Source organism: Phyllobates terribilis, unplaced genomic scaffold (assembly GCF_046119375.1).
Source record: "Phyllobates terribilis strain yellow unplaced genomic scaffold, ASM4611937v1 Scaffold_5__5_contigs__length_657084704, whole genome shotgun sequence".
Lineage (NCBI taxonomy): Eukaryota > Metazoa > Chordata > Amphibia > Anura > Dendrobatidae > Phyllobates > Phyllobates terribilis.
In genome coordinates, this window is record NW_027362765.1 from 380,049,248 (window position 1) to 380,337,605 (window position 288,358).

Here is a 288,358-nt window from a genome sequence, read left to right on the forward strand (position 1 = left end):
CACACGGATGTATCCACCCTTAAGACTATACCGCGCCATTTCAAAATCTACCACAATTGTGATGCCTCGGTTTTTAGGATTAGGGGGATTGATTCAATTATACCCAATATACGAGGGGGAAAAATCGGACAGAAGTTGGCCCAACTTGAGTCCCGTTGGATCTGGACCTTGAATACCCTCCACCCAGTAGGACTGAATGAAAATATTAGCTATGCACCTTTTCTCTGATCATCTGCCTTGGATATTCTTTGTTTATTATTATTCTTTTATATGGTTTTAATCTATGTTTTTTGTGTTGTCTAGGATCTTGCTTTGTTTTTGTATGCTTTTTCACACTATGAATTGGGACAGTCTTAGTGGATCGAATTAACTACACAATACAGAGCGTGAAAACCTACGGCTATGAGATGCTAACCGCTCACTTGGGATAATGCCGTCTATTTTGTTGTCTTAATATATCAATTAGTCATGTATTTTATTTTATGACATAAAATATGGATCCTGCATGATCTTTATATAGATGTATATCTGTGGTATGTGATACTTTGTAATCTGTGGATGATATATGGCCATCACTAAGGAAAATATATATATAAATTGATGTAGATCTATTAGGTTGATGTTCTCCCTCTATGCTATAATTGGTAATACTATTTTGTGTTCCAACTCCTTGGGGCCACTACAGTGACTTTATGCTACCATACCATACCATGTATATCCTTTTATGGTCATGCTGTGGATGTGCGGTCTAATGTAATTTATATGTTCTGATAGATACTTGTTTTCATATTGTCCCAAATCATAGCATATATATGTGTTGTTTTATTCCTGTATATATTCTGTGAACTGACCTTGCACGCATGCGCACTATGGACTCTAGACGCTGACCGGCTCTCCGCGTCTCTGGTGCCTTCCGGCGTCGGGTCACGTGTGGCCTGCCGCCGTTTGTCATGTGACGCGGACGCCGTTTGGCGTCGCGATCTCCATGGTGACGCATGCGTCACTTCCGGTCACTTCCGGTTTTCGGCACTGCGGTATGCCGATATAAAGTGGATCCTCCACACATGTCTTCAAGCCCCCTGACGAAGGGACATCCGAAACGCGCGTCGGGGCTCCTGCTCCACGTGTGTAGCCTGTCCTCTGCCCCTGTGCCCTGACTGTCTGCTCACAGATCTCCCCTTGCTTTCCATTGGTATGTATAGTGGGGCTTCTATGGCTGTATATGAGATTACTACATGAATAATACTATTGTTATGTCTAAGGGCACATGATTACTTTCTAATAGACACCTACTGATTGTACTTTTGAATATGGGGCTGTGATAGTGACTATCTATTTTGCAATTTTGTAACTATACAATGATATATTTAACACGTGGATTGTGGTTTTTGTCCATGGTATTTGTATTTTACCCCTTTTTGCTACTATGTGTTTAATAAATTTTTGATACATTTATATATCTATGGCTTTTTGATCGTTTATTTTTCTCCTTGTTTCTAACAAATATAATGTATGCCTACATTTCAGCATGTAGATAACGGAGTCATATAATGTTTTTGTCCCACTGATTCAAAATTAAACTGGCCATTCATATAAGAAAACTGCTGGCCGAACATTCATTAACCAGTCATCTCCCGTCTTCCCGATACTAAGAGGATACACACTCAATGGAAAGAGAGGAGAAAGCCACGGTCAGACACTTCTGGTAGCATCCTATCTCCCCAGAAAACAAAGATTGGGTATTAAAATTTCAATTTGCCAATCCTTCTCGCCCCAACTTCATCTTTTCGGGTACATTTGAGAAGCCCCCATACATATCAGATGGTCATCTAGTCCTGCTGAAATTGGTGAGTTCAGTCAACTTTTTTCTAACGTGTCTGGGTGTCAGGGATTCCCACAGCGACAACACCGGGGAGATCACGCAATATCTCACCGTGCCGTCACGCTGTCAGTATTTCGTCCAGAATCGTGAGCACACTATCCAGACTACTCACTCCTTGGGCATCGGCAAGCATGCAGAAAGCGTATGACATCACACCTCCGAATTCCAGCTACAGGAATATGTGTGTACGCCCCGTACGGTTGCTGCCGGCTGCACGATAGCCCAATTATTAATATTCTCTGCCACCACCGTCCAGATTTGAAATATAATGCAGGCCTCGGCAGACGCCTGCGTTTTGGTAGCGTATATGGCTTCGGGGGAGGGAACGATTACAGGACAAAAGAAACAGAACTATTCAATTTTATATTTAATCCAAAAAGGAGGCAGTGTTTAGGAAAAATATATACAAGGATGTTTCAAAGGAGACATTAAAATAGATAAGCAGTTACATAAAATAAACAGGATAAAAAGGAGAAACTTACACTACACAATCGCTGAGATGATTCAATATAGGTGGAGGGGAGACGCTCCGTTTAAACTGTTATCAAACAGGGTCCTCCGCTATGATAGACATATACTCCAGGACAAAGAACACGGCTTCAGCCTCCACAAACTATTTTATGCTGAAGGAAGAGACCCCCCTGTGATGACATCACAGGGGCTGGGCTTCACCCTTCAGATTTGTATTAAAAACCTGTTTTTTGAGATAACTCATCGCGCGTTGATCCCAGAAGCCCAAAAGTGATATATTTTCTATTATGATTTTACCTTCATGTAGAGACCACACATCACATAGTTGCAGTCTGCTATTCTGGTGTTTTTGCACTGCAGCTCTACGTCGTGTTTCTTCAGCGACAGAAAAATATACCTATCATTCTCTATCTGGTCCTATCCCTAAAAATATGGGTCCCGTTATCATCAGAAATATGGAAAATCAGTTATTCCATATTTCATATCGGAGTCGAAGTGTCTGGAGATTTTCTTTGTGAAGCTTGAGAAGCAAGCTCCAACAGTTACATGCAAATTATTGCAATCCTGCCACTGATTACCCCCTGCGTCTGCCAGGGACAAGATGCTCCCATCTTAACGAAGTTATGACTAGTGTTGAGCGAGCATGCTCGACACTGCTCGGTACTCGCCCGAGCATCTCGCTTCTCGGGATGTTCGGCAAGCACCGAGCATTTCCGGATTACTCGGGCGGGAGCTCGGGTCTCCGCCCTGCATGTTTGGTGCTCTTTACAGAGCCAATGAACATGCAGGGATTGCCAGTCACTGTAATGCCGCAGCCATGTTGTTTGTGGGCATTACAGTGATTGGCTGGCCGCACAGCGTCACCTCGAGTATTTAAAAGCGGGCGCCGCCATCTTGGACACAGTCGCCCGGGATCAGACAGTGTAGGGAGAGTGCTGCTGAGTTAGGGAGAGATATATAGTGCGAAATAGTTAGTGTAGGGTCTCTAAAGCCTGCCAAATCAAACAAACAGTCCTTCTCAGGACTAATATCCATCCCAGATATCAGGCAGGCAGGCTGTATAGGAGACGCAGTGGTTATACCAACAAACAGTGCATTACAGTCCTGTGTGCTCCTGCTGGTCAAATTGCTAGAAAATCCTTTTTTTTAATCTAAATCCTGTATTTTTTTTTCCTCAGTCAGACTGTACAAATACGCGTCTTATTAACCTTTTGGTATTCCCCCCCCCCAAAAAAAAAAAAAATTGAGTGTGTCTGTGACTGTTCAGACACCAATATATCTGTTTAAAATATTCTGGTGTAGGCCACATAACTATAACTGTGTTTTTTCAGTTCCACGATTCAAATCTCAGTATTATCCAGCTTTTGGCCTTTTTTCCATTAAAAAAAACAGTAATAGTGTCTCCCTGACTGTTCAGACACAAATATATCTGTTTAAAATATCCGGGTGTAGGCCAGATAACTAGAAGTTTGGTTTTGCAGTTCCACGGTTAAAATCTCTGTATTATCCAGCTTTTGGCCTTTTTTACATAAAAAAAACAGCAATAGTGTCTCCCTCACTGTTCAGACACAAATATATCTGTTTAAAATGTTCTGGTGTAGGCCAGATAACTAGAAGTTTGGTTTTGCAGTTCCTCGGTTCAAAACTCAGTATTATCCAGCTTTTGGCCTTTTTTCCGTAAAAAAAAAACAGAAATAGTGTCTCCCTGACCGACCGTTCAGACACAAATATATCTGTTTAAAATATTCTGGTATAGGCCAGATAACTAGAAGTTTGGTTTTGCAGTTCCACGGTTAAAATCTCTGTATTATCCAGCTTTTGGCCTTTTTTACATAAAAAAACAGCAATAGTGTCTCCCTCACTGTTCAGACACAAATATATCTGTTTAAAATATTCTGGTGTAGGCCAGATAACTAGAAGTTTGGTTTTGCATTTCCACGGTTCAAATCTCAGTATTATCCAGCTTTTGGCCTTTTTTCCGTAAAAAAAAGCAGTAATAGTGTCTCCCTGACCGTTCAGACACAAATATATCTGTTTAAAATATTCTGGTATAGGCCAGATAACTAGAAGTTTGGTTTTGCAGTTCCACGGTTAAAATCTCTATATTATCCAGCTTTTGGCCTTTTTTACATAAAAAAAACAGCAATAGTGTCTCCCTCACTGTTCAGACACAAATATATCTGTTTAAAATATTCTGGTGTAGGCCAGATAACTAGAAGTTTGGTTTTGCATTTCCACGGTTCAAATCTCAGTATTATCCAGCTTTTGGCCTTTTTTCCGTAAAAAAAAGCAGTAATAGTGTCTCCCTGACCGTTCAGACACAAATATATCTGTTTAAAAGATTCTGGTGTAGGCCAGATAAATAGAACTGTGGTTTTCCTCTTCCACTGTTCTAATCTCCTTTTTATTACCCTTTTTCCATTGATAGTGCGAGTGTAAGCTATTTTACTTCCTTTACAATGGGCAAGGCGCGTGGCAAGGGACGTGGAACCGGATGTTCTGGTGATGGTGCGTGTAGAGGACGGGGCCGTGGCCAAGGTGAAAATGTGCCACAACCAACAGCCACATCTTCTCGCTCCCACTTCTTGACCGAATTACTAGGGAAGCACACTACAACACCAGTATTGCGAACTGATCAGTGTGAACAGGTTATTAATTGGATAGCAGATAATACTTCCAGTTACCTGGGCACCACCACCTCTGGTCTGTCTTCCACATGGTCAAGTTTAATAGCCGTGAGTCTCGACCGCATACTCCTCCTCACCATGATGCTCCTTCCTCCCACCATGCCGAGTGTCGTCAGATAGCAACTGATCCCACAGTTGGACACTCTGAAGAGCTGTTCACTGGTCCATTTCCATATTTGTGCCCCTCGCCTGCTCCGCTTGAAGTGGTGGAAGAGGAGATCCCGTGTAGCGATGCCCAAATATTTGAACACCCACGGCCAGAGGAAGTCGACGCTGGCAATTTGTCACAAGAGGTGGACGCGATGACGATGACACAATTGCCACAAAGCGAGGAGGAGGATCGTTGTGCACAAGTGGAAGAGGAAGAGGTGGTGGATGATCTAGTAACTGACCTAACGTGGCAGGAGAACACTCAGAGCGAGGCCAGCAGCACACAGGGGGAGGGAGGCAGAGTACCCCAACAGGCAGGAAGAAGCAGTGTGGTGGCCGCACACAGAAGGCAGGCAACAGTTCCCCGTAACACCAACACGAGGGACGTTGCCAGTACAACCGGTAGGTCTTCCAGAGTCTGGAAATTTTTTAAAGACTGCTGATAACCCCAAAAAGGCCATTTGTACCACCTGCCATGCCTGCATCAGCAGGGGTGACAAAACTACCAGCCTGACCACCACCAGCATGATCAGGCACATGTCAGCAAAGCACCCGACTTTGTGGGGCGAACCCCAGGGTCCACGACCAGTGTCAGCGGGTGTCACCACTGCTTCTTCCGCTGTTGTGCATGTAAGAGAACCCCCTGTTGTGCGTGCAAGGCAATCCCATGTCCATAGTGCATGCAAAGATGCCCCCTCCTTTCAGTCTTCACTTGTTATGGCAGTTTCTCAAGAAACAGCATCAACATCCACGTCCACGTCCCACCGCAATGTTCAATTGTCCATATCCCAGACCTTTGAACGAAAGTGCAAATTCGCAGCCAACGCCCCACAGACCACAGTCCTAAATTCGCACATTTCACGACTGCTTGCGTTGGAAATGCTGCCTTTTAGGCTGGTGTAGACGGAATCGTTCCGCAACCTTATGGCGGTGGCCGTCCCTCGGTACTCGGTCCCCAGCCAACACTATTTTGCCCGGTGTGCCATCCCCGCACTACACAAGCACGTGTCCCAAAACATCTGCCGTGCCCTCAACAACGCAGTTACTGGGAGAGTCACCTGACAACGGACATGTGGACAAGTGCTTGTGGCCAGGGACGGTACATCTCCCTGACGGCACACTGGGTAAACATAGTGGAAGCCGGGACCCAGTCGGACCTTGGGACGGAACACATCCTCCCCACACCGAGGATTGTGGGCCCTATGTCAGTCAGAGTTGCACCCACAGTGTACAGCTCCTGTGCATCATCCTCCTCCTCATGTTCAGCCTCCATCTCAGATATCACCACATCAGTTACAAGCTGGAAGCACTGCAGTACTGCCTCAGCCAAGCGGCAACAGGCTGTGCTGAAACTCATAAGCTTAGGTGATAAACCTCACACTGCTTGTGAGTTGTGGACAGCTGTGAAAGAGCAGGCAGATCTGTGGCTGAGACCGCTGAACCTATATCCAGGCATGGTCGTGTGTGACAATGGCCGTAACCTGGTGGCGGCTCTGAGGCGAGGCGAGATCACACACGTACCATGCCTGGCTCATGTGCTTAACCTCGTGGTTCAGCGGTTTCTTAAATCGTACCCCGAGTTGCCAGATCTGCTCGTCAAAGTACGCCGCCTGTCAGCTCATTTTCGAAAGTCGGCTACAGCTTCCGCCGCCCTTGCTGTGTTGCAGCAGCGTTTGCAGCTTCCGTCACACCGACTGGTGTGTGATGTCCCCACACGTTGGAACTCTACCCTCCACATGTTGCAAAGGATTTGTGAGCAGAAGAGAGCAGTTGTGGAGTACCAGCTGCAACAAGGCCGTCGATATTCAGGTCAGACTCCACACATAAGACCTCAGGAGTGGACCTGGATGTCTGACATATGTACCACCCTGACAAACTTTGAGGAGTCCACCAAGATGGTGAGTGGCGATGATGCCATCATTAGCATCAGCATCTCACTTGTCTGTCTTTTGCAACGCTCTCTGCAGAGAATTAAAGAGGAGGCATTGCAGCCAGAGTATGATGAGATGGATCAAGAAGCGGTAATGGGCGATTACACACAGCCCAGCCTCATCTCATCCCAACGTGCATTGGGGCACAATGAGGGAGAGAAGGAGGAGGAGGAAGAACAGGAGCTGGTATCATGCACCGTAGACGGTAGTACCTGTAGAACTGTCATACCGTCGGTTCAGCGTGGGTGGCCTGAGGACAGGGGGGAGGAGGAGGAGGAGAGCATGGTCAGTCATCATCTTGGTGAGGACACGGAAGTCTTGCCCGTTACCAGTCTGGCACGCATGGCTGACTTTATGTTACGCTGCCTTAACCGTGACCCTCGCGTTGTCAAAATGTTGGGTGACAGTCATTACTGGTTGGTGACACTTTTAGACCCCTGCTACAAGGAGAACTTTCACTCTCTTATTCCTGAGGTGGAGAGGTCTACAAAAATGTGGCAGTACCAGAAGGCCCTTGCTGCAGAACTGTTAAAAAAATTCCCATCTGAACACGCTAGCGGCAGAGGTCACAGTTCGTTGACCAACCAAGGCGTACAGGCGAGAGAGACGCAACTCCAATCCAGCAGAGGCTGGGGAACACTGTCGACATTCTGGGACAGTTTTCTGAGACCCGCCCAGCTTACAGGCCCTGAGGTGCGGGGTACTCTCACAAGGAGTGGAAAGTTTCAAAAGATGGTGAGGGAGTACCTTGCCGACCATACCAGCGTCCTCCGTGATCCCTCTGTGCCTTTTAATTATTGGGTATCCAAGCTGGACACTTGGAATGAACTCGCTCTGTACGCCTTGGAGGTCCTGGCCTGCCCTGCCGCTAGCGTGTTATCGGAGCGTGTTTTTAGTGCTGCTGGGGGAATTATAACTGATAAGCGCACTCGCCTGTCAACTGACAATGCTGACAAGCTGACCCTTATCAAAATGAACAAGGGCTGGATTGGGCAAGACTTCTCATCACCACTAAATAACAGCAGAGTAACATAAAGTCAAATCCACTGTGTTATTTCGGGAGGTATATTCCCATGCACCGCTTCACACCCACAAATGGGTATACGCTTCCTCATTTCGGCTGTATTTTGCGCTTCTCCTTATCCTCAGCCTCCACCACCACTATACCACCAGGGTGACCGTCGTCCGTGTTGCCAGCATTGCAAGCTCCTCCGTCCTAATTTTTGGCAGCTTTTGCTTGGAAGGCATAGGCAAAGACTATGGGAGACCCACTCCCCAATAATGGGAATAATGCTTTTAATATACTGTACTGCATGGCTCTTGTAAGGGGCATTAAAATCTTCTTGTTAAGCTACTGCGACCTCCACCGCTCTTCCAAGGCGCATTAAAACAGTCTTGTTAAGCTTCTGCGACCTCCACCACTCTTCCAAGGGGCATGGATATTGTCTTTTCATTCCACTGCGACCTCCACCACTCTTCCAAGGGGCATTAAAACCGTCTTGTTAAGCTACTGCGACCTCCACCACTCTTCCAAGGGGCATTGATATTGTCTTTTTATTCCACTGCGACCTCCACCACTCTTCAAAGGGGCATTAAAACCGTCTTGTTAAGCTACTGCGACCTCCACCACTTTTCCAAGGGGCATTAAAACCGTCTTGTTAAGCTGCTGCGACCTCCACCGCTCTTCCAAGGGGCATTAAAACCGTCTTGTTAAGCTACTGCGACCTCCACCACTCTTCCAAGGGGCATTAAAACTGTCTTGTTAAGCTACTGCAACCTCCACCACTCTTCCAAGGGGCATTGATATTGTCTTTTTATTCCACTGCGACCTCCACCACTTTTCCAAGGGGCATTAAAACCATCTTGTTAAGCTACTGCGACCTCCACCACTCTTTTAAGGGGCATTAAAACCATCTTGTTAAGCTACTGCGACCTCCACCACTTTTCCAAGGGGCATTAAAACTGTCTTGTTAAGCTACTGCGACCTCCACCACTCTTCCAAGGGGCATTAAAACCGTCTTGTTAAGCTACTGCGACCTCCACCACTTTTCCAAGGGGCATTGAGTATGGATAACAGGCCGCCGACGCAGCCATGACGTGGTGGCCAGATTCTGCCTCCACATGCCTAAAAGGCCCAATTTCAAGTGCAAGCAAGCAAGCAGTATGGTATTGCAGCCTGGGGATGGGTGGGTGGCAGGCTGCATACGTGCGCTTGCATTGCAAGGAATGGGGGAATGGGGGAGGTAAAATTGAACACTGCCCTGGGACAAGGACTTGCACGGGGATAGTTGCAAGTCTGCATCCTCTGATGCGGAAAGGATCACTTCTGATGGGCACACTTTTAGGCAGTGACCTGGGTGTCAGAGATGCTTCCAGGGGTCTTCCCCATGCTGTTCCCATGTCTTTTCAGCACTGTATGCATGTGTCACACAGCACATGGCCAGATAAGATTGTAAAATGTTAAGATGACATTTCCCGGTGAATGCATTTGTCACGGTTGAAAGCAATACAAAGGTGCAAAAACGCATAAGAAATGCTATTTGTGAACATAGCCCAAGGTGTGGAGGAGTATTTTTGCTTTTGGTTATTTATTTTACCTTATACACAAGTCTTTACCCTGGAAAGGAAGTTCCTTAACATATTTCACAGGAAAACCGTTTCAGTTTCGTTTTTGAACGTTTTATTGTGAGCCCGTTAAAGTGGCTTAATACCTCTGACCACGTTGTTGTCAGCAGTGACCTGGGGGTCAGAAATGGTTCCTGGGGCGATCCCCATGCTGCCCCCATGTCTTTTGAGCACTGTCACTATCGTTTTGGGCACTTTTTAGGCTTTCTACAGACTGCCGGGGGTGCCGCCGCAAAAATGCTCAGGTCTCCCATAGACTAACATTGGGCTCGTTGCTCGGGTCGAGCACCCGAGTATCGCGGTGAGCTCGGCCCGAGCTTCGAGCACCAGAGCATTTTAGTGCTCGCTCAACACTAGTTATGACACTTCTTGGCTGCCATTTGTTTGTGTAAGCTATCTTGGCTGTGGGTGACAACTTGCAGGGAGACACTGTAGATTGTCAGCTCTCAAAAGATGGATAAGGGAGGAGGTGAAGAGGAATGGTCAATTTCTATGACAGACTTTCAGTATTCCTCAATATTTCCCTTACACTGGGGCACTTAGGGAATGTTCTTCCGATGTTACATTACAGAGGTTTCTCCTCCAGAGGAAATGTCCCCAAGAATTGTATCGGCTGATTTCATTTTCCTGGATTCTATCTCTACCCACTTGACTTTTTGGATGATTCATTTTTATAAATTTTTATTAATTTATTTCCATTGTGTCAATGAAATGAAAAAAAAAAGAATTAAGGAAAAATTCCTGACAAATCTCCTACTGTTTTGTGTATTGACCTTTGTTTTTCTATGATCCATCGTTAATGTCTTACTCCCTACTATGAACTCTGTCTAACGTCGGCTGCAGGATCTGACTAGAACAGGGATTGCTTATAATGGTGTAAACAGTTATTCTAAAACAGTGGATAGCAGGGGTGGAACCGGAAGCTCCTGGTTCGCAGAACAAATTCTGGAAATGGACCTTCAAGTACCATGCGTCATTACTAGTCGTAAAAGGAATCTGCCTAGGAGAATGGTCAACCAAGTTTCTTCCTGGATGTTGTTTTGCGTCAGCATCAGAGAAGAAAAAGCAGATGCCCACAGAGAAGTTTTGTGGTATACCCCTAGTTGGTTGAAAGTAAAATTTGCATCTTTATTACTGGAAGCATACCTTTGAAATTGAGGGACACAGAATAAAAAAAAGTTAAACTGTTCCAGAATCAGAGGAGAGGCGGCAATTGGTGAAGGGACTCAGTTTAAATTAAAAAAAAATCTGTGGAAGGTCCACTTTAAGAAAAAGTTCCAGGAACCCAATGTAAAATCAATAACAGAGCTCCCACCTACCATGTATCAATAATGTGTATACTACTCTTGTCTTCTTATGTGTTACAGAGTTCTTTGGCCCCCTAGGTTACCAGGGCCCTGGGATCACTGCTACCTCTTCACCCCTTATACTATAGCTACAACTCTGTGAAACTTTTCAATCTTGGATTTGTCTGAGCTCTTCCAGGATTCAGGTGTGGGGGGGGGACTCACTAAAAAGCTTCTGCCCAAAAATTTTGAAAAGGAGTATGAGGTCGGAAGACTATTTTAGGCAGATGTTCCCTTTCTTTATAAGACAAGATTACAGCACCACAAATCTACAAGTGGAGTCACTGGTCAGATTTCCACAGATAACGAGTCTTTTTATAGCACAACTTTTTGACATTTGTTACAGACTGATCATGTGCTCAAGTTTCCAAACAATTTATTTCGACAAGTGAAAGCAGAGGTGGAGTCACGAGAGAGCTCCACAGACAGCTCCTATGGAAGAATCCAGCAATCAGTGAAGATGGTTAAACGTGATACTGTAGTTTGACTCCCCCACAAGAGTGTTTTTTTATGGAAGTTCATTATTCTTCTTAGAGAATATTTAGTTTAGCACAACTATTTCATGCTTCCAAATGTACCACCACCAGAGGTTTTTGGTATCACCGAGCCACGAGGAACAGCAGAATCGCAAGTTCAACTAAGTTTGAGGATCCATAGGCTTCTGCAGTCCTAGAAGATGTACTACAGTACCAAGATTGTACCTTGTAGTTTTTGAACATTTTTTTGTGTGATTTTTATTATATATATACGGTATATATATATATATATATATATATATATATATATATACTATATATAGTATGTATATGCAATTTTGACTAGAACCGGAATTGGTCTTCACTAATAGGTCACTTTGGGACATATCGAGTCTGTCGAACACTATCTCATGATAGGATACAATTCAATATGGTTTTCTGAAGAGGAGGTCAAAAAAAGCAAAAAGTGCACACAAGCTCTTGAAACGAAACATTCTTCATCTTCTGATCTTTATATTTTTTTCTGGAGCTTTGAGGGGGAGAAACTTAGCTAAAGGGAGACATTGGATTAAGCTGGCCACACACCTAGGACTTATTTCGGCCGAACCCTCCAATACCAATGGATTTGTCCTATGGTATAATGTGTATTGGAGCATCTGAGTCATTGGTGTGTCAGGTGTAAGAGACAGTCGCTCGGGATCTGGCTGTAGAAGGTCACTGCGCTTGGCATTACAGACGCCTTCTTAATCCTTCTTCCTTTAGGACCCAGTGGCGACCTCCCTCCGACTGCTGATTGACACACTGTTGCCTGGGAGTTAAAAACACTCAGTTTGCTCCAGGGAATCGCCGTGATACTTCTATGTACCTTTGTGCAGGCTTGGAGCACTTAAGTAAGCTAGCTTCTTCTCTGGTGCCCTTGGAGGACAGTTGGCATTACTCCTCTGGTGTCTGCTCAAGCTACGTTTATCTCCTTTGTTTGTCTACCTTGTTGTCTTTAGTGTGTAGTGGGGCCTGGCCAGTGCTCACCCCTCCCCATCTAGGGCCAAGCTGTAGGGACATCCAGACTTTAAGGTCCTGCTCGGCGATAGGTGTGGAACCTATATAGGGATGGTAGGGTAGGCAGGTTGATATTAGATCTGTCTAGAGGTCTCCACTCCCCCTTTCCCTATTGATTAGGCTTCCTTCCCCTCTTCCCTTCGTTTTGCACTTAGTTTTTCCCACACCTTGCGTGACAGTCTGCCAAATGATGGTTGGGAGTGATGTTGATCAGGTATGCTCGATTTTGGACTGCCGATTGCATTATTCTACCTGAGATAAGCTGTCGGCTAACATGTCAGTTGGCGGCTTTCTCATAGAGAACACAGGAGCTCTTGACCGAACGAGTCCTACTGTGTATGGGAGAGTCAACTGAGGTGGCTATCAGCTGAACGATGTTTTGGCCAACTGTCATCTAATGTATATGGCCGCCCTTAGTCTTATGACATTAAAAACCTGTTGACTGAAAGCTACCTCTCCAGACTTCTCCATAAACAGGAACATTTAGCTCAGCCGAGAACTTTGTGTTCTTTATAAGAGTGCCGCTTCCAGATCCTCCAACTGTGGCTAATCTGCCCACCCAAGAAAAGGAAATTCCAATGGCCGGACCCTTCTCTTCCCCTGAGATAATCTGTAGAGTAAAAGTTGTGAGGGATCCATACACATTAGACGGCACTTTAGATGAAAAGGGGCTGAACAGAGCAAAAGGATCAGAGTTGAAATCCTTCTTTCCCACGACAGATGTTCAGAGACCCTCATACGCTCATATACACTGTGTTCCAAATTATTATGCAAATAATATTTTCTCAGATTTTCCCAAATTACCTATATGAATTGCAGTCATTGTAATTTTCCAGTCAAATAACTATTAGAATACAATTGAAAGGTTTCTGTACAAACTGCCTATGATAACAGTATATTTTTAAAAAAATTAAAAACTCAAACTGCACTCAAAATGCATGTTCCAAATTATTATGCACAGCAGAGTTTTCAACCTTTTCATTTTAATAAAGAACAAAAAAAATGGTCATTTTTGAAATTGTAAGCATTAGCAGGTTATTACAAACTGAAATCAAACAGTTTTCAACTCAAAACTTTATTCTAGGTGATGTTATATTTGCACATAGGACCCCTTGTTCGAAAGGAGCTTCTGAACTTTCTCGTCCATTGAATTTGTCAGGTTTTGGATGGTTTCTGCTTCAATTGTTTTGCATGAGGACAGAATACCCTCCCAGAGCTGTTGCTTAGATGTGAACTGCCTCCCGCCATCATAGACACTCCTTTTGATGATGCTCCAGAGGTTCTCAATGGGGTTGAGGTCAGGGGAGCATGGGGGCCACACCATTAGTTTGTCCCCTTTTATGCCCATAGCAGCCAGAGATGCAGATGTGTTATGTGCAGCATGAGACGGGGCATTATCATGCATGAAATGATCTCGATGGTCCAGATGGATGGAGTGGAGGATGGCTGGTTGATGGACACCCCATGCAAACACGGCTACGGCGCTAACAAAGAGGAGGTGGAGTAATGTTTTGGGCTGGAATCATGGGGAGAGAGATTGTCAGCCCTTTTAGGATCCCTGAAGGGGTAAAGATGAACTCCATAATGTATGTTCAGTTTCTCAAACAGCATTTCCTTCCATGGTTCAAGAAGAAGAACCGTGCATTCCGCAGCAAGATCATTTTCATGCATGATAATGTCCCGTCTCATGCTGCACATAACACATCTGCATCTCTGGCTGCTATGGGCATAAAAGGGGACAAACTTATGGTGTGGCCCCCATGCTCCCCTGACCTCAACCCCATTGAGAACCTCTGGAGCATCATCAAAAGGAGTGTCTATGATGGCGGGAGGCAGTTCACATCTAAGCAACAGCTCTGGGAGGGTATTCTGTCCTCATGCAAAACAATTGTAGCAGAAACCATCCAAAACCTGACAAATTCAATGGACGAGAGAGTTCAGAAGCTCCTTTCGAACAAGGGGTCCTATGTGCAAATGTAACATCACATAGAATAAAGTTTTGAGTTGAAAACTGTTTGATTTCAGTTTGTAATAACCTGCTAATGCTTAGAATTTCAAAAATGACCATTTTTTTGTTCTTTATTAAAATGAAAAGGTTGAAAACTCTGCTGTGCATAATAATTTGGAACATGCATTTTGAGTGCAGTTTGAGTGTTTTATTTTTAAAAAAATATCCTGTTATCATAGGCAGTTTGTCCAAAAACCTTTCAATTGTACTCTAATAGCTATTTGACTGGAAAATTACAATGACTGCAATTCATATAGGTAATTAGGGAAATTATGAGAAAATATTATTTGCATAATAATTTGGAACACAGTGTAGTTGGATGGTCCCGCCAAAATTGGCATTTTCGTTAACTGCAATATTAGGCCAAGGAATGACTGTGACATCTCCTTCATTTCGGATCATACATCTCATTGCAGATATGAATTTGGAATCTGTGTTTATTGTTTTATTCGAGTGATTACATAGTTGTACAGACAATGGTTAAATTACTGTTGATTTGAAAATCGGATGAAAGTGGAGGAAATGAGACTTGATTTAAAAGGAAACCTCCACCCCCTTCCCGTCCCCTGTTCTTCAGCACATACGAGGTCAAGAACCTCGGTGTTATTACAATCAGCCCCACATGTATTGTTTTGGAAAAAGTTTACTAATCAGAATACATCAACATTAGAGCCTCGTAGGAGCGGATACAACATTAAGTTCTCGCTTATTTCAGAATTACTAAAAATAAAAATTACACTCATCAAAGGGAAAAGTATCATCAATGCAAAAGCATATCAATTATAGATTTAAAGGTCTGGCTCTGCTTGTATTGGCACATGTGTACAGTGCTCAATAAGTGCTGAAATTTTTTTTTTTTACAAATGACCCCTTAAGCATCTGGAAAGGGGCTGAAGTCACATTCCTGTGATCATACACATCAGGGTTTAAAGAAGTGGACCTGAAGACGAGCGTGTCATGTGGCCACTCCCAGCTCTGCTGATTGGCTGAAGGGGCTTACAGAGGTGAGGAACATTTCCAGCAAGTGTAAAGTTTGTTATAACTTTTCTTATGTTCTTTATCTGCACATTATAAAAGCTTTAAACTTCTCGACAAACAAGTAGGTTGACACTAACACCCTCTCAACCCCAGACCACCACCTTATGGCCACCCTAGATTTTTATCAGCCCTATTGATCTAGAGCTGTGTATTTTGGTAGTATTTATGCACTGAATGGCAGTATTATTTAGGCATTATATGGCATTATTAAGTGGGGGCTTTCTGGATGAAGGATTTAAAGCATACTTCCACTTATAAGGTGATAGAGCAAGATGTGCTGACTCCTACTGTCCATTGTCGATTCGTGCAAAATACGGTAATATAATGATCTGGAAAAACAATTACACTGCGCTATAGTTATTTTTCTTTTATACTTGGATGCCCACGTTAAGCATTGTATGGTAGTATTATTTGGACACTGAATGGCAGTGGCACATATGCTGGTGTTATGCGGATACAGTATATGAGTTATCTTTGAAAAACTATATGGTAGTGGTATTATTTGGGCACTAAGTGGCAGTATTATATTAACGTTGAATGTATGTAATATGTAATTGACATTTTTATTCAATGATGGAACAATCCCCGTGATACATTCCCTTATATCTTGATTAATATTAATTTAGCAATATAAATTATCGAAATATATACAGTATAACTAAGGAATCGATTTTTATCATTGATTTTTTTTTATTATTATTTGGATATTATGGGTTTTTCAAAATTGTCTTTTATCATGTATTAATCAGACATGTGAATGGTGCAGGGTACATAAAGCAGCTGTCTATGTTTTTCCTGCTTTTTCTTTTATGGATTAAGTTCAGGAAACTTCTTCTTGACCACATTGTTCTTTCTTCCTGTCTCTGCAATCAAATTCCCTTTCCTCTTTCCCAGCCTTTGCTACTTCAAAATGCTTATTTAAAAAAAATAATGCTATTTTGTTGATGAGATCTTCTTGGCGCAATGCCAGTGCTGTGCTCAGTACTTTGAGCCAATCAGGTGTCTCTCCACTTCGGCTCCTCCTCCCCTCTTGCAGACTGCGATGTGATCCAATCAGATATCTCCCCACTTCTGCTACTCTTCCTCTTTCACAGCATGAGATGCTCTGATCCAATCAGATGTCTCTCCACTTTGGCTCCTCCTCCCCTCTCACAGCATGTGATGCTCTGATCCAATCACATGTCTCTCCACTTTGGCTCCTCCTCCCCTCTCACAGCATGAGATGCTCTGATCCAATCAGATGTCTCTCCACTTTGGCTCCTCCTCTCCTCTCACAGCATGAGATGCTCTGATCCAATCAGATGTCTGTCCACTTTGGCTCCTCCTCCCCTCTCACAGCATGTGATGCTCTGATCCAATCAGATGTTTCCCCACTCCTGCTCCTCCTCCCCTCTCACAGCATGCTGTCTCATTAACAGAGAGAAAGGAAAACTGCAGCTGCATCCCCCTCCTCCTTCTTCTTACTTTTTTACTCTACTTCACTGATTTGTTTAAAGACTCAGTAGTTTTCAACAGAGAATTTACAGGGAGGCAGCAGAAAATAAATTGATTTCTAGAAGTTGAGAAAGATGACACTTTTACATGATTTTACAAAGTTATTTGTATTCTCAAGTAGTATTGATTTTTTAAAAAAAAATAAAATTAAAACTTTCCCAAATTAAAACAAGCTTCTGAGTTATTTCATCATTATAGGGTTTTTCTCAATACATTTTATAATGGGCTCATGGGAGAATTAAAAAAAAGGAGAGATGCTCATTGCTCACCTACTGGACCCTGCCGTTCCACAGCACTGCTGACTGTGTTCCCCGCCAGTCTTCTGGCTTCCGCTTCTGGTTGGTGATGTCATATGACTGCTGCAGCCAATAAGTGACCACTGATAGGTTGCAGCCTTGACATTCTCTTTGAGCCAGAAAATAAATTGTTTGTGATTGTTCATCCTGGCTTGGACAGAATGTTAACGCTGCAGCCAATTAGTGGCTACCGTTTAACTGCAGTGTTCACAAGAGATCCCCCAGCTGGGAAGAAAAAATCAGGATACTGGCAGGGGAATCAGTCAATGGAGCGGCAGAATATCAAGGGTCAGGTACGGGATTTTTCATTCTGTTTTGTTTTCATTACAAAAAAAAGTAGTAGACAACCCCTTTAAGTAACATTTCTTAGCTTGATTTATCTTTTTTTGGGGGGATATTGCAGTAAATTTACTTGCAGTTCTATGTATAAATGTAAGGTATCATTTTTTTGTTACGTTCTAAATCAAAACATTTTAGTATCAGGAAATCAGCATTTTAACTTGTTTTGGTGATGACCAGAAAGGAGAATTTAGGTCAAGTTGTAGAAGTTTTGTCACCGTCACTATAAATTCCAATGTCTTATTTCACCTATTACCCGATTACCCTGCTCTTTTATATACTGATTCGATTCTATTTGGACTCCCTCTTTCTGCTCTTCTTATTCATCCCGCCATGGAGCTTCTGCATGATACGAAACATGACTACGAAGACTGGAATTACGAGAGGATCCTCCACCCACGGATCTCAAGTCAAGACTTTCATAAGCCGGAGGAGGAGTGATATCGGCTACAACTCTCATTTGACTGTGTGAGGGTGCGTTGTTTGGATCCTGGGGTATTTGGTGTTCCCTCTGTCTGTAGGAGGGGTCGGGTGTTGGTTCTCTTCCTGTCTCTTCCATGGATTTGTTAGTTTTGGTGAAGTAGCGAGCAGCAAGGATCATTACGCTAATGGCGATGACATCAAAGACGAACTCTACCATCTCCACCACTGAAAGGACTGAGGAACCAAACCAAAGACTCCATTGGCTTCCCAGCAAGGATAAAAGCATCACCATCTGAGAAGAAAGAAAGATGGAAGTCATTATTGTTTCAGTATTAGTAAATGGCAACCAATCTAAAGTGGATTTACAGTATTTGAGCTATCACGAGTGTAAGGGTATAGAATGCCACCAACTCATAACGTATCATGAAGACCAGCAGCCCATAGACACATGCTTGGAAAATTTGGGAATTCATTGACATCTCCACGCATAGTGAATATCAGGTAAAATCAACCCTATGGATGCGCTGATATTCTTGTGTCAACAATGAAGGACCACTATGGCCTCTCATGCCGATCAAGTCCTGGAAGCCCACGGTACATTGACACACCATCAATGATTATGTAAGTCCTGGAGAACCTCTTTCATGATCCTATTCGTCATATTCAAGAACAATCAAACTCATTGTCGATTACCTAATATAATATCCGAAGACTTGACACAAAAGGGCAATTCTCATTCCTCCTTCAAAAGGAACAGACTCATCAGTGATCAGGTCTTTCAAGGTGAACACACCCAATTTGATCGGCCTCGGGCAAAAAGCTGAGATTTATAGGTCAAGTAGCAATAAAACTCTCATGTGACATATAAATCTATATTAAGAGACGTCTATGTCATGTTGACTCGACAGGTTTCAGATCTGTTAAAGGACTTGCTTCCTCTAACCTTCCTCCGTAATGTGACAATTTCTCTATGAACTCACTGATAATGATTAACAGAATTTTAAACAAGTCTTTATGTAAACTAGAAACGGAAACTTTTTTCCTTGAATCGTGACTTTCTGTAAATTTTACCCTATAAAATGATTCTGCAGCTCCATGAGCAGGTCTTTATATTTTATACAGGCAAACTAGGCAAGTGCCAAGCATTCTACAGATATGGAAAGTCAACCACTGGGGCCAGGTTTGCCCTAATGTTGCAGATAACCTAGAACATCAGACTAGACATATAAATTAATTTCAGAATTAATTTCGCGGCACTGAACCCTTATCGGGTACTTCCATGTTCCTTAGGGTTCCATGAAACTCCAGGTTGGTAAATGCTGCCATACAGTACAGCAGACAAATAACACTTCCATACAGTTGTCTATATAAAATTCCTATAAAGTGCAGTCTGTAAGTAGCAGCGCCACACAATGCCCAACTACACAGTACCATACCACCTGAAAAAGAAAAATGGAACACAATAGCTAAGAAAAATATCTATTATATTAATATGATGGTCACAAGACAGGAAATTGGTGGTGTCCCCTTCAGGAGGAACAAATGATGAATTTTGGGCAAACGCCGAGGTTGCCCATCTGTAACGCTGTACAATACTCCTAGGCAGTGTGCCTCGTATTCTTGTTCCTGGTTGACTTTCTCTCTTATGAAAATTGAGAACTAATAGGCAACTGGTTGACCCTCATGTGAAGGGATGGGGAAATGGGAGCATGAACGAGCACCAAGAGAGGATGCCTATCATACACATACTTGTACATATGTGATATATATTTATGGAAGCGCCTGAAGGTCTTCATGAACCACCAGGAAACTTGGATCTATCTGGTGTCCGACTCTCGACTCAATTCCCATCTGGCATGGGGCTCTTTTCCAGTGTCAGACTAGAGGATTTTTTTACTACTATGCTTAGACTTGCTTTCTGACAGTTTTATTTGATTCTTTATCGTTGAGTCTATCACAGCCGGAAATCCTTGTCACATGCAGATAGCGAGGTCATCGCCAGATACGATGCACACATGAAAGCTCTCTACATCTTGTGGTTGCAGAGATGTTCAGAAAAGAGGAGAACCTGACTGCAGACCACAAACCGGTTGCACAAGATCAATGAGATAAAGCTGAGAACTCACAATCTTAACGTCAGGGAAATGGTGTTGGTTCCCGGACAATAAAAGGGTTTACAGTAAATGTAGACCATCAGAGGATGCAGAGGGTAATAATGTACCCAGCTGCCCATACCCGCAGGACCCCAAGGGCTTTGGGTCTTTTCATATCACAGGCCCAAGAGATTGAAGCCATGCACCTGTTCAGGATCCAGGCACCATTCATAATGCATTTTGGCCCTTCCGTAGACTATGCTCTTATGCCCATCTGAAATGACGGACACCATAGGAAAATAGTGCAAACGGAGGACATTTGAACTCCGCTTGTCTCATTGCACTTTATGGCTCCTTTGGGGGTTCAGTATGAATACCTGAAAAATGAGAATGGAACCCAACATAAGTTGCAAAAACCTTTGTGAATGGTTTATTATTAAGACCGTTGAACTGCTGAAGACTCATGAAGAAGGGGTCCTCCTGTCCTCCTTCCAAAAAGGAAATAATAACATGAGGATCGTTTGAAAACTGGCGTTCCCCCAATGATTTCTTTGCCTGAGCCCTGGTCTCTAGGTGCACATTCAGGGAGTGTGGATCGGTATTCAGATGACAGGCAATGGTTATACAAAAAAAAAATTAACAAATCCCATATTCTGGAAAATAATTTTGAAAAGTTGGCAACTATGTCTATGAGAAAAAAAGTTTCTTTATGTTTTTGAATTGGAAACCTCTTCTGGGCAGCATGGTATATGGTAAGGTATGCAGAAATGGGAGCCATCAGGTAGGGTGGTAAGAGCTATCAGGTAGGGTGTTAAGAGCCATCAGGTAGGGTGGTAAGAGTCATCAGGTGGGGTGGTAAGAGCCATCAGGTAGGATGGTAAGAGTCATCAGGTAGGGTGGTAAGTGCCATCAGGTAGGGTGGTAAGGGTCATCAGTTAGGGGGTTAAGAGCCATCAGGTAGGGTGGTAAGGGTCATCAGTTAGGGGGTTAAGAGTCATCAGGTAGGGTGGTAAGAGTCATTAGGTAGGGTGGTAAGAGCCATCAGGTAGGATGGTAAGGGCGGCCTAGTTCTCCTGTTAGAACTCTCCTGTTAGGTTTTTTCTATTTTGCTGGTCACATGACCTTTTTTGCCTATTTAATCCTGCTCCGCCCTTCAGGCCTTGCTGGACTTCATTGTAATTTCTACTCTTAAGCTAGCCAGGTGCTTTGTAACCTTTCTCAGTCAGTTTAGCTAGGTCTTTTGACCTCTATGTTCTATGTTGTTTGTTTGTCTTTTTACTGCTACAATTTCTGCTAGGAGGAGGTGTCCAGTCCATCTTTCTCCCAGTCCCTAGTTCTTGTAGGGATCCCTCCCTCACATCTATAGGTCTTCGTTCAGACTAGCTGAGGACTTTAGCGGGTCTGATCGCAGGATCAGGTTCCCCGTTACATCGTAGGGATCCAGCTTAGTTCTATTGTAGGGACAGATCTCCTGTCTTTCCTTAGTGCTTGTAGCCTATCATAACATCTCCAGGGTAAAGGAGGCCCCCGGGCTTGTGCCCTCTATACTCTCCCTATAATCCAGGCCTGTTGTCTTAGATTTCTAATTCAGATGACCTTTTTGGATTATCATTTTTTTTGAGGCCCTAGTAAAGATTTATTCCTTCGTCTTCTATCATAGTTTAGTGTGCTGCTGTGCCTTGTGGGACGATGTTTTGGATCAACTGGATGACAGAAAATATGGCCATAATTATACATTCCACAAGGCAAGTGATTATACTGATCCAGGTACCTAACGACAAAGGTTTAGTAACGCCGGCCATGTAATTAGGAAGATCTGTGTAGAAGGAGAGATGGGTGTGGGACGCAGCAGCACATCCATGCCTAGATAATAAGTTACGGACAGTCGCTTCTCAGATTCAGGGAGAACAGGTTATACCACATCCGTATGCAAATCCTAATGATGTTATTCATCCAGGCCCAGCTCCACCTCGCCTCCTCCCAATGTTCTTTATGACCCATCCATGCACTTCCCTAATTATGTTCCTTAGTCTTGTTTTACAAAATGCAAATTTTCTGATGTCTTTACATCGTCATGTTTCCAAAGTATTCACCCCCAGAAACTACAAGGACGATACATAACCCATAACATACATTACTAAGTGTTCATGGCTATTACACAACTTTTTCCTTTTGTGTTATTGTCATTTATTTTTAATATCACTGTATTAGGATATAAATATATTGTATTATATAACCTTTATTCATTTTATTTTTCGGGGGGAGGGTGGCTGGAGTGCAAAAAAAAAGCCCACATCAATTCCAACATTGCTCTATGGAATTTGTGTTTATGGTGTCCAATATAAGTTATAAATAATAACATAATTTTTTTTTTCTCAGGGTCAGAACTATTATAAAATATTAAATGCATATAATTCTTTTGTTTTCTATTTTTTTCACAATAAAAACAGTATTTGTAATAATTTATTTTTGTTTTGCCATAAAAAAAAAAAAATCTTGAATGCAGCTTTGTTAGGACTTGTTTTCTTGCCAGACGACTTGTAGTTTTTATTGTAACCTTTTTGGAGCAATTTTTAATTACGTTTTATTCTGTTTTTCAGTAGCAGGATATACAAAAACTCAAATTCTTGTGTTGTAATAGTTTGCCATATGAGGGGAAGATTAATGTAAATATCCATGGCATAGCCTTAGTCAATGAAAAATACAAAACTGCTCGCGGACAAGCCCCCAATAATAACAGCATGTCTGCTGCACGGTGGCTCAGTGGTTAGCACTTTTGCTTTGGAGTTTTGGGTTCAAACTTCACCAAGAACAACGCCTGCATGGTGTTCCATACCTGTCCCGGTCCGGGATCTGCTCCCTTAACCCCGGTCCACTAAATTATCTGGTGCTCCACGTCAGACTTTGTGGGTGGCCTGGCGTGCTCCCATTTGGTATTCTACATAAGTCTATATAAGGCCTATGAAAACACACACCTGTGTCATGGTAATAAGACTTCTATTGTTTCTGAGTCCTGTGTGCATGCAGCCTGCTCCCTGTCTTCCAGGACCTCACCTACTTGTTCCTGGTCTTCCAGGACCTCTGCTATCTGTTCCCAGTCTTCCATGGTCTCTGCTACCTTTTCCCCGTCTTCAAGGACCTCTGCTATCTGTCCCCTGTCTTCCAAGACCTCCGATACCTGTTCCCGGTCTTCCAGGACCTCTGATATCTGTTCCCGGGCTTTCATGACCTCTGCTATCTTTTCCACGTCTTCCAGGACCTCTACTACCTGTTTCCCATGTGTCTCAATTGCCTGCTGCCCAGACACCCATAACCCATGTGCCCAAACGGACCCTGGGCTTTGAGGATTCACCTCACCTGCTGAGCCTAACACATTGAGTTTGTATATTCTCCCCATGTTTGCGTGGGTTTCCTCCCGGATCTCCGGATTCCTCCTACACTCCAAAAACATTCTGATAGGGAATCTAGATTGTGAGTCCCAATGGGGACAGTGATGGTGAGTTCTGTAGAGCGCAGCGGAATATGATGGCGCTATATAAGCGACTAAAATAAATGAAAAATAATAACAAAATTGTATTTTTTACTGACTATAATGAAACGTTCACATGGGGGACATAGGAGCTTTACTAACATAAATGATGGGAGGCTAATTAGCCACCATGTAAAGCAAATATGGATATGGCATTTATGGATATCTCATAAAGGTATTTCATTTAATACCCCTTTAAAGATCATTGCACTGATATCTTGTGATATAAAACTTGTAGACACAATTGCACTAAATAAATGGTCCTGAAGTTGGTTGTGGGTCCTGAAAATCATATAATGTATATGAAAATTATCATACATAGCAGAACGGAAGGTTCCAGTATCAATATTTCTTTATTCTTGAGTTATTAAAGGAGCCATCGGTGACTCTACTTTCCATCACCCACCTGCTTCACTTCATGACTTCTGACGACCTTCCGCCTACTATATTTCCACCACGCACCTCTCTCAGTAAATGACTTATAAAAACCTTTTATCTAGTAGCTGGACGCTTGCATGGCTATCCGTGAGCCAATTAAAGCCTGAATGGCCGTAGATGGCAGTGAGTGACAACACCGTTGTCACAACTCTGTTGTCGAATTACTTGGAAGCCAGGGGCTCCTTCCCTGTCCCTGACGCTAGGGGCGCCCTAGCTATCCCTACTCCCTGGATTACTTCTGATGGTGAAGACACCGGGGCCATATACCTTGCTAAACTCTTGATTCGATGCTAAATTTGTCCTCCTCCCCCACCCAGGGAAGTGGGGAGTAATAGTGTATATACAGGTGCTTCTCACAAAATTAGAATATCATCAAAAAGTTTATTTATTTCAGTTCTTCAATAGAAAAAGTGAAACACATATATTATATAGAGTCATTACAGACAGAGTGATCTATTTCAAGTGTTTATTTCTGTTAATGTTGATGATTATGGCTTACAGCCAATGAAAACACAAAAGTCATTATCTCAGTAAATTAGAATACTTTATAGCAACAACTTGAAAAATTATTTTAAAATCCGAAATGTCCTACTGAAATGTCTGTTCAGTAAATGCCCTCAATACTTGATCGGGGCTCCTTTTGCATCAATTACTGCATCAATGCGGCAATGTGGCATGGAGGCGATCAGCCTGTGGCTGCTGAGGTGTTATGGAAGCCCAGGTGGCTTTGATAGCAGCCTTCAGCTCGTCTGCATTGTTGGGTCTGGTGTGTCTCATCTTCCTCTTGACAATACCCCATAGATTCTCTATAATAGATTCTCTATGGGGTTAAGGTCAGGCGAGTTTGCTGCCAATCAAGCACAGTGATACTGTTGTGTGTAAACCAGGTATTGGTACTTTTGGCCGTGTGGACAGGGGCCAAGTCCTGCTGGAGAATGACATTTCCATCTCCATAAAGCTTGTCGGCAGAGGGAAGCATGAAATTCTGTAAAATGTCCTGGTAGACGGCTGCACTGACTTTGGTCTTGATAAAACACAGTGGACCTACACCAGCAGATGACATGGCTCCCCAAACCATCACTGATTGTGGAAACTTCACACTAGACCTCCAGCAGCTTGGATTGTGGCCTCTCCACTCTTCCTCCAGACTCTGGGACCTTGATTTCCAAATGAAATGCAAAATTTACTTTCATCTGAAAAGAACACCTTGGACCACTGAGAACAGTCCAGGTCTTTTTCTCCTTGGCCCAGGTAAGACGCTTCTGGCGTTGTCTATTAGTCATGAGTGGCTTGACACGAGGAATGCGACACTTGTAGCCCATGTCCTGGATACGTCTGTGTGTGGTGGCTCTTGAAGCAATGACTCCAGCAGCAGTCCACTCCTGCGGTTATCCCGGTTGCTTATGCACATTTTTCTACCACACTTTTTCCTTCCACTCAACTTTCCATGAATATGCTTGGATACAGCACTCTGTGAGTAGCCAGCTTCTTTAGCATTGACATTTTGTGGCTTACCCTCCTTGTGGAGTGTGTCAATGACTGCCTTTTGGACATCTGTCAAGTCAGCAGTCTTCCCCATGATTGTGGAGCCTACTGAAACTGACTAAGGGACCTTTTTACATGCTTAGGAAGCCTTTGCAGGTGTTTTTTTGATAATTATTTTAATTTACTGAGATAATGACTTTTGTGTTTGCATTGGCTGTAAGCCATAATCATCAACATTAACAGAAATAAAAACTTGAAATAGATCACTCTGTTTGTAATGATTCTATATAATATATCAGTTTCACTTTTTGTATTGAAGAACTGAAATAAATTAACTTTTTGATGATATTCTAATTTTGTGAGAGGCACCTCAATTTTGTGAGAGGAAGGACATACAGGGATGACTGAATATACCAATCATACAAATATGCTCTCACAGACAACAGAGAGGAACACGGGGAGAAAAGGAAGGAAAACTAAATAGGAGAGGATGAGGATGAAACACCAAGCAACAGTCTCAGATCGACTTTCCAAACGCCTCTACCAACAACTGACACCTCCACTCCTCACCAGGCAGTGTAAGACTAACACTGGCAATCTAGATTGCCAGAGGCGAGTATATATAGGAGAGGGGAGTGGTCAATACTGAACAACTGAGATCATCCAAGCTGGGAAGCTTCAGAGACTTCAAGCTGAACAGATTAACCCCTGCACTGCTAACAGAAACCAGCACCATTTAATGGAAAAGTGCTTCTAATCAGTGCAGGAGTATGGGAAATCAGACACTGAGGTCTTCTGGCCCCTCTCTGTCACGGTAAACCTGTAACAACTGCCTGTGCATTTAGAATTACCTTGTCAATTAATGGCCGCATCCTATGCTACAAATTAGAACCTTGGGGATATTTAGACCACTGCCTAGTTCAAATATTATCAATGGTTACAATGGGAAACATCAATGGGGTCCTCAATGATCATAAATTCATGACCTTTGCTGCAAGACCTAATAAGATAAATGAAGGTATTAGGCCAATGTGAGTCTATAATGGAGCATTTCTAAGTAGAGAGGCTAGCTGAAATAATTCGATTTTCAGAAAAATCTGAAATTTTTGGCATTGTTATATGGAGCACAGGAGGTCCACTTAAGCACTGGTGCTTGAAAGTGCCCAAAAAACTGTATTTTACATTTGTAAATTGGGGGGCACCACTTAAAGTTTAGGATTGGGGCCACCATCATCTATTCTGCATTCATTCCATTGGTTTTATTTCCAGCTTTATTAAACATTGTTTGTAAAGTGATGGAGCAGGAGTGAGCAGACCCGCATTTGGAAAGTACCTTTCATTGTTTATTGTGTGTAAAAAAAAAAGTCAATGCTTCCACCAAAATGTCTTTAATCTAACTTTCCTGGAAGTCTGGGAGACTTCCACTTTTTTTTCGTTTTTTTCCCAAATTCCCGGAATAGTTGGCAAGTCTCCTGGATTCTGTACGAAGTTCTTGCAAATCAGTCTTCCACCAAAGATTTATTTGTGACCCATACACAGTCTCAGTGGGAGGGAACAAAGCACGCAAAAGGGTGTGGTCTAGGAACAGGGCGTGGTCAATGAAAAAGGGGCGTGTTTATAGAAAAAAAATGTCATGATTCTCATTGAAAACAGTTTTGAAAAGTTGGAATTGTTACACATGTAGCAGGCTCACGTAGTAAGATGGATCCTCTATGCTCAAGGTCTGGGTGGACAAACAGGCCACGGCAGGTGGCTGTATCACGTGGGAGCAAGGTTGCTGGAAACCACAGTAGGTGAGGTCCTCCACTGACAGGTAGCAGGGTTACTACTGTAAACCAAACACAAGTAACTCATGGGTGGGAAACCACAGTTAGCCAGGAGACGTCCTGTTGACTGTGGACTGGAACTGTGCACTGACAACTAAGAGAGTTACTAGCAAGTCTTAGAGCAATACCAAGACACAGGTGTGTCTCCTGGGAGCCCCAGGAAATACAAGACATGGGAACACGCCGGGCTACTTGCCTGACAAAAGACCACAAGAAAATCTAATGAAACGGAAAGCAGAAAGAATAAATTAGTGACTGAGACCCCGTTTCCAGCACTGTAGTACTTACTTTTTTTCATACCGCTATTTTTCTTAAATTATCTGCTATCCCTCTATGCCCAATATAAACTTCACACATTAGGGATATTTTAAAGTTTTTTGTTTATATTCTAAGAGCTTATACATATTTACAAAGCCTGTACAACAGTATTACATATGGAGCTGCACAGCCTCCATGTGCAGCCATAAAGGCTCCATTAGTATTTTCCTTAAAGTGATTTTCCCATGAACAAAAGATAATTTTAATCCATAGATCTTGGAATAATAATAAGGTCCACAATTGGATGTGTTTAAATAAAATGTCCCTGTGCTGAGATAATCTTATAAATGTGACCCTGCTGTGTACTGTGTAATGGCTGTGTCTGACCATACAGGAACATAGTCTGATCATACCACAGCTCCTGGGCAGGGGGGGGGGAGTCTACAGCCATTACAGCCCCGGATCACAGCTGATTCTTTTTTGTGAGATAAAACATTTCACTGCCTGTTTTTAAACAATGTTTTACTTCAAAGAGAGAATCAGCTGCAACCCCCTGCTGTAATGTCTGTATGTTTTTTTTCTCCCCCCCTGCCCAGGAGATATGGTATGATCAGACCATGTTCCTGTACGGTCAGACACAGCCATTACACAGTACACAGCAGGGGCACATTTATAAGATTATCTCCGCACAGGAACATTTTATTTAAACACATCCAATTGTGGAACTTATTATTATTCCAAGATGTATTGATTAAAATTAACTTTTATTTGTGTGAAAACCCCTTTAATTAGAGCCCTAAAAATGATGCTCCCTTATACCTCAGTACATATATGGTGTGCCTCGAATTTTTTTTTTATATTTTCTATCCACTTACATTAATTGTAGCAGATTCCTGGATGTTTTTGTAATTCATTTCTTCAAAGTAAATGTTGAGTTTTGCTACTCCGTCCCTGTCAAAACGAGAAACAAAAGATGAAACTTGTGCAAGTGAAAATTCTGAAACCAATAGGGAGAGCCCAGACGATAGTGATGTGGTTGAGAATTGATCGACTGCGATAAAACTCCCATTTAGAAACACTAGAAATATGAAAATGATCAAAAGCTATAGAGATTTCTACTTTAATCTCTGACTGTCAACTCATCCAAAACTGTGTGAAGAATACATACAGTACAGACCAAAAGTTTGGACACATCTTATCATTGAAAGATTTTTCTGTATTTTCATGACTATGACAATTGTACATTCACAATGAAGGCATCAAAACTAGGAATTAACACATGTGGAATTATATACTTAACAAAAATGTGTGAAACAACTGAAAATATGTCTTATATTCTAGGTTCTTCAACGTAGCCACCTTTTGCTTTGATGTCTGCTTTGCACACTATTGGCGTTCTCTTGATGAGCTTCAAGAGGTAGTCACCGGAAATGGTTTTCACTTCAAGGTGTACTCTGTCAGGTTTAATAGGTGGGATTTCTTGCCTTATAAATGGTGTTGGGACCATCAGTTGTGTTGTGCAGAAGTCTGGTGGATACACAGCTGATAGTCCTACTGAATAGACTGTTACAATTTGTATTATGGCAAGAAAAAAGCAGCTAAGTAAAGAAAAACAAGTTGCCATCATTACTTTAAGAAATGAAGGTCAGTCAGTCCGAAAAATTGGGAAAACTTTGAAAGTGTCCCCAAGTGCAGTTGCAAAAACCATCGAAACTGGCTCACATGAGGACCGCCTCAGGAAAGGAAGACCAAGAGTCACCTCTGCTTCTGAGGATAAGCTTATCCGAGTCACCAGCCTCAGAAATCGCAGGTTAACAGCAGCTCATATTAGAGACCAGGTCAATGCCACACAGAGTTCTAGCAGCAGAAACATCTCTTCAACAACTGTTAAGAGGAGACTTTGTGCAGCAGGCCTTCATGGTAAAATAGCTGCTCGGAAACCACTGCTAAGGGCAGGCAACAAGCATAAGAGACTTGTTTGGGCTAAAGAACACAAGGAATGGACATCAGACCAGTGGAAATCTGTGCTTTGGTCTGATGAGTCCAAATTTGAGATGTTTGGTTCCAACCACCGTGTCTTTGTGCGATGCAGAAAAGGTGAATGGATGGACTCTACATGCCTGGCTCCCACCGTGAAGCATGGAGGAGGAGGTGTGATGGTGTGGGGGTGCTTTGCTGGTGACACTGCTGGAGATTTATTCAAAACTGAAGGCATACTGCACCAGCATGGCTACCACAGCATCTTGCAGCGGCATGCTATTCCATCCGGTTTGCGTTTAGTTGGACCATCATTTATTTTTCAACAGGACAATGACCCCAAACACACCTCCAGGCTGTGTAAGGGCTATTTGACGAAGAGGGAGAGTGATGGGGTGCTATGCCAGATGACCTGGCCTCCACAGTCACCAGACCTGAACCCAATCGAGATGGTTTGGGGTGAGCTGGACCGCAGAGTGAAGGCAAAAGGGCCAACAAGTGCTAAGCATCTCTGGGAACTCCTTCAAGATTGTTGGAAGACCATTTCTGGCGACTACCTCTTGAAGCTCATCAAGAGAATGCCAAGAGTGTGCAAAGCAGTCATCAAAGCAAAAGGTGGCTACTTTGAAGAACCTAGAATAAAAGACATATTTTCAGTTGTTTCACACTTTTTTGTTAAGTATATAATTCCACATGTGTTAATTCATAGTTTTCATGCCTTCAGTGTGAATGTACAATTTTCATTGTCAAGAAAATACAGAAAAATCTTTAAATGATAAGGTGTGTCCAAACTTTTGGACTGTACTGTACATTATAAATTCTTTATGTGTCCCAGAAGATCTGCCATTCCCACCTTCTCGTTTCACTAAACTCAGATCAGACTTCTCTGTAAGGCTACTGGCTGCAGCAGGAGCCCTTCCCCAATTTTCAGCCTGAAATCAGGTGCAATATCTCTTATCCCCTTACTGTAACAAAACTCCATCTACATGAACATTTGGAATGGTGGTTGAGACCAAACTGAAATGTCATCAATAGCTGATGAGCTTTCTATAACGACATCCAGGCAGATCCTGACCAGTCTCCCCTAGGGTTGAACAGAGTACAACGCACACGGCATCCTATTATTATTATCATTATTATTATTAACGGCCTTCTCGATGCCGAGACATGGCGACTTGATGGATGAACGCTCTGTAGGAAGATCGATCTTGCGTAAGCCTAGATAGGTCTTCTCCACCGTTATCTTCATAGTATCAAGCCATTGAGTTGCTGGTCTTCCTCTTCGCCTTGTTCCTTCCATCATTCCGACCATGATGTCCATCTCCACTAGTTGCTCTCTTCGTTAGATGTGTCCAAAGTAGCCAAGTCGTAACTTAGTGATCCTTGCTTTGAGTGACATGTCTGACTTGATTTGTTCCAAAATTGATTTGTTTGTTCTTCTTGCCATCCATGGGATTGATAGCATCCTTCTTATTTCGAAGGCGTTGATTCTTCTTCTGTCTTGTTTCTTTATCGTCCAGGTTTCGCATCCATATGTTACTACAGAAAAGACCAGACTGTGTACGAGCCGTGAAATGTTCCTCGATTTGAAGACCTTGTCCAGTGACTTCATTGTTGATTTGCCCATCGCTATTCTCCTATTGACTTCTGGTGTCGTCGATGTATCTTGAGTGATCATTGATCCAAGTAGGTTGAAGTTCTTTACAACTTCCAGTTCCTCAACCGTCCATCTCAAATGTGTCCCGCTCGTACCTGGCAGTAGTCAATATCTTTGTCTTCCTACTTCCCTCTAATTACGCAGCAACCAACATTCTTGATGTAAATTTGCATGTCATGTGAAGTTTATACTTCAAACATTGAGTCAATATTCTTGCAAAATATATTTACATTCCTAAATATCACCACCCCCAAAAAAATATCTCACCTGGAAAAGGTTAAACATGCGTGATCCTGTAACTCCCCTCTAGCACATTAAACACCTGCCTCTCCAAAAATTTGTTCCCGTCACCCATAACGCGTTTCCACAGGAGAAAATTATTAATCTACTCATTTATAACAAGGGTGCGGTTAATGGCAAAGCAAACAGGAGAGAAATCCCCCCTCCAGGGAAAGCGATGCTGAGTCACAACTACTCAATAACAAATGGGTTAAAAATACATTTTTAACCCTAGAAACTTTCATTAGTGTTCAAAAGTTAGTGAAGACTTTACGAATTTCTGCAGAAATTTGGTTTCAAATGTGATTAAATCACAAAATGATCTAAAATGGTATTGTCGGAGAGCTCCATTGAAATGAACTGGCCACAGACGCAATGCCATATACAACCTGTGGACAGGTGCGGCGCTGTTTTTGAAGCAGGAAGCAGCCATTCTAATGTAGGACAATCCCTTAAATCTTCATACCCCCATTTCCACTTTTACTGTGGAAATCGTAAATGGTAGCTCAGTGGGTAGCATTGCAGCGCTGGGGTTCTGGGTTCAAATCCCACGAGCGACAACATCTAGAAGGAGTTTGTATGTTCTCTTCGTGTTTGCATGGCCTTCCTCTGGGAACGCCAGTTTCCTCCCATACGTCAAAGACATACTGATAGGGAATCTAGATTTTGATTTCCAATGGGGACAGTGGTGATGATGTCTGTACAGCGCTGCGGAATATGATGCCGCTATATAAGCGGGTAAAATAAATGTATTAATAATTAGAGATGAGCAAATCGATTTACAGGACTCTGGTTCATTGGCCATGTCAGTAGTCCGTTGCATGCCGGAAGGGAGCCATGTGAGCCTCGTCTTACCGGCAATGACGTTGTATTAGCTCCACAAATCAGTAGAGGCCCCCCGGGAATTCGGGTAGGAAGGAGGGCTCCATTCCGGCAGCCAGAGACTGCTGAGATTTTCTCATCTCTACTATTAAAGGGGATGGCCACTTTCTCTTTTTAGTGCAGCTTTCCTCTAAAACAGACCAGCAATTTTGTCCATAAAATGGCTACTGATGGAGGGAAAAGTGACCAGACCAGAATGACAGCTCCAATAGAAAAGCAGCTTTCCCATGTCAGGTGTTTCACAATTGGAAGCGGCTGATGGACAGGCCTTGTCACATTTTTTTCCTCCAGCAGCCACTGTATGGAGGAAAACTGCACTAACAAGAGAAATCCAATTAATACATCCTCATTTATCCTTCATTCCATTTCCATTGATAAGAAGCATTATAACTGTTATTTTAAGCTGTCCATACACTAGATTAAAGCTGACCCTGTAAACTGATTTTGATGGGTTACTCCCTTGAATTAATGTACATAGGGTTAACATATGTACACAGTCCCTAGATGTCTAATGTCACAATTCCAACACTCGCTTGTGTACTAGGGACGCTGTAAGTGACTGCTCAGCCACCCTATGGATAGCAGGGGCATGTTGGGCTGTCAGTGCTGTGAGTGACAGCTCAGCCACCCTATGCATAGCAGAGAGGTGTCGGGCTGTCGGTGTTGTGTTTGGGTTTAGTATTTTGATATTCTGATCTTTTGTTGCTAGACCTAGGATTTGCCTTTCGACTACCCGTTTGTATAACCCCTTTTGCCTTTGATGTATTCTGACTTTAGTCACCATACCCCGGACTTTGCCCCTGACTATCCGTTTGTCTTATCCCTCTGTCTTTGACATACCTTCCTGGCTTTTGATCTTGGACCTCTTGACCACTCTGACTCACTGTTAGTCCATGAGTAGTAACTAGCGTCACATCTAAAAGTCCCTAAATGTCTGATAGAAGGGGAAACCAGGGGGAAGCTTTATTGAATTCAGATATGCCTAAATTTATATGTGCCTGATCCTGTTCATTCTAGTTGACAACACTTTTCCAGAGGTGTCTTTTCTCTTTATTGCAATAAACATGCATAGCTAAGCAAATGTAGCATATTTATGAGGGACTTTGAAGCCAAAAATGTTAGATCCATGCTAATTTGCATATAGCCAGCCTTTTTGTCAGTACTATTCTGAAATTTCTTCTACATAGATAGTTGTTTGGATTTCTTCAAAGTAACCGACATGTGGGACCGTAGTGGGGTCTACATAGACACCAATAGCGAACCAGATTAATATACCCTAATTTATCTTTGATGCCCTTTTCCACTGATGATAAGCTCTATAACTATTCTCATTACATTTTATATTAAGGCGGACCCTGTCCACTGATTTTGATGGGATAAGCCCATAATTTAATTTACATAGGGTTAAACTAACAGTCCCTAGATGTCTGACATAAGGGAAAAGCAGGGGTTAGCATATCGAATTTAGATATGTCACATGTTCTTTCTCGCAGTTGACAACACATTCCTAGAGGTTTATAACATTGTCTGTTTCTCTTCTCGTCATTGCAAATAGACATGCATAGTTGAGCAAATTGTGCATGAGGGACTTTAAAGCCCAAACCGTCAGATCAATGCTCACTTGCATATGGTTAGCCTTTGTCAGTATGCTTCTATAATTTCTCCGGCATGGATATCTTTGGAAAGTACCTAGCATGTGGAACCATAGTGGGGGCTTAGTAGAGGCCTGTCAAATTATTTATACAGCCTGTATAATCATCAAGGTTTTATTGACTTCAGAATAATTAATAAGTAAGTCCTCATTATCAACCCAAGGTCAATATAACAATCATAAAGTAATACTTAAAGTGACTAAGATGATTTTAATTAGATTACCGTATGTCACCACACAGGAATATCTCAGGAATATGTTATTCTTTAAAATGAGACTGGATGTCTTCACAGGACAGGAAAAGTACCTTGAAATAGGCTTTTCCGATATATAAAATGGGTTTCAGTAAGGCTGAGACTCCATAATATCTGTGGATTCCATCACACTGACCATGGACCTCTCCAACAAACACTAAATAAGAGATTTAAAAACCTACATTTCCGAAACCCATTAATTTTATTTCCATGTTGACCAGATCGCTATCCTGACTGATATGACTTCCGACAGATGGCCTCTGCTGCTTGACATGTCGAAAAGGATAGGGGATATGGCAAAACATAAATGGGGGGATTCCATTGTTAAAGAAGCTTAATTTTAGAATTAAAATAGCGTCGAGTCTTAATAATGGCTTAGATAGACACCATGAGACTTCTATAAAAATCGTCTTACCTTCTGGTCGTATTGGAATCTGACAATGTTCGAAGCACCCAGTTCTGTGAACGGGAAACATTTTGGTTGTTATGACACAAATATCACACAAGGCAAATGGTTAATTTGTAGCTTCTAATCATGAAGACACACAGATTTGCATGGAAGCAACATACAAGAGCACTAAGGAATGATTCTAATAAATGGCATCAGTAAAAAAATCTAATCTAGATGCAATGAGAAGTAAATCTGATACAAGACTTGAGTCACAATTGGCGCATCAGAGGGGTTCTAGACTTTATTGAGCACCCACATCCTAGATCAGCATTACAAGGGGAGGTAAAATCACTGCCTTGAAGCAGCATAATCTTAGCCAGTGCTTTGATGACAGCTATCATTCCATTCACTAAATCACTACAGTGATATATTATTATGACACATGAAAAAAAAAAGTATTCTTGTAAATAGTTGACCTTCCAAAGTAACTGATTAACAGCAAATATAATGTCAAATAAACGTTATATTTTCCATCAAAATGAGAGGAATTGAAAGTGAACTTTAATTTAAATCACAGACAGAACAGAAAGTGATGAGTAAAGTATGTAGCCGGTTATTTAATAAGGAAGGAAATATTACTAAGGGTTTCTCATTTTACACAATTCCTACAGTCATAGTTAGGGTGCAGTCAGACGGCCGTATTAAACGCGCGAGGATCGCATTGCAATCCTCGGACTGGCTGTCGGCTATCCTGACCTGAGCATGACAGCATTTATTTCTATGCAGCTGTCACACTCAGGTCAGGAGAGCAGATGTCCAGTCTGAGGACTGCAATGCGATCATCGTCCATGTTATACGGCCGCCTGACTGCATCCTTATTCCGATTATTGTAACATAACAAGTTCATCTTCAACATAGAAAAGTGGAAATTATCATTGAACATTGCTATGTGATTGTCATACAAAATAAAGAAATAAAACCTAATTTACACTATTTAACAGCAATATTAAAATTACCAGTTAGTTCTCCTATCTGATGTAAAATATAGAGGATGTGTCCCGTGTGGTGTAGTATATAGAGGATGTGTCCCGTGTGGTATAATATATAGAGGATGTGACCCGTGTGGTGTAGTATAGAGAGGATGTGTCCCGTGTGGTGTAGTATATAGAGGATGTGTCCCGTGTGGTGTAATATATAGAGGATGTGTCCCGTGTGGTGTAGTATATAGAGGATGTGTCCCGTGTGGTGTAGTATATAGAGGATGTGTGGTGTAGTATATAGAGGATGTGTCCCGTGTGGTGCAGTATATAGAGGATGTGTCCCGTGTGGTGTAGTATATGGAGGATGTGTGGTGTAGTATATAGAGGATGTGTCCCGTGTGGTGTAGTATATAGAGGATGTGCCCCGTGTGGTGTAGTATATAGAGGATGTGTCCCGTGTGGTGTAGTATATAGAGGATGTGTCCCGTGTGGTGTACTATATAGAGGATGTGTCCCGTGTGGTGTAGTATATAGAGGATGTGTCCCATGTGGTGTAGTATATAGAGGATGTGTCCCGTGTGGTGTAGTATATAGAGGATGTGTCCCGTGTGGTGTAGTATATAGAGGATGTGTCCCGTGTGGTGTAGTATATAGAGGATGTGTCCCGTGTGGTGTAGTATATAGAGGATGTGTCCCGTGTGGTGTAGTATATAGAGGATGTGTGGTGTAGTATATAGAGGATGTGTCCCGTGTGGTGTAGTATATAGAGGATGTGTCCCGTGTGGTATAGTATATAGAGGATGTGTGGTGTAGTATATAGAGGATGTGTCCTGTGTGGTGTAGTATATAGAGGATGTGTCCCGTGTGGTGTAGTATATAGAGGATGTGTGGTGTAGTATATAGAGGATGTGTCCCGTGTGGTATAGTATATAGAGGATGTGTGGTGTAGTATATAGAGGATGTGTCCTGTGTGGTGTAGTATATAGAGGATGTGTCCCGTGTGGTGTAGTATATAGAGGATGTGTGGTGTAGTATATAGAGGATGTGTCCCGTGTGGTGTAGTATATAGAGGATGTGTCCCATGTGGTGTAGTATATAGAGGATGTGTCCCGTGTGGTGTAGTATATAGAGGATGTGTCCCGTGTGGTGCAGTATATAGAGGATGTGTCCCGTGTGGTGTAGTATATAGAGGATGTGTCCCGTGTGGTGTAGTATATAGAGGATGTGTCCCGTGTGGTGTAGTATATAGAGGATGTGTGGTGTAGTATATAGAGGATGTGTCCCGTGTGGTGTAGTATATAGAGGATGTGTCCCGTGTGGTGTAGTATATAGAGGATGTGTGGTGTAGTATATAGAGGATATGTCCCGTGTGGTGTAGTATATAGAGGATGTGTCCCGTGTGGTGTAGTGTATATAGATGTGCCCCGTGTGGTGTAGTATATAGAGGATGTGTCCCGTGTGGTATAATATATAGAGGATGTGACCCGTGTGGTGTAGTATAGAGAGGATGTGTCCCGTGTGGTGTAGTATATAGAGGATGTGTCCCGTGTGGTGTAATATATAGAGGATGTGTCCCGTGTGGTGTAGTATATAGAGGATGTGTCCCGTGTGGTGTAGTATATAGAGGATGTGTGGTGTAGTATATAGAGGATGTGTCCCGTGTGGTGCAGTATATAGAGGATGTGTCCCGTGTGGTGTAGTATATGGAGGATGTGTGGTGTAGTATATAGAGGATGTGTCCCGTGTGGTGTAGTATATAGAGGATGTGTCCCGTGTGGTGTAGTATATAGAGGATGTGTCCCGTGTGGTGTAGTATATAGAGGATGTGTCCCGTGTGGTGTACTATATAGAGGATGTGTCCCGTGTGGTGTAGTATATAGAGGATGTGTCCCATGTGGTGTAGTATATAGAGGATGTGTCCCGTGTGGTGTAGTATATAGAGGATGTGTCCCGTGTGGTGTAGTATATAGAGGATGTGTCCCGTGTGGTGTAGTATATAGAGGATGTGTCCCGTGTGGTGTAGTATATAGAGGATGTGTCCCGTGTGGTGTAGTATATAGAGGATGTGTGGTGTAGTATATAGAGGATGTGTCCCGTGTGGTGTAGTATATAGAGGATGTGTCCCGTGTGGTATAGTATATAGAGGATGTGTGGTGTAGTATATAGAGGATGTGTCCTGTGTGGTGTAGTATATAGAGGATGTGTCCCGTGTGGTGTAGTATATAGAGGATGTGTGGTGTAGTATATAGAGGATGTGTCCCGTGTGGTGTACTATATAGAGGATGTGTCCCATGTGGTGTAGTATATAGAGGATGTGTCCCGTGTGGTGTAGTATATAGAGGATGTGTGGTGTAGTATATAGAGGATGTGTCCCGTGTGGTGTAGTATATAGAGGATGTGTCCCGTGTGGTGTAGTATATAGAGGATGTGTGGTGTAGTATATAGAGGATGTGTCCCGTGTGGTGTACTATATAGAGGATGTGTCCCGTGTGGTGTAGTATATAGAGGATGTGTGGTGTAGTATATAGAGGATGTGTGGTGTAGTATATAGAGGATGTGTGGTGTAGTATATAGAGGATGTGTGGTGTAGTATATAGAGGATATGTCCCGTGTGGTGTAGTATATAGAGGATGTGTCCCGTGTGGTGTAGTGTATATAGATGTGCCCCGTGTGGTGTAGTATATAGAGGATGTGTCCCGTGTGGTGTAGTATATAGAGGATGTGTCCCGTGTGGTGTAGTATATAGAAGATGTGTCCCGTGTGGTGTACTATATAGAGGATGTGTCCCGTGTGGTGTAGTATATAGAGGATGTGTCCCGTGTGGTGTAGTATATAGAGGATGTGTGGTGTAGTATATAGAGGATATGTCCCGTGTGGTGTAGTATATAGAGGATGTGTCCCGTGTGGTGTAGTATATAGAGGATGTGTCCCGTGTGGTGTAGTATATAGAGGATGTGTCCCATGCGGTGTAGTATATAGAGGATGTGTCCCGTGTGGTGTAGTATATAGAGGATGTGTCCCGTGTGGTGTAGTATATAGAGGATGTGTCCCATGCGGTGCAGTATATAGAGGATGTGTCCCGTGCGGTGTAGTATATAGAGGATGTGTCCCGTGTGGTGTAGTATATAGAGGATGTGTCCCGTGTGGTGTAGTATATAGAGGATGTGTCCCGTGTGGTGCAGTATATATAGAGGATGTGTCCCGTGTGGTGTAGTATATATAGAGGATGTGTCCCGTGTGGTGTAGTATATAGAGGATGTGTCCCGTGTGGTGCAGTATATATAGAGGATGTGTCCCGTGTGGTGTAGTATATAGAGGATGTGTGGTGTAGTATATAGAGGATGTGTCCCGTGTGGTGTAGTATATAGAGGATGTGTCCCGTGTGGTGTAGTATATAGAGGATGTGTGGTGTAGTATATAGAGGATGTGTCCCGTGTGGTGTACTATATAGAGGATGTGTCCCATGTGGTGTAGTATATAGAGGATGTGTCCCGTGTGGTGTAGTGTATAGAGGATGTGTGGTGTAGTATATAGAGGATGTGTCCCGTGTGGTGTAGTATATAGAGGATGTGTCCCGTGTGGTGTAGTATATAGAGGATGTGTCCCATGTGGTGTAGTATATAGAGGATGTGTCCCGTGTGGTGTACTATATAGAGGATGTGTCCCGTGTGGTGTAGTATATAGAGGATGTGTCCCGTGTGGTGTAGTATATAGAGGATGTGTGGTGTAGTATATAGAGGATATGTCCCGTGTGGTGTAGTATATAGAGGATGTGTCCCGTGTGGTGTAGTATATAGAGGATGTGTCCCGTGTGGTGTAGTATATAGAGGATGTGTCCCGTGTGGTGTAGTATATAGAGGATGTGTCCCGTGTGGTGTAGTATATAGAGGATGTGTCCCGTGTGGTGTAGCATATAGAGGATGTGTCCCGTGTGGTGTAACATATAGAGGATGTGTCCCGTGTGGTGTAGTATATAGAGGATGTGTCCCGTGCGGTGTAGTATATAGAGGATGTGTCCCGTGTGGTGTAGTATATAGAGGATGTGTCCCGTGTGGTGTAGTATATAGAGGATGTGTCCCGTGTGGTGTAGTATATAGAGGATGTGTCCCGTGTGGTGTACTATATAGAGGATGTGTCCCGTGTGGTGTAGTATATAGAGGATGTGTCCCATGTGGTGTAGTATATAGAGGATGTGTCCCGTGTGGTGTAGTATATAGAGGATGTGTCCCGTGTGGTGTAGTATATAGAGGATGTGTCCCGTGTGGTGTAGTATATAGAGGATGTGTCCCGTGTGGTGTAGTATATAGAGGATGTGTCCCGTGTGGTGTAGTATATAGAGGATGTGTGGTGTAGTATATAGAGGATGTGTCCCGTGTGGTGTAGTATATAGAGGATGTGTCCCGTGTGGTATAGTATATAGAGGATGTGTGGTGTAGTATATAGAGGATGTGTCCTGTGTGGTGTAGTATATAGAGGATGTGTCCCGTGTGGTGTAGTATATAGAGGATGTGTGGTGTAGTATATAGAGGATGTGTCCCGTGTGGTGTACTATATAGAGGATGTGTCCCATGTGGTGTAGTATATAGAGGATGTGTCCCGTGTGGTGTAGTATATAGAGGATGTGTGGTGTAGTATATAGAGGATGTGTCCCGTGTGGTGTAGTATATAGAGGATGTGTCCCGTGTGGTGTAGTATATAGAGGATGTGTGGTGTAGTATATAGAGGATGTGTCCCGTGTGGTGTACTATATAGAGGATGTGTCCCGTGTGGTGTAGTATATAGAGGATGTGTGGTGTAGTATATAGAGGATGTGTGGTGTAGTATATAGAGGATGTGTGGTGTAGTATATAGAGGATGTGTGGTGTAGTATATAGAGGATATGTCCCGTGTGGTGTAGTATATAGAGGATGTGTCCCGTGTGGTGTAGTGTATATAGATGTGCCCCGTGTGGTGTAGTATATAGAGGATGTGTCCCGTGTGGTGTAGTATATAGAGGATGTGTCCCGTGTGGTGTAGTATATAGAAGATGTGTCCCGTGTGGTGTACTATATAGAGGATGTGTCCCGTGTGGTGTAGTATATAGAGGATGTGTCCCGTGTGGTGTAGTATATAGAGGATGTGTGGTGTAGTATATAGAGGATATGTCCCGTGTGGTGTAGTATATAGAGGATGTGTCCCGTGTGGTGTAGTATATAGAGGATGTGTCCCGTGTGGTGTAGTATATAGAGGATGTGTCCCATGCGGTGTAGTATATAGAGGATGTGTCCCGTGTGGTGTAGTATATAGAGGATGTGTCCCGTGTGGTGTAGTATATAGAGGATGTGTCCCATGCGGTGCAGTATATAGAGGATGTGTCCCGTGCGGTGTAGTATATAGAGGATGTGTCCCGTGTGGTGTAGTATATAGAGGATGTGTCCCGTGTGGTGTAGTATATAGAGGATGTGTCCCGTGTGGTGCAGTATATATAGAGGATGTGTCCCGTGTGGTGTAGTATATATAGAGGATGTGTCCCGTGTGGTGTAGTATATAGAGGATGTGTCCCGTGTGGTGCAGTATATATAGAGGATGTGTCCCGTGTGGTGTAGTATATAGAGGATGTGTGGTGTAGTATATAGAGGATGTGTCCCGTGTGGTGTAGTATATAGAGGATGTGTCCCGTGTGGTGTAGTATATAGAGGATGTGTGGTGTAGTATATAGAGGATGTGTCCCGTGTGGTGTACTATATAGAGGATGTGTCCCATGTGGTGTAGTATATAGAGGATGTGTCCCGTGTGGTGTAGTGTATAGAGGATGTGTGGTGTAGTATATAGAGGATGTGTCCCGTGTGGTGTAGTATATAGAGGATGTGTCCCGTGTGGTGTAGTATATAGAGGATGTGTCCCATGTGGTGTAGTATATAGAGGATGTGTCCCGTGTGGTGTACTATATAGAGGATGTGTCCCGTGTGGTGTAGTATATAGAGGATGTGTCCCGTGTGGTGTAGTATATAGAGGATGTGTGGTGTAGTATATAGAGGATATGTCCCGTGTGGTGTAGTATATAGAGGATGTGTCCCGTGTGGTGTAGTATATAGAGGATGTGTCCCGTGTGGTGTAGTATATAGAGGATGTGTCCCGTGTGGTGTAGTATATAGAGGATGTGTCCCGTGTGGTGTAGTATATAGAGGATGTGTCCCGTGTGGTGTAGCATATAGAGGATGTGTCCCGTGTGGTGTAACATATAGAGGATGTGTCCCGTGTGGTGTAGTATATAGAGGATGTGTCCCGTGCGGTGTAGTATATAGAGGATGTGTCCCGTGTGGTGTAGTATATAGAGGATGTGTCCCGTGTGGTGCAGTATATATAGAGGATGTGTCCCGTGTGGTGTATTATATAGAGGATGTGTCCCGTGTGGTATAGTATATAGAGGATGGGTCCCATGTGGTGTAGTATATAGAGGATGTGTCCCGTGTGGTGTAGTATATAGAGGATGTGTCCCGTGTGGTGTAGTATATAGAGGATGTGTCCCGTATGGTGTAGTATATAGAGGATGTGTCCCGTGTGGTATAGTATATAGAGGATGTGTCCCATGTGGTGTAGTATATAGAGGATGTGTCCCGTGTGGTATAGTATATAGAGGATGTGTCCCGTGTGGTTCAGTACATAGAGGATGTGCCCCGTGTGGTGTAGTATATAGAGGATGTGTCCTGTGTGGTGTAGTATATAGAGGATGTGTCCCGTGCGGTGTAGTATATAGAGGATGTGTCCCGTGTGGTGTAGTATATAGAGGATGTGTCCTGTGTGGTGTAGTATATAGAGGATGTGTCCCGTGTGGTGTAGTATATAGAGGATGTGTCCCGTGTGGTATAGTACATAGAGGATGTGCCCCGTGTGGTGTAGTATATAGAGGATGTGTCCCGTGTGGTATAGTATATAGAGGATGTGTCCCGTGTGGTGTAGTATATAGAGGATGTGTCCCATGTGGTGTAGTATATAGAGGATGTGTCCCGTGTGGTGTAGTATATAGAGGATGTGTCCCGTGCGGTGTAGTATATAGAGGATGTGTCCCGTGTGGTGTACTATATAGAGGATGTGTCCCGTGTGGTGTAGTATATAGAGGATGTGTCCCGTGTGGTGTAGTATATAGAGGATGTGTCCCGTGTGGTGTATTATATAGAGGATGTGTCCCGTGTGGTGTAGTATATAGAGGATGTGTCCCGTGTGGTGTAGTATATAGAGGATGTGTCCCGTGTGGTGTAGTATATAGAGGATGTGTGGTGTAGTATATAGAGGATGTGTCCCGTGTGGTGTAGTATATAGAGGATGTGTCCCGTGTGGTGTAGTATATAGAGGATGTGTGGTGTAGTATATAGAGGATGTGTCCCGTGTGGTGTAGTATATAGAGGATGTGTCCCGTGTGGTGTAGTATATAGAGGATGTGTGGTGTAGTATATAGAGGATGTGTCCCGTGTGGTGTACTATATAGAGGATGTGTCCCATGTGGTGTAGTATATAGAGGATGTGTCCCGTGTGGTGTAGTATATAGAGGATGTGTGGTGTAGTATATAGAGGATGTGTCCCGTGTGGTGTAGTATATAGAGGATGTGTCCCGTGTGGTGTAGTATATAGAGGATGTGTGGTGTAGTATATAGAGGATGTGTCCCGTGTGGTGTACTATATAGAGGATGTGTCCCGTGTGGTGTAGTATATAGAGGATGTGTCCCGTGTGGTGTAGTATATAGAGGATGTGTGGTGTAGTATATAGAGGATATGTCCCGTGTGGTGTAGTATATAGAGGATGTGTCCCGTGTGGTGTAGTGTATATAGATGTGCCCCGTGTGGTGTAGTATATAGAGGATGTGTCCCTTGTGGTGTAGTATATAGAGGATGTGTCCCGTGTGGTATAGTATATAGAGGATGTGTCCCATGTGGTGTAGTATATAGAGGATGTGTCCCGTGTGGTGTAGTATATAGAGGATGTGTCCCGTATGGTGTAGTATATAGAGGATGTGTCCCGTGTGGTATAGTATATAGAGGATGTGTCCCATGTGGTGTAGTATATAGAGGATGTGTCCCGTGTGGTTCAGTACATAGAGGATGTGCCCCGTGTGGTGTAGTATATAGAGGATGTGTCCTGTGTGGTGTGGTATATAGAGGATGTGTCCCGTGCGGTGTAGTATATAGAGGATGTGTCCCGTGTGGTGTAGTATATAGAGGATGTGTCCTGTGTGGTGTAGTATATAGAGGATGTGTCCCGTGTGGTGTAGTATATAGAGGATGTGTCCCGTGTGGTTCAGTACATAGAGGATGTGCCCCGTGTGGTGTAGTATATAGAGGATGTGTCCCGTGTGGTATAGTATATAGAGGATGTGTCCCATGTGGTGTAGTATATAGAGGATGTGTCCCGTGTGGTGTACTATATAGAGGATGTGTCCCGTGTGGTGTAGTATATAGAGGATGTGTCCCGTGTGGTGTAGTATATAGAGGATGTGTCCCGTGTGGTGTAGTATATAGAGGATGTGTCCCGTGTGGTGTAGTATATAGAGGATGTGCCCCGTGTGGTGTAGTATATAGAGGATGTGTCCCGTGTGGTGTAGTATATAGAGGATGTGTCCCGTGTGGTGTAGTATATAGAGGATGTGTCCCGTGTGGTGTAGTATATAGAGGATGTGTCCCGTGCGGTGTAGTATATAGAGGATGTGTCCCGTGTGGTGTAGTATATAGAGGATGTGTCCCGTGTGGTGTAGTATATAGAGGATGTGTCCCGTGCGGTGTAGTATATAGAGGATGTGTCCCGTGCGGTGTAGTATATAGAGGATGTGTCCCGTGTGGTGTAGTATATAGAGGATGTGTCCCGTGTGGTGTAGTATATAGAGGATGTGTCCCGTGTGGTGTAGTATATAGAGGATGTGTCCCGTGTGGTGTAGTATATAGAGGATGTGTCCCGTGTGGTGTAGTATATAGAGGATGTGTGGTGTAGTATATAGAGGATGTGTCCCGTGTGGTGTAGTATATAGAGGATGTGTCCCGTGTGGTGTAGTATATAGAGGATGTGTGGTGTAGTATATAGAGGATGTGTCCCGTGTGGTGTAGTATATAGAGGATGTGTCCCGTGTGGTGTAGTATATAGAGGATGTGTGGTGTAGTATATAGAGGATGTGTCCCGTGTGGTGTACTATATAGAGGATGTGTCCCATGTGGTGTAGTATATAGAGGATGTGTCCCGTGTGGTGTAGTGTATAGAGGATGTGTGGTGTAGTATATAGAGGATGTGTCCCGTGTGGTGTAGTATATAGAGGATGTGTCCCGTGTGGTGTAGTATATAGAGGATGTGTGGTGTAGTATATAGAGGATGTGTCCCGTGTGGTGTACTATATAGAGGATGTGTCCCGTGTGGTGTAGTATATAGAGGATGTGTCCCGTGTGGTGTAGTATATAGAGGATGTGTGGTGTAGTATATAGAGGATATGTCCCGTGTGGTGTAGTATATAGAGGATGTGTGGTGTAGTATATAGAGGATGTGTCCCGTGTGGTGCAGTATATAGAGGATGTGTCCCGTGTGGTGCAGTATATAGAGGATGTGTCCCGTGTGGTGTAGTATATAGAGGATGTGTCCCGTGTGGTGTAGTATATAGAGGATGTGTCCCATGCGGTGTAGTATATAGAGGATGTGTCCCGTGTGGTGTAGTATATAGAGGATGTGTCCCGTGTGGTGTAGTATATAGAGGATGTGTCCCGTGTGGTGTAGTATATAGAGGATGTGTCCCATGCGGTGCAGTATATAGAGGATGTGTCCCGTGCGGTGTAGTATATAGAGGATGTGTCCCGTGTGGTGTAGTATATAGAGGATGTGTCCCGTGTGGTGTAACATATAGAGGATGTGTCCCGTGTGGTGCAGTATATAGAGGATGTGTCCCGTGCGGTGTAGTATATAGAGGATGTGTGCCATGCGGTGCAGTATATAGAGGATGTGTCCCGTGCGGTGTAGTATATAGAGGATGTGTCCCATGCGGTGCAGTATATAGAGGATGTGTCCCGTGCGGTGTAGTATATAGAGGATGTGTCCCGTGTGGTGTAGTATATAGAGGATGTGTCCCGTGTGGTGCAGTATATATAGAGGATGTGTCCCGTGTGGTGTAGTATATAGAGGATGTGTCCCATGTGGTGTAGTATATAGAGGATGTGTCCCGTGTGGTGTAGTATATAGAGGATGTGTCCCGTGTGGTGTAGTATATAGAGGATGTGTCCCGTGTGGTGTAGTATATGAAGGATGTGTCCCATGTGGTGTATTATATAGAGGATGTGTCCCGTGTGGTATAGTATATAGAGGATGTGTCCCATGTGGTGTAGTGTATATAGATGTGCCCCGTGTGGTGTAGTATATAGAGGATGTGTCCTGTGTGGTGTAGTATATAGAGGATGTGTCCCGTATGGTATAGTATATAGAGGATGTGTCCCATGTGGTGTAGTATATAGAGGATGTGTCCCGTATGGTGTAGTATATAGAGGATGTGTCCCGTGTGGTATAGTATATAGAGGATGTGTCCCATGTGGTGTAGTATATAGAGGATGTGTCCCGTGTGTTATAGTATATAGAGGATGTGTCCCGTGTGGTTCAGTACATAGAGGATGTGCCCCGTGTGGTGTAGTATATAGAGGATGTGTCCTGTGTGGTGTAGTATATAGAGGATGTGTCCCGTGCGGTGTAGTATATAGAGGATGTGTCCCGTGTGGTGTAGTATATAGAGGATGTGTCCTGTGTGGTGTAGTATATAGAGGATGTGTCCCGTGTGGTGTAGTATATAGAGGATGTGTCCCGTGTGGTTCAGTACATAGAGGATGTGCCCCGTGTGGTGTAGTATATAGAGGATGTGCCCCGTGTGGTGTAGTATATAGAGGATGTGTCCCGTGTGGTTCAGTACATAGAGGATGTGCCCCGTGTGGTGTAGTATATAGAGGATGTGTCCCGTGTGGTATAGTATATAGAGGATGTGTCCCGTGTGGTGCAGTATATAGAGGATGTGCCCCGTGTGGTGTAGTATATAGAGGATGTGTCCCGTGTGGTATAGTATATAGAGGATGTGTCCCGTGTGGTTCAGTACATAGAGGATGTGCCCCGTGTGGTGTAGTATATAGAGGATGTGTCCCGTGTGGTATAGTATATAGAGGATGTGTCCCGTGTGGTGTAGTATATAGAGGATGTGTCCCGTGTGGTGTAGTATATAGAGGATGTGTCCCATGTGGTGTAGTATATAGAGGATGTGTCCCGTGTGGTGTAGTATATAGAGGATGTGTCCCGTGTGGTGTAGTATATAGAGGATGTGTCCCGTGTGGTGTAGTATATAGAGGATGTGTCCCGTGTGGTGTAGTATATAGAGGATGTGTCCCGTGTGGTGCAGTATATAGAGGATGTGTCCCGTGTGGTGTAGTATATAGAGGATGTGTCCCGTGTGGTGTAGTATATAGAGGATGTGTCCCGTGTGGTGTAGTATATAGAGGATGTGTGGTGTAGTATATAGAGGATGTGTCCCGTGTGGTGTAGTATATAGAGGATGTGTCCCGTGTGGTGTAGTATATAGAGGATGTGTGGTGTAGTATATAGAGGATATGTCCCGTGTGGTGTAGTATATAGAGGATGTGTCCCGTGTGGTGTAGTGTATATAGATGTGCCCCGTGTGGTGTAGTATATAGAGGATGTGTCCCGTGTGGTATAATATATAGAGGATGTGACCCGTGTGGTGTAGTATAGAGAGGATGTGTCCCGTGTGGTGTAGTATATAGAGGATGTGTCCCGTGTGGTGTAATATATAGAGGATGTGTCCCGTGTGGTGTAGTATATAGAGGATGTGTCCCGTGTGGTGTAGTATATAGAGGATGTGTGGTGTAGTATATAGAGGATGTGTCCCGTGTGGTGCAGTATATAGAGGATGTGTCCCGTGTGGTGTAGTATATGGAGGATGTGTGGTGTAGTATATAGAGGATGTGTCCCGTGTGGTGTAGTATATAGAGGATGTGTCCCGTGTGGTGTAGTATATAGAGGATGTGTCCCGTGTGGTGTAGTATATAGAGGATGTGTCCCGTGTGGTGTACTATATAGAGGATGTGTCCCGTGTGGTGTAGTATATAGAGGATGTGTCCCATGTGGTGTAGTATATAGAGGATGTGTCCCGTGTGGTGTAGTATATAGAGGATGTGTCCCGTGTGGTGTAGTATATAGAGGATGTGTCCCGTGTGGTGTAGTATATAGAGGATGTGTCCCGTGTGGTGTAGTATATAGAGGATGTGTCCCGTGTGGTGTAGTATATAGAGGATGTGTGGTGTAGTATATAGAGGATGTGTCCCGTGTGGTGTAGTATATAGAGGATGTGTCCCGTGTGGTATAGTATATAGAGGATGTGTGGTGTAGTATATAGAGGATGTGTCCTGTGTGGTGTAGTATATAGAGGATGTGTCCCGTGTGGTGTAGTATATAGAGGATGTGTGGTGTAGTATATAGAGGATGTGTCCCGTGTGGTGTACTATATAGAGGATGTGTCCCATGTGGTGTAGTATATAGAGGATGTGTCCCGTGTGGTGTAGTATATAGAGGATGTGTGGTGTAGTATATAGAGGATGTGTCCCGTGTGGTGTAGTATATAGAGGATGTGTCCCGTGTGGTGTAGTATATAGAGGATGTGTGGTGTAGTATATAGAGGATGTGTCCCGTGTGGTGTACTATATAGAGGATGTGTCCCGTGTGGTGTAGTATATAGAGGATGTGTGGTGTAGTATATAGAGGATATGTCCCGTGTGGTGTAGTATATAGAGGATGTGTCCCGTGTGGTGTAGTGTATATAGATGTGCCCCGTGTGGTGTAGTATATAGAGGATGTGTCCCGTGTGGTGTAGTATATAGAGGATGTGTCCCGTGTGGTGTAGTATATAGAAGATGTGTCCCGTGTGGTGTACTATATAGAGGATGTGTCCCGTGTGGTGTAGTATATAGAGGATGTGTCCCGTGTGGTGTAGTATATAGAGGATGTGTGGTGTAGTATATAGAGGATATGTCCCGTGTGGTGTAGTATATAGAGGATGTGTCCCGTGTGGTGTAGTATATAGAGGATGTGTCCCGTGTGGTGTAGTATATAGAGGATGTGTCCCATGCGGTGTAGTATATAGAGGATGTGTCCCGTGTGGTGTAGTATATAGAGGATGTGTCCCGTGTGGTGTAGTATATAGAGGATGTGTCCCATGCGGTGCAGTATATAGAGGATGTGTCCCGTGCGGTGTAGTATATAGAGGATGTGTCCCGTGTGGTGTAGTATATAGAGGATGTGTCCCGTGTGGTGTAGTATATAGAGGATGTGTCCCGTGTGGTGCAGTATATATAGAGGATGTGTCCCGTGTGGTGTAGTATATATAGAGGATGTGTCCCGTGTGGTGTAGTATATAGAGGATGTGTCCCGTGTGGTGCAGTATATATAGAGGATGTGTCCCGTGTGGTGTAGTATATAGAGGATGTGTGGTGTAGTATATAGAGGATGTGTCCCGTGTGGTGTAGTATATAGAGGATGTGTCCCGTGTGGTGTAGTATATAGAGGATGTGTGGTGTAGTATATAGAGGATGTGTCCCGTGTGGTGTACTATATAGAGGATGTGTCCCATGTGGTGTAGTATATAGAGGATGTGTCCCGTGTGGTGTAGTGTATAGAGGATGTGTGGTGTAGTATATAGAGGATGTGTCCCGTGTGGTGTAGTATATAGAGGATGTGTCCCGTGTGGTGTAGTATATAGAGGATGTGTCCCATGTGGTGTAGTATATAGAGGATGTGTCCCGTGTGGTGTACTATATAGAGGATGTGTCCCGTGTGGTGTAGTATATAGAGGATGTGTCCCGTGTGGTGTAGTATATAGAGGATGTGTGGTGTAGTATATAGAGGATATGTCCCGTGTGGTGTAGTATATAGAGGATGTGTCCCGTGTGGTGTAGTATATAGAGGATGTGTCCCGTGTGGTGTAGTATATAGAGGATGTGTCCCGTGTGGTGTAGTATATAGAGGATGTGTCCCGTGTGGTGTAGTATATAGAGGATGTGTCCCGTGTGGTGTAGCATATAGAGGATGTGTCCCGTGTGGTGTAACATATAGAGGATGTGTCCCGTGTGGTGTAGTATATAGAGGATGTGTCCCGTGCGGTGTAGTATATAGAGGATGTGTCCCGTGTGGTGTAGTATATAGAGGATGTGTCCCGTGTGGTGCAGTATATATAGAGGATGTGTCCCGTGTGGTGTATTATATAGAGGATGTGTCCCGTGTGGTATAGTATATAGAGGATGGGTCCCATGTGGTGTAGTATATAGAGGATGTGTCCCGTGTGGTGTAGTATATAGAGGATGTGTCCCGTATGGTGTAGTATATAGAGGATGTGTCCCGTGTGGTATAGTATATAGAGGATGTGTCCCATGTGGTGTAGTATATAGAGGATGTGTCCCGTGTGGTATAGTATATAGAGGATGTGTCCCGTGTGGTTCAGTACATAGAGGATGTGCCCCGTGTGGTGTAGTATATAGAGGATGTGTCCTGTGTGGTGTAGTATATAGAGGATGTGTCCCGTGCGGTGTAGTATATAGAGGATGTGTCCCGTGTGGTGTAGTATATAGAGGATGTGTCCTGTGTGGTGTAGTATATAGAGGATGTGTCCCGTGTGGTGTAGTATATAGAGGATGTGTCCCGTGTGGTATAGTACATAGAGGATGTGCCCCGTGTGGTGTAGTATATAGAGGATGTGTCCCGTGTGGTATAGTATATAGAGGATGTGTCCCGTGTGGTGTAGTATATAGAGGATGTGTCCCATGTGGTGTAGTATATAGAGGATGTGTCCCGTGTGGTGTAGTATATAGAGGATGTGTCCCGTGCGGTGTAGTATATAGAGGATGTGTCCCGTGTGGTGTACTATATAGAGGATGTGTCCCGTGTGGTGTAGTATATAGAGGATGTGTCCCGTGTGGTGTAGTATATAGAGGATGTGTCCCGTGTGGTGTATTATATAGAGGATGTGTCCCGTGTGGTGTAGTATATAGAGGATGTGTCCCGTGTGGTGTAGTATATAGAGGATGTGTCCCGTGTGGTGTAGTATATAGAGGATGTGTGGTGTAGTATATAGAGGATGTGTCCCGTGTGGTGTAGTATATAGAGGATGTGTCCCGTGTGGTGTAGTATATAGAGGATGTGTGGTGTAGTATATAGAGGATGTGTCCCGTGTGGTGTAGTATATAGAGGATGTGTCCCGTGTGGTGTAGTATATAGAGGATGTGTGGTGTAGTATATAGAGGATGTGTCCCGTGTGGTGTACTATATAGAGGATGTGTCCCATGTGGTGTAGTATATAGAGGATGTGTCCCGTGTGGTGTAGTATATAGAGGATGTGTGGTGTAGTATATAGAGGATGTGTCCCGTGTGGTGTAGTATATAGAGGATGTGTCCCGTGTGGTGTAGTATATAGAGGATGTGTGGTGTAGTATATAGAGGATGTGTCCCGTGTGGTGTACTATATAGAGGATGTGTCCCGTGTGGTGTAGTATATAGAGGATGTGTCCCGTGTGGTGTAGTATATAGAGGATGTGTGGTGTAGTATATAGAGGATATGTCCCGTGTGGTGTAGTATATAGAGGATGTGTCCCGTGTGGTGTAGTGTATATAGATGTGCCCCGTGTGGTGTAGTATATAGAGGATGTGTCCCTTGTGGTGTAGTATATAGAGGATGTGTCCCGTGTGGTATAGTATATAGAGGATGTGTCCCATGTGGTGTAGTATATAGAGGATGTGTCCCGTGTGGTGTAGTATATAGAGGATGTGTCCCGTATGGTGTAGTATATAGAGGATGTGTCCCGTGTGGTATAGTATATAGAGGATGTGTCCCATGTGGTGTAGTATATAGAGGATGTGTCCCGTGTGGTTCAGTACATAGAGGATGTGCCCCGTGTGGTGTAGTATATAGAGGATGTGTCCTGTGTGGTGTGGTATATAGAGGATGTGTCCCGTGCGGTGTAGTATATAGAGGATGTGTCCCGTGTGGTGTAGTATATAGAGGATGTGTCCTGTGTGGTGTAGTATATAGAGGATGTGTCCCGTGTGGTGTAGTATATAGAGGATGTGTCCCGTGTGGTTCAGTACATAGAGGATGTGCCCCGTGTGGTGTAGTATATAGAGGATGTGTCCCGTGTGGTATAGTATATAGAGGATGTGTCCCATGTGGTGTAGTATATAGAGGATGTGTCCCGTGTGGTGTACTATATAGAGGATGTGTCCCGTGTGGTGTAGTATATAGAGGATGTGTCCCGTGTGGTGTAGTATATAGAGGATGTGTCCCGTGTGGTGTAGTATATAGAGGATGTGTCCCGTGTGGTGTAGTATATAGAGGATGTGCCCCGTGTGGTGTAGTATATAGAGGATGTGTCCCGTGTGGTGTAGTATATAGAGGATGTGTCCCGTGTGGTGTAGTATATAGAGGATGTGTCCCGTGTGGTGTAGTATATAGAGGATGTGTCCCGTGCGGTGTAGTATATAGAGGATGTGTCCCGTGTGGTGTAGTATATAGAGGATGTGTCCCGTGTGGTGTAGTATATAGAGGATGTGTCCCGTGCGGTGTAGTATATAGAGGATGTGTCCCGTGCGGTGTAGTATATAGAGGATGTGTCCCGTGTGGTGTAGTATATAGAGGATGTGTCCCGTGTGGTGTAGTATATAGAGGATGTGTCCCGTGTGGTGTAGTATATAGAGGATGTGTCCCGTGTGGTGTAGTATATAGAGGATGTGTCCCGTGTGGTGTAGTATATAGAGGATGTGTGGTGTAGTATATAGAGGATGTGTCCCGTGTGGTGTAGTATATAGAGGATGTGTCCCGTGTGGTGTAGTATATAGAGGATGTGTGGTGTAGTATATAGAGGATGTGTCCCGTGTGGTGTAGTATATAGAGGATGTGTCCCGTGTGGTGTAGTATATAGAGGATGTGTGGTGTAGTATATAGAGGATGTGTCCCGTGTGGTGTACTATATAGAGGATGTGTCCCATGTGGTGTAGTATATAGAGGATGTGTCCCGTGTGGTGTAGTGTATAGAGGATGTGTGGTGTAGTATATAGAGGATGTGTCCCGTGTGGTGTAGTATATAGAGGATGTGTCCCGTGTGGTGTAGTATATAGAGGATGTGTGGTGTAGTATATAGAGGATGTGTCCCGTGTGGTGTACTATATAGAGGATGTGTCCCGTGTGGTGTAGTATATAGAGGATGTGTCCCGTGTGGTGTAGTATATAGAGGATGTGTGGTGTAGTATATAGAGGATATGTCCCGTGTGGTGTAGTATATAGAGGATGTGTGGTGTAGTATATAGAGGATGTGTCCCGTGTGGTGCAGTATATAGAGGATGTGTCCCGTGTGGTGCAGTATATAGAGGATGTGTCCCGTGTGGTGTAGTATATAGAGGATGTGTCCCGTGTGGTGTAGTATATAGAGGATGTGTCCCATGCGGTGTAGTATATAGAGGATGTGTCCCGTGTGGTGTAGTATATAGAGGATGTGTCCCGTGTGGTGTAGTATATAGAGGATGTGTCCCGTGTGGTGTAGTATATAGAGGATGTGTCCCGTGTGGTGTAGCATATAGAGGATGTGTCCCGTGTGGTGTAACATATAGAGGATGTGTCCCGTGTGGTGCAGTATATAGAGGATGTGTCCCGTGCGGTGTAGTATATAGAGGATGTGTCCCATGCGGTGCAGTATATAGAGGATGTGTCCCGTGCGGTGTAGTATATAGAGGATGTGTCCCATGCGGTGCAGTATATAGAGGATGTGTCCCGTGCGGTGTAGTATATAGAGGATGTGTCCCGTGTGGTGTAGTATATAGAGGATGTGTCCCGTGTGGTGCAGTATATATAGAGGATGTGTCCCGTGTGGTGTAGTATATAGAGGATGTGTCCCATGTGGTGTAGTATATAGAGGATGTGTCCCGTGTGGTGTAGTATATAGAGGATGTGTCCCGTGTGGTGTAGTATATAGAGGATGTGTCCCGTGTGGTGTAGTATATGAAGGATGTGTCCCATGTGGTGTATTATATAGAGGATGTGTCCCGTGTGGTATAGTATATAGAGGATGTGTCCCATGTGGTGTAGTGTATATAGATGTGCCCCGTGTGGTGTAGTATATAGAGGATGTGTCCTGTGTGGTGTAGTATATAGAGGATGTGTCCCGTATGGTATAGTATATAGAGGATGTGTCCCATGTGGTGTAGTATATAGAGGATGTGTCCCGTATGGTGTAGTATATAGAGGATGTGTCCCGTGTGGTATAGTATATAGAGGATGTGTCCCATGTGGTGTAGTATATAGAGGATGTGTCCCGTGTGTTATAGTATATAGAGGATGTGTCCCGTGTGGTTCAGTACATAGAGGATGTGCCCCGTGTGGTGTAGTATATAGAGGATGTGTCCTGTGTGGTGTAGTATATAGAGGATGTGTCCCGTGCGGTGTAGTATATAGAGGATGTGTCCCGTGTGGTGTAGTATATAGAGGATGTGTCCTGTGTGGTGTAGTATATAGAGGATGTGTCCCGTGTGGTGTAGTATATAGAGGATGTGTCCCGTGTGGTTCAGTACATAGAGGATGTGCCCCGTGTGGTGTAGTATATAGAGGATGTGCCCCGTGTGGTGTAGTATATAGAGGATGTGTCCCGTGTGGTTCAGTACATAGAGGATGTGCCCCGTGTGGTGTAGTATATAGAGGATGTGTCCCGTGTGGTATAGTATATAGAGGATGTGTCCCGTGTGGTGCAGTATATAGAGGATGTGCCCCGTGTGGTGTAGTATATAGAGGATGTGTCCCGTGTGGTATAGTATATAGAGGATGTGTCCCGTGTGGTTCAGTACATAGAGGATGTGCCCCGTGTGGTGTAGTATATAGAGGATGTGTCCCGTGTGGTATAGTATATAGAGGATGTGTCCCGTGTGGTGTAGTATATAGAGGATGTGTCCCGTGTGGTGTAGTATATAGAGGATGTGTCCCATGTGGTGTAGTATATAGAGGATGTGTCCCGTGTGGTGTAGTATATAGAGGATGTGTCCCGTGTGGTGTAGTATATAGAGGATGTGTCCCGTGTGGTGTAGTATATAGAGGATGTGTCCCGTGTGGTGTAGTATATAGAGGATGTGTCCCGTGTGGTGTAGTATATAGAGGATGTGTCCCGTGTGGTGTAGTATATAGAGGATGTGCCCCGTGTGGTGTAGTATATAGAGGATGTGTCCCGTGTGGTGTAGTATATAGAGGATGTGTCCCGTGTGGTGTAGTATATAGAGGATGTGTCCCGCGTGGTGTAGTATATAGAGGATGTGTCCCGTGTGGTGTAGTATATAGAGGATGTGTCCCGTGTGGTGTAGTATATAGAGGATGTGTCCCGTGTGGTGTAGTATATAGAGGATGTGCCCCGTGTGGTGTAGTATATAGAGGATGTGTCCCGTGTGGTGTAGTATATAGAGGATGTGTCCCGTGTGGTGTAGTATATAGAGGATGTGTCCCGCGTGGTGTAGTATATAGATGATGTGTCCCGTGTGGTGTAGTATATAGAGGATGTGTCCCGTGTGGTGTAGTATATAGAGGATGTGTCCCGTGTGGTGTAGTATATAGAGGATGTGTCCCGTGTGGTGTAGTATATAGAGGATGTGTCCCGTGTGGTGCAGTATATAGAGGATGTGTCCCGTGTGGTGTAGTATATAGAGGATGTGTCCCGTGTGGTGTAGTATATAGAGGATGTGTCCCGTGTGGTGTAGTATATAGAGGATGTGCCCCGTGTGGTGTAGTATATAGAGGATGTGTCCCGTGTGGAGTAGTATATAGAGGATGTGTCCAGTGTGGTGTAGTATATAGAGGATGTGTCCCGTGTGGTGTAGTATATAGAGGATGTGTCCCGTGTGGTGTAGTATATAGAGGATGTGTCCCGTGTGGTGTAGTATATAGAGGATGTGTCCCGTGTGGTGTAGTATATAGAGGATGTGTCCAGTGTGGTGTAGTATATAGAGGGTGTGTCCCGTGTGGTGTAGTATATAGAGGATGTGTCCAGTGTGGTGTAGTATATGGAGGATGTGTCCCGTGTGGTGTAGTATATAGAGGATGTGTCCCGTGTGGTGTAGTATATAGAGGATGTGTCCCGTGTGGTGTAGTATATAGAGGATGTGTCCCGTGTGGTGTAGTATATAGAGGATGTGTCCCGTGTGGAGTAGTATATAGAGGATGTGTCCAGTGTGGTGTAGTGTATAGAGGATGTGTCCCGTGTGGTGTAGTATATGGAGGATGTGTCCCGTGTGGTGTAGTATATAGAGGATGTGTCCCGTGTGGAGTAGTATATAGAGGATGTGTCCAGTGTGGTGTAGTATATAGAGGATGTGTCCCGTGTGGTGTAGTATATGGAGGATGTGTCCCGTGTGGTGTAGTATATAGAGGATGTGTCCCGTGTGGTGTAGTATATAGAGGATGTGTCCCGTGTGGTGTAGTATATAGAGGATGTGTCCCGTGTGGTGTAGTATATAGAGGATGTGTCCCGTATGGTGTAGTATATAGAGGATGTGTCCCGTGTGGTGTAGTATATAGAGGATGTGTCCCGTGTGGTGTAGTATATAGAGGATGTGTGGTGTAGTATATAGAGGATGTGTCCCGTTTGGTGTAGTATATAGAGGATGTGTCCCGTGTGGTGTAGTATATAGAGGATGTGTGGTGTAGTATATAGAGGATGTGTCCCGTGTGGTGTACTATATAGAGGATGTGTCCCGTGTGGTGTAGTATATAGAGGATGTGTCCCGTGTGGTGTAGTATATAGAGGATGTGTGGTGTAGTATATAGAGGATGTGTCCCGTGTGGTGTAGTATATAGAGGATGTGTCCCGTGTGGTGTAGTATATAGAGGATGTGTCCCGTGTGGTGTAGTAGATAGAGGATCTGTCCCGTGTGGTGTAGTATATAGAGGATGTGTCCCGTGTGGTGTAGTATATAGAGGATGTGTCCCGTGTGGTGTAGTAGATAGAGGATCTGTCCCGTGTGGTGTAGTATATAGAGGATGTGTCCCGTGTGGTGTAGTATATAGAGGATCTGTCCCGTGTGGTGTAGTATACAGAGGATGTGTCCCGTGTGGTGTAGTATATAGAGGATGTGTGGTGTATTATATAGAGGATGTGTCCCGTGTGGTGTAGTATATAGAGGATGTGTCCCGTGTGGTGTAGTGTATAGAGGATGTGTCCCATGTGGTGTAGTATATAGAGGATGTGTGGTGTAGTATATAGAGGATGTGTCCCGTGTGGTGTAGTATATAGAGGATGTGTCCCATGCGGTGTAGTATATAGAGGATGTGTCTCATGCGGTGCAGTATATAGAGGATGTGTCCCGTGTGGTGTAGTATATAGAGGATGTGTCCCGTGTGGTGTAGTATATAGAGGATGTGTCCCGTGTGGTGTAGTATATAGAGGATGTGTCCCGTGTGGTGTAGTATATAGAGGATGTGTCCCGTGTGGTGTAGTATATAGAGGATGTGTCCCGTGTGGTGTAGTATATAGAGGATGTGTCCCGTGTGGTGTAGCATATAGAGGATGTGTCCCGTGTGGTGTAACATATAGAGGATGTGTCCCGTGTGGTGTAGTATATAGAGGATGTGTCCCATGCGGTGCAGTATATAGAGGATGTGTCCCGTGCGGTGTAGTATATAGAGGATGTGTCCCGTGTGGTGCAGTATATAGAGGATGTGTCCCGTGTGGTGTAGTATATAGAGGATGTGTCCCGTGTGGTGCAGTATATATAGAGGATGTGTCCCGTGTGGTGTAGTATATAGAGGATGTGTCCCATGTGGTGTAGTATATAGAGGATGTGTCCCGTGTGGTGTAGTATATAGAGGATGTGTCCCGTGTGGTGTAGTATATAGAGGATGTGTCCCGTGTGGTGTAGTATATAGAGGATGTGTCCCATGTGGTGTAGTATATAGAGGATGTGTCCCGTGTGGTGTAGTATATAGAGGATGTGTCCCGTATGGTGTAGTATATAGAGGATGTGTCCCATGTGGTGTAGTATATAGAGGATGTGTCCCGTGTGGTGTAGTATATAGAGGATGTGTCCCATGTGGTGTAGTATATAGAGGATGTGTCCCGTGTGGTGTAGTATATAGAGGATGTGTCCCGTATGGTGTAGTATATAGAGGATGTGTCCCGTGTGGTATAGTATATAGAGGATGTGTCCCATGTGGTGTAGTATATAGAGGATGTGTCCCGTGTGGTATAGTATATAGAGGATGTGTCCCGTGTGGTTCAGTACATAGAGGATGTGCCCCGTGTGGTGTAGTATATAGAGGATGTGTCCCGTGCGGTGCAGTATATATAGGATGTGTCCTGTGTGGTGTAGTATATAGAGGATGTGTCCCGTGCGGTGTAGTATATAGAGGATGTGTCCCGTGTGGTGTAGTATATAGAGGATGTGTCCTGTGTGGTGTAGTATATAGAGGATGTGTCCCGTGTGGTGTAGTATATAGAGGATGTGTCCCGTGTGGTTCAGTACATAGAGGATGTGCCCCGTGTGGTGTAGTATATGGAGGATGTGTCCCGTGTGGTGCAGTATATAGAGGATGTGCCCCGTGTGGTGTAGTATATAGAGGATGTGTCCCGTGTGGTATAGTATATAGAGGATGTGTCCCGTGTGGTTCAGTACATAGAGGATGTGTCCCGTGTGGTATAGTATATAGAGGATGTGTCCCGTGTGGTGTAGTATATAGAGGATGTGTCCCGTGTGGTATAGTACATAGAGGATGTGTCCCGTGTGGTGTAGTATATAGAGGATGTGTCCCATGTGGTGTAGTATATAGAGGATGTGTCCCGTGTGGTGTAGTATATAGAGGATGTGTCCCGTGTGGTGTAGTATATAAAGGATGTGTCCCGTGTGGTGTAGTATATAGAGGATGTGTCCCGTGTGGTATAGTATATAGAGGATGTGTCCCGTGTGGTGTAGTATATAGAGGATGTGTCCCGTGTGGTGTAGTATATAGAGGATGTGTCCCGTGTGGTGTAGTATATAGAGGATGTGTCCCGCGTGGTGTAGTATATAGATGATGTGTCCCGTGTGGTGTAGTATATAGAGGATGTGTCCCGTGTGGTGTAGTATATAGAGGATGTGTCCCGTGTGGTGTAGTATATAGAGGATGTGTCCCGTGTGGTGTAGTATATAGAGGATGTGTACCGTGTGGTGTAGTATAAAGAGGATGTGTCCCGTGTGGTGTAGTATATAGAGGATGTGCCCCGTGTGGTGTAGTATATAGAGGATGTGTCCCGTGTGGTGTAGTATATAGAGGATGTGTCCCGTGTGGTGTAGTATATAGAGGATGTGTCCCGTGTGGTGTAGTATATAAAGGATGTGTCCCGTGTGGTGTAGTATATAGAGGATGTGTCCCGTGTGGTGTAGTATATAGAGGATGTGTCCCGTATGGTGTAGTATATAGAGGATGTGTCCCGTGTGGTGTAGTATATAGAGGATGTGTCCCGTGTGGTGTAGTATATAGAGGATGTGTCCCGTGTGGTGTAGTATATAGAGGATGTGTCCTGTGTGGTGTAGTATATAGAGGATGTGTCCCGTGCGGTGTAGTATATAGAGGATGTGTCCCGTGTGGTGTAGTATATAGAGGATGTGTCCTGTGTGGTGTAGTATATAGAGGATGTGCCCCGTGTGGTGTAGTATATAGAGGATGTGTCCTGTGTGGTGTAGTATATAGAGGATGTGCCCCGTGTGGTGTAGTATATAGAGGATGTGTCCTGTGTGGTGTAGTATATAGAGGATGTGTCCCGTGCGGTGTAGTATATAGAGGATGTGTCCCGTGTGGTGTAGTATATAGAGGATGTGTCCTGTGTGGTGTAGTATATAGAGGATGTGTCCCGTGTGGTGTAGTATAGAGAGGATGTGTCCCGTGTGGTTCAGTACATAGAGGATGTGCCCCGTGTGGTGTAGTATATAGAGGATGTGCCCCGTGTGGTGTAGTATATAGAGGATGTGTCCCGTGTGGTTCAGTACATAGAGGATGTGCCCCGTGTGGTGTAGTATATAGAGGATGTGTCCCGTGTGGTATAGTATATAGAGGATGTGTCCCGTGTGGTGCAGTATATAGAGGATGTGCCCCGTGTGGTGTAGTATATAGAGGATGTGTCCCGTGTGGTATAGTATATAGAGGATGTGTCCCGTGTGGTTCAGTACATAGAGGATGTGCCCCGTGTGGTGTAGTATATAGAGGATGTGTCCCGTGTGGTATAGTATATAGAGGATGTGTCCCGTGTGGTGTAGTATATAGAGGATGTGTCCCGTGTGGTGTAGTATATAGAGGATGTGTCCCATGTGGTGTAGTATATAGAGGATGTGTCCCGTGTGGTGTAGTATATAGAGGATGTGTCCCGTGTGGTGTAGTATATAGAGGATGTGTCCCGTGTGGTGTAGTATATAGAGGATGTGTCCCGTGTGGTGTAGTATATAGAGGATGTGTCCCGTGTGGTGTAGTATATAGAGGATGTGTCCCGTGTGGTGTAGTATATAGAGGATGTGCCCCGTGTGGTGTAGTATATAGAGGATGTGTCCCGTGTGGTGTAGTATATAGAGGATGTGTCCCGAGTGGTGTAGTATATAGAGGATGTGTCCCGCGTGGTGTAGTATATAGAGGATGTGTCCCGTGTGGTGTAGTATATAGAGGATGTGTCCCGTGTGGTGTAGCATATAGAGGATGTGTCCCGTGTGGTGTAGTATATAGGGGATGTGCCCCGTGTGGTGTAGTATATAGAGGATGTGTCCCGTGTGGTGTAGTATATAGAGGATGTGTCCCGTGTGGTGTAGTATATAGAGGATGTGTCCCGCGTGGTGTAGTATATAGATGATGTGTCCCGTGTGGTGTAGTATATAGAGGATGTGTCCCGTGTGGTGTAGTATATAGAGGATGTGTCCCGTGTGGTGTAGTATATAGAGGATGTGTCCCGTGTGGTGTAGTATATAGAGGATGTGTCCCGTGTGGTGCAGTATATAGAGGATGTGTCCCGTGTGGTGTAGTATATAGAGGATGTGTCCCGTGTGGTGTAGTATATAGAGGATGTGTCCCGTGTGGTGTAGTATATAGAGGATGTGCCCCGTGTGGTGTAGTATATAGAGGATGTGTCCCGTGTGGAGTAGTATATAGAGGATGTGTCCAGTGTGGTGTAGTATATAGAGGATGTGTCCCGTGTGGTGTAGTATATAGAGGATGTGTCCCGTGTGGTGTAGTATATAGAGGATGTGTCCAGTGTGGTGTAGTATATAGAGGATGTGTCCCGTGTGGTGTAGTATATAGAGGATGTGTCCCGTGTGGTGTAGTATATAGAGGATGTGTCCCGTGTGGTGTAGTATATAGAGGATGTGTCCAGTGTGGTGTAGTATATAGAGGGTGTGTCCCGTGTGGTGTAGTATATAGAGGATGTGTCCCGTGTGGTGTAGTATATGGAGGATGTGTCCCGTGTGGTGTAGTATATAGAGGATGTGTCCCGTGTGGTGTAGTATATAGAGGATGTGTCCCGTGTGGTGTAGTATATAGAGGATGTGTCCCGTGTGGTGTAGTATATAGAGGATGTGTCCCGTGTGGAGTAGTATATAGAGGATGTGTCCAGTGTGGTGTAGTGTATAGAGGATGTGTCCCGTGTGGTGTAGTATATGGAGGATGTGTCCCGTGTGGTGTAGTATATAGAGGATGTGTCCCGTGTGGAGTAGTATATAGAGGATGTGTCCAGTGTGGTGTAGTATATAGAGGATGTGTCCCGTGTGGTGTAGTATATGGAGGATGTGTCCCGTGTGGTGTAGTATATAGAGGATGTGTCCCGTGTGGTGTAGTATATAGAGGATGTGTCCCGTGTGGTGTAGTATATAGAGGATGTGTCCCGTGTGGTGTAGTATATAGAGGATGTGTCCCGTATGGTGTAGTATATAGAGGATGTGTCCCGTGTGGTGTAGTATATAGAGGATGTGTCCCGTGTGGTGTAGTATATAGAGGATGTGTGGTGTAGTATATAGAGGATGTGTCCCGTTTGGTGTAGTATATAGAGGATGTGTCCCGTGTGGTGTAGTATATAGAGGATGTGTGGTGTAGTATATAGAGGATGTGTCCCGTGTGGTGTACTATATAGAGGATGTGTCCCGTGTGGTGTAGTATATAGAGGATGTGTCCCGTGTGGTGTAGTATATAGAGGATGTGTGGTGTAGTATATAGAGGATGTGTCCCGTGTGGTGTAGTATATAGAGGATGTGTCCCGTGTGGTGTAGTATATAGAGGATGTGTCCCATGTGGTGTAGTAGATAGAGGATCTGTCCCGTGTGGTGTAGTATATAGAGGATGTGTCCCGTGTGGTGTAGTATATAGAGGATGTGTCCCGTGTGGTGTAGTAGATAGAGGATCTGTCCCGTGTGGTGTAGTATATAGAGGATGTGTCCCGTGTGGTGTAGTATATAGAGGATCTGTCCCGTGTGGTGTAGTATACAGAGGATGTGTCCCGTGTGGTGTAGTATATAGAGGATGTGTGGTGTATTATATAGAGGATGTGTCCCGTGTGGTGTAGTATATAGAGGATGTGTCCCGTGTGGTGTAGTGTATAGAGGATGTGTCCCATGTGGTGTAGTATATAGAGGATGTGTGGTGTAGTATATAGAGGATGTGTCCCGTGTGCTGTAGTATATAGAGGATGTGTCCCATGCGGTGTGGTATATAGAGGATGTGTCTCATGCGGTGCAGTATATAGAGGATGTGTCCCGTGTGGTGTAGTATATAGAGGATGTGTCCCGTGTGGTGTAGTATATAGAGGATGTGTCCCGTGTGGTGTAGTATATAGAGGATGTGTCCCGTGTGGTGTAGTATATAGAGGATGTGTCCCGTGTGGTGTAGTATATAGAGGATGTGTCCCGTGTGGTGTAGTATATAGAGGATGTGTCCCGTGTGGTGTAGCATATAGAGGATGTGTCCCGTGTGGTGTAACATATAGAGGATGTGTCCCGTGTGGTGTAGTATATAGAGGATGTGTCCCATGCGGTGCAGTATATAGAGGATGTGTCCCGTGCGGTGTAGTATATAGAGGATGTGTCCCGTGTGGTGCAGTATATAGAGGATGTGTCCCGTGTGGTGTAGTATATAGAGGATGTGTCCCGTGTGGTGCAGTATATATAGAGGATGTGTCCCGTGTGGTGTAGTATATAGAGGATGTGTCCCATGTGGTGTAGTATATAGAGGATGTGTCCCGTGTGGTGTAGTATATAGAGGATGTGTCCCGTGTGGTGTAGTATATAGAGGATGTGTCCCGTGTGGTGTAGTATATAGAGGATGTGTCCCATGTGGTGTAGTATATAGAGGATGTGTCCCGTGTGGTGTAGTATATAGAGGATGTGTCCCGTATGGTGTAGTATATAGAGGATGTGTCCCATGTGGTGTAGTATATAGAGGATGTGTCCCGTGTGGTGTAGTATATAGAGGATGTGTCCCATGTGGTGTAGTATATAGAGGATGTGTCCCGTGTGGTGTAGTATATAGAGGATGTGTCCCGTATGGTGTAGTATATAGAGGATGTGTCCCGTGTGGTATAGTATATAGAGGATGTGTCCCATGTGGTGTAGTATATAGAGGATGTGTCCCGTGTGGTATAGTATATAGAGGATGTGTCCCGTGTGGTTCAGTACATAGAGGATGTGCCCCGTGTGGTGTAGTATATAGAGGATGTGTCCCGTGCGGTGCAGTATATATAGGATGTGTCCTGTGTGGTGTAGTATATAGAGGATGTGTCCCGTGCGGTGTAGTATATAGAGGATGTGTCCCGTGTGGTGTAGTATATAGAGGATGTGTCCTGTGTGGTGTAGTATATAGAGGATGTGTCCCGTGTGGTGTAGTATATAGAGGATGTGTCCCGTGTGGTTCAGTACATAGAGGATGTGCCCCGTGTGGTGTAGTATATGGAGGATGTGTCCCGTGTGGTGCAGTATATAGAGGATGTGCCCCGTGTGGTGTAGTATATAGAGGATGTGTCCCGTGTGGTATAGTATATAGAGGATGTGTCCCGTGTGGTTCAGTACATAGAGGATGTGTCCCGTGTGGTATAGTATATAGAGGATGTGTCCCGTGTGGTGTACTATATAGAGGATGTGTCCCGTGTGGTATAGTACATAGAGGATGTGTCCCGTGTGGTGTAGTATATAGAGGATGTGTCCCATGTGGTGTAGTATATAGAGGATGTGTCCCGTGTGGTGTAGTATATAGAGGATGTGTCCCGTGTGGTGTAGTATATAAAGGATGTGTCCCGTGTGGTGTAGTATATAGAGGATGTGTCCCGTGTGGTATAGTATATAGAGGATGTGTCCCGTGTGGTGTAGTATATAGAGGATGTGTCCCGTGTGGTGTAGTATATAGAGGATGTGTCCCGTGTGGTGTAGTGTATAGAGGATGTGTCCCGCGTGGTGTAGTATATAGATGATGTGTCCCGTGTGGTGTAGTATATAGAGGATGTGTCCCGTGTGGTGTAGTATATAGAGGATGTGTCCCGTGTGGTGTAGTATATAGAGGATGTGTCCCGTGTGGTGTAGTATATAGAGGATGTGTACCGTGTGGTGTAGTATAAAGAGGATGTGTCCCGTGTGGTGTAGTATATAGAGGATGTGCCCCGTGTGGTGTAGTATATAGAGGATGTGTCCCGTGTGGTGTAGTATATAGAGGATGTGTCCCGTGTGGTGTAGTATATAGAGGATGTGTCCCGTGTGGTGTAGTATATAAAGGATGTGTCCCGTGTGGTGTAGTATATAGAGGATGTGTCCCGTGTGGTGTAGTATATAGAGGATGTGTCCCGTATGGTGTAGTATATAGAGGATGTGTCCCGTGTGGTGTAGTATATAGAGGATGTGTCCCGTGTGGTGTAGTATATAGAGGATGTGTCCCGTGTGGTGTAGTATATAGAGGATGTGTCCTGTGTGGTGTAGTATATAGAGGATGTGTTCTGTGTGGTGTAGTATATAAAGGATATTGTTAGAACCTTGCTGTTAGGTTTTTTTTCCTTTGCTGGTCACATGACCTTGTTGGCCTATTTAATCCTGCTCCGCCCTTCTGGCTTTGCTGGACTTTATTGTATATCTACTTTCTGGCTAGCCTGTGCTCTGTATCTAACTCTGTTAGTTTGCTTGGTCTACGGACCTCTATGTTCTATCTATTTTGTTTGTTCGTCTGTCTGCTACTATTTCTGTTGGGAGGTGTCCCATGTTCCTCCCAGTCCTTAGTACCTGTAGGGATTTCCTCCCCACATCTATAGGTCTTCGTACAGACTAGATTAGGACTTTAGCAGGTCTGATCGCAGGATCAGGTTCCCTGTTACATCGTAGGGATTCAGCTGAGTCTTATAGTAGGGACAGATCTCCTCTCTTTCCTTAGCTTTGGTAGCAGAACATAACAGATATGTCCCGTGTGGTGTAGTATATAGAGGATGTGTCCCGTGTGGTGTAGTATATAGAGGATGTGTCCCGTGTGGTGTAGTATATAGAGGATGTGTCCCGTGTGGTGTAGTATATAGAGGATGTGTGGTGTAGTATATAGAGGATGTGTCACGTGTGGTGTACTATATAGAGGATGTGTCCCGTGTGGTGTAGTATATAGAGGATGTGTGGTGTAGTATATAGAGGATGTGTCCCGTGTGGTGTAGTATATAGAGGATGTGTCCCGTGTGGTGTAGTATATAGAGGATGTGTCCCGTGTGGTGTAGTATATAGAGGATGTGTCCCGTGTGGTGTAGTATATAGAGGATGTGTCCCGTGTGGTGTAGTATATAGAGGATGTGTCCCGTGTGGTGTAGTATATAGAGGATGTGTCCCGTGTGGTGTAGTATATAGAGGATGTGTCCCGTGTGGTGTAGTATATAGAGGATGTGTCCCGTGTGGTGTAGTATATAGAGGATGTGTGGTGTAGTATATAGAGGATGTGTCACGTGTGGTGTACTATATAGAGGATGTGTCCCGTGTGGTGTAGTATATAGAGGATGTGTGGTGTAGTATATAGAGGATGTGTCCCGTGTGGTGTAGTATATAGAGGATGTGTCCCGTGTGGTGTAGTATATAGAGGATGTGTGGTGTAGTATATAGAGGATGTGTCCCGTGTGGTGTGCTATATAGAGGATGTGTCCCGTGTGGTGTAGTATATAGAGGATGTGTCCCGTGTGGTGTAGTATATAGAGGATGTGTGGTGTAGTATATAGAGGATGTGTCCCGTGTGGTGTAGTATATAGAGGATGTGTCCCGTGTGGTGTAGTGTATATAGATGTGCCCCGTGTGGTGTAGTATATAGAGGATGTGTCCCGTGTGGTGTAGTATATAGAGGATGTGTCCCGTGTGGTGTAGTATATAGAGGATGTGTCCCATGCGGTGCAGTATATAGAGGATGTGTCCCATGCGGTGCAGTATATAGAGGATGTGTCCCGTGTGGTGTAGTATATAGAGGATGTGTCCCGTGTGGTGTAGTATATAGAGGATGTGTCCCGTGTGGAGTAGTATATAGAGGATGTGTCCCGTGTGGTGTAACATATAAAGGAAGTGTCCCGTGTGGTGTAGTATATAGAGGATGTGTCCTGTGTGGTGTAACATATAAAGGAAGTGTCCCGTGTGGTGTAGTATATAGAGGATGTGTCCTGTGTGGTGTAACATATAAAGGATGTGTCCCGTGTGGTGTAACATATAAAGGATGTGTCCCGTGTGGTGTAGTATATAGAGGATGTGTCCCGTGTGGTGTAACATATAAAGGATGTGTCCCGTTTGGTGTAGTATATAGAGGATGTGTCCCGTGTGGTGTAGTATATAGAGGATGTGTCCCGTGTGGTGTAGTATATAGAGGATGTGTCCCGTGTGGTGTAGTATATAGAGGATGTGCCCCGTGTGGTGTAGTATATAGAGGATGTGTCCCGTGTGGTGTAGTATATAGAGGATGTGTCCCGTGTGGTGTAACATATAAAGGATGTGTCCCATGCGGTGCAGTATATAGAGGATGTGTCCCATGCGGTGTAGTATATAGAGGATGTGTCACGTGTGGTGTAGTATATAGAGGATGTGTCCCGTGTGGTTCAGTACATAGAGGATGTGCCCCGTGTGGTGTAGTATATAGAGGATGTGTCCCGTGTGGTATAGTATATAGAGGATGTGTCCCGTGTGGTGTAGTATATAGAGGATGTGTCCCATGTGGTGTAGTATATAGAGGATGTGTCCCGTGTGGTGTAGAATATAGAGGATGTGTCCCGCGTGGTGTAGTATATAGATGATGTGTCCCGCGTGGTGTAGTATATAGAGGATGTGTCCCGTGTGGTGTAGTATATAGAGGATGTGTCCCGTGTGGTGTAGTATATAGAGGATGTGTCCCGTGTGGTGTAGTATATAGAGGATGTGTCCCGTGTGGTGCAGTATATAGAGGATGTGTCCCGTGTGGTGTAGTATATAGAGGATGTGCCCCGTGTGGTGTAGTATATAGAGGATGTGTCCCGTGTGGTGTAGTATATAGAGGATGTGTCCAGTGTGGTGTAGTATATAAAGGATGTGTCCCGTGTGGTGTAGTATATAGAGGATGTGTCCCGTGTGGTATAGTATATAGAGGATGTGTCCCGTGTGGTGTAGTATATAGAGGATGTGTCCCGTGTGGTGTAGTATATAGAGGATGTGTGGTGTAGTATATAGAGGATGTGTCCCGTGTGGTGTAGTATATAGAGGATGTGTCCCGTGTGGTGTAGTATATAGAGGATGTGTCCCGTGTGGTGTAGTAGATAGAGGATCTGTCCCGTGTGGTGTAGTATATAGAGGATGTGTCCCGTGTGGTGTAGTATATAGAGGATGTGTCCCGTGTGGTGTAGTAGATAGAGGATCTGTCCCGTGTGGTGTAGTATATAGAGGATGTGTCCCGTGTGGTGTAGTATATAGAGGATCTGTCCCGTGTGGTGTAGTATACAGAGGATGTGTCCCGTGTGGTGTAGTATATAGAGGATGTGTCCCGTGTGGTGTAGTATATAGAGGATGTGTCCCGTGTGGTGTAGTATATAGAGGATGTGTGGTGTATTATATAGAGGATGTGTCCCATGTGGTGTAGTATATAGAGGATGTGTGGTGTAGTATATAGAGGATGTGTCCCGTGTGGTGTAGTATATAGAGGATGTGTCCCATGCGGTGTAGTATATAGAGGATGTGTCTCATGCGGTGCAGTATATAGAGGATGTGTCCCGTGTGGTGTAGTATATAGAGGATGTGTCCCGTGTGGTGTAGTATATAGAGGATGTGTCCCGTGTGGTGTAGTATATAGAGGATGTGTCCCGTGTGGTGTAGTATATAGAGGATGTGTCCCGTGTGGTGTAGTATATAGAGGATGTGTCCCGTGTGGTGTAGTATATAGAGGATGTGTCCCGTGTGGTGTAGTATATAGAGGATGTGTCCCGTGTGGTGTAGCATATAGAGGATGTGTCCCGTGTGGTGTAACATATAGAGGATGTGTCCCGTGTGGTGTAGTATATAGAGGATGTGTCCCATGCGGTGCAGTATATAGAGGATGTGTCCCGTGTGGTGTAGTATATAGAGGATGTGTCCCGTGTGGTGTAGTATATAGAGGATGTGTCCCGTGTGGTTCAGTACATAGAGGATGTGCCCCGTGTGGTGTAGTATATGGAGGATGTGTCCCGTGTGGTGCAGTATATAGAGGATGTGCCCCGTGTGGTGTAGTATATAGAGGATGTGTCCCGTGTGGTATAGTATATAGAGGATGTGTCCCTTGTGGTTCAGTACATAGAGGATGTGTCCCGTGTGGTATAGTATATAGAGGATGTGTCCCGTGTGGTGTAGTATATAGAGGATGTGTCCCGTGTGGTATAGTACATAGAGGATGTGTCCCGTGTGGTGTAGTATATAGAGGATGTGTCCCATGTGGTGTAGTATATAGAGGATGTGTCCCGTGTGGTGTAGTATATAGAGGATGTGTCCCGTGTGGTGTAGTATATAAAGGATGTGTCCCGTGTGGTGTAGTATATAGAGGATGTGTCCCGTGTGGTATAGTATATAGAGGATGTGTCCCGTGTGGTGTAGTATATAGAGGATGTGTCCCGTGTGGTGTAGTATATAGAGGATGTGTCCCGTGTGGTGTAGTATATAGAGGATGTGTCCCGTGTGGTGTAGTATATAGAGGATGTGTCCCGCGTGGTGTAGTATATAGATGATGTGTCCCGTGTGGTGTAGTATATAGAGGATGTGTCCCGTGTGGTGTAGTATATAGAGGATGTGTCCCGTGTGGTGTAGTATATAGAGGATGTGTCCCGTGTGGTGTAGTATATAGAGGATGTGTACCGTGTGGTGTAGTATAAAGAGGATGTGTCCCGTGTGGTGTAGTATATAGAGGATGTGCCCCGTGTGGTGTAGTATATAGAGGATGTGTCCCGTGTGGTGTAGTATATAGAGGATGTGTCCCGTGTGGTGTAGTATATAGAGGATGTGTCCCGTGTGGTGTAGTATATAAAGGATGTGTCCCGTGTGGTGTAGTATATAGAGGATGTGTCCCGTGTGGTGTAGTATATAGAGGATGTGTCCCGTGTGGTGTAGTATATAGAGGATGTGTCCCGTATGGTGTAGTATATAGAGGATGTGTCCTGTGCGGTGTAGTATATAGAGGATGTGTCCCGTGTGGTGTAGTATATAGAGGATGTGTCCCGTGTGGTGTAGTATATAGAGGATGTGTCCCGTGTGGTGTAGTATATAGAGGATGTGTCCTGTGTGGTGTAGTATATAGAGGATGTGTTCTGTGTGGTGTAGTATATAAAGGATATGTCCCGTGTGGTATAGTATATAGAGGATGTGTCCCGTGTGGTGTAGTATATAGAGGATGTGTCCCGTGTGGTGTAGTATATAGAGGATGTGTGGTGTAGTATATAGAGGATGTGTCCCGTGTGGTGTAGTATATAGAGGATGTGTCCCGTGTGGTGTAGTATATAGAGGATGTGTGGTGTAGTATATAGAGGATGTGTCCCGTGTGGTGTGCTATATAGAGGATGTGTCCCGTGTGGTGTAGTATATAGAGGATGTGTCCCGTGTGGTGTAGTATATAGAGGATGTGTGGTGTAGTATATAGAGGATGTGTCCCGTGTGGTGTAGTATATAGAGGATGTGCCCCGTGTGGTGTAGTGTATATAGATGTGCCCCGTGTGGTGTAGTATATAGAGGATGTGTCCCGTGTGGTGTAGTATATAGAGGATGTGTCCCGTGTGGTGTAGTATATAGAGGATGTGTCCCATGCGGTGTAGTATATAGAGGATGTGTCCCATGCGGTGCAGTATATAGAGGATGTGTCCCGTGTGGTGTAGTATATAGAGGATGTGTCCCGTGTGGTGTAGTATATAGAGGATGTGTCCCGTGTGGAGTAGTATATAGAGGATGTGTCCCGTGTGGTGTAACATATAAAGGATGTGTCCCGTGTGGTGTAGTATATAGAGGATGTGTCCTGTGTGGTGTAACATATAAAGGATGTGTCCCGTGTGGTGTAGTATATAGAGGATGTGTCCTGTGTGGTGTAACATATAAAGGATGTGTCCCGTGTGGTGTAGTATATAGAGGATGTGTCCCGTGTGGTGTAACATATAAAGGATGTGTCCCGTGTGGTGTAGTATATAGATGATGTGTCCCGTGTGGTGTAGTATATAGAGGATGTGTCCCGTGTGGAGTAGTATATAGAGGATGTGTCCCGTGTGGTGTAACATATAAAGGATGTGTCCCGTGTGGTGTAGTATATAGAGGATGTGTCCCGTGTGGTGTAAGATATAAAGGATGTGTCCCGTGTGGTGTAGTATATAGAGGATGTGTCCCGTGTGGTGTAACATATAAAGGATGTGTCCCGTGTGGTGTAGTATATAGAGGATGTGTCCCGTGTGGTGTAGTATATAGAGGATGTGTCCCGTGTGGTATAGTATATAGAGGATGTGTCCCGTGTGGTGTAGTATATAGAGGATGTGTCCCGTGTGGTGTAGTATATAGAGGATGTGTCCCGTATGGTGTAGTATATAGAGGATGTGTCCCGTGTGGTATAGTATATAGAGGATGTGTCCCGTGTGGTATAGTATATAGAGGATGTGTCCCGTGTGGTGTAGTATATAGAGGATGTGTCCCGTGTGGTGTAGTATATAGAGGATGTGTCCCGTGTGGTGTAGTATATAGAGGATGTGTCCCGCGTGGTGTAGTATATAGATGATGTGTCCCGTGTGGTGTAGTATATAGAGGATGTGTCCCGTGTGGTGTAGTATATAGAGGATGTGTCCCGTGTGGTGTAGTATATAGAGGATGTGTCCCGTGTGGTGTAGTATATAGAGGATGTGTACCGTGTGGTGTAGTATATAGAGGATGTGTCCCGTGTGGTGTAGTATATAGAGGATGTGTCCCGCGTGGTGTAGTATATAGATGATGTGTCCCGTGTGGTGTAGTATATAAAGGATGTGTCCCGTATGGTGTAGTATATAGAGGATGTGTCCCGTGTGGTATAGTATATAGAGGATGTGTCCCGTGTGGTGTAGTATATAGAGGATGTGTCCCGTGTGGTGTAGTATATAGAGGATGTGTCCCGTGTGGTGTAGTATATAGAGGATGTGTCCCGCGTGGTGTAGTATATAGATGATGTGTCCCGCGTGGTGTAGTATATAGAGGATGTGTCCCGTGTGGTGTAGTATATAGAGGATGTGTCCCGTGTGGTGTAGTATATAGAGGATGTGTACCGTGTGGTGTAGTATAAAGAGGATGTGTCCCGTGTGGTGTAGTATATAGAGGATGTGCCCCGTGTGGTGTAGTATATAGAGGATGTGTCCCGTGTGGTGTAGTATATAGAGGATGTGTCCCGTGTGGTGTAACATATAAAGGATGTGTCCCGTGTGGTGTAGTATATAGAGGATGTGTCCCGTGTGGTGTAGTATATAGAGGATGTGTCCCGTGTGGTGTAGTATATAGAGGATGTGTCCCGTGTGGTATAGTATATAGAGGATGTGTCCCGTGTGGTGTAGTATATAGAGGATGTGTCCTGTGCGGTGTAGTATATAGAGGATGTGTCCCGTGTGGTGTAGTATATAGAGGATGTGTCCCGTGTGGTGTAGTATATAAAGGATGTGTCCCGTGTGGTGCAGTATATAGAGGATGTGTCCCGTGTGGTGTAGTATATAGAGGGTGTGTCCCGTGTGGTGTAGTATATAGAGGGTGTGTCCCGTGTGGTGTAGTATATAGAGGATGTGTCCCGTGTGGTGTAGTATATAGAGGATGTGTCCCGTGTGGTGTAGTATATAGAGGGTGTGTCCCGTGTGGTGTAGTATATAGAGGATGTGTCCCGTGTGGTGTAGTATATAGAGGATGTGTCCCGTGTGGTGTAGTATATAGAGGATGTGTCCCGCGTGGTGTAGTATATAGATGATGTGTCCCGCGTGGTGTAGTATATAGATGATGTGTCCCGTGTGGTGTAGTATATAGAGGATGTGTCCCGTGTGGTGTAGTATATAGAGGATGTGTCCCGTGTGGTGTAGTATATAGAGGATGTGTCCCGTGTGGTGTAGTATATAGAGGATGTGTCCCGTGTGGTATAGTATATAGAGGATGTGTCCCGTGTGGTGTAGGATATAGAGGATGTGTCCCGTGCGGTGTAGGATATAGAGGATGTGTCCCGTGTGGTGTAGTATATAGAGGATGTGTCCCGTGTGGTGTACTATATAGAGGATGTGTCCCGTGTGGTGTATTATATAGAGGATGTGTGGTGTAGTATATAGAGGATGTGTCCCGTGTGGTGTAGTATATAGAGGATGTGTCCCGTGTGGTGTAGTATATAGAGGATGTGTGGTGTAGTATATAGAGGATGTGTCCCGTGTGGTGTACTATATAGAGGATGTGTCCCGTGTGGTGTAGTATATAGAGGATGTGTCCCGTGTGGTGTAGTATATAGAGGATGTGTGGTGTAGTATATAGAGGATGTGTCCCGTGTGGTGTAGTATATAGAGGATGTGTCCCGTGTGGTGTAGTGTATATAGATGTGCCCCGTGTGGTGTAGTATATAGAGGATGTGTCCCGTGTGGTGTAGTATATAAAGGATGTGTCCCGTGTGGTGTAGTATATAGAGGATGTGTCCCATGCGGTGTAGTATATAGAGGATGTGTCCCATGCGGTGTAGTATATAGAGGATGTGTCCCGTGTGGTGTAGTATATAGAGGATGTGTCCCGTGTGGTGTAGTATATAGAGGATGTGTCCCGTGTGGTGTAGTATATAGAGGATGTGTCCCGTGTGGTGTAGTATATAGAGGATGTGTCCCGTGTGGTGTAACATATAAAGGATGTGTCCCGTGTGGTGCAGTATATAGAGGATGTGTCCCATGCGGTGCAGTATATAGAGGATGTGTCCCATGCGGTGTAGTATATAGAGGATGTGTCCCGTGTGGTGTAGTATATAGAGGATGTGTCCCGTGTGGTTCAGTACATAGAGGATGTGCCCCGTGTGGTGTAGTATATAGAGGATGTGTCCCGTGTGGTATAGTATATAGAGGATGTGTCCCGTGTGGTGTAGTATATAGAGGATGTGTCCCATGTGGTGTAGTATATAGAGGATGTGTCCCGTGTGGTGTAGAATATAGAGGATGTGTCCCGCGTGGTGTAGTATATAGAGGATGTGTCCCGTGTGGTGTAGTATATAGAGGATGTGTCCCGTGTGGTGTAGTATATAGAGGATGTGTCCCGTGTGGTGTAGTATATAGAGGATGTGTCCCGTGTGGTGTAGTATATAGAGGATGTGTCCCGTGTGGTGCAGTATATAGAGGATGTGTCCCGTGTGGTGTAGTATATAGAGGATGTGTCCCGTGTGGTGTAGTATATAGAGGATGTGTCCCGTGTGGTATAGTATATAGAGGATGTGTCCCGTGTGGTGTAGGATATAGAGGATTTGTCCCGTGCGGTGTAGGATATAGAGGATGTGTCCCGTGTGGTGTAGTATATAGAGGATGTGTCCCGTGTGGTGTAGTATATAGAGGATGTGTCCCGTGTGGTGTAGTTTATGGAGGATGTGTCCCGTGTGGTGTAGTATATAGAGGATGTGTCCCGTGTGGTGTAGTATATAGAGGATGTGTCCCGTGTGGTGTAGTATATAGAGGATGTGTCCAATGTGGTGTAGTATATAGAGGATGTGTCCCGTGTGGTGTAATATATAGAGGATGTGTCCCGTGTGGTGTAGTATATGGAGGATGTGTTCCGTGTGGTGTAGTATATGGAGGATGTGTCCCGTGTGGTGTAATATATAGAGGATGTGTCCCGTGTGGTGTAGGATATAGAGGATGTGTCCCGTGTGGTGTAGTATATAGAGGATGTGTCCCGTGCGGTGTAGTATATAGAGGATGTGTCCCGTGTGGTGTAGTATATAGAGGATGTGTCCCGTGTGCTGTAGTATATAGAGGATGTGTCCCGTGTGGTGTAGTATATAGAGGATGTGTCCCGTGTGGTGTAGTATATAGAGGATGTGTCCCGTGTGGTGTAGGATATAGAGGATGTGTCCCGTGCGGTGTAGTATATAGAGGATGTGTCCCGTGTGGTGTAGTATATAGAGGATGTGTCCCGTGTGGTGTAGTATATAGAGGATGTGTCCCGTGTGCTGTAGTATATAGAGGATGTGTCCCGTGTGGTGTAGTATATAGAGGATGTGTCCCGTGTGGTGTAGTATATAGAGGATGTGTCCAGTGTGGTGTAGTATATAGAGGATGTGTCCCGTGTGGTGTAGTATATAGAGGATGTGTCCAGTGTGGTGTAGTATATGGAGGATGTGTCCCGTGTGGTGCAGTATATAGAGGATGTGTCCCGTGTGATGTAGTATATGGAGGATGTGTCCCGTGTGGTGTAGTATATAGAGGATGTGTCCCGTGTGGTGTAATACATAGAGGATGTGTCCCGTGTGGTGTAGTATATAGAGGATGTGTCCAGTGTGGTGTAGTATATAGAGGATGTTGCCAGTGTGGTGTAGTATATAGAGGATGTGTCCAGTGTGGTGTAGTATATAGAGGATGTGTCCCGTGTGATGTAGTATATAGAGGATGTGTCTCGTGTGGTGTAGTATATAGAGGATGTGTCCCGTGTGATGTAGTATATGGAGGATGTGTCCCGTGTGGTGTAGTATATAGAGGATGTGTCCCGTGTGGTGTAATACATAGAGGATGTGTCCCGTGTGGTGTAGTATATAGAGGATGTGTCCAGTGTGGTGTAGTATATAGAGGATGTGTCCCGTGTGGAGTAGTTTATAGAGGATGTGTCCCGTGTGGTGTAGTGTATATAGAGGATGTGTCCCGTGTGGTGTAGTATATAGAGGATGTGTCCCGTGTGGTGCAGTATATAGAGGATGTGTCCCGCGTGGTGTAGTATATAGATGATGTGTCCCGTGTGGTGTAGTATATAGAGGATGTGTCCCGTGTGGTGTAGTATATAGAGGATGTGTCCCGTGTGGTGTAGTATATAGAGGATGTGTCCCGTGTGGTGTAGTATATAGAGGATGTGTCCCGTGTGGTGTAGTATATAGAGGATGTGTCCCGTGTGGTGTAGTATATAGAGGATGTGCCCCGTGTGGTGTAGTGTATAGAGGATGTGTCCCGTGTGGTATAGTATATAGAGGATGTGTCCAGTGTGGTGTAGTATATAGAGGATGTGTCCCGTGTGGTGTAGTATATAGAGGATGTGTCCCGTGTGGTGTAGTATATAGAGGATGTGTCCCGTGTGGTGTAGTATATAGAGGATGTGCCCCGTGTGGTGTAGTATATAGAGGATGTGTCCCGTGTGGTGTAGTATATAGAGGATGTGTCCCGTGTGGTGTAGTATATAGAGGATGTGTCCCGTGTGGTGTAGTATATAGAGGATGTGTCCCGTGTGGTGTAGTATATAGAGGATGTGTCCCGTGTGGTGTAGTATATAGAGGATGTGTCCCGTGTGGTGTAGTATATAGAGGATGTGTCCCGTGTGGTGTAGTATATAGAGGATGTGTCCCGTGTGGTGTAGTATATAGAGAATGTGTCCCGTGTGGTGTAGTATATAGAGGATGTGTCCCGTGTGGTGTAGTATATAGAGGATGTGTCCCGTGTGGTGTAGTATATAGAGGATGTGTCCCGTGTGGTGTAGTATATAGAGGATGTGTCCCTTGTGGTGTAGTATATAGAGGATGTGTCCCGTGTTGTGTAGTATATAGAGGATGTGTCCCGTGTGGTGTAGTATATAGAGGATGTGTCCCGTGTGGTGTAGTATATAGAGGATGTGTCCCGTGTGGTGTAGTATATAGAGGATGTGTCCAGTGTGGTGTAGTATATAGAGGATGTTGCCAGTGTGGTGTAGTATATAGAGGATGTGTCCAGTGTGGTGTAGTATATAGAGGATGTGTCCCGTGTGGTGTAGTATATAGAGGATGTGTCCCGTGCGGTGTAGTATATGGAGGATGTGTCCCGTGTGGTGTAGTATATAGAGGATGTGTCCCGTGTGGTGTAGTATATAGAGGATGTGTCCCGTGTGGTGTAGTATATAGAGGATGTGTCCCGTGTGGTGTAGTATATAGAGGATGTGTCCCGTGTGGTGTAGTATATAGAGGATGTGTCCCGTGTGGTGTAGTATATAGAGGATGTGCCCCGTGTGGTGTAGTATATAGAGGATGTGTCCCGTGTGGTGTAGTATATAGAGGATGTGTCCCGTGTGGTGTAATATATGGAGGATGTGTCCCGTGTGGTGTAGTATATGGAGGATGTGTCCCGTGTGGTGTAGTATATAGAGGATGTGTCCCGTGTGGTGTAATACATAGAGGATGTGTCCCGTGTGGTGTAGTATATAGAGGATGTGTCCCGTGTGGTGTAGTATATAGAGGGTGTGTCCCGTGTGGTGTAGTATATAGAGGATGTGTCCCGTGTGGTGTAGTATATAAAGGGTGTGTCCCGTGTGGTGTAGTATATAGAGGGTGTGTCCCGTGTGGTGTAGTATATAGAGGATGTGTCCCGTGTGGTGTAGTATATAGAGGATGTGTCCCATGTGGTGTAGTATATAGAGGATGTGTCCCGTGTGGTATAGTATATAGAGGATGTGTCCCGTGTGGTGTAGTATATAGAGGATGTGTCCTGTGCGGTGTAGTATATAGAGGATGTGTCCCGTGTGGTGTAGTATATAGAGGATGTGTCCCGTGTGGTGTAGTATATAGAGGATGTGTCCCGTGTGGTGTAGTATATAGAGGATGTGTCCCGTGTGGTGTAGTATATAGAGGATGTGTCCCGTGTGGTGTAATATATAGAGGATGTGTCCAGTGTGGTGTAGTATATAGAGGATGTTGCCAGTGTGGTGTAGTATATAGAGGATGTGTCCAGTGTGGTGTAGTATATAGAGGATGTGTCCCGTGTGATGTAGTATATAGAGGATGTGTCTCGTGTGGTGTAGTATATAGAGGATGTGTCCCGTGTGATGTAGTATATGGAGGATGTGTCCCGTGTGGTGTAGTATATAGAGGATGTGTCCCGTGTGGTGTAATACATAGAGGATGTGTCCCGTGTGGTGTAGTATATAGAGGATGTGTCCAGTGTGGTGTAGTATATAGAGGATGTGTCCCGTGTGGAGTAGTTTATAGAGGATGTGTCCCGTGTGGTGTAGTGTATATAGAGGATGTGTCCCGTGTGGTGTAGTATATAGAGGATGTGTCCCGTGTGGTGCAGTATATAGAGGATGTGTCCCGCGTGGTGTAGTATATAGATGATGTGTCCCGTGTGGTGTAGTATATAGAGGATGTGTCCCGTGTGGTGTAGTATATAGAGGATGTGTCCCGTGTGGTGTAGTATATAGAGGATGTGTCCCGTGTGGTGTAGTATATAGAGGATGTGTCCCGTGTGGTGTAGTATATAGAGGATGTGTCCCGTGTGGTGTAGTATATAGAGGATGTGCCCCGTGTGGTGTAGTGTATAGAGGATGTGTCCCGTGTGGTATAGTATATAGAGGATGTGTCCAGTGTGGTGTAGTATATAGAGGATGTGTCCCGTGTGGTGTAGTATATAGAGGATGTGTCCCGTGTGGTGTAGTATATAGAGGATGTGTCCCGTGTGGTGTAGTATATAGAGGATGTGCCCCGTGTGGTGTAGTATATAGAGGATGTGTCCCGTGTGGTGTAGTATATAGAGGATGTGTCCCGTGTGGTGTAGTATATAGAGGATGTGTCCCGTGTGGTGTAGTATATAGAGGATGTGTCCCGTGTGGTGTAGTATATAGAGGATGTGTCCCGTGTGGTGTAGTATATAGAGGATGTGTCCCGTGTGGTGTAGTATATAGAGGATGTGTCCCGTGTGGTGTAGTATATAGAGGATGTGTCCCGTGTGGTGTAGTATATAGAGAATGTGTCCCGTGTGGTGTAGTATATAGAGGATGTGTCCCGTGTGGTGTAGTATATAGAGGATGTGTCCCGTGTGGTGTAGTATATAGAGGATGTGTCCCGTGTGGTGTAGTATATAGAGGATGTGTCCCTTGTGGTGTAGTATATAGAGGATGTGTCCCGTGTTGTGTAGTATATAGAGGATGTGTCCCGTGTGGTGTAGTATATAGAGGATGTGTCCCGTGTGGTGTAGTATATAGAGGATGTGTCCCGTGTGGTGTAGTATATAGAGGATGTGTCCAGTGTGGTGTAGTATATAGAGGATGTTGCCAGTGTGGTGTAGTATATAGAGGATGTGTCCAGTGTGGTGTAGTATATAGAGGATGTGTCCCGTGTGGTGTAGTATATAGAGGATGTGTCCCGTGCGGTGTAGTATATGGAGGATGTGTCCCGTGTGGTGTAGTATATAGAGGATGTGTCCCGTGTGGTGTAGTATATAGAGGATGTGTCCCGTGTGGTGTAGTATATAGAGGATGTGTCCCGTGTGGTGTAGTATATAGAGGATGTGTCCCGTGTGGTGTAGTATATAGAGGATGTGTCCCGTGTGGTGTAGTATATAGAGGATGTGCCCCGTGTGGTGTAGTATATAGAGGATGTGTCCCGTGTGGTGTAGTATATAGAGGATGTGTCCCGTGTGGTGTAATATATGGAGGATGTGTCCCGTGTGGTGTAGTATATGGAGGATGTGTCCCGTGTGGTGTAGTATATAGAGGATGTGTCCCGTGTGGTGTAATACATAGAGGATGTGTCCCGTGTGGTGTAGTATATAGAGGATGTGTCCCGTGTGGTGTAGTATATAGAGGGTGTGTCCCGTGTGGTGTAGTATATAGAGGATGTGTCCCGTGTGGTGTAGTATATAAAGGGTGTGTCCCGTGTGGTGTAGTATATAGAGGGTGTGTCCCGTGTGGTGTAGTATATAGAGGATGTGTCCCGTGTGGTGTAGTATATAGAGGATGTGTCCCATGTGGTGTAGTATATAGAGGATGTGTCCCGTGTGGTATAGTATATAGAGGATGTGTCCCGTGTGGTGTAGTATATAGAGGATGTGTCCTGTGCGGTGTAGTATATAGAGGATGTGTCCCGTGTGGTGTAGTATATAGAGGATGTGTCCCGTGTGGTGTAGTATATAGAGGATGTGTCCCGTGTGGTGTAGTATATAGAGGATGTGTCCCGTGTGGTGTAGTATATAGAGGATGTGTCCCGTGTGGTGTAATATATAGAGGATGTGTCCCGTGTGGTGTAGTATATAGAGGATGTGTCCCGTGTAGTGTAGTATATGGAGGATGTGTCCCGTGTGGTGTAGTATATAGAGGATGTGTCCCGTGTGGTGTAATATATAGAGGATGTGTCCCGTGTGGTGTAGTATATAGAGGATGTGTCCCGTGTGGTGTAGTATATAGAGGATGTGTCCCGTGTGGTGTAATATATAGAGGATGTGTCCCGTGTGGTGTAGTATATGGAGGATGTGTCCCGTGTGGTGTAGTATATGGAGGATGTGTCCCGTGTGGTGTAGTATATAGAGGATGTGTCCCGTGTGGTGTAGTATATAGAGGATGTGTCCCGTGTGGTGTAATATATAGAGGATGTGTCCCGTGTGGTGTAGTATATGGAGGATGTGTCCCGTGTGGTGTAGTATATAGAGGATGTGTCCCGTGTGGTGTAGTATATAGAGGATGTGTCCCGTGTGGTGTAATACATAGAGGATGTGTCCCGTGTGGTGTAGTATATAGAGGATGTGTCCCGTGTGGTGTAGTATATAGAGGATGTGTCCCGTGTGGTGTAGTATATAGAGGATGTGTTCCGTGTGGTGTAGTATATAGAGGATGTGCCCCGTGTGGTGTAGTATATAGAGGATGTGTCCTGTGTGGTGTAGTATATAGAGGATGTGTTCTGTGTGGTGTAGTATATAAAGGATGTGTCCCGTGTGGTATAGTATATAGAGGATGTGTCCCTTGTGGTGTAGTATATAGAGGATGTGTCCCGTGTGGTGTAGTATATAGAGGATGTGTCCCGTGTGGTGTAGTATATAGAGGATGTGTGGTGTAGTATATAGAGGATGTGTCCCGTGTGGTGTACTATATAGAGGATGTGTCCCGTGTGGTGTAGTATATAGAGGATGTGTGGTGTAGTATATAGAGGATGTGTCCCGTGTGGTGTAGTATATAGAGGATGTGTCCCGTGTGGTGTAGTATATAGAGGATGTGTGGTGTAGTATATAGAGGATGTGTCCCGTGTGGTGTACTATATAGAGGATGTGTCCCGTGTGGTGTAGTATATAGAGGATGTGTGGTGTAGTATATAGAGGATGTGTCCCGTGTGGTGTAGTATATAGAGGATGTGTCCCGTGTGGTGTAGTGTATATAGATGTGCCCCGTGTGGTGTAGTATATAGAGGATGTGTCCCGTGTGGTGTAGTATATAAAGGATGTGTCCCGTGTGGTGTAGTATATAGAGGATGTGTCCCATGCGGTGTAGTATATAGAGGATGTGTCCCGTGTGGTGTAGTATATAGAGGATGTGTCCCGTGTGGTGTAGTATATAGAGGATGTGTCCCGTGTGGAGTAGTATATAGAGGATGTGTCCCGTGTGGTGTAGCATATAGAGGATGTGTCCCGTGTGGTGTAACATATAAAGGATGTGTCCCGTGTGGTGTAGTATATAGAGGATGTGTCCCATGCGGTGCAGTATATAGAGGATGTGTCCCATGCGGTGTAGTATATAGAGGATGTGTCCCGTGTGGTGTAGTATATAGAGGATGTGTCCCGTGTGGTTCAGTACATAGAGGATGTGCCCCGTGTGGTGTAGTATATAGAGGATGTGTCCCGTGTGGTATAGTATATAGAGGATGTGTCCCGTGTGGTGTAGTATATAGAGGATGTGTCCCGTGTGGTGTAGTATATAGAGGATGTGTCCCGTGTGGTGTAGTATATAGAGGATGTGTCCCGTGTGGTGTAGTATATAGAGGATGTGTCCCGTGTGGTGTAGTATATAGAGGATGTGTCCCGTGTGGTGCAGTATATAGAGGATGTGTCCCGTGTGGTGTAGTATATAGAGGATGTGCCCCGTGTGGTGTAGTATATAGAGGATGTGTCCCGTGTGGTGTAGTATATAGAGGATGTGTCCAGTGTGGTGTAGTATATAAAGGATGTGTCCCGTGTGGTGTAGTATATAGAGGATGTGTCCCGTGTGGTATAGTATATAGAGGATGTGTCCCGTGTGGTGTAGTATATAGAGGATGTGACCCATGTGGTGTAATAAATAGAGGATGTGCCCCGTGTGGTGTAGTATATAGAGGATGTGTCCCGTGTGGTGTAGTATATAGAGGATGTGTCCCGTGTGGTGTAGTATATAGAGGATGTGTCCCGTGTGGTGTAGTATATAGAGGATGTGTCCCGTGTGGTGTAGTATATAGAGGATGTGTCCCGTGTGGTGTAGTATATAGAGGATGTGTCCCGTGTGGTATAGTATATAGAGGATGTGTCCCGTGTGGTGTAGGATATAGAGGATGTGTCCCGTGTGGTGTAGTATATAGAGGATGTGTCCCGTGTGGTGTAGTATATAGAGGATGTGTCCCGTGTGCTGTAGTATATAGAGGATGTGTCCCGTGTGGTGTAGTTTATGGAGGATGTGTCCCGTGTGGTGTAGTATATAGAGGATGTGTCCCGTGTGGTGTAGTATATAGAGGATGTGTCCCGTGTGGTGTAGTATATAGAGGATGTGTCCCGTGTGGTGTAGTATATAGAGGATGTGTCCAATGTGGTGTAGTATATAGAGGATGTGTCCCGTGTGGTGTAATATATAGAGGATGTGTCCTGTGTGGTGTAGTATATGGAGGATGTGTTCCGTGTGGTGTAGTATATGGAGGATGTGTTCCGTGTGGTGTAGTATATGGAGGATGTGTCCCGTGTGGTGTAATATATAGAGGATGTGTCCCGTGTGGTGTAGTATATAGAGGATGTGTCCCGTGCGGTGTAGTATATAGAGGATGTGTCCCGTGTGGTGTAGTACATAGAGGATGTGTCCCGTGTGCTGTAGTATATAGAGGATGTGTCCCGTGTGGTGTAGTTTATGGAGGATGTGTCCCGTGTGGTGTAGTAAATAGAGGATATGTCCCGTGTGGTGTAGTATATAGAGGATGTGTCCCGTGTGGTGTAGTATATAGAGGATGTGTCCAATGTGGTGTAGTATATAGAGGATGTGTCCCGTGTGGTGTAATATATAGAGGATGTGTCCTGTGTGGTGTAGTATATGGAGGATGTGTCCCGTGTGGTGTAGTATATAGAGGATGTGTCCCGTGTGGTGTAATATATAGAGGATGTGTCCCGTGTGGTGTAGTATATAGAGGATGTGTCCTGTGCGGTGTAGTATATAGAGGATGTGTCCTGTGTGGTGTAATACATAGAGGATGTGTCCTGTGTGGTGTAGTATATGGAGGATGTGTTCCGTGTGGTGTAGTATATGGAGGATGTGTCCCGTGTGGTGTAGTATATAGAGGATGTGTCCCGTGTGATGTAGTATATAGAGGATGTGTCCTGTGTGGTGTAGTATATGGAGGATGTGTTCCGTGTGGTGTAGTATATGGAGGATGTGTCCCGTGTGGTGTAGTATATGGAGGATGTGTCCCGTGTGATGTAGTATATAGAGGATGTGTCCCGTGTGGTGTAATACATAGAGGATGTGTCCCGTGTGGTGTAGTATATAGAGGATGTGTCCAGTGTGGTGTAGTATATAGAGGATGTGTCCCGTGTGGAGTAGTATATAGAGGATGTGTCCCATGTGGTGTAGTGTATATAGAGGATGTGTCCCGTGTGATGTAGTATATGGAGGATGTGTCCCGTGTGGTGTAGTATATAGAGGATGTGTCCCGTGTGATGTAGTATATGGAGGATGTGTCCCGTGTGGTGTAGTATATAGAGGATGTGTCCCGTGTGGTGTAGTATATAGAGGATGTGTCCCGTGTGATGTAGTATATGGAGGATGTGTCCCTTGTGGTGTAGTATATAGAGGATGTGTCCCGTGTGGTGTAATACACAGAGGATGTGTCCCGTGTGGTGTAGTATATAGAGGATGTGCCCAGTGTGGTGTAGTATATAGAGGATGTGTCCCGTGCGGTGTAGTATATAGAGGATGTGTCCCGTGTGATGTAGTATATAGAGGATGTGTCCCGTGTGGTGTATTATATAGAGGATGTGTCCCGTGTGATGTAGTATATGGAGGATGTGTCCCGTGTGGTGTAGTATATGGAGGATGTGTCCCGTGTGGTGTAATACATAGAGGATGTGTCCCGTGTGGTGTAGTATATAGAGGATGTGTCCTGTGTGGTGTAGTATATGGAGGATGTGTTCCGTGTGGTGTAGTATATAGAGGATGTGTCCCGTGTGGTGTAGTATATAGAGGATGTGTCCCGTGTGATGTAGTATATAGAGGATGTGTCCTGTGTGGTGTAGTATATGGAGGATGTGTTCCGTGTGGTGTAGTATATGGAGGATGTGTCCCGTGTGGTGTAGTATATGGAGGATGTGTCCCGTGTGATGTAGTATATAGAGGATGTGTGGTGTAGTATATAGAGGATGTGTCCCGTGTGGTGTAATACATAGAGGATGTGTTCCGTGTGGTGTAGTATATGGAGGATGTGTCCCGTGTGGTGTAGTATATGGAGGATGTGTCCCGTGTGATGTAGTATATAGAGGATGTGTGGTGTAGTATATAGAGGATGTGTCCCGTGTGGTGTAATACATAGAGGATGTGTCCCGTGTGGAGTAGTATATAGAGGATGTGTCCAGTGTGGTGTAGTATATAGAGGATGTGTCCCGTGTGGAGTAGTATATAGAGGATGTGTCCCGTGTGGTGTAGTGTATATAGAGGATGTGTCCCGTGTGATGTAGTATATGGAGGATGTGTCCCGTGTGGTGTAGTATATAGAGGATGTGTCCCGTGTGATGTAGTATATAGAGGATGTGTCCCGTGTAATGTAGTATATGGAGGATGTTTCCCGTGTGGTGTAGTATATAGAGGATGTGTCCCGTGTGGTGCAGTATATAGAGGATGTGTCCCGTGTGGTGTAGTATATAGAGGATGTGTCCCGTGTGATGTAGTATATAGAGGATGTGTCCCGTGTAATGTAGTATATGGAGGATGTTTCCCGTGTGGTGTAGTATATAGAGGATGTGTCCCGTGTGATGTAGTATATGGAGGATGTGTCCCGTGTGGTGTAGTATATAGAGGATGTGTCCCTTGTGGTGTAATACATAGAGGATGTGTCCCGTGTGGTGTAGTATATAGAGGATGTGTCCAGTGTGGTGTAGTATATAGAGGATGTGTCCCGTGTGGAGTAGTATATAAAGGATGTGTCCCGTGTGGTGTAGTATATAGAGGATGTGTCCAGTGTGGTGTAGTATATAGAGGATGTGTCCCGTGTGATGTAGTATATAGAGGATGTGTCCCGTGTGGTGTAGTATATAGAGGATGTGTCCCGTGTGATGTAGTATATAGAGGATGTGTCCCGTGTGATGTAGTATATAGAGGATGTGTCCCGTGTGGTGCAGTATATAGAGGATGTGTCCCGTGTGGTGCAGTATATAGAGGAGGTGTCCCGTGTGGTGCAGTGTATATAGAGGATGTGTCCCGTGTGGTGTAGTATATAGAGGATGTGTCCCGTGTGGTGTAGTATATAGAGGGCGTGTCCCGTGTGGTGTAGTATATAGAGGATGTGTCCCGTGTGGTGTAGTATATAAAGGATGTGTCCCGTGTGGTGCAGTATATAGAGGATGTGTCCCGTGTGGTGTAGTATATAGAGGATGTGTCCCGTGTGGTGTAGTATATAGAGGGTGTGTCCCGTGTGGTGTAGTATATAGATGATGTGTCCCGTGTGGTGTAATATATAGAGGATGTGTCCCTTGTGGTGTAATATATAGAGGATGTGTCCCTTGAGGTGCAGTATATAGAGGATGTGTCCCGTGTGGTGCAGTATATAGAGGATGTGTCCTGTGTGGTGTAGTATATAGAGGATGTGTCCCGTGTGGTGTAGTATATAGAGGATGTGTCCCGTGTGGTGTAATATATAGAGGATGTGTCCCGTGTGGTGTAATATATAGAGGATGTGTCCCTTGAGGTGCAGTATATAGAGGATGTGTCCCGTGTGGTGCAGTATATAGAGGATGTGTCCCGTGTGGTGTAGTATATAGAGGATGTGTCCCGTGTGGTGCAGTATATAGAGGATGTGTCCCGTGTGGTGTAGTATATAGAGGATGTGTCCCGTGTGGTGTAGTATATAGAGGATGTGTCCCGTGTGGTGTAGTATATAGAGGATGTGTCCCGTGTGGTGTAGTATATAGAGGATGTGTCCCGTGTGGTGTAGTATATAGAGGATGTGTCCCGTGTGGTGTAGTATATAGAGGATGTGTCCCGTGTGGTGTAGTATATAGAGGATGTGTCCCGTGTGGTGTAGTCTATAGAGGATGTGTCCCGTGTGGTGTAGTCTATAGAGGATGTGTCCCGTGTGGTGTAGTCTATAGAGGATGTGTCCCGTGTGGTGTAGTATATAGAGGATGTGTCCCGTGTGGTGTAGTATATAGAGGATGTGTCCCGTGTGGTGTAGTATATAGAGGATGTGTCCCGTGTGGTGTAGTATATAGAGGATGTGTCCCGTGTGGTGTAGTATATAGAGGATGTGTCTCGTGTGGTATAGTATATAGAGGATGTGTCCCGTGTGGTATAGTATATAGAGGATGTGTCCCGTGTGGTGTAGTATATAGAGGATGTGTCCCGTGTGGTGTAGTATATAGAGGATGTGTCCCGTGTGGTGTAGTATATAGAGGATGTGTCCCGTGTGGTGTAGTATATAGAGGATGTGTCCCGTGTGGTGTAGTATATAGAGGATGTGTCCCGTGTGGTGTAGTATATAGAGGATGTGTCCCGTGTGGTGTAGTATATAGAGGATGTGTCCCGTGTGGTGTAGTATATAGAGGATGTGTCCCGTGTGGTGTAGTATATAGAGGATGTGTCCCGTGTGGTGTAGTATATAGAGGATGTGTCCCGTGTGGTGTAGTATATAGAGGATGTGTCCCGTGTGGTGCAGTATATAGAGGATGTGTCCCGTGTGGTGCAGTATATAGAGGATGTGTCCCGTGTGGTGCAGTATATGGAGGATGTGTCCCGTGTGGTGTAGTATATGGAGGATGTGTCCCGTGTGGTGTAGTATATAGAGGATGTGTCCCGTGTGGTGTAGTATATAGAGGATGTGTCCCGTGTGGTGTAGTATATAGAGGATGTGTCCCGTGTGGTGCAGTATATAGAGGATGTGTCCCGTGTGGTGCAGTATATAGAGGATGTGTCCCGTGTGGTGCAGTATATAGAGGATGTGTCCCGTGTGGTGTAGTATATAGAGGATGTGTCCCGTGTGGTGTAGTATATAGAGGATGTGACCCGTGTGGTGTAGTATATAGAGGATGTGTCCCGTGTGGTGTAGTATATAGAGGATGTGTCCCGTGTGGTGTAGTGTATAGAGGATGTGTCACGTGTGGTGTAGTATATAGAGGATGTGTCCCGTGTGGTGTAGTATATAGAGGATGTGTCCCGTGTGGTGCAGTATATAGAGGATGTGTCCCGTGTGGCGTAGCATATAGAGGATGTGTCCCGTGTGGTGTAGTATATAGAGGATGTGTCCCGTGTGGTGTAGTATATAGAGGATGTGTCCCGTGTGGTGTAGTATATAGAGGATGTGTCCCGTGTGGTGTAGTATATAGAGGATGTGTCCTTTGTGGTGTAGTATATAGAGGATGTGTCCCGTGTGGTGCAGTATATAGAGGATGTGTCCCGTGTGGTGTAGTATATAGAGGATGTGTCCCGTGTGGTGTAGTATATAGCGGATGTGTCCCGTGTGGTGTAGTATATAGAGGATGTGTCCCGTGTGGTGTAGTATATAGAGGATGTGTCCCGTGTGGTGTAGTATATAGAGGATGTGTCCCGTGTGGTGTAGTATATAGAGGATGTGTCCCGTGTGGTGTAGTATATAGAGGATGTGTCCCGTGTGGTGCAGTATATAGAGGATGTGTCCCGTGTGGTGCAGTATATAGAGGATGTGTCCCGTGTGGTGTAGTATATAGAGGATGTGTCCCGTGTGGTGTAGTATATAGAGGATGTGACCCGTGTGGTGTAGTATATAGAGGATGTGTCCCTTGTGGTGTAGTATATAGAGGATGTGTCCCGTGTGGTGTAGTATATAGAGGATGTGTCCCGTGTGGTGTAGTGTATAGAGGATGTGTCCCGTGTGGTGTAGTATATAGAGGATGTGTCCCGTGTGGTGTAGTATATAGAGGATGTGTCCCGTGTGGTGCAGTATATAGAGGATGTGTCCCGTGTGGTGTAGCATATAGAGGATGTGTCCCGTGTGGTGTAGTATATAGAGGATGTGTCCCGTGTGGTATAGTATATAGAGGATGTGTCCCGTGTGGTGTAGTATATAGAGGATGTGTCCCGTGTGGTGTAGTATATAGAGGATGTGTCCTTTGTGGTGTAGTATATAGAGGATGTGTCCCGTGTGGTGCAGTATATAGAGGATGTGTCCCGTGTGGTGTAGTATATAGAGGATGTGTCCCGTGTGGTGTAGTATATAGCGGATGTGTCCCGTGTGGTGTAGTATATAGAGGATGTGTCCCGTGTGGTGTAGTATATAGAGGATGTGTCCCGTGTGGTGCAGTATATAGAGGATGTGTCCCGTGTGGTGTAGTACATAGAGGATGTGTCCCGTGTGGTCTAGTATATAGAGGATGTGTCCCGTGTGGTGTAGTATATAGAGGATGTGTCCCTTGTGGTGTAGTATATGGAGGATGTGTCCCGTGTGGTGTAGTATATGGAGGATGTGTCCCGTGTGGTGTAGTATATAGAGGATGTGTCCCGTGTGGTGTAGTATATAGAGGATGGGTCCCGTGTGGTGTAGTATATAGAGGATGTGTCCCGTGTGGTGTAGTATATAGAGGATGTGTCCCGTGTGGTGCAGTATATAGAGGATGTGTCCCGTGTGGTGCAGTATATAGAGGATGTGTCCCGTGTGGTGTAGTATATAGAGGATGTGTCCCGTGTGGTGTAGTATATAGAGGATGTGTCCCGTGTGGTGTAGTATATAGAGGATGTGTCCCGTGTGGTGTAGTATATAGAGGATGTGTCCCGTGTGGTATAGTATATAGAGGATGTGTCCCGTGTGGTGTAGTATATAGAGGATGTGTCCCGTGTGGTGTAGTATATAGAGGATGTCTCCCGTGTGGTGTAGTATATAGAGGATGTGTCCCGTGTGGTGTAGTATATGGAGGATGTGTCCCGTGTGGTGTAGTATATGGAGGATGTGTCCCGTGTGGTGTAGTATATAGAGGATGTGTCCCGTGTGGTGTAGTATATAGAGGATGTGTGCCGTGTGGTGTAGTATATAGAGGATGTGTCCCGTGTGGTGTAGTATATAGAGGATGTGTCCCGTGTGGTGTAGTATATAGAGGATGTGTGGTGCAGTATATAGAGGATGTGTCCCGTGTGGTGTAGTATATAGAGGATGTGTCCCGTGTGGTGTAGTATATAGAGGATGTGTCCCGTGTGGTGTAGTATATAGAGGATGTGTGGTGCAGTATATAGAGGATGTGTCCCGTGTGGTGTAGTATATAGAGGATGTGTCCCGTGTGGTGTAATATATAGAGGATGTGTCCCGTGTGGTGTAGTATATAGAGGATGTGTCTCGTGTGGTGTAGTATATAGAGGATGTGTCCCGTGTGGTGTAGTATATGGAGGATGTGTCCCGTGTGGTGTAGTATATAGAGGATGTGTCCTGTGTGGTGTAGTATATAGAGGATGTGTCCCGTGTGGTGTAGTATATAGAGGATGTGTCCCGTGTGGTGTAGTATATAGAGGATGTGTCCCGTGTGGTGTAGTATATAGAGGATGTGTCCTGTGTGGTGTAGTATATAGAGGATGTGTCCCGTGTGGTGTAGTATATAGAGGATGTGTCCCGTGTGGTGTAGTATATAGAGGATGTGTCCCGTGTGGTGTAGTATATAGAGGATGTGTCCCGTGTGGTGTAGTATATAGAGGATGTGTCCCGTGTGGTGTAGTATATAGAGGATGTGTGGTGCAGTATATAGAGGATGTGTCCCGTGTGGTGTAGTATATAGAGGATGTGTCCCGTGTGGTGTAGTATATAGAGGATGTGTCCCGTGTGGTGTAATATATAGAGGATGTGTCCCGTGTGGTGTAGTATATAGAGGATGTGTCTCGTGTGGTGTAGTATATAGAGGATGTGTCCCGTGTGGTGTAGTATATGGAGGATGTGTCCCGTGTGGTGTAGTATATAGAGGATGTGTCCTGTGTGGTGTAGTATATAGAGGATGTGTCCCGTGTGGTGTAGTATATAGAGGATGTGTCCCGTGTGGTGTAGTATATAGAGGATGTGTCCCGTGTGGTGTAGTATATAGAGGATGTGTCCCGTGTGGTGTAGTATATAGAGGATGTGTCCCGTGTGGTGTAGTATATAGAGGATGTGTCCTGTGTGGTGTAGTATATAGAGGATGTGTCCCGTGTGGTATAGTATATAGAGGATGTGTCCCATGTGGTATAGTATATAGAGGATGTGTCCCATGTGGTGTAGTATATAGAGGATGTGTCCCATGTGGTGTAGTATATAGAGGATGTGTCCCATGTGGTGTAGTATATAGAGTATGTGTCCCGTGTGGTGTAGTATATAGAGGATGTGTCCCGTGTGGTGTAGTATATGGAGGATGTGTCCCGTGTGGTGTAGTATATGGAGGATGTGTCCCGTGTGGTGTAGTATATAGAGGATGTGTCCCGTGTGGTGTAGTATATAGAGGATGTGTCCCGTGTGGTATAGTATATAGAGGATGTGTCCCATGTGGTATAGTATATAGAGGATGTGTCCCATGTGGTGTAGTATATAGAGGATGTGTCCCATGTGGTGTAGTATATAGAGGATGTGTCCCATGTGGTGTAGTATATAGAGTATGTGTCCCGTGTGGTGTAGTATATAGAGGATGTGTCCCGTGTGGTGTAGTATATGGAGGATGTGTCCCGTGTGGTGTAGTATATGGAGGATGTGTCCCGTGTGGTGTAGTATATAGAGGATGTGTCCCGTGTGGTGTAGTATATAGAGGATGTGTCCCGTGTGGTGTAGTATATAGAGGATGTGTCCCGTGTGGTGTAGTATATAGAGGATGTGTCCCGTGCGGTGTAGTATATAGAGGATGTGTCCCGTGCGGTGTAGTATATAGAGGATGTGTCCCGTGTGGTGTAGTATATAGAGGATGTGTCCCGTGTGGTGTAGTATATAGAGGATGTGTCCCGTGTGGTGTAGTATATAGAGGATGTGTCCCGTGTGGTGTAGTATATAGAGGATGTGTCCCGTGTGGTGTAGTATATAGACGATGTGTCCCGTGTGGTGTAGTATATAGAGGATGTGTCCCGTGTGGTGTAGTATATAGAGGATGTGTCCTGTGTGGTGTAGTATATAGAGGATGTGTCCCATGTGGTGTAGTATATAGAGGATGTGTCCCATGTGGTGTAGTATATAGAGGATGTGTCCCGTGTGGTGTAGTATATAGAGGATGTGTCCCATGTGGTGTAGTATATAGAGGATGTGTCCCGTGTGGTGTAGTATATAGAGGATGTGTCCCATGTGGTGTAGTATATAGAGGATGTGTCCCGTGTGGTGTAGTATATAGAGGATGTGTCCTGTGTGGTGTAGTATATAGAGGATGTGTCCTGTGTGGTGTAGTATATAGAGGATGTGTCCCGTGTGGTGTAGTATATAGAGGATGTGTCCCGTGTGGTGTAGTATATAGAGGATGTGTCCCGTGTGGTGTAGTATATAGAGGATGTGTCCCGTGTGGTGTAGTATATAGAGGATGTGTCCCGTGTGGTGTAGTATATAGAGGATGTGTCCCGTGTGGTGTAGTATATAGAGGATGTGTCCCGTGTGGTGTAGTATATAGAGGATGTGTCCCGTGTGGTGTAGTATATAGAGGATGTGTCCCGTGTGGTATAGTATATAGAGGATGTGTCCCATGTGGTGTAGTATATAGAGGATGTGTCCCATGTGGTGTAGTATATAGAGGATGTGTCCCATGTGGTGTAGTATATAGAGGATGTGTCCCGTGTGGTGTAGAATATAGAGGATGTGTCCCGTGTGGTGTAGTATATAGAGGATGTGTCCCGTGTGGTGTAGTATATAGAGGATGTGTCCCATGTGGTGTAGTATATAGAGGATGTGTCCCGTGTGGTGTAGTATATAGAGGATGTGTCCCGTGTGGTGTAGAATATAGAGGATGTGTCCCGTGTGGTGTAGTATATAGAGGATGTGTCCCGTGTGGTGTAGTATATAGAGGATGTGTCCCGTGTGGTGTAGTATATAGAGGATGTGTCCCGTGTAGTGTAGTATATAGAGGATGTGTCCCGTGTGGTGTAGTGTATAGAGGATGTGTCCCGTGTGGTGTAGTATATAGAGGATGTGTCCCGTGTGGTATAGTATATAGAGGATGTGTCCCGTGTGGTGTAGTATATAGAGGATGTGTCCCGTGTGGTGTAGTATATAGAGGATCTGTCAGCTCTCCTGTGTGGTGTAGTATATAGAGGATGTGTCCCGTGTGGTGTAGTATATAGAGGATGTGTCCCGTGTGGTGTAGTATATAGAGGATGTGTCTCGTGTGGTGTAGTATATAGAGTATGTGTCCCGTGTGGTGTAGTATATAGAGGATGTGTCCCGTGTGGTGTAGAATATAGAGGATGTGTCCCGTGTGGTGTAGTATATAGAGGATGTGTCCCGTGTGGTGTAGTATATAGAGGATGGGTCCCGTGTGGTGTAGTATATAGAGGATGTGTCCCGTGTGGTGTAGTATATAGAGGATGTGTCCCGTGTGGTGTAGTGTATAGAGGATGTGTCCCGTGTGGTGTAGTATATAGAGGATGTGTCCCGTGTGGTATAGTATATAGAGGATGTGTCCCGTGTGGTGTAGTATATAGAGGATGTGTCCCGTGTGGTGTAGTATATAGAGGATCTGTCAGCTCTCCTGTGTGGTGTAGTATATAGAGGATGTGTCCCGTGTGGTGTAGTATATGGAGGATGTGTCCCGTGTGGTGTAGTATATAGAGGATGTGTCCCGTGTGGTGTAGTATATAGAGGATGTGTCCCGTGTGGTGTAGTATATAGAGGATGTGTCCTGTGCGGTGTAGTATATAGAGGATGTGTCCCGTGTGGTGTAGTATATAGAGGATGTGTCCCGTGTGGTGTAGTATATAGAGGATGTGTCCCGTGTGGTGTAGTATATAGAGGATGTGTCCCGTGTGGTGTAGTATATAGAGGATGTGTCCCGTGTGGTGTAGTATATAGAGGATGTGTCCCGTGTGGTGTAGTATATAGAGGATGTGTCCCGTGTGGTGTAGTATATAGAGGATGTGTCCCGTGTGGTGTAGTATATAGAGGATGTGTCCCGTGTGGTGTAGTATATAGAGGATGTGTCCCGTGTGGTGTAGTATATAGAGGATGTGTCCCGTGTGGTGTAGTATATAGAGGATGTGTCCCGTGTGGTGTAGTATATAGAGGATGTGTCCCGTGTGGTATAGTATATAGAGGATGTGTCCCGTGTGGTGTAGTATATAGAGGATGTGTCCCGTGTGGTGTAGTATATAGAGGATGTGTCCCGTGTGGTGTAGTATATAGAGGATGTGTCCCGTGTGGTGTAGTATATAGAGGATGTGTCCCGTGTGGTGTAGTATATAGAGGATGTGTCCCGTGTGGTGTAGTATATAGAGGATGTGTCCCGTGTGGTGTAGTATATAGAGGATGTGTCCCGTGTGGTGTAGTATATAGAGGATGTGTCCCGTGTGGTATAATATATAGAGGATGTGTCCCGTGTGGTGCAGTATATGGAGGATGTGTCCCGTGTGGTGTACTATATAGAGGATGTGTCCCGTGTGGTGTAGTATATAGAGGATGTGTCCGGTGTGGTGTAGTATATAGAGGATGTGTCCCGTGTGGTGTAGCATATGGAGGATGTGTCCCGTGTGGTGTAGTATATAGAGGATGTGTCCCGTGTGGTGTAGTATATAGAGGATGTGTCCCGTGTGGTGTAGTGTATAGAGGATGTGTCCCTTGTGGTGTAGTATATGGAGGATGTGTCCCGTGTGGTGTAGTATATAGAGGATGTGTCCCGTGTGGTGTAGTATATAGAGGATGTGTCCCGTGTGGTATAGTATATAGAGGATGTGTCCCGTGTGGTGTAGTATATAGAGGATGTGTCCCGTGTGGTGTAGTATATAGAGGATGTGTCTCGTGTGGTGTAGTATATAGAGGATGTGTCCCGTGTGGTGTAGTATATGGAGGATGTGTCCCGTGTGGTGCAGTATATAGAGGATGTGTCCCGTGTGGTGTAGTATATAGAGGATGTGTCCCGTGTGGTGTGGTATATGGAGGATGTGTCCCGTGTGGTGCAGTGTATATAGAGGATGTGTCCTGTGTGGTGTAGTATATAGAGGATGTGTCCCGTGTGGTGTAGTATATAGAGGATGTGTCCCGTGTGGTGTAGTATATGGAGGATGTGTCCCGTGTGGTGCAGTGTATATAGAGGATGTGTCCTGTGTGGTGTAGTATATAGAGGATGTGTCCCGTGTGGTGTAGTATATAGAGGATGTGTCCCGTGTGGTGTAGTATATAGAGGATGTGTCCCGTGTGGTGTAGTATATAGAGGATGTGTCTCGTGTGGTGTAGTATATAGAGGATGTGTCCCGTGAGGTGTAGTATATGGAGGATATGTCCCGTGTGGTGTAGTATATAGAGGATGTGTCCCGTGTGGTGTAGTATATAGAGGATGTGTCCCGTGTGGTGTAGTATATAGAGGATGTGTCCCGTGTGGTGTAGTATATAGAGGATGTGTCCCGTGTGGTGTAGTATATAGAGGATGTGTCCCGTGTGGTATAGTATATAGAGGATGTGTCCCGTGTGGTGTAGAATATAGAGGATGTGTCCCGTGTGGTGTAGTATATAGAGGATGTGTCCCATGTGGTGTAGTATATAGAGGATGTGTCCCGTGTGGTGTAGTATATAGAGGATGTGTCCCGTGTGGTGTAGTATATAGAGGATGTGTCCCGTGTGGTGTCGTATATGGAGGATGTGTCCCGTGTGGTGTAGTATATAGAGGATGTGTCCCGTGTGGTGTAGTATATGGAGGATGTGTCCCGTGTGGTGTAGTATATGGAGGATGTGTCCCGTGTGGTGTAGTATATAGAGGATGTGTCCCGTGTGGTGTAGTATATAGAGGATCTGTCCCGTGTGGTGTAGTATATAGAGGGTGTGTCCCGTGTGGTGTAGTATATAGAGGATGTGTCCCGTGTGATGTAGTATATAGAGGATGTGCCCCGTGTGGTGTAGTATATAGAGGATGTGTCCCGTGTGGTGTAGTATATAGAGGATGTGTCCCGTGTGGTGTAGTATATAGAGGATGTGTCCCGTGTGGTGTAGTATATAGAGGATGTGTCCCATGTGGTGTAGTATATAGAGGATGTGTCCCGTGCTGTGTAGTATATAGAGGATGTGTCCCGTGTGGTGCAGTATATAGAGGATGTGTCCCGTGTGGTGCAGTATATAGAGGATGTGTCCCGTGTGGTGTGGTATATAGAGGATGTGTCCCATGTGGTGTAGTATATAGAGGATGTGTCCCGTGTGGTGTGGTATATAGAGGATGTGTCCCGTGTGGTGTAGTATATAGAGGATGTGTCCCATGTGGTGTAGTATATAGAGGATGTGTCCCGTGTGGTGTAGTATATAGAGGATGTGTCCCGTGTGGTGTAGTATATAGAGGATGTGTCCCGTGTGGTGTAGTATATAGAGGATGTGTCTGTTAGAACCTTGCTGTTAGGTTTTTTTTCCTTTGCTGGTCACATGACCTTGTTGGCCTATTTAATCCTGCTCCGCCCTTCTGGCTTTGCTGGACTTCATTGTATATCTACTTTCTAGCTTGCCTGTGCTCTGTATCTAACTCTGTTAGTTTGCTTGGTCTACGGACCTCTAGGTTCTATCTATTTTGTTTGTTCGTCTTTCTGCTGCTATTTCTGTTAGGAGGTGTCCCATATTCCTCCCAGTCCTTAGTACTTGTAGGGATTCCCTCCCCAAATCTATAGGTCTCCGTACAGACTAGATTAGGACTTTAGCAGGTCTGATCGCAGGATCAGGTTCCCTGTTACATCGTAGGGATTCAGCTGAGTCTTATAGTAGGGACAGATCTCCTCTCTTTCCTTAGCTTTGGTAGCAGAACATAACAGTAAGTCCAGCCTGTAAATTCTCTAAGGAAAGATTTTTTTTTGTTCCATCATGGTGTCGGTTCAGGATTTGGCTAAACACCTGCAGGGACTCTCTCTGGAAGTGGCCGAGCTCCGTCAGCACGTGAGTAACTGTCCTGGAGCATATTTCTTGGAGCCTAAGGTATGTTTGCCGGATTTATTTTTTGGTGAACATCGAGAATTTTTTTCATTTAAAAATGCTTGCTTATTGTATTTTCGTTTGAGACCCAAGTCCTCTGGGGATGAATCCCAGCGCGTAGGGTTCATAATGTCACTTTTGCGCAAAGAGCCTCAGGAGTGGGCCTTTTCTTTGCAACCTAGTGATACATGCTTCAGATCAGTGGATAGTTTTTTTTCTGCTTTAGGACTATTATATGATGATCCTGACCGTGTGGCATCAGCTGAGACTGAGTTGAGACGTTTAAAACAAGGATCAGGTAATATGGAAAAATATTGTACACATTTTCGTCGTTGGTCCACTCAAACAGGGTGGAACGATTCTGCTCTGAAAAGTCTATTTCTTGCTGGGCTCAGTGAAAAGGTTAAAGACCTGCTAATTGCTTATCCTACACCTGAGGATTTGCAACAGGCTATGCAATTAGCTATACGGGTGGACAGAAGACTGCGTGCTAGGGTTAATGAGAGCAAATCCTCTGCTATGTCAGTTTCTGGTTATGATAATGTGTGTACTAACAGTGGTGAACCGATGGAGATTGGATCGGTGGCACCTCGCTCTCAAGAAAAACACCGTCGTTTTTCAGAAGGCTTGTGTTTCTATTGTGGAAAATCTGGTCATTTGATTAAAGGCTGTGAGCTTCGTATGAAGAAAGAAAAAAAAATGGTCAGTCACGCCCGTATTGCCTGTTTAAATTCCAAGGGTATATTTTTAGCTGCTTCCACGATTGCTCAGGAAAAATTAATGGAATTTCGGGTGTTTGTTGATTGCGGGTCTACACTGAATGTTATTGATGGGGGATTCGTGGAAAAACTCAATTTAAAACCTGAACCTTTATCATCCCCCATTGCTGTGGTTTCTGTGGATGGCTCCCCTTTGAAGAATATTACTCTCAAGGTCAGTGAATTTCCTCTCACTATTAATGGTGTTCACCATGAGAAATTGGATTTGGTAGTGTTGAATAACTTGCCTTCTCCAGTAATATTGGGTTTGCCCTGGTTAAAATTTCACAATCCTGTACTGGATTGGTCTACCAGTGAAATTAAATCCTGGAGCCATAAATGTTATGACAAGTGTTGTAACGGGCGTATTGCAGCTTTGGATAGGGGAGAATTGCCTGTTCCTATTCAGGATTTTTGGAGAGTTTTTTCTGAGAAAGAATCGCAGGTTTTGCCTCCCCATAGAGACTATGATTGTTCTATTGAATTTGTCCCTGGAGCGACTCTTCCTAAAAGTCGTTTATTTAACCTTACTATTCCTGAGAGGAAGGCTTTGGAGGAATACATACAGACAAGTTTGGCCGCCGGTCACATTAGGCCCTCTAAGTCTCCTGTGGCGGTTGGATTTTTTTTTGTAAAAAAAAAGGACGGCGGTTTACGTCCTTGTCTGGATTTTCGTGAGATTAACAAAATTACGGTACGCAATCCTTACCCACTGCCATTGATTCCTGATCTGTTTAACCAGTTATTGGGGGCCAAGTGGTTCTCTAAAATTGACCTTAAGGGGGCATACAATCTGTTGCGCATGAAGGAGGGTGATGAATGGAAGACTGCTTTTAACACTCCTGTGGGTCATTTTGAGAATCTGGTTATGCCTTTTGGTCTTACTAATGCTCCTGCATTTTTTCAGAATCTGATTAATGACATCCTTAGACCTTTGATCGGTAAAAATGTGGTTGTGTATTTGGATGACATTTTGATTTATTCGCCAGATCTGGAGTCTCATTGGCGGAGCGTGCGTGAGGTATTACAGTTATTAATGGACAATTCGCTTTTTGCTAAGCTGGAGAAATGTGAGTTCGCTGTACAGAGAATTAGTTTTTTGGGCTACATTATCTCCAGCAAAGGTTTTGAGATGGATCCGGTTAAGGTTCAGGCTGTGCAGGAATGGCCTAGGCCTATTGGTTTGAAATCAATACAGAGGTTTTTGGGTTTCGCCAATTACTATAGAAAATTCATAAAAAATTTTTCTAGTATTGTCAAACCTCTGACTGATCTCACCAGGAAAGGTGCTGATGCGGTTCAGTGGTCTTCTGAGGCCATTGAAGCTTTTGTGTATCTCAAGGAGAGGTTCACCTCTGCTCCCATCCTTATGCAGCCTGATGTTACTAGGCCGTTTTTGGTTGAGGTTGATGCTTCCTCTGTGGGGGTTGGCGCAGTATTGTCTCAGGATAACGGGGATGGATTACATCCCTGTGCATTTTTTTCAAAAAAATTTTCGGAGACTGAATTGAATTACGATATTGGTAATCGGGAATTATTGGCTATTAAACTCGCATTTGAACACTGGCGCCACTTCTTGGAAGGTGCGGAATTTCCCGTTCAGGTTCTTACGGATCATAAAAATCTGATATATCTTGACGCTGCCAAGCGCCTGAATGCCCGTCAGGCTAGGTGGGCACTGTTTTTCTCGCGGTTTAATTTCTCCGTTACTTACATCCCTGGTACTAAGAATGTTAAGGCGGATGCCTTGTCTCGCAGTTTTTCTCCCATAGTCGGTGCTGAGAAAGAGGAAAACATTTTACAAGAAGGTGTTGTGATAGCTGCTTTAGACTCCGTTTTGGAAGATGAGATTCTTAAAGCTCAGGAGAATGCCCCATCTAACACTCCTCATGGGAGGTTGTTTGTGCCTGGGACCTTTAGGAGAGATTTGTTTGTTGAGTGTCACGAATCTCGGTTGGCAGGTCATCCCGGAATCTCTGAGACCAAGAGACTGGTGGGTCGCAGTTTTTGGTGGCCTGGATGGCAGAAGGAAGTCATTAAGTGGGTGCGCCAATGTACTATATGTGCTAGATCTAAGTCCTCACATACTCCTGCTGCAGGGTTGCTTTGTCCTTTGGAGGTCCCCAGTGCTCCTTGGACACATTTGGCTATGGACTTTATAACTGACCTTCCCCCCTCTGAGGGTTTTACTGTCATCTGGGTGGTCGTGGACCGTTTTAGCAAGATGTGTCACTTGGTTCCCTTCGTCAAACTGCCCTGCGCTAAAACTCTCGCTAAGGCCTTTGTCAAGGAAATTGTCAGACTTCATGGCGTTCCTACTGACATTGTTTCTGATAGGGGTCCTCAGTTCGTGGCTCGTTTTTGGCGTGCCTTTTGTGACAGGTTGGGAATTCATTTGTCGTTTTCGTCCGGATATCATCCTGAATCTAATGGCCAGACAGAAAGGAAAAACCAGGATGTTGAGCAGTTCTTGCGTTGTTTTGTGGCAGACAATCAAGAGGGGTGGTCTGAGTTTCTGCCACTTGCCGAATTTGCTCTGAACAATCATACATCTTCTTCTGCTGGTTGTTCGCCTTTTTTTTGTTGTTCTGGGAGACATCCGTCGTTTGGGTCGTTCTCCAAGTTGGGATCTGCCGTGCCTGAGGAGGAGAATTTTTCCGGTGATTTGGAAAGAGTTTGGACGGATGTGCGTGGTAATCTTCAGGAGGCCAACAGAAAATCTAAAGACTACTTTGATAGGAAACGACAGGAGGTTTTGTTCGCTGTTGGTGACATGGTTTGGTTGTCCTCTAGGAATCTGCGGTTGAGGATTCCTTCTAAGAAATTGGGTCCCAAGTTTGTAGGGCCCTTTAAGGTGCTTCAGGTTGTCAACCAATCTGCTGTTAGGTTGGAGGTTCCTACCTCCTGGAGAATTAATCCGGTCTTTCATGTCTCTCTGTTAAAAAAAGCTGTTGTGTCGGATGGTGACGCCTCTGCCTCTGTTCCTCCGGTGGTGGAGGACGGGGAATATGAAATTTCTCGCATCCTTGACTCTAGACGGTATAGAGGTAGTTTGCAGTATCTTGTGGCCTGGAAAGGTTTCGGACCCGAGGATAACTCTTGGGTGAGGTCAGATGATGTTTTCGCGTCCAGACTTATCAGAGCGTTTCACAGGAGATTTCCTGATAAGCCTGGTCCTAGGGGATCCGGAGGATCCTCTTAGAAGGGGGGGTACTGTTAGAACCTTGCTGTTAGGTTTTTTTTCCTTTGCTGGTCACATGACCTTGTTGGCCTATTTAATCCTGCTCCGCCCTTCTGGCTTTGCTGGACTTCATTGTATATCTACTTTCTAGCTTGCCTGTGCTCTGTATCTAACTCTGTTAGTTTGCTTGGTCTACGGACCTCTAGGTTCTATCTATTTTGTTTGTTCGTCTTTCTGCTGCTATTTCTGTTAGGAGGTGTCCCATATTCCTCCCAGTCCTTAGTACTTGTAGGGATTCCCTCCCCAAATCTATAGGTCTCCGTACAGACTAGATTAGGACTTTAGCAGGTCTGATCGCAGGATCAGGTTCCCTGTTACATCGTAGGGATTCAGCTGAGTCTTATAGTAGGGACAGATCTCCTCTCTTTCCTTAGCTTTGGTAGCAGAACATAACAGTGTCCCGTGTGGTGTAGTATATAGAGGATGTGTCCCGTGTGGTATAGTATATAGAGGATGTGTCCCGTGTGGTATAGTATATAGAGGATGTGTCCCGTGTGGTGTAGTATATAGAGGATGTGTCCCGTGTGGTGTAGTATATAGAGGATGTGTCCCGTGTGGTGTAGTATATAGAGGATGTGTCCCGTGTGGTGTAGTATATAGAGGATGTGTCCCGTGTGGTGTAGTATATAGAGGATGTGTCCCGTGTGGTGTAGTATATAGAGGATGTGTCCCGTGTGGTGTAGTATATAGAGGATGTGTCCCGTGTGGTATAGTATATAGAGGATGTGTCCCGTGTGGTGCGGTATATAGAGGATGTGTCCCGTGTGGTGTGGTATATAGAGGATGTGTCCCGTGTGGTGTGGTATATAGAGGATGTGTCCCGTGTGGTGTAGTATATAGAGGATGTGTCCCGTGTGATGTAGTATATAGAGGATGTGTCCCGTGTGGTGTAGTATATAGAGGATGTGTCCCGTGTGGTGTAGTATATAGAGGATGTGTCCCGTGTGGTGTAGTATATAGAGGATGTGTCTCGTGTGGTGTAGTATATAGAGGATGTGTCCCGTGCGGTGTAGTATATAGAGGATGTGTCCCGTGCGGTGTAGTATATAGAGGATGTGTCCCGTGTGGTGTAGTATATAGAGGATGTGTCCCGTGTGGTGTAGTATATAGAGGATGTGTGGTGCAGTATATAGAGGATGTGTCCCGTGTGGTGTAGTATATAGAGGATGTGTCCCGTGTGGTGTAGTATATAGAGGATGTGTCCCGTGTGGTGTAGTATATAGAGGATGTGTCCCGTGTGGTGTAGTATATAGAGGATCTGTCCCGTGTGGTGTAGTATATAGAGGGTGTGTCCCGTGTGGTGTAGTATATAGAGGATGTGTCCCGTGTGATGTAGTATATAGAGGATGTGCCCCGTGTGGTGTAGTATATAGAGGATGTGTCCCGTGTGGTGTAGTATATAGAGGATGTGTCCCATGTGGTGTAGTATATAGAGGATGTGTCCCGTGCTGTGTAGTATATAGAGGATGTGTCCCGTGTGGTGCAGTATATAGAGGATGTGTCCCGTGTGGTGTAGTATATAGAGGATGTGTCCCGTGTGGTGTGGTATATAGAGGATGTGTCCCATGTGGTGTAGTATATAGAGGATGTGTCCCGTGTGGTATATAGAGGATGTGTCCCGTGTGGTGTAGTATATAGAGGATGTGTCCCGTGTGGTGTAGTATATAGAGGATGTGTCCCGTGTGGTGTAGTATATAGAGGATGTGTCTCATGTGGTGTAGTATATAGAGGATGTGTCCCGTGCTGTGTAGTATATAGAGGATGTGTCCCGTGTGGTGTAGTATATAGAGGATGTGTCCCGTGTGGTGTAGTATATAGAGGATGTGTCCCATGTGGTGTAGTATATAGAGGATGTGTCCCGTGCTGTGTAGTATATAGAGGATGTGTCCCGTGTGGTGCAGTATATAGAGGATGTGTCCCGTGTGGTGTAGTATATAGAGGATGTGTCCCGTGTGGTGTGGTATATAGAGGATGTGTCCCATGTGGTGTAGTATATAGAGGATGTGTCCCGTGTGGTATATAGAGGATGTGTCCCGTGTGGTGTAGTATATAGAGGATGTGTCCCGTGTGGTGTAGTATATAGAGGATGTGTCCCGTGTGGTATATAGAGGATGTGTCCCGTGTGGTGTAGTATATAGAGGATGTGTCCCGTGTGGTGTAGTATATAGAGGATGTGTCCCGTGTGGTGTAGTATATAGAGGATGTGTCCCGTGTGGTGTAGTATATAGAGGATGTGTCCCGTGTGGTGTAGTATATAGAGGATGTGTCCCGTGTGGTGTAGTATATAGAGGATGTGTCCCGTGTGGTGTAGTATATAGAGGATGTGTCCCGTGTGGTATAGTATATAGAGGATGTGTCCCGTGTGGTGCAGTATATAGAGGATGTGTCCCGTGTGGTGTGGTATATAGAGGATGTGTCCCGTGTGGTGTAGTATATAGAGGATGTGTTCCGTGTGATGTAGTATATAGAGGATGTGTCCCGTGTGGTGTAGTATATAGAGGATGTGTCCCGTGTGGTGTAGTATATAGAGGATGTGTCCCGTGTGGTGTAGTATATAGAGGATGTGTCTCGTGTGGTGTAGTATATAGAGGATGTGTCCCGTGCGGTGTAGTATATAGAGGATGTGTCCCGTGCGGTGTAGTATATAGAGGATGTGTCCCGTGTGGTGTAGTATATAGAGGATGTGTCCCGTGTGGTATAATATATAGAGGATGTGTCCCGTGCGGTGTAGTATATAGAGGATGTGTCCCATGTGGTGTAGTATATAGATGATGTGTCCCGTGTGGTGCAGTATATAGAGGATGTGTCCCGTGTGGTGCAGTATATAGAGGATGTGTCCCGTGTGGTGTAGTATATAGAGGATGTGTACCGTGCGGTGTAGTATATAGAGGATGTGTCTCGTGTGGTGTAGTATATAGAGGATGTGTGGTGCAGTATATAGAGGATGTGTCCCGTGTGGTGTAGTATATAGAGGATGTGTCCCGTGTGGTGTAGTATATAGAGGATGTGTCCCGTGTGGTGTAGTATATAGAGGATGTGTCCCGTGTGGTGTAGTATATAGAGGATGTGTCCTGTGTGGTGTAGTATATAGAGGATGTGTCTCGTGTGGTATAGTATATAGAGGATGTGTCCCGTGTGGTGTAGTATATAGAAGATGTGTCCCGTGTGGTGTAGTATATAGAGGATGTGTCCCGTGTGGTGTAGTATATAGAAGATGTGTCCCGTGTGGTGTAGTATATAGAGGATGTGTCCCGTGTGGTGTAGTATATAGAGGATGTGTCCCGTGTGGTGTAGTATATAGAGGATGTGTCTCATGTGGTGTAGTATATAGAGGATGTGTCTCGTGTGGTGCAGTATATAGAAGATGTGTCCCGTGTGGTGTAGTATATAGAGGATGTGTCTCGTGTGGTGCAGTATATAGAAGATGTGTCCCGTGTGGTGTAGTATATAGAGGATGTGTCCCGTGTGGTGTAGTATATAGAGGATGTGTCCCGTGTGGTGTAGTATATAGAGGATGTGTCCCGTGTGGTGTAGTATATAGAGGATGTGTCTCATGTGGTGTAGTATATAGAGGATGTGTCTCGTGTGGTGCAGTATATAGAAGATGTGTCCCGTGTGGTGTAGTATATAGAGGATGTGTCTCGTGTGGTGCAGTATATAGAAGATGTGTCCCGTGTGGTGTAGTATATAGAGGATGTGTCCCGTGTGGTGTAGTATATGGAGGATGTGTCCCGTGTGGTGCAGTGTATATAGAGGATGTGTCCCGTGTGGTGTAGTATATAGAGGATGTGTCCCGTGTGGTGTAGTATATAGAGGATGTGTCCCGTGTGGTGTAGTATATAGAGGATGTGTCCCGTGTGGTGTAGTATATAGAGGATGTGTCCCGTGTGGTGTAGTATATAGAGGATGTGTCCCGTGTGGTGTAGTATATAGAGGATTTGTCTCGTGTGGTGTAGTATATAGATGATGTGTGGTGCAGTATATAGAGGATGTGTCCCGTGTGGTGTAGTATATAGAGGATGTGTCCCGTGTGGTGTAGTATATAGAGGATGTGTCCCGTGTGGTGTAGTATATAGAGGATGTGTTCCGTGTGGTGTAGTATATAGAGGATGTGTCTCGTGTGGTGTAGTATATAGAGGATGTGTCCCGTGTGGTGTAGTATATGGAGGATGTGTCCCGTGTGGTGTAGTATATAGAGGATGTGTCCTGTGTGGTGTAGTATATAGAGGATGTGTCCCGTGTGGTGTAGTATATAGAGGATGTGTCCCGTGTGGTGTAGTATATAGAGGATGTGTCCCATGTGGTGTAGTATATAGAGGATGTGTCCCATGTGGTGTAGTATATAGAGGATGTGTCCCGTGTGGTGTAGTATATAGAGGATGTGTCCCATGTGGTGTAGTATATAGAGGATGTGTCCTGTGTGGTGCAGTATATAGAGGATGTGTCCCATGTGGTGTAGTATATAGAGGATGTGTCCCGTGTGGTGTAGAATATAGAGGATGTGTCCCGTGTGGTGTAGTATATAGAGGATGTGTCCCGTGTGGTGTAGTATATAGAGGATCTGTCAGCTCTCCTGTGTGGTGTAGTATATAGAGGATGTGTCCCGTGTGGTGTAGTATATGGAGGATGTGTCCCGTGTGGTGTAGTATATAGAGGATGTGTCCCGTGTGGTGTAGTATATAGAGGATGTGTCCCGTGTGGTGTAGTATATAGAGGATGTGTCCCGTGCGGTGTAGTATATAGAGGATGTGTCCCGTGCGGTGTAGTATATAGAGGATGTGTCCCGTGTGGTGTAGTATATAGAGGATGTGTCCCGTGTGGTGTAGTATATACAGGATGTGTCCCGTGTGGTGTAGTATATACAGGATGTGTCCCGTGTGGTGTAGTATATACAGGATGTGTCCCGTGTGGTGTAGTATATAGAGGATGTGTCCCGTGTGGTGTAGTATATAGAGGATGTGTCCCGTGTGGTGTAGTATATAGAGGATGTGTCCCGTGTGGTGTAGTATATAGAGGATGTGTCCCGTGTGGTGTAGTATATAGAGGATGTGTCCCGTGTGGTGTAGTATATAGAGGATGTGTCCCGTGTGGTATAGTATATAGAGGATGTGTCCCGTGTGGTGTAGTATATAGAGGATGTGTCCCGTGTGGTATAGTATATAGAGGATGTGTCCCGTGTGGTGTAGTATATAGAGGATGTGTCCCTTGTGGTGTAGTATATAGAGGATGTGTCCCGTGTGGTGTAGTATATAGAGGATGTGTCCCGTGTGGTGTAGTATATAGAGGATGTGTCCCGTGTGGTGTAGTATATAGAGGATGTGTCCCGTGTGGTGTAGTATATAGAGGATGTGTCCCGTGTGGTGTAGTATATAGAGGATGTGTCCCGTGTGGTATAGTATATAGAGGATGTGTCCCGTGTGGTGTAGTATATAGAGGATGTGTCCCGTGTGGTGTAGTATATAGAGGATGTGTCCCGTGTGGTGTAGTATACAGAGGATGTGTCCCGTGTGGTGTAGTATATAGAGGATGTGTCCCGTGTGGTGTAGTATATAGAGGATGTGTCCCGTGTGGTGTAGTATATAGAGGATGTGTCCCGTGTGGTGTAGTATATAGAGGATGTGTCCTGTGTGATGTAGTATATAGAGGATGTGTCCCGTGTGGTATAGTATATAGAGGATGTGTCCCGTGTGGTGTAGTATATGGCGGATGTGTCCCGTGTGGTGTAGTATATAGAGGATGTGTCCCGTGTGGTGTAGTATATTGAGGATGTGTCCCGTGTGGTGTAGTATATAGAGGATGTGTCCCGTGTGGTGTAGTATATAGAGGATGTGTCCCGTGTGGTGTAGTATATAGAGGATGTGTGCCATGTGGTGTAGTATATAGAGGATGTGTCCCGTGTGGTGTAGTATATAGAGGATGTGTCCCGTGTGGTGTAGTATATGGAGGATGTGTCCCGTGTGGTGTAGTATATAGAGGATGTGTGCCGTGTGGTGTAGTATATAGAGGATGTGTCCCGTGTGATGTAGTATATAGAGGATGTGTCCCGTGTGGTGTAGTATATGGAGGATGTGTCCCGTGTGGTGTAGTATATAGAGGATGTGTCCCGTGTGGTGTAGTATATAGAGGATGTGTCCCGTGTGGTGTAGTATATGGAGGATGTGTCCCGTGTGGTGTAGTATATAGAGGATGTGTCCCGTGTGGTGTAGTATATAGAGGGTGTGTCCCGTGTGGTGTAGTATATAGAGGATGTGTCCCGTGTGGTGTAGTATATAGAGGATGTGCCCCGTGTGGTGTAGTATATAGAGGATGTGTCCCGTGTGGTGTAGTATATAGAGGATGTGTCCCGTGTGGTGTAGTATATAGAGGATGTGTCCCGTGTGGTGTAGTATATAGAGGATGTGTCCCGTGTGGTGTAGTATATAGAGGATGTGTCCCGTGTGGTGAAGTATATAGAGGATGTGTCCCGTGCTGTGTAGTATATAGAGGATGTGTCCCGTGTGGTGAAGTATATAGAGGATGTGTCCCGTGTGGTGTAGTATATAGAGGATGTGTCCCGTGTGGTGTAGCATATAGAGGATGTGTCCCGTGTGGTGTAGTATATAGAGGATGTGTCCCGTGTGGTGTAGTATATAGAGGATGTGTGGTGTAGTATATAGAGGATGTGTCCCGTGTGGTGTAGTATATAGAGGATGTGTCCCGTGTGGTGTAGTATATAGAGGATGTGTGGTGTAGTATATAGAGGATGTGTCCCGTGTGGTGTAGTATATAGAGGATGTGTCCCGTGTGGTGTAGTATATAGAGGATGTGTCCCGTGTGGTGTAGTATATAGAGGATGTGTCCCGTGTGGTGTAGTATATAGAGGATGTGTGGTGTAGTATATAGAGGATGTGTCCCGTGTGGTGTAGTATATAGAGGATGTGTCCCGTGTGGTGTAGTATATAGAGGATGTGTCCCGTGTGGTATAGTATATAGAGGATGTGTCCCGTGTGGTGCAGTATATAGAGGATGTGTCCCGTGCGGTGTAGTATATAGAGGATGTGTCCCGTGTGGTGTAGTATATAGAGGATGTGTCCCGTGTGGTGTAGTATATAGAGGATCTGTCCCGTGTGGTGTAGCATATAGAGGATGTGTCCCGTGTGGTGTAGTATATAGAGGATGTGTCCCGTGTGGTGTAGTATATAGATGATGTGTCCCGTGTGGTGTAGTATATAGAGGATGTGTCCCGTGTGGTGTAGTATATAGAGGATGTGTCCCGTGTGGTGTAGTATATAGAGGATGTGTGGTGTAGTATATAGAGGATGTGTCCCGTGTGGTGTAGTATATAGAGGATGTGTCCCGTGTGGTGTAGTATATAGAGGATGTGTCCCGTGTGGTGTAGTATATAGAGGATGTGTCCCGTGTGGTGTAGTATATAGAGGATGTGTCCCGTGTGGTGTAGTATATAGAGGATGTGTGGTGTAGTATATAGAGGATGTGTCCCGTGTGGTGTAGTATATAGAGGATGTGTCCCGTGTGGTGCAGTATATAGAGGATGTGTCCCGTGTGGTGTAGTATATAGAGGATGTGCCCCGTGTGGTGTAGTATATAGAGGATGTGTCCCGTGTGGTATAGTATATAGAGGATGTGTCCCGTGTGGTATAGTATATAGAGGATGTGTCCCGTGTGGTGTAGTATATAGAGGATGTGTCCCGTGTGGTGTAGTATATAGAGGATGTGTCCCGTGTGGTGTAGTATATAGAGGATGTGCCCCGTGTGGTGTAGTATATAGAGGATGTGTCCCGTGTGGTATAGTATAGAGAGGATGTGTCCCGTGTGGTGTAGTATATAGAGGATGTGTGGTGTAGTATATAGAGGATGTGTCCCGTGTGGTGTAGTATATAGAGGATGTGTCCCGTGTGGTGTAGTATATAGAGGATGTGTCCCGTGTGGTGCAGTATATAGAGGATGTGTCCCGTGTGGTGTAGTATATAGAGGATGTGCCCCGTGTGGTGTAGTATATAGAGGATGTGTCCCGTGTGGTATAGTATATAGAGGATGTGTCCCGTGTGGTGTAGTATATAGAGGATGTGTCCCGTGTGGTGTAGTATATAGAGGATGTGTCCCGTGTGGTGTAGTATATAGAGGATGTGCCCCGTGTGGTGTAGTATATAGAGGATGTGTCCCGTGTGGTATAGTATATAGAGGATGTGTCCCGTGTGGTGCAGTATATAGAGGATGTGTCCCGTGTGGTGTAGTATATAGAGGATGTGCCCCGTGTGGTGTAGTATATAGAGGATGTGTCCCGTGTGGTATAGTATATAGAGGATGTGTCCCGTGTGGTATAGTATATAGAGGATGTGTCCCGTGTGGTGTAGTATATAGAGGATGTGTCCCGTGTGGTGTAGTATATAGAGGATGTGTCCCGTGTGGTGTAGTATATAGAGGATGTGCCCCGTGTGGTGTAGTATATAGAGGATGTGTCCCGTGTGGTATAGTATAGAGAGGATGTGTCCCGTGTGGTGTAGTATATAGAGGATGTGTGGTGTAGTATATAGAGGATGTGTCCCGTGTGGTGTAGTATATAGAGGATGTGTCCCGTGTGGTGTAGTATATAGAGGATGTGTCCCGTGTGGTGCAGTATATAGAGGATGTGTCCCGTGTGGTGTAGTATATAGAGGATGTGCCCCGTGTGGTGTAGTATATAGAGGATGTGTCCCGTGTGGTATAGTATATAGAGGATGTGTCCCGTGTGGTGTAGTATATAGAGGATGTGTCCCGTGTGGTGTAGTATATAGAGGATGTGTCCCGTGTGGTGTAGTATATAGAGGATGTGCCCCGTGTGGTGTAGTATATAGAGGATGTGTCCCGTGTGGTATAGTATATAGAGGATGTGTCCCGTGTGGTGCAGTATATAGAGGATGTGTCCCGTGTGGTGTAGTATATAGAGGATGTGCCCCGTGTGGTGTAGTATATAGAGGATGTGTCCCGTGTGGTATAGTATATAGAGGATGTGTCCCGTGTGGTGTAGTATATAGAGGATGTGTCCCGTGTGGTGTAGTATATAGAGGATGTGTCCCGTGTGGTGTAGTATATAGAGGATGTGTCCCGTGTGGTGTAGTATATAGAGGATGTGTCCCGTGTGGTGTAGTATATAGAGGATGTGTCCCGTGTGGTGTAGTATATAGAGGATGTGCCCCGTGTGGTGTAGTATATAGAGGATGTGTCCCGTGTGGTGTAGTATATAGAGGATGTGTCCCGTGTGGTGTAGTATATAGAGGATGTGTGGTGTAGTATATAGAGGATGTGTGGTGTAGTATATAGAGGATGTGTCCCGTGCGGTGTAGTATATAGAGGATGTGTCCCATGTGGTGTAGTATATAGAGGATGTGTCCCGTGTGGTGTAGTATATAGAGGATGTGTCCCGTGTTGTGTAGTATATAGAGGATGTGTCCTGTGTGGTGTAGTATATAGAGGATGTGTCCCGTGTGATGTAGTATATAGAGGATGTGTCCCGTGTGGTGCAGTATATAGAGGATGTGTCCCGTGTGGTGTAGTATATAGAGGATGTGTCCCGTGTGGTGTAGTATATAGAGGATGTGTCCCGTGTGGTGTAGTATATAGAGGATGTGTCTCGTGTGGTGTAGTATATAGAGGATGTGTGGTGCAGTATATAGAGGATGTGTCCCGTGTGGTGTAGTATATAGAGGTTGTGTCCCGTGTGGTGTAGTATATAGAGGATGTGTCCCGTGTGGTGTAGTATATAGAGGATGTGTCCCGTGTGGTGTAGTATATAGAGGATGTGTCTCGTGTGGTGTAGTATATAGAGGATGTGTCCCGTGTGGTGTAGTATATGGAGGATGTGTCCCGTGTGGTGTAGTATATAGAGGATGTGTCCTGTGTGGTGTAGTATATAGAGGATGTGTCCCGTGTGGTGTAGTATATAGAGGATGTGTCCCGTGTGGTGTAGTATATAGAGGATGTGTCCCATGTGGTGTAGTATATAGAGGATGTGTCCTGTGTGGTGCAGTATATAGAGGAGGTGTCCCGTGTGGTGCAGTATATAGAGGATGTGTCCCGTGTGGTGTAGTATATAGAGGATGTGTCCCGTGTGGTGTAGTATATAGAATATGTGTCCCGTGTGGTGTAGTATATAGAGGATGTGTCCCGTGTGGTGCAGTATATAGAGGATGTGTCCCGTGTGGTGTAGTATATAGAGGATGTGTCCCGTGTGGTGTAGTATATAGAGGATGTGTCCCGTGTGGTGTAGTATATAGAGGATGTGTCCCGTGTGGTATAGTATAGAGAGGATGTGTCCCGTGTGGTGTAGTATATAGAGGATGTGTCCCGTGTGGTGTAGTATATGGAGGATGTGTCCCGTGTGGTGTAGTATATAGAGGATGTGTCCCGTGTGGTGTAGTATATAGAGGATGTGTCCCGTGTGGTGTAGTATATAGAGGATGTGTGCCATGTGGTGTAGTATATAGAGGATGTGTCCCGTGTGATGTAGTATATAGAGGATGTGTCCCGTGTGGTGTAGTATATGGAGGATGTGTCCCGTGTGGTGTAGTATATAGAGGATGTGTCCCGTGTGGTGTAGTATATAGAGGATGTGTCCCGTGTGGTGTAGTATATAGAGGATGTGTCCCGTGTGGTGTAGTATATAGAGGATGTGTCCCGTGTGGTGTAGTATATAGAGGATGTGTCCTGTGTGGTGCAGTATATAGAGGAGGTGTCCCGTGTGGTGTAGTATATAGAGGATGTGTCCCGTGTGGTGTAGTATATAGAGGATGTGTCCCGTGTGGTGTAGTATATAGAGGATGTGTCCCGTGTGGTGCAGTATATAGAGGAGGTGTCCCGTGTGGTGCAGTATATAGAGGATGTGTCCCGTGTGGTGTAGTATATAGAGGATGTGTCCCGTGTGGTGTAGTATATAGAGGATGTGTCCCGTGTGGTGTAGTATATAGAGGATGTGTCCCGTGTGGTGTAGTATATAGAGGATGTGTCCCGTGTGGTGTAGTATATAGAGGATGTGTCCCGTGTGGTATAGTATATAGAGGATGTGTCCCGTGTGGTGTAGTATATAGAGGATGTGTCCCGTGTGGTATAGTATATAGAGGATGTGTCCCGTGTGGTATAGTATATAGAGGATGTGTCCCGTGTGGTGTAGTATATAGAGGATGTGTCCCGTGTGGTGTAGTATATAGAGGATGTGTCCCGTGTGGTGTAGTATATAGAGGATGTGTCTCGTGTGGTGTAGTATATAGAGGATGTGTCCCGTGCGGTGTAGTATATAGAGGATGTGTCCCATGTGGTGTAGTATATAGATGATGTGTCCCGTGTGGTGCAGTATATAGAGGATGTGTCCCGTGTGGTGCAGTATATAGAAGATGTGTCCCGTGTGGTGTAGTATATAGAGGATGTGTCCCGTGTGGTGTAGTATATAGAAGATGTGTCCCGTGTGGTGTAGTATATAGAGGATGTGTCCCGTGTGGTGTAGTATATAGAGGATGTGTCCCGTGTGGTGTAGTATATAGAGGATGTGTCTCGTGTGGTGTAGTATATAGAGGATGTGTCTCGTGTGGTGCAGTATATAGAAGATGTGTCCCGTGTGGTGTAGTATATAGAGGATGTGTCTCGTGTGGTGCAGTATATAGAAGATGTGTCCCGTGTGGTGTAGTATATAGAGGATGTGTCCCGTGTGGTGTAGTATATAGAGGATGTGTCCCGTGTGGTGTAGTATATAGAGGATGTGTCCCGTGTGGTGTAGTATATAGAGGATGTGTCTCATGTGGTGTAGTATATAGAGGATGTGTCTCGTGTGGTGCAGTATATAGAAGATGTGTCCCGTGTGGTGTAGTATATAGAGGATGTGTCTCGTGTGGTGCAGTATATAGAAGATGTGTCCCGTGTGGTGTAGTATATAGAGGATGTGTCCCGTGTGGTGTAGTATATGGAGGATGTGTCCCGTGTGGTGCAGTGTATATAGAGGATGTGTCCTGTGTGGTGTAGTATATAGAGGATGTGTCCCGTGTGGTGTAGTATATAGAGGATGTGTCCCGTGTGGTGTAGTATATAGAGGATGTGTCCCGTGTGGTGTAGTATATAGAGGATGTGTCCCGTGTGGTGTAGTATATAGAGGATGTGTCCCGTGTGGTGTAGTATATAGAGGATTTGTCTCGTGTGGTGTAGTATATAGATGATGTGTGGTGCAGTATATAGAGGATGTGTCCCGTGTGGTGTAGTATATAGAGGATGTGTCCCGTGTGGTGTAGTATATAGAGGATGTGTCCCGTGTGGTGTAGTATATAGAGGATGTGTTCCGTGTGGTGTAGTATATAGAGGATGTGTCTCGTGTGGTGTAGTATATAGAGGATGTGTCCCGTGTGGTGTAGTATATGGAGGATGTGTCCCGTGTGGTGTAGTATATAGAGGATGTGTCCTGTGTGGTGTAGTATATAGAGGATGTGTCCCGTGTGGTGTAGTATATAGAGGATGTGTCCCGTGTGGTGTAGTATATAGAGGATGTGTCCCGTGTGGTGTAGTATATAGAGGATGTGTCCCGTGTGGTGTAGTATATAGAGGATGTGTCCTGTGTGGTGTAGTATATAGAGGATGTGTCCCGTGTGGTGTAGTATATGGAGGATGTGTCCCGTGTGGTGTAGTATATAGAGGATGTGTCCTGTGTGGTGTAGTATATAGAGGATGTGTCCCGTGTGGTGTAGTATATAGAGGATGTGTCCCGTGTGGTGTAGTATATAGAGGATGTGTCCCGTGTGGTGTAGTATATAGAGGATGTGTCCCGTGTGGTGTAGTATATAGAGGATGTGTCCTGTGTGGTGTAGTATATAGAGGATGTGTCCCGTGTGGTGTAGTATATAGAGGATGTGTCCCGTGTGGTGCAGTATATAGAGGATGTGTCCCGTGTGGTGTAGTATATAGAGGATGTGTCCCGTGTGGTATAGTATATAGAGGATGTGTCCCGTGTGGTGTAGTATATAGAGGATGTGTCCCATGTGGTGTAGTATATAGAGGATGTGTCCCATGTGGTGTAGTATATAGAGGATGTGTCCCGTGTGGTGTAGTATATAGAGGATGTGTCCCATGTGGTGTAGTATATAGAGGATGTGTCCTGTGTGGTGCAGTATATAGAGGATGTGTCCCATGTGGTGTAGTATATAGAGGATGTGTCCCGTGTGGTGTAGAATATAGAGGATGTGTCCCGTGTGGTGTAGTATATAGAGGATGTGTCCCGTGTGGTGTAGTATATAGAGGATCTGTCAGCTCTCCTGTGTGGTGTAGTATATAGAGGATGTGTCCCGTGTGGTGTAGTATATGGAGGATGTGTCCCGTGTGGTGTAGTATATAGAGGATGTGTCCCGTGTGGTGTAGTATATAGAGGATGTGTCCCGTGTGGTGTAGTATATAGAGGATGTGTCCCGTGCGGTGTAGTATATAGAGGATGTGTCCCGTGCGGTGTAGTATATAGAGGATGTGTCCCGTGTGGTGTAGTATATAGAGGATGTGTCCCGTGTGGTGTAGTATATACAGGATGTGTCCCGTGTGGTGTAGTATATACAGGATGTGTCCCGTGTGGTGTAGTATATAGAGGATGTGTCCCGTGTGGTGTAGTATATAGAGGATGTGTCCCGTGTGGTGTAGTATATAGAGGATGTGTCCCGTGTGGTGTAGTATATAGAGGATGTGTCCCGTGTGGTGTAGTATATAGAGGATGTGTCCCGTGTGGTGTAGTATATAGAGGATGTGTCCCGTGTGGTATAGTATATAGAGGATGTGTCCCGTGTGGTGTAGTATATAGAGGATGTGTCCCGTGTGGTGTAGTATATAGAGGATGTGTCCCGTGTGGTGTAGTATATAGAGGATGTGTCCCGTGTGGTGTAGTATATAGAGGATGTGTCCCGTGTGGTGTAGTATATAGAGGATGTGTCCCGTGTGGTGTAGTATATAGAGGATGTGTCCCGTGTGGTGTAGTATATAGAGGATGTGTCCCGTGTGGTGTAGTATATAGAGGATGTGTCCCGTGTGGTGTAGTATATAGAGGATGTGTCCCGTGTGGTATAGTATATAGAGGATGTGTCCCGTGTGGTGTAGTATATAGAGGATGTGTCCCGTGTGGTGTAGTATATAGAGGATGTGTCCCGTGTGGTGTAGTATATAGAGGATGTGTCCCGTGTGGTGTAGTATACAGAGGATGTGTCCCGTGTGGTGTAGTATATAGAGGATGTGTCCCGTGTGGTGTAGTATATAGAGGATGTGTCCCGTGTGGTGTAGTATATAGAGGATGTGTCCCGTGTGGTGTAGTATATAGAGGATGTGTCCCGTGTGATGTAGTATATAGAGGATGTGTCCCGTGTGGTGTAGTATATAGAGGATGTGTCCCGTGTGGTGTAGTATATGGCGGATGTGTCCCGTGTGGTGTAGTATATAGAGGATGTGTCCCGTGTGGTGTAGTATATAGAGGATGTGTCCCGTGTGGTGTAGTATATAGAGGATGTGTCCCGTGTGGTGTAGTATATAGAGGATGTGTCCCGTGTGGTGTAGTATATAGAGGATGTGTGCCATGTGGTGTAGTATATAGAGGATGTGTCCCGTGTGGTGTAGTATATAGAGGATGTGTCCCGTGTGGTGTAGTATATGGAGGATGTGTCCCATGTGGTGTAGTATATAGAGGATGTGTGCCATGTGGTGTAGTATATAGAGGATGTGTCCCGTGTGATGTAGTATATAGAGGATGTGTCCCATGTGGTGTAGTATATGGAGGATGTGTCCCGTGTGGTGTAGTATATAGAGGATGTGTCCCGTGTGGTGTAGTATATAGAGGATGTGTCCCGTGTGGTGTAGTATATGGAGGATGTGTCCCGTGTGGTGTAGTATATAGAGGATGTGTCCCGTGTGGTGTAGTATATAGAGGATGTGTCCCGTGTGGTGTAGTATATAGAGGGTGTGTCCCGTGTGGTGTAGTATATAGAGGATGTGTCCCGTGTGGTGTAGTATATAGAGGATGTGCCCCGTGTGGTGTAGTATATAGAGGATGTGTCCCGTGTGGTGTAGTATATAGAGGATGTGTCCCGTGTGGTGTAGTATATAGAGGATGTGTCCCGTGTGGTGTAGTATATAGAGGATGTGTCCCGTGTGGTGAAGTATATAGAGGATGTGTCCCGTGCTGTGTAGTATATAGAGGATGTGTCCCGTGTGGTGAAGTATATAGAGGATGTGTCCCGTGTGGTGTAGTATATAGAGGATGTGTCCCGTGTGGTGTAGCATATAGAGGATGTGTCCCGTGTGGTGTAGTATATAGAGGATGTGTCCCGTGTGGTGTAGTATATAGAGGATGTGTGGTGTAGTATATAGAGGATGTGTCCCGTGTGGTGTAGTATATAGAGGATGTGTCCCGTGTGGTGTAGTATATAGAGGATGTGTGGTGTAGTATATAGAGGATGTGTCCCGTGTGGTGTAGTATATAGAGGATGTGTCCCGTGTGGTGTAGTATATAGAGGATGTGTCCCGTGTGGTGTAGTATATAGAGGATGTGTCCCGTGTGGTGTAGTATATAGAGGATGTGTCCCGTGTGGTGTAGTATATAGAGGATGTGTGGTGTAGTATATAGAGGATGTGTCCCGTGTGGTGTAGTATATAGAGGATGTGTCCCGTGTGGTGTAGTATATAGAGGATGTGTCCCGTGTGGTATAGTATATAGAGGATGTGTCCCGTGTGGTGCAGTATATAGAGGATGTGTCCCGTGCGGTGTAGTATATAGAGGATGTGTCCCGTGTGGTGTAGTATATAGATGATGTGTCCCGTGTGGTGTAGTATATAGAGGATGTGTCCCGTGTGGTGTAGTATATAGAGGATGTGTCCCGTGTGGTGCAGTATATAGAGGATGTGTCCCGTGTGGTGTAGTATATGGAGGATGTGTCCCGTGTGGTGTAGTATATAGAGGATGTGTCCCGTGTGGTGTAGTATATAGAGGATCTGTCCCGTGTGGTGTAGTATATAGAGGGTGTGTCCCGTGTGGTGTAGTATATAGAGGATGTGTCCCGTGTGGTGTAGTATATAGAGGATGTGCCCCGTGTGGTGTAGTATATAGAGGATGTGTCCCGTGTGGTGTAGTATATAGAGGATGTGTCCCGTGTGGTGTAGTATATAGAGGATGTGTCCCGTGTGGTGTAGTATATAGAGGATGTGTCCCGTGTGGTGAAGTATATAGAGGATGTGTCCCGTGTGGTGAAGTATATAGAGGATGTGTCCCGTGTGGTGTAGTATATAGAGGATGTGTCCCGTGTGGTGTAGCATATAGAGGATGTGTCCCGTGTGGTGTAGTATATAGATGATGTGTCCCGTGTGGTGTAGTATATAGAGGATGTGTCCCGTGTGGTGTAGTATATAGAGGATGTGTCCCGTGTGGTGTAGTATATAGAGGATGTGTGGTGTAGTATATAGAGGATGTGTCCCGTGTGGTGTAGTATATAGAGGATGTGTCCCGTGTGGTGTAGTATATAGAGGATGTGTCCCGTGTGGTGTAGTATATAGAGGATGTGTCCCGTGTGGTGTAGTATATAGAGGATGTGTCCCGTGTGGTGTAGTATATAGAGGATGTGTGGTGTAGTATATAGAGGATGTGTCCCGTGTGGTGTAGTATATAGAGGATGTGTCCCGTGTGGTGTAGTATATAGAGGATGTGTCCCGTGTGGTGCAGTATATAGAGGATGTGTCCCGTGTGGTGTAGTATATAGAGGATGTGCCCCGTGTGGTGTAGTATATAGAGGATGTGTCCCGTGTGGTATAGTATATAGAGGATGTGTCCCGTGTGGTATAGTATATAGAGGATGTGTCCCGTGTGGTGTAGTATATAGAGGATGTGTCCCGTGTGGTGTAGTATATAGAGGATGTGTCCCGTGTGGTGTAGTATATAGAGGATGTGCCCCGTGTGGTGTAGTATATAGAGGATGTGTCCCGTGTGGTATAGTATAGAGAGGATGTGTCCCGTGTGGTGTAGTATATAGAGGATGTGTGGTGTAGTATATAGAGGATGTGTCCCGTGTGGTGTAGTATATAGAGGATGTGTCCCGTGTGGTGTAGTATATAGAGGATGTGTCCCGTGTGGTGCAGTATATAGAGGATGTGTCCCGTGTGGTGTAGTATATAGAGGATGTGCCCCGTGTGGTGTAGTATATAGAGGATGTGTCCCGTGTGGTATAGTATATAGAGGATGTGTCCCGTGTGGTGTAGTATATAGAGGATGTGTCCCGTGTGGTGTAGTATATAGAGGATGTGTCCCGTGTGGTGTAGTATATAGAGGATGTGTCCCGTGTGGTATAGTATATAGAGGATGTGTCCCGTGTGGTGCAGTATATAGAGGATGTGTCCCGTGTGGTGTAGTATATAGAGGATGTGCCCCGTGTGGTGTAGTATATAGAGGATGTGTCCCGTGTGGTATAGTATATAGAGGATGTGTCCCGTGTGGTATAGTATATAGAGGATGTGTCCCGTGTGGTGTAGTATATAGAGGATGTGTCCCGTGTGGTGTAGTATATAGAGGATGTGTCCCGTGTGGTGTAGTATATAGAGGATGTGTCCCGTGTGGTGTAGTATATAGAGGATGTGCCCCGTGTGGTGTAGTATATAGAGGATGTGTCCCGTGTGGTGTAGTATATAGAGGATGTGTCCCGTGTGGTGTAGTATATAGAGGATGTGTGGTGTAGTATATAGAGGATGTGTCCCGTGCGGTGTAGTATATAGAGGATGTGTCCCATGTGGTGTAGTATATAGAGGATGTGTCCCGTGTGGTGTAGTATATAGAGGATGTGTCCCGTGTTGTGTAGTATATAGAGGATGTGTCCTGTGTGGTGTAGTATATAGAGGATGTGTCCCGTGTGATGTAGTATATAGAGGATGTGTCCCGTGTGGTGCAGTATATAGAGGATGTGTCCCGTGTGGTGTAGTATATAGAGGATGTGTCCCGTGTGGTGTAGTATATAGAGGATGTGTCCCGTGTGGTGTAGTATATAGAGGATGTGTCTCGTGTGGTGTAGTATATAGAGGATGTGTGGTGCAGTATATAGAGGATGTGTCCCGTGTGGTGTAGTATATAGAGGTTGTGTCCCGTGTGGTGTAGTATATAGAGGATGTGTCCCGTGTGGTGTAGTATATAGAGGATGTGTCCCGTGTGGTGTAGTATATAGAGGATGTGTCTCGTGTGGTGTAGTATATAGAGGATGTGTCCCGTGTGGTGTAGTATATGGAGGATGTGTCCCGTGTGGTGTAGTATATAGAGGATGTGTCCTGTGTGGTGTAGTATATAGAGGATGTGTCCCGTGTGGTGTAGTATATAGAGGATGTGTCCCGTGTGGTGTAGTATATAGAGGATGTGTCCCATGTGGTGTAGTATATAGAGGATGTGTCCTGTGTGGTGCAGTATATAGAGGAGGTGTCCCGTGTGGTGCAGTATATAGAGGATGTGTCCCGTGTGGTGTAGTATATAGAGGATGTGTCCCGTGTGGTGTAGTATATAGAATATGTGTCCCGTGTGGTGTAGTATATAGAGGATGTGTCCCGTGTGGTGTAGTATATAGAGGATGTGTCCCGTGTGGTGTAGTATATAGAGGAGGTGTCCCGTGTGGTGCAGTATATAGAGGAGGTGTCCCGTGTGGTGCAGTATATAGAGGATGTGTCCCGTGTGGTGTAGTATATAGAGGATGTGTCCCGTGTGGTGTAGTATATAGAGGATGTGTCCCGTGTGGTGTAGTATATAGAGGATGTGTCCCGTGTGGTGTAGTATATAGAGGATGTGTCCCGTGTGGTGTAGTATATAGAGGATGTGTCCCGTGTGGTATAGTATATAGAGGATGTGTCCCGTGTGGTGTAGTATATAGAGGATGTGTCCCGTGTGGTATAGTATATAGAGGATGTGTCCCGTGTGGTGTAGTATATAGAGGATGTGTCCCGTGTGGTGTAGTATATAGAGGATGTGTCCCGTGTGGTGTAGTATATAGAGGATGTGTCCCGTGTGGTGTAGTATATAGAGGATGTGTCCCGTGTGGTGTAGTATATAGAGGATGTGTCCCGTGTGGTGTAGTATATAGAGGATGTGTCCCGTGTGGTGTAGTATATAGAGGATGTGTCCCGTGTGGTGTAGTATATAGAGGATGTGTCCCGTGTGGTGTAGTATATAGAGGATGTGTCCCGTGTGGTGTAGTATATAGAGGATGTGTCCCGTGTGGTGTAGTATATAGAGGATGTGTCCCGTGTGGTGTAGTATATAGAGGATCTGTCAGCTCTCCTGTGTGGTGTAGTATATAGAGGATGTGTCCCGTGTGGTGTAGTATATAGAGGATGTGTCCCGTGTGGTGTAGTATATAGAGGATGTGTCCCATGTGGTGTAGTATATAGAGGATGTGTCCCGTGCTGTGTAGTATATAGAGGATGTGTCCCGTGCTGTGTAGTATATAGAGGATGTGTCTTGTGTGGTGTAGTATATGGAGGATGTGTCCCGTGTGGTGCAGTGTATATAGAGGATGTGTCCTGTGTGGTGTAGTATATAGAGGATGTGTCCCGTGTGGTGTAGTATATAGAGGATGTGTCCCGTGTGGTGTAGTATATAGAGGATGTGTCCCGTGTGGTGTAGTATATAGAGGATGTGTCCCGTGTGGTGTAGTATATAGAGGATTTGTCTCGTGTGGTGTAGTATATAGATGATGTGTGGTGCAGTATATAGAGGATGTGTCCCGTGTGGTGTAGTATATAGAGGATGTGTCCCGTGTGGTGTAGTATATAGAGGATGTGTCCCGTGTGGTGTAGTATATAGAGGATGTGTTCCGTGTGGTGTAGTATATAGAGGATGTGTCCCGTGTGGTGTAGTATATAGAGGATGTGTCCCGTGTGGTGTAGTATATAGAGGATGTGTCCCGTGTGGTGTAGTATATAGAGGATGTGTCCCGTGTGGTGTAGTATATACAGGATGTGTCCCGTGTGGTGTAGTATATAGAGGATGTGTCCCATGTGGTGTAGTATATAGAGGATGTGTCCTGTGTGGTGCAGTATATAGAGGATGTGTCCCGTGTGGTGTAGTATATAGAGGATGTGTCCCGTGTGGTGTAGAATATAGAGGATGTGTCCCGTGTGGTGTAGTATATAGAGGATGTGTCCCGTGTGGTGTAGTATATAGAGGATGTGTCCCGTGTGGTGTAGTATATAGAGGATGTGTCCCGTGTGGTGCAGTATATAGAGGATGTGTCCTGTGTGGTGTAGTATATAGAGGATGTGTCCCGTGTGGTATAGTATATAGAGGATGTGTCCCGTGTGGTGTAGTATATAGAGGATGTGTCCCATGTGGTGTAGTATATAGAGGATGTGTCCCATGTGGTGTAGTATATAGAGGATGTGTCCCGTGTGGTGTAGTATATAGAGGATGTGTCCCATGTGGTGTAGTATATAGAGGATGTGTCCTGTGTGGTGCAGTATATAGAGGATGTGTCCCGTGTGGTGTAGTATATAGAGGATGTGTCCCGTGTGGTGTAGAATATAGAGGATGTGTCCCGTGTGGTGTAGTATATAGAGGATGTGTCCCGTGTGGTGTAGTATATAGAGGATCTGTCAGCTCTCCTGTGTGGTGTAGTATATAGAGGATGTGTCCCGTGTGGTGTAGTATATGGAGGATGTGTCCCGTGTGGTGTAGTATATAGAGGATGTGTCCCGTGTGGTGTAGTATATAGAGGATGTGTCCCGTGTGGTGTAGTATATAGAGGATGTGTCCCGTGCGGTGTAGTATATAGAGGATGTGTCCCGTGTGGTGTAGTATATAGAGGATGTGTCCCGTGTGGTGTAGTATATAGAGGATGTGTCCCGTGTGGTGTAGTATATAGAGGATGTGTCCCGTGTGGTGTAGTATATACAGGATGTGTCCCGTGTGGTGTAGTATATAGAGGATGTGTCCCGTGTGGTGTAGTATATAGAGGATGTGTCCCGTGTGGTGTAGTATATAGAGGATGTGTCCCGTGTGGTGTAGTATATAGAGGATGTGTCCCGTGTGGTGTAGTATATAGAGGATGTGTCCCGTGTGGTGTAGTATATAGAGGATGTGTCCCGTGTGGTGTAGTATATAGAGGATGTGTCCCGTGTGGTGTAGTATATAGAGGATGTGTCCAGTGTGGTGTAGTATATAGAGGATGTGTCCCGTGTGGTGTAGTATATAGAGGATCTGTCAGCTCTCCTGTGTGGTGTAGTATATAGAGGATGTGTCCCGTGTGGTGTAGTATATGGAGGATGTGTCCCGTGTGGTGTAGTATATAGAGGATGTGTCCCGTGTGGTGTAGTATATAGAGGATGTGTCCAGTGTGGTGTAGTATATAGAGGATGTGTCCCGTGTGGTGTAGTATATAGAGGATGTGTCCAGTGTGGTGTAGTATATAGAGGATGTGTCCCGTGTGGTGTAGTATATAGAGGATGTGTCCCGTGTGGTGTAGTATATAGATGATGTGTCCCGTGTGGTGTAGTATATAGAGGATGTGTCCCGTGTGGTGTAGTATATAGAGGATGTGTCCCGTGTGGTGTAGTATATGGAGGATGTGTCCTGTGTGGTATAGTATATAGAGGATGTGTCCCGTGTGGTGTAGTATATAGAGGATGTGTCCCGTGTGGTGTAGTATATATAGGATGTGTCCCGTGTGGTGTAGTATATAGAGGATGTGTCCCGTGTGGTGTAGTATACAGAGGATGTGTCCCGTGTGGTGTAGTATATAGAGGATGTGTCCCGTGTGGTGTAGTATATAGAGGATGTGTCCCGTGTGGTGTAGTATATAGAGGATGTGTCCCGTGTAGTATCATATATAGAGGATGTGTCCCGTGTGGTGCAGTATATAGAGGATGTGTCCCGTGTGGTGCAGTATATAGAGGATGTGTCCCGTGTGGTGTAGTATATAGAGGATGTGTCCGGTGTGGTGTAGTATATGGAGGATGTGTCCCGTGTGGTGTAGTATATAGAGGATGTGTCCCGTGTGGTGTAGTATATATAGGATGTGTCCCGTGTGGTGTAGTATATAGAGGATGTGTCCCGTGTGGTGTAGTATATAGAGGATGTGTCCCGTGTGGTGTAGTATACAGAGGATGTGTCCCGTGTGGTGTAGTATATAGAGGATGTGTCCCGTGTGGTGTAGTATATAGAGGATGTGTCCCGTGTGGTGTAGTATATAGAGGATGTGTCCCGTGTGGTGTAGTATATAGAGGATGTGTCCCGTGTGGTGTAGTATATAGAGGATGTGTCTCTTGTGGTGTAGTATATAGAGGATGTGTCTCTTGTGGTGTAGTATATAGAGGATGTGTCCCGTGTGGTGTAGTATATAGAGGATGTGTCCCGTGCGGTGTAGTATATAGAGGATGTGTCCCGTGTGGTGTAGTATATAGAGGATGTGTCCCGTGTGGTGTAGTGTATAGAGGATGTGTCCCGTGTGGTGTAGTATATAGAGGATGTGTCCCGTGTGGTGCAGTATATAGAGGATGTGTCCCGTGTGGTGTAGCATATAGAGGATGTGTCCCGTGTGGTGTAGTGTATAGAGGATGTGTCCCGTGTGGTGTAGTATATAGAGGATGTGTCCCGTGTGGTGTAGTATATAGAGGATGTGTCCCGTGTGGTGCAGTATATAGAGGATGTGTCCCGTGTGGTGTAGCATATAGAGGATGTGTCCCGTGTGGTGTAGTATATAGAGGATGTGTCCCGTGTGGTGTAGTATATAGAGGATGTGTCCTGTGTGGTGTAGTATATAGAGGATGTGTCCTGTGTGGTGTAGTATATAGAGGATGTGTCCCGTGTGGTGTAGTATATGGAGGATGTGTCCCGTGTGGTGTAGTATATAGAGGATGTGTCCCGTGTGGTGTAGTATATGGAGGATGTGTCCCGTGTGGTGTAGTATATAGAGGATGTGTCCCGTGTGGTGTAGTATATAGAGGATCTGTCCCGTGTGGTGTAGTATATAGAGGGTGTGTCCCGTGTGGTGTAGTATATAGAGGATGTGTCCCGTGTGGTGTAGTATATAGAGGATGTGTCCCGTGTGGTGTAGTATATAGAGGATGTGTCCCGTGTGGTGTAGTATATAGAGGATGTGTCCCGTGTGGTGTAGTATATAGAGGATGTGTCCCGTGTGGTGTAGTATATAGAGGATGTGTCCCGTGTGGTGAAGTATATAGAGGATGTGTCCCGTGCTGTGTAGTATATAGAGGATGTGTCCCGTGTGGTGAAGTATATAGAGGATGTGTCCCGTGTGGTGTAGTATATAGAGGATGTGTCCCGTGTGGTGTAGCATATAGAGGATGTGTCCCGTGTGGTGTAGTATATAGAGGATGTGTCCCGTGTGGTGTAGTATATAGAGGATGTGTGGTGTAGTATATAGAGGATGTGTCCCGTGTGGTGTAGTATATAGAGGATGTGTCCCGTGTGGTGTAGTATATAGAGGATGTGTCCCGTGTGGTGTAGTATATAGAGGATGTGTCCCGTGTGGTGTAGTATATAGAGGATGTGTCCCGTGTGGTGTAGTATATAGAGGATGTGTGGTGTAGTATATAGAGGATGTGTCCCGTGTGGTGTAGTATATAGAGGATGTGTCCCGTGTGGTGTAGTATATAGAGGATGTGTCCCGTGTGGTATAGTATATAGAGGATGTGTCCCGTGTGGTGCAGTATATAGAGGATGTGTCCCGTGCGGTGTAGTATATAGAGGATGTGTCCCGTGTGGTGTAGTATATAGATGATGTGTCCCGTGTGGTGTAGTATATAGAGGATGTGTCCCGTGTGGTGTAGTATATAGAGGATGTGTCCCGTGTGGTGTAGTATATAGAGGATGTGTCCCGTGTGGTGCAGTATATAGAGGATGTGTCCCGTGTGGTGTAGTATATGGAGGATGTGTCCCGTGTGGTGTAGTATATAGAGGATGTGTCCCGTGTGGTGTAGTATATAGAGGATCTGTCCCGTGTGGTGTAGTATATAGAGGGTGTGTCCCGTGTGGTGTAGTATATAGAGGATGTGTCCCGTGTGGTGTAGTATATAGAGGATGTGCCCCGTGTGGTGTAGTATATAGAGGATGTGTCCCGTGTGGTGTAGTATATAGAGGATGTGTCCCGTGTGGTGTAGTATATAGAGGATGTGTCCCGTGTGGTGTAGTATATAGAGGATGTGTCCCGTGTGGTGTAGTATATAGAGGATGTGTCCCGTGTGGTGCAGTATATAGAGGATGTGCCCCGTGTGGTGTAGTATATAGAGGATGTGTCCCGTGTGGTATAGTATATAGAGGATGTGTCCCGTGTGGTGTAGTATATAGAGGATGTGTCCCGTGTGGTGTAGTATATAGAGGATGTGTCCCGTGTGGTGTAGTATATAGAGGATGTGCCCCGTGTGGTGTAGTATATAGAGGATGTGTCCCGTGTGGTATAGTATATAGAGGATGTGTCCCGTGTGGTGTAGTATATAGAGGATGTGTGGTGTAGTATATAGAGGATGTGTCCCGTGTGGTGTAGTATATAGAGGATGTGTCCCGTGTGGTGTAGTATATAGAGGATGTGTCCCGTGTGGTGCAGTATATAGAGGATGTGTCCCGTGTGGTGTAGTATATAGAGGATGTGCCCCGTGTGGTGTAGTATATAGAGGATGTGTCCCGTGTGGTATAGTATATAGAGGATGTGTCCCGTGTGGTGTAGTATATAGAGGATGTGTCCCGTGTGGTGTAGTATATAGAGGATGTGTCCCGTGTGGTGTAGTATATAGAGGATGTGCCCCGTGTGGTGTAGTATATAGAGGATGTGTCCCGTGTGGTATAGTATATAGAGGATGTGTCCCGTGTGGTGCAGTATATAGAGGATGTGTCCCGTGTGGTGTAGTATATAGAGGATGTGCCCCGTGTGGTGTAGTATATAGAGGATGTGTCCCGTGTGGTATAGTATATAGAGGATGTGTCCCGTGTGGTGTAGTATATAGAGGATGTGTCCCGTGTGGTGTAGTATATAGAGGATGTGTCCCGTGTGGTGTAGTATATAGAGGATGTGTCCCGTGTGGTGTAGTATATAGAGGATGTGTCCCGTGTGGTGTAGTATATAGAGGATGTGCCCCGTGTGGTGTAGTATATAGAGGATGTGTGCCGTGTGGTGTAGTATATAGAGGATGTGTCCCGTGTGGTGTAGTATATAGAGGATGTGTGGTGTAGTATATAGAGGATGTGTCCCGTGTGGTGTAGTATATAGAGGATGTGTCCCGTGTGGTGTAGTATATAGAGGATGTGTCCTGTGTGGTGTAGTATATAGAGGATGTGCCCCGTGTGGTGTAGTATATAGAGGATGTGTCCCGTGTGGTATAGTATATAGAGGATGTGTCCCGTGTGGTGCAGTATATAGAGGATGTGTCCCGTGCGGTGTAGTATATAGAGGATGTGTCCCGTGCGGTGTAGTATATAGATGATGTGTCCCGTGTGGTGTAGTATATAGAGGATGTGTCCCGTGTGGTGTAGTATATAGAGGATGTGTCCCGTGTGGTGTAGTATATGGAGGATGTGTCCCGTGTGGTGTAGTATATAGAGGATGTGTCCCGTGTGGTGTAGTATATAGAGGATGTGTCCCGTGTGGTGTAGTATATAGAGGATGTGTCCCGTGTGGTGTAGTATATAGAGGATGTGTCTCATGTGGTGTAGTATATAGAGGATGTGTCCCGTGCGGTGTAGTATATAGAGGATGTGTCCCGTGCGGTGTAGTATATAGAGGATGTGTCCCGTGTGGTGTAGCATATAGAGGATGTGTCCCGTGTGGTGTAGTATATAGAGGATGTGTCCCGTGTGGTGTAGTATATAGAGGATGTGTCCCGTGTGGTGTAGTATATAGAGGATGTGTCCCGTGTGGTGTAGTATATAGAGGATGTGTCCCGTGTGGTGTAGTATATAGATGATGTGTCCCGTGTGGTGTAGTATATAGAGGATGTGTCCCGTGTGGTGCAGTATATAGAGGATGTGTCCCGTGTGGTGCAGTATATAGAGGATGTGTCCCGTGCGGTGTAGTATATAGAGGATGTGTACCGTGCGGTGTAGTATATAGAGGATGTGTCCCGTGCGGTGTAGTATATAGAGGATGTGTCCCATGTGGTGTAGTATATAGAGGATGTGTCCCGTGTGGTGTAGTATATAGAGGATGTGTCCCGTGTGGTGTAGTATATAGAGGATGTGTCCCGTGTGGTGTAGTATATAGAGGATGTGTCCCGTGTGGTGTAGTATATAGAGGATGTGTCCCGTGTGGTGTAGTATATAGAGGATGTGTCCCGTGTGGTGTAGTATATAGAGGATGTGTCCCGTGTGGTGTACTATATAGAGGATGTGTCCCGTGTGGTGTAGTATATAGAGGATGTGTCCCGTGTGGTGCAGTATATAGAGGATGTGTCCCGTGTGGTGTAGTATATAGAGGATGTGTACCGTGCGGTGTAGTATATAGAGGATGTGTCCCGTGCGGTGTAGTATATAGAGGATGTGTCCCGTGCGGTGTAGTATATAGAGGATGTGTCCCGTGTGGTGTAGTATATAGAGGATGTGTCCCGTGTGGTGTAGTATATAGAGGATGTGTCCCGTGTGGTGTAGTATATAGAGGATGTGTCCCGTGTGGTGTAGTATATAGAGGATGTGTCCCGTGTGGTGTAGTATATAGAGGATGTGTCCCGTGTGGTGTAGTATATAGAGGATGTGTCCCGTGTGGTGTAGTATATAGAGGATGTGTCCCGTGTGGTGTAGTATATAGAGGATGTGTCCCGTGTGGTGTAGTATATAGAGGATGTGTCCCGTGTGGTGTAGTATATAGAGGATGTGTCCCGTGTGGTGTAGTATATAGATGATGTGTCCCGTGTGGTGCAGTATATAGAGGATGTGTCCCGTGTGGTGTAGTATATAGAGGATGTGTCTCGTGTGGTGTAGTATATAGAGGATGTGTCCCGTGTGGTGTAGTATATGGAGGATGTGTCCCGTGTGCTGTAGTATATAGAGGATGTGTCCCGTGTGGTGTAGTATATGGAGGATGTGTCCCGTGTGGTGCAGTGTATATAGAGGATGTGTCCTGTGTGGTGTAGTATATAGAGGATGTGTCCCGTGTGGTATAGTATATAGAGGATGTGTCCCGTGTGGTGTAGTATATAGAGGATGTGTCCCGTGTGGTATAGTATATAGAGGATGTGTCCCGTGTGGTGTAGTATATAGAGGATGTGTCCCGTGTGGTGTAGTATATAGAGGATGTGTCCCGTGTGGTGTAGTATATAGAGGATGTGTCCCGTGTGGTGTAGTATATAGAGGATGTGTCCCGTGTGGTGTAGTATATAGAGGATGTGTCCCGTGTGGTGTAGTATATAGAGGATGTGTCCCGTGTGGTGTAGTATATAGAGGATCTGTCAGCTCTCCTGTGTGGTGTAGTATATAGAGGATGTGTCCCGTGTGGTGTAGTATATAGAGGATGTGTCCCGTGTGGTGTAGTATATAGAGGATGTGTCCCATGTGGTGTAGTATATAGAGGATGTGTCCCGTGCTGTGTAGTATATAGAGGATGTGTCCCGTGTGGTGCAGTATATAGAGGATGTGTGGTGTAGTATATAGAGGATGTGTCCCGTGTGGTGTAGTATATAGAGGATGTGTCCCGTGTGGTGTAGTATATAGAGGATGTGTCCTGTGTGGTGTAGTATATAGAGGATGTGCCCCGTGTGGTGTAGTATATAGAGGATGTGTCCCGTGTGGTATAGTATATAGAGGATGTGTCCCGTGTGGTGCAGTATATAGAGGATGTGTCCCGTGCGGTGTAGTATATAGAGGATGTGTCCCGTGTGGTGTAGTATATAGATGATGTGTCCCGTGTGGTGTAGTATATAGAGGATGTGTCCCGTGTGGTGTAGTATATAGAGGATGTGTCCCGTGTGGTGTAGTATATGGAGGATGTGTCCCGTGTGGTGTAGTATATAGAGGATGTGTCCCGTGTGGTGTAGTATATAGAGGATGTGTCCCGTGTGGTGTAGTATATAGAGGATGTGTCCCGTGTGGTGTAGTATATAGAGGATGTGTCTCGTGTGGTGTAGTATATAGAGGATGTGTCCCGTGCGGTGTAGTATATAGAGGATGTGTCCCGTGTGGTGTAGTATATAGAGGATGTGTCCCGTGTGGTGTAGTATATAGAGGATGTGTCCCGTGTGGTGTAGTATATAGAGGATGTGTCCCGTGTGGTGTAGTATATAGAGGATGTGTCCCGTGTGGTGTAGTATATAGAGGATGTGTCCCGTGTGGTGTAGTATATAGATGATATGTCCCGTGTGGTGTAGTATATAGAGGATGTGTCCCGTGTGGTGCAGTATATAGAGGATGTGTCCCGTGTGGTGCAGTATATAGAGGATGTGTCCCGTGCGGTGTAGTATATAGAGGATGTGTACCGTGCGGTGTAGTATATAGAGGATGTGTCCCGTGCGGTGTAGTATATAGAGGATGTGTCCCATGTGGTGTAGTATATAGAGGATGTGTCCCGTGTGGTGTAGTATATAGAGGATGTGTCCCGTGTGGTGTAGTATATAGAGGATGTGTCCCGTGTGGTGTAGTATATAGAGGATGTGTCCCGTGTGGTGTAGTATATAGAGGATGTGTCCCGTGTGGTGTAGTATATAGAGGATGTGTCCCGTGTGGTGTAGTATATAGAGGATGTGTCCCGTGTGGTGTACTATATAGAGGATGTGTCCCGTGTGGTGTAGTATATAGAGGATGTGTCCCGTGTGGTGCAGTATATAGAGGATGTGTCCCGTGTGGTGTAGTATATAGAGGATGTGTACCGTGCGGTGTAGTATATAGAGGATGTGTCCCGTGCGGTGTAGTATATAGAGGATGTGTCCCGTGTGGTGTAGTATATAGAGGATGTGTCCCGTGTGGTGTAGTATATAGAGGATGTGTCCCGTGTGGTGTAGTATATAGAGGATGTGTCCCGTGTGGTGTAGTATATAGAGGATGTGTCCCGTGTGGTGTAGTATATAGAGGATGTGTCCCGTGTGGTGTAGTATATAGAGGATGTGTCCCGTGTGGTGTAGTATATAGAGGATGTGTCCCGTGTGGTGTAGTATATAGAGGATGTGTCCCGTGTGGTGTAGTATATAGAGGATGTGTCCCGTGTGGTGTAGTATATAGAGGATGTGTCCCGTGTGGTGTAGTATATAGATGATGTGTCCCGTGTGGTGCAGTATATAGAGGATGTGTCCCGTGTGGTGTAGTATATAGAGGATGTGTCTCGTGTGGTGTAGTATATAGAGGATGTGTCCCGTGTGGTGTAGTATATGGAGGATGTGTCCCGTGTGCTGTAGTATATAGAGGATGTGTCCCGTGTGGTGTAGTATATGGAGGATGTGTCCCGTGTGGTGCAGTGTATATAGAGGATGTGTCCTGTGTGGTGTAGTATATAGAGGATGTGTCCCGTGTGGTATAGTATATAGAGGATGTGTCCCGTGTGGTGTAGTATATAGAGGATGTGTCCCGTGTGGTATAGTATATAGAGGATGTGTCCCGTGTGGTGTAGTATATAGAGGATGTGTCCCGTGTGGTGTAGTATATAGAGGATGTGTCCCGTGTGGTGTAGTATATAGAGGATGTGTCCCGTGTGGTGTAGTATATAGAGGATGTGTCCCGTGTGGTGTAGTATATAGAGGATGTGTCCCGTGTGGTGTAGTATATAGAGGATGTGTCCCGTGTGGTGTAGTATATAGAGGATGTGTCCCGTGTGGTGTAGTATATAGAGGATGTGTCCCGTGTGGTGTAGTATATAGAGGATGTGTCCCGTGTGGTGCAGTATATAGAGGAGGTGTCCCGTGTGGTGCAGTATATAGAGGATGTGTCCCGTGTGGTGTAGTATATAGAGGATGTGTCCCGTGTGGTGTAGTATATAGAGGATGTGTCCCGTGTGGTGTAGTATATAGAGGATGTGTCCCGTGTGGTGTAGTATATAGAGGATGTGTCCCGTGTGGTGTAGTATATAGAGGATGTGTCCCGTGTGGTATAGTATATAGAGGATGTGTCCCGTGTGGTGTAGTATATAGAGGATGTGTCCCGTGTGGTATAGTATATAGAGGATGTGTCCCGTGTGGTGTAGTATATAGAGGATGTGTCCCGTGTGGTGTAGTATATAGAGGATGTGTCCCGTGTGGTATAGTATATAGAGGATGTGTCCCGTGTGGTGTAGTATATAGAGGATGTGTCCCGTGTGGTGTAGTATATAGAGGATGTGTCCCGTGTGGTGTAGTATATAGAGGATGTGTCCCGTGTGGTGTAGTATATAGAGGATGTGTCCCGTGTTTTGTAGTATATAGAGGATGTGTCCCGTGTGGTGTAGTATATAGAGGATGTGTCCCGTGTGGTGTAGTATATAGAGGATCTGTCAGCTCTCCTGTGTGGTGTAGTATATAGAGGATGTGTCCCGTGTGGTGTAGTATATAGAGGATGTGTCCCGTGTGGTGTAGTATATAGAGGATGTGTCCCATGTGGTGTAGTATATAGAGGATGTGTCCCGTGCTGTGTAGTATATAGAGGATGTGTCCCGTGTGGTGCAGTATATAGAGGATGTGTCCCGTGTGGTGTAGTATATAGAGGATGTGTCCCGTGTGGTGTAGTATATAGAGGATGTGTCGCGTGTGGTGTAGTATATAGAGGATGTGTCCCGTGTGATGTAGTATATAGAGGATGTGTCCCGTGTGGTGTAGTATATAGAGGATGTGTCCCGTGTGGTATAGTATATAGAGGATGTGTCCCGTGTGGTGTAGTATATAGAGGATGTGTCCCGTGTGGTGTAGTATATAGAGGATGTGTCCCGTGTGATGTAGTATATAGAGGATGTGTCCCGTGTGGTGTAGTATATAGAGGATGTGTGGTGTAGTATATAGAGGATGTGTCCCGTGTGGTGTAGTATATAGAGGATGTGTCCCGTGTGGTGTAGTATATAGAGGATGTGTCCCGTGTGGTATAGTATATAGAGGATGTGTCCCGTGTGGTGCAGTATATAGAGGATGTGTCCCGTGCGGTGTAGTATATAGAGGATGTGTCCCGTGTGGTGTAGTATATAGATGATGTGTCCCGTGTGGTGTAGTATATAGAGGATGTGTCCCGTGTGGTGTAGTATATAGAGGATGTGTCCCGTGTGGTGTAGTATATAGAGGATGTGTCCCGTGTGGTGCAGTATATAGAGGATGTGTCCCGTGTGGTGTAGTATATGGAGGATGTGTCCCGTGTGGTGTAGTATATAGAGGATGTGTCCCGTGTGGTGTAGTATATAGAGGATCTGTCCCGTGTGGTGTAGTATATAGAGGGTGTGTCCCGTGTGGTGTAGTATATAGAGGATGTGTCCCGTGTGGTGTAGTATATAGAGGATGTGCCCCGTGTGGTGTAGTATATAGAGGATGTGTCCCGTGTGGTGTAGTATATAGAGGATGTGTCCCGTGTGGTGTAGTATATAGAGGATGTGTCCCGTGTGGTGTAGTATATAGAGGATGTGTCCCGTGTGGTGAAGTATATAGAGGATGTGTCCCGTGCTGTGTAGTATATAGAGGATGTGTCCCGTGTGGTGAAGTATATAGAGGATGTGTCCCGTGTGGTGTAGTATATAGAGGATGTGTCCCGTGTGGTGTAGCATATAGAGGATGTGTCCCGTGTGGTGTAGTATATAGAGGATGTGTCCCGTGTGGTGTAGTATATAGATGATGTGTCCCGTGTGGTGTAGTATATAGAGGATGTGTCCCGTGTGGTGTAGTATATAGAGGATGTGTCCCGTGTGGTGTAGTATATAGAGGATGTGTGGTGTAGTATATAGAGGATGTGTCCCGTGTGGTGTAGTATATAGAGGATGTGTCCCGTGTGGTGTAGTATATAGAGGATGTGTCCCGTGTGGTGTAGTATATAGAGGATGTGTCCTGTGTGGTGTAGTATATAGAGGATGTGTCCCGTGTGGTGTAGTATATAGAGGATGTGTCCCGTGTGGTGTAGTATATAGAGGATGTGTGGTGTAGTATATAGAGGATGTGTCCCGTGTGGTGTAGTATATAGAGGATGTGTCCCGTGTGGTGTAGTATATAGAGGATGTGTCCCGTGTGGTGCAGTATATAGAGGATGTGTCCCGTGTGGTGTAGTATATAGAGGATGTGCCCCGTGTGGTGTAGTATATAGAGGATGTGTCCCGTGTGGTATAGTATATAGAGGATGTGTCCCGTGTGGTATAGTATATAGAGGATGTGTCCCGTGTGGTGTAGTATATAGAGGATGTGTCCCGTGTGGTGTAGTATATAGAGGATGTGTCCCGTGTGGTGTAGTATATAGAGGATGTGCCCCGTGTGGTGTAGTATATAGAGGATGTGTCCCGTGTGGTATAGTATATAGAGGATGTGTCCCGTGTGGTGTAGTATATAGAGGATGTGTGGTGTAGTATATAGAGGATGTGTCCCGTGTGGTGTAGTATATAGAGGATGTGTCCCGTGTGGTGTAGTATATAGAGGATGTGTCCCGTGTGGTGCAGTATATAGAGGATGTGTCCCGTGTGGTGTAGTATATAGAGGATGTGCCCCGTGTGGTGTAGTATATAGAGGATGTGTCCCGTGTGGTATAGTATATAGAGGATGTGTCCCGTGTGGTGTAGTATATAGAGGATGTGTCCCGTGTGGTGTAGTATATAGAGGATGTGTCCCGTGTGGTGTAGTATATAGAGGATGTGCCCCGTGTGGTGTAGTATATAGAGGATGTGTCCCGTGTGGTATAGTATATAGAGGATGTGTCCCGTGTGGTGCAGTATATAGAGGATGTGTCCCGTGTGGTGTAGTATATAGAGGATGTGCCCCGTGTGGTGTAGTATATAGAGGATGTGTCCCGTGTGGTATAGTATATAGAGGATGTGTCCCGTGTGGTGTAGTATATAGAGGATGTGTCCCGTGTGGTGTAGTATATAGAGGATGTGTCCCGTGTGGTGTAGTATATAGAGGATGTGTCCCGTGTGGTGTAGTATATAGAGGATGTGTCCCGTGTGGTGTAGTATATAGAGGATGTGCCCCGTGTGGTGTAGTATATAGAGGATGTGTCCCGTGTGGTGTAGTATATAGAGGATGTGTGGTGTAGTATATAGAGGATGTGTCCCGTGTGGTGTAGTATATAGAGGATGTGTCCCGTGTGGTGTAGTATATAGAGGATGTGTCCTGTGTGGTGTAGTATATAGAGGATGTGCCCCGTGTGGTATAGTATATAGAGGATGTGTCCCGTGTGGTGCGGTATATAGAGGATGTCTCCCGTGTGGTGTGGTATATAGAGGATGTGTCCCGTGTGGTGTAGTATATAGAGGATGTGTCCCGTGTGATGTAGTATATAGAGGATGTGTCCCGTGTGGTGTAGTATATAGAGGATGTGTCCCGTGTGATGTAGTATATAGAGGATGTGTCCCGTGTGGTGTAGTATATAGAGGATGTGTCCCATGTGGTGTAGTATATAGAGGATGTGTCCCGTGCGGTGTAGTATATAGAGGATGTGTCCCGTGTGGTGTAGTATATAGAGGATGTGTCCCGTGTGGTGTAGTATATAGAGGATGTGTCCCGTGTGGTATAATATATAGAGGATGTGTCCCGTGTGGTGTAGTATATAGAGGATGTGTCCCATGTGGTGTAGTATATAGATGATGTGTCCCGTGTGGTGTAGTATATAGAGGATGTGTCCCGTGTGGTGCAGTATATAGAGGATGTGTCCCGTGTGGTGCAGTATATAGAGGATGTGTCCCGTGTGGTGTAGTATATAGAGGATGTGTACCGTGCGGTGTAGTATATAGAGGATGTGTCCCATGTGGTGTAGTATATAGAGGATGTGTCCCGTGTGGTGTAGTATATAGAGGATGTGTCCCGTGTGGTGTAGTATATAGAGGATGTGTCCCGTGTGGTGTAGTATATAGAGGATGTGTCCCGTGTGGTGTAGTATATAGAGGATGTGTCCCGTGTGGTGTAGTATATAGAGGATGTGTCCCGTGTGGTGTAGTATATAGAGGATGTGTCCCGTGTGGTGTAGTATATAGATGATGTGTCCCGTGTGGTGCAGTATATAGAGGATGTGTCCCGTGTGGTGTAGTATATAGAGGATGTGTCTCGTGTGGTGTAGTATATAGAGGATGTGTCCCGTGTGGTGTAGTATATGGAGGATGTGTCCCGTGTGCTGTAGTATATAGAGGATGTGTCCCGTGTGGTGTAGTATATGGAGGATGTGTCCCGTGTGGTGCAGTGTATATAGAGGATGTGTCCTGTGTGGTGTAGTATATAGAGGATGTGTCCCGTGTGATGTAGTATATAGAGGATGTGTCCCGTGTGGTGCAGTATATAGAGGATGTGTCCCGTGTGGTGTAGTATATAGAGGATGTGTCCCGTGTGGTGTAGTATATAGAGGATGTGTCCCGTGTGGTGTAGTATATAGAGGATGTGTCTCGTGTGGTGTAGTATATAGAGGATGTGTGGTGCAGTATATAGAGGATGTGTCCCGTGTGGTGTAGTATATAGAGGTTGTGTCCCGTGTGGTGTAGTATATAGAGGATGTGTCCCGTGTGGTGTAGTATATAGAGGATGTGTCCCGTGTGGTGTAGTATATAGAGGATGTGTCTCGTGTGGTGTAGTATATAGAGGATGTGTCCCGTGTGGTGTAGTATATGGAGGATGTGTCCCGTGTGGTGTAGTATATAGAGGATGTGTCCTGTGTGGTGTAGTATATAGAGGATGTGTCCCGTGTGGTGTAGTATATAGAGGATGTGTCCCGTGTGGTGTAGTATATAGAGGATGTGTCCTGTGTGGTGTAGTATATAGAGGATGTGTCCCGTGTGGTGTAGTATATGGAGGATGTGTCCCGTGTGGTGTAGTATATAGAGGATGTGTCCTGTGTGGTGTAGTATATAGAGGATGTGTCCCGTGTGGTGTAGTATATAGAGGATGTGTCCCGTGTGGTGTAGTATATAGAGGATGTGTCCCATGTGGTGTAGTATATAGAGGATGTGTCCTGTGTGGTGCAGTATATAGAGGAGGTGTCCCGTGTGGTGCAGTATATAGAGGAGGTGTCCCGTGTGGTGTAGTATATAGAGGATGTGTCCCGTGTGGTGTAGTATATAGAATATGTGTCCCGTGTGGTGTAGTATATAGAGGATGTGTCCCGTGTGGTGTAGTATATAGAGGATGTGTCCCGTGTGGTGTAGTATATAGAGGATGTGTCCCGTGTGGTGCAGTATATAGAGGAGGTGTCCCGTGTGGTGCAGTATATAGAGGAGGTGTCCCGTGTGGTGCAGTATATAGAGGAGGTGTCCCGTGTGGTGTAGTATATAGAGGATGTGTCCCATGTGGTGTAGTATATAGAGGATGTGTCCCGTGTGGTGTAGTATATAGAGGATGTGTCCCGTGTGGTGTAGTATATAGAGGATGTGTCCCGTGTGGTGTAGTATATAGAGGATCTGTCAGCTCTCCTGTGTGGTGTAGTATATAGAGGATGTGTCCCGTGTGGTGTAGTATATAGAGGATGTGTCCCGTGTGGTGTAGTATATAGAGGATGTGTCCCATGTGGTGTAGTATATAGAGGATGTGTCCCGTGTGGTGTAGTATATAGAGGATGTGTCCCGTGTGGTGTAGTATATAGAGGATCTGTCAGCTCTCCTGTGTGGTGTAGTATATAGAGGATGTGTCCCGTGTGGTGTAGTATATAGAGGATGTGTCCCGTGTGGTGTAGTATATAGAGGATGTGTCCCGTGTGGTGTAGTATATAGAGGATGTGTCTCGTGTGGTGTAGTATATAGAGGATGTGTCCCATGTGGTGTAGTATATAGAGGATGTGTCCCGTGTGGTGTAGTATATAGAGGATGTGTCCCGTGTGGTGTAGTATATAGAGGATGTGTCCCGTGTGGTGTAGTATATAGAGGATCTGTCAGCTCTCCTGTGTGGTGTAGTATATAGAGGATGTGTCCCGTGTGGTGTAGTATATAGAGGATGTGTCCCGTGTGGTGTAGTATATAGAGGATGTGTCCCGTGCTGTGTAGTATATAGAGGATGTGTCCCGTGTGGTGCAGTATATAGAGGATGTGTCCCGTGTGGTGTAGTATATAGAGGATGTGTCCCGTGTGGTGTAGTATATAGAGGATGTGTCCCGTGTGGTGTAGTATATAGAGGATGTGTCGCGTGTGGTGTAGTATATAGAGGATGTGTCCCGTGTGATGTAGTATATAGAGGATGTGTCCCGTGTGGTGTAGTATATAGAGGATGTGTCCCGTGTGGTATAGTATATAGAGGATGTGTCCCGTGTGGTGTAGTATATAGAGGATGTGTCCCGTGTGGTGTAGTATATAGAGGATGTGTCCCGTGTGATGTAGTATATAGAGGATGTGTCCCGTGTGGTGTAGTATATAGAGGATGTGTCCCGTGTGGTGTAGTATATAGAGGATGTGTCCCGTGTGGTGTAGTATATAGAGGATGTGTCCCGTGTGGTGTAGTATATAGAGGATGTGTCCCGTGTGGTGTAGTATATAGAGGATGTGTCCCGTGTGGTGTAGTATATAGAGGATGTGTCTCGTGTGGTGTAGTATATAGAGGATGTGTCCCGTGCGGTGTAGTATATAGAGGATGTGTCCCGTGTGGTGTAGTATATAGAGGATGAGTCCCGTGTGGTGTAGTATATAGAGGATGTGTCCCGTGTGGTGTAGTATATAGAGGATGAGTCCCGTGTGGTGTAGTATATAGAGGATGTGTCCCGTGTGGTGTAGTATATAGAGGATGTGTCCCGTGTGGTGTAGTATATAGAGGATGTGTCTCGTGTGGTGTAGTATATAGAGGATGTGTGGTGCAGTATATAGAGGATGTGTCCTGTGTGGTGTAGTATATAGAGGATGTGTCCCGTGTGGTGTAGTATATAGAGGATGTGTCCCGTGTGGTGTAGTATATAGAGGATGTGTCCCGTGTGGTGTAGTATATAGAGGATGTGTCTCGTGTGGTGTAGTATATGGAGGATGTGTCCCGTGTGGTGTAGTATATAGAGGATGTGTCCCGTGTGGTGTAGTATATAGAGGATGTGTCCCGTGTGGTGTAGTATATGGAGGATGTGTCCCGTGTGGTGTAGTATATGGAGGATGTGTCTCGTGTGGTGTAGTATATGGAGGATGTGTCCCGTGTGGTGTAGTATATGGAGGATGTGTCTCGTGTGGTGTAGTATATGGAGGATGTGTCCCGTGTGGTGTAGTATATAGAGGATGTGTCCCGTGTGGTGTAGTATATAGAGGATGTGTCCCGTGTGGTGTAGTATATAGAGGATGTGTCCCGTGTGGTGTAGTATATGGAGGATGTGTCCCGTGTGGTGTAGTATATAGAGGATGTGTCCTGTGTGGTGTAGTATATAGAGGATGTGTCCCGTGTGGTGTAGTATATAGAGGATGTGTCCCGTGTGGTGTAGTATATAGAGGATGTGTCCCGTGTGGTGTAGTATATGGAGGATGTGTCCCGTGTGGTGTAGTATATAGAGGATGTGTCCTGTGTGGTGTAGTATATAGAGGATGTGTCCCGTGTGGTGTAGTATATGGAGGATGTGTCCCGTGTGGTGTAGTATATAGAGGATGTGTCCCGTGTGGTGTAGTATATAGAGGATGTGTCCCGTGTGGTGTAGTATATAGAGGATGTGTCCCGTGTGGTGTAGTATATAGAGGATGTGTCCCGTGTGGTGCAGTATATAGAGGAGGTTTCCCGTGTGGTGCAGTATATAGAGGATGTGTCCCGTGTGGTGTAGTATATAGAGGATGTGTCCCGTGTGGTGTAGTATATAGAGGATGTGTCCCGTGTAGTATATAGAGGATGTGTCCCGTGTAGTATATAGAGGATGTGTCCCGTGTGGTGTAGTATATAGAGGATGTGTCCCGTGTGGTGTAGTATATAGAGGATGTGTCCCGTGTGGTGTAGTATATAGAGGATGTGTCCCGTGCGGTGTAGTATATAGAGGATGTGTCCCGTGCGGTGTAGTATATAGAGGATGTGTCCCGTGTCGTGTAGTATATAGAGGATGTGTCTCGTGCGGTGTAGTATATAGAGGATGTGTCCCGTGTGGTGTAGTATATAGAGGATGTGTCCCGTGTGGTGCAGTATATAGAGGATGTGTCCCGTTTGGTATAGTATATAGAGGATGTGTCCCGTGTGGTGTAGTATATAGAGGATGTGTCCCGTGTGGTGCAGTATATAGAGGATGTGTCCCGTGTGGTGCAGTATATAGAGGATGTGTCCCGTGTGGTGTAGTATATAGAGGATGTGTCCCGTGTGGTGTAGTATATAGAGGATGTGTCCCGTGTGGTGTAGTATATAGAGGATGTGTCCCGTGTGGTGTAGTATATAGAGGATGGGTCCCGTGTGGTGTAGTATATAGAGGATGGGTCCTGTGTGGTGTAGTATATAGAGGATGGGTCCTGTGTGGTGTAGTATATAGAGGATGTGTCCCGTGTGGTGTAGTATATAGAGGATGTGTCCCGTGTGGTGTAGTATATAGAGGATGTGTCCCGTGTGGTGTAGTATATAGAGGATGTGTGGTGCAGTATATAGAGGATGTGTCCCGTGTGGTGTAGTATATAGAGGATGTGTCCCGTGTGGTGTAGTATATAGAGGATGTGTTCCGTGTGGTGTAGTATATGGAGGATGTGTCCCGTGTGGTGTAGTATATAGAGGATGTGTCCCGTGTGGTGTAGTATATAGAGGATGTGTCCCGTGTGGTGTAGTATATAGATGATGTGTCCCGTGTGGTGTAGTATATAGAGGATGTGTCCTGTGTGGTGTAGTATATAGAGGATGTGTCCCGTGTGGTGCAGTATATAGAGGATGTGTCCTGTGTGGTGTAGTATATAGAGGAGGTGTCCCGTGTGGTGTAGTATATAGATGATGTGTCCCATGTGGTGTAGTATATAGAGGATGTGTCCCGTGTGGTGTAGTATATAGAGGATGTGTCCTGTGTGGTGTAGTATATAGATGATGTGTCCCGTGTGGTGCAGTATATAGAGGATGTGTCCCATGTGGTGTAGTATATAGATGATGTGTCCCGTGTGGTGCAGTATATAGAGGATGTGTCCTGTGTGGTGTAGTATATAGAGGATGTGTTCCGTGTGGTGTAGTATATAGAGGAGGTGTCCCGTGTGGTGTAGTATATAGAGGATGTGTCCCGTGTGGTGTAGTATATAGAGGATGTGTCCCGTGTGGTGTAGTATATAGATGATGTGTCCCGTGTGGTGTAGTATATAGAGGATGTGTCCTGTGTGGTGTAGTATATAGAGGATGTGTCCCGTGTGGTGCAGTATATAGAGGATGTGTCCTGTGTGGTGTAGTATATAGAGGAGGTGTCCCGTGTGGTGTAGTATATAGATGATGTGTCCCATGTGGTGTAGTATATAGAGGATGTGTCCCGTGTGGTGTAGTATATAGAGGATGTGTCCTGTGTGGTGTAGTATATAGATGATGTGTCCCGTGTGGTGCAGTATATAGAGGATGTGTCCCATGTGGTGTAGTATATAGATGATGTGTCCCGTGTGGTGCAGTATATAGAGGATGTGTCCTGTGTGGTGTAGTATATAGAGGATGTGTTCCGTGTGGTGTAGTATATAGAGGAGGTGTCCCGTGTGGTGTAGTATATAGATGATGTGTCCCATGTGGTGTAGTATATAGAGGATGTGTCCCGTGTGGTGTAGTATATAGAGGATGTGTCCTGTGTGGTGTAGTATATAGATGATGTGTCCCGTGTGGTGCAGTATATAGAGGATGTGTCCCATGTGGTGTAGTATATAGATGATGTGTCCCGTGTGGTGCAGTATATAGAGGATGTGTCCTGTGTGGTGTAGTATATAGAGGATGTGTTCCGTGTGGTGTAGTATATAGAGGATGTGTCTCGTGTGGTGTAGTATATAGAGGATGTGTCCCGTGTGGTGTAGTATATGGAGGATGTGTCCCGTGTGGTGTAGTATATGGAGGATGTGTCCCGTGTGGTGTAGTATATAGAGGATGTGTCCCGTGTGGTGTAGTATATAGAGGATGTGTCCCGTGTGGTGTAGTATATAGAGGATGTGTCCCGTGTGGTGTAGTATATAGAGGATGTGTCCTGTGTGGTGTAGTATATAGAGGATGTGTCCCGTGTGGTGTAGTATATGGAGGATGTGTCCCGTGTGGTGTAGTATATAGAGGATGTGTCCTGTGTGGTGTAGTATATAGAGGATGTGTCCCGTGTGGTGTAGTATATAGAGGATGTGTCCCGTGTGGTGTAGTATATAGAGGATGTGTCCTGTGTGGTGTAGTATATAGAGGATGTGTCCCGTGTGGTGTAGTATATAGAGGATGTGTCCCATGTGGTGTAGTATATAGAGGATGTGTCCCGTGTGGTGTAGTATATAGAGGATGTGTCCCGTGTGGTGTAGTATATAGAGGATGTGTCCCGTGTGGTGCAGTATATAGAGGATGTGTCCTGTGTGGTGCAGTATATAGAGGATGTGTCCCATGTGGTGTAGTATATAGAGGATGTGTCCCGTGTGGTGTAGAATATAGAGGATGTGTCCCGTGTGGTGTAGTATATAGAGGATGTGTCCCGTGTGGTGTAGTATATAGAGGATCTGTCAGCTCTCCTGTGTGGTGTAGTATATAGAGGATGTGTCCCGTGTGGTGTAGTATATGGAGGATGTGTCCCGTGTGGTGTAGTATATAGAGGATGTGTCCCGTGTGGTGTAGTATATAGAGGATGTGTCCCGTGTGGTGTAGTATATAGAGGATGTGTCCCGTGCGGTGTAGTATATAGAGGATGTGTCCCGTGTGGTGTAGTATATAGAGGATGTGTCCCGTGTGGTGTAGTATATAGAGGATGTGTCCCGTGTGGTGTAGTATATAGAGGATGTGTCCCGTGTGGTGTAGTATATACAGGATGTGTCCCGTGTGGTGTAGTATATAGAGGATGTGTCCCGTGTGGTGTAGTATATAGAGGATGTGTCCCGTGTGGTGTAGTATATAGAGGATGTGTCCCGTGTGGTGTAGTATATAGAGGATGTGTCCCGTGTGGTGTAGTATATAGAGGATGTGTCCCGTGTGGTGTAGTATATAGAGGATGTGTCCCGTGTGGTGTAGTATATAGAGGATGTGTCCCGTGTGGTGTAGTATATAGAGGATGTGTCCCGTGTGGTGTAGTATATAGAGGATGTGTCCCGTGTGGTGTAGTATACAGAGGATGTGTCCCGTGTGGTGTAGTATATAGAGGATGTGTCCCGTGTGGTGTAGTATATAGAGGATGTGTCCCGTGTGGTGTAGTATATAGAGGATGTGTCCCGTGTAGTATCATATATAGAGGATGTGTCCCGTGTGGTGCAGTATATAGAGGATGTGTCCCGTGTGGTGTAGTATATAGAGGATGTGTCCGGTGTGGTGTAGTATATGGAGGATGTGTCCCGTGTGGTGTAGTATATAGAGGATGTGTCCCGTGTGGTGTAGTATATAGAGGATGTGTCCCGTGTGGTGTAGTATATAGAGGATGTGTCCCGTGTGGTGTAGTATATAGAGGATGTGTCCCGTGTGGTGTAGTATATAGAGGATGTGTCCCGTGTGGTGTAGTATATAGAGGATGTGTCTCTTGTGGTGTAGTATATAGAGGATGTGTCCCGTGTGGTGTAGTATATAGAGGATGTGTCCCGTGCGGTGTAGTATATGGAGGATGTGTCCCGTGTGGTGTAGTATATAGAGGATGTGTCCTGTGTGATGTAGTATATAGAGGATGTGTCCCGTGTGGTATAGTATATAGAGGATGTGTCCCGTGTGGTGTAGTATATGGCGGATGTGTCCCGTGTGGTGTAGTATATGGCGGATGTGTCCCGTGTGGTGTAGTATATTGAGGATGTGTCCCGTGTGGTGTAGTATATAGAGGATGTGTCCCGTGTGGTGTAGTATATAGAGGATGTGTCCCATGTGGTGTAGTATATAGAGGATGTGTGCCATGTGGTGTAGTATATAGAGGATGTGTCCCGTGTGGTGTAGTATATAGAGGATGTGTCCCGTGTGGTGTAGTATATGGAGGATGTGTCCCATGTGGTGTAGTATATAGAGGATGTGTGCCATGTGGTGTAGTATATAGAGGATGTGTCCCGTGTGATGTAGTATATAGAGGATGTGTCCCATGTGGTGTAGTATATGGAGGATGTGTCCCGTGTGGTGTAGTATATAGAGGATGTGTCCCGTGTGGTGTAGTATATAGAGGATGTGTCCCGTGTGGTGTAGTATATGGAGGATGTGTCCCGTGTGGTGTAGTATATAGAGGATGTGTCCCGTGTGGTGTAGTATATAGAGGATCTGTCCCGTGTGGTGTAGTATATAGAGGGTGTGTCCCGTGTGGTGTAGTATATAGAGGATGTGTCCCGTGTGGTGTAGTATATAGAGGATGTGCCCCGTGTGGTGTAGTATATAGAGGATGTGTCCCGTGTGGTGTAGTATATAGAGGATGTGTCCCGTGTGGTGTAGTATATAGAGGATGTGTCCCGTGTGGTGAAGTATATAGAGGATGTGTCCCGTGCTGTGTAGTATATAGAGGATGTGTCCCGTGTGGTGAAGTATATAGAGGATGTGTCCCGTGTGGTGTAGTATATAGAGGATGTGTCCCGTGTGGTGTAGCATATAGAGGATGTGTCCCGTGTGGTGTAGTATATAGAGGATGTGTCCCGTGTGGTGTAGTATATAGAGGATGTGTGGTGTAGTATATAGAGGATGTGTCCCGTGTGGTGTAGTATATAGAGGATGTGTCCCGTGTGGTGTAGTATATAGAGGATGTGTCCCGTGTGGTGTAGTATATAGAGGATGTGTCCCGTGTGGTGTAGTATATAGAGGATGTGTCCCGTGTGGTGTAGTATATAGAGGATGTGTGGTGTAGTATATAGAGGATGTGTCCCGTGTGGTGTAGTATATAGAGGATGTGTCCCGTGTGGTGTAGTATATAGAGGATGTGTCCCGTGTGGTATAGTATATAGAGGATGTGTCCCGTGTGGTGCAGTATATAGAGGATGTGTCCCGTGCGGTGTAGTATATAGAGGATGTGTCCCGTGTGGTGTAGTATATAGATGATGTGTCCCGTGTGGTGTAGTATATAGAGGATGTGTCCCGTGTGGTGTAGTATATAGAGGATGTGTCCCGTGTGGTGTAGTATATAGAGGATGTGTCCCGTGTGGTGAAGTATATAGAGGATGTGTCCCGTGCTGTGTAGTATATAGAGGATGTGTCCCGTGTGGTGAAGTATATAGAGGATGTGTCCCGTGTGGTGTAGTATATAGAGGATGTGTCCCGTGTGGTGTAGCATATAGAGGATGTGTCCCGTGTGGTGTAGTATATAGAGGATGTGTCCCGTGTGGTGTAGTATATAGATGATGTGTCCCGTGTGGTGTAGTATATAGAGGATGTGTCCCGTGTGGTGTAGTATATAGAGGATGTGTCCCGTGTGGTGTAGTATATAGAGGATGTGTGGTGTAGTATATAGAGGATGTGTCCCGTGTGGTGTAGTATATAGAGGATGTGTCCCGTGTGGTGTAGTATATAGAGGATGTGTCCCGTGTGGTGTAGTATATAAAGGATGTGTCCCGTGTGGTGTAGTATATAGAGGATGTGTCCCGTGTGGTGTAGTATATAGAGGATGTGTCCCGTGTGGTGTAGTATATAGAGGATGTTTCCCTTGTGGTGCAGTATATAGAGGATGTGTCCCGTGTGGTGTAGTATATAGAGGATGTGCCCCGTGTGGTGTAGTATATAGAGGATGTGTCCCGTGTGGTATAGTATATAGAGGATGTGTCCCGTGTGGTGTAGTATATAGAGGATGTGTCCCGTGTGGTGTAGTATATAGAGGATGTGTCCCGTGTGGTGTAGTATATAGAGGATGTGCCCCGTGTGGTGTAGTATATAGAGGATGTGTCCCGTGTGGTATAGTATATAGAGGATGTGTCCCGTGTGGTGTAGTATATAGAGGATGTGTGGTGTAGTATATAGAGGATGTGTCCCGTGTGGTGTAGTATATAGAGGATGTGTCCCGTGTGGTGTAGTATATAGAGGATGTGTCCCGTGTGGTGTAGTATATGGAGGATGTGTCCCGTGTGGTGTAGTATATAGAGGATGTGTCCCGTGTGGTGTAGTATATAGAGGATGTGTCCCGTGTGGTGCAGTATATAGAGGATGTGTCCCGTGTGGTGTAGTATATAGAGGATGTGTCCCGTGTGGTGTAGTATATAGAGGATGTGTCTCGTGTGGTGTAGTATATAGAGGATGTGTCCCGTGTGGTGTAGTATATAGAGGATGTGTCTCGTGTGGTGTAGTATATAGAGGATGTGTCCCGTGTGGTGTAGTATATAGAGGATGTGTCTCGTGCGGTGTAGTATATAGAGGATGTGTCCTGTGTGGTGTAGTATATAGAGGATGTGTCCCGTGTGGTGTAGTATATAGAGGATGTGTCCCGTGTGGTGTAGTATATAGAGGATGTGTCCCGTGTGGTGTAGTATATGGAGGATGTGTCTCGTGTGGTGTAGTATATAGAGGATGTGTCCCGTGTGGTGTAGTATATAGAGGATGTGTCCCGTGTGGTGTAGTATATAGAGGATGTGTCCCGTGTGGTGTAGTATATAGAGGATGTGTCCCGTGTGGTGTAGTATATGGAGGATGTGTCCCGTGTGATGTAGTATATAGAGGATGTGTCCCGTGTGGTGCAGTATATAGAGGATGTGTCCCGTGTGGTGTAGTATATAGAGGATGTGTCCCGTGTGGTGTAGTATATAGAGGATGTGTCTCGTGTGGTGTAGTATATAGAGGATGTGTGGTGCAGTATATAGAGGATGTGTCCCGTGTGGTGTAGTATATAGAGGATGTGTCCCGTGTGGTGTAGTATATAGAGGATGTGTCCCGTGTGGTGTAGTATATAGAGGATGTGTCCCGTGTGGTGTAGTATATAGAGGATGTGTCCTGTGTGGTATAGTATATAGAGGATGTGTCCCGTGTGGTGTAGTATATAGAGGATGTGTCCCGTGTGGTATAGTATATAGAGGATGTGTCCCGTGTGGTGTAGTATATAGAGGATGTGTCCCGTGTGGTGTAGTATATAGAGGATGTGTCCCGTGTGGTATAGTATATAGAGGATGTGTCCCGTGTGGTGTAGTATATAGAGGATGTGTCCCGTGTGGTGTAGTATATAGAGGATGTGTCCCGTGTGGTGTAGTATATAGAGGATGTGTCCCGTGTGGTGTAGTATATAGAGGATGTGTCCCGTGTGGTGTAGTATATAGAGGATGTGTCCCGTGTGGTGTAGTATATAGAGGATCTGTCAGCTCTCCTGTGTGGTGTAGTATATAGAGGATGTGTCCCGTGTGGTGTAGTATATAGAGGATGTGTCCCATGTGGTGTAGTATATAGAGGATGTGTCCCGTGCTGTGTAGTATATAGAGGATGTGTCCCGTGTGGTGCAGTATATAGAGGATGTGTCCCGTGTGGTGTAGTATATAGAGGATGTGTCCCGTGTGGTGTAGTATATAGAGGATGTGTCCCGTGTGGTGTAGTATATAGAGGATGTGTCGCGTGTGGTGTAGTATATAGAGGATGTGTCCCGTGTGGTGTAGTATATAGAGGATGTGTCCCGTGTGGTATAGTATATAGAGGATGTGTCCCGTGTGGTGTAGTATATAGAGGATGTGTCCCGTGTGGTGTAGTATATAGAGGATGTGTCCCGTGTGATGTAGTATATAGAGGATGTGTCCCGTGTGGTGTAGTATATAGAGGATGTGTCCCGTGTGGTGTAGTATATAGAGGATGTGTCCCGTGTGGTGTAGTATATAGAGGATGTGTCCCGTGTGGTGTAGTATATAGAGGATGTGTCCCGTGTGGTGTAGTATATAGAGGATGTGTCCCGTGTGGTGTAGTATATAGAGGATGTGTCTCGTGTGGTGTAGTATATAGAGGATGTGTCCCGTGCGGTGTAGTATATAGAGGATGTGTCCCGTGTGGTGTAGTATATAGAGGATGAGTCCCGTGTGGTGTAGTATATAGAGGATGTGTCCCGTGTGGTGTAGTATATAGAGGATGTGTCCCGTGTGGTGTAGTATATAGAGGATGTGTCCCGTGTGGTGTAGTATATAGAGGATGTGTCTCGTGTGGTGTAGTATATAGAGGATGTGTGGTGCAGTATATAGAGGATGTGTGGTGTAGTATATAGAGGATGTGTCCCGTGTGGTGTAGTATATAGAGGATGTGTCCCGTGTGGTGTAGTATATAGAGGATGTGTCTCGTGTGGTGTAGTATATAGAGGATGTGTGGTGCAGTATATAGAGGATGTGTCCCGTGTGGTGTAGTATATAGAGGATGGGTCCTGTGTGGTGTAGTATATAGAGGATGTGTCCTGTGTGGTGTAGTATATAGAGGATGTGTCCCGTGTGGTGTAGTATATAGAGGATGTGTCCCGTGTGGTGTAGTATATAGAGGATGTGTCTCGTGTGGTGTAGTATATAGAGGATGTGTCCCGTGTGGTGTAGTATATAGAGGATGTGTGGTGCAGTATATAGAGGATGTGTCCCGTGTGGTGTAGTATATAGAGGATGTGTCCCGTGTGGTGTAGTATATAGAGGATGTGTCCCGTGTGGTGTAGTATATAGAGGATGTGTCCCGTGTGGTGTAGTATATAGAGGATGTGTCCCGTGTGGTGTAGTATAGAGAGGATGTGTCCCGTGTGGTATAGTATATAGAGGATGTGTCCCGTGTGGTGTAGTATATAGAGGATGTGTCCCGTGTGGTGTGGTATATAGAGGATGTGTCCCGTGTGGTGTAGTATATAGAGGATGTGTCCCGTGTGATGTAGTATATAGAGGATGTGTCCCGTGTGGTGTAGTATATAGAGGATGTGTCCCGTGTGGTGTAGTATATAGAGGATGTGTCCCGTGTGGTGTAGTATATAGAGGATGTGTCCCGTGTGGTGTAGTATATAGAGGATGTGTCCCGTGCGGTGTAGTATATAGAGGATGTGTCCCGTGCGGTGTAGTATATAGAGGATGTGTCCCGTGTGGTATAATATATAGAGGATGTGTCCCGTGTGGTGTAGTATATAGAGGATGTGTCCCGTGTTGTGTAGTATATAGATGATGTGTCCCGTGTGGTGTAGTATATAGAGGATGTGTCCCGTGTGGTGTAGTATATAGAGGATGTGTCTCGTGTGGTGTAGTATATAGAGGATGTGTCCCGTGCGGTGTAGTATATAGAGGATGTGTCCCGTGTGGTGTAGTATATAGAGGATGTGTCCCGTGTGGTGTGGTATATAGAGGATGTGTCCCGTGTGGTGTAGTATATAGAGGATGTGTCCCGTGTGATGTAGTATATAGAGGATGTGTCCCGTGTGGTGTAGTATATAGAGGATGTGTCCCGTGTGGTGTAGTATATAGAGGATGTGTCCCGTGTGGTGTAGTATATAGAGGATGTGTCTCGTGTGGTGTAGTATATAGAGGATGTGTCCCGTGCGGTGTAGTATATAGAGGATGTGTCCCGTGTGGTGTAGTATATAGAGGATGAGTCCCGTGTGGTGTAGTATATAGAGGATGTGTCCCGTGTGGTGTAGTATATAGAGGATGTGTCCCGTGTGGTGTAGTATATAGAGGATGTGTCCCGTGTGGTGTAGTATATAGAGGATGTGTCTCGTGTGGTGTAGTATATAGAGGATGTGTGGTGCAGTATATAGAGGATGTGTCCCGTGTGGTGTAGTATATAGAGGATGTGTCCCGTGTGGTGTAGTATATAGAGGATGTGTCCCGTGTGGTGTAGTATATAGAGGATGTGTCCCGTGTGGTGTAGTATATAGAGGATGTGTCTCGTGTGGTGTAGTATATAGAGGATGTGTCCCGTGTGGTGTAGTATATGGAGGATGTGTCCCGTGTGGTGTAGTATATAGAGGATGTGTCCTGTGTGGTGTAGTATATAGAGGATGTGTCCCGTGTGGTGTAGTATATAGAGGATGTGTCCCGTGTGGTGTAGTATATAGAGGATGTGTCCTGTGTGGTGCAGTATATAGAGGAGGTTTCCCGTGTGGTGCAGTATATAGAGGATGTGTCCCGTGTGGTGTAGTATATAGAGGATGTGTCCCGTGTGGTGTAGTATATAGAGGATGTGTCCCGTGTGGTGTAGTATATAGAGGATGTGTCCCGTGTGGTGTAGTATATAGAGGATGTGTCCCGTGTGGTGTAGTATATAGAGGATGTGTCCCGTGTGGTGTAGTATATAGAGGATGTGTCCCGTGTGGTGTACTATATAGAGGATGTGTCCCGTGCGGTGTAGTATATAGAGGATGTGTCCCGTGTCGTGTAGTATATAGAGGATGTGTCTCGTGCGGTGTAGTATATAGAGGATGTGTCCCGTGTGGTGTAGTATATAGAGGATGTGTCCCGTGTGGTGCAGTATATAGAGGATGTGTCCCGTTTGGTATAGTATATAGAGGATGTGTCCCGTGTGGTGTAGTATATAGAGGATGTGTCCCGTGTGGTGCAGTATATAGAGGATGTGTCCCGTGTGGTGCAGTATATAGAGGATGTGTCCCGTGTGGTGTAGTATATAGAGGATGTGTCCCGTGTGGTGTAGTATATAGAGGATGGGTCCTGTGTGGTGCAGTATATAGAGGATGTGTCCCGTGTGGTGTAGTATATAGAGGATGTGTCCCGTGTGGTGTAGTATATAGAGGATGTGTCCCGTGTGGTGTAGTATATAGAGGATGTGTGGTGCAGTATATAGAGGATGTGTCCCGTGTGGTGTAGTATATAGAGGATGTGTCCCGTGTGGTGTAGTATATAGAGGATGTGTTCCGTGTGGTGTAGTATATGGAGGATGTGTCCCGTGTGGTGTAGTATATAGAGGATGTGTCCCGTGTGGTGTAGTATATGGAGGATGTGTCCTGTGTGGTGTAGTATATAGAGGATGTGTCCCGTGTGGTGTAGTATATAGAGGATGTGTCCTGTGTGGTGTAGTATATAGAGGATGTGTCCCGTGTGGTATAGTATATAGAGGATGTGTCCTGTGTGGTGTAGTATATAGAGGATGTGTCCCGTGTGGTATAGTATATAGAGGATGTGTCCTGTGTGGTGTAGTATATAGAGGATGTGTCCCGTGTGGTATAGTATATAGAGGATGTGTCCCGTGTGGTGTAGTATATAGAGGATGTGTCCCGTGTGGTGTAGTATATAGAGGATGTGTCCCGTGTGGTGTAGTATATAGAGGATGTGTCCCGTGTGGTGTAGTATATAGAGGATGTGTCCTGTGTGGTGTAGTATATAGAGGATGTGTCCCGTGTGGTATAGTATATAGAGGATGTGTCCCGTGTGGTGTAGTATATAGAGGATGTGTCCCGTGTGGTGTAGTATATAGAGGATGTGTCCCGTGTGGTGTAGTATATAGATGATGTGTCCCGTGTGGTGCAGTATATAGAGGATGTGTCCCGTGTGGTGTAGTATATAGATGATGTGTCCCGTGTGGTGTAGTATATAGATGATGTGTCCCGTGTGGTGTAGTATATAGATGATGTGTCCCGTGTGGTGTAGTATATAGATGATGTGTCCCGTGTGGTGTAGTATATAGAGGATGTGTCCCGTGTGGTGTAGTATATAGAGGATGTGTCCCGTGTGGTGTAGTATAAAGATGATGTGTCCCGTGTGGTGCAGTATATAGAGGATGTGTCCCGTGTGGTGTAGTATATAGAGGATGTGTCCCGTGTGGTGTAGTATATAGAGGATGTGCCCCGTGTGGTGTAGTATATAGAGGATGTGTCCCATGTGGTGTAGTATATAGATGATGTGTCCCATGTGGTGTAGTATATAGATGATGTGTCCCGTGTGGTGTAGTATATAGATGATGTGTCCCGTGTGGTGTAGTATATAGATGATGTGTCCCGTGTGGTGTAGTATATAGAGGATGTGTCCTGTGTGGTGCAGTATATAGAGGATGTGTCCCGTGTGGTGCAGTATATAGAGGATGTGTCCCGTGTGGTGCAGTATATAGAGGATGTGTCCCGTGTGGTGTAGTATATAGAGGATGTGTCCCGTGTGGTGCAGTATATAGAGGATGTGTCCCGTGTGGTGCAGTATATAGAGGATGTGTCCCGTGTGGTGCAGTATATAGAGGATGTGTCCAGTGTGGTGTAGTATATAGAGGATGTGTCCAGTGTGGTGTAGTATATAGAGGATGTGTCCCGTGTGGTGCAGTATATAGAGGATGTGTCCCGTGTGGTGTAGTATATAGAGGATGTGTCCAGTGTGGTGTAGTATATAGAGGATGTGTCCAGTGTGGTGTAGTATATAGAGGATGTGTCCCGTGTGGTGTAGTATATAGAGGATGTGTCCCGTGTGGTGCAGTATATAGAGGATGTGTCCCGTGTGGTGCAGTATATAGAGGAGGTGTCCCGTGCGGTGTAGTATATAGAGGAGGTGTCCCGTGCGGTGAAGTATATAGAGGATGTGTCCCGTGCGGTGCAGTATATAGAGGATGTGTCCCGTGTGGTGCAGTATATAGAGGATGTGTCCCGTGTGGTGCAGTATATAGAGGATGTGTCCCGTGTGGTGCAGTATATAGAGGATGTGTCCCGTGTGGTGCAGTATATAGAGGATGTGTCCCGTGTGGTGCAGTATATAGAGGATGTGTCCCGTGCGGTGTAGTATATAGAGGATGTGTCCCGTGCGGTGTAGTATATAGAGGATGTGTCCCGTGCGGTGTAGTATATAGAGGATGTGTCCCGTGTGGTGTAGTATATAGAGGATGTGTTCCGTGTGGTGTAGTATATAGAGGATGTGTCCCGTGTGGTGCAGTATATAGAGGATGTGTCCCGTGCGGTGCAGTATATAGAGGATGTGTCCCGTGCGGTGCAGTATATAGAGGATGTGTCCCGTGCGGTGTAGTATATAGAGGATGTGTCCCGTGCGGTGTAGTATATAGAGGATGTGTCCCGTGCGGTGTAGTATATAGAGGATGTGTCCCGTGTGGTGTAGTATATAGAGGATGTGTCCCGTGTGGTGTAGTATATAGAGGATGTGTCCCGTGTGGTGCAGTATATAGAGGATGTGTCCCGTGTGGTGCAGTATATAGAGGATGTGTCCCGTGTGGTGTAGTATATAGAGGATGTGTCCCGTGTGGTGTAGTATATAGAGGATGTGTCCCGTGTGGTGTAGTATATAGAGGATGTGTCCCGTGTGGTGCAGTATATAGAGGATGTGTCCCGTGTGGTGTAGTATATAGAGGATGTGTCCCGTGTGGTGTAGTATATAGAGGAAGTGTCCCGTGTGGTGTAGTATATAGAGGATGTGTCCCGTGTGGTGTAGTATATAGAGGATGTGTCACGTGTGGTATAGTATATAGAGGATGTGTCCCGTGTGGTGCAGTATATAGAGGATGTGTCCCGTGTGGTGTAGTATATAGAGGATGTGTCACGTGTGGTATAGTATATAGAGGATGTGTCCCGTGTGGTGCAGTATATAGAGGATGTGTCTCGTGTGGTGTAGTATATAGAGGATGTGTCCCGTGTGGTGTAGTATATAGAGGATGTGTCCTGTGTGGTGTAGTATATAGAGGATGTGTCCTGTGTGGTGCAGTATATAGAGGATGTGTACCGTGTGGTGTAGTATATAGAGGATGTGTCCCGTGTGGTGTAGTATATAGAGGATGTGTCCCATGTGGTGTAGTATATAGAGGATGTGTCCTGTGTGGTGTAGTATATAGAGGATGTGTCCCGTGTGGTGTAGTATATAGAGGATGTGTCCCGTGTGGTGCAGTATATAGAGGATGTGTCCCGTGTGGTGTAGTATATAGAGGATGTGTCCCGTGTGGTGTAGTATATAGAGGATGTGTCCCGTGTGGTGTAGTATATAGAGGATGTGTCCCGTGTGGTGTAGTATATAGAGGATGTGTCCTGTGTGGTGTAGTATATAGAGGATGTGTCCCGTGTGGTGTAGTATATAGATGATGTGTCCCGTGTGGTGTAGTATATAGAGGATGTGTCCCGTGTGGTGTAGTATATAGAGGATGTGTCCCGTGTGGTGTAATATATAGAGGATGTGTCCCGTGTGGTGTAGTATATGGAGGATGTGTCCTGTGTGGTGCAGTATATAGAGGATGTGTCCCGTGTGGTGTAGTATATAGAGGATGTGTCCCGTGTGGTGTAGTATATAGAGGATGTGTCCCGTGTGGTGCAGTATATAGAGGATGTGTCCCGTGTGGTGTAGTATATAGATGATGTGTCCCGTGTGATGTAGTATATAGAGGATGTGTCCCGTGTGGTGCAGTATATAGAGGATGTGTCCCGTGTGGTGTAGTATATAGAGGATGTGTCCCGTGTGGTGTAGTATATAGAGGATGTGTCCCGTGTGGTGTAGTATATAGAGGATGTGTCCCGTGTGGTGTAGTATATAGAGGATGTGTCCCGTGTGGTGTAGTATATAGAGGATGTGTCCCGTGTGGTGTAGTATATAGAGGATGTGTCCCGTGTGGTGTAGTATATAGATGATGTGTCCCGTGTGATGTAGTATATAGAGGATGTGTCCCGTGTGGTGCAGTATATAGAGGATGTGTCCTGTGTGGTGTAGTATATAGAGGATGTGTCCCGTGTGGTGTAGTATATAGAGGATGTGTCCCGTGTGGTGTAGTATATAGAGGATGTGTCCCGTGTGGTGTAGTATATAGAGGATGTGTCCCGTGTGGTGTAGTATATAGAGATTACACCGGATTATATCTGTTTCCTTCATTTGTTATTTAGAATTTGATGCCATCCACCAGCGTCTCACCTCGCTGACTTTGGTCGGCCAACGGGAATATCCGGCGTTAATTTGATAGTCCGTCAGCCTGATGGGAATAAAACAATTAAAAGTATTGGAGATTTTTTCAGCAAAGACTGAATGCTGCAGAGAAAAGGGCAGATCTTGTTTTTAAAACGACCTATAAAAGTCCATCTTTGAGCAGCTTAAATACAGAATTAATCTAAGTAAAAGGTTTTGTCAACTTTTTTTTTTGTTTTCATTTTAGTACTTATTAAGGAGCTCTGGGGTATAATACAGGATGTAACTCAGGATCAGTAATGTAATGTATGTACACAGTGACTGCACAAGCAGAATAGTGAGTGCAGCTCTGGAGTATAATACAGGATGTAACTCAGGATCAGTAATGTAATGTATGTGCACAGTGACTGCACCAGCAGAATAGTGAGTGCAGCTCTGGAGTATAATACAGGATGTAACTCAGGATCAGTAATGTAATGTATGTACACAGTGACTGCACAAGCAGAATAGTGAGTGCAGCTCTGGAGTATAATACAGGATGTAACTCAGGATCAGTAATGTAATGTATGTACACAGTGACTGCACAAGCAGAATAGTGAGTGCAGCTCTGGAGTATAATACAGGATGTAACTCAGGATCAGTAATGTAATGTATGTGCACAGTGACTGCACCAGCAGAATAGTGAGTGCAGCTCTGGAGTATAATACAGGATGTAACTCAGGATCAGTAATGTAATGTATGTACACAGTGACTGCACCAGCAGAATAGTGAGCGCAGCTCTGGAGTATAATACAGGATGTAACTCAGGATCAGTAATGTAATGTATGTGCACAGTGACTGCACCAGCAGAATAGTGAGTGCAGCTCTGGAGTATAATACAGGATGTAACTCAGGATCAGTAATGTAATGTATGTGCACAGTGACTGCACCAGCAGAATAGTGAGTGCAGCTCTGGAGTATAATACAGGATGTAACTCAGCATCAGTAATGTAATGTATGTGCACAGTGACTGCACCAGCAGAATAGTGAGTGCAGCTCTGGAGTATAATACAGGATGTAACTCAGGATCAGCAATGTAATGTATGTGCACAGTGACTGCACCAGCAGAATAGTGAGTGCAGCTCTGGAGTATATTACAGGATGTAACTCCGGATCAGTAATGTAATGTATGTACACAGTGACTGCACAAGCAGAATAGTGAGTGCAGCTCTGGAGTATAATACAGGATGTAACTCAGGATCAGTAATGTAATGTATGTGCACAGTGACTGCACCAGCAGAATAGTGAGTGCAGCTCTGGAGTATAATACAGGATGTAACTCAGGATCAGTAATGTAATGTATGTGCACAGTGACTGCACCAGCAGAATAGTGAGTACAGCTCTGGAGTATAATACAGGATGTAACTCAGGATCAGTAATGTAATGTATGTACACAGTGACTGCACCAGCAGAATAGTGAGTGCAGCTCTGGAGTATAATACAGGATGTAACTCAGGATCAGTACAGGATCAGTAATGTAATGTATGTACACAGTGACTGCACCAGCAGAATAGTGAGTGCAGCTCTGGAGTATAATACAGGATGTAACTCAGGATCAGTACAGGATCAGTAATGTACTGTATGTACACAGTGACTGCACCAGCAGAATAGTGAGTGCAGCTCTGGAGTATAGTACAGGATGTAACTCAGGATCAGTAATGTAATGTATGTACACAGTGACTGCACCAGCAGAATAGTGAGTGCAGCTCTGGAGTATAATACAGGATATAACTCAGGATCTGTAATGTAATGTATGTACACAGTGACTGCACCAGCAGAATAGTGAGTGCAGCTCTGGAGTATAATACAGGATGTAACTCAGGATCAGTACAGGATCAGTAATGTAATGTATGTACACAGTGACTCCACCAGCAGAATAGTGAGTGCAGCGCTGGAGTATAATACAGGATATAACTCAGGATCTGTAATGTAATGTATGTACACAGTGACTGCACCAGCAGAATAGTGAGTGCAGCTCTGGAGTATAATACAGGATGTAACTCAGGATCAGTACAGGATCAGTAATGTAATGTATGTACACAGTGACTGCACCAGCAGAATAGTGAGTGCAGCGCTGGAGTATAATACAGGATATAACTCAGGATCTGTAATGTAATGTATGTACACAGTGACTGCACCAGCAGAATAGTGAGTGCAGCTCTGGAGGATAATACAGGATGTAACTCAGGATCAGTACAGGATCAGTAATGTAATGTATGTACACAGTGACTGCAGCAGCAGAATAGTGAGTGCAGCGCTGGAGTATAATACAGGCTATAACTCAGGATCTGTAATGTATGTACACAGTGACTGCACCAGCAGAATAGTGAGTGCAGCTCTGGAGTATAATACAGGATGTAACTCAGGATCAGTACAGGATCAGTAATGTAATGTATGTACACAGTGACTGCACCAGCAGAATAGTGAGTGCAGCTCTGGAGTATAATACAGGATGAAACTCAGGATCAGTAATGTAATGTATGTACACACTGACGGCACCAGCAGAATAGTTAGTGCAGCTCTGGAGTATAATACAGGATATAACTCAGGATCTGTAATGTAATGTATGTACACAGTGACTGCACCAGCAAAATAGTGAGTGCAGCTCTGGAGTATAATACACGATGTAACTCAGGATCAGTAATGTAATGTATGTACACAGTGACTGCACCAGCAAAATAGTGAGTGCAGCTCTGGAGCATAATAGATAAGGTAACTCAGAATCAGTACAAAATGTTTATTATGACTGTAAATTACATTAAGCAACTGGCATCAGAGAAGTGATTTTTCTTACAAGATACAGAGGAGGACACTTGGGATTTTCCCAGGAATGCTGGCAGTGCCCTGGCTGGTAAATTAATGATTCATTTTTCAGGTTTCTGCTGAAATATTGAGTGATTTTTGTGTTTTTTTTGCACTAAAATTTCCCAAAATGTCTCACAGCTGGAGCTACATCAAGTTTTGTTAAGGTCGTTAAACGGAAACAAATACATTTCCTACATTTCATTGTTTCTAAGTCAAAGGTTTTGACCACAGACTACAGGACCCTGGCCAGCTATGCTGCACTCCGGCAACTGGGCGGATAAATCACTCACATGGTGGCATCTACATACTCTTCAATGTAATAGAGCCAAAAAGAACTTGGCTTATGCAAAATCGTTTAGATGCAATTATTGCGGCACAAGAGGTCACAGCAGATACCGAGAGCAAAGGTTCACATACTTTATCCACACACAAACATGCAATTATTGCGGCACAAGAGGTCACAGCAGATACCGAGAGCAAAGGTTCACATACTTTATCCACACACAAACATGTGACATTGAATCATTTTCCTTCTATAAAAAAAATGGCAAAATCGAATATTTTTGACTCATTTATTTGAATTGCTTCTTAATCTACTTTTAATGACGCGTGTGAAAATCTGATAATAGAAATATGGAAAATTCTGAAGGGTTCACAAACTTTCAAACCGCTGTAGATGCATGGAGCTCTGATTAATGATGCGACTTGCTGGCACCCGGCACAGCAAACTTTCCTGAAGCGTTTGATTTTTGGGTAGATTTTGGCTTCCTCGGTATTTCGGAGATATGTCAACTTTTCCAGGAGTCTGGGAAGTCTTTCAGACTTCCGGGACATTCCCAAAGAGTTGGCCAATATGTTTTTTATGCAATACCTTGACACTCCAGGACTGTGTCGAGACATCACTTTCTTTAGAACCGTTTAGATGCTATAGTTCCTTCTGACCAAGGCATCTAAATGGGACCAGAACTAACTCGGACACCACCTATTACACTGGGATATCGTGATGGGAAAGAACTGCTACGTGTGCTAACGAGAAGTGGAAATAAGCATTTGTCTGGTGGTTTCCCCTCCATATTATTGGCTGAAAGGGGAGCAGGGTGCCCTCAGTGACCCTCCTCGTTATTACAAAAAATCTAAAAGTCAACTCTCACTTATATATCTTTTTTAGGGTAAAGTGGTATCTTTTTCAGTTTCCAGCACTTTATAGACTCCCTATTGCCTTCCTACGGGCTATTAATAAATGCTTAAAAAAGTTACAAAAAGTGACCCTGAAATGAAGCCAGACGGAGGGGAGAGGAGGGGGATGCAGCTGCAGCTTCTCACTCAGTGACAAAGCCTCCAGGAGGGGAGCAGCAGAGGAAACATCTAAAACCACTTAGTTTTGTAAGAATAAGTATTCTTTAAAGGAAATTAATGTATCCTCCAAAAATTATTTAAAGCATGTTTTATTAGAAGTCTTTTTTATATATATATTTGATGTGACAATGTCTGCAGAAATCAATCTTGAATTATTCCAGTACACACATTTTGCTAACATTTTATGTTTCTGAAGCTTTCTTATCAGCTTTGCTGTGTAGGTTGGGACAGGGTGAGCAGAGTCGTCATCGTTAGAGGGTGGAGGAGTGAATGACAGCTCTGCTGCACTGCTAGAGGCCTAGATAAGGCAGGATAATACTGCTATACACTATACATACAGGTAAGGATCTGTCTGCAGCTCCTCTGTCACTCCATGGGGGGTTTGGGAGAGGGTCAATACTTTATCACTTTCTGTTGAATGCATAAGTCTAGTAACATTTTTCTGTCCATTATCTCCCTTCCATAAAGCTGCTATGAAGCAAACTCCTTGCTATACTGTCTATACAGATCAGCCGCTGCTTAAATCTTGTGATCCATCAAGAGATCAAGTACTAAAAAAAACAGATCTGTTACAAACGGAGCGAAAACGTTTCCATTTTGTATCCTTTTTTATTCTATTTGTAAAGGATCTATTTTTTATTAGGGGTCTATGAACCCCTTCTGTGATCTGGGCAAAAAAAGGGATCCGACAATGGCTGATGTAACAGAACAGAAGATCCTTCGTTCCGATCTGTTTCAAGTAGACTTCAATATTAGAAAAAAAAAACAAAACGATCCGTCAGCTATCCGTTTTTTTTTTTTGTTTGGCCAGACCGAAAGGTTGTGCAGACTACGTTTTTTGATCCAGCTAAAAAAAATCAGATTTCTACTGGATTGCACTCAACCCGTAGACATTTTAGGACACTTCCATTTAAGTGAACGGATCCTCAACTGGATAACTTTATGTCTGTTTTTGTCATTCCAAAACGGAAATAGCTGTTGGATATGTGAACAGAGCCTAATACAAGAAGGACTTAGCTTCCACTATGGCCACCCCTAATTTCCTACAAATAAAAAAAATATATAGAAAATTCCAAATAGAAGTCATCCCCTTTAATATCACATCCACACGTGCTCCTGGGGTTCTGTGCAGCTGCTGCAGAAGCTCGTGCCTTACATACAAACCAACTTCCTAAAAAAATAAGTCACATGAATTTTTTTAGGTTGCGACACTGTTCTTGTCTCCATACTGTTGAGACACTGGTGGAAACGAGAAGTTTCCTAGTATTTGTGTCACTGAAGGTGTAAAACGGAGAAGTCACTTGGTGAACTTATTGAACTAAGTGATCAAGGTGCTGACATGAAGTTTTGCAATTTATTATATGGTCTCATAGATGGGGAAAGTGTATGCACCGTGGAAAGAGGCCATTTGGCTGCCATGGGACCAAGAGGAGGTCCCAGCTCTGCTGCCTTTGCCAAAAACCTGTGCTGTCCTCTATATGGAATCTGCCTTGTTACAAAGTGGTTAAATGGCCACAAAGCTCCAGGAAAGGGAACACTAGACCTAGTCCAATGGATAGATGGACCTATAAGGAGTTATGCCTGGTGCAGATCTGTGTCATTACGGCCTCTACTAGGCATCATATAGTGTATTTTTCATTATTCAGAGTTTCCCTTTAAAGGGAACCTGCCATGTCCCCAAACACTATTTACCTGGAGATATAGCGTTAATCTGCAGGTTAATAGTGCAAGAAAGGTGCCAGGGCGCAGTACTGGGAGAAAATGTACTTTTTCCCTTCAGGGAGGCTGCACAGCTACAATCACCACCGCTCAGTACTGTGAGCAGCGGCTGTGAGCGCAGCCCGGCACTTTGATTGACAGCTCACTCTGCACAAGCACTGAGCAAAGATATAAAAAAAGACTTACAAGTTTGGTATCTCCGTAATCGAACTTACCTGGAGAATCATGTCCCCGGGTCAAAAACAATGGTGGAATTACATTTTTATGTTACCATTTCACCACACTTATATTTTTTTTTCCTAATTTTTCAGTAAATTTTAGGGTAAAATGAATAGGATCATTCAAAATTACAACTCTGAAAAAAGCTCTCATACGATTAGGGCAATGGAAAAATGAAAAAGACTCTTGGAAGAGGAGGAGAAAAAAACCCCAAAGGTGCAAAAACAAAAACAGTCTGAAACAGGAAGGGGTTAAAACTTAAGGACCACAATAAATCAGAACAATCACCGCAAAAAACGGAATCTGGGAGAACCCCTCATAGATCTGTGTTAACGGGTTATCTGACATTAGAAAAAACATGGTGTCTTTATTAGAAAAATAGCGCCAAACACAGACTCAGCCCCACGATACCAAGCTGCAATACCAGACACGACCTGAGATAAGGTGTGGCACTGTTTCCGGAAGAAAGACGACGCAATGTTGTACTAATTATAACGACCGCTTTTAAAATCTCTATTAATATTTGTATCCAGAGCTGAGATATCAGAGACTGAAGTTACAGGCGGCCTCCGGGGAAAAGGGAACTTCTTTATTGTGAGAAAAACAGGAAATTAAAGAGGAAGTGGAAGAATAAAGTAATAGTGGTCGTAAATTCAAAATTTAGTCATTGTTACCAAATACTAAGGCCTTATATCAATAGCCACGATTCATAGTAAAAATGTGGCATTGCTGCTTTTTTTAACAAAAAAAGTTGCAAACAACCTTGCAAAAATTAAAAAAAATATATTTTTTTAGATGTTCGCACGGCCCCTAGCAGTGTTCTCATTAACATTTTTTTTTTTCTATTTATAAATGCATTTAATTTCTATTATTATTATTTTCTAATTAAGTTTCATATTTTGTTTATTTTATATTTTTCCTTTTTTCTGTGTGTGTGTTTTTAGTTGCAGCACACACATAGTTTTTTTTTATTTCTAAAATACTTTTTAAATAACTTGTCTTAGAAGAGTTCATCTATACTGAGTAAGGTTAAGTTCCCATGATGAGTTTTTGCTTAGTTTTTCACGCTGCGTATTTTCGTTGCTGAAGAAACGCCCCCAGCTCACGCTACTTACTTGCATGGTTTTCGGCACCTAGCAAAACATCCCAGCTGATGCTCACTGAGCTTTTTATTCAGTTTGTAGTAACAGTGACCTGTTGGGACATTAAACAAATGGATATATGAATAAAAACAATGTTAATTACAATGCAATAATACCATGAAAGCTGCACAGGCTAGGGCCGTTCAATTGAACTCGTTGTCGCACCCGCTGGTAATAAAGTGCAAGTATTTAAAAACAGGCGCTTCCCATGGTTTATTTTCTCTAACATTAATAATAATAATAATAATATTTTTTATTTCTATAGCGCCAACATGTTCCGCAGCATTTTACATTTTAATTAACATTAAATAGAAAGATAGGTAGAAGATCATACTATATATATGTAGCACCCTGAGGATTCGGCTGCTACAGGGGTATTGCACCTCAACCCAGAGGTGTGATATTCCACTCCCGGGTAAGGATGGAGTGTGGAACTGAGCTCGGTAGGCTGCATGCACTACATACATCCCATTTCAGAGGAGCAGGCCGACGGTACTCCCACTTAGAAATGTGCAGGTACAACCGAGCCTGTTCCTGGCTGGAGTGGGAGGGGGGTGGTACATCCCATGTAGTGTAGGGGCAGATAGGGGGAGCAGTCTGGGTAGTGATAGGAGCTCATTGGGTGCTGGTCACCTGAGCTCACACATAGAGGGATATATAAGGAGGGCACCAACTTAGATCAGGGTCAGTCAGCTGCAGAGGACAAGTTCAGACGCAGAAAGTGAGGTGGAGAGGAGAGAGAAGGAAACAGCAGCCCTGGAGAGAGAGAGAGTGGAGCAGAGAAAGACCCAGAGGGGGAAGACTGAAGGGACCCAAGAACCCAAATTAGAGCACCGGGTGAGGAGTCAGCATCAGGGTACCGGAACCCAAGCTGGTGGGGGCAAAAACAATCCCTAGCCAGAGACCGGAGATCGTGGGCAGCGTTTGCCACGGTCACCCACCATATTCACCCCGAAGGCACACCACATGAAGGGTCAGGGAACCCAGGGCCAAGGGTGTCCCAACAGAAGGCCCGAGGGAGCTGGACCTAGGTGAATCACTGGTGGGGACGGCTGAAGAAAGGACAGAGGGAGAGCTCAGGGCCACGCTCCGGACTTGTTTGGGGGTTGGCTGGATCCAGGACCTGGTGGACGCAGCACGGCTCGGGTGGTCACTAGCAGCTGGAGTGACCGGAACATCAGCAGTAAGTAAACACCCTTAACTGCACAACCCGAGTCTGTCTTCATTGCCGGCTGCACCGCACCACCACAACCCCCATCCTCTGCGCCTGTCCCCTCTGAGGCTATACCCCTCCCGTTGGGGGTTATCCCACCAAGCTGCGCATCCACCATCAGCCTCAGCGGACCCTGCTGCAGCGGCGGCCACAGTGACCGCATCACAACGGGTGGCGTAGTCGACACAAAAGAACTTTAGTAACATCTGTAAAGCTGCCACATAACACTGAGCTTGACGCCCTGGGCACGGGACCGGGTCACAGCCGCTCGGAGACTACAACCCCCCCCCATCTGATCCGGTGCCGGGTATTCCCCTCAAAAAGGAATATGTCCCAGGGGGCGCGTCAACTTTGGCGTAGTCGGCAGGATTACGTGCCCGCAACACCCGGGTACTGCGTGCCTGAAGAAAAGTGCAAGTTTACCTCAGAAAGAAGTCTCCCGCCGGTTCCGGAGGGTCCACGCCATCGGACTCCATCACCAGTCGTTTCCCGCCGATTGTCCGCCATTTCCAGCTTGTTCCCGCCATCTGCAGAGTTTCCCGCCACTGGGAAGCGATTCCCGCCAAAACCGCAGATTTCCCGCCTTGGAAGAGCAGCGGACGCCATTATGGGCGTGCCAAAGGAGGGCAGGAGGCCACCTCCCATCGTGGGCCAGGACAGAAAATGGCGCCAAAAGTGGAAACCGCCCCCACCAACAGAGACTGTGATGCTGGAGGTGTCTGTCAGCGTGAAAGAACTACCCCTGGAGCTGACAGTCACCGAGTTGCCCCGGGACCGCCCTCTAAGTGGGAGGAGACGAAAGAGAAGAGAAAAGATGGGTGTCGCTTGGAGCAGTCTGGAGCGAGCGCACCCGGAGGCAAGAGGTCTAATGAGGAGTAGCGGAGAAGCTCACCCGGAGATGGAGAGAAAGCAGAACAGCACCGGCCCGCTGGCCAGGAGTCTGCTAGAGACCGAGGAAGGAGGGCAGAGCAGCACCGGCCCGCTGGCCAGGAGCCTGCCGGAAGCAGAGCAGAGCAGCACCGACCCGATGGTCAGGAGCCTGCTAGAGTCCACAACCCCGCTAGGTCTAGCGGAGATCTTAGCGCAGCTCCCCCGAGACCGGGAGTGTGCACAAACTGCCCTGGAGGGCCTCGCAAGGAGGATGGCCCGGGTACAGCGTGAGATACTGGCGGAGTGGAGCCGGGAGATGGCCCAGCAAGCAGAGACCAGTCAACGGAGCACGCTACCCTGGAAGAGGAAGCAGACCGCCTCTGAGGATGGCGCGGGAGGACCCAAGGCCGGAGACGGCGCCGAGGAGGGAGCCGAACGCATGGAGGCAGGTAAAGGGGACGCCTATACCCCAAGCCGTGACACCGCTCACCTGCCCCAGCTCCCCGTCGCAGAGCCCGAAAGTCCCCCTGCTGTGCCCGTAGCCGCCATGTCACCGCTATGGACTAGGCCCCGACCGGAAGCCGCCGCAGCGACCCCTGTGACGTCATGCGCCTCGATCCGGAGCGTGACAAAGCAGGAATTACCACCAGCCTGGTCGCAAGGCCTAGTACCCCCGGGCGCCGCACCACCAACAGCGCCCCCTACCTCCGCGGAGCCTCCGGCCTGGCCGCAAGGCCAGGTAGCCCAGGGCGCCGCCGTCCTAACGGTGCCCTTCACCTTCCAGGTGCCCCAGGCCTGGCCGCAAGGCCTGGGCAACCCGGGCGCCACCACCACCGCGCCCGCAATACCAAGGGTGCCACACCTGGGGGAGGACCTCTTCAGCCAGCTCACATGGCCGGACGGGCGACCCTTCATCTGGCCCGAAGGATACCATGAGCTGGAGCGGCAACAAAGACTAGGGCCCTTGTGTGAGCCCCTGATCCCGGCTCCGAAGCCCGTGACTCAGGTCTCGCCTCCTTTAGAAGAAGCCCAATTCGTGTGGGACCCCACGGGAGAAGATTTGATGGGGTTCACCGGAGAAACTCGGGCAGTCGCCGCTGAGCGTACTGAGTGTTGTCGTCAGCAGCTAGCAGAGTTTAAGAGAGAACGGGAGGAGAGGTGGGTCAGAGAACAACAGGCCCAAATCCGGAGCGCGGAGCAGAAGAGCCGGACTAGGAGGAACCCCCGTGCAGCGCATTGTCCCCGCACCATCGGGACAGTGATAAAGTTCAACCCGCAGCATGGGTGGGGCTTTATTCGGGACCGTAACAACCGCGGTGACGTTTTTGTGACTCGCAGAGACGTCGAGTCCCACCTGCCGGAAGGTCACAAAGGCCGTGACCTCTACGTCGGAGACGAAGTCACTTTCACCCGGCACAAGTGTGCCAAAGGACCTTACGCCCTCCACGTACACCGCTTGACGGAGGAGGAGTTGCGGTACGGAGAGGAGGAGCCAGAGGACCCGGACGGGTCTGAAGAAACATCATATCAAGAAAGAGCAGGAGGGAGCCGTCGTTGAGGACGGGAGTAGAGACTGTATATAGTTGCCCGTCGGGGCACAGTGAACCGTTAGAGCTAAAATAGTCCCCGTTGGGACCAGTGAACTGTTTACCCGTTAACCCCTTTATCCTACAGGCTGAGGACTGTGAGCAGCCATTCCCTTCCCTCTACCTGGCCGAGGACTGAGAGCGGCCAACTTCCAACTTCTCCCTGTATATAGTTGCGCTTCCTAAAGCGCCCCCTACCGGTTTTATAGAAAACCAGTTTTTCTAAGAGACTGTCGCACTTTTCCCGGACACACGTTGCACAGTGTCCGGAGGAGGAACCAGAGACAAGAGAAGTCTACGAGAATGTTTATATAAAAAAGTTTTATATATATAATGTTTTATATGTTTTATATGTTTATATGAAAAAAATTGTATGTTTTGGTGTTTTATGTCTTTACAGCCCGAGGACGTGCTGTGATTTACCAGGGGGGAATGTAGCACCCTGAGGATTCGGCTGCTACAGGGGTATTGCACCTCAACCCAGAGGTGTGATATTCCACTCCCGGGTAAGGATGGAGTGTGGAACTGAGCTCAGATAGACTGCATGCACTACATACATCCCATTTCAGAGGAGCAGGCCGACGGTACTCCCACTTAGAAATGTGCAGGTACAACCGAGCCTGTTCCTGGCTGGAGTGGGAGGGGGGTGGTACATCCCATGTAGTGTAGGGGCAGATAGGGGGAGCAGTCTGGGTAGTGATAGGAGCTCATTGGGTGCTGGTCACCTGAGCTCACACATAGAGGGATATATAAGGAGGGCACCAACTTAGATCAGGGTCAGTCAGCTGCAGAGGACAAGTTCAGACGCAGAAAGTGAGGTGGAGAGGAGAGAGAAGGAAACAGCAGCCCTGGAGAGAGAGAGAGTGGAGCAGAGAAAGACCCAGAGGGGGAAGACTGAAGGGACCCAAGAACCCAAATTAGAGCACCGGGTGAGGAGTCAGCATCAGGGTACCGGAACCCAAGCTGGTGGGGGCAAAAACAATCCCTAGCCAGAGACCGGAGATCGTGGGCAGCGTTTGCCACGGTCACCCACCATATTCACCCCGAAGGCACACCACATGAAGGGTCAGGGAACCCAGGGCCAAGGGTGTCCCAACAGAAGGCCCGAGGGAGCTGGACCTAGGTGAATCACTGGTGGGGACGGCTGAAGAAAGGACAGAGGGAGAGCTCAGGGCCACGCTCCGGACTTGTTTGGGGGTTGGCTGGATCCAGGACCTGGTGGACGCAGCACGGCTCGGGTGGTCACTAGCAGCTGGAGTGACCGGAACATCAGCAGTAAGTAAACACCCTTAACTGCACAACCCGAGTCTGTCTTCATTGCCGGCTGCACCGCACCACCACAACCCCCATCCTCTGCGCCTGTCCCCTCTGAGGCTATACCCCTCCCGTTGGGGGTTATCCCACCAAGCTGCGCATCCACCATCAGCCTCAGCGGACCCTGCTGCAGCGGCGGCCACAGTGACCGCATCACAACGGGTGGCGTAGTCGACACAAAAGAACTTTAGTAACATCTGTAAAGCTGCCACATAACACTGAGCTTGACGCCCTGGGCACGGGACCGGGTCACAGCCGCTCGGAGACTACAACCCCCCCCCCATCTGATCCGGTGCCGGGTATTCCCCTCAAAAAGGAATATGTCCCAGGGGGCGCGTCATATACATTTTTGATTCCTAGCATAACTCTTTTTCTGTCTAGTACTTTGAATGCACAAGGGTGGATTCATAGTTTCAGAGGGTTGTCTTAAATGGTTTTGTCTCATTTTGTTTAGTACTTTGAGCACACAAGGGTGGTATTAATGGGCTTTGTTGCATTCTATTTAATACTTTCAGTGCACATGGGTGGTTTCAAACCATTCTATGTAATTTTGTTTAGTACTTTGAATACACAAGGGTGGATTCATAGTTTCAGAGGGTTGTCTTAAATGGTTTTGGGTCATTTTGTTTAGTACTTTGAGCACACAAGGGTGGTCTTAATGGGCCTCGTGGCATTTATTTTATTTAGTACTCTCGGTGCACTAGGGTGGTTTCAAATGATTCTATGTCATTTTGTTTAGTACTTTGAATGCACAAGGGTGGTCTTAATGGGCTTTGTGGCATTTTATTTAGTACTTTCAGTGCACAAGGGTGGTTTCAAACGATTCTATGTCATATTGCTTAGTACTTTGAATGGACAAGGTTGGTCTTAAAGGGTTTTGTGTCATTTCGTTTAGTACTTTGAGTACACAAGGGTGGTCTTAATGGGCTTTAAGGCATTTTATTTAGTACTTTCAGTGCACAAGGGTAGATTCAAATGATTCTATGTCATTTTGTTTAGTACTTTGAATTCACAAGGGTGGTCTTAAAGGGTTTTGTGCCATTTTGTTCATTACATTGCATACACAAGGATGGTCTTAATGGGCTTTGTGGTATTTTATTTAGTATTTTTACTGCACAAGGGTAGTTTCAAACGATTCTATATCATATTGTTTAGTACATTGAATGCACAAGGGTGGTCTTAAAGGATTTTATGTCATTTTATTTAGTACTTTGAGTACACAAGGGGGGTCTAAGTGGGCTTTAAGGCATTTTATTTAGTACTTTCAGTGCACAAGGGTGGATTTAAATGATTCAATGTCATTTTGTTTAGTACTTTGAATGCACAAGTGTGGTCTTAAAATGTTTTGTGTCATTTTGTTTAGTACTTTCAGTACACAGGGTTTATTTACATGGGCTATGTGCTGTAGAGGCTCAGTAAAGGAGTTGCCTCATTTACATTATTTGCTGACCTCAATAATCATATTTCTTTCTTGAGACCCCCCTTATCAAACATATATTACATGATCACCTTTTCATTCTAGAGCCACTAAAATCAACTGATTGCTAGATTTCCTGGATTTAGATAAGGGTTGTCTTGTTGTACACCATTTACCATCTTAAATGGAGCCTATCTGCACAAAATGACTGTTCAAACCAAGCACAGGCATTTGGTGCACCATTGGCAGGATCAAGTAGTTCAGCGCACCTTCATTGCCACCTACTCGTTTTCCGTCTATCTCCGCCCGGCTCTTTCTTGATTGACAGCTCTGGTTTTACAAGAGCTGAGGTCGGTGGTGATAGATGGAAAACAAGTAGGTGGTAAGGTGCACTGAACTACTTGGCCCTGCCAGTGATGCACCAAGTGCCTTTGCTTGGTTTGAACAGTCATTGTGTGCTAACAGAATCCCTTCGACTTCTTGATGGTTTCCAGATAGCCGCAGGATTTTTAACACCAAAAGAATATACAAAGCAACAAAAATGCTATGAAGATATATTGTAGAAATGCCAAATTGTACATTTTCTTGTTATAGTGTCAACGTCAAAAAATGTGGAGCATCACTTTAAATCTCTGTTAAACATGAAATGCTGAAGAACGGTTCGCAAAACGGAATGCAAGAAATCCTAAATTGGGAACTAGAAGTGTTTTGCAAACCCCCCTGTGAGATTAATATCCTGACGCCGTCATCATCTTACCCCAGCTCGGGTGCTTCTCGTAGTCGCAGAACTCTGCTCCGTCAGGAAGAGGATAAAAGGCGTAAGCACAACCGCAGCGCTGCACCATGATGGCCTGAAAGCAGGAGCGTACACAGACCTAGAGCGAGGCAGGGGCGAGAGGGGAAAGTGGCCGTTATCAATTCTGTGGTGTTACACTAATGCCACCAAAAAGTGCAAATAAAAGCAATTCTGTTCTTGGTAACCTGCTGGGCCGGCGCCCTGTGCTGCGTTGCATTGTGGAGGATGGATCCTAATATATATATATATATATATGCATATGAGATAGATCTATCTATATAAAAATTACAATAGAACAGCACCAAAATATTATATTTCGGGTGCAATGCCTCATTGGACAAAAACCCAATTGCTCCAGTAATATAGAAAAACAAAACGGAGGCAGCACTCCAATAAGCTGTGCAAAAGAGTGGACTTTTATCAGTCCACTTTTTTGCACAGTACTGGAGTGCTGCCTCCTTTTCTTTTTCTATGTATCTATCTACTGTATCTATCTACTGTATCTATCTATCTATCTATCTATCTATCTATCTACCTCTATCCCCCTTCTTTATAAATGTTCCTTACTCACCCTCTGTTCTCAACAAATCCATGTAGTATAAATAGAAAACATGGAGGGGGATGTAGCTGCAGATTTTTATGGTTCATTTACACTACAAGGTTATCGTGCGCAAGTATTCCTAGGAATGTTTGAGTCACAATAATCTTTCAGTGTAAACAGGCTGATGATCAGTTGCTCATTCATCAGGTGAAATGATCTTTTGAGCTCGGCAGCACATTATCCTGTGCAAAACAGGATTTGTACTGCCGAGGACAATGCGAAATGAGTGATCCGTTACAGATTGTTCAGTGTGTTTCATCATCTTCCTGTGTAAATAGGTTATTAACCATTAAAGCGCACCTGTCAGCAGGATTGTGCTCAGTAAACCACATACACTGTCAGGTGGGTGACATTACACTGATTATAATGATACCTTGGTTGATGAAATCCGTCCTGTGGTTCTTGTGTAATCTTTACTTTCAGTTTGGAGATAATTATATGCTCGTGCTCCGGGGCGGCCTGTTGGGGGCACTCTATCTGGTTCTCTGCTTACATATTCATCTGTATGCTCTTATGACAGCTCACTGTGCCTTCACTGACCTGCCTCCTCTTTTACATATTGCATCTAGTAGTGCGGGGCTAGGTGAAATAGGAGGCAGGTCAGTGAACGATCAGTGAGCTGTCATAAGAACATATACGAGATGAATATGTAAGCAGAGCACCAGATAGAGCACCCCCCCACAGGACGCCCCGAAGCACGAGCATATCATTATCTCCAAACTGAAAGTAAAGATTACACAAGAAACACAGGACGGATTTCATCAACCAAGTTATCATTTTAATCAGTGTAATGTCACCCACCTGACGTGAGAAACACAGTATGGATTTCATCAACCAAGTTATCATTTTAATCAGTGTAATGTCACCCACCTGACACAAGAAACACAGGACAGATTTCATCAACTAAGTTACCATTTTAATCAGTGTAATACCACCCACCTGACAGTGTATGTAGTTTACTGAGCACAATCCTGTTGACAGGAGCGCTTTAAATATATACCAGTTGCTGGTTGTTTAATGCTGCCGGTTGGTTTGTGTGAACCAACCCTTACTCTTTTGTTTTAGAAAAAGCCTGAAGAAGAGCGGCGCATGACATCAGAAAACTGATTTGCTTAGACCTCACTGTGCTATGCTGACATCACAGCAGGAGGGTCCTCATCTACAGCTGCTACGTGGGAGATTACTTTGCATGTAGATATGAATGTTCACACAGACGTGGAATGGACACTGAATGCAGAAGTTTATAAACGTAGTGGAAATCCTGAAAAGTGAACTTAAAGCTAAAAAGAGGAACAATGCGTCCCTTCAATACAGGAAAGTGCCCATTTATAGACTGTGAAGGGTGTCGTGTATACATTACATGCACACATTATATATAGTTCCTCTGTGGCTGGTCAGAGCACCAAGTACCGTCATGTCACTTTTTATTCTTGAAAGAGGTTATCCCTCAAATACAATGTATCACCCCTCTACAGAACCAATGATAAAGGTCTGATTGCTGGGACCCCCACCAGTTATGAGAATGACTAAACCAAAAGAAAAAAGTGCAAGGCATAAAGATATGGATAAAAATATAATTTTATTTCAACATCAATTAAAATTGAATAGACTAAAAAACATATCCATGAAAACAAGACATTGGTGAAGGCTGGTGAATGCCATAGGTACTTGATGACGCTAGATGCGAAACGCGCGTCGGGTGCAATTCTTCATGGTCTGGTGAAATTTGTTACTACTCTCTTTTTGTCGCTGTGCATTTTTGTACACTCCATACCTATGGAAGTATATTATATTATTTTGTGGTAATTGATGTTTTTTAATTACTACTTACATCTATTGTACTTTAATACCTTCACTACATTGGTATCCATCTTTAACATATGATGGTACCTTATTTTTCTATTGTATTTGATTGTATATATTGTGAGTCTATTATGTTATTATGGCATTCACCAGCCATGAATGTCTTGTGTCATGTATATGAAATTGAAATAAAATTATATTTTTATCCATATCTTTATCTTTGCGCTTTTTTTTCTGTTGGTTTAGTCTATCTTTATGTTCATATTTTGGCTATATTACCTGTTGCTCATTATATATTTGTAGGTTTATCCGTTATGAGAATGGTGGTCCTGAGTCCATCACTTCAGTATTGGTCCATTTGCTGTCTGTGGGTCTGACGGAGATAACCTAGCACTGTACCCGGATATCTGCGCCTGTCCCATGTGCAATGAATAGAGGGGCTGCGTGCACGTGCAATCGTCTCACTATTCACTGACAGTAAACTAATATCTTGGTAAAACTTTTAAACACATAGACCCCGATTCATCAAACTGAATTCTGAAGTAAAACTGAAACGTCACAAAATGTTGTCGTAGTTTTTAGTTGCACAAAAATGTTGCTGTTTTTACGCCACTTTCGGCAAATTTTTGATGAGTGGCTTTAGCCACAAAGGTGGCGTAAAGTACAACACGAGTCCCAGCCTGGAGTAACACTTCTTGCGTTGGCGTACGGAATTTCCTGTTATCTGCCGGATGTACGTACCAGCGTCATATGCACCTAAACGAATGAGTCTATGATCATGTAAATTGCGACATATGGGTGATGTACACTTTGATTTTAATAGTCTGCTCAATGTACATTTTAACTATCCCCTGATGAAGCTTGATGCGAAACTCACGTCATGTGCGTTTTCTATACAGTAGGTGAGGCTTTACTAATACCACTGTGTATGTACTTTATTATATATGACACCCTCCATCTTCTTTACTGGTTTTGCCTCTAAGCATTGACAACCGTGGGCTCTTTGACTCTTTTTCTTCTAAGAGTATCCGTCCTCAGTGCTAAGATATTAATTGCTTGTACTATCTATTTTCATGTTTAAACATCCTGGAGTCAGGCGTCATTGCTCGTCTAGTTGTTACTTTATGTATTATCTGTTGTTTTTTAATAAAAATATACTTTTATTAATTTTTTGAGCTTTGCACACTTTTTGTGTAGGTTTCTGTTGTTATTGACTGCAGCATCTAAGGGATTAAACTGCAGGGATCGGACTCATTGTATGATCGCGGGGGGACAGCTGATCGCGGGGTTATAATTATAGACATCAAGGGGATGAATTTTAATTTGTTGTCCATAGTATGTTACCTGTTGAGTGTAGTCACCGTTGAATAAATCCACCACATCAACATCGCTGCCGTCTTCTGAGCAGTCGCTGTAATCTCCACCGAGGCGGCTCACTGTTTCCTGTGTTGAGAAGATAAATTAAAGATATATTTAAAGGGGCTGTCAGGACTGTGATATTGATGACCTACTGCTCAGTACATTGCTATATCCAGCTGCTGCAAAAGTTGAAATCAGCTGATCGGTGGGGGTGCCGGCTGTTGGACCCTGACCCATCTCGTTTTGATGACCTATTTTCTGGATAGGGCAACAATTTTTCAGTCCCAGACTACCTTTTAACCAAAACTATGACATTGAAAACATGAATGACATATTGGAGTTTACAATGATATTATCCATATTAGGCCATGCTTACACATTCAGTATTTGACATCAGTATTTGTAAGCCAAAATCAAGAGTGGGTGATAAATACAGAAGCGGTGATGTGTTTCTATTATATTTTTTCCTCTGATTGTTCCTCTCCTGGTGGTTTTGGCTTACACATACTGATGTCAAATACTGAACGTGTGAACGTAGCATTTATACATCAGTTTTCTTTATATACTGTACAACAAATGGACTTATATTCATCAGTGCTAGGGATCCGATTTTATTCCATTTTTCATCCGTGTTTCTGTTTTTTACCAGCCGTGAGCATATTGTCTAATCCATGCCCATCCTTACCCACCAGTAATTCTAATGCTTCCCCTAAAAGAATGAATTGTAAGAAGAGGACATATGATTTAAAGAGTAACCAACATTTTAATTTTTATTTCATAAATCAATAGTACAGGTGAAAATAAGAAACTGTAATAGACCTTATCATAGAAATCTGCTTCTTTCTCCTCCTGGACTGATCATTCATTCTCAAAAATTCTCAATTCCCAGGTGAAATCTTTATTCAATAATGAGAGATTGTTACATTACTGAGATAGGAGATGGCAGTTGGTGCTTTAAAAATTCTATGAAGCCGGGAGGAGCTAGAGGCAGACACAGACATTCTGGGGAGGAGCTAGAGGCAGACACAGACATTCTGGGGAGGAGCTAGAGGCATAGACAGACATTCTGAGGAAGAGCTAAAGGAAACTCATACATTCTAGAGAGGAGCAACAGGCAGACAGACATTCTATGGAGGAGCTAGAGGCAGACACAGACATTCTGGGGAGGAACTAGAGGCAGACACAGACATTCTGGGGAGGAGCTAGAGGCAGACACAGACATTGTGGGGAGGAGCTAGAGGCATAGACAGACATTCTGAGGAAGAGCTAAAGGAACACTCATACATTCTAGGGAGGAGCAACAGGCAGACAGACATTCTATGGAGGAGCTAGAGGCAGACACAGACATTCTGGGGAGGAGATAGAGGCAGGCTACAGACATTCTGAGGAGGAGCTAAAGGAACACACATACATTTTGGGGAGGAGCTAGAGACAGACAGATATTCTAGGGAGGAGCTAGAGGCAGACAGATATTCTAGGGAGGAGCTAGAGGCAGACACAGACATTCTGGGAAGGAGCTAGAGGGAGACACAGGCATTCTGGGGAGGAGCTAGAGGCATAGACAGACATTCTGGGGAGGAGCTAGAGGCAGACACAGACATTGTGGGGAGGAGCTAGAGGCAGACACAGACATTCTGGGGAGGAGCTAGAGGCATAGACAGACATTCTGGGGAGGAGCTAGAGGCATAGACAGATATTCTGGGGAGGAGCTAGAGGCATAGACAGACATTCTGAGGAAGAGCTAAAGGAAACTCATAAATTCTAGGGAGGAGCAATAGGCAGACAGACATTCTATGGAGGAGCTAGAGGCAGACACAGACATTCTGGGAAGGAGCTAGAGGGAGACACAGGCATTCTGGGGAGGAGCTAGAGGTAGACACAGACATTGTGGGGAGGAGCTAGAGGCAGTCACAGACATTGTGGGGAGGAGCTAGAGGCATAGACAGACATTCTGAGGAAGAGCTAAAGGAACACTCATACATTCTAGGGAGGAGCAACAGGCAGACAGACATTCTATGGAGGAGCTAGAGGCAGAAACAGACATTCTGGGGAGGAGATAGAGGCAGGCTACAGACATTCTGAGGAGGAGCTAAAGGAACACACATACATTTTGGGGAGGAGCTAGAGACAGACAGATATTCTAGGGAGGAGCTAGAGGCAGACAGATATTCTAGGGAGGAGCTAGAGGCAGACACAGACATTCTGGGGAGGAGCTAGAGGCCGACACAGACATTCTGGGGGGGAGCTAGAGGCAGACACAGACATTCTGGTGAGGAGCTAGAGGCAGACACAGACATTCTAGAGAGGAGATAGAGGCGGACACAGACATTCTGGGAAGGAGCTAGAGGTAGACACAGACATTCTGGGGAGGAACTAGAGGCAGACACAGACATTCTGGGGAGGAACTATGGGCAGACACAGACATTCTGGGGAGGAGCTAGAGGCAGACAACAGACATTCTGAGGAGGAGCTAAAGGAACACACATACATTTTGGAGAGGAGCTAGAGGCAGACACAGACATCCTAGGGAGGAGCTAGAGGCAGACAGACATTCTAGGGAGGAGCTAGAGGCAGATACAGACATTCTGGGGAGGAGATAGGGGCAGACACAGACATTCTGGGGAGGAGCTAGAGGTAGACACAGACATTCTGGGGAGGAGCTAGAGGCAGACACAGACATTCTGGGGAGGAGCTAGAGGCAGACACAGACATTCTAGGGAGGAGCTAGAGGCAGATACAGACATTCTGGGGGGAGCTAGAGGCAGACAGACATTCTGAGGAGAAGCTAAAGGAACACACATACATTCTAGAGAGGAGCTGGAGGCAGACACAGACATTCTGGGGAGGAGATAGGGGCAGACACAGACATTCTGGGGAGGAGCTAGAGGTAGACACAGACATTCTGGGGAGGAGCTAGAGGCAGACACAGACATTCTGGGGAGGAGCTAGAGGCAGACACAGACATTCTAGGGAGGAGCTAGAGGCAGATACAGACATTCTGGGGGGAGCTAGAGGCAGACAGACATTCTGAGGAGAAGCTAAAGGAACACACATACATTCTAGAGAGGAGCTGGAGGCAGACACAGACATTCTGGGGAGGAGCTAGAGGGAGACACAGACATTCTGGGGAGGAGCTAGAGGCATAGACAGACATTCTGGGGAGGAGCTAGAGGCATAGACAGACATTCTGGGGAGGAGCTAGAGGCATAGACAGACATTCTGGGGAGGAGCTAGAGGGAGACACAGACATTCTGGGGAGGAGCTAGAGGCAGACACAGACATTCTGGGGAGGAGCTAGAGGCAGACAGACATTCTGGGGAGGAGCTAGAGGCAGACACATATATACTGGGGAGGAGCTAGAGGCAGACACAGACATCCTAGGGAGGAGCTAGAGGCAGACAGACATTCTAGAGAGGAGCTGGACGCAGACACAGACATTCTGGGGAGGAGCTAGAGGGAGACACAGACATTCTGGGGAGGAGCTAGAGGGAGACACAGACATTCTGGGGAGGAGCTAGAGGGAGATACAGACATTCTGGGGAGGAGCTAGAGGCAGACACAGACATTCTGGGGAGGAGCTAGAGGCAGACAGACATTCTGGGGAGGAGCTAGAGGCAGACACATACATACTGGGGAGGAGATAGAGGCAGACTACAGACATTCTGAGGAGGAGCTAAAGGAACACACATACATTCTAGGGAGGAGCTAGAGGCAGACTTAGACATTCTAGGAGCTAGAGGCAGACACAGACATTCTGGGGAGGAGCTAGAGGCAGACACAGACATTCTAGGAGCTAGAGGCAGACAGACATTTTAGGGAGGAGCTAGAGGCAGACACAGACATTCTAGGGAGGAGCTAGAGGCAGACAGACATTCTAGGGAGGAGCTAGAGGCAGACACAGACATTCTGGGGAGGAGCTAGAGGCATAGACAGACATTCTGAGGAGGAGCTAAAGGAACACACATACATTCTAGGGAAGAGCAGCAGGCAGACAGACATTCTATAGAGGAGCTAGAGGCAGACACAGACATTCTGGGGAGGAGCTAGAGGCAGACACAGACATTCTGGGGAGGAGCTAGAGGCATAGACCGACATTCTGAGGAGGAGCTAAAGGAACACACATACATTCTAGGGAGGAGCAGCAGGCAGACAGACATTCTAGAGAGGAGCTAGAGGCAGACACAGACATTCTGGGGAGGAGCTAGAGGCAGACACAGACATTCTGGGGAGGAGCTAGAGGCAGACACAGTTATTCTGGGGAGAAGCTAGAGGCAGACAGACATTCTAGGGAGGAGCTAGAGGCAGACACAGGCATTGTGGGAAGGAACTAGATGCAGACACACACATTCTAGGGTGGAGCTAGAGGCAGACACAGACATTCTGGGGAGGAGCTAGGGGCAGACACAGACATTCTGGGGAGGAGCTAGGGGCAGACACAGGCATTCTGGGAAGGAACTAGATGCAGACACACACATTCTAGGGTGGAGCTAGAGGCAGACACAGGCATTCTGGAGAGGAGCTAGAGGCAAACACAGACATTCTGCGGAGGAGATAGAGGCAGACACAGACATTCTTGGGAGAAGCTAGAGGCAGACACAGACATTCTGGGGAGGAGCTAGAGGCAGACATATACATTCTTGGGAGGAGCTAGAGGCAGACACAGACATTCTGCTGCACATTCTCCTGAAACGTCAGTTACAGTTCTCCATAGAACCTTATGAGAACCAAATGTCATCTTTTATCTCAGTAATGGGAAAATCTGTATTCATTAAGGCACATTTTACCTGGGAATTCAGAATTTTTGAGAAAGAAAAATGCATCCAGGGAAAGAAGCAGATTTCTATCATAAGATATCTTGCAAAGTTTCTTATTTTTATGTGTACTATTGATTTATGAAAAAAAATTAAGTGATGATTACTCTTTAAAGCAGGTTCTTAACCTCATATGATTGGGTGATTTTTTTGTTTTTTTGCACTTTAGTTTTTTTTACTCCACTTGTAACAAAAGCCACAACTTTTTTATTTTTCAGCAGATATTGACAGATGCGAGGACTTGTTTTTTGTGGAAGTTGTAGTTTTGAATGACACCATTCACTTTACCATACAATGTACTGCAAAAAAATCCAAGTACTCTGAAATGGTTAAAAAAAACTTCCAATTTCGACATTGTATTTTATTTTGGGCTTTATTATTTACCACGTTTATTGTTCCGTAAAACTGAGCTGGCAACTTGATTCTCCAAGTCAGTCAGTACGCTTATGGCGAAACCAAACTTTTTTTTAAATTTTAGTGGTTAAAAAGATTGTAAACTTTAAAAAATGTCGTTTGTGTTTTTTGAGACCTGTAACTTCTTTTTTTTTCCATCAATAAACTTGTATGAAGGAAGGCACATACAAATTTATTTTTTGCAGGTTGAGCTGAGAATCTGATCAATATTTTTTTGGGGTGCATACAATGTTTTGATCAGTTATTGCATTTTGTGGGGAAATTGTGCCCCGAAAAAAAAAAAAAAATCTAGCTTTTTGATTTTTTTTTTCATTTTTACGGTCACTGTATGGGAGAAATATTTTATATTTTATTAGTTTACCATATTTGGTATTTATGACACTAGCAAATATGTTTATTATTTTTAAAAAAAAATGTCTCTACATTTGAGATAAAGGCGGAATGATTTAAACTTTTATAAAAAAAAAATTTCAGAGGATGACGGGTTATATATTTTTTAATCTTTTTACATTCTTAATTAGTCCCCTTAGGGAACTTGAACCTGCGATGTCTTGATCACCTATGCAGTACACTGCAATACTTCAGTATTGCAGTGTATTGTGAACTTGACAATCTCCTATACAGTCCAGGTACATTGATCAGGTGGGCTGATGACCATTGATCAGAAGTGACAGCCACCATTTTGAAGCCTGTTAAAGGTCGCTATTATCCTTGACACCAGCGTTTGAGAGGTTAAATTGATGCAATTGGAGCTGATACGATCAAATCAGATACTGTAAGGTGCCAGCTATGTAACACTGATGGTCAACACGGCATGGAGCAGGCTCAACTTCTGAGCCCACTTCATACATTACTCCATTTTTGTGCGTGACTATATAAGTAAAACAATATTTGAAATATTCCAGTATTCCAACTGGTCAATAAATGAGATTTCTATGTTCTGAAGCTCAATTGTCACCTTTGCTGTGTAGACTGTGGTGAATAAGCAGAGTCAGCTCATTATTATTAGAGTATATTTGAGTTAAGGAGAAAATCAACTTTCCCCAAAAATTTTTGAAATAGCAGAGCATGTAACAAAAAAAGGGTCTTCTTGACTGCATTTTATTGCCAAATTACCGTAATCATATTTTTCCTAAAAAAAATATGTTATGTGCCTTTTTTATTTTTATAAATGCGATTCATTGGCATGCCACCTACTTTTTTCATACCAATAGAGGTCTCCACACCTGGCTGGATGTTAAACCCAGCATCATCCATGAAGGCTGGTTCCCTGTGACCATGGACTAGGACACGTGCTCCAGCCACAGACGACAGCAATGGAATATAATCATGTTGCTCTGTGCGAAGGACGAGGGTTAATCCTGAAAGAAAATGAAAGGCATGAAGACAGTATTATAGTAGTTACAGTACAGACCAAAAGTTTGGACACACCTTCTCATTTAAAGATTTTTCTGTATTTTCATGACTATGAAAATTGTACATTCACACTGAAGGCATCAAAACTATGAATTAACACATGTGGAATTATATACTTAACAAAAAAGTGTGAAACAACTGAAAATATGTCTTATATTCTAGGTTCTTCAGAGTAGCCACCTTTTGCTTTGATGACTGCTTTGCACACTCTTGGCATTCTCTTGATGAGCTTCAAGAGGTAGTCACCGGAAATGGTCTTCCAACAATCTTGAAGGAGTTCCCAGAGATGCTTAGCACTTGTTGGCCCCTTTGCCTTCACTCTGCGGTCCAGCTCACCCCAAACCATCTCGATTGGGTTCAGGTCTGGTGACTGTGGAGGCCAGGTCATCTGGCGTAGCACCCCATCACTCTCCTTCTTGGTCAAATAGCCCTTACACAGCCTGGAGGTGTGTTTGGGGTCATTGTCCTGTTGAAAAATAAATGATGGTCCAACTAAAGACAAACCGGATGGAATAGCATGCCGCTGCAAGATGCTGTGGAAGCCATGCTGGTTCAGTATGCCTTCAATTTTGAATAAATCCTCAACAGTGTCACCAGCAAAGCACCCCCACACCATCACACCTCCTCCTCCATGCTTCACGGTGGGAACCAGGCATGTAGAGTCCATCCGTTCACCTTTTCTGCGTCGCACAAAGACACGGTGGTTGGAACCAAAGATCTCAAATTTGGACTCATCAGACCAAAGCACAGATTTCCACTGGTCTAATGTCCATTCCTTGTGTTCTTTAGCCCAAACAAGTCTCTTCTGCTTGTTGCCTGTCCTTAGCAGTGGTTTCCTAGCAGCTATTTTATCATGAAGGCCTGCTGCACAAAGTCTCCTCTTAACAGTTGTTGAAGAGATGTGTCTGCTGCTAGAACTCTGTGTGGCATTGACCTGGTCTCTAATCTGAGTTGCTGTGAACCTGCGATTTCTGAGGCTGGTGACTCGGATAAACTTATCCTCAGAAGCAAAGGTGACTCTTGGTCTTCCTTTCCTGGGGCGGTCCTCATGTGAGCCAGTTTCTTTGTAGAGCTTGATGGTTTTTGCAACTGCACTTGGGGACACTCAAAGTTTTCCCAATTTTTCGCACTGACTGACCTTCATTTCTTAAAGTAATGATGGCCACTCGTTTTTCTTTACTTAGCTGCTTTTTTCTTGCCATAATACAAATTCTAACAGTCTATTCAGTAGGACTATCAGCTGTGTATCCACCAGACTTCTGCACAACACAACTGATGGTCCCAACCCCATTTATAAGGCAAGAAATCCCACTTATTAAACCTGACAGGGCACACCTGTGAAGTGAAAACCATTTCCGGTGACTACCACTTGAAGCTCATCAAGAGAATGCCAAGAGTGTGCAAAGCAGTCATCAAAGCAAAAGGTGGCTACTTTGAAGAACCTAGAATATAAGACATATTTTCAGTTGTTTCACACTTTTTTGATAAGTATATAATTCCACATGTGTTAATTCATAGTTTTGATGCCTTCAGTGTGAATGTACAATTTTCATAGTCATGAAAATACAGAAAAATCTTTAAATGAGAAGGTGTGTCCAAACTTTTGGTCAGTACTGTATATTCTTGTACATAGGGGCAGTATTATAGTAGTTATATTCTTGTACATAGAGGGCAGTATTATAGTAGTTATATTCTTGTACATAGGGGCAGTATTATAGTAGTTATATTCTTGTACATAGGGGCAGTATTATAGTAGTTATATTCTTGTACATAGGGGCAGTATTATAGTAGTTATATTCTTGTACATAGGAGGCAGTATTATAGTAGTTATATTCTTGTACATAGGGGCAGTATTATAGTAGTTATATTCTTGTACATAGGGGCAGTATTATAGTAGTTATATTCTTGTACATAGGGGCCAGTATTATAGTAGTTATATTCTTGTACATAGGGGCAGAATTATAGTAGTTATATTCTTGTACATAGGGGTAGTATTATAGTAGTTATATTCTTGTACATAGGGCCAGTATTATAGTAGTTATTTCTTGTACATAGGGGGCAGTATTATAGTAGTTATATTCTTGTACATAGGAGCGGTATTATAGTAGTTATATTCTTGTACATAGGGGCCAGTATTATAGTGGTTATATTCTTGTACATAGGGAGCAGTATTATAGCAGTTATATTCTTGTACATAGGGGCAGTATTATAGTAGTTATATTCTTGTACATAGGAGCAGTATTATAGTAGTTATATTCTTGTACATAGAGGGCAGTATTATAGTAGTTATATTCTTGTACATAGGAGCAATATTATAGTAGTTATATTCTTGTACATAGGGTGCAGTATTATAGCAGTTATATTCTTGTACATAGGGGCTGTATTATAGTAGTTATATTCTTGCACATAGGGACAGTATTATAATATTTATATTCTTGTATATAGGAGCAGTATTATAGTAGTTATATTCTTGAACAAGAAAGCAGTATTATAGTAGTTATATTCCTGCACATGGGGGCAGTATTATAGTAGTTATATTCTTGTACATTGGGGCAGTATTATAGTAGTTATATTCTTGTACATAGGAGCAGTATTATAGTAGTTATATTCTTGTACATAGGGGGCAGTATTATAGTATTTATATTCCTGTACATAGGAGCAGTATTATAGTAGTTTTATTCTTGTACATAGGAGCAGTATTATAGTAGTTATATTCTTGTACATGGGGCAGTGTTATAGTAGTTATATTCTTGTACATAGGGGGCAGTATTATAGTAGTTATATTCTTGTACATAGGAGCAGTATTATAGTAGTTATATTCTTGTACATAGAGGCAGTATTATAGTAGTTATATTCTTGTACATAGGGTCAGTATTATAATAGTTATATTCTTGTACATAGGGTCAGTATTATAGTAGTTATATTCTTGTACATAGGAGCAGTATTATAGTAGTTATATTCTTGTACCTAGGAGCGGTATTATAGTAGTTATATTCTTGTACATAGGGGCAGTATTATAGTAGTTATATTCTTGTACATAGGAGCGGTATTATAGTAGTTATATTCTTGTATATAGGGGACAGTATTATAGTAGTTATATTTCTGTACATAGGGGCAATATGATAGTTATATTTTTGCTTTACATTGAATATTGACAAACCATTTTTGATCCCCGGCATAGAGGAGTTCCATGATTCACTTTCAGAACGATTGTGGTTGAACGTGTAACAGTTTCCGTAGATTGCATGGTGAAAGTGTGAGAAATTCCTGGGGATAAGTAAAAAAAAAAAATCTCATTATTTGAAAAGTTACATACTTTTTACTATTTATGTTGCTATGAAACGGATTATAGGTGACTCAGCTGTTATTACATGTAGCAACATGATGAATAATCTCTTTTAATATTTCTGCAATCATTTTCCATTCAATGAAAATAACAATTACCAGCAAATAGAAATCCTCAAGTAATTGTTTTTTATCAAGTTATTACAAGCAGACTTAAGCTACTTCAGGACAATTGCAATATGTTCTCCATCAGGGGCGGACACAGACTGTAGTGGGTCCCTGTGCAAGAATTTCTTTGGGCCCCCCCCGCCCTTCATAGGGGGCATGAAGGGCCCCCCCCCCGTGCATCTCTCATCCCCCCGTGCATCTCTCATCCCCCCGTGCATCTCTGATTCCCCCCGTGCATCTCTGATTCCCCCCACTCCTAGTTAATTAATTGTATTTAAAAAAAATAAAACTTGTTATACTTACCCCCAGGGCCGGCTCCAGGTTTTTGTGGGCCCCGGGCGAAAGAGTCTCAGTGGCCCCTTTAACACATACCACGATTCATGATGCACAGATACCGCAGAGAAAAATATCTATAGTACAATGCAAAGATTTCACTTCTTACATTACATGAGCGATATCTATTGTAAATTCCACAATAGCTCAGAAACCGGCGAATCCTCACAGCGCACAGTGCAGACCGGACAGTAATGTCCTCCACACAGTATTATGGGCACCACATAGTCCTCCATGCGGTATTATGGGCCCCATATAATGCTCCATACAGGATACTGACCCCCTTATAATGCTCCATACAGGATACTGGTTCCCATATAATGCTCCTTACAGGATACTGGTCCCCATATAACGCTCCATACAGGATACTGTCCCCCATATAACGCTCCATACAGGATATTGGTCCCATATAATGCTCCATACAGGATACTGGTCCCCATATAATGCTCCATACAGGATACTGGTCCCCATATAATGCTCCATACAGGATACTGTCCCCCATATAACGCTCCATACAGGATACTGGTCCCCATATAATGCTCTATACAGGATACTGGTCCCCATATAACGCTCCATACAGGATACTGGTCTCCATATAACGCTCCATACAGGATACTGTCCCCCATGTAACGCTCCATACAGGATACTGGTCCCCATATAACACTGCATACAGAATACTGGCCCCTATATAACGCTCCATACAGAATACTGTCCCCCATATAACGCTCCATACAGAATACGGACCGCCATATAACGCTCCATACAGGATACTGGTCCCCATATAATGCTCCATACAGGATACTGGTCCCCTTATAATGCTCCATACAGGATACTGGTCCCCATATAATGCTCCATACAGGATACTGTCCCCCATATAACGCTCCATACAGGATACTGGTCCCCATATAATGCTCCATACAGGATACTGTCCCCCATATAATGCTCCATACAGGATACTGGTCCCCATATAATGCTCCATACAGGATACTGGTCCCCATATAATGCTCCATACAGAATACTGTCCCCCATATAACGCGCCATACAGAATACGGACCCCCATATAACGCTCCATACAGAATATTTGCCCCCATATAACGCTCAATGCAGGCTGTTCCCCCCTTATAATGCCCCATTACACGAGCGATATCTATTGTAAATTCTACAATAGCTCAGAAACTGGCGAATCCTCACAGCGCACAGTGCAGACCGGACAGTATAGTCCTCCATACAGTATTATGGGCACCATATAGTGCTCCATACAGGATACTGACCCCCTTATAATGCTCCATACAGGATACTGGTCCCCATATAATGCTCCATACAGGATTCTGGTCCCCATATAACGCTCCATACAGGATACTGGTCCCCATATAACACTGCATACAGAATACTGGCCCCCATAAAATGCTCCATACAGAATACTGACCCCCATATAACGCTCCATACAGAATACTGACCCCCATATAACGCTCCATACAGAATACTGACCCCCATATAACGCTCCATACAGAATACTGTCCCCCATATAACGCTCCATACAGAATACTGACCCCCATATAACACTCCATACAGAATATTGGCCCCCATGTAACGCTCCATGCAGGCTGTTCCCCCCTTATAATGCCCCTTGCAGGATGTCACGTCCCCCCTTTTCAATGCCCCATGCAGTATGTCAGACCACCCCTTCCCTTACAATGCCCCATGCAGGAGGTCACACACCACCCCTCCTTATAATGCCCCATGCAGTATGTCATACACCCACCCTCCTTATAATGCCCCATGCAGGATGTCAATTCCCCCCTCCCCCTCTTATAATGCCCCATGCAGGATGTCACCCCCCCTCCCTTATAATGCCCCATGCAGGATGTCACTTCCCCCCTTCCCCTCTTATAATGCCCCATGCAGGATGTCACTCCCTTCCCCTCTTATAATGCCCCATGCAGGATGTCACTTCCCCCCTTCCCTTCTTATAATGCCCCATGCAGGATGTCACACCCCCCCTCCCTTATAATGCCCCATGCAGGATGTCACTTCCCCCCTTCCCCTCTTATAATGCCCAATGCAGGATGTCACTTCCCCCCTTCCCTTCTTATAATGCCCCATGCAGGATGTCACACTCCCCCCACCCCCATATAATGCCCCATGCAGGATGTCAATTCCCCCCTTCCCCTCTTATAATGCCCCATGCAGTATGTCACCCCCCCATATAATGCCCCTGCAGGATGTCACCCCCCCATATAATGCCCCATGCAGTATGTAACCCCCCCATATAATGCCCCATGCAGGATGTCACACCACCACCCCCCATATAATGCCCCATGCAGGATGTCACCTCTCCCCCCATATAATGCCCCATGCAGGATGTCACCCCCCCATATAATGCCCCATGCAGGATGTCACCCCCCCCCCATATAATGCCCCATGCAGGATTTCACCCCCCCATATAATACCCCATGCAGGATGTCACACCCACTCTCCCCCCACCATATAATGCCCCATGGCCCCATACATAAAAAAAAAAATCAAATACTCACCTCACTTCTCACCTGATGCTGTTCCGGACTCCAGCGTCGCTCGCGTCTTCCCGCTGTGACAACTCAGGAGAGATCGCGCGCGGAGTAAATATATCACCGCACCCTCTGACCTGAGACGTCACAGTCAGAGGACGCGGAAGACGCTGCGGAGGCACGGGGAGGGGTAAGTATTGTGCCAGCGCCGTCACATGACCGGAGATGTCCCTGCGCTCAGCATGGGGCCGGGGAACCATGCTGAGCGCAGGGACATCTCCGGTCATGCGACGGCGGGGGGTCATGCGGGGGGACCCCTTGAGGAGACGCACAAGAGGGGGGCCCCAATGGGGCTCCGAGGGGGCCCCGATCGGCCGGGCTCCATGCTGGAGTCAGGGCAGTCATGCCCTGATGGCGGCCCTGCTGGAGGCTGGAGGGGCCCCCTCTCCCTCGGGGGCCCCCGTTCAATGAACCAGCTGCAAGGGCGGTAGGTCCGCCGCTGTTCTCCATGCACAAACAGTACAGTCCCAAGACCGGAATGCAAACTAAACTCTACACCTCCCAATGTATCCCACGAGATATACACCACATGGCCAAAAGTATGTGGACACCTGGTCTTGACAGCCATACGAGCCTATCATATATCCTATTCCAAACCATAGATGGTAAATAACATCTTTAATTTTTCTTTAAAGTGGGCACCTAGATGAAGAGTTCTTCCCAATCCTGATGGGTTAAAGAGGACATTTTCACCAGTTTGAGCGTGTCATACTAACCACTTGATGGATTAGTGGCTGCAAAGCTACAGAAAATTTGAGCCTATTATATATCCTATTCCAAACCATAGATGGTAAAAAAACAACCTTCTCATTTCTTTGAAGGCTTCTACTTTGAAGGCTTCTACTAGATTTTTCAGATGTATCTGGGAAACTTTGTGTCCAGTTAACCAAGTGAATCATAGAATGATAGAATGTTAGAGTTGGAAGGGACCTCCAGGGTCGTCGTGTCAAACACCCCGCTCCATGCAGGATTCACTAAACCATCTCAGACAGATGTCTGTCCAGCCTCTGTTTGGAACGATGGAAACGGTCTGGTTCACAATTGGCATCCAATTCATCCCCACGGGGTTCAGTGGCGTTGAGGTCTAGACTTCTTAGGCTTATCTGACTGACCATGTCATGAAGCTCCTGATGCACAGTTGTTATTCTGATGTCACTTCCATAGTCAGTATGGAACTTGGTAGTAGTTGAAGTCGCACGTAGTCTACTACTGAGTGGCCCTATTTTGTGAGTTTTTAGCTTCGACATCTCCGTGGTTAAGCTGTGTGACTACTAGATGCTTCTACTCCACAATAGTAACAAGTACAGGGCAGATCAGAAATGTTATGAAATTAGTTTTGCCAAAGGTTGAGCATGGAATCACCATGTCTACAGCACGATCCATACCAATACCAACGCTCATCTACGGAAATTGCCAAAGGTTGAGCATGGAATCACCATGTCTACAGCACGATCCATACCAATACAACGCTCGTCTATAGAAATTGCCAAAGGTTGAGCATGGAATCACCATGTCTACAGCACGATCCATACCAATACCAACGCTCGTCTATGGAAATTGCCAAAGGTTGAGCATGGAATCACCATGTCTACAGCACGATCCATACCAATACCAACGCTCGTCTATGGAAATTGCCAAAGGTTGAGCATGGAATCACCATGTCTACAGCACGATCCATACCAATACCAACGCTCGTCTATGGAAATTGCCAAAGGTTGAGCATGGAATCACCATGTCTACAGTATGATCCATACCAATACCAACGCACGTCTATGGAAATTGCATGACCGTGTGCTTGATTTTATGTGACTGTTTGCAATGTGCTTGAAACTCCAAAATTTAATAATCAAAAGGGTGTCCACCTACAGTACATTAGTACAATTAATTACAAAACGTAAAGAAAGACGTCCTACACATTGATGGTATCGTATTTCTTCTTCATCCCTGATTCCATTACTCTGCTGCTTACCTAACGTTCAGACAATGCTCCTCATTGAATCTGCAGGCAAATATGAAGTTCTCCAGCTGTTCCTCCTTGATGTCTCCTTGCTTGGGCACTCTGGCCAAGATATTAATGTATTGAAAACGGTACCATTCCTGGATGGCGTCCACGCCCGAGCTGTACGTCTTGAAGAAACAGTCTCCTCCTGTTTCATTACACTATAGGGAAAAATTATCTACAGTAAATCGATGGGAAAAAAAAAGTTTTTCAGTATCTCCAAAAACTTTGGCTTAATCAACTGACTCTTTGTTTAATGACCAAGCTCATGGTTGCAGTCTTCTTAGGAACCTTTCGGGATTCATATAGATTACTATGTAATATATAGGACTAAAACTTTAGAACAGATGCTGCAGAGAAAGAATTTAGACTATATTCTCTAGATTGGTGACTCTATAGATCAGATACATAAGATTAGGTACTCTAGGTCAGATGCTCCAGATCAGGCATTCCTGTTCCTACAGTGTAGATCAAGCACCCGAAGCTGGGCACTTTAGATTAGACACTTTACATTAGGCACTCTAAATCCGATGTTCTTGATCAGTTATTCTAGATTTTCCATTTTTTACCATTCACTGAAGATCAGGAACTCTTGATTTGGCATCTCAGATTGGGCACTCTAAATTTAGAATTCTAGAGCGCACTCTTTAGATTAGGTGATCTAGATTTTGCACTCTAGATCATACACTACAGATTAGGGACTTTAGATCAGGAACTTTAAATTGGCACTATAGAATAGGCACTCGTTATAACACTGTATAAATAAATTAGGCACTCTAGTTCAGATACTGTAGATCTGGCAATCTAAATTGGAACTTTTGATCATATATTGTAGATCAGGCACCCTATGTCAGGTTCTCTAAATTTGGCACTTTTTATCGGATACTTTATAGCAGGAACTTTAGATATTTTAAATTAGACACTCTAGGTCAGGGGCCCTCAAACTACGGCCCGCGGGCCACATGCGGCCCGCGGAGGACTTTTATCCGGCCCTCTGGGCTATGGGCGGAGGAGAGGAGAGAGGTGCCATTTGCCGCCCTTCCCCCCGCTTGCTCAGGGCCCCGGCAGGCGGATACTTACCTCTCCCCGTGCCTCCGCAGATCCGCTGTCTTCCTGCTCTGCGCTTGCTGTGACGTCTCAGGTCAGAGGGCGCGGTGACGTCTTTACACCGCGCCCTCCCGAGTGCCGTCACAGGCAGCGCAGAGCGGGCCGCCGCCGCCGCGACGCTGGAGTCCGGACCAGAGTAGAGCAGCGGCAGCAAGTGAGAAGTGAGGTGAGTACTGGATTTTTTTTTTTTATGTATGGAGGCATGGGGCATTATATGGGGGGGTGATATCCTGCATGGGGCATGATATGGGGGGTGACATCCTGCATGGGGCATTATATGGGGGGGTGATATCCTGCATGGGGCATGATATGGGGGGTGACATCCTGCATGGGGCATTATATGGGGGGGTGACATGCTGCATGGGGCATGATATGGGGGGGTGACATGCTGCATGGGGCATTATATGGGGGAGTGACATGCTGCATGGGGCATGATATGGGGGGGTGACATGCTGCATGGGGCATTATATGGGGGAGTGACATGCTGCATGGGGCATTATATGGGGGGGTGACATGCTGCATGGGGCATTATATGGGGGGGTGACATGCTGCATGGGGCATTATATGGGGGGGTGACATGCTGCATGTGGCATTATATGGGGGGTGACATGCTGCATGTGGCATTATATGGGGGGGTGACATGCTGCATGGGGCATTATATGAGGGGTGACATGCTGCATGGGGCATTATATGGGGGGTGACATGCTGCATGTGGCATTATATGGGGGGGTGACATGCTGCATGGGGCATTATATGGGGGAGTGACATGCTGCATGTGGCATTATATGGGGGGTGACATGCTGCATGTGGCATTATATAGGGGGGTGACATGCTGCATGGGGCATTATATGGGGGAGTGACATGCTGCATGGGGCATTATATGGGGGAGTGACATGCTGCATGGGGCATTATATGGGGGGGTGACATGCTGCATGGGGCATTATATGGGGGGGTGACATGCTGCATGTGGCATTATATGGGGGGTGACATGCTGCATGTGGCATTATATGGGGGGGTGACATGCTGCATGGGGCATTATATGAGGGGTGACATGCTGCATGGGGCATTATATGGGGGGTGACATGCTGCATGTGGCATTATATGGGGGGGTGACATGCTGCATGGGGCATTATATGGGGGAGTGACATGCTGCATGTGGCATTATATGGGGGGGTGACATGCTGCATGTGGCATTATATAGGGGGGTGACATGCTGCATGGGGCATTATATGGGGGAGTGACATGCTGCATGGGGCATTATATGGGGGGTAACATGCTGCATGGGGCATTATATGGGGGGGTGACATGCTGCATGGGGCATTATATGGGGGGGTGACATGCTGCATGTGGCATTATATGGGGGGGTGACATGCTGCATGTGGCATTATATGGGGGGGTGACATGCTGCATGGGGCATTATATGGGGGGGTGACATGCTGCATGGGGCATTATATGGGGGGGTGACATGCTGCATGGGGCATTATATGGGGGGGTGACATGCTGCATGGGGCATTATATGGGGGGGTGACATGCTGCATGTGGCATTATATGGGGGGGTGACATGCTGCATGGGGCATTATATGGGGGGGTGACATGCTGCATGGGGCATTATATGGGGGGGTGACATGCTGCATGGGGCATTATAAAGACAGGGGAGTGATATCCTGCATGGGGCATTATATGGGGGGGTGACATCCTGCATGGGGCATTTTATGGGGGGTGACATCCTGCATGGGGCATGATATGGGGGGTGACATCCTGCATGGGGCATTATATGGGGGGGGAAAGGGACATCCTGCATGGGGCATTATAAAGACAGGGGAGTGATATCTTGCATGGGGCATTATATGGTGTGAGAAAGGGACATCCTGCATGGGGCATTATATGGGGGGTGGCATCCAGCATGGGGCATTATAAGGGGGGAGCAGCCTGCATGGGGCATTATAAGGGGGGGGGAACAGCCTGCATATGGCATTATAAGGGGGAAACAGCCTGCCTATTGGGAACATTTACCTGCCCATTGAGGACCTATGCTGCCTATTAGGGACCTATGCTGCCTATTGGGGATATTTACCTGCCTATTGGGGACATTTACCTGCCTATTGGGGATATTTACCTGCCTATTGGGGATATTTACCTGCCTATTGGGGACCTATGCTGCCTATTGGGGACATTTACCTGCCTATTGGGGACATTTACCTGCCTATTGGGGATATTTACCTGCCTATTGGGGACCTATGCTGCCTATTGGGGACATTTACCTGCCTATTGGGGATATTTACCTGCCTATTGGGGACCTATGCTGCCTATTGGGGACATTTACCTGCCTATTGGGGACATTTACCTGCCTATTGAGGACCTATGCTGCCTATTGAGGACATTAACCTGCCTATTGGGGACCTATGCTGCCTATTGGGTACAGTTACCTACCTATTGAAATACCGGTTGACTTAACTTTACTTGTTCTTCATTTTAAATATTGTTTTTGTTCCTGTATTTTTTTTTTCTTCAAAATAAGATATGTGCAGTGTGCATAGGAATTTGTTCATAGTTTTTTTTAAAAAACTATATTCCGGCCCTCCAATGGTCTGAGGGACCGTGAACTGGCCCCCTGTTTAAAAAGTTTGAGGACCCCTGCTCTAGGTCAACTCTAGATCAGACACTCTACATTAGGCACAGATACTGTAAATCAGACACTCTTGACCATACACTGTAAATAAGACACTCTATTAGATACTTTAGATTAGGCAATCTAGATCAAACTCTATAGATCAGGCACTTTGGATTAGGTTTCTAACTCAGATACTGTTGATCGTCACTCTTGACCATACCCTGTAGATCAGCTAGGTACACTAGATCAGGAACTTTAGATTAGACATTCTACGTTAGGCACTTTAAAACCGATACTCTAGATCAGTTATTCTAAATTAGATCTAGAGCGTACACTTTAGATTAGAAAATCTAGATTAGGCACTCTGGATCACAAGTCGAAGAGATGGAAATTAAATGCTGTAGTAGTGCAGACAGTGCAAGGGTCACGTGGCTTTGCTTGGGGTTTTATGGCACAGTGTAAACCTGACCTACAGTACATAGACATGCAGAGACATAGGTCAGGATTATTATAATGCATATCAATTACATAATCATAATGTGTAAACTACTCTTAAAGGGGTTGTCCAATTCTGGACAACCCCTTCTAAGTGCCCCCAGACTGCTCTATCACCAGTGCCTCTGCACCAGCGCCGTTCAGCCACATTGAGCCCTATGTCCCACTCCAGCCACAGCGGAGGCTTATTACTGCATTTCTGTCAATTGACTGGTGGGGGGCACAAAATTCAGAGCGGCTAAACAACACTGGATCGAGGGGTACTTATACTTATTTTTTATTTAAAGGCGTGTTCCCACGGGCAAAAGTTGATTTTAATCAATAGATCTTGGAATAATAATAATTTCCACAATTGGATGTGTTTAAATATAATGCTCCTGTGCTGAGATAATCTTATAAATGTGCCCCTGCTGTGTACTGTGTAATGGCTGTGTCTGACCATACAGGGACATGGTCATGATCATACCACATCTCCTGGGCAGGGGGGGACAGGAAATAATAATTGGACAGGACAGCAGGGGATCACAGCTAATTTTTTTTAAGGCAAAGCATTGCCCTGCCTGTTTTTAAACGATGTATTACTTCAAAGAAAAAATTATTCGAGATTCCGTGATGTGATATCTGTACACCTTTCTTCTCCTGCCCAGGAGCTGTGGTATGATCAGACCATGTCCCTGTAGGGTCAGACACAGCCATTACACAGTACACAGCAGGGGCACATTTATAAGATTATCTCAGCACAGGAACATTTTATTTAAACACATCCAATTGTGGAAATTATTATTATTCCAAGATCTATTATCAACTTTTGTTCGTGGGAAAACCCCTTTAAAGATGTTTTCAGGTCATAACATTAATATTAAGTTTAATGAAGTTTAATCGATTGGTTTGTCCCTCTACAAATATCCCAGTTCCTTGAGTCGCCCCTTGGGACAGTCCACCCCTTCTCTAGATCATATACTAGGTACTCTAGGCAAAATTAGACATTGGATATGGGGTAAGCCAAAGACAGTGTGGAAGCCAAGGAGGATGTGAGAAGAATGTCTTTGGCGTCTCTCGGTATAAATCTTACCAGTTTAAAACCGAAGTTCCAGTCTTGACGTTTGACTTCCATCTCTTCAGCACTCTCATTCGTATTGACACTTCGGACGTACCTATGATGGATATCTGTAATAGGTATCTTCTCAAGAGGGAACGGGAGCGGTTTTTCAGCTTCACGTCTTCTCCTACTGGTTGGGACTCTTCCTTGGATCCCGGTGCCATTATACCCATAGAGGCTTAATAGAGTCTCGTGTGTGTCTCTATCCAGTTTTTCCAGGTCATCTTGGATGGACTGGTATCTGGGAAACCCATATAATGTTAGTTACATATACTTATCAAGCAAGCAAAATATTAGTCACATTCATAGGGGCAGCCGTAGGTGCAGTGGTATGTAAAAGATTGGGCACCCCTGGTCAAAATCACTGTTATTGTGAACAGTTAAGCAAGTTGAAGATGAAATGATCTCTAAAAGGGCTAAAGTTAAAGATGACACATTTCCTTTGTAATTTATTAAAAAAATATATATATAGTAATTTTTTACATCTTCACCCCGAAGCCTGTTTTCACCTTCCTGACTAGGCCAATTTTTGGAATTTTGACCAGTGTCAGTTTATGAGGTAATAATTCAGGAACGCTTCAACAGATCCCAGTGATTCTGAGATTATTTTTTCGGGACATATTGTACTTCATGATGGTGGTAAAATTTCTCCGATATGAATTGCATTTATTTGTAAAAAAATGTTGTCATTATCAAACTTTTAAATTTGATGCCGTTAAATCAGATCGTTATGTCACACAAAATAGTTTATAAATAACATTTCCCACGTGTCTACTTTACATGTTGACCAGCAATTTCTCATCTTTGCAACAAAATTTGCAAAACCATTTTTTTAGGGACCACATCACATTTGAAGTGTCTTTGAGGGGTCTATATGACAAAAAATACCCAGAAGTGACACCATTCTAAAAACTGCGCCCCTCAAGGTGCTCAAAACCACATTAAAGAAGCTTATTAACCCTTCAGGTGCTTCACAGGAATTAATGGAATGTGAAAGGAAAAAATAAACAACTTTTTTTCACAAACATTTTTCGTTTAGACACAATTTTTTTTCTTTCACAAGGGTAATAGGAAAAATTGGACTTGGAGTCCAAAATTTGTTGTGTAATTCCTCCTGAGCATGCTGACAGCCCATATGTGAGGGAAAACCACTGTTTGGGCGCATGGCAGGGTTTGGAAGGGAAGAAATGCCATTTGACTTTTTGTATGCAATATTTGCGTGAATAATTAGCGGATGCCATGTCGCGTTTGGAGAGCCCCTGATGTGCCTAAACAGTGGAAACCCTCCAAGTGACACTATTTTGGAAACTAGTCCCCTCATGGAACTTATCTAAATGTGTGGTGAGCACCTTAAACCCCCAGGTGCTTCACAGAAGTTTAGAACGTTGATCCGTGAAAATAAAACAAATCACATTTTTCCCAAAAAATGTTTTTTACCCCCAAATTTTTTATTTTCACAAGAGTAACAGGAGAAAATGGACCCCAAAATGTGTTTTGCAATTACTCCTAAGTATGCAGATACCCCGTATTTGGTTGAAAACTACTTTTGAGGCACAGTGCAAAGCTCAAAAGGGAAGATGCGCCATATTGGAGTTCAGATTTTTCTGGACTGGTTTGAGGATGCCATGTCACATTGGTAGAGCCCCTTAGGTGCCAAAACAGTGGAAGCCCTATAAGTGACCCCATTTTACAAACTACACCTCTCAATGAATTAATCTAGACATGCAGTGAACATATTGCCACCACAGGTGTGTCACAGAATTTTATACCATTGGGCAGTGAAGAAAACATAATTTAATTTTTACCACCAAAATTTTGTTTTAGCCCCAGATTTTACATTTTCACACTGAGAAATGGGTAAAAATGGCACAAAAATGTGTCCCCCAATTTCTGCTGAATGAATTTGTGGCTATACAGTACTGCTTAGCCATGCGGATGTGTCACCCAATTTCTGATAAATGAATTTGTGGTTGTACAGTACTGCTTAGCCATTTGGCGAGACTCGGGAGGGATGGAGCGCTATTTGCCTCCTGGAGCACAGATTTTCCTAGAATAGTTTGCGGACTCCATATACAGAGCTCCTAGAAGAGCACAATCCCGCCTCAATGACCCCATTTGGGAAATTATACCCCTTTGGGAACTTATCTACAGTTGTATTGACGATTTTGACTTCATGGGTGTTTTCCAGAAACAAGCAGTAGTGGCTGTTGCTGAGTGAAAATTGCAAACTGCCGTTGTAGTGACCAGTACTTTGTAGTGACCAGTACATTGTAGTGCCTGTACATTGTGCCAAGCTCGTGCTTCTGGAGACACACACCTGTAAATTAGGTGAGCTCTCATCGCTACAGAAATGCCAAACATGTAAATGCTAAATGTGGTTTAGACACACTGGGGCTCAGAAAGGAGGGGGACATTTGAATTTGGGAGCACAGAATTTGCTGAATTTCTTTTGGGGATTGAGCAGCCATAGCGCTTTTCCAGAGCCTTCATACTACCAATAGCGTGGAAGCCCCCTATATTTCCGATAACAGATGACGGACCTGAGCGGGGGCTTTTTTGTGGATTGAGATGAAGCTGTTATTGGGACCATTTTACATAACATTTTGGGTCACATTTATCCAGCGTTCTACGCTGAGCACTTACTTTTGGGGTTTCCATCTAAATCTCCGAGTGACGAGATTCAGATGAAACCCCCGAGGGATCCATTCCCTATAATGAGTCAGCAGAGTTACTCTGGACTCTGTCTGGCCTCTGTTCAGTGGTGTCCTTCTTTTCAGAATTGCACAAAACTATGGCCGCGGCACTTTTATGCACGCCTAAAAAGACGGACACTGCCGGATCTCAGGGCAGACAGTGTCCATAGTGCCTCCATCTCATTATAGGGAGTCTTCCTCCGGGGGTACCGTCTGAATCACGTATTTCAGAGATTTAAACCCCGGTGTAATCGCTCAGCATAGAGCGCAGGATAAATGTGCGTCGAGTCTTACTGCAATCTTTGGGAGGCAGAATGAACAAATCAACAGCAGGTGAAGAATTGGTTTTATTTATTTTTTACACTGCTCCTCATGCGGTATTAGTGATTATACGACTTTATTCTTTGGGTCAATGCGATTACAGCGATGCCAGATTTATATCGGGTTTTTATGTTTAGCTGCTGTCACACACTAAAAGACGCTTTTTTTTGCAAAAACGAGTTTTTGCATCGCCATATTTTGATAGCTATAATTTTTCCATATTTCAGCCGACAGAGTCCTGTGAGGGCTTGTCTTTTGAGGGACGAATTGACGTTTTTATTGGTGCCATTTTCAGGCATATGACTTTTTTGATTGCTTTCTATTCCAATTTTGTAAGGCAGAATAAACAAAAACCAACAATTCAGGTTTTTTTGTTTTTTTTTTGCCGTTCCGAGTGTGGTAAAATTGATAAGGCAGCTTTATTCTTGGGTCAGTATGATTACAGCGATACAACATTTATATTGTTTTTTTTATATTTTGGAGCTTTTACACAATAAAAACTATTTTATAGAAAAAAATTATTATTTTTGTATCGCTTCATTCAGGGAGCTATAACTTTTTTATTTTTCCTCTGACTGAGTTGTATGGTGACTTGTTTTTTTGTGGGACAAGATGACGTTTTGAGAGGTACAATTTTTATTCACATTCATCTTTTTGATCGCGTTTTATTGCACTTTTTGTTCGGCGGTATGATGATGAACCATAGTTTTTTGGCTCACTTTTTATTTTTTTACTTTTTACGGTGTTTAGTTAAGGTGTTAACTGGTAGGACAGTTTTATAAGTCGGATCGTTCCAGACGCGTTAATGCCAAATATGTGTATTTTTTTTGTTTATTTTTTTTACAAAAATAAATGTATTTATTGGATCAATATTTTTTCTTTTTTTTTGCTCTTTACTTTGGGATTTTTTTTAAAGATTTTTACAATTTTTCTTAACTTTCATCATCTTTACACTGTCAGATCAGTGATCTGATACTCTGCAATGTTCTGAGCAGGGGCTGACAGGAGCCTGAAGGACCCCGCGGCCATCTTGGGTCTCGGGGCCACCATGGAGACCATCCACACAATGCGATTATTATGCTGATGGGAGAACAATGGGAGCTCCCTCCCTTTGCGATGCCCCGCCATGTCACTGTCACTATTGACAGCAGCATCACAGGGGTTAAACGCCCGTGGGCATCGTTGCAGGGTGTCAACTCTCACATAGAGCTGACACCCGCATGTGATCGAGGCTGCGCTCAGCGTGAGCTTGCATGATCACTGCGCTGTATATATACAGTTCTTTGCGGAACGCAACTACCGCAGAGCAATATATATACACGGCGCATTTCAGGAAGGGGTTAAAAATTACAGAAATTAAAATGGGCTGATGCAAAAGTTTGGGCACCCTTGGAGATTTGTGTGCTCAGATAACTTTGACCAAGGTTTCAGACCTTAATTAGCCTGTTAGGGTTATGGCTTGTTCACCATCATCGTTAGGAAAGGCCAGGTGATGCAAATTTCCCGGCTTTATAAAAACCTCCTCTAACTTTGTGCCAAAAACCAGCAGCCATGGGTTCTTCTAAGCAGCTGCCGAGCGCTCTGAAAACGACAATGGTGGAGGCCACAAAGCAGGAGAAGGCAATAAGGAGATAGCAAAGCATTTTCAAGTTGCCCTTTCCTCAGTTTGAAATGTAATTTAGAAATGGCAGTTAAAAGGAACAGTGGAGGTTAAGATAAGATCTGGAAGACCAAGCAAAATTTCAGTGAGAGCTGCTCGTAGGATTGCTAGAGAGCCAAATCAGAACTCCCACTTGACTGCAAAAGACATTCAGAAAGATTTAGGCGACTCAGAAGTTGTGGTAGATTCTTCTACTGTTCAGAGACACCTGTACAAATATGGCCTTCATGGAAGAATCATCAGAAGAAAACTTCTCCTATGTCATTGACGCGCCCCCTGGGCCTGTGCTGCTTCTGCTGCGCAGGGGGATACCCGGAGCCGGATCTGCTGGGGATAGTAGTCCTCGTGGCGGTGACCCGGTCCGTGCCCAGGGTGTCAAACTAAGCGGCGGAGTTTAGTATAAGATGTTATAGTGTTCGACTACGCCACCCGTTGAATGCGGTTATGAAACCGCCGCTGCAGGGCAGACCGCTGAGGCCGGTGGTACGGTTGTGCAGCGTGGATAGTATAACCCCCAACGGGAGGGGTATGGCCTCAGGGCAGCGGACGTGGATGATGGGGATAGTAGAATTGCTCGCAGGCACCAGGAACCACTCAGAGACGGTGCGGTGTAGTTCAGGGTCTTTACTGGTGGCAAAGGTAGACCCTCCCGGGAGTACTGGCTAGCGATCGGGGCCTGGTCAGTCCGTGAGCAGATAGGATCTCCCCTGGCCAGGCGGAGTTGTAGGCCTCCCCACTAATTGTACTCTTCCTGGCTACCTTGCTAGAAGCGGGTAAAAGTAGCCCACGTCCCTGAGTGTACCGTGTGGTGCTCACCCGTATGGCCGGTGACTCGGGGCCTTCTGGTAGCCTCCGCTCCACGACAGCGGTGCTGGTCCCTTGCGTGTGACCGTGCCTTCGGGTTTCTTGGCCAGAGGACCTGAAATCCCCTGCCGGTCGGTTTCTGCTGCTGGGTATGGCTCAGTCCCCACAGCCTCGGACTCCGTGTCCGGTGAGATCTCTTCAGTCAGGACGAGCTCTACAGCTTCCAGTCTCTGACCCCTTTTATCACTGCTCCCACAGAGCTCCTGATCTTGCTCTCCCTGTATCAGCTCCACTCCAGACCAGACTGTGTCTCTGTCTGGGACTCCTCTTCTTCTCCCTAACCCCGCCTCAGCCCCAGTTTATATAGGGGAAGTTCTTCCCCTCCCAGGACTGGGCAGGAGATGTTGCATGCTTAGGATTCCTGACCAGGAGACCTCCCACCTGCTCACAGACGTAATATTGCTATTACTGTGGTAACCAGACCCCTGGGGTTCCACATTCCCCCCTAGTAAAATTTAGTACTCCGGGACTAAACATATTTTTGAAAACATAACAGGGTATAAACAGGAGCAATACAATAAGGAAAAACACATTAGGGTGGTGACGGCGTGTCCGCAACCGGGTGCAATTTTTGAAGCAAAAAGGGTGTCCATTTCACCAAAGAACAGGGAGCCGTAACCAGGTAGGGGTCTGTTCTGCCCCGAGTCTTTAACAGTCTTTAGTCCGTTCCTGGGTTACGCTCCAAACATATATACAACAGAGTTCCGGTTAATCCACAAAAGATACCTATAAAATAACTAGAAAAAAACATAATTATTTACAAGCAACAGTAAACAGGTAAATACCAATAAAACAGTCTGAACACTTTAGATCCTCCAACGTACGGGCAACTGGCCTCTAGTGGCCCTAGTAGACCTACGGAGCTTACTGACCGGTCCTGAGCTACAGGGTGTAGGAGCTGTCAAAGGTAAGCTGGGCAGCTGTCTACGGACTCTTTGGCTTACTAGGGGCACGGCAGGCTCACTATAAGCAGAGGGTCGATTCTCCTGGTCTGCTTGTGTGGGGTCTTCTGCCTCCTGGACCGGTTGCTCTTCCAGCTCTACCTGTTTTTCCGTAGGCACTTGGGATGCTGGCTGGAGGAAGGTGAGGACGGGTACCACAACAGCGCCATTTACTTGTGTCCAAGACCGAGGGAAGTCTCCGAGTACAGTACTGACCATCTCTTCCCTTTCCTCTGCGGGTCGAGGGTTTTCTTGATCTTCTTCAGGGTTTCGTAGTTGCTCGGGACACTTCTTCAGGTGATCTCGGGAGACAATGGCTGTGGTTTCTCCTCCATCCTTACTGATTGTGCAGATTTTTGGGTTTTCATGGCTTGATGGCAGTACGGTGTACGGGTCCTTCTCCCACTGGTCGTCCAACTTGTGGAGCCGTCTTTTCCTCTTCAAGACCTGCTCTCCAGGTACCAGGGGAACAGCGGGAACATACTGGTTGTAAGTCTTCTCCTGTCTTTCTCTTGCTTGACAGAGACTTCGCTCAACGCTCTCCTGTACTTTCCGGTACTGCTGCTGCCTCTCTGTGTCCCAGTCTGCTTCTGGTGAAGTGTCCTCGGGTGTCAGGACTCCCATATCCAGATCAACAGGCAGCTTACCAGGTCTTGCTCTCATTAGGTAAGCCGGGGTACAGTTGGTAGAACCTACAGGGATGTGGTTGTATAGGTCCACCAGATCAGGCAGTTTCTCAGGCCACAGACTGCGTTCTTCCAGGGGCAATGTTTTCAGAAGGTCTATCACCACCTGGTTCATCTTCTCGCAGAGTCCATTGGTTTGCGGATGATAGGGTGTTGTTCTTATCTTCCGGCAGCCATACAGAGTGCAGAACTCCTGGAAGACTTCCGCTTCAAAGGCAGGTCCTTGGTCCGTCAGCACCTGCTCTGGGTATCCGTGTGGACGGCAGAAGTGCTGCTGGAAGGCTCTAGCTGCTGTTTGAGCCGTTAAGTCCTTGACGGGGACTACAACCAAGAACCGGGAGTAGTGATCCACGATGGTTAACGCATAGACGTAGCCACTTCTGCTGGGGGTCAGTTTTACATGGTCCAAGGCTACCAGTTCCAACGGCTGCCTGGTGACGATGGACTGCAGGGGAGTCTTCTGGCTGGCACGGTCCTTCCTTCTTAGGTTGCATGGGCCACAGTCTCTGCACCACCTCTCGATGGTTCCTCTCATGCCTACCCAGTGGAACCGCCCGCGCAGCAGGAACTCCAGCTTCTTCCATCCGAAGTGCCCAGCTCCGTCGTGGTATGCCTCCAGTACCATTGCCGCGTCTCTTCTTGGCACCACTACTTGCCAGACCAGTTCATGCGTCCGGGAGTTGACCATTCTGCGGCACAACTTCCCCTTGTAAAGGAACAGTCGACTCTTCTCAGCCCACAGTTGCTTGGTCTCCTCCGGAGCGTCTGGGTCAAGGCGGGCATCTGGCTGAGTCAGCATCTCCTTCACCAGTCGGACGGCGGGGTCACTGTCTTGCGTTTCTGCCCAGTTGTAATGAGGTAAGGGGTTGAACGTAGCGGATTGCTTACCCCTTACACGGTGGGAATACTGGGTAGTCCCATGACGGTGAAACGCGGGGAGTTCAACTTCTTCCAGTTCCCCTGGATCTTCCCCTACGTCCGGTAGGTTTGGCATTCTGGACAAGGCATCCGCGTTGGTATTGGAGCGTCCTGCCCGGTATTTGATCGTGAACTCATAGTTGGACAGGCGGGCCATCCATCTCTGCTCCAGGGCACCGAGTCTTGCAGTGTCCAGGTGTGTCAACGGGTTGTTATCCGTGTACACGGTGAACCGGGAAGAGGCGAGGTAGTGCTTAAAGCGTTCGGTGACTGCCCACACCACTGCCAGGAACTCTAGCTTGAATGAGCTGTAATTCTCAGGGTTTCTTTCGGTGGGTCGCAGTTTTCGGCTGGCGTAAGCAATTACCCGTTCTCTCCCCTGCTGGATCTGGGACAGTACGGCTCCCAGCCCGATGTCACTTGCATCGGTGTAGAGGATAAAGGGCTGGCTGTAATCAGGGTACGCCAGGATTTCATCCCCCGTGAGGGCCATCTTCAGCTGGCGGAAGGACTCTTCTTCCAGCTTCTCCCATCTGAAGGGCGGCTTCTGGTTCTTGGCCTTCCTGGACTGGCCTATCAGGAGGTCCTGCATAGGAGCTGCCTTTTTGGTGAAACCGGGAATGAATCTTCGGTAGTAGCCTACCAACCCGAGGAACTGCCGCACTTCCTTTACGCTGGAGGGTCTTGGCCATTCCTTAATCGCGGTGATCTTATCAGGGTCGGGGGCCACTCCGTCAGCACTCACCACGTGTCCCAGGTACTGCACTTTTGGTTTTAGCAGGTGACACTTCGACGGTTTCACCTTCAGACCGTAGTTTGCCAGGGCTTCAAACACCTCCGCCAGGTGTTTCAGGTGGTCCTCGTAGGTTTTGGAATAAACTATAACATCGTCCAGGTACAGCAGGACCGTCTCAAAGTTCCGGTGTCCCAGACAGCATTCCATCAATCGTTGGAAGGTTCCTGGTGCGTTGCAGAGTCCGAACGGCATGCAGGTAAACTCGCTAAGTCCCATCGGGGTGGTGAATGCGGTCTTCTCCCGGTCCGACTCTGCTACAGGAACCTGCCAGTACCCGCTAGTGAGATCCAAAGTGGAGAAGAAGTTAGCAGATTTTAAAGCAGCCAAAGACTCCTCTATCCTTGGTAAGGGGTACGCATCTTTGTGTGTGATACGGTTGATTTTCCGGTAATCTACACACATTCTCATAGTGTTGTCTTTCTTTTTAACCAAGACTAGTGGAGCTGCCTAGGGGCTACAGCTATCCCTGATTACCCCAGCCTCCTTCATGTCTCTAAGCATCCCCTTGGCGTGTTGGTAGTGTGCAGGGGGTACGGGTCGGTATCTCTCCTTTATGGGAGGATGGTTTCCCGTGGGGATGTGGTGTTCTACCCCCTTTACTCACCCGAAGTCTAGCGGGTGTTTACTAAACACTCTCTCGTACTCTCGAACCACCCGATAGACTCCCTGTTTCTGGTGTGAGGGAGTGGAGTCAGTACCCAAATGCAGTTGCTGACACCAGTCCTCCATTTGTTGCTTAGAGCCGTTACCTTCCTCTGGATGAGATGGAGGCAAGGGTTCCACGGACTGTACAGAATTTTGGTTGATGGTATACAATTTGGCTAGCGTAGCATACCGGGGCAGGTACACTTCCCTCTTCCCGATATTTATTATGCGAACGGGCACCCTCCCATGGCGTACATCAACCACCCCCCGTGCTGTCAAAATGGTGGGCCTACTGTCTGAGTAGACGGGTTCTACCATTGCTTGGTAGTCTCTACCTCTGAGACCAATAGCTGCCCGGCACCAAATCATCATCTCACTTTTTGGGGGCATGGCAATAGGGAACGGGTCACACATTCTCACGCTACCTATCTCACCACCGGAGAGTTCCACTTGTTGCCGTCGCATCAGTGCCCGGATCTCTTTTTGGAGCACTCGCTGCTGGCCGGAGCTGGCGTTCTTGGCAACCTGCTGTAAAATGAGAATCACCTCCGCAAGACAATTTTCAATCACATTAGTTCCTAGAGTTATCTTTGGGTGACTCTCGCGCTTGTCAATGTCTACAATGATCAGTCCCTGTGCTGCCAATTCGACTTTACCGATTTTAATGGTCATCTCTTTAAATCCGATCTGTGGCACGGGCTGACCATTGCTGGCGATGATACTCAAGTCGTCGTCTGGGTAGCGGGTTATATCCGAGTCATTCCAGTACTGCTTGAAGAGCACGTACGGGATGGTGGTGACCTGTGACCCGGTGTCAAGTAGGGCACTCATAGGAATGCCATCCAGTACCACAGGCAAGACTGGATGTCCTCCCACGTATTTGTCACGCCAGTTCGATGGGCCTGGTGATCTTATTCCTAGGGGTTGGCCCTCTACCCCAGGTTGTGCCAGTTTAAAGGACAGTACCTTGCCATATGTCCGGGTTGATTGCAGCGGCGGCAGATGGGTTGTCCGTCCTCGTTGTATCGGTCGCTGGGTCTTCCTCTGGCCGGTGGGGTCCTCCTTGGTCGGCGCCACGGGATATCCTCCGGTCCGGATGCCAGCTGGATCTTCCCCGGAGTAGAAACCTGAAAGAACTGCACAGTTCGGGTTAGCGCGGCAACGCTTTTAGTTAGCTCTTGGACCTGATGGTGCAGGTCTGTAGCCGGGTCATTGTTTAAAGCCTGCGCATCAGCTCCCACAGGCCCTGCCGACAAGGGCGCCGTCTCCTGGTGGTAAGTGGTAGCAGGGCGTTTGTGGGTCACAGCGCCACCTGGTGCCGGTTCTCGGAGCACCCGGATGGCTCTGTCCTTGAACTGTGCAAAGTCCAGATGAGGGTCCTGTAAGGCCATGGCCCGCAACTGGGTTCGGTGGGCATTACAATGTAGACCCTCTATAAATTGTTCAGTCAACAGTTTGTCTTCGTTTCCCACGCCGTCAGGGTCGGCCTGCTTAATGGCTCTCAGGGCCTCTTGTAGGTTTAGCGCATAGTCCCTTATATTCTCATGTGCTCGCTGCTTGCACCCGTAGAATCTAAGCTTGATCTCGGCTGAGGTACGGGTATCAAAGGTGTCCTTCAGCCGGGCTAGTATCTCTGCGACAGTCCTCCTCCTCCCAAGTGGCCAGGACTTTACCTCCCTTTGGGCTGCCCCTGTTAATTGAGCCACCAGGATGCTCACTTTTTGCTCTTCTGTGAGGGGGTACACCTGGAAGAGGCTATCCAGCCTTTCTCTGAAGTCATTTAGGGTATGTGACTCCCCTGAGTACTGGGGTAGCCAGGCTGCCCCCGGGATGTAGGGCATGGTGAAAGGCATGACCGCGGCAGCGGTGGTGCTGGCGGTGGCTGTGGCAGTGAAGCTCTCCTCCGTATCCGACATCCTCCTCCCCCCTAGTGGACCGTGGCCTACCTTGCGATGATCCTCTTCCGTAGGCCGCGGCTCCGCAGTGGATCGTCAGGGTTGAGGACCTTCCGTCGCGCTCCTGTGACGTCGGCGTCTGCTGGGTTCCTTCCAGGACCTTACGCAACGTCCGGACGTGAGGCGGGGCTTCAGTTCTCGCGCGCTTTCGGAGTCCACGCCCCTCTTCTTCCCGCGCGGCGTCCTCGAGATGGCATCCAACGGCGGGAAAACTCCACGGATGACGGGAAGAAGGCAAAAGATGGCGTCGGATGGCGGGAAAACTCCACGGATGGCGGGAAGAAGGCAAAAGATGGCGTCGGATGGCGGGAATCTTCACCACAGGTAAGTTTAACAGTCTTTTTCAGGCACGCAGTACCCGGTGGTTGCGGGCACGAAATCCTGCCGACTACGCCAAAAGTTGACGCGCCCCCTGGGCCTGTGCTGCTTCTGCTGCGCAGGGGGATACCCGGAGCCGGATCTGCTGGGGATAGTAGTCCTCGTGGCGGTGACCCGGTCCGTGCCCAGGGTGTCAAACTAAGCGGCGGAGTTTAGTATAAGATGTTATAGTGTTCGACTACGCCACCCGTTGAATGCGGTTATGAAACCACCGCTGCAGGGCAGACCGCTGAGGCCGGTGGTACGGTTGTGCAGCGTGGATAGTATGACCCCCAACGGGAGGGGTATGGCCTCAGGGCAGCGGACGTGGATGATGGGGATAGTAGAATTGCTCGCAGGCACCAGGAACCACTCAGAGACGGTGCGGTGTAGTTCAGGGTCTTTACTGGTGGCACAGGTAGACCCTCCCGGGAGTACTGGCTAGCGATCGGGGCCTGGTCAGTCCGTGAGCAGATAGGATCTCCCCTGGCCAGGCGGAGTTGTAGGCCTCCCCACTAATTGTACTCTTCCTGGCTACCTTGCTAGAAGCGGGTAAAAGTAGCCCACGTCCCTGAGTGTACCGTGTGGTGCTCACCCGTATGGCCGGTGACTCGGGGCCTTCTGGTAGCCTCCGCTCCACGACAGCGGTGCTGGTCCCTTGCGTGTGACCGTGCCTTCGGGTTTCTTGGCCAGAGGACCTGAAATCCCCTGCCGGTCGGTTTCTGCTGCTGGGTATGACTCAGTCCCCACAGCCTCGGACTCCGTGTCCGGTGAGATCTCTTCAGTCAGGACGAGCTCTACAGCTTCCAGTCTCTGACCCCTTTTATCACTGCTCCCACAGAGCTCCTGATCTTGCTCTCCCTGTATCAGCTCCACTCCAGACCAGACTGTGTCTCTGTCTGGGACTCCTCTTCTTCTCCCTAACCCCGCCTCAGCCCCAGTTTATATAGGGGAAGTTCTTCCCCTCCCAGGACTGGGCAGGAGATGTTGCATGCTTAGGATTCCTGACCAGGAGACCTCCCACCTGCTCACAGACGTAATATTGCTATTACTGTGGTAACCAGATCCCTGGGGTTCCACATCATCACCATAAAATTCAGTGTCAGAAGAGCAAAAGAACATCTAAACAAGCCTGATGCATTTTGGAAACAAGTCCTGAGGACTGATGAGGTTAAAATAGAACTCTTTGGCCACAATGATCAAAGGTATGTGTGGAGAGAAAAGGGCACAAAAATTTCAGGAAAAGAACATCTCGCTAACTATTAAGCATGGGGGGTGGATCAATCATGTTTTGGGGTTGTGTTGCAGCCAATGGCAATGGGAACATTTCACGGTTAGAGAGAAGAATGGATTCAATGAAATTTCAACGAATTCTTGATGCAAACATAACACCATCTGTAACAAAGCTGAAGCTGAAAAGAGGATGGCTTCTACAAATGGATAATGATCCTAAACACACGTCAAAATCCACAATAGATTACCTCAAAGAGCGCAAACTGAAGGTTTTAAAATGGCCCTCACAGTCCCCTAATCTGAACGTCATTGAAAACCTCAAAATAGCAGTGCATGCAAGATGACCCAGGAATCTCACAGAACTGGAAGAATCTTCCAAGGAAGAATGGATGAAAATCGCTCAAACAAGAATTGAAACACTCTTGTCTGGCTACAAAAAGCGTTTACAATCTGGGATACTTTCAAAAGGGGGTGCTACTAGGTACTAACCATGCAGGGTGCCCAAACTTTTGCATCGGCCCATTTTATTTTTTGTAGTTTTTAAAATGTAACAAATTACAATATATATATATAAATATATATATATATATATATATATATATATTTGCCAAAAAATGCAAAGGAAATGTGTCATCTTTAACTTTAGCCCTTTTAGAGATCATTTCGCCTTCAACTTGCTTAACTGTTCACAATAACGGTAATTTTGATCAGGGGTGCCCAAACTTTTACATGCCACTGTACTGCTCAGTGTATTGCAGTAGTATTTGTACCGGTGGCACTCTATGGCACGTTTATCTTCCAGCTGTGTATGGAGTCTTATTGATAATTCTCAAAGGAATAAAGTGTGCAGAAGAAAAAAGAACAATCTCACTATGAACACTTGGTAGATGATAAAGGAAAATTAATTTAGAAGTGAATGAGTGTTACTTTAGCCAAAAGATCCCAATAAAGTCTCCATTTCCTCTCTCCTTACCTGTAGGGGTTCAGGGTGCACACAGTCACTGCCGGGAAAAGTAGTTTGTCTGAATTGACATTTACCGAGATGCTCACTGGGTAACTGAAATATTGTCCGAAGAGAAGTCCAAACTGCCAGTACATGAGTCCAAAGGTGACCAGGAACAAGACGAGCCAAAATGCAGTTTTCATGCGGTTGTTACGGGAACATACAAGCCGGATGGCGCCATGAATGGTTGTATTGTTGCAGAAGAACTCAAACATTTCCCGAAATGAGGAATAGAACTCAATGAGTCCTTCCTTACCCGTTTTCTCCTCGGACGACATCCTGGAAAACAAAAACACACAAAGAATGAAAAGTTGGAAAATGAGTAAAATATCGATAAACGAAGCAAGCAAGGTTGGTGTGGGCAAATCAGGGTCCAAGTACCCATCAGGGTCCACACGATTTCTGCCAGAAAAGCCCATTTGTGGGCAGAGGTTTTGTAAACTCTACATGCCACCATACGGTGCTCCATACATGTAGGAACACTGTTTACCACAAGGTTCACTGACAGTACCGCTCCTGCGGGGATTGTCATTCAGCCGTACTTGACAACTTTTATGGATGACCTTCAACTTAAAGGTCATCTGCAGCTGAAAACATTTTCTACCGAAGCCCCACCTGATTTCAGCCCTGTCACCTTTACGGCACTATCATGTCCCCCACAATTCCTTCTGAATGTGCACTCGGATGACAGGTCTGAATGAACGTTTCCCGACATTCTGGAAGAGTTGGCAAATAGGTTTCAGTTTTTCTAGATCTCTAAATGGCCAACTGGCTTAGTTTTGAAATGCAACCCTAGCAGGGGGCAGAACTTCAGGACAGTGGGGGCGAGGCTTTATCTCACTAGAGCAAGTGTGGACCGGGCTTCATCTCTCTAAAGCAAGTGGGGGCGGGGCTTCATCTCTCTAAAGCAAGTGGGGGCGGGCTTTGTCACTACAGGAAGTGGAGGGCGAGGCTTTATCTCTCTAGGGCAAGTGGAGGTGGGGCTTTGTCTAGCTACAGGAAGTGGGGGTGGGGCTTTGTCTAGCTACAGGAAGTGGGGGTGGGGCTTTGTCTCTCTAAAGCAAGTGGGGGATGGGGCTTTGTCTCTGTACAGGAAGTGGGGGTGTGTCTTTGTCTCTCTAAAGGAAGTGGGGCGTTGTCTTTCTACAGGAAGTGGGGGTGGGGCTTTGTCTTTCTACAGGAAGTGGGGGTGGGGCTTTGTCTTTCTACAGGAAGTGTGGGTAGGGCTTTGTCTTTCTACAGGAAGTGGGGGTGGGGCTTTGTCTAGCTACAGGAAGTGGGGGTGGGGCTTTGTCTTTCTACAGGAAGTGGGGGTGGGGCTTTGTCTCTACAAGAAGTGGGGACAAGGCTTTATCTCTTTAAAGGAAGTGGGGGTGGGTTTTTGTCTCTCTGAAGGAAGTGGGATGGGTCTAATTCTCTACAGGAACTAGGGGTGGGGCTTTATTTCTCTAAAGTAAGTGAGGCTCGGGCTTTGTGTCTACAGGAAGCGGGGCGAGGCTTTATGTCTCTAAAGGAAATGGGGCATGGCTTTGGTTCTCTACAGGAAGTGGGGGCGAGGCTTTATCTTTATACAGGAAATGGCGGTGGGCTTTATTCTGTCTACAGGAAATGAGGAAAGGTATTTGTCTCTCAAAGGGAAGTGGGGTCAGATCTTGTCTTACTATAGGAGGAGGGGCTGGATTTTGTCTCTCTGCTCCTTCTCTCCTGTCTGTCAAACTGCATACAGGCATAACCGAATGGCAGGCTTTTGTTTCAGAGCAGGGCAGAAAAAAATGGGTACTGGGAAGTGACTGGGGAAGGAAGTTCCAACACCTATAGTGCTGGTATAATCCTGATGAAGAGGAATGTCTCATTCAAAGACAATGGATGTCAAGTTACATAGGGTTGAGAATTGGGACATTAGACTCATAGGTTCACAAAAGAAGTTCTGCCTTGCTGTGGTCGATGAGGGCAGCAAACTCTGCTTATCTAGAGGTTTTAGGTGAAAGAATAGGTACATCGTAAATGGCAGCAGTGGCATTTGTCACCAGAATAGGATGTAGGACAACATTATCCACGTGTTGAAAGGTGGCATCTGCTACATCACAGTAAGTGGACGGGCAGGTTATTACTGATGAATCATCCAGAAATAACAGCGTGTTCCCAGCGCAACGTACGACAGAGTATATCATTAATTTATTTATAGAGATAATATCAGCTGGGCTGGAGACGTCCATCAAGCATCTCAGGTCCCTGCCAGACAATGGACACATGAGCATGTTTAGATCTATTTCTCCAGTGTATTATGAGGTCCGGAGGTGACACCTGAAGCTCCTGAGCTCTAATGCAATATCTGTTAAAGAGCAATCACCTACTATATCCCATATTACGATATGTCACATTTGTTCCACCTCTGGCTCAATGGCCACCAGAATGAAGAGGCGGCTGCGCATGCAGTTCATTTCTGTGGGAGGCTGTGCCTGCAGTTAATTTTTATGGGAGATCCAAAATTCTTAGTCCACATTCCTTTGGATATCATTTCAATAAAAATGTTCAATGTGCAAATTGAACCCCACCAGGGCCAGGATGCAGCTACATTCACTGTACTTCTAATACTTAGCCCATAGTAAAGCCTTAATAAAATGCCATATAGTTGCAAATGATCCAAGCATTGTAGCTGCCTAGTCATCACGACACGAGTATCATAGAGACAGTTCTACTGCTACGAACCATAAGAACCCCTCTATATTTCCTCCAAATAATAGACACCATGCTACAAGAATGCTTAAAGGGTTGTCCAGGCTTTAGATGAAATTCTGATGGGACTCTTTGTGGCTGATGACTTCTGAATCCTGACAGCATGCGATGTGCACACTGTCAGAAATTTCCTGTACTGCTGGTGCCAGAAGGTGGTCACGTAAGCAATTTGCTTCATATTCCAAAAAGAAGTTCTTGCCCTCTCTCAGTGCGCTTTTACTGAGAGAGGACGAGCACATCTAATCGGAAAGTGACAGCCTGCTCGCATCGGCAACACTGGAGAATCCTGACAGTCTGCGCTCAGCATGCTTTAGGATTCAGAACTCACAATCAATGCCTGCAGACTTTCACCCCAAGTCTGGACAACCAATTAAATACTTTTCACCATATCCTCTTTATTAAGAATTGTAACATACCTGGCGGCGTCCTTGCATGGTGGTCCATCTCCCACTGTGCAAGAGGGCGCACTTGATCTCCTGTCCAGAATGTCTCTCTGGCTTCCCTCCATGCTGTCTGTTTGTGTCTGTTTCTGCTGCTTAAGGGCGGCGCCCGATCACTTCCTGCCTTTAGTACCTGCTGTGGGTCACACCCCTTGTGCGTCCTCAGCCTATTGCTGTCTGTCACTTGGTATATAGCTCAGCAGCTCCCTTCTATCCCTGCCTGAGCATAGTGTTTCCTTCAGTGTGTGCTTGCACTCTGAAGGTGCCAGGTCCCGTCTCTTGTCTCCTGCTTTTTGTATCAGTTCCCGTGTCTGAACTGAGTCCTGTATGTCTCCTGCTTTGCGGTATCAGCTCCCGTGTCTGAACTGAGTCCTTTCTGTGTTCTCTTGTCTGTCCTGTCTGAACACGCTCCTAGCCTGTTCCTCTCGCCTTCTAGTGGCCGATTTCCTAGACCCGCTCCTGCGTCTGGTCTGTCCTGTCTGAAGACGCTCCTTGCCTGTTCGTTCCGCCTCTCTGGGGGCCGTATTCCCAGACCCGCTCCTGTATCCCTCTGCAGTGTCGGTCTCCTCCGTACACTCAGTTCCAGTCTGAACTCTCTCCTGTCCTTTACCTGTTTTGCCTCTATGTCCGTTCCCTTCCTTTTTCTGCAGAGTCTGAACTCGTACCTAACTCCTGCTTGTTGTCTCTGCAAGTACTGTGTGAGTATCTGGCTCTGTCTTTCCCTTCCTGTCTGTTCCGTGTGTACAGAGCCCTGTCCTCCCTGCTCAGCCTTGTCTGCACTCTAGCTGTGCTTGCCTGTAACCCTCTGCCTGTATTGTTCCTGAGTCCCGGTGTGTACTGGGTTCTATCCCGCCTGTGTTCCTACCTGCTAGTGCCTCCCTGTCTGCACTCTAGCTGTGCTTGCCTTTACCCCCTGCCTGCATACCCGCCTGCCTGCATACCAGTCGTGCCTGCCTATACCCTCCAGTCTGTGTGCCAGCCTACCAGCCTGTTCCTGTATTCCCCTGTGTGGGTCAACAGCCGTGTCCGGGGTCTGACCTGGAGTAGCACCTGGTCCCTCTGCTCGGTTCCTCCTTGGTGCACTGGCGTCGTATGCCGTCGTGCGACCCTGGTCGGATCGGGTGAATACTTAGTCACGCCCCTCCAGGCATTCACTCTCCGGCACGGTCCAGTGGAATCACTACCAATCACACGCACACGCCGCTTAGCCCGGGCGTGTGCATAACAGCATGCTCAGGCCATGGTTCCCGTTGAGCCCCACGGCCTTCGCTCTTTGAGAAGTTTTTCCAGCGAATACATGCATTAAAATAAATAAATAATTTTTTTCCCCCTTTAGCTGAGTTCCAGGCGAATTACGCACCCGTCCAGATGGATCTATCAGCTCTCGTTCCTGCGGATCCGCCACGTTACTATGGGGATCCAAGACAGTGTCGTGCATTTGTGGAGCAATGCATGCTACACTTTAAGGCCTACCCTCTCTATTTTCCTTCCGATTGGGCTAAAGTGGCCTTTATGATTGACTACCTAGCGGGTGATGCCTTGAAATGGGTCACCCCCCTATGGGAAGCATGGGATCCTGTCATCCTTGACCTGCAGGCCTTCCTGGTGGCCTTTCGTATGGTCTTCGAGGTCCCTAACTCTGAAGCCCCTGCTGAAGCTTCACTTCCCAATATCCCGGAGCAGCCCCGACGGGTAATGTGTGTGGGTAGCGCAATAGTCCTCCAGCCCAATGAGACTACTGCCCACCCAGAATCCTCACAGGGTGACTACGCTTTCCGGAATACTTCTCTCAACCTCAAGAGGCAGTCCAGACATGCTAGACTTAGAGGCAAGCCGTCACGCCAGGGTCTGTCCTCCCTGAGACCTCCTGACCCCAACCTTGAAGTCCCTACTGAAGCTTCATCTCCCTGTATCCCGGAGAAACCCCAATGGGTAATGTGCGTGGGTAGTGCACCAGTTCTCCTGGCCGAAGAGACTTCTGCCCATCCAGACTCCACACAGGAGAACTTCCTGCACCCGGCATCAGATGCTTCTTTCTCTTTAACCGGTGTGCATGTCCAAGGATGCTCCAAAGCTGTGGTTACCTCAGAGTCTGTACACCCCTCCGACCAGGCGGAGGATCTCCAGTTGTCTCCTGAACCCTTCGGGGTGCTACCTGGTAGCGAAAGGACAGAGACTCTCCTATACTCTGTACCTGATACCTCGCTCGCTTCGTCCAGTGAGTCCAACTTAGTGTACTCCGAAGCAGAGGTTACTCCTGAGTCTCTACACCCCTCCGACCAGGCGGAGGACCTCCAGTTGTGTTCAGAATCCTTCGGGGTGCCACCTGGTGGTGAATGGACAGAGACTTTCCTATATCCTGGATCTGATACCTCGCTTGCTTCGTCCAGTGAGTCCGACCTAGTGTACTCTGAAGCAGAGGTTACCCGTGAGTCTCTACACCCCTCTGACCAGGCGGAGGACCGCCAGCTGTCTCCAGAACCCTTCGGGGTGCCACCTGGTGGTGAATGGACAGAGACTTTCCTATACTCGGTACCCGATACCTCGCCTGCTTCCTCCAGTGAGTCCGACCTAGTGTACTCTGAAGCAGAGGTTACCCGTGAGTCTCTACACCCCTCTGACCAGGCGGAGGACCGCCAGCTGTCTCCAGAACCCTTCGGGGTGCCACCTGGTGGTGAATGGACAGAGACTTTCCTATACTCGGTACCCGATACCTCGCCTGCTTCCTCCAGTGAGTCCGACCTAGTGTACTCTGAAGCAGTTGTTTTCTCTGAGCCTCTGCACTCTTCTGACCCGGCGGAGGACCTCCAGTTGTTTCCTGAATCCTCCGGGATACCACCAGATAACAAAGAGACAGTGACTTTTCCTCATTATGTACGTGATAACCCGTCTATTTCTTCCTGTGAGCTTGACAAGATGTACCTCGAAGCAGAGATTACCCTTAAGTCTCTGTCCCCCTCCAACCCAGTGAACGACTGGCCCTCGAATTCCCTGCGGAAGATTCTGGCAGGCCTGAAGAAGAGGGGGCGTAAGGGGGGAGGTACTGTAACATACCTGGCGGCGTCCTTGCATGGTGGTCCATCTCCCACTGTGCAAGAGGGCGCACTTGATCTCCTGTCCAGAATGTCTCTCTGGCTTCCCTCCATGCTGTCTGTTTGTGTCTGTTTCTGCTGCTTAAGGGCGGCGCCCGATCACTTCCTGCCTTTTGTACCTGCTGTGGGTCACACCCCTTGTGCGTCCTCAGCCTATTGCTGTCTGTCACTTGGTATATAGCTCAGCAGCTCCCTTCTATCCCTGCCTGAGCATAGTGTTTCCTTCAGTGTGTGCTTGCACTCTGAAGGTGCCAGGTCCCGTCTCTTGTCTCCTGCTTTTTGTATCAGTTCCCGTGTCTGAACTGAGTCCTGTATGTCTCCTGCTTTGCGGTATCAGCTCCCGTGTCTGAACTGAGTCCTTTCTGTGTTCTCTTGTCTGTCCTGTCTGAACACGCTCCTAGCCTGTTCCTCTCGCCTTCTAGTGGCCGATTTCCTAGACCCGCTCCTGCGTCTGGTCTGTCCTGTCTGAACACGCTCCTTGCCTGTTCGTTCCGCCTCTCTGGGGGCCGTATTCCCAGACCCGCTCCTGTATCCCTCTGCAGTGTCGGTCTCCTCCGTACACTCAGTTCCAGTCTGAACTCTCTCCTGTCCTTTACCTGTTTTGCCTCTATGTCCGTTCCCTTCCTTTTTCTGCAGAGTCTGAACTCGTACCTAACTCCTGCTTGTTTTCTCTGCAAGTACTGTGTGAGTATCTGGCTCTGTCTTTCCCTTCCTGTCTGTTCCGTGTGTACAGAGCCCTGTCCTCCCTGCTCAGCCTTGTCTGCACTCTAGCTGTGCTTGCCTGTAACCCTCTGCCTGTATTGTTCCTGAGTCCCGGTGTGTACTGGGTTCTATCCCGCCTGTGTTCCTACCTGCTAGTGCCTCCCTGTCTGCACTCTAGCTGTGCTTGCCTTTACCCCCTGCCTGCATACCCGCCTGCCTGCATACCAGTCGTGCCTGCCTATACCCTCCAGTCTGTGTGCCAGCCTACCAGCCTGTTCCTGTATTCCCCTGTGTGGGTCAACAGCCGTGTCCGGGGTCTGACCTGGAGTAGCACCTGGTCCCTCTGCTCGGTTCCTCCTTGGTGCACTGGCGTCGTATGCCGTCGTGCGACCCTGGTCGGATCGGGTGAATACTTAGTCACGCCCCTCCAGGCATTCACTCTCCGGCACGGTCCAGTGGAATCACTACCAATCACACGCACACGCCGCTTAGCCCGGGCGTGTGCATAACAAGAATAAACATAAAAAAAGCATAAAAAGTAATAAAATACTCCGCAACACGACTACAACATCATACTTGTAGGTTGGAAAGTCTGTCTGCCATGAAGTAAGGTCTTGGAGGTGTTTTATTCAAGAGCACTCACTGTACCACTCCACAGTTGCACAAAGCTGACCAAATATATTGGGGTGCTGACCCCAAATTATTTTGAACTCCTTTCTCTGAGATTGGCAAAGTGAGAACAACACCAGCCATCGAACATGATCCAAACACCATGGAGTCGATACATCAATTTTCACAAGAATTCTGGTGTAAAACTTTGATAAGTTGCTAAATTGTTGCACAATTCATAGTTGTGCAATCATTTTGCAACTTTTGGAGTTTGTATGACTTTTTTTTTAACAGAGAGGGTATGGTCGAGCTCCACCACAACTTCATCATCATCATTTAAGTGGCATAAATGATACCAGAGTTGTACTCCACTCCTTGACTGCAGTATGTTTCTTGCCTCGCAGCCGAAAGATGCCCCAAATTCCTTTAGAGGTGCACATCTTTTAATGAATTTGGCGCATTTTACTCCAGCGCACTCTTCATCAAGATTGGTGTACAGAATGCCGTTCTGGAGAAATCAGGCCCCATATTTATAAGGCCGCTGTGGTCGGGAACGTCAGTGTTACAGTTGATTTACATTGTGGTCAGATCACAATTTGAGATGTGATTTTTTTCAGATGAACTGATATCGGTAATGACTCTGCAAGATATGACTAAGACGAATGTTCACAGTTCCTTTCTGCTACATTTTTCCTGGAGCAACTTTCGAAGTACCTGTCAAAAACCTATTATCATCCTGAAAGGTGGCCCTCATTGCTGTCACAATCTGTACCCAAAACTAGTATGTTCCAGCTCCTCTCCTCAGCTGCCTCCAGGGCAGTTTCATCAAACCTTTTTTTTTTTTCCATTTTTTTGCTGTGATCAGCACCCTAACACAATAACTCTAACTCTAATGGCAACAGTTTTGTCATAATCTTAAAAATTGCAGCAAAAAAAAAAAACTAGAAAAAAAAGTTTCTAGTAATAAAAACACCTTAGTATTAGTATACTGTTATGGCACAGCCTCGAAATCGAGAAATATGTCAAAAAATATATTTTTTTTCTCAGAACGTCGGTATGAGGAATGGTAAAGGGCGCATTCACACAACCATGTATTTAGACCTCGCTATTTTCTGAATGAAAGATCAGAGAATCGTTTGTTCCAGGAATCACTTTACCTTCTGACCTGAGCACTGAGCTGTCATTTATGCCCCAGAAGAAAGATAATTGTGCCTAGAATGACTTCTCTATGGCTTCTTCAGTCCTCATTAAAGTTATTTAAAGATAGAGGATATCTAATACCCAACTAGGGGTTTCAGAGTTAATAGGTGGGGTGTCCTCCGACCCTGAGGTCTTCACTTCTCTTTGGAGAACAAACCAAATTCATGAATTACTAAAGTTGAGCATAAAAGATTTGCAGGGTCCTGGTCCAGTGATCACTTTATTAGTCTGTGGTTGCCGGACCAGCAACCTTCAAACCTTCTCCCACCTTCTGGCATTCTCAGGCTCTTCTTTTTATTAGTAGGTTCAGTGCGAGGTCATCATTGCATATGGCATCACATTGGAACATATACAGAAGAGGCGATAGGAGTGACAGTGGGTAGTAGGAGGTTTGTAGAGTTCTGGTCCGATGGTTTTGGACTACCAACGTGGCCGCTGGACCAAAGTTCTTCAAATCATTTTGCTCAACTCTATGAATTACATGTGCAGCCCACTGACTTCAATGAAAAGCATATAATACTTGCTTGCATGCTACAGTAGAATTAAACAGTTGAATAGGAAAGAGAAGAACCCATGTTCATCTGTGCACTACACAGATGACTCTTGGATTTTATGCTTTGTTGTTCATGCTGCTCTACCCCTCTTTTCTTTTTTAGGGCCACATGATCACCATTTTGAGCAGGCTGCAGAGAGAACAGTTCAACCCACATGGTCTCCTCCATCAAGAATTTTGAGGTCCTGGATGAGTTTTCATGTTCTCCATCTATTTGGTGGGTTTCCTCCTACACTCCTGATAGATTTTGTTTTTAGCTTATAAAATTATCCTTAAAGTGCGTGAGTGTGAAACAGGTAATTGAGACTATGAGCCCCATCAACGCAACAGACTGATATCAGTAGTCATGATCTGTGTCTAGCCATGTGGAAATAAGTTGGTGCCAATCAGTAAACATGATGACTGTCAATAAGTCTTTGATTTCTTTTGTATGTTTCTGGATATCTCACTCTTACCGCAGGTTTTACATTCGGTGGATGGACGACTGAAATGCTCTGTTGACAGTTCCCGTCCCGAGACAATGTGCAGCATGTTGACAAGTAGATTATACGCGAAGTTCAATTCTCTTCCTTGTTATATCACATTAATGTTTTTTTTAAAGGAGGTGTATTTATTATACTCACTTATATAGCGCTATTAATTCCACAGCGCTTTAGACAACATCACTGTGTCACGGGTGTGTCAGAGGTGACAGACACTCGCCCTGCAGTTGGTTGCAGGAGATCTCTACGTTTGGCATTACAGACATCTTCTTAGAGGCTGTCTCTAGGACCCAGTGGCTTCCTCCCTCTGGCTAATTAGCTCCCTGGCATGAGTGTATAAATACCTGGTGTGTCTGAGAGGGAGGTGCCGGCGATATTCATTACTACTTGTGAGGCTTTAGCAAGAGCAGTACTTCGTCCTCTCTGGAGCTTGAGGCCATGTGCTCATTTGTTTGGCGTCATATAAAGCTAAGCAATTTCCCCCTGTTTGTCTACCCTTGTTGTCTATAGAGTCTAGTGGAGATCGACTACTGCTCATCTCCTTCCTTCCTTAGCCTTAGCCATACACCAGAGAAAGTCAGGGCGAAGCACGCGTGCGGCGATTGGTGAAGAGCCAAAATAGGGACTGTAGTTGAGACAGGGTGACATTAGATCAGACTAGGAGGTCTCCACTCCCCCCTTTCCCTAGTGTCGGAGCTCCCTTTCCCTCTTCCCTCTGTGTTGCACTAAGTCTTTCCCACACCTATTGGGACTCACAATGTAAATTCCCTATCAGTATGTCTTTGGAGTGTGGGAAGAAACCGGAGAACCCGGAGGAAACCCACAAACACGGGGAGAACATGCAAACTCCTTGCAGATGTTGTCCTTGGTGGGATTTGAACACAGAACCAAAATTATCGATGGTAATGATATTGAGCCCAAAAGCAGAGAGACCAAACGTTATAGCATTAGCAGCTTTGCTTGGTTTACGAGGCCATTGATTTCGAAGTATTCATGGTACAACTGTTGTAAGATAATATATTTGGCTCAGGACAAATTGGAAGAACCAATGGAAACATGGGAAGAACATACAAACTCCATGTAATGTTACTCAAACTGGAGATTGTTATCTGACGGGGCACAAAGGACCGGTTCCCAAAGACCACTATTAGAGATAAGCGAATGTTTTGATATTTGATTTTGCTGACTTCCTCGAATTTTCCCCAAATATTTGCTTTGTGGAAAATAAATTCATGCAAATTTCAATAAAGGAAAGCTTGTAATTGCTCGTAAAATATTTGTGGGGAAGAAGAGACAGAGAGAACCTCCCTGGCCATCAGAGCTTACACTTTACAGAAGAGAAAGAGGGAGAGGACCCCACTGACCATAAGAGCTTACACTCTACAGGAGAGAGAGAGAAGACCCCACTTACCATAAGAGCTTACACTCTACAGGAGAGAGAGAGGACCACGCTGACCATAAGAGCTTACACTCTACAGGGGAGAGCGAGGACACTGCTGACCTTAAGGGATTACACTCTACAGGAGAGAGAGAAGACCCCACTTACCATAAGAGCTTACACTCTACAGGAGAGAGAGAGGACCACGCTGACCATAAGAGCTTACACTCTACAGGGGAGAGCAAGGACACCGCTGACCTTAAGGGATTACACTCTACAGGAGAGAGAGAGGACACCACTGACCATAAGAGCTTACACTCTACAGTAGAGAGAGAGGACCCCGCTGACCATAAGAGCTTACACTCTACAGGAGAGAGAGAGGACCACGCTGACCATAAGAGCTAACACTCTACAGGGGAGAGAGAGGACACCGCTGATCATAAGGGCTTACACTCTACAGGAGAGAGAGACTTATCCACTAACTCTGTAAATGGATAACGACTCTGACGTACAAACTATGCTCCACTGGGAACCATTGATCTGTGATAGCCCAGAGGTATGATAATCCATAGGATGTCACAGCTGTAGGACACTATGGAGAGGCTGCGCAGCCATACAAAAATTACGTTGTCCCGCTGTGGGAAATGGTGCTAGGAATTTTTTTTTTTTTTTGCGAATCGAATTTCAAAATGTTCAAATTCACGAGAAACCGCAAATTTTAGGAAATTTAACTAAAATTTGATCCTCCACAAATCAAACTGTTCATCTATAACCGCTATTATAAATATCTCAGGATCCTAGGAGTCACCTCTAGTGTTGAGCCACCCCCGTAGTGTTCGAGTTCGGTTCGGTTCGTCGAACACCCGTGTGTTCGCCGAACTGTTCGTCGAACTGTTCGTCGAACACCTTCGAACACCGTTAAAACCAATGGCAGGCAAACAAAAACACATAGAAACACATAGAAAACACCTTCAAAGGTGTCCAAAAGCTGACAAACTGCTCAGAAGACATAACTAACACATGGAAAAGTGACAAGTACATATAGTCATGCGAAAAGAAAAGAGGTGGAGGAGTAAAAGGAGGGGGAGACACAGATATAGGCATGTCATGCCCTTCTAAAATCCAAAAAGTGAGAAGCCGACACGTTCAGTCCGCTCCTGCCCGTGCCACCTCCGTGTCGCCGGGTTTGTGCCAGAGCCGCGGTGAACCCTGACGGCCAGCCCCCCTCTCCCAATACTGGTGCCTGTCCGCTGGTGGGTCGAGCGAGCCCCCCTGTGGTGGAGGCAGCTCTAAGCTTTTTAATTTAAATTGTCTCTCTAATTTGAATGAATACACTTTAAATCCATTTACAAGGATCTATTGGAGGGCAAGTCTCATGCCAGCAGCCGCGGTAATTCCAGCTCCAGTAGCGTCCACTAAAGCTGCTGCAGTTAAAAAGCTTTTATAAGGATCGAGCTCGGCTGTCCACCGCAAGGCATCCTACTGCCAGTCCCAGCCCCTATGCCTTGGGGTGCCTCCTGATGCTCTTCACTAAGTATCCCATGGTCCCGAAGCATTTCCTTTGAAAAAATTAAGTGTCTAAACTACAGGTGGTGCAGCTTGCTTAACAGCCGGGATAATCCGCTCACTAGCAGACACTGCTACTAGGCACAAAGTATTTCCTGGGCTAGATGCAGTTAAAAATTTGTAATTAGATACTCTCGTTGGATGCTGAGAAAGCATTCCATAGAGTCTCCTGGCACGCCATATATGATTCTCTTACAAAGCTTGGGGTAGGGGTCTAGGGGACCCTTTTATAGCCAAAATCACGGCCCTGTATCGCAATACGTCACCTAGGCTGAAGATAAATGGAACTGTAGCACCCTGAGGGCTCGGTTGCTACAGACGTATTGCACCTCACCCAGAGGTGTGATATCTCACTCTCAGGTAAGGATGGAGTGTGGATCAGGACCCGACACCTGCATGCATTACACCACATTGCCGTGGGGCAGGGCGACCAATATGCCCCTGAGATGGGCACGACAGTCCCTGTCCCTGGCTGGAGTGGGGGGAGGGAACACTGAGGAAGGGGAACCCTGTAGTGCAGGAGCAGGGAGGAAGCAGTTCCTGGGTGCATTGAGAAGGGAGTATAAAAGGTGGGCACCATCTTAGTTCAGTGCAGAGAAGTCTGAGCAGAAGTGGCAGGGAGCAGGGGCTCTGCATGAGCTCTGCTCCGGAGGCGGGCCTAGTAACAGAGGCCCAGGCCTGGAAGAGGGAGAAGGAAGGAAGAGGAGCGGAGAAGGCTCCAGGAACGAGGAATGAAGGGATCCCAGGGGTGCGGACAGGCGAGTCGCCACCGCACGCCCGAATCCACCTGCGTGGAGGGGTCAGGCCAAAGGGGGAGACCGGTCCCCGAACTAGTGGAGGCAGGAAACGACCCTCAGCTAGAAACCGGAGGCTCTGACATTTTATGTGGCGCAGCCCCTCGCTACACCCGCTAGGAAGGCACCACATAGGGTCAGGGAAACTGGCGCCAAGTTTACCAAGAGGAGGCCCGAGGCAGCCGGACAGAAGTGTTGGTAAGAAAGGCCAGACAAAGGACACACAAAGGGGGTCCTGTGAAGTGCTCCAAAGTTATCTGGGAGTTGTCTGAGCCCCTCACCTGGTGAGCACAGTACGATGTGGGCAGCCGTTACCTGCAGACGTGGTCTGGATAATAAGAACTGTGAGTAAAGGCCCTGAACTGCATCACTGACTCCGTGTCGTTACTGCTGCTGCCCTGCACCATCACCCCCATCCTCCGCATACACTGCCCTGAGGCTATACTCCTCCCGTGGGGAGTTATGCTACGCTCTGCTGCACCCACAACACCAGCCTCAGTGGTCTGCCCTGGAGCGGCGGTTCACTCTGACCGCAATCCACGGGTGGCGTAGTCGGACATTTAAACATGAAAACCACATAAATAGTTCCGCCACTGGTTTGACCGCCCTGAGCCACGGAACCGGGTCGCCGGCACGAAGACTACAACCACCAGCATCCACCAAAAAGGGTCCGGCTCCGGGTGTCCCAAGGCCCAGGGGGTGCGTCAGAACATTTTCATCACCTTTCACAATCACCAATGGGACAAGGCAGTGATGTCCTCTGTCCCCTCTCTTATACATCCTAGTGACGGAGCACCTGCTCTCATCAATTCGCCATAACCCCAATATTAGGTGGATTGAGGTGGGAGGCACCGAGTACAAGTGCTCTCTATTTGCTGATGATGTCCTAGTATATATCACTCAATCACATATATCCATCCCTGCTGTTATGGCTGAAATAGATCACTTTGTTACATGGTAAAATTTTAAAATCAATGCAGCGAAGTCTGAGGCCCTCGATGTCTCCCTCCCCAAATCCATATAGGATTCCATCCAGTCCAACTTTCCCTTTGCCTGGCCCTCACAGGGTATCAAATACTTAGGAATTCCTATTCATAGAGACCTCTCCCATCTATGTTATCTTAATTTTGGGCCCTTTATTGAACAACTCCATACAGACCACGGTTGGCAAGTTAGAACTGTAAGATTCACTACGTGAACCACTGGTGTTTTGTGGAAAAGCACATGTACACTGCGTTCCAAATTATTATACAAAAAGTGTTTAGGAGTGATAAGGGAAGAATTTGTTTGTTTGTCAGTTAAACTCATTGATGGTGATGTGTGTCAGGGCTCTTTATATCACTGTAAGCAATTGCAGACACCTGTGCTAATTAGTTTGGCAGGTGTGTCCAATGAAAGGCAAGACTACTTAAGAAGGCTGTCTCACATTATTAAGCAGCCTACATTTTCTGCCAAAATGGGAAAGAAAAAGGATGTGTCGGCTGCTGAGAAGCAACAAATTGTGGAGTGTTTAGGTCAAGGCATGACTACAATCAACATTGTGCGATGATCAGGATGAAGTGTCTTGGCAATCAAGAAGTATGTAGCTGATTCACAGTACACACGTGTGCGTGCTGATAAGGGCAAATTGAGGACTCTTTCCTACAGGCAATTACGTCAGGTTGAAAGAGCAGCGGCAAAAAAGCCTTGTCATAGCAGCAGACAAGTTTTTGAAGCTGCTTGTGCCTCCAACGTCCCCCGAACAACAAGATGCAGGGTCCTTCAGAGGTTTGCAGCTGTGCATGCGCCATCCTGTCGACCTCCTCTATCCACTTCACACAAGCAGAAACGGCTCCAGTGGGCCAAACATTACATGAAGACTGATTTCAAAACTGTTTTGTTCACGGATGAGTGCCGTGCAGCGCTCGATGGTCCAGATGGATGGAGTGGAGGATGGCTGGTTGATGGACACCCCACGCAAACACGGCTACAGCGCCAACAAGGAGGAGGTGGAGTAATGTTTTGGGCTGGAATCATGGGGAGAGAGATTGTCGGCCCCTTTAGGATCCCTGAAGGCGCTAAAGATGAACTCCATAATGTATGTGGATTTTCTCAAACAGCACTTCCTGCCATGGTTCAAGAAGAAGAACCGTGTATTTCACAGCAAGATCATTTTTCTGCATGATAATGCACCATCTCATGCTGCACATAAAACATCTGCATCTCTGGCTGATATGGGCATAAAAGGGGACAAACTTATGGTGTGACCCCCATGCTCCCCTGACCTCTACCCCATTCAGAACCTTTGGAGCATCATTAAAAGGAGTGTCTATGATGGCGGGAGGCAGTTCACATCTAAGCAACAGCTCTGGGAGGGTATTCTGTCCTCATGCAAAACAATTGAAGCAGAAACCATCCAAAACCTGACAAATTCAATGGACGAGAGAGTTCAGAAGCTCCTTTCGAACAAGGGGTCCTATGTGAAAATGTAACATCACCTAGAATAAAGTTTTGAGTTGAAAACTGTTTGATTTCAGTTTCTAACAACCTGCTAATGCTTATAATTTCAAAAATGACCATTTTTTTGGTCTTTATTAAAATGAAAAGGTTGATCGAAAAGTTTGGGGGATCTAAGAGTGTGGCAACCCAGTAGTCATGATTACTTCGAATTCTGACAATATGAGGGTCATGCTGCAGGTAGTGCAGCAAGAAGGCACTTATGTGCCTTGCGCATCTCGGAGCCCCAAAATTATTTTCCGGGCTAGATGCAGCTAAAAATTATTTTTAATTTTAAATCTGGTGAAGCTTTAGTATAGATGGCCTAATAGGATCAGTGCTGCACACTGCTACAAAGCCCAAATTATTTTCCAGTCAAGATACAGATAAACATGATTAGTAATTTGAAAGCTTAAAACGGTTGGTAGGGTGATTTTAACCAATCATCAAGCTTTTACTCTCCCCAGGATGACACAGGGGTAGAAAAGTCGTTTCGGATCCATGATTTGTTCATCTTTATGAACGTGAGTCTGTCTACATTATCAGTGGAGAGCCGCGTGCGCTTATCTGTCAGCACACCACCAGCAGCGCTGAACACACGTTCAGACAGAACGCTGGCTGCGGGGCATGACAAGATCTCCAAGGCGTAAGTGGCTAGCTCCGGCCATTTATCCAGATTGGAAGCCCAAAAAGAGCAAGGGTCCAGTGACACAGTCGTGGCTTCAATGTTTACTTGGAGATACTCCTGTACCATCGTCTCTAGGCGTTGACTATGTGTCAGACTTCTTGTCTCCTGTGGCCTTGCAAAGGATGGGCTAAAAAAGTGGTGAAATGATTCCGCAAAATTGATGTTACCACCAGATACTGTGGTTCTGTTACGGTTTGAGTGCTGAACACTTGACGGTCCCACGGTTGGCAAGTTGGAACTGTGAGATTCACTACGTGCACCACTGGTATTTTGTGGAAAAGCACATGTAAGATTCTGCAACAGTCTCTGCTGATACTCCTGCATGCGTGCATCCCTTTCTATGGCAGGAATAATTTCTGCAAATTTACTTTTGTACCGGGGATCTAACAGTGTGGCAACCCAGTAGTCAGGATTATTTCTAATTCTCACAATTTGAGGGTCATGTTGCAGGTAGTGCAGCAAGAAGGCACTCATGTGTGTTGCGCATCCAGGAGCACCAAGTCCCTGTTGTGTTGGTGGCGAGGTAACAATCATGCTTCCTTCCTCTGTCCTCTCCCCCCAACCTCGCACAACAGAAATGTGATCAAGGTCTCCCTCATCTGATGAGTCTTCCATCAGTTCGTCCTCCACTTCTTCCTGGGCTCCTGCACCTTCCTCACTAGTTTGGCTGCTCTCATGCGCCCTGGTAAAACCATCTCCCCTACCCTCACATGCCTGCCGCCTTGGTGCTGCTGACCGTCTGGACCTTGCAGATGTTAGCCCTTCCGCATACAACTCCTCCTCCTCTACTTCCTCCACCTCCTCTTGTGCCACCACCTGACTCCGAATTCTGTTTAACATGTGCTCCAGCATGTAAATCACCGGAATAGTCATGCTGATAATGGCATCGTCAGCACTAAACATCTTCGTCGCCATTTCAAAACTGTGCAGAAGGGTGCATAGGTCCCTGATCTGAGACCACTCCTCCAGCGTGATTTGCCCCACCTCTGAATCTCGTTGGCCCAGGCTATACGTCAGAACGTATTGCACCAGGGCTTGTCGGTGCTGCCACAGTCGCTGCAACATGTGCAGAGTTGAATTCCACCGGGTAGGCACATCGCATTTTAGCCGGTGAAGTGGCAGGCCCAACGACTTCTGTAGAGATGTAAGTCGCTGAGCTGCGGGATGCGAACGGCGGAAGTGAGCACACAGCGACCGTGCCCTCTGCAGAAGGCCATCTAGTCTGGGATAGTGGGCTAAAAATTGCTGGACAACCAGGTTCAACACGTGAGCCATACAAGGCACGTGTGTGACATTGCCCCGGCGAAGGGCCGCACCCAGGTTTGCAGCATTGTCGCACACGGCCTTCCCTGGTTTCAGGTCCAGTGGAGACAACCATTCATGAAATTGGTTCTCCAGAGCTGACCACAACTCCTCAGCTGTGTGACTCACATTTCCCAGACATTTCAATGTAAAAACCGCCTGATGACGTTGAGCCCTACTGCCAGCATAGTAAGGAGGTGTGCAGGATCCCTTCTGCGCAGTTAGAAAGCTTGTGGCATGACCAGACAGGCTTTGGGTGCAGGTGGAAGACCGAGAGGAGGTTGAGGAGGCAGAAGCAGTGGAGGAACTTTGACATAAAGAGGATTGACGCACAACTCGTGGGGACGGCAAGACTTGGACAGAAGCCCCTTGTCCTGCTGTCACCATAGTTACCCAGTGCCCAGTCAGCGACATGTAACGCCCCTGTCCATGCCTACTCGTCCAAGTGTCTGTGGTGAAATGCACCCTGTCACACACAGAGTTTCTCAAAGAAGCGGTGATGTTGTGTGCGACATGCTGGTGGAGCGCAGGCACACCTTTCTTTGAGAAGTAGTGCCGACTGGGCATCTGGTACTGGGGCACTGCGACGGACATAAGGTCTCGAAAATCCTCTGTGTCCACCAGGCGGAAAGGCAGCATTTCTGTAGCCAAGAGCTTGCAGATGGTGAAATTCAACCTCTTAGCTTTCTCATGGCTAGGAGGAAATGGTCTTTTACTTGTCCACATCTGAGGGACCGAGGGCTGGCTATTGTGCTTAGACGGGGTTGATAAGGGTGTCCCCGGCAAACTGCCGGTCTGTGAGGAAGATGCAGGCGGACATGTTAGGTTGCCTTGATCCAAAGGTGGTGCTATCGATGTCGGACAGCGCTCAACACCAGCTGGTGTTACCACCTCCAAAGAAAATGATGACCTGCCAATCACGCTGGCTGTTGCGGGTAAAGAGGTGGCAGGTCTGCGCCCCAAAACAGGTGTGACTGCTGTCCCCCCAGTCACAGAGGATGAAGAGGCCGCGGATGCACAAGATATGGCAGACGGTGATTGGCCCGGCCGGCTAGGCCGCATTGTAGCACACTGAGCTTCCCACTGCAACTTATGCTTCATGTCCATGTGCCGGTTCATGCATGAAGTACTCAAACTATGTATTTTTTGGCCTCTACTTAGCTTTTGCTGACAAATGTTACAGATAACACGAGTTGGGTCATCTTTATCGATCTGAAAAAATGCCCAGGCTATGCAAGGCTTAGCACCCATGCGACCTGAAGAGCCACCACGACTTGTGGTGAGAGGCAGAGTTGTGTTTGAGGATGCAGTTGTTGACGTGCTTCCAGTACTACGTCTCTGTCCAGGAAGGCGCAACCTGACCTCGTCGTCACTAGCATCTTCCTCCACCTCCTCTGCTGACCTCATCTCTTGGCTGACTGTGGGTTGACAGTAAGTGGGATCTCCGACCTCATCATCATCACCCTGTGCGTTATCACACCCGTCGTCCTCAGAGCCAACCTGTTCCTGCCCTGACAAAAAACTAAAGTTGTCGCTCCAATCAGGTATTTGAGTCTTATCATCGTCTTCCTCATTGTCTCCACCAACAGGAGTTACAGTTTGGGAATGAGGGTCTACATTATGGTCAGAACCTTCTGCATCTGGTCCTGGATCCGACTCATAAAGATTCTGGGCATCAGTGCAGATCATTTCCTCGTCTGGATTCACAGAAGCGCTGGAGTCGACCTCTGATTCCCAGGCTATAGTATGAGTAAACAGCTCTGCAGACTCAACCATCTGTTCTACCTCATACTCAGACGGGCAGCTGGAGATTTGGGAGCTGTGAGGAAGCAAGTGCGATTTGGGTGACACCTTTGAGGACTGGAGTATTTGTGATGTTGAAGTTGATGTGGAGGAGAGCCCACTTAAAGGAGCACTTGATATCCGTTGAAGCACCTGCTGTTTTTGTGCCTCATCTGGAATTTGTAGCGATTGGCGTGGCCGTAAGAAAGTGATCTTATCACATTGTCCGCTAAAAGAAGTAGACATTTTAGTTTGGCTGGAAGATGGTCTTTCTTCTGCAGATGTTACTGTTGCTTTAACACCTACCCCACGGACACAACCTTTTTTCCCCTTCCCAACACGCCTATTCCCCTTTCCACCAGCAGCAGGCCTTTTTCCACTCATTTTGGTGGTTAACTAATTCACAACTCTGGAGTTGTTTGCACAAAAAAAACAATGGATGGGAACCGAGCAGAGCTGAGTGGCCAAACTGTGGTATTAGGCCAAAACTATTGGCTGGGTTAGATGCAGAAAAAAATTATTTTGAATTTGCAACCTGATGGAGGTCAGTATAGATGGACTAATAGAGAAAGTCCCACACACCGCTAGAAGCCCAACTATTTTTTCAGAGCTAGATGCAGAAAAAAATTATATTCAATTTGCAACCTGCTGGAGGTCAGTATAGAAGGACTAATAGAACAAGTCCCACACACTGCTAGAAGCCCAAATATTTTTTCAGAGCTAAATGAAGAAAAAAATTATTTTTAATTTGCAACCTGATGGAGGTCAGTATAGATGGACTAATAGACCAAGTCCCACACACTGCTAGAAGCCCAAATATTTTTTCAGAGCTAGATGCAGAAAAAAATTATTTTTAATTTGCAACCTGATGGAGGTCAGTATAGATGGACTAATAGACCAAGTCCCACACACCGCTAGAAGCCCAACTATTTTTTCAGAGCTAGATGCAGAAAAAAATTATATTCAATTTGCAACCTGATGGAGGTCAGTATAGAAGGACTAATAGAACAAGTCCCACACACTGCTAGAAGCCCAAATATTTTTTCAGAGCTAAATGAAGAAAAAAATTATTTTTAATTTGCAACCTGATGGAGGTCAGTATAGATGGACTAATAGACCAAGTCCCACACACTGCTAGAAGCCCAAATATTTTTTCAGAGCTAGATGCAGAAAAAAATTATATTCAGTTTGCAACCTGATGGAGGTCAGTATAGGTGGACTAATAGAATGATGCTATGCCCAAAAGATTTTACTTCACTAGGTGCAGTAAAAAAATTGGTATTCTATACACAGGTGTTATATCTTGCAACACAGATAGGCTACTCCACTGACTAACACACTCTGCAATAGGCCAAAAAGGATTAGCTTTGCTAGATTCAGCCAAATGCTGTGAAAAAAACTTGCACAGCACTGGCACAGACCTGCCTGGCAAAAACTGATAGGAACTGATGTAACCTAGTCCTGAAAAGGACTCCAATTACAATTAGTCTTTACTCCCACAACCTATCTATTTAAGAGCACAGACCTCCCTGATAAAAGTCGTAGGAAATGCTGTAACCTAGTCCTTAAAAGGACTGCAATCACAACTATTCCCTACTCCCAAGCTATCTGTATATTTGTGCGAAAATTGGCTTGAAATTAACAAGGTATAGCGCACACAGTAACAGCGGTGCCGTCTAACACGCAGCTGCAGCAGTGAGAAAATGGTGGCGACGGGGAAAATGGCTTGGTCTTATAGGGCAAGGACATGTGACATACACTGCCAATGACACATGCCCTTGCTTGTGTGAAAAAAAGCACTTCGCTCCGTGTGTGCGCTGCTGATAGGCTGACAGATTGCACCTCCCCACTGCAAATGCGGGAAAGAGAAAAAAAAATGGAGATCTTCATTGTTCCTGCAGAGATCCATCCCCTGCCCCTCCCCCCGCCCCGCTGTACACTCAAACTGCGTATTAACATTAATTTTCATCATTACTGAGAAAAAATCCAGTTATGATTTTGATGCACGAACAGTTATCGAACATAACCTCGAACAGCCGAATTTTTCTCAAATTGTTCGTGTTCGCCGAACGGCTCGAACACCGCCCAAAACAGCTCGAATTTGAGATTGGCGAACAGTTTGAGTAGAACAACGCTCATCTCTAGTCACCTCTACACTAAAGGGTCGTAAATTTTGTAAATGGTGTACAGAAGCCAACACAATCTTTCCAGCTCACTAATCTGAAACGCCAAATTAGACAGTTGTAGCTTTATCTTATGAAGGGATCTTACAAATATTCTTTTGTTGCCCAATTTTCCCATAAAGTATTGACCAGGCCAAGAGAGCTTGTTGTAAAGGGTCATAAATGGTCTCGGCACAATGACTGGAAAGTTTACAAGTGATTTTGCAGATCTGGTTCACAGAGTAAACCAGGAGCTGAATCATCTTTATAATTCTTCTACTAGAAATGTTCATGAAAAACCCAACAACGAGCTAAATGTAATAAGATATAAAAAAAATTAAAAAAAAACCACCAAAAAAAACTTTGTTCTGTTCTTCGATAGCAATACTTTATTTTGTGAAAAAGAAAGAAAAAGTGTAGCTATAGTTCAGCTTGTGGTGTCTATAACAACTTGAACAACAGAACAGTATTTGGCCCAAATGATGAACATCTTTAAAAAAATAAATTAAAAATAATGCCAGAATTACAGTTTTTAGGTCACCTAAAAAATGCAATGAAAACTTATCAAACAGACACATCGAAAAATAATACAGGTTTGGTTCTAAGAATATGGAGACAGAAAAACGTTATTTTTAAAGTAGTAAAAATATATATATAAATTTGGCCGTAATTGTACTAACACACGGAAAAAAAAGTTTATAAAACCCAAACATTTTTGGATTTGCTATATTAATTTTTTTTGCATATTCCCAAAACAAAAAGTAATTAACATATTTCATGCATAGCACAATGGTGCCATTAAAAAAAAAATAATAATAACAAAAAAAAAAAACCACTATCGCTCATACAGATACATTCATAGGAAAATATAAATGTTCAGGCTTTTGGGACGCAAAGATTAAAAATAAAAAAAGAAAGATATTGTCGGTTCCCAAAGGCCCACATTAGTAGTAAGGAGTTAAATTATAGAACCTCAGAAATTTAGGGTCATAATAGATAATTTTATAACGAGGTCCGATGTAGAAAACCCAGTTTATTCTATTAAGGCATTTTGAGTTAATGGAGAAAGGACCTTGTTTAAGACCTCTATAAATTTGCCATAGAGGAGAATAGTTGCAAAGTGTAAATGTCCATAAAATTACATCATATAACTTCATATTTCAGTGTGGTTGAGAAACTTGGTGATATCAGTTCCTGTCTTGGTATGGCTGCACATAGATTGTAGGTATAGGGAAAATCAGGCCATATATGTAAGAGAAAAGACAATCAAACCTGTATGGGGCCATCCAACTCTCTCTCAACAACAAATGTCAATGGCAAGAGGGATTAGGAATGTTGGATTGCAACTTGCTTTTGCCTTTATTCTCGCAGGAGATAAATCATAGCAATATAACCGCACATCATTTACCTCTCTTGGGAGCTCAGAGCAAAAGATGTTGCTTGACAGTTAATGCATTTTCATGGCTGGCTTGTGTGGAGAATGTAGTATTGATGATCAGAAGTTATGGGGATCTGAGGGGTTGGGTTAGACCCCATGGCCATCCCTTATCTCTTCTAAATGCACCTAACCATAATGACAACAATAATAATAACATAAACACTATTCCTGTAACCCAAGCCAGAGGTTAAAATATTTTACTCTAAGTCCATCCGGAGCCCCTTTACCCGCTTAACAACCCATGACATAAGTCTATAGTACGTAATGGGTAACTTTTTAATAATTGATCCGTATTATACAATCTTTCTCCAATCGCCAGGAATAAAGTTAAATCCAATCCCAGCAGTTTTCCCCCTTAAAAACCTCAAGATGCCACCATTTTGGTGCCAGAATCAGGGCCTTGTAGGATATATGGCTGATGGGCACAATACACTGCAGTGTCTTATACAAGTAATTAAGTGCATACAAGTTCCTAAGTAGGACAAAAATGGAAAAAAAAGTTAAATAAAATGCTTAAAGATATGGAAAAAATAAAAAAACACAAAAACCCTTAGTTCTTTCAAAACCATGCTTATTATGGGAAAAAATAAAAAGTATACAGGCATTGTTGTGTCTGTAACAACCTGAATTGTAGCATGGCATTTGGCCCGTATGATGAATATTGCCATGGTCTAATGTCCTCAATGATTATTATGATTTTTTATTCAGCTTTACCGCAGTTAACGAAACTTAGAAATCTAAAATAGCAAAATGCAAAGACTGGTGACTATATCATGTACATATAATGCACTGTGGCTCAGTCCACATGGGATTTCCAGGTGACACATTGGGCCTCACACAATCAGCCATTAGAATATACTAAACCTAAAGTTCTAAGCTTATAATAATACAGCAGCGTTATAGGTGGAGCAGCAGACGTCAATCATACATATGAATGTAAATGTCTCTGGAGGTTCTCAGAACTGCAGATAGGTGACAAAACATAGGGGGTGTAGCCGGGAGTTTTTATTGACTTCCTATAGGTAATTCCTTTCAATTAACATATCAGACTGAACGAGCTGATAACAGAGAACAACAGATTATAATTGTACTTCAAATAGAAAGAAGACAATTCTATGTATAGTTTCTCCTTTAAAGCGCTATATGATAATTATCAGGCCTTTTACATGTCTCTTTCGCCCTTCCATTATCCAGTCGTTCTGGTTTCACCTCGTTGCTCAAGCGTACAAAAATTCCTTCTCTAGTGTAATAGAAAATGCACGCTGATCCATTAAGAGATATGTACATATTCTGAATATGTGCTGTCACTTTGCCAGGCGTCAGGAGGGGGGAAGCGGTAACTCAAGGGGGCAAATCTTTTGGAAAAAGCCCAATGTTTCAGTATTGCACAATGTGACAGCTACAATAGCTTTTAGTGTTCTTAAAGAGCAATCACCTCTAAATATAATTCTCTGAGGACTTGAGTCATTTGTACAATATATGTTTTTTTTTAGTTTTATGGGTTTTTTTTCAAAAAAGGAGGAAATATCTATCATTAAAGTTGAGGGGGTGGTTTAGACCCCATGGCCATCCCTTATTTTTTTAATATAGATATTATTTCAAAAGAGATATAGAAAGCACCACTAAAAAAGTGCAAGGACAAGCCAGAGTCCCCACTACTGTATATATTAAATAATAAATGGCAGCTCTCCCATTTCATAAATGTGAAAAATAGTATTTATTCCATGTGTACATCTATCTACCCATCTATTCATACCTTATGTTCTTTATAAATATAAGTCCCTGAGAACTTCTTAGTTATATGTTTTTGTAAAATAAATGTAATACCCCTTCTTCTCCCCTTACAGCTCCCATGTTCTTTGTCTCCCAGCTTTTCAAGGCTCCTGAATGTGAATTCTGCATCCTTATAGAGCAAGTCATACCCTCAATGCTTTATATCAATATGGTATTACAATTCAGGAGTCTAGAAAAGATGGGTGACAACTCAATAGGAACTGTAATAGCAGACGTGTGGTCGTTGGTAACCAAGAAATGGCTTTCAGCTTGACTGTAGGAGGCGGCTCACAGTATTCTAGGGTATAGTATTGGCACAATTATATGAGAAGTCACAAACCTTAGTCCTTGTGCCCTGGATAGTGCAGGAGATGAGCATCTACTTTACATCAGGGCTTTTTTCGGTTTTCTTCTTAAGTTGTCGGACCAATGTCCAGCTTTTCTTTTGGTGTTTTCTAGCCAGCTTCTTCCCCAGTGAATGCACCTTGCAGTCTCTCCAGCTCCCCCTTCACCTGTTGGCTGTCTCTCTCTCTCTCTTGCTCCCGTCCCCTCCCATAGAGTTCACCTGGACCAGGTAGAGCTTGAACTGGTTTTTTTCCAGTTGTATCTGGCAGTCTGGTACCTGTGAACCTCCCCAGTCCCTCCCTCCTGCTGCTTACCTGGGAAACACAGCTTTGCTCACATCCTTTAACAATGGCATTGAAGCTTCCATATTGTGTCAGATGTAGCAGATCTCATAACGGAAAACCCACTGTCAGATTATCTGCTTATTAGTTACTTCAGGACGTTGTTCATTCAGGACCCTCATCTATTTTTCAAGACAAGAAATAATATCTTTCATGCTGGAGGATCTGACATGTCCACGCATTGCATGAACAGCCCATTTGTTTTAATGGAATATATGTGATCAAACTTTTTGAGGAAGGTGCGTTCTAACAAAAATACTTTAAAAAAAAAGGACTGCCCCTTTAAATAGTCTTGATTTGTCTTAAGATTCAGAATCTAGGAATGGTATGTGCGTGTCTTGATATATGAGATTAATTTAGATTACTTATGCAAGACATGTGTGGCACTCCTGCGGGTTCAGTCGCCACAGAGGTACTGAATCTCACCCAGAGGTGTGGTGTCTCCTTCTCTCAGGTAAGGATGGAGTACTGCCCGGGACCCAAACACCAACATCCAACACTACACTACTCCAGACCAGCAGGATGGGCAAGATGCATTGCTGCACTGCTGAGCCCTGTCCCTGGCTGGAGTGGGGGGAACCAAGAGAGGGGGAACCATGTAGTGGGTGTGGATGGAGGAAGCAGATCAGGGGAGCACTTGAGAAGGAGGATATAAAAAGAGAAGCCATCTTGTGAGGCCAGAGCAGTCTGGGAGAACAGTGAAAGGAGCAGGAGCTCTGCTCAGGAGGAGGGCCTAGTGAGAGAGGCCCAGGACAGACTGAAGAGAGGAGAGGAGCAGGAAGGAAGGCTCCAGTAAAGCAGAAAGGATCCTAGGGGCACGGGCAGTGCGGATGCCACCCGTGCGCCCGAACCCACCAGGAGTGGAAGGATCAGGCCGCTGAGAGGGGACCGGCCCCTAAACTAGCAGAGTTCTTCAAGTCTCAACTAGATAACCGGAGGGTGCAGCATTTCAGGTGCTGCAGCCAACAGCACATCTAACTCACCAAAAAGGTGGCCATAGAGGACGCAGGGGACAGAGAAAACGTCGCCCGACAAAGTCCGCGGTCACCGGCTTGGGACACTGGGTGTGAGGTGCAGGGAGACGGCCAGAAGGAACACACAGGACGGGGTCCCGCTAAGTACTCTGGAATTGCCTGAGGGTTTGCTGAACCCCTCCCTGAGTAAGCACAGGACGACGTGGGAAGTTACCCTGGCCCTGGTAACTTGGAGTCTAAAAATCGTGAGTAAAACCCTGAAGACTGCACCCCACTGTCTCTGCGAATTATTACTGCGCCATCATCCCCTGCACCACTCTACACACCTACTTCATCTATAACAACCCTGCAACGCCCTGGAGCTAAGCTCTACCTGTGGAGAGCTACACCAGCTTTGCTGCGCTAACATCAGCTATAGAGGACCTGCTCCGCAGCGGCGGCTCCATATAGCTGCATACCACAGGTGGCGTCACGAACTGTATATAAAAACTATAATCCCCTTTCAATAATCCCTTTTATTGACCGCCCTGGGTCACAGACCGGGTCACCGCCACTGTGACATCTCCCCTAGCAGTGACTGGCCCGGCTACCGAGTACCCCACGGCCCAGGGGGCGCGTCACATGATTCTCCAACTGCTCAAATGTAAGTGTGTGTCAGTAAACAGCAGTGCAGAACTATAGAAGAGGCACAGGGGTGGCTAACAACTACTTTGAATATACTCTTACGTGGCAAATTTCGATTATGTATGACATAGGTAATGTAAAACCCCCAGAAACCTTGAAATTTTCACATTGGGCTTTTCAGCAGTCTCATTATCATCACAGACAGGATTATAATATCTGATAATAACTCTATGTCTAATAGAAAACACAGAATTCACAATTCATAATAGGTGATGTCACAGACTTGGCATCTGTCCAGCAGGAGGAGATGGCCATTAATACTAATCATGCTGAATGGACTGTATATATCTTCACATTGCCATATTTGAACAGTGGATAATGGCTGTATTCACATGTACACTTGTACTGACTAATGCCCTTGGAGCTCACACTTATTGTGGCTAATGTGTATTGGTACATATTATATCTGACACTCTATATGCGGCTTGTGCATCTCCTCTTGCTGCACTGACATTTTTAGTGTTGGTCACTACACCTTCTTTGCTTGTTTGTGTAGCGCCCCGAGGGTTCGGTCGCTACAGAGGTATTGCACCTCAACCAGAGGTGTGATATTCCACTCCCGGGTAAGGATGGAGTGTCGACCGGGACTCAGTTAGCTGCATGCATCACACACACCCCATTTCCGGGGGACAGCTCCACGGTGCTCCCATTAGTACAGTAATGCAGGCACGACAGATCATGTCCCTGGCTGGAGTGGGGAGGGGGGAGGAAAACCCAGTGATGTAGGAGCAGGAGGGGACGGGTTCTGGGCATAGGTAGGAGCTCATTGGTTGCTGGTCACCTGAGCTCACACACTAGGGGAGGGTATATAAGGTGGGCACCATCTTAGCTCTGGGTGGAGTCCAGGGAGAGAAGGAGTTCAGCCAGAGAGGGCTGACAGGGAGCTGTGGCTCAGTCTGGGCCCAGCTCCACGAGGCAGGCCTAGGAGGAAGGACAGAGCCAGCAGAAAGGAACAGAAACAGAAAGGAACAGAAAAGAAAGAGAAGTACCCAAAGTGTAGAAGAGCCCAGAGACACGAAGGCGGAAGGAACCCTAAGGACCCAGGAGATTGGGGGTGACGGGTTGGCAGAACAGGATACCGGATCCCAAGTTGGTGGAGGTGACTAATCCTTAACCAAGAACCGGTGGTCGTGATCATTTACTGGTGCGACCCCTCACTACACCTACTAGGAAGGCACACCACATAGGGTCAGGGAAGTGGACACCCAGTCCTCCCAGGACAAGACCCGAGGCAGCTGGACAGAAGTAGTGTCACTGGTGGGGCACGGCTGACGAAAGGATAGAAGGGAGTCCTGTGCCACACTCCGGAATTGCCTGGGGGTTGATTGAGCCCCTTGCCTGGTGGATGCAGCACGGCTCGGGCGGTCCTACCTGCGCACAAGTGACCTGGATGAGAACTGTGAGTAAAGAACTTGAACTGCAATACCTTGTCTCTGTGCTTTCTCACCGCATACAGCACTACTAGTGCTGGGACGCCCGCACCATCACCCCCACCATCTACTACACTGCCCTGGGGCTGCACTCTTCCCGTGGGGAGTCACACTACCTCAGCTGCATACACCATCAGCCCCAGTGGTCTGCCTTGCAGCGGCGGTTCGCACTGACCGCAATCCACGGGTGGCGTAGTCGGACATTAAACCATAAAAACACCATAAATAGACTGCCACTGGTTTGACCACCCTGAGCCACGGGACCGGGCCATCGCCACAGTGATTACAAACCCCAGCATCCCACAAAAGGCCCAGTTCCAGGTTCCCCACGCGGCCCAGGGGGCGCGTCAACTTTTGGCGTAGTCAGCAGGATCGTTACCAACCCGCCACAAACGGGTATTGCGCGCCTGAAGACAAAGAGACTGTTTAATCAAAATTGACTGTGTTGAAAAATGGCGCCCGCCCCAGCAGAACGGACGCCATAATGTGCGCGCCAAAAGACAGCAGGAAGCCACCTCCCATCGTGGGCCAGGTCCCAGAATGGCGCCAAAGAAGGAGCCCGCCTCCAGCAGCCATGAGTGCGGCTGTAGAGATGTCCATCAACGTGGGGGGGGCTGCCCCTGAAGGTGATTGTCAGCAGATGGCCCCAGGACCACCCCCAATGGGGGCGGACAGGAAAGAAAACTGTGGGGCAGGGTGCGGTCTGGATCAGTCTGGACAGGCCGCACCCGGGAATGGAAGGAGCACCGCACCCCACCAACACCCTGGCCCGTAGCCTGCTGCAGGCTGAGCCACCATGCAGCCTAACAGAGTTGCTGGCACAGCTCCCCAGAGACCCGGAGCGTGCGCAAGCCGTGCTAGAAGACCTGGACCGGAGGATGGTACGGGCGCAGTGGGACGTGATCGCCGGGTGGAAGGAGGAGTTGGCCCGGCAAGCCGTGACCCGACCGCAGGAGGCGCCACCACCGCCCAGCCGCACGCCTGCCTCCGAGGGCGGTGAAGGTGGACCGGAATCCGGGGACGATGCCACGGAGGAGACCGCAACAACCGAGGCAGGTAACGGGGACGTCACCACCCCCAGCCCTGAAACCACGAGCATACCTCAGCCTCCCGTTGCAAGGCCCGAAGCCCCGGGAACCGCACCTGTCGCCACGCCTCCGCCGCTACCAACTAGGCCTCAGGCTGTAAGCACTGCTGTCGCGTCCCGCCCCGCGCCGTGCCCTTTAACCCCTGGCGCAATAAAGAGACAGACATCACAGGCCTGATCGCAAGGCCTAGTGCACCGGGGCGCCACTGCCTCACCAGCGCCCCCTGCCTTGACGGCGCCACTCCCGGGCACGACCTGCAGGCGACCACCGGCCTGGTCGCAAGGCCGAGTGCCCCCGGGCGCTGCTCCCCAACCAGGGCCCCCTGCCATACTGCCCCTGGGCGCGGATCTATTCGCCCAGCACACCAGCCCGGATGGGCTGCCCCTGGTATGGCCGGCCGACCTGATCAGCAGCCGCCAATGGAGAGACCAGCCCCTGCGCGAACCCCTGATACCAGCTTCGGAGCCCAGAGAGATAAGCCATCCCTCACTGGAGGACGCCCAGTTCGAGTGGGACCCCACTGGAGAAAACCTGATGGGGTTCACCCAGGAAACCCGGGCAGACGCAGCCCGTCGACTGGAGTCCTGCCGCCAACAGCTGGCGACATTTGAGAGGGAGCGGCGGGAGCGACGTGTCAGGGAGGAGCGGCTCCAAACACGGAGTGCGGAGCAGAAGAGAAGAGCCCGACAGAAACCCCGAGCTGCCAGCGGTCCCAGAGTCACCGGGACCGTGGTGAAGTTTCAGATGGATCGCGGCTGGGGCTTCATCAAGGACCCTGAAACCACCGACGACGTCTTTGTGACCCGCAGGGACGTCGAGAGCCACCTGCCAGAGTGACATCGCTGACGAGATTTATACCCTGGCGACGTGGTCACCTACACCCGGCACAAGGGTGCAAAAGGACTGTATGCCCTCCACGTCCACAGGATGGTAGGAGAGGAGGAGCAGTACTACTCGGACCCCAAGTACCCAGAGGGCCAGGATGGGCCTGAAGACTACCCGGAAGAAGGTGCGCAAGGAGGACACCGCTACTGAAAAGTGGCAGCGCACAAATGTATATAGTTACCCGTCAGGGTATAAGAACTGATGTTTGGAAGTTACCCCCTATATCCCTAATCTGGCTGGGGACTAAGAACAGCCATCCCTTTTCCCTTATCTGGCTGGGGACTGAGAACAGCCATCCCCCTCCCTACCTGGCCGAGGACTGAGAGCGGCCGCCCGTGTAAATAGTTGCGCTTCCTAAAGCGCCCCCTACTGGTTTTATAAAAAGACTGCAACGTCTACCTCGGGACAGAGAGTCCCTCACGTTTAAAAGTTTGCTGAAGTTTTTGCACTTAAAAGAAGAATGAACACCTGGTCGCAAGATGCACCGCGGCCAGTACCCAAGAATGTGTTTTACTTGAGAACGTTTTATACTGAAAAAGTTTTATATGCTGCTAAAAGAGTTTTATGGTATTTTATATGTGTAATACTTGTTAAAAGAGAAAAGTGTACTGGTAACGTTAAAGGAGAAAAGTGCCTCCCATAAAGGGATGGGTTAAATGGTTATTGTCTTATATGCAAATGCATTCTAAAAATGTTGTATGTTTTTGAATTGTCTTTGCTCTTTTCCAGCCCGAGGACGTGCTGTGGTTTACCGGGGGGGAATGTAGCGCCCCGAGGGTTCGGTCGCTACAGAGGTATTGCACCTCAACCAGAGGTGTGATATCCCACTCCCGGGTAAGGATGGTGTGTGGACCGGGACTCAGTTAGCTGCATGCATCACACACACCCCATTTCCGGGGGACAGCTCAACGGTGCTCCCATTAGTACAGTAATGCAGGCACGACAGATCATGTCCCTGGCTGGAGTGGGGAGGGGGGATGAAAACCCAGTGATGTAGGCGCAAGAGGGGACGGGTTCTGGGCATAGGTAGGAGCTCATTGGTTGCTAGTCACCTGAGCTCACACACTAGGGGAGGGTATATAAGGTGGGCACCATCTTAGTTCTGGGTGGAGTCCAGGGAGAGAAGGAGTTCAGCCAGAGAGGGCTGACAGGGAGCTGTGGTTCAGTCTGGGCCCAGCTCCACGAGGCAGGCCTAGGAGGAAGGCCAGAGCCAGCAGAAAGGAACAGAAACAGAAAGGAACAGAAACAGAAAGGAACAGCAAAGAAAGAGAAGTACCCAAAGTGTAGAAGGGCCCAGAGACACGAAGGCGGAAGGAACCCTAAGGACCCAGGAGATTGCGGGTGACGGGTTGGCAGAACAGGGTACCGGATCCCAAGTTGGTGGAGGTGACTAATCCTTAACCAAGAACCGGTGGTCGTGATCATTTACTGGTGCGACCCCTCACTACACCTACTAGGAAGGCACACCACATAGGGTCAGGGAAGTGGACACCCAGTCCTCCCAGGAGAAGACCCGAGGCAGCTGGACAGAAGTAGTGTCACTGGTGGGGCACGGCTGGCGAAAGGATAGAAGGGTGTCCTGTGCCACACTCCGGAATTGCCTGGGGGTTGATCGAGCCCCCTGCCTGGTGGATGCAGCACGGCTCGGGCGGTCCTACCTGCGCACAAGTGACCTGGATGAGAACTGTGAGTAAAGAACTTGAACTGCAATACCTTGTCTCTGTGCTTTCTCACCGCATACAGCACTACTAGTGCTGGGACGCCCGCACCATCACCCCCACCATCTACTACACTGCTCTGGGGCTGCACTCTTCCCGTGGGGAGTCACACTACCTCAGCTGCATACACCATCAGCCCCAGCGGTCTGCCTTGCCGCGGCGGTTCGCACTGACCGCAAGCCACGGGTGGCGTAGTCGGACATTAAACCATAAAAACCCCATAAATAGACTGCCACTGGTTTGACCACCCTGAGCCACGGGACCGGGCCGTCACCACGGTGACTACAAACCCCAGCATCCCACAAAAGGCCCGGTTCCGGGTTCCCCACGCGGTCCAGGGGGCACGTCATTTGTATTAATTTAATAAAAATAAAAAAATATTTATATTCACTTTTGTGGCTTTAATTTTTTTGTGACTTGGTTTGGCACTTTTTTATGCAGTAGATAACACAGCATCCACCATTCACAATAGGTGATGTCACAGCTCACCTCCTCCTCCTTCTGTACAATGACTGATAACACCTCTATGTATTGTAGATAACACAGGATCCACCATTCACAATAGGTGATATCAAAGCTCACCTCCTCCTGTACAATGACTGATAACACCTCTATATACAGTAGATAATACAGGATCCACCACTCACAATAGGACATGTCACAGCTCACCTCCTCCTGTACAATGACTGATATCACCTCTATATACAGTAGATAATACAAGATTCACCATTCACATTAGGTGATGTCACAGCTCACCTCCTCCTCCTCCTGTACAATGACTAATAACACCTCTATATACAGAAGATAACACAGGATCCACCATTCATAATATGAGATGTCACAGGTCACCACCTCCTCCTTCTGTACAATGTCTGATAACATCTCTATATACAGTAGATAACACAAGATCCACCATACACAATAGGTGATATCACAGCTCACCTCCTCCCCCTCCTGTACAATGACTGATAACACCTCTATATACAGTAGATAACACAAGATCCACCATTCACAATAGGTGATATCACAGCTCACCTCCTCCCCCTCCTGTACAATGACTGATAATACCTCTATACAGTAGATAATACAGGATCCACCATTCACAATAGGTGATGTCACAGCTCACCTCCTCCTGTACAATGACTGATAACACCTCTATATACAGTAGATAATAAAGGATCCACCATTGACAATAGGTGATGTCACAGCTCACCTCCTCCTCCCTCTGAGCAATGATAGGAGGGCGCAGCTAAAGGAAGATAGACATTCTACTGCAACTTCTACAGAAATGATAGTTACATTTTAAATAACCGGTCATTTTCATTCCCTTTAGATGTACCTTTGTGAACTGATCTACTGGTAACATGTATTAAACCGTTTTATTCCGAAGTATTGCAGTTTCTTAGTTGGGTCTCCCCTTGTCTGACGTGCTCAGTGGTCTGTGCAGTTAATGCTCTTCAGCTCCTCCCCATTGCTCTTGAGTGGCAGCTGTAGTGGGCTCTTCTTTGGACATTGTTATGCATCCACCTGGTAACCTGAGTTGTGCTATTAGTATGCAATTGTTATTATTATGGTATTATGTGACCTATTATGTCATGGTATACGCATATATTATTACTAGGTTGTATTCTTTGTAGGTGTAGATGTGGCACCCCAGGGGTCTGGTTTCCACAGTAATGTAATGTTATGTCTGAGAGCAGGTGGGAGGTCCTTTGGTCAGGGATCCTGTGCATGCCACACCTCCTGCCCAGTCTTGGGAGGGGAAGAACTTCCCCTATATAAACCCGGGGCTGAAGCAGGGTTAGGAGTCAAGGAGAGTAGAGACAAGAAACAGTCACAGGAAGAAACAGCAGAAGCTCAGTGGGAGCAATACTACTACAAGTCAGGGGCTGGCAGCTGCAGAGCTCGCCCTGACTGAGAAGCTTTCTTACCGGACCCGGCGTCCGAGGCTGTGGGGACTAACTCTTACCCAGCAGCAGAAGCCGATCGGCAGGGGATTTCAGGTCCTCAGGCCCAGAAACCCGAAGGCACGGTCACACGCGTGGGACCAGCGCCGCCATCGTGGAGCGGAAGCCATTAGAAGGCCCCGAGTCACCGGCCATACGGGTGAGCACCACACGGTACACTCAGGGACGTGGGCTACTTATATCCGCTTCTAGCAAGGTAGCCAGAAGAGTACAGTCAGTTTGGGAGGCCTACAACTCCGCCTGGCCAGGGGAGATCCCATCTGCTCAAGGACTGACCAGGCCCCGTTCGCTAGCAAGTACTCCGGGAGGGTCTGTCGTTGTTACCAGTAAAGACCCTGAATTACACCGCACCGTCTCTGAGTGGTTCCTGCTACCCTCATCTTCCACGTCGGCTGCCCTGAGGCCATACCCCTCCCGTTGGGGGTCATACTATCACGCTGCACAATTCTACACCGGCCTCAGCGGTCTGCCCTGCAGCGGCAGCTCCATAGCTGCAAATCAACGGGTGGCGTAGTCGACACTCAAATAACATCTATCAAGACTGCCACACACTGAGTTGACTCCCTGGGCACAGACCGGGTCCCCGCCACTCGGAGACTACAACCTCATCTGATCCGGTTCCGGGTAAGCCCCCGTGCGCGAGACGCTGCGCGACACAGCAGGCCCAGGGGCGCGTCAACTTTGGCGTAGTCGGCAGGATCTCGTGCCCGCAACCACCGGGTACTGCGTGCCTGAAAAAGAGACTTTTCAAACTTACCTGTGGTGAAGATTCCCGCCATCCGGCGCCATCTTCAGCCTTCTTCCCGCCATCGGTGAAGTTTCCCGCCATCCGGCGCCATCTTCTGCCTTCTTCCCGCCATCCGTGGAGTTTTCCCGCCATTGGACGCCATCTTGAGGACGCCGCGCGGGAAGAAGAGGGGCGTGGACTCCGAAAGCGCGCGAGAACTGACGTCCGGACGTTGCGTAAGGTCCTGGAAGGAGCCCAGCAGACGCCGACGTCACAGGAGCGCGACGGAAGGTCCTCAACCATCCACTGCGGAGCCGCGGCCTACGGAAGAGAATCATCGCAAGGTAGGCCACGGTCCACTAGGGGGGAGGAAGATGTCGGATACGGAGGAGAGCTTCACTGCCTCAATCCCCGCCAGCGCTACCGCTGCTGCAGTTATGCCCTTCACCATGCCCTATATCCCGGGAGCAGCTTGGCTACCCCAGTACTCAGGGGAGTCACATACCCTGCATGACTTTAGAGAAAAGCTGGATAGCCTCTTCCAGGTGTACCCCCTCACAGAAGAGCAAAAAGTGAGCATCCTGGTGGCCCAACTAACCGGGGCAGCCAAAAGGGAAGTAAAATCCTGGCCACCTGGGAGGAAGACTGTCGCAGGGATACTAACCCGGCTGAAGGACACCTTTGATACCCGCTCCTCAGCCGAGATTAAGCTTAGATTCTACGGGTGCAAGCAGCGAGCGCATGAGAGTATAAGGGACTATGCACTAAACCTACAAGAGGCCCTCAGGGCCATTAAGCAGACCGACCCTGATGGAGTGGGAAACGAGGACAGGCTGTTGACCGAACAGTTTATAGAGGGACTATATTGTAATACCCACCGAACCCAGTTGCGGGCAATGGCCTTACAGGATCCCCATCTGGGCTTTGCACAGTTCAAGGACAGAGCCATCCGGGTGCTCCGAGAACCGGCACCGGGTGGCGTTGTGACCCACAGGCGCCCTGCTATCACTTACCACCAGGAGGCGGCGCCTTTGTCGGCAGGGCCTGTGGGAGCTGATGCGCAGGCTTTGGACAATGACCCGGCTCCAGACCTACACCATCAGGTCCAAGAGCTAGCTAACAGCGTTGCTGCGCTAACCCGAACTGTGCAGTCTTTACAGGCTTCCACCCCAGGGAAGATCCAGCTGGCATCCGGACCGGAGGACATCCCGTGGCGTCGACCAAGGAGGACCCCACCGGCCAGAGGAAGACCCAGTGACCGATACAGCGAGGACGGACGACCCATCTGCCGCCGCTGCAATCAACCCGGACATATGGCAAGGTACTGTTCTTTAAACGGGCACAACCTGGGGTAGAGGGCCAACCCCCAGGAAAAAGATCACCAGGCCCATCGAACTGGCGCGACAGATATGTGGGAGGACGTCCAGTCTTGCCTGTGGTACTGGATGGCATTCCCATGAGTGCCCTACTGGACACCCGGTCACAGGTCACCACCATCCCGTACGTGCTCTTTAAGCAGTACTGGAATGACTCGGATATTACCCGCTACCCTGACGACGACTTGAGTATCATCGCCAGCAATGGCCAGCCCGTGCCACAGATCGGATTTAAAGAGGTGACCATCAAAATCGGTAGAGTTGAACTGGCAGCACAGGGACTGATCATTGTAGATATTGACAAACATGAGAGTCACCCAAAAATAACTCTAGGAACTAATGTAATTGAAAATTGTCTTGCAGAGGTGATTTTCCTTTTACAGCAGGTTGCCAAGAACGCCAGCTCCGGCGAGCAGCGGGTGCTCCAGAAAGAGATCCGGGCACTGATGCGACGGCAACAGGTGGAACTCTCCGGCGGTGAGATTGGTAGCGTAAGAATGTGTGACCCTTTTCCTATTGCCATGCCCCCAAAAAGTGAAATGATGATTTGGTGCCGGGCAGCTATTGGTCTGAGAGGTAGGGATTACCAGGCAATGGTAGAACCAGTTTACTCAGACAGTAGGCCCACCATTTTGACAGCACGGGGGGTGGTTGATGTACGCCATGGGAGGGTGCCCGTTCGCATAATAAATATCGGGGAGAGGGAAGTGTACCTGCCCCGGTATGCCACGCTAGCCAAATTATATACCATTAACCAAAATTCTATACAATCTGTGGAACCCTTGCCTCCATCTCACCCGGAGGAAGGTAACGGCTCTAAGAAAAACATGGAGGACTGGTGTCAGCAACTACATCTGGGTACTGACTCCACTCCCGCACACCAGAAACAAGGAGTCTATCGGGTGGTTCAAGAGTACGAGAGAGTGTTCAGTAAACACCCGTTAGACTTCGGGCGAGTCAAGGGGGTAGAACATCACATCCCCATTGGAGACCATCCTCCTATAAAAGAGAGGTATCGACCCGTACCCCCTGCCCACTACCAACACGCCAAGGGGATGCTTAGAGACATGAAGGAGGCTGGGGTAATTAGGGATAGCTGTAGCCCCTGGGCAGCTCCACTAGTCTTAGTCAGAAAAAAAGACAACACCATGAGGATGTGTGTAGATTACCGGAAAATCAACCGTATCACACACAAGGATGCGTACCCCTTACCAAGGATAGAGGAGTCATTGGCTGCTTTAAGATCTGCTAACTTCTTCTCTACCTTGGATCTCACTAGCGGGTACTGGCAGGTTCCTGTAGCAGAGGCGGACCGGGAGAAGACCGCATTCACCACCCCGATGGGACTTAGCGAGTTCACCTGCATGTCGTTCGGACTCTGCAACGCACCAGGAACCTTCCAACGACTAATGGAGTGTTGTCTGGGCCACAGAAACTTCGAGACGGTCCTGTTGTACCTGGACGATGTCATCGTATATTCCAAGACGTATGAGGACCACCTGAAACACCTGGCCGAAGTGTTCGAAGCTCTGGCGAGTTACGGCCTAAAGGTGAAACCCTCCAAGTGTCACCTTCTGAAACCAAAGGTGCAGTACCTGGGACACGTGGTGAGCGCTGACGGAGTGGCTCCCGACCCTGATAAGATCACCGCAATTAAGGAATGGCCAAGCCCCTCCAGCGTAAAAGAAGTGCGGCAGTTCCTCGGGTTGGTAGGCTACTACCGAAGGTTTATTCCCGGTTTCACCAAAAAGGCAGCACCTATGCAGGACCTCCTGATAGGCCAGTCCCGGAAGGCCAAGAACCAGAAGCCGCCCTTCAAATGGGAGGAGCTGGAAGAAGAGTCCTTCCGCCAGCTGAAGATGGCCCTCACGGGGGACGAAATCCTGGCGTACCCGGATTATAGCCAGCCCTTTATCCTCTACACCGACGCCAGTAACATCGGGCTAGGAGCCGTACTGTCCCAGATCCAGCAGGGGAAGGAACGAGTAATCGCCTACGCCAGCCGAAAACTGCGACCCACCGAAAGGAACCCCGAGAATTACAGCTCATTTAAGCTGGAGTTCCTGGCCGTAGTATGGGCAGTCACCGAGCGCTTTAAGCATTACCTCGCTTCTTCCCGGTTCACCGTGTACACGGATAACAACCCGTTGACACACCTGGACACGGCAAGACTCGGTGCCCTGGAGCAGAGGTGGATGGCCCGTCTGTCCAACTACGAGTTCACAATCAAATACCGGGCAGGACGCTCCAATACCAACGCGGACGCCCTGTCCAGGATGCCCAACCTGCCGGACGGAGGAGAAGATCCGGAGGGACTGGAAGAAGTTGAACTCCCTGCGTTCCACCGTCATGGGACTATCCAGTATTCCCACCGGGTAAGGAGTAAGCAGGCTGCTACGTTGAACCCCTTATCCCACTACAACTGGGCGGAAACGCAAGACAGCGACCCTGCCGTCCGACTGGTGAAGGAGATGCTGACTCGGCCGGAGGCTCGCCTTGAACCAGACGCTCCGGAGGAAGCCAAACAACTATGGGCAGAGAAGAGTCGACTGTTCCTTTACAAAGGGAAGTTGTGCCGCCGAATGGTTAACTCCCGGACGCATGAATTACTCTGGCAAGTAGTGGTGCCACGAAGAGACGCAGCCATGGTGATGGAGGCATACCACGACGGAGCTGGACACTTCGGGTGGAAGAAGCTGGAGTTCCTGCTGCGCGAGCGGTTCCACTGGGTAGGCATGAGGGGAACCATCGAGAAGTGGTGCAGAGACTGTGGCCCGTGCAACCTGAGAAGGAAGGACCGTGCCAGCCAGAAGACTCCCCTGCAGTCCATCGTCACCCGGCAACCGTTGGAACTGGTAGCCTTGGATCATGTAAAACTGACCCCAAGCAGAAGTGGCTACGTCTACGCGTTAACCATCGTGGATCATTACTCCCGGTTCTTGGTTGTCGTCCCCGTCAAGGACTTAACGGCTCAAACAGCAGCTAGAGCCTTCCAGCAGCACTTCTGCCGCCCACACGGGTACCCGGACCAAGTGCTGACGGACCAGGGACCTGCCTTTGAAGCGGAGGTCTTCCAGGAATTCTGCAATCTGTATGGCTGCCGGAAGATAAGGACGACACCCTACCATCCGCAAACTAATGGACTTTGTGAGAAAATGAACCAGGTGGTAATGGATCTTCTAAAAACGTTGCCCCTGGAAGAACGCAGTCTGTGGCCTGAGAAGTTGCCCGATCTGGTGGACCTATACAACCACATCCCGGTAGGTTCCACCAACTGTACCCCGGCTTACCTAATGAGGGCAAGACCTGGTAAGTTACCTGTTGACCTGGAAATGGGAGTCCTGACACCCGAGGACACTTCACCAGAAACAGACTGGGACACAGAGAGGCAGCAGCAGTACCGGAGAGTACAGGAGAGCGTGGAACGAAGTCTCTGTCAGGCTAGGGAAAGACAAGAGAAAACTTACAACCAGTATGCTCCCGCTGTTCCCCTGGTACCCGGAGAGCAGGTCTTGAAGAGGAAGAGACGGCTCCACAAGTTGGACGACCAGTGGGAGAAGGACCCGTACACCGTACTGCCCTCAAGCCACGAAAACCCGAAGGTTTGTACCATCAGTAAAGATGGAGGGGAAACCACAGCCATTGTATCCCGGGACCACCTGAAGAAGTGTCCCGAACAACTGAGGAACCCTGAGGAGGAACAAGAAGACCATCGACCCGTAGAGGAAAGGGAAGATATGGTTAGTACTGTGCTCGGGGACTTCCCTCGGTCTTGGACTCAAGTCAGTGGTGCAGTTGTGGTACCCGTACTCACCTTCCTCCAACCAGCATCCCAAGCACCTACGGAGCAACAGGTAGAGCTGGAAGAACAGCCGGTCCAGGAGGCAGAAGACCCCACACCCGCAACCCAGGAGGATCAACCCTCTGCTTGCAGTGAGCCTGCCATATCCCTAGTGAGCCAAAGAGCCGGTAGACAGCTGCCCAGTTTGCCCTTGACAGCTCCTACACCCTGTAGTTCAGGGCTAGGCAGTCAGCTCCGTAGGTCCACTAGGGCCACTAGAGGCCAGTTACCCGCACGCTGGAGGATTTAAAGTGTATAAATTGTTTTATTTATGTTTACCTGTGTATTGTTGCTTGTGTATAATTTTGTGTTTCTAGTTATTTTTAGGAATCCTTGGTGGATCTACCGGGAATCCTTGTACAATTAGTTGGAGCGTAACCCAGGATGGACTAGAGACTGTAAGGACTCGGGGTAGGACAGACCCCTACCTGGTTACGTCTCCCTGTTTTGGTGAAATGGACACCTTTGTTTCTTCAAAGACTGCACCCGGTTACGGACATGCCGTGACCACCTTTATGTGTTTCTTTATTATATTGTTATTGTTATATCTTGTTATGTTTTTCTAAAATATGTTTAGTCCCGGAGTACTAAATTTCACTACGGGGGAATGTGGCACCCCAGGGGTCTGGTTTCCACAGTAATGTAATGTTATGTCTGAGAGCAGGTGGGAGGTCCTTTGGTCAGGGATCCTGTGCATGCCACACCTCCTGCCCAGTCTTGGGAGGGGAAGAACTTCCCCTATATAAACCCGGGGCTGAAGCAGGGTTAGGAGTCAAGGAGAGTAGAGACAAGAAACAGTCACAGGAAGAAACAGCAGAAGCTCAGTGGGAGCAATACTACTACAAGTCAGGGGCTGGCAGCTGCAGAGCTCGCCCTGACTGAGAAGCTTTCTTACCGGACCCGGCGTCCGAGGCTGTGGGGACTAACTCTTACCCAGCAGCAGAAGCCGATCGGCAGGGGATTTCAGGTCCTCAGGCCCAGAAACCCGAAGGCACGGTCACACGCGTGGGACCAGCGCCGCCATCGTGGAGCGGAAGCCATTAGAAGGCCCCGAGTCACCGGCCATACGGGTGAGCACCACACGGTACACTCAGGGACGTGGGCTACTTATATCCGCTTCTAGCAAGGTAGCCAGAAGAGTACATTCAGTTTGGGAGGCCTACAACTACGCCTGGCCAGGGGAGATCCCATCTGCTCAAGGACTGACCAGGCCCCGTTCGCTAGCAACTACTCCGGGAGGGTCTATCGTTGTTACCAGTAAAGACCCTGAATTACACCGCACCGTCTCTGAGTGGTTCCTGCTACCCTCATCTTCCACGTCGGCTGCCCTGAGGCCATACCCCTCCCGTTGGGGGTCATACTATCACGCTGCACAATTCTACACCGGCCTCAGCGGTCTGCCCTGCAGCAGCAGCTCCATAGCTGCAAATCAACGGGTGGCGTAGTCGACACTCAAATAACATCTATCAAGACTGCCACACACTGAGTTGACTCCCTGGGCACGGACCGGGTCCCCGCCACTCGGAGACTACAACCCTCATCTGATCCGGTTCCGGGTAAGCCCCCGTGCGCGAGACGCTGCGCGACACAGCAGGCCCAGGGGCGCGTCATAGATGTCTGACAAGAATGTGCATCAAGCTTTTTGTGAATGCCGCATAAGTTCTGCGAGCAGGATCGGACTGGGCTGAAAAAGCAGCCCTGCACACAAGCTCCGCCAGCCCACCGCCATGCCCTCTGCATCATATTACAGAAAAGTAGTGATAGGCAGTACAAACTGGTTCTCCAGACAAGTCCGGAAAAGGCTTATTCTAATCTTAGGCATTTATGGCATGTCCACAGGGTAGTCCATAAAGGTCCAATAAATGTGGTGTTTTTCACCTGTGGAACAATTTTAAGAACAGGTATCCCCAAATCCCCTGATTCCCACCTGCTGTCAGAGATACATTTGCATGCGCTGTCTCCATTGAGTTCTATAGAAATTCTGAAAACAGCCAAGCGCAAAAAAAAGCTCCCTGTAAGCGCCAAACTCAACAGTGCACACCAGACGGTTAATGGCGGCTTTAATGCGTGGAAGTGCTCTGGGCCTGAAGATTTGTGCTTCTGAACTCTTTAGCTGGGAGATGAAAGGATAAACATCCTACTGGCAGGCCAAGCGAGCGATCGAGCAAGCAAGCATGTGCTCGAGAGAGAGTAGAACAAGGTGGCAGGATTGGTTTAGTGAAGAGGAGAGTGTCTGTGACGCGCCCCCTGGGCCGTGTGTGTAGGGGAATACCCGGAGCCGAGTCTCTGTGTAACGCTGGGGGTTGTAGTCTCCGTGGCGGCGACCCGGTCCCGTGGCTCAGGGCGGTCAAACCAGTGGCGGATCTGTTTATTTGGGTTTTGTAATGCTTAAATGTCCGACTACGCCACCCGTGGATTGCGGTCACTGAGAACCGCCGCTGCGGGGCAGACCGCTGGGGCTGATGTCGTGTGCGCAGCAGGGGGTAGTATAACTCCCCATGGGAGGAGTATAGCCTCAGGGCAGTGAGTGCAGATGGTGGGGGTGATGGTGCGCGGGAGCAACAGTAATGACTCAGAGTCCAGTGATGCAGTCCAGGGTCTTTACTCACAGTTTTACACTCCAAGCCACTTCTGCAGATTATGGCTGCCCATGTCGTGCTGTGCTCACCAGGTGAGGGGCTCGGCCAACTCCCAGGTACCTTTGGAATGCTTTTCAGGACCCCCTTCGTGTGTCCTTTCTCTGGCCTGTCGTACCCCACAATTGACCACGTTTCCATCCAGCTGCCTCGGGCCTTGGCTGGCAAACGTATGTTCCGTTTCCCTGGGTCCTATGTGGTGCCTTCCTAACGGGTGTAGTGAGGGGCCGTGCATGTTGCTAGCTGAGGGTAGTTGCTCTCCTCCACTAGATGAGGGATCCGGTTCCCTTTTCTTGGCCTGACCCCCCTACTCTGGTAGCGGCGGGCGTGCGGTGACGGCTGGCCGGTCCGCACCCCTGGGGTCCCTTGGGTCTTCTCCTAGAGCTTCCTCCATTCCTCTCCGTTCGTCTCCTCCAGGACCAGGCCTTGAGACTTGGCCTGCCTGCGGAGCAGAGCCCATGCAGAGCCTCTGCTCCCTCCCACTTTCTACTTCTTTCTCCTTCTGCCTGACTCTAAGATGGTGTCCACCATATATACTCCTCTATACAGTGCACCCGGGATCTACTCTCCCCACCCACACACTACCGGGTTCCCCCTTTCTAGGTGTTCCCTCCCCCCAATCCAGCCAGGGACAGTTGTGCTCACCCCCGGGAGCATTGTCACCCTGTCCCCCGGAAATGTGGTGTAGTGCATGTGGGTGTTAGGGTCCTGAGCCACACTCCATCCTTACTTGGAAGTGAGATATCACAACTCTGGGTGAGATGCAACAACTCTGTAGCGACCGAACCCTCGGGGCGCTACATCTGCATGACATGATAAGGAGGTTACAAATACTTATAATCACTACAGTATTAGCATCAAAACCCCTGATGACACCAAGTAAGGCGAAACATGCCATGGAGGCTAGATTCTAGGTTTTAACATCAATTCTAAGTTTAAACAGCAATCCTTCCTGGTCTTTAAGACAGTGTGCTGGCGGATGCAGGCATTATTAATGCTGGCAGAACGGAGGATATTGGTGAATACTATGTCTTCTACTAGGTTAGAAAGAGGGTCTTAACCCTCCCAGAAGATGATGGCGCTGATGCTGAAGGTTGGAAGAATGATTCCCCAGCCTCCATACTCCAGGACGCCGGCGCTTCTCACCTTTCTACGTTGGACACTGTACTGATAACGCAGGATACACATTATCAGCGCAGTTTCTGTGATGGTTTCAAATTAATTACAAATGAAGCTGTAATTTTTTAAGTGCGCCAGGTAAAAAACAAAACAAAAAAATATACTCATCTCCTGCGCTGCCAGTGCTGTGTTTCCAGGTGGTCACACAGTTATGTCCCACTGATCGGCTGCAGTCTTTATAGTGATATCTTCTCTTAACAGAATAGTGAAGGCTGCAGACGATCATCATGACTTGACTGCCTGGAGTCACAGAGCCGACATTGCAGGAGTGGGTAAATGTTTTTTTTTTTATTTTATGTGGGACACTTAAGTGGGGGTTGTCCAGTAGCGGATAAACCCTTGAATGTTTTATCTTTACCTTGGATAGTTTACGACTCCTTATTCTTTTTGACTATGTTTATATAGGATGCAATATCCTGTTCTTTGATTGTTGTGTGTGAGACAACTATGCCCATAAAACTAGGATTAGCAAAGACCATAAAAGAGAAAATTATAGAATTACCTGCTGAGAATGAATCAATGAAGTTAGTTAAATCCATTTTTAATAAAAGTTTCTCTGTGTTTATTAGGCTTCAGCAAGTGCTTCCCGAATAACTTTCGAACAGTTTTGATTTGTTCTATGTGAAATTCCATTTACATGGGTCACATCTGGCCGCATCATTTACTGTCTCTCTTGAACCACAATATCCATAATGTCTGCTCTGCCAAGCCCCCTTGCGGTTTGCAAGCGCAAAGAGTTTTAAGGTTTTTTTTTTTCGTGCATGCACAAAGAAGGCTGGGCTGGCATACTAAATGCTGCTTTTTTGGGGTGTAAGGTCAATTTATAGTGATAATCACTTTTTTTCTTTAATTTTTTCACTGTTGTGGACCTGGAAGAATGGACTTGGGGACTGGAGGAGAATGATGTGATCTTACCTAAAGACCTTGAGGGTGGAGATACCACATGAAGGACGCTCCCATGTTAGCAGATGTAATCAAATGGAAAAATTGCCAAAAAAAAGTACCAAAAGAATAAAATAAAATAAAAATGTATTTAAAAGCACAACAGATTTTGGCTGTATCCAGCCGTCGTTAGGTGTCTGAACACCTGAAGAAGGCTATATACAGTCGAAACGCATTGTGTTTTTAAATAGATTTTTATTTTATTTTATTTTTTTGTACTTTATTGGTAATTTTTCCATTTGATTACACCTGCTATTGTGGGAGCGCCCTTCATCTCGTATCTCCACTTTCATTACGCACTGCCTGAACTCCCTTGGAGGAGTTTCCATCAGCACATCAAGTTGGCTTCAGCTATTGGATTTATTTCATGCATTTTTAGGAGTTGTGCCCAAATATACACAACTCCATCAAGTGAGCAAATTCCCAGTTTTTTATTTTAATCTCTCTTTTTTTAAACTTACTACGCTCAGAAAGTAACATCTTCTCTACTTTTTTCCTTAAGGAAATTCCACTATTGCTATACAGTGGCATGTAAAAGTTTGTACACCCCTGGTCAAAATGACTGTTATTGTGAACAGTTCAGCACGCTGAAGATGAATGATCTCTTAAAGGCCTAAAGTTAAAGATGACACATTTCCTTTGTATTTTAGGCAAAAGAAAAAAATATATTGTCATATTTTACATTTTAAAAATTACAAAAAGGAAAATGGGTCAATGCAAAATTTTGGGCACCCTGCATGGTTAGTACCTAGTAGGACCCCCTTTTGAAAGTATCACAGCTTGTAAACGCACTTCTTCCAGTTCTGTGAGATTCCTGGGTTGTTTTGCATGCACTGCTATTTTGAGGTCTAGCCACAGATTTTCAATCATGTTCCGATCAGGGGACTGTGAGGGTCATTGTAAAACCTTCAGATTGCGCCGTTTGAGGTAGTCTATTGTGGATTTTGAACTGTGTTTAGGATCATTACCCATTTGTAGAAGCCATTCTCTTTTCAACTTAAGCTTTTTTACAGATGGTGTTATGTTTGCGTCAAGAATTTGTTGAAATTTCATGAATCCATTCTTTCCTCTCCCGATGAAATGTTCCCTCTGCTATTGGCTGCCAAACAACTTTAAAACATAATTGATCCACCCCCATGCTTAATGGTTGGCAAAATGTTCTTTTCCTGAAATTCTGTGCCCTTTCTTCTCCTCACATAATTTTGATCATTGTGGCCAAAGGGTTCTATTTTAACCTAATCGGTCCACAGGACTTGTTTCCAAAATGTATCAGACTTGTTTAGATGTTCCTTTGCTACTTCTGACGCTGAATTTTATGGTGAGGATGCAGGAGAGGTTTTCTTCTGATGACTCTTCCCTGAAGGCCATATTTGTATAGGTGTCTCTGAACAGTGGAACAATCTATCACAACTCCAGAGTCACCTAAATCTTTATGAAGGTCTTTTGCAGTCAAGCGGAAGTTATGATTTGCCTCTGTGGCAATCCTACGAGCAGCTCTCACTGAAATGTTACTTAGTCTTCCAGACCTTATCTTGACCTCCACTGTTTTTGGTAGCTGCTATTTCTTAATTACATTTCAAACTGAGGAAAAGGCAACTTGAAACCCGTTGCTATTAGTGTTGAGCGAGCACTAAAATGCTCGGGTGCTCGAAGCTCGGGCCGAGCTCACTGTGAAACTCAGGTGCTCGACCCGAGCAACGAGCCCAATGTTAGTCTATGGGAGATCCGAGCATTTTTGCGGCGGCACCCCCGGCAGTCTGTAGAAAGCCTAAAAAGTGCCCAAAACGATAGTGACAGTGTTCAAATGACATGGGGACAGCATGGGCATCGCCCCAGGAAGCATTTATGACCCCCAGGTCACTGCTGTCAACAACGTGGTCAGAGGTATTAAGCCACTTTTACGGGCTCACAATAAAACGTTCAAAAACGAAACTGAAACTGTTTTCCTGTGAAATATGTTAAGGAACTTCCTTTCCAGGGTAAAGACTTGTGTATAAGGTAAAATAAATAACCAAAAACAAAAATACTCCTCCACACCTTGGGCTATGTTCACAAGTAGCATTCTTTATGCGTTTTTGCACTTTTGTATTGCTTTCAACCGTGACAAATGCATTCACCGGGAAATGTCATTTTAACGTTTTACAACCTTATCTGGCCATGTGCTGTGTGACACATGCATACAGTGCTGAAAAGACATGGGAACAGCATGGGGAAGACCCCTGGAAGCATCTCTGACACCCAGGTCACTGCCTGAAAGTGTGCCCATCAGAAGTGATCCTTGCCGCATCAGAAGATGCAGACTTGCAACTATCCCCGTGCAAGTCCTTGTCCCAGGGCAGTGTTCAATTGTACCTTCCCGATTCCTTGCAATGCAAGCGCAAATATGCAGCCAACCACCCACCCACTCGCAGGCTGCAATACTATACTGCTAGCTTGCACTTGAAATGGGGCCTTTTAGTTTGGAGGAGGCCAAAGCTGGCCACTACCTCATGGCTGCGTCGGCGGCGAGGTATCCATACTCAGTCTCCAGCCGCCACTATTTGTCCCGGGAACCTTCCCCACACTTTTCTTAGCCTGGCCTGCTTTAGGGCAGTATTGGACGAGCCCACCAGACAACCAGAGACTCCTCCGGTGGGCCCTGGCTTCTCCATCAGGGGAGTTGAGAGTGCCAAGGTGAGGAGCATGATGTTGATGATAGAAGTTAGCATCTGGTTTGTTTTCTTGGAATGCAAGCATAAGTGTGCAGCCTGCCATCCACCCACCCCCAGGCTGCAATACCATACTGCTACCTTGCTTGCACTTGAAATGAGGCCTTTTAGGCTTGTGGAGGCAGACGCTGGCCACCATGTCATGGCTGCATCGGCGGCCTGGTGTCCATACTCAGTCCCCAGCCGTCCGGCGGCCGGGTGTCCATACTCGGTCCCCAGCCGCCCCTATTTGTCCCGGTGAGCCTTATACACAAGCACGCATACCAAAACATTACCTGTGCCCTCCCCAGTGAATTTAGTGGGAAGGACAGCCTATTCCGCTGTAGTGTGTGCACGCCAACCCCCTGTTCATGGCACATGCGAAGATGCCTCCCGCCCTGCACCTGTCATTGCAGACTTGCAACTATCCCCGTTCAAGTCCTTGTCCCAGGGCAGTGTTCAATTGTACCTCCCCCATTCCTTGCAATGCAAGCGCAAGTATGCAGCCTTCCACCCACGCACCCCCAGGCTGCAATACCATACTGCTTGCTTGCACTTGAAATTTGGCCTTTTAGGCATGTGGAGGCGGAATCTGACCACCACGTCATGTCTGCGTCGGCGGCCTGGTATCCATACTCAGTCCCCAGCTGCCCGGCGGCCCGGTGTCCACGCTTGGTCCCCAGCCGCCAGGGAGCGGCCGGGTGTCCATACTCAGTCCCCAGCCGCCCCGCGGCCGGGTGCCCACACACGGTCCCCAACCGCCCCTATTTGTCCCGGGTGTCCATACTCAGTCCCCAGCCGCCCCGCGGCCGGGTGCCCACACACGGTCCCCAGCCCCGCCCCTATTTGGCCAAGTGCGCATACCAAAACATTACCTGTGCCCTCCCCAGTGCATTTAGTGGAAGGACAGCCTAACCACAAACACATGGACAAGTGAATGTGGCCAGGGATGGTCCATCTCACTGACGTCTTCACACTGGGTTATTATTGTGGAAGCCAGGACACAGTTGGACACTGGGATGCAATACATCCTCCAGACATAGAGGATTGCGGGTCCTGGGTCAATCAGGCTTCAACACAAAGTTCAGAAGGTAGACAGCAGCAGTGGTCGGCCTCCTACACAACGAGCGAATTATTCATGATAATGAGGCCATCCATCGCCTTAGCTTTCTGTTCCTTGGAATGCAAGCGCATGTATGTAGTAGCGGCTAGGCCTGAGGAGGTCAGCGTTTTGGCGCATATCCTACCTCCTCCGTGGATTGCTGGATGTTTTCCTGCTACTATCCCAGTTCTATGACTCCCGTTAAAACAAAGCTTCAGGTGATGAATGATGGATGAGCTGGTGGCAAAGGAGAAAGAGCAGAAGGAACAGGGACCATTCACATCAATATTAGGCCAGTCAACCACACATGTCTTTTAGGATATGTTTCTGTACCAAAAGGAGCGGTTCAGCTGCACAGTTATAGGGCATACAGTGAGTGCAATGCCTACCAAAATTTCGAGGCACTCCAATGCCCCTTGGAAGTGACATGGAGGTCAGAGGGCCTTAACTAAACCGTTTTTTCCATTTATAGCAACTGGGTCTCCTGTACACTGTTGGCCTAAGCAGTGCATGGAAGGCTTTCCAAAAATTATGAGGAACAGCAATGCCCCTTGAAACAGACGTGGATTACAGCGTACTAAAAACCTTCTACCCATTATTGGGGAGTGGGTCTCCCTTAGTGTTCGCCTATGCATTGAAAAGCAAAAGCTGACTAAAATTAGGAGGAAATGCAATGCCCGTTGGAAGAGTCGTGGAGGTTAGAGGTAATTAAAAACAACATTTCAATGCCCCTTGGAAGAGCTGTGGAGTTCAGAGTGGTTTAACAAGACGGTTTTAATGCCCCTTGGAAGAGACGTGGAGGTCCCAGGGGAATAAAAAGAAAATAGCAATGCTCCTTGGAAGAGTGGTGGAGGTCCCAGTGGAATAAAAAGACAATACCAATGCCCCTTGGAAGAGTGGTGGAGGTCCCAGTGGAATAAAAAGACAATATCAATGACCCTTGGAAGAGACGTGGAGTTCAGATTGGTTTAACAAGACTGTTTTAATGCCCCCTGTAAGAGACGTGGAGGTCACAGTAGCTTAACAAGACGGTTTTAATGCCCCTTACAAGAGCCATGCAGTACAGCATATTAAAAACATTATTCCCATTATTGGGGAATGGGTCTCCCATAGTCTTTGCCTATACCTTCCAAGCAAAAGCTGCCAATAATTAGGAAGGAGGAACTTGCAATGCCCCTTACAAGAGCCATGCAGTACAGCATATTAAAAACATTATTCCCATTATTGGGGAGTGGGTCTCCCATAGTCTTTGCCTATGCCTTCCAAGCAAAAGCTGCCAAAAATTATGACGGAGGAACTTGCAATGCTGGCAACACGGACCACGGTCACCCTGGTTATATAGTGGTGGTGGAGGCTGAGGATAAGGAGAAGAGCAAAAAACAGCCGAAATGAGGAAGCGTATACCCATGTGTGGGTGTGAAGCGGTGCATGGGAATGCACCTCCCGAAATAACACAGTGGATTTGACTTTATGTTACTCTTCTGTCATTTGGTGGTGATGAGAAGTCTGGCCCAATCCAGCCCTTGTTCATTTTGATAAGGGTCAGCTTGTCAGCATTGTCAGTTGACAGGTGAGTGCGCTTATCAGTTATAATTCCCCCAGCGGCACTAAAAATACGCTCTGATAACACGCTAGCGGCAGGCCAGGACCTCCAAGGCGTACAGAGCGAGTTCATTCCAAGTGTCCAGCTTGGATACCCAATAATTAAAAGGCACAGAGGAATCACGGAGGACGCTGGTATGGTTGGCAAGGTACTCCCTCACCATCTTTTGAAACTTTCCACTCCTTGTGAGAGTACCCCGCGCCTCAGGGCCTGTAAGGTGGGCGGGTCTCAGAAAACTTTCCCAGAACGTTGACAGTGTTCCCCTGCCTCTGCTGGATTGGAGTTGCGTCTCTCTCACCTGTACGCCTTGGTTGGGCAATGAACTGTGACCTCTGCCGCTAGCGTGTTCAGATGGGAATTTTTTTAACAGTTCTGCAGCAAGGGCCTTCTGGTACTGCCCCATTTTTGTAGACCTCTCCACCTCAGGAATAAGAGAGTGAAAGTTCTCCTTGTAGCGGGGGTCTAAAAGTGTCACCAACCAGTAATGACTGTCACCCAACATTTTGACAACGCGAGGGTCATGGTTAAGGCAGAGTAACATAAAGTCAGCCATGCGTGCCAGACTGGTAACGGGCAAGACTTCCGTGTCCTCACCAAGATGACGACTGACCATGCTCTCCTCCTCCTCCTCTCCCCTGTCCTCAGGCCACCCACGCTGAACCGACGGTATGACAGTTGTACCGGTGCTACCATCTACAGCGCATGATACCAGCTCCTGTTCTTCCTCCTCCGCCTCCTCCTCTCCCTCATTGTCCCCCAATGCACGTTGGGATGAGATGAGGCTGGGCTGTGTGTAATCGTCCGCTACGGCTTCTTGATCCATCTCATCATACTCTGGCTGCAATGCCTCCTCTTTAATTCTCTACAGAGAGCATTGCAAAAGACAGACAAGTGGGATGCTGACCCTAATGATGGCGTCATCGCCACTCACCATCTTGGTGGACTCCTCAAAGTTTGTCAGACATCTAGGTCCACTCCTGAGGTCTTATGTGTGGAGTCTGACCTGAATATTGATGGCCTTGTTGCATCTGGTACTCCACAACTGCTCTCTTCTGCTCACAAATCCTTTGCAACATGTGGAGGGTAGAGTTCCAACGTGTGGGGACATCACACACCAGTCGGTGTGACGGAAGCTGCAAATGCTGCTGCAACACAGCAAGGGCGGCGGAAGCTGTAGCCGACTTCCGAAAATGAGCTGACAGGCGGCGTACTTTGACGAGCATATCTGGCAACTCGGGGTACGATTTAAGAAACCGCTGAACCACGAGGTTAAGCACATGAGCCAGGCATGGTACGTGTGTGATCTCGCCTCGCCTCAGAGCCACCACCAGGTTACGGCCATTGTCACACACGACCATGCCTGGATGTAGGTTCAGCGGTTTCAGCCACAGATCTGCCTGCTCTTTCACAGCTGCCCACAACTCACAAGCAGTGTGAGGTTTCTCACCTAAGCTTATGAGTTTCAGCACAGCCTGTTGCCGCTTGGCGGAGGCAGTACTGCAGTGCTTCCAGCTTGTAACTGATGTGGTGATATCTGAGATGGAGGCTGAACATGAGGAGGAGGAGGAGGATGATGCACAGGAGCTGTACACTGTGGGGGCAACTCTGACTGAGATAGGGCCCGCAATCCTCGGTGTGGGGAAGATGTGTTCCGTCCCAAGGTCCGACTGGGTCCCGGCTTCCACTATGTTTACCCAGTGTGCTGTCAGAGAGATGTACCGTCCCTGGCCACAAGCACTTGTCCACGTGTCCGTTGTCAGGTGGACTCTCCCAGTAACTGCTTTGTTGAGGGCACGGCAGATGTTTTGGGACACGTGCTTGTGTAGTGCGGGGATGGCACACCGGGCAAAATAGTGGTGGTTGGGGACCGAGTACCGAGGGACGGCCACCGCCATAAGGTTGCGGAAGGATTCCGCCTCCACCAGCCTAAAAGGCAGCATTTCCAACGCAAACAGTGAAATGTGCGAATTTAGGACTGTGGCGTGTGGGACGTTGGCTGTGAATTTGCGCTTTCGTTCAAAGGTCTGGGATATGGACAATTGAACGCTGCGGTGAGACGTGGACGTTGATGTTGTTTCTTGAGAAACTGCCATAACAAGTGAAGACTGAGAGGAGGGGGCATCTTTGCATGCAGTATGGACAGGCGATTGCCTTGCATGCACAACAGTGGGTTCTCTTATACGCACAACAGTGGAAGAAGCAGTGGTGACACCTGCTGACACTGGTCGTGGACCGTGGGGTTCGCCCCACAAAGTCGGGTGCTTTGCTGACATGTGCCTGATCATGCTGGTGGTGGTCAGGCTGGTAGTTTTGTGACCCCTGCTGATGCTGGCCTGGCAGGTGGTACAAATGGCCTTTTTGGGGTTATCAGCAGAGTCTTTAAAAAAATTCCAGACTCTGGAAGACCTACCGGTTGTACTGGCAACGTCCCTCGTGTTGGTGTTACGGGGCACGGTTGCCCGCCTTCTGTCTGTGGCCACCACACTGCTTCTTCCTGCCTGTTGGGGTACTCTGCCTCCCTCCCCCTGTGTGCTGCTGGCCTCGCTCTGCGTGTCGTCCTGCCACGTTGGGTCAGTTACTAGATCATCCACCACCTCCTCCTCTTTCACTGCCGCACCACGGTCTTCCTCCTCACTTCGTGGCAATTGTGTTTCGTCATCGTCCACCTCTTGTGACAAATTGCCAGCGTCGCCTTCCTGTGGCCGTGACTGTTCAAATATTTGGCCATCGCTACATGGGATCTCCTCTTCCATCACTTCAAGCGGAGCAGGCGAGGGGCCCAAATTTGGAAATGGACCAGTGAACAGCTCTTCAGAGTGTCCAACTATGGGATCAGTTGCTGTCTGACGACACTCGGCATGGTGGGAGGAAGGAGCATCAGGGTGAGGAGGAGTATGCGGTTGAGACTCACAGCTACTAAGACTTGACCGTGTGGAAGACAGACCGGAGGTGGTGGTGCCCAGATAACTGGAAGTATTATCTGCTATCCAATTAATAACCTGTTCTCACTGATCAGTTCGCAATAGTGGTGTTGTTATGTGCCCCCCTAGTAATTCGGTCAAGAACTGGGAGCGAGAAGATGTGGCTGTTGGTTGTGGCACATTTTCACCTTGGCCACAGCCCCGTCCTCTGCACACACCATCACTGTAGCATTGGCGTCTCTGCCCCCTGCCAGGCAGAGACACCATCCCTCTCACCTCCTCGCTCCCCGCGCGGCGTCCTCCAGCGCTCCTCTTCCTGCTGCTGCTGTCCCTCTCTCTTAAAGGGGCCGCGCGCGCCGTCCTTAGGAGTCCCCGGCCAATAGCCGGAGGACTTCCCATATATAAGGCACCTCCTCCAAAATGGAGGTGCCCGAGCAATAGTTGTTGCACAGTATACTTACCTCTGCTTCAGCCCTCAGGTCCAGTTTCCAGCCTGACTACTGTTCCAGTCTGCCAGCCTGACTACTCTCCAGCCCAACAGTCTGTCTTCCGTTCAACCCACCAGTCTGTCTATGGGCAAGTCCACCTGTTTACCAGGAAGCACCTGCCAGTTACCTGCCTGCTACCTGCCGTGCCTGTTAACCCACTCACCTGGGAGCACTCGCCTATTGCCAGCCTGTTACCTGCTAGCCTACCTGGAGGCTCTGCCGTCACTTGCCGTGACCACCTGTCAGCTAACCCAGATACTTCTGCCTGCTTGTTGTGTCCATCCGCTATACCGGTCAGTCCCTGTCATCTGACCCGTGGGAGCCACCTACTCTCTTACAAGGTTGTCCCCAGAGTAGCACCTGGTCCCTTTGCTCGGTCCCTCCCTGGTCATGGAGTCGTTAGCCGCCGTATGACCAGGGTCGGTCTGAGTTGATACTTAGTTACGCCCCTCTGGGTCCCTCCTTGCACCGCGGCACAGAGGTTCCACCACCCGGATCCGTAACAATCACCAGAACGTGTAGTTCCACGTCCCTTGCCACGCGCCTTGCCCATTGTAAATTAAGTAAAATAGCTTACACTCGCACTATCAATGGCAAAAGGGTAATAAAAATTAGATTAGAACCGTGGAAGAGGAAAACCACAGTTCTAGTTCTCTGGCCTACACCAGAATCTTTTAAACAGATATATTTGTGTCTGAACAGTCAGCGAGATACTCAAACTGTTTTTTTTTTATGTAAAAAAGGTGGATTACACCCAGATTTGAACCGTGGAAGAGGAAAACCCCAGTTCTAATTTCCTGGCGTATACCAGACTTTTTTAAACAGATATATTTGTGTCTGAACAGTCAGCGAGACACTCAAACTGTTTTTTTTTATGGAAAAAAGGCAAAAAAGTGGATAATACAGAGATTTGAACCTTGGAACCTCAAAACCACAGTTCTAGTTATCTGGCCGAAACCATACTCTTTTAAACAGATATATTTGTGTCTGAACACTCACAGACACACTCAATTTTTTTTTTTGGGGGGGGGGGGATATCAAAAGGTTAATAAGATGGGTATTTGTACAGTCTGACTGAGGGAAAAAAAAAAGAGGATTTAGATGAAAAAAAAAGGATTTTTCCTGGCCCCTGAGACCTGGGGCTAAGTCTGGCAATTTGAGCAGCAGCAGCACACAGGACTGTAATGCAGTGTTTATTGGTATAACCACTGCGTTTCCTATACAGCCTGCCTGCCTGCCTGATATCTGGGATGGACATTAGTCCTCAGAAGGACTGTTTATTTGATTTTGCAGGCTTTAGAGACCCTACACTACCTATTTCGCAGTATAAATCTCTCCCTAGCTCAGCAGCACTCTCCCTACACTGTCTAATCCAGAGCAACTGTGTCCAAGATGGCGGCGCCCGGTTTTAAATACTCGAGGTGACGCTGTGCGGCCAGCCAATCACTGTAATGCCCACAAACAACATGGCTGCGGCATTACAGTGACTGGCTGGCAATCCCTGCATGTTCGTTGTGTGGCACCCCAGGGGTCTGGTTTCCACAGTAACAGCAATGTTATGTCTGAGAGCAGGTGGGAGGTCTCTTGGTCAGGGATCCTGTGCATGCCACACCTCCTGCCCAGTCCTGGGAGGGGAAGAACTTCCCCTATATAAACCTAGGGCTGAGGCAGGGTTAGTGAGTAGAGAAGAAGTAGAGACAGAGAAGAGAAGCAGCATAGGAAGAAACAACAGGAGCTCTGTGGGAGCAGTACTACAAGGAGTCAGGGGCTGGCAGCTGCAGAGCTCGCCCTGACTGAGAAGCTATCACCGGACCCGGAGTCCGAGGCTGTGGGGACTAACTCCTATCCAGCAGCAGAAACCGACCGGCAGGGGATTTCAGGTCCTCTGGCCAAGAAACCCGAAGGCACGGTCACACGCGTGGGACCAGCACCGCCGTCGTGGAGCGGAAGCTACTAGAAGGCCCCGAGTCACCGGCCATACGGGTGAGCACCACACGGTACACTCAGGGACGTGGGCTACTTATACCCGCCTCTAGCAAGGTAGCCAGAAGAGTACAGTTAGTTTGGGAGGCCTACAACCCCGCCTGGCCAGGGGAGATCCCATCTGCTCAAGGACTGACCAGGCCCCAATCGCTAGCCAGTACTCCGGGAGGGTCTATCTTTGTCACCAGTAAAGACCCTGAACTACACCGTACCGTCTCCGAGTGGTTCCTGCTACCCCCATCATCCACGTCGGCTGCCCTGAGGCCATACCCCTCCCGTTGGGGGTGATACTATCACGCTGCACAATCCTACCACCGGCCTCAGCGGTCTGCCCTGCAGCGGCAGCTCCTTCGCTGCATTCAACGGGTGGCGTAGTCGTACAACATCTACCGCTAATACAGCGCCACTTAGTCTGACTCCCTGGGCACGGACTGGGTCACCGCCACGAGACTACAACCCTCAACAGATCCGGCTCCGGGTAAGCTCCCGCGTGCGCAACGCTGCACGACACAGGCCCAGGGGTGCATCAACTTTTGGCGTAGTCGGCAGGATTTCGTGCCCGCAACTACCGGGTACTGCGTGCCTGAAAAAGACTGTTCAAACTTACCAGTGGTGAAGATTCCCGCCATCCGGCGCCATTTTCAGCCTTCTTCCCGCCTTCCGTGGAGTTTTCCCGCCGTTGGACGCCATCTTGAAGACGCCGCGCGGGAAGAAGAGGGGCGTGGACTCCAAAAGCGCGCGAGAACTGAAGCCCCGCCTCACGTCCAGACGTCGCGTAAGGTCCTGGAAGGAGCCCAGCAGACGCTGACGTCACAGGAGCGCGACGGAAGGTCCTCAACCCTGACGATCCACTGCGGAGCCGCGGCCTACGGAAGAGGATCATCGCAAGGTAGGCCACGGTCCACTAGGGGGGAGAAGGATGTCGGATACGGAGGAGAGCTTCACCGCTTCAACCCCCGCCAGCGCCACCGCCGTTGCGGTCATGCCTTTCACCATGCCCTATATCCCGGGGGCAGCCTGGCTACCCCAGTACTCAGGGGAGTCACATACCCTGCATGACTTTAGAGAAAAGCTGGATAGCCTCTTCCAGGTGTATCCCCTCACAGAGGAGCAAAAAGTGAGCATCCTGGTGGCCCAATTAACCGGGGCAGCCCAAAGGGAGGTAAAGTCCTGGCCACCTGGGAGGAGGACTGTCGCAGAGATACTAACCCGGCTGAGGGACACCTTTGATACCCGCACCTCAGCCGAGATCAAGCTTAGATTCTACGGGTGCAAACAGCGGGCACATGAGAGTATAAGGGACTATGCCCTGAACCTACAAGAGGCCCTGAGAGCCATTAAGCAGACCGACCCTGACGGCGTGGGAGACGAGGACAGGCTGTTGACTGAACAATTTATAGAGGGTTTATATTGCAATGCCCACCGAACCCAGTTGCGGGCAATGGCCTTACAGGACCCTCATCTGGGATTTGCACAGTTCAAGGACAGAGCCATCCGGGTGCTCCGAGAACCGGCACCAGGTGGCGTTGTGACCCACAGACGCCCCACTACCACTTACCACCAGGAGGCGGCACCCTTGTCGGCAGGGCCTGTGGGAGCTGATGCGCAGGCTTTGAACAATGACCCGCCTCCAGACCTGCACCATCAGGTCCAAGAGCTAGCTAAAAGCGTTGCCGCGCTAACCCGAACTGTGCAGTCTTTACAGGTTTCCACTCCAGGGAAGATCCAGCTGGCATCCGGACCGGAGGACATCCCGTGGCGTCGACCAAGGAGGACCCCACCGGCCAGAGGAAGACCCAGCGACCGATACAACGAGGACGAACAACCCATCTGCCGCCGCTGCAATCAACCCGGACATATGGCAAGGTACTGTCCTTTAAACTGGCACAACCTGGGGTAGAGGGCTAAACCCCAGGAAAAAGATCATCAGGCCCATCGAACTGGCGCGACAGATATGTGGGAGGACGTCCAGTCTTGCCTGTGGTACTGGATGGCATCCCTATGAGTGCCCTATTGGACACCGGGTCACAGGTCACCACTATCCCGTACGTGCTCTTCAAGCAGTACTGGAATGACTCGGATATCACCCGCTACCCTGACGACGACTTGAGTATCATCGCCAGCAATGGTCAGCCCGTGCCACAGATTGGATTTAAAGAGGTGACCATTAAAATCGGTAGAGTCGAACTGGCAGCACAGGGACTGATCATTGTAGACATTGACAAACACGAGAGTCACCCAAAGATAACTCTAGGAACTAATGTAATTGAAAATTGTCTTGCAGAGGTGATTTTCCTTTTACAACAGGTTGCCAAGAACGCCAGCTCCGGCCAGCAGCGAGTGCTCCAGAAAGAGATCCGGGCACTGATGCGACGGCAACAGATAGAACTCTCCGGTGGTGAGATTGGTAGCGTAAGAATGTGTGACCCTTTCCCTATTGCCATGCCCCCAAAAAGTGAAATGATGATTTGGTGCCGGGCAGCAATTGGTCTGAGAGGTAGAGATTACCAGGCAATGGTAGAACCAGTTTACTCAGACAGTAGGCCCACCATTTTGACAGCACGGGGGGTGGTCAATGTACGCCATGGGAGGGTGCCCGTTCGCATAATAAATATCGGGAAGAGGGAAGTGTACCTGCCCCGGTATGCCACGCTAGCCAAATTGTATACCATCAATCAAAATTCCATACAGTCCGTAGAACCCTTGCCTCCATCTTCCCCGGAGGAAGGTAACGGCTCTAAAGAAACAATGGAGGACTGGTGTCAGCAACTACATTTGGGTACTGACTCCACTCCCTCACACCAGAAACAGGGAGTCTATCGGGTGGTTCAAGAGTACGAGAGAGTGTTTAGTAAACACCCGTTAGACTTCGGGCGAGTCAAGGGGGTAGAACACCACATCCCCACGGGAGACCATCTTCCCATAAAAGAGAGGTATCGACCCGTACCCCCTGCACACTACCAACACGCCAAGGGGATGCTTAGGGACATGAAGGAGGCTGGGGTGATCAGGGATAGCTGTAGCCCCTGGGCAGCTCCACTAGTCTTAGTCAAAAAGAAAGACAACACCATGAGGATGTGTGTAGATTACCGGAAAATTAACCGTATCACACACAAGGATGCGTACCCCTTACCAAGGATAGAGGAGTCTTTGGCTGCTTTAAGATCTGCTAACTTCTTCTCTACCTTGGATCTCACTAGCGGGTACTGGCAGGTTCCTGTAGCAGAGGCGGACCGGGAGAAGACCGCATTCACCACCCCGATGGGACTTAGCGAGTTTACCTGTATGCCGTTCGGACTCTGCAACGCACCGGGAACCTTCCAACGATTAATGGAGTGCTGTCTGGGCCACAGAAACTTCGAGACGGTCCTGTTGTACCTGGACGATGTCATCGTATATTCCAAGACTTATGAGGACCACCTGAAACACCTGGTGGAAGTGTTCGAAGCTCTGGCAAGCTACGGCTTAAAGGTAAAACCCTCCAAGTGTCACCTCTTGAAACCAAAGGTGCAGTACCTGGGACACGTGGTGAGCGCTGACGGAGTGGCTCCCGACCCTGATAAGATCACCGCAATTAAGGAATGGCCAAGTCCCTCCTGTGTAAAGGAAGTGCGGCAGTTCCTCGGGTTGGTAGGCTATTACCGCAGATTCATCCCCGGTTTCACCAAAAAGGCAGCTCCTATGCAGGACCTCCTGATAGGCCAGTCCCGGAAAGCCAAGAACCAGAAGCCGCCCTTCAAATGGGAGAAGTTAGAAGAAGAGTCCTTCCGCCAGCTGAAGATGGCCCTCACGGGGGATGAAATCCTGGCGTACCCTGATTACAGCCAGCCCTTTATCCTCTACACCGACGCAAGTAACATCGGGCTAGGAGCCGTACTGTCCCAGATCCAGCAGGGGAAAGAACGAGTAATCGCTTACGCTAGCCGAAAACTGCGACCCACCGAAAGAAACCCTGAGAATTACAGCTCATTTAAGCTAGAGTTCCTGGCAGTGGTGTGGGCAGTCACCGAACGCTTTAAGCACTACCTCGCTTCTTCCCGGTTCACCGTGTACACGGATAACAACCCGTTGACACACCTGGACACGGCAAGACTCGGTGCCCTAGAGCAGAGATGGATGGCCCGTCTGTCCAACTACGAGTTCACAATCAAATACCGGGCAGGACGCTCCAATACCAACGCGGACGCCCTGTCCAGGATGCCAAACCTACCGAACGTAGGAGAAGATCCAGAGGGACTGGAAGAAGTCGAACTCCCCGCGTTCCACCGTCATGGGACTATCCAGTATTCCCATCGGGTAAGGAGTAAGCAAGCCGCTACGTTTAACCCCTTGCCTCACTACAACTGGGAGGAAACGCAAGACAGTGACCCTGCCGTCCGGCTGGTGAAGGAGATGCTGACTCGGCCAGAGGCTCGCCTTGACCCAGACGCTCCGGAGGAAGCCAAGCAACTGTGGGCTGAGAAGAGTCGACTGTTCCTTTACAAGGGGAAGTTGTGCCGTAGAATGGTTAACTCCCGGACGCATGAACTAATCTGGCAAGTAGTGGTGCCACGGAGAGACGCAGCCATGGTGATGGAAGCATACCACGACGGGGCTGGACACTTCGGATGGAAGAAGCTGGAGTTCCTGCTGCGTGGGCGGTTCCACTGGGTAGGCATGAGGGGAACCATCGAGAGGTGGTGCAGAGACTGTGGCCCGTGCAACCTAAGAAGGAAGGACCGTGCCAGCCAGAAGACTCCCCTGCAGTCCATCGTCACCCGGCAGCCGTTGGAACTGGTAGCCTTGGATCATGTAAAACTGACCCCAAGCAGAAGTGGCTACGTCTACGCGTTAACCATTGTGGACCATTACTCCCGGTTCTTGGTTGTCGTCCCCGTTAAGGACTTAACGGCTCAAACAGCAGCTAGAGCCTTCCAGCAGCACTTCTGCCGCCCACACGGGTACCCGGACCAAGTGCTGACGGACCAAGGACCTGCCTTTGAAGCGGAGGTCTTCCAGGAATTCTGCAATCTGTATGGCTGCCGGAAGATAAGGACGACACCCTATCATCCGCAAACTAATGGACTTTGTGAGAAAATGAACCAGGTGGTAATGGATCTCCTGAAAACGTTGCCCCTGGAAGAACGCAGTCTGTGGCCTGAGAAGCTGCCCGATCTGGTGGACCTATACAACCACATCTCGGTAGGTTCCACCAACTGTACCCCGGCTTACCTAATGAGGGCGAGACCTGGTAAGTTACCTGTTGACCTGGAAATGGGAGTCCTGACACCCGAGGACACTTCACCAGAAGCAGACTGGGACACAGAGAGGCAGCAGCAGTACCGGAAAGTACAGGAGAGCGTGGAGCGAAGTCTCTGTCAGGCTAGGGAAAGACAAGAGAAAACTTACAACCAGTATGCTCCCGCTGTTCCCCTGGTACCCGGAGAGCAGGTCTTGAAGAAGAAAAGACGGCTCCACAAGTTGGACGACCAGTGGGAGAAGGACCCGTACACCGTACTGCCCTCAAGCCACGAGAACCCGAAAGTCTGTACCATCAGTAAAGACGGAGGGGAGACCATAGCCATTGTATCCCGGGATCACCTGAAGAAGTGTCCTGAACAGCTACGGAACCCTGAAGAGGAACAAGAAGACCATCGACCCGTAGAGGAAAGGGAAGATATGGTTAGTACTGTGCTCGGAGACTTCCCTCGGTCCTGGACTCAAGTCAATGGTGCAGTTGTGGTACCCGTCCTCACGTTCCTCCAACCAGCATCCCAAGTGCCTACGGAGCAACAGGTAGAGCTGGAAGAGCAGCCGGTCCAGGAGGCAGAAGACTCCACACAAGCAGAACAGGAGGATCAACCCTCTGCTTATAGTGAGCCTGCCGTACCCCTAGTGAGCCAAAGAGCCGGTAGACAGCTGCCCAGTTTACCCTTGACAGCTCCTACACCCTGTAGTTCAGGGCTAGACAGTCAGCTCCGTAGGTCCACTAGGGCCACTAGAGGCCAGTTACCCGCACGTTGGAGGATTTGAAGTGTATAAATTGTTTTATTTGTGGTAACCTGTTTTTCTTGTTGCTTGTGTATAATTATGTGTTTCTAGTTAATTATAGGAGTCCTTGGTGGATTTACCGGGAATCCTTGTACATGGTTGGAGCGTAACCTAGGAATGGACTAAAGACTGTTAAGGACTCGGGGCAGGACAGACCCCTACCTGGTTACGTCTCCCTGTTTTGGTGAAATGGACACTTTGCTTTTCTTCAAAAACTGCACCCGGTTGCGGACACGCCGTGACCATCTTTATATGTTTTTCTTATTGTACTATTATTGTTTATACCTTGTTATGTTTAAAAATATGTTTAGTCCCGGAGTACTAAATTTCACTAGGGGGGAATGTGGCACCCCAGGGGTCTGGTTTCCACAGTAACAGCAATGTTATGTCTGAGAGCAGGTGGGAGGTCTCTTGGTCAGGGATCCTGTGCATGCCACACCTCCTGCCCAGTCCTGGGAGGGGAAGAACTTCCCCTATATAAACCTAGGGCTGAGGCAGGGTTAGTGAGTAGAGAAGAAGTAGAGACAGAGAAGAGAAGCAGCATAGGAAGAAACAACAGGAGCTCTGTGGGAGCAGTACTACAAGGAGTCAGGGGCTGGCAGCTGCAGAGCTCGCCCTGACTGAGAAGCTATCACCGGACCCGGAGTCCGAGGCTGTGGGGACTAACTCCTATCCAGCAGCAGAAACCGACCGGCAGGGGATTTCAGGTCCTCTGGCCAAGAAACCCGAAGGCACGGTTACACGCGTGGGACCAGCACCGCCGTCGTGGAGCGGAAGCTACTAGAAGGCCCCGAGTCACCGGCCATACGGGTGAGCACCACACGGTACACTCAGGGACGTGGGCTACTTATACCCGCCTCTAGCAAGGTAGCCAGAAGAGTACAGTTAGTTTGGGAGGCCTACAACCCCGCCTGGCCAGGGGAGATCCCATCTGCTCAAGGACTGACCAGGCCCCAATCGCTAGCCAGTACTCCGGGAGGGTCTATCTTTGTCACCAGTAAAGACCCTGAACTACACCGTACCGTCTCCGAGTGGTTCCTGCTACCCCCATCATCCACGTCGGCTGCCCTGAGGCCATACCCCTCCCGTTGGGGGTGATACTATCACGCTGCACAATCCTACCACCGGCCTCAGCGGTCTGCCCTGCAGCGGCAGCTCCTTCGCTGCATTCAACGGGTGGCGTAGTCGTACAACATCTACCGCTAATACAGCGCCACTTAGTCTGACTCCCTGGGCACGGACCGGGTCACCGCCACGAGACTACAACCCTCAACAGATCCGGCTCCGGGTAAGCTCCCGCGTGCGCAACGCTGCGCGACACAGGCCCAGGGGTGCGTCAACTTGCTCTGTAAAGAGCGCCAAACATGCAGGGCGGAGACCCGAGCTCCCGCCCGAGTAACCCGGAAATACTCGGTGCTCGCCGAACATCCCGAGTAGTGAGATGCTCGGGCGAGTACCAAGCAGTGTCAAGCATGCTCGCTCAACACTAGTTGCTATCTTCTTATAGTCTTCTCCTGCTTTGTGGCCTCCACCATTGTCATTTTCAGAGTGCTCGGCAGCTGCTGAGAAGACCCCATGGCTGCTGGTTTTTGGCACAAGGTTAGAGGAGGTTTTTCTAAAGCTGGAAATTTGCATCACCTGGCCTTTCCTAACAAGGATAGTGAACAAGCCATAACCCTAACAGGCTAATTAAGGTCTGAAACCTTGGTCAAAGTTATCTGAGCACACAAATCTCCAAGGGTGCCCAAACATTTGCATCGGGCCATTTTCCTTTTTGTAATTTTTAAAATGTAAAAGATGAAAATATATATATTTTTGCCTAAAATACAAAGGAAATGTGTCATCTTTAACTTTAGGCCTTTCAGAGAACATTTCACCTTCAACTTGCTTAAGGCTGCGTGCACACGATGCGTTTTTCATGCGTTTATGCTGCGGAATTTCCGCAGCGGAAACGCATCAAAAACGCATCAAAAACGCATGGTAATCCGCACCCCATGGTCCCCAATGGCATTCCGCAATGTCAATGCACATGCTGCGGATTTTTCCGCAGCGTTTCTGCAGCGCAAATAAATCCGCAGCATGTTCATTAATTTTGTGGAAGCGCCGCCATTGACTTGCATTGAGACGCATAGAATCCGTGTCTGTACATTTGTACAAGCGGATTATATGCGTCTCTATGTGCGGATGGTACCCAAGTCTGGAGGAGAGGAGACTCTCATCCAGACCTGGGTACCATTGTACCTGTAAAAAAAAGAATAAAATAACAAATAAAGTTTATATTCACCTGTCCGGCGGCCCCTGCAGCGCTTCTCCTTCCAGGACCTGAGATGACGTCGCGGTCATGTGACCGCAGGCTGTCTCGCGAGATGCCGGCAACCCGGAAGAAGCCAGGACGAGCGCGACAGCACACGCGGCGGGGGATCGGGGGTAAGTATAGCTTTATTTTTTTATTTTTACGGTCACACTATATAAATCCATGTCTTTTGCATGGATTTATATAGTGTGACCTAGTTGTCAAGCACTTTCCAAGTGATGCTATCGCTTGGAAAGTGCTTGTCAGTCCGCATGCGGAAACACATGCATTAACGCATGTGAATCCGCATGTATTTGTGGCACCCCAGGGGTCTGGTTTCCACAGTAACAGCAATGTTATGTCTGAGAGCAGGTGGGAGGTCTCTTGGTCAGGGATCCTGTGCATGCCACACCTCCTGCCCAGTCCTGGGAGGGGAAGAACTTCCCCTATATAAACCTAGGGCTGAGGCAGGGTTAGTGAGTAGAGAAGAAGTAGAGACAGAGAAGCAGATATAGGAAAAGAACATCAGGAGCTCTGTGGAAGCAGTGCTACAAGGAGTCAGGGGCTGGCAGCTGCAGAGCTCGCCCTGACTGAGAAGTTATCACCGGACCCGGAGTCCGAGGCTGTGGGAACTAACTCCTATCCAACAGCAGAAACCGACCGGCAGGGGACTGCAGGTCCTCTGGCCCAGAAACCCGAAGGCACGGTCACATGCGTGGGACCAGCACCGCCGTCGTGGAGCGGAAGCTACTAGAAGGCCCCGAGTCACCGGCCATACGGGTGAGCACCACACGGTACACTCAGGGACGTGGGCTACTTATACCCGCCTCTAGCAAGGTAGCCAGAAGAGTATCGTTAGTTTGGGAGGCCTACAACTCCGCCTGGCCAGGGGAGATCCCATCTGCTCAAGGACTGACCAGGCCCCAATCGCTAGCCAGTACTCCGGGAGGGTCTATCTTTGTCACCAGTAAAGACCCTGAACTACACCGTACCGTCTCCGAGTGGTTCCTGCTACCCCCATCATCCACGTCGGCTGCCCTGAGGCCATACCCCTCCCGTTGGGGGTTATACTATCACGCTGCACAATCCTACCACCGGCCTCAGCGGTCTGCCCTGCAGCAGCAGCTCCTTAGCTGTACTCAACGGGTGGCGTAGTCGTCCAACATCTACCGCTAATACAGCGCCACTTAGTCTGACTCCCTGGGCACGGACCGGATCACCGCCACGAGACTACAACCCTCAAAAGATCCGGCTCCGGGTAAGCTCCCGCGTGCGCAACGCAGCGCGACACAGGCCCAGGGGCGCGTCATATTCTGCATGTATTCTGCAGGAAAAACGCATGTACAATCAGCATGTACAATCTGCATGCGTTTTTTCTGCCAGGGAGATGCAGAAATGCTGCAGAAATTTTCTGCTTCATTCTGCATCGTGGGCACATAGCCTAACTGTTCACAATAACAGTAATTTTGACTAGGGGTGCCCAAACTTTTACAAGTCACTGTATACTTAAAGTGTAACTTTTTGACCTATGCATTTGAGCACTACCTATGAGGACTTCCTTCAGTCTCTGGCAGTGAGCAGTTATGTGTGGCAGCGCTGACCATGATTCTCCTTAATGGGGGCTCGGGGTCCTATTCTTCCTTTGAGTGTAGGTAATATCTTCCCTGTTTTGAAGGGGTTTCAGCAAACTGAGGTTCATCCAAATCACCGTATTAATGTCAAAGGGATTGGGAACTTTATTTTAACAAATGTGTTGGGGAAATTATTTTGTGGCACAGTCTAATACTTAAGTATTACAGGTTCTCCTCCTTCACAGGCTGCACTGCTTTATTGTTCTCAGAAAGGCTGCGGATGGAGGAGCAGATCACCAGAGCTTTCCATCGTCCTCTTCTGGTAGAAAAACACTGCACATGGAAAATCTGCTTGTCAAATGGAGGAGGCTCGTGGGCATCTCTGGTCACATGCTCCTCTATCAGCAGCCATCCTGAGAACATGGGAGGAGTGCAGCCTGTGAAGATGGCTGCACTAACAACCAGGTGACATTTAGAGGGAACCTGTCACCAGGTTTTCCCAATATAAACTAGAGCCACCACTCTTAATGCCTCTTTCACCGCAGTCCAGCAACCTGTATATAGGCCCCCAACTTCGCTCTGAACGTCTGACGGCGGGCAAAGTACAGTAATGCACATACACCGGCTTTACTTCCAGAACATCGCCTCTTTCTGTCCTCTCCTGACGCATGCAGATTACAGGACTTTTCTCTGCCCAATCGAGCTTTATTCTGAAATAAAAGAGGAGCAGTCCTCGAAGCCCATACCTGTGGTGGCCACTACCTTAGAGGTGCCTGTTGCTGTATCTATGGGCTCCCTTGTTGCTTGTTCTCCAAAGAGATGCAGACCTTTATGCAGAGCACCCAAATATCTACAGGGAATAAAACATGTACCACTTTTTATAGAGTCCATAAAACTTTTTAGTTCCTTACCCCAAACAACCAATATCTAAATGCTATATGAATGTATGAATAACATCTGATTTCTGCCCTTAAACTCTTTTTTTAATGTCACGATCAATGGTCGTTCAAGGTGATTTAATCCCCAGTTAATTCAGCCACAACTTATCAATGTGATGTTATCGGGGTACATACCTAGTATGGGGAAAATTGCTGATACTCCGGGGAAGACAATTGGAACTGCCAAAAGAATTGGGTAATTTTTTAGGCGCTGCCGAAATTGAGAAAGCTGTGGTACTGAAAGGTTTCCTGTGCATGACATAGTGGTGTCGGCTGGTTGATATAGTCATGTGCAAAGAAAAAATATCAACATAGCGCTTCTCACCTCACTTCCTGACAGTTAGCAAATATGAGTATGGGCAGGCAGCCCATGGATCTTTCAAGGACCTCAGTGCTATCCAACCATATTCTCGGTTCTAGCCCATCATTAGGACATACAGAAATTACTCATGCTTAGGTATGCCCTAACAGATGCCAATGTGTGTGGAGCATGTATTAAGATTTACAGTGGGTGCGGAAAGTATTCTGACCCCTTTAAATTTTTCACTTTTTGTTTCATTACAGCCATTTGGTAAATTCTAAAAAGTTTTTCTCATTAAAGTACACTCTGCATCCCATCTTGACTGAAAAAAAACCAGAAATGTAGAATGTTTTGCAAATTTATTAAAAAAGAAAAACTGAAATATCACATGGTCATAAGTATTCAGACCCTTTGCTCAGAAACTCATATTTAAGGCACATGCTGTCCATTTCCTTGTGATCCTCCTTGAGATGGTTCTACTCCTTCATTGGAGTCCAGTTGTGTTTAATTAAACTAATAGGACTTGATTTGGAAAGGCACACACCTGTCTATACAAGACTTCACAGCTCACAGTGCATGTCAGACCAAATGAAGGAACTGCCCAAGGAGCTCAGAGACAGAATTGTGGCAAGGCATAGATCTGGCCAAGGGTAAAAAAGAATTTCTGCATTACTCAAGACTCCTAAGAGCACAGTGGCCTCCATAATCCTTAAATGGAAGAAGTTTGGGACCACCAGAAGTCTTCCTAGACCTGGCTGTTCAGCCAAACTCAGCAATCGTGGGAGAAGAGCCTTGGTGAGAGAGGTAAAGAAGAACCCCAAGATCAGTGTCTGAGCTCCAGAGATGCAGTAGGGAGATGGGAGAAAGTTCCACAAAGTCAGCTATCATTGCAGCCCTCCACTAGTCGGGCCTTTATGGCAGAGTGGCCCGTCGGAAGCCTCTCTTCAGTGCAAGACATATGAAAGCCTGCATATAGTTTGCTCAAAAACACATGAATGACTCCCAGACTATGAGAAATAAGATTCTCTGGTCTGATGAGACGAAGATAGAACTTTTTGGTGATAATTCTAAGCGGTATGTGTGGAGAAAACCAGTCACTGCTCATCACCTGCCCAATACAATTCCAACAGTGAAACATGGTGGTGGCAGCATCATGCTATGGGGGTGTTTTCATCTGCAGGGACAGGACGACTGGTTGCAATTGAAGGAAACATGAATGTGGCCAAGTACAGAGATATCCTGGATGAAAACCTCTTCCAGAGTGCTCTGGACCTCAGACTTGGCCAAAGGTTCACCTTCCAACAAGACAATGACCCTAAGCACACAGCTAAAATAACAAAGGAGTGGCTTCAGAACAACTCTGTGACCATTCTTGACTGGCCCAGCCAGAGCCCTGACCTAAACCCAATTGCGCATCTCTGGAGAGACCTGAAAATGGCTGTTCACCAACGTTCACCATCCAACCTGACGGAACTGGAGAGGATCTGCAAGGAAGAATGGCCGAGGATCCCCAAATCCAGGTGTGAAAAACTTGTTGCATCATTCCCAAGAAGACTCATGGCTGTACTAGCTCAAAAGGGGCTTCTACTCAATACTGAGCAAAGGGTCTGAATACTTATGACCGTGTGATATTTCAGTTTTCTTTTTTAATAAATTTGCAAAAATGTCTACATTTCTGTTATTTTTTAGTCAAGATGGGGAGCAGAGTGTACTTTACTGAGAAAAAAAATGAACTTTTTAGAATTTACCAAATGGCTGCAATGAAACAAAGAGTGAAAAATTTAAAGGGGTCTGAATACTTTCCATACCCTCTGTAGATCTATGTATCTATAACTACATTGAAGATAAAAATGAAAAATACCCCTTTGAAATTAAAAAAAGTAAAATTAAATGTAAAAAAGTCATGATAAACACCATAAAGTAAAAAAAATAATTCTAAGTCCCAAGATACAAGACATGAAATAATATACACATATTCGGTGTGTTAATGAGCAGAGCGACGTTTTTGTAGCTTCTTTTTTTATTATTGTCACAGACCATTCCATTCTGAAAAACACTTTGCAGAGATTCCGAAAATCACAGAAAAAACTGTGACACAGACCATCACAAAAAGACTCAAATGAATACAGCCTTAAAGGGGATCTGTCAACAGGTTAATACGATCCAGTTTTTGCTTTTCTTTTATTCCTGCTGCTCCCATGAGTATTCCTCTTTTTCTTTTTTATTATTTCCGCCATACGGTTCCAAAGATGCCCTTTTTATTTCGTGGTAATCGTTATGGTCATCATCAAAGGGGCGGGGCTCACAGGGTGGGGCTTAAAGGGGTGTGGCTCCAGAAAAATCTACGAGTCACGCCCCCTTGGTAAAGACCATAAAAATTAGAACTAAATAAAAAGGTTTATATCTCTGGAACGGTGTGTCAGATTTAAAAGAAGAAAAAAGCAAAATACTCAGGGGACTAGCCGGAATGAAACAAGAGTAAAAATTGATGTGATGAAAGGTCCTTTTTAAAAGGGTTGTCTATAATTTTAATAACCCCTTCAAACAGCTTATACTGGAAGTGCCAAGACTCATGGCCTTTTAAATGCCTGGATATTCCTTTTATTTCTTCGGGTGTGTTCTGTGGTAGAGATTGCTGGGATTTATTGATGCTTTTTGATTATATCATTATTACCCTGGATAAATTCTATGTAATAAAATATAAAAATTATAAAATAGAGTTTTATAAAATGGGGCAATTTTCCCCACCCTTCAGGAACGAGCTAAGAGATGTTAATGCGGGTCTGGTCTGAGGTCAGACTCTATTCTAAGTTTTATGTAGGGTCTGAATTCATTTTTGGTTCCGGTTTAAGGTCTGAATTTATTTTAGTGTCTGGATTCTTTATTCTGAGGTTTGAAAATGGGTCTGAATTTACTTTGAGGTCTATATTTATTTTGTGCTCTGGTTTGGGGTCTATATCTTTTATGGGGTCTGCTATGAATTAATTTCGGGTCTCGTCAGGTTCTTGCATGTTGTTCCTGTTCCTGTTGTTTTTCTGGAGATGTTGTATTATTTTTCAGAGATTTGGTAGTGGGTCGGTATTTATTTGGGGATTTGGAGTCCAATCCACCATTATTCTAGGGTCTAGATTTATCTTAAGATTTGGTCTGATTTTATTATGGGGGCCTGGAGTTTATGTTTTTGTTGGGGTCTAGTTTGGATTCTTTATGTATTTTCCTATCGGGTCAGAGGTCTGTATTCTCAAGTATGAATTTATTTTAGGGTATGGATTTTTTTATTCAGTTTATATTTTGGGCTTTTGGGGTCAGACCAACATTATTCAGGGGTCTAGTTATATTTTGAGGTCTGGTTTGGCATTTTTATGAATTCTGAGTTATGGTCAAGGGCCTGTATTTACCCTGGCTCTGGTCTGATCTTGGTCACTTGATCTTGGGGGTCTATATTTATTTTGGGTGCTCGCTAGGGGGTCTAAATTTAATTTTTTGGTTTGGCTCGGGGGCTACACTCATCAGAAGTATGAAGGAATCAAACTGTTAGAAAAAAATGTGAGGAAATGTGTTATAAGATAGACCTGAATCAACTGACCAACTTTACATGCATTTTAAATGTCTGTATATACACTGCTCAAAAAAATAAAGGGAACACTTAAACAACAGAATATAACTCCAAGTGAATCAAACTTCTGTGAAATCAAACTGTCCACTTAGGAAGCAACACTGATTGACAATCAATTTCACATGCTGTTGTGCAAATGGAATAGACAATAGATGGAAATTATGCGCAATTATCAAGACACTCTCAATAAAGGGGTGGTTCTGAAGGTGGGGACCACTGACCACATCTCAGTACCAATGCTTTCTGGCTGATGTTTTGGTCACTTTTGAATGTTGGTTGTGCTTTCACACTCGTGGTAGCATGAGACGGACTCTACAACCCACAGAAGTTGCTCAGGTAGTGCAGCTCATCCAGGATGGCACATCAATGCGAGCTGTGGCAAGAAGGTTTGCTGTGTCTGTCAGCATAGTGTCCAGAGGCTGGAGGCGCTACCAGGAGACGTGGAGGGGGCCATAGGAGGGCAACAACCCAGCAGCAGGACCGCTACCTCCGCCTTTGTGCAAGGAGGTACAGGAGGAGCACTGCCAGAGCCCTGCAAAGTGACCTCCAGCAGGCCACAAATGTGCATGTGTCTGCACAAACTGTTAGAAACCGACTCCATGAGGGTGGTATGAGGGCCCGACGACCACAGATGGGGGTTGTGCTCACAGCCTAACATCGTGCAGGACACTTGGCATTTGCCACAGAACACCAGGATTGGAAAAGTCGCCACTGGCGCCCTGTGCTCTTCACAGATGAAAGCAGGTTCACACTGAGCACATGTGACAGACGTGACAGAGTCTGGAGATGCCGTGGAGAGTGATCTGCCGCCTGCAAAATCCTTCAGCATGACCGGTTTGGCAGTGGGTCAGTAATGATGTGGGGTGGCATTTCTTTGGAGGCCCGCACAGCCCTTCATGTGCTCACCAGAGGTAGCCTGACTGCCATTAGGTACCGAGATGAGATCCTCAGACCCCTTGTGAGACCATATGCTGGTGCGGTTGGCCCTGGGTTCCTCCTAATACCGGACAATGCCAGACCTCATGTGGCTGGAGTGTGTCAGCAGTTCCTGAAGATGAAGGCATTGAAGCTATGGACTGGCCCGCCCGTTCCCCAGACCTGAATCAGATTGAGTACATCTGGGACATCATGTCTCACTCCATCCACCAACGTCACTGTAGCGTCGGCGTCCCTGCCCTCTGTTAGGCAGGGACGCTGTTCCCCTCACCTCTCTGCTCCGAGCCCGGCGTCCTCCTCCCGCTCTGCTGGCAGCGCGCGCTCCTTCCCGGCCACTGTGCTTAGGGCGCGCGCGCGCTCCCTCCCTCTTAAAGGGGCCGCGCGCGCCGTCCTAAGGAGTCCCCGGCCAATGGCCGGAGGACTTCACCATATATAAGGCACCTCCTCCAAAATGGAGGTGCCCGAGCAATGTTGTTGCACTGTTCACTACTCTGCTTCAGCCCTCAGGTCCCGTTGCCAGTTACCTGCCTGATTCCTGCCAGAGTCCTGCCAGTTTGCTGTCTGTTTCCTGCCTGATATTCCTGCTACCTGCTTGCTAGCCTGAGGTCCGACGGTCTGCCTTCCTACTCCTGTCAGTCTGTCTATGGACCAGCTTGGCCGCTCACCTGGGAGCGCACATCTGCTACCTGCCTGCTAGCCTTCCTGGAGGCTCTGCCGTCACGTGCTGTGACCACCTGCTATTCCAGAGACTCCTGCCCGCTCATCTGGGAGCGCACATCTGCTACCTGCCTGCTAGCCTTCCTGGAGGCCCCGCCGTCACGTGCTGTGACCACCTGCTATTCCAGAGACTCTTGCCTGCTCACCTGGGAGCGCTCCTCCGCTACCTGCCTACTTGCCTACCTGGAGGCTCCGCCATCACGTGCTGTGACCACCTGCTATTCCAGAGACTCTTGCCCGCTCACCTGGGAGCGCTCATCTGCTGTCTGTTGGACTTCCTGGAGGCTCCGCCGTCACATGCTGTGACCACCCGATTATCCAGAGACTCTCGCCTGCTCACCTGGGAGCTCACGTCTATCATCTGCCGCCACAGGTCGTAACAATCCTTTACCCAGAGACTGCCCCGGTCACTTGCCGTGACCTCCTGCCCGTTCATCCAGAGACTGCCCCGGTCACTTGCCGTGATCTCCTGCCCGTTCATCCAGAGACTGCCCCGGTCACTTGCCGTGACCTCCTGCCCGTTCATCCAGAGACTGCCCCGGTCACTTGCCGTGACCTCCTGTCCGTTCATTCAGAGACTGTCCCAGTCACCTGCTGTGACTGCCTGCCCGTCTACCCTGGTCGCCACCCGCTCCCTTACAAGGACCGCCCCCTTGTATAGTAGCTCAGAGGTTCCGCCTCCCAGACCCGTTACAGTCACGTTGCACCACAGACTGTCCAGGAGTTGGCGGATGCTTTAGTCCAGGTCTGGGAGGAGATCCCACAGGAGACCATCCGCAACCTCATCAGGAGCATGCCCAGGCGTTGTAGGGAGCTCATACAGGCACGTGGAGGCCACACACAATACTCAGCCTCATCAGGAGCATGCCCAGGCGTTGTAGGGAGGTCATACAGGCACGTGGAGGCCACACACAATACTCAGCCTCATCAGGAGCATGCCCAGGTGTTGTAGGGAGGTCATACAGGCACGTGGAGGCCACACACAATACTCAGCCTCATCAGGAGCATGCCCAGGCGTTGTAGGGAGGTCATACAGGCACGTGGAGGCCACACACAATACTGAGCCTCATCAGGAGCGTGCCCAGGCGTTGTAGGGAGGTCATACAGGCACGTGGAGGCCACACACAATACTCAGCCTCATCAGGAGCATGCCCAGGCGTTGTAGGGAGGTCATACAGGCACGTGGAGGCCACACACAATACTCAGCCTCATCAGGAGCATGCCCAGGCGTTGTAGGGAGGTCATACAGGCACGTGGAGGCCACACACAATACTCAGCCTCATCAGGAGCATGCCCAGGCGTTGTAGGGAGGTCATACAGGCACGTGGAGGCCACACACAACACTGAGCCTCATCAGGAGCATGCCCAGGCGTTGTAGGGAGGTCATACAGGCACGTGGAGGCCACACACAATACTCAGCCTCATCAGGAGCATGCCCAGGCGTTGTAGGGAGGTCATACAGGCACGTGGAGGCCACACACAATACTCAGCCTCATCAGGAGCATGCCCAGGCCTTTTAGGGAGGTCATACAGGCACGTGGAGGTCACACACAATACTCAGCCTCATCAGGAGCATGCCCAGGCGTTGTAGGGAGGTCATACAGGCACGTGGAGGCCACACACAATACTCAGCCTCATCAGGAGCATGTCCAGGCGTTGTAGGGAGGTCATACAGGCACGTGGAGGCCACACACAATACTCAGCCTCATCAGGAGCATGTCCAGGCGTTGTAGGGAGGTCATACAGGCACGTGGAGGCCACACACAATACTCAGCCTCATCAGGAGCATGCCCAGGCGTTGTAGGGAGGTCATACAGGCACGTGGAGGCCACACACAATACTCAGCCTCATCAGGAGCATGCCCAGGTGTTGTAGGGAGGTCATACAGGCACGTGGAGGCCACACACAATACTCAGCCTCATCAGGAGCATGCCCAGGCGTTGTAGGGAGGTCATACAGGCACGTGGAGGCCACACACAATACTCAGCCTCATCAGGAGCATGCCCAGGCGTTGTAGGGAGGTCATACAGGCACGTGGAGGCCACACACAATACTTAGCCTCATCAGGAGCATGCCCAGGCGTTGTAGGGAGGTCATACAGGCACGTGGAGGCCACACACAATACTCAGCCTCATCAGGAGCATGCCCAGGCATTGTAGGGAGGTCATACAGGTACGTGGAGGCCACACACAATACTCAGCCTCATCAGGAGCATGCCCAGGCGTTGTAGGGAGGTCATACAGGCACGTGGAGGCCACACACAATACTCAGCCTCATCAGGAGCATGCCCAGGCGTTGTAGGGAGGTCATACAGGCACGTGGAGGCCACACACAATACTCAAACTCATCAGGAGCATGCCCAGGCGTTGTAGGGAGGTCATACAGGCACGTGGAGGCCACACACAATACTCAGCCTCATCAGAAGCATGCCCAGGCGTTGTAGGGAGGTCATACAGGCACGTGGAGGCCACACACAATACTCAGCCTCATCAGGAGCATGCCCAGGTTTTGTAGGGAGGTCATACAGGCAGGTGGAGGCCACACACAATACTCAGCCTCATCAGGAGCATGCCCAGGTTTTGTAGGGAGGTCATACAGGCACGTGGAGGCCACACACAATACTCAGCCTCATCAGGAGCATGCCCAGGCGTTGTAGGGAGGTCATACAGGCACGTGGAGGCCACACACAACACTGAGCCTCATCAGGAGCATGCCCAGGCGTTGTAGGGAGGTCATACAGGCACGTGGAGGCCACACACAATACTCAGCCTCATCAGGAGCATGCCCAGGTTTTGTAGGGAGGTCATACAGGCACGTGGAGGCCACACACAATACTCAGCCTCATCAGGAGCATGCCCAGGCGTTGTAGGGAGGTCATACAGGCACGTGGAGGCCACACACAATACTCAGCCTCATCAGGAGCATGCCCAGGCGTTGTAGGGAGGTCATACAGGCACGTGGAGGCCACACACAATACTCAGCCTCATCAGGAGCATGCCCAGGTGTTGTAGGGAGGTCATACAGGCACGTGGAGGCCACACACAATACTGAGTTACATTTTGACTTGTTTTAAGGACATCACATCAAAGTTGGATCAGCCTGTAGTGTGTTTTTCCACTTTAATTTTGGGGGTGACTCCAAATCCAGGCCTCCATTGGTTAATAAATTTGATTTCCATTGATGATTTTTGTGTGATTTTGTTGTCAGCACATTCAACTTTGTACAGAACAAAGTATTCAATGAGAATAGTTCATTCATTCAGATCTAGGATGTGGTATTTGAGCGTTCCCTTTATTTTTTTGAACAGTGTATGTTCCAAGAATACGAGAGTGACCCCTATTGTTTATTTGTGGTAGTTCAGTTTTTTATTTTTACGTGGCGTTTTTAGCTGCTAAGGTAATAATAATAATAATCTTTATATAGCCCCAACATATTCCGCAGCGCTTTACAATTCAGAGGTTCGTATACAACAGTCATAAGTAACATAGCTAAAGATAATACAATAATTAAAGCAAAAATAATGACGACCCTGCTCGTAAGAGCTTACAATCTATAATGGGGGGGGGGGTGTGACACAAAGTACAGGGGCTTATTTACAATGAAGGTTCAGCCATCTTGAGGGGATGAGGGATAGATAAAGGCTGCATGAGCTCGTCACCAGCCAGTATTTGTAGTGCTTTTGGGTGCGGTGGAGTTTGGTGGAAACTTATGTTTGGAGAAATAATGAATGGGCTATAAAAATATAAAAGGACTTTGATTAGGGAACGTGCTAGGCCACCCTAAACAGATGTGTTTTTAGGGAGCGCCTAAAACTGTGTAAGTTGTAGTTCATCCTAATTTCTTGGGGTAGAGCATTCCAAAGAATAGGTGTAGCTTGGAAGAAGTCTTGCAGCCGGGAGTGGGATGTAAGGATGAGATGTGACGCTCACAGCCCTGCCCTGGGAAGATAACGGGGAGGGTACTCGGAGCCGGGTCAGATGTCGAGGGGATGTAGCTGTGGCCTGGACCCGTTCCGTGCCCAGGGCCGTCACATTAAAAATAATGTGCTATCGGTGTTTGTGAGGACGAGTGGTGGAATTGAGACTACGCCACCTGCGGTGTCTGGTGATGAGCCACCAGCGCTGCTAGCAGTCCTCTGAGGCTGGATGTTATGGCAGCTTGAGATGTTAAGACTCCCCACAGGCGGAGCAGGGCCTCAGGGCAGGGGAGCAGGAGGATGGAAGTAGTAGTTAAAGGAATACTCTGGTGCCGTGTGGTGCGGTGCAGAATAAAGAGTCCGGAGGCCTTAGAGATAGTCTTCCAGGTCTTTTACTCACGTTATTGTAAGCAGCAGCAAGCCTTCTCCCTGCTCCTCACGGATTACTGCGGTCACCAGTGACGAGGGCTCAGCGCACCCAGGATATTCAGGCACTTCGATCAGGACCCTCTGAGTGTTCCTAAACTGTCCCTTTCGACCTTTCCTGTCCGCGTGCATGCAAAGGCTGGGTCTCCCTCTGGACTATGCACAGATTTGTGGCACGGCGGCAATTGCTGTTCTGTCCGTCCCGCGACGGGATCCACTGTAGCCTTCCGGGCTTCTCTGACAGAGACGTGAAGTTGCAAAGTCAGATGTCGGGGGGCGGTACCCTTCTTTGCAGCAGGACTCCCTCTGGCTGGGTCAGAATGGAGAGTACAGGTGGCGTACGCCGCTCCGTCCATACTCCCTGGGATCCTTTTGCTTGTGGAGCTGTTTCACTATAGCTCCCGACCTTCTTAAGCAAGGGAACTTGACTGGGGTAGAGACACTGTTACCTCATACCCACTCCTCGTGTCAACGTCAGAGCACGAGGACCGTGCATCTACAACATGCTGCAGGCTCCAACACATGGCCGCTGCCAGCTGTGAAGATCACACTCCATGAATAGGACTCAGAATCAAGAACTTCTTTCTCAAGATGGCTGGCTATTATATATCAAATTATGTGTGTAAACTAAAACTGTGTTCTACCCTTCAACCACTACATGGTTCCCCTAACTTTTGGTTCCCCCCACTTGTGATCCTGCTGAGGCAGCACTATGGTGCATACTTGCCTCCCATAGGTCAGGAATGTGTAGTGTTGAATGTAGATTAGGGTCCTGACCAGTGCACCTTCCTTACCTGGGTGAGGAGACACTACACCTGCTAACAGGCTGCAGTATCCCCCCTTGTGGCGACCGAATCCTCAGGGGCGCCACAATTAGCGTGGATGTTAGTCGAAAATCGCCTGCGGAGTGTAGAGAACGGGTAGGCCGATAAACAGAAATGAGGGAGGAGATGTAGGGGGGTGCCGAGCTGTGGAGGGCTTTGTGGTTGAGAACAAGCTATTTAAATTTGATCCTATAATGTATGGGCAGCCAGTGCAATGACTGGCACAGAGCGGAAGCATCCAGGTAACGATTAACCAGATAGATGACCCTGGCTGCTGCATTAAGGATGGACTGGAGAGGGGAAAGTCGAGTGAGGGGGAGGCCAATTAATAGAGAGTTACAGTAGTCAAGGTGGGAGTGGATCAGGGCAACAGTGAGGGGTTTTGTTGTTTCCAAGGTGAGAAAGGGGCGGATTCTAGAGATGTTCTTCAGGTGCAAGCGACAAGAGCGGGCAAGAGATTGTATATGAAAGGTGAAGGAAAGATGGGTGTCAAACACAACACCCAGACAGTGCGCCTGCTGGCTCGGTGTTATTGTGGTGCCACACACGGAGAGGGAGATGTCAGTTTTAGGGAGGTGAGTAGAGGGTGGGAGCAGAAGAAGTTCAGTTTTGGAAAAGTTGAGTTTCAGATTGAGAGCAGACATGGTGTTGGAAACTGCGGCCAGACAGTCACTGGTGTTCTGTAGTACAGTGGGGGTAAGGTCGGGATGACGTGTATAGTCGTGTGTCATCAGCATAAAGATGGTACTGAAAACCAAATTTGCTGATGGTCTGTCCAATTGGGGCTGTGTACAGAGAGAAGAGAAGAGGGCCAAGGACTGAACCCTGAGGAACCCCAATAGTGAGAGGAAGGGGGGAAGAAGTGGAGTCAGTGACCGATACACTGAAAGAGAGGTTAGATAGGTAGGAGGAGAACCAGGAGAAAGCAGTGTCCTTGATGTCGATTGAGTGGAGCATAGAGAGTAGGAGGTGGTGATCAACGGCGTCGAAAGCTGCAGAGAGGTCAAGAAGAATGAGCAGAGAGTAGTCACCGTTACGTTTTGCTGTCAGAAGGTCATTGGTTACTTTGATGAGTGTGACGCGCCCCCTGGGCCGTGGGGTACCCGAAGCCGGGCCTGTAGATGCTGGGGGTTGTAGTCACCGTGGCGGTGACCCGGTCCGTGACCCAGGTGGTCAATCCAAGGGTAGTAGATGTATATAGGTTATATAATGTCCGACTACACCACCTGTGGAATGCGGTCAATAGGAACCGCCACTGCAGAACAGTCCTCTGAAGCTGATGTTTGGCAGTAAGGGTGGTATTACTCCCCACAGGAAGAGTGTAGCTTCAGGCCAGCGTGTGGATGATGGTGGTTGTGCAGGGTGTCGCGGTGCAGAAATAATCACAGAGTCCGTACAGTGCAGTCCCAGGGCTTTTACTGGTGGCAATTATACAGGCCCCAACGGGAGTACTGGCTAGTGATGAGGGCCTGGTCAGTCTGGGAGCAAGCATAGAGTCCCCCTGGCCAGGTGGAGTTATAGGCTTGCCGTTCTTACTATACTCTTTTGGCTTCTCTGCTTATAGCTGTGTTGTAGCCCACGTCCCTGAGTGTAACGTGCTGTGCTCACCCGTATGGCTGGCAGCTCGGGCCTTGTGGATACCTCGCTCCTCCTTGGCGGTACTGGTCCCTCAGTGCTGCTGAGCCTCCGGGCGTCTGATGGGGGCCAGGAGACCTGCAATCTCCTGCCCTGCGGTATCTGCTGCTGGGTTTGCAATCCCCACAGCCTCGGACTCCGGTGTCCGGTTCTCTGTAGACTCTGGCTAGGACGAGCTGTCTCCAGCTCCAGTCCTCAGCTCCTTACTCCTTGGTGTCCATAACTCGACTCCCCACACTGAACTGCAACTCTGGACTCTCTAACCCCGCCTCCAGACCCAGTTATAAAGGGCAGGATCCTCCCCTTTCCGGTCTGGAGCCAGGATGTGTTGCATGTACTGTGTTTCTGACCAGGAAACCCCTGTTTTCTCTAGACATGGCATTACTACCACTGTGGCAACCAGACCCTCTGGGGTGCCACAAGTGCAGTTTCTGTAGAATGTAGGGGGCTGAAGCCGGACTGTGATGCATCTAGAAAAGAGTGAATGGAGAGGTAACGGGTAAGGCGGGAGTAGATCAGGTGCTCCAAGAGTTTAGAGATGAAGGGGAGATTGGAGACTGGTCTGTAGTTGTTTGTGCAGGAACGGTCAAGAGAGGGCTTTTTTAATAATGGAGTAATGATGGAGTGTTTGAAGGAGGAGGGGAAGATACCAGAAGAGAGGGAGAGGTTGAAGATTTTAGTTATGTGACTAGTGACGACTGAAGAGAGAGACTGGAGTAGGTGTGAGGGAATGGGGTCAGTGGTGCATGTAGTGGGACGAGAAGAAGAGAGGAGCCTGGAGACTTCTCTATTTTCTCTGTGAAGTAGGAGGCCAGGTCCTCAGCACAAATGTTTGTGATAGGGGCCAGTGACGCGCCCCAAGGGCCGTGGGGTACTCGGCAGCCGGGCCTCTGGTTGCCGGGGGATATCACGGTGGCTGGCCCTGTCCGTGACCCAGGGCGGTCGGTGCAACAAGGGGGGTACTTTTATATGGGGTTTTTGGGATTGTTCGTGACGCCACCTGTGGACTGCGGCCAAAGGGTAGTCGCCGCTGCGGAGCAGTCCTCTGGAGCTGGTGTTACGGCAGCAGGAATGGTGTGGCTCTCCACAGGTAGAGCTGGCTCCAGGGCAGTGTAGTAAGATGGTGGCTGCGCTGGGCGTTGTAGTGCAGTGAGGGAAAGGTGGCGCAGATAAAGAATGGACGGAGGCAGTGCGGTGCAGTCATCCGAGTTTTTACTCACTGTTTTTATGACAGTTCCACTGGTGCACTGTACAGGTGTCAGCCTCCCACGTCGCGCTGCGTTCACCAGGCAGGGGTTCAGCACTTCCTCAGGTTGATTAGGAGTACCTGGCAGAACCCCACTTTCTCGTGTTCCTAACTAGACCGTCTTCACGCTGGGTCTTTCTCCCTCCTGCCCTGCGCTGCCCACTCTCAATCCCGCTCGGGTGCTCTGAAGTCCCTCCTGTACGTCGCAGTTCCTGGACCTGCTTGACCCTCCTGAGGATTAGAATGCGGCTTCGGCAACTGACTATATAAGCCAGAAGCCTCCGGTTTTTCCAGCCGAGACCTGGAGTACATGACTGGGCCAGGGGCCGGTCCCCTTCTTGCGGCCTACGATCCCTCTGTCTTCTGACAGATGCGGGGCGTACGGGTGCCTTCCTGCACTCGCCGTACCCCCTAGGATCCCTTCTTAGAACGGAGCCTCTGCTCCTCTCCTGGGCCTCTATTACTAGGCCCCTACTTGTGGAGCAGAGCTCCTACTGAGACTCTGCTCCCAGACTGTTCACCACTGACTGACCTGCCACCCTAAGATGGCTTCCCTATTTTATACTCCTACCAAAGTGCTCCCCCTAACTACTTCCTTCACCCACACCCACTACTGGTTCCCCCTACCTTTGGGTTCCCCCCACTCCAGCCAGGGTCAGGGCTCAGCAGAAACATACATTGCGTCTTGCCCTTCCAGCCAGCCTGGAGCAGTGTAGTGTTGGATGCAGGTGTTGGGGTTCCGGGCAGCACTCCCTCCTCACCTGAGAGAAGGAGACACCACACCTCTGGGTGAGGTGCAGTACCACTGTGGCGACTGAACCCTCAGGGGCGCCACACCAGCGCTTTAGGACTGAGGAGGGAGTGAATGGTGTTGAAGAGTTTTTTTGGGTTGTTGGATATTGAGGAGTTCAGGGTGGTAAAGTAGGACTGTTTGGCGAGGTGAAGGGCTGAGTTATAGGTTTTTAACATAAATCTATAGTGGATAAAGTTTTCTAGTGTGCAAGTTTTCCTCCATAGGCGTTCGGCACTCTTAGAGCATCGCTGGAGAAATCGGGTTTTGGTGTGAGCCAGGGCTGTTTTACTCTGTGTTTAGAGGTTCTGAGGGTGAGGGGCGCTACTTGGTCCAGGGTGCTTCTGAGAGTGTCATTGTAGTGATCTACAGCCAGACAGGAAAAAGAGGAGATTGGGGACAGTGATGAGTGAAGGGAGTCTGTAAGTGTATGAGGGTTTATGGCTTGTAGATTTCTGAATGTGTGATAGGTAGGAGTGTGCTGGGTGGGCGAGGATTTATGAGCATGAAGGAGAGGATGTTGTGATCAGAGAAGGGAAGAGGGGAGTTATCTAGGTAGGGGATTGAACAAAGCCGAACAAAGACCAGATCAAGGGTGTTTCCGTCTTTGTGTGTCTCAGAGGTTGAAACCTGTGAGAGGCCAAGAGAAATGGTTAGAGATAGAAGCTGGGATGCGGATGGGGAGGTGGGGCTGTTTATAGGGATGTTGAAGTCTCCCAGGATAAGGGTTGGTAAATCTGAGGACATGAAGTGCCGCAGCCAGGCAGAAAAATGGTCAAGGAACTGGGTGGGTGAGCCTGGGGGACAGTATACAACCGCTTCTCTGAGGGAGAGGGGATGGAAGATCCTGATGTGGACCTCAAAAGAAGGGAAAGAGTGATGGAACTGGGGGGGATGACCTGGAAAGAGCATTGTGGGGACAGGAGTAAGCCGACTCCACCACCAAGTCAGTTCGCAGGTCTCGGGGAATGGGAAAAATGCAAGCCGCCATGAGAAATAGCAGCAGGGGATACAGTGTCAGAATCCTGGATCCACGTTTCAGTGAGGGCCAGCAGATTGAGAGAGTTGGTCAGAAAGTAGTTGTGCAGGAAAGGAAGCTTGTTGCATACAGACTGTAGATTCCACAGTGCACAATCGAAAGAGGGAGATGGAGTACAACTGATGTTAATAATGTTAGCAGGGTTTTAATGTGAGGTGGGGGAGGGGTTGAGGTTGGCGGAGGGTGGACCGGGGTTAGGCGAGATAGCCGATGAAATAAGTAGTAGCAGTAAAAAGAGAAAGAGCAAATAGTTTTTGGATTTGTGACATGGTTTATTGTGCAATATCTTTGGATAAGATAAGAGTGAGATTTTTCAGGAAATGAAAAAGAGCATGGGAGCTGTACATGGGAAAGGGAAGGAGGGAGGGACAGATGTGGATGAGTGGTGGTGAAGGGGGGATGGGGCGGTGAATATGGATGAAAAAAAGCACACAGGAATATGGACGCCGAAATAAAGTGGGGAAAAAAAGTATTTAGTCAGCCACCAATTGTGCAAGTTCTCCCACTTAAAAAGATGAGAGAGTCCTGTAATTGACATCATTAGTCGACCTCAACTATGAGAGACAAAATGAGAAAACAAATCCTGAAAATCACATTGTCTGATTTGGAAAGACATTTTTGTTCAAATTTTGGTGGAAAATAAGTATTTGGTCAATAACAAAAGTTCATCTCAATACTTTGTTATATATCCTTTGTTGTCAATGACAGAGGTCACACGTTTTCTGTAAGTCTTCACAAGGTTGGCACACACTGTTGCTGGTATGTTGGCCCATTCCTCCATGCAGATC

At 46.7% G+C, this 288,358-nt stretch overlaps 1 protein-coding gene across 1 annotated transcript; it reads right to left on the bottom strand.

The window, feature by feature from the left end:
* Positions 1–15,051: 15,051 nt before the first annotated feature.
* SCNN1A (sodium channel epithelial 1 subunit alpha) lies at positions 15,052–230,991 on the bottom strand. Its single transcript, XM_073684901.1, has 13 exons — positions 230,716–230,991; positions 205,174–205,482; positions 191,105–191,372; positions 185,790–185,980; positions 180,628–180,734; positions 177,249–177,412; positions 170,812–170,910; positions 167,025–167,142; positions 159,841–159,919; positions 152,597–152,654; positions 34,967–35,010; positions 28,727–28,802; positions 15,052–18,514 (listed from the first exon to the last, which is right to left on the bottom strand). Exons 2-13 carry the CDS (start codon positions 205,479–205,481, stop codon positions 18,119–18,121), a joined length of 1,908 nt encoding a protein of 635 aa, XP_073541002.1. The 5' UTR covers position 205,482; positions 230,716–230,991; the 3' UTR covers positions 15,052–18,118.
* Between the last annotated feature and the right edge of the window lie 57,367 nt (positions 230,992–288,358).

Coding starts and splice junctions, on each gene's coding strand:
- SCNN1A (XM_073684901.1), bottom strand. CDS start 205,481: ATGTCGTCCGAGGAGAAAACGGGTAAGGAAGGACTCATTGAGTTCTAT. Junction 159,920..167,024: donor CGAGAAGCACCCGAGCTGGG/GTAAGATGATGA, acceptor ATGTCCCAACAG/GTCACTGTTACTACAAACTG. Junction 18,515..28,726: donor AGGAATCTGCTACAATTAAT/GTAAGTGGATAG, acceptor CTTTCTTCTCAG/ATGGTGATGCTTTTATCCTT.